The sequence below is a fragment of the Musa acuminata genome, chromosome BXJ3-5 (genome assembly GCF_036884655.1).
Source record: "Musa acuminata AAA Group cultivar baxijiao chromosome BXJ3-5, Cavendish_Baxijiao_AAA, whole genome shotgun sequence".
Taxonomy (NCBI): domain Eukaryota; kingdom Viridiplantae; phylum Streptophyta; class Magnoliopsida; order Zingiberales; family Musaceae; genus Musa; species Musa acuminata.
The window spans coordinates 22,287,750-22,576,107 of record NC_088353.1 but is presented as its reverse complement, the minus strand read 5'-3'; the positions used below and the strand labels follow the sequence as shown (position 1 = coordinate 22,576,107).

Genomic DNA, 288,358 nt, shown 5'->3' with positions numbered 1-288,358 from the left:
ATTTCATCCTTTTGGAGATGTGGATACTGATATGGTTGAGCATTTGCTGAAGATTTGCCTGGAAGAATCATTATACAATGATCATGCCGACAAGTAAGAGGTAGGTTGCGTGGTTCGTCAAATATATTTAAAAATTCAGTAAGCAAAGGAAGTAGATTTGGATCTTCAGATTCTATTGGCTCTCCCTTAGTTTGTTGCTCAAGTTGTACCAAAAAGTCGCTGCATGCTTTATGCAAAACATTCTCCATTTGTTGTGTGCAAATCATTGTTATGTCGCCCCCACGTTTCCTGTGCAATGTCACCTGTTTCTCCTTACTGTAAAATTTCATAATTAGTTTCATAAAATTCCAAGAAATATCACCTAATGTCATCGACCATTTAATTTTGAGCATGGCCTCATGATTGTTAAGAGGGAGAAGGAAGAAATCTGCAATTATCTCTTGGTCCTGCAGCAATAGTTTCTCCTGCAAGCGCCTATGATCACAATTCAAAATCCGTCCGTCGGTGACCTTAACATCAAACCTGCAACGATTCTCGATAGGTAATGATATCCGAACAGCAAGCTTACTATTTAGGAAGTTAGTAGTACTGCCCGTGTCGATGAGAACAGTGATTGGTTGTTGTGTGAGAAGACCTCCAATTTTCATCGTTTGCGGGTTTGAGTAGCTAGCTAGTGTATGTACCGTAACTTCAGTCGGTTGTGGCTCTTCTTCTGCATCTTCTTCTTTATGTTCAAGGCTCTCTTTTGGATGTTCAATGACCTCTTCTTCTATCGGTTCAATCATAAGAAGTCCCCCTTTACTACAGCGATGCTCACGGCTCCACGGCTCGTCACAATGCCAACATAACCCCTTCGTATATCGCTCCCGAAGCTCTTCTCTTGTTAACCTCTTTAGTGTAGGGACTTGGTCGACAGTAGGGGGCGCTAAGGGCTTCAATATTACTGGTTGAGGAGAGACCCTATTCCTCCGAGCTTCATGGTTCAATTGCTCCTCTTGATGTCGTGCGAAAGAGATGGCTACCATAAGCGTATACGGTTGTCGCGCTTTAACTTCTCCTCGGATCTCCGGCTTCAAGCCCTCAATGAAGGTCCACAATAGTTGTTTTTGAGACCAATCATGAGTTTGATTAGATAACCATTCAAACCTAGTTTGGTACTCCTGAATGGTGGAGGTTTGTTGGATCTTTGCTAGTTGTTCGTCAATATTCTCGTAATCGGTTGGTCTGAAGCGAATCAGTAGTCCTTCTTTGAATTGTCACCATGAAAGGACTCCATAAGTATGTTCAAACCAGTCAAACCACTGTATAGCATCCCCTACAAGATGTATAGCTACAATTTTCACCATTGATGCATCCGCGGTTTTATGGTACCGAAAATATCGCTCCGCGTGCAAGATCCAACCAATCGGGTCTCCTTCTTCCCATCTAGGGAAGTCCACCCTTATGCGTGGATAATTGGGATCGATCATAGAGCCTCCCCTCCCTTGGAACTCATCTCTTCGTGCCTGGTGCGATTGGGCAAAGCTCTCTCCGTGATATGATTTTTTCGGGCTTAGTAGTCGGCCCAATCTGAGTTCGGTAAAGAGCGTCCGAATCTTATCCTCCATTCGCGCCTCCAAGGCTTCTAATTTAGCATCGATTGCCTCCTTAGATGCCATAGTATATACCTCCAAATCTATAATATTAAGATCTCTCTTTTGTTGTCAGGTTAAAGGCATGTATAGGTTAAGAGAAGTGATGGTCGAAAGGGTTGGTGGATCGGTGGATGTAGGCTTGTTTTGTGGCTGTTTTGGGTACAGTTTGAGGGTGTGGTTTGGCAGAGTTTTAGGGTTGTGGATGAAAGTTTTGGATCTATGGTAGATGGTAGCAAAGGTTTGACAGAAATCCGTAAAATTTGCAGCAAGTATGTGTTGTCTTGTAAGAGTAGAATTGTCGTCGAAGAAACAACGGTTTCTCGACGTAATTTCTGCCAAAAACTTAAGAGAATTAAAGAGGAAATTGATAGAAAAATCACAGTTTATATGACAGCAAGGATATCTAATTTAATCAAGAAAATTTCGGCAGTATAATAGCAAGGAAATTGGTGCAAGTTGCAATTGCAGAATTGTCGTCGAAAAATTTCAGCGGGTTACGATGAAAATTTGCAGCAACATAAAATCATTTTTAGAGATGAATTTCTTAATAGATCAATCTTAGATGGAAGCCAAGATGATCTTTGAAGTGTATAAGAAATTTCATTCAAAAAAGATTGCAAATAGATGGGTTAAGGCAACGATATGCAGCTGAAATTTTCTACAGCATAGATTTTCAAGTGTAGCAGATTGGACATAAAAGATCAGTCGTTTATATTGAGAATTTTTCGATGAAACCAAAGGGAAATCCACTGTTAGGAAGTGTCAAAGATGTCATAAAAATTTTGTAGAAATTTGAATAGAAAAAGCAGAGTAGCAAGATCAAACAGATGGTGCTATGCGGCTTGAATTCTGCAATTCAAGTGCAGCAGATTGGACATAAAAGATCAGTAGTTTATATTGAGAATTTTTTTATGAAACTAAAGGAAAATCCACTATTAAGAAGTGTCAAAGATGTCATAAAAATTTCATAGAAATTTGGATAGAAAAAGCACAGTAGCAAGATCAAACAGATGGTGCTATGCGGTTGGAATTCTGCAATGTATCTTTTTTTCTTTTTTTTTGTTAAGTAAAAGTAAATTGATTATGTGTAAAGTTTCTACAAATAGCTTTATCTATACAAGTCATAGACAAAGCCAAGTAAGTAACTCATAGTTATGACTACACATGCTGTAGACTATAACTCCTAATTACAATCATCAAAGAAAATGTTTATCCAAATATATCAAAACTACCTGTGGGTACATAATTTGGCATCATTCCCAAGATCTTTAGCTAATAGAAAAATTGAATTTGATAAAAATATCTTTTTCTCTTTGGGTAAAGTGCACAATTTTGAGATCTTGCTCCATACAGGATCTTGAGTCTCTAATAATCTCTTTCAATAGCTGAGCATTGTTTGTATGTTGGCATTCAAATATTCTGTTACATCTCTCCTTCCACATCCACCAAATAGCGCATCTGAAAGTAACCTTTGCCAGTTGTGTGAGAGGCCCCTTTCTTGAGAAACATTGCATGAGGTCGCATATTTCTTGGTGCAAGTTTGGTTGCGGTAGTCTATTGAGTTCAAATCGCTGGAGAATCTCCTTCCATATCCATTTTGTATAATCACAAGCAAAATAGAGGTGGTCAATAGTTTCTTCTTGTTGCATACAAAGGGAGCATCGGTTAACATGATAGATACCTCTTCTTTTCATATTATCTATTGTAGGTAATTTATTGAGAAGGGCCTGCCATGTACATAAGGAATGTCTTTGTGATCCCGGTCGATCCCATGTCCAACTGCTTGGGACCCACTTGTTATTTCTTTGCCTAATTTGATTCCATGCGGATGTGGCACTAAATTTGCCATTGTCAGAGGTCAAATAAGTATATCTGAAGAGTTGTTCCTGATTGGAATAGCTATAATAGTCGGCCAAAGTGATAACATTTCGGGAGAAATGGGATTAGGGAGACACCAGGTTCCGTTAGCAATGAACTCAGAAACCTTCCAATCTTTGGGAGCCCCAAGATCTTTTCGTATTCTGTCACCATATAATTGAAATATACTCTTCCCATTCACCCAAGGATCATACCACATATTAGTTCTAGTTCCAGAAGAGATTGCATAGGAAATGTGTTTGATTAGCCAATTCCTTGCCTTTAAAATTCTTTTACAAGCTGCAGAGTGGTATGTTCTTGTTGAAATTTACCAGATTGATTCCTTTGAAAGATACCTAGCAGAAACCCAATGTGACCATAAGGAACATTTGTTTTGCAAAAGATCCCACAATTGCTGTACCAGACATTCTTGATTCCAATCTCTAGTATTTCTCAAGTTCAGCCCCCCTTCATCGTTCGGTTTGCAAATGCTATCCCAATTTACCATATGCATTGCCTTATCATTTGTGCCATTCCAGAAGAAGTTCATTAAAAACCGTTCAAAATCTTGGAGAAGTCCAGCAGGCAGAAAAAATGCATTACACCAATATATAGAGTATGAGTGCAATAGCGAACGGATGAGTTTGAGTCGTCCTGCTTTTGATAGAAACCTATCTTTCTAAGAAGAAATTCTATTCTTTATTTTTTGCAAGATAGGCTGACAATGAGTTTTGTGAATGCTTGTGGATATGAGCGGGAGATGTTGAATCTCGGGTTTTGATAATGAAGTCAATTGTCATTTGTTATCTAATCTATGTGTTGAGATAAGTGTGCAGGATTAACTACGATAAGAGTAAGACAAGCAGCAGGTGTTGCGCCGGAGTCAAGATCAGGATCACGTTGGGAGTTCGAGAGTTCGACGGAAGTTCGGACGGTCGTCGGAGGTTCAGAGAGAACAGATCCGAGAAGTCCAGAAGCTTGCCAAGCGAAGCTCATCGGAACTCGCCAAGTGGATCGTCGCAAAGTCCAGGAGTATGCCGGATGTCCGCAGAAGGATCACCGAGGGTTATCGGTTGATCGACGGAAGTTGGCCGGAAACTCGCCGGAAGAAGCGATTGACGCATCGGAGCAAAGCTGCAGAAGTTGTCTTAGAGTTAATCGTAGTTAGCATGATGATTAAGCATAAAAATGGGAGGTGATCCCATTAGCTTAATCTTGGGGCAATTGGGCCCCTGAAAAGATTCAAAGTGGGCCGAATGGAGTGAACCATTCGAACCCAGATTGCACCAGGAGGTGCAACCGCCCCAGCCAGGAGGTGCAACCGCCTGGGCTGTGGGGTTGGGAGGTGCAACCGCCCCAGCCAGGAGGTGCAACCGCCTGGGCTGTGGGGTTGGGAGGTGCAACCGCCCCAGCCAGGAGGTGCAACCGCCTGGGCTGTGGGGTTGAGAGGTGCAACCGCCCCAGCCAAGAGGTTGCACCGCCAGAGCTCAAGTTCCGAGCTCTGCCAGGCGATGCAACCACCGAGCTCAGTCTTCGAGCTCTGGCAGAGATGTGCATCAGCCTGAGCTAAGTCTCGAGCTCTGCCAGGTGATGGATTCACCAAGCTCAGTCTTCGAGCTCTGGCAGAGAGGTGCATCAGCCTGAGCTCAGTTTGGAGCTCTCCCAGGTGATGCAACCACCGAGCTCAGATTTCGAGCTCTGCCAGGTGATGCAACCACCAAGCTCAGTCTTCGAGCTCTGCCAGGTGATGCAACCATCGAGCTCAGTCTTCGAGCTCTGGCAGAGAAGAGCAATCGGCTGAGCTCAGTCTTCGAGCTCTACCAGGCGGTGCCACCTCTCCAGTTGAGAGGTGCAACCGCCTGATCCCAGAATTCTGGGATTTGATCGATTTGATCGTTTTGAGCTCGAATTTTGAATTGGGTTGGGGCCTATAAATACCCCACCCATTCAGCACTGAAAAGATACAGACCAATACCGAAATCTTGATCTTTTCTGTGATTCTAAGAGCTCAAAAGTGTTGTAAAGCCTTTAAGTCTCCTCCTTCTGTTCTTCAAGTTTTCAATTGTAAAGTGAGGAGAGAAAGGTCTGTAAAGGTTGTCTCCTAAGCCTGTCAAAAGGAGAAGAAATTGTAAGAGGGAAGTTTGGCCTCCGCCCATTGAAGGAAGGCACCTAGTTGACGTCGGCAACCTCATCGGTGGAGGAAGCCAAAAGTGGAGTAGGTCAAGGCTGACCGAACCACTCTAAATCTCTGGTTTGCGTTTATTTTCGAGCACTTTATCATTACTGCAAACCTCCCTCATCACTACTGCTCTCTGCGCTTTCACGAACAAATTCTAAGTGCTGTTCTTCCAAATCTGCATTCAGACGTAAACTCGTGTTTTCATACAGTACAGTTTACGTTTACGTTTGATTCTGCAGAACTGTTTTTCGTGCTTTTACGAACGAGCCGTTTTTGCAGTTTACGCTTACATTTTAATCCTATTAATAACTGCAATCTGTCCTCTGTGATTTTACGAACGAGTTTCAACATTTAGACGCAAAACTGCATTCAGACGTAAATCGGCTTTCCTCGCTCAATCGTCAGATTTCAGTTCACGTTTACATCTTGATTTCAACTGCATACTGCCTTCTGCGAGTATACAAACGAATTTCAACGTTTAGACGTAAATCTGCGTTTAGACGTAAATCTACGTTTAGACGTAAATCTGCGTTTAGGCGTAAAACTGCGTTTAGACGTAAAACTGCGTTTAGACGTAAATCTACGTTTAGACGTAAATCTGCGTTTAGACGTAAATCTGCATTTAGACGTAAATCTGAGTTTAGACGCAAAACTGCGCTTAGACGCAAAACTGCGCTTAGACGCAAAACTGCGCTTAAACGCAATCTGCGCTTAGACACAAACTGCACCTAGATACAAACTGCGAATTTGCTTTTGGATCATAATAGTTTTTGAACGAACGCAGCTTTTGGTTTTTAAATTAATATAAGATTTCCGCTGCACTAATTCACCCCCCCCCTCTTAGTGCTTTTGATCCTAACAATTGGTATCAGAGCAAGGTTAACTCTCTAAAGGATTAAAACCCAAGAGAGATGGCATACGCCGGAAACCAAGAGGGGCATTCGATTACACGTCCACCCATGTTCAGTGGAACGGACTACACTTACTGGAAGACCCGAATGAGGATCTTTCTTATTTCTATGGATTTTGAACTGTGGAACCTTGTTGAAAATGGATTTTTAAAATCTTCTCTTCCAATGATCGATTGGAACGATTTGGAGAAGAAGGCTTTCGCTCTTAATGCAAAGGCTATGAATGCCTTATTTTGCGCACTTGATAAAAACGAGTTTAATCGTGTTTCAACTTGCGAAACTGCTTTTGATATTTGGCACACACTTGAAGTGACCCACGAGGGCACAAGTAGAGTGAAAGAGTCAAAAATCAATCTGTTGCTGCATTCTTTTGAACTTTTCCGAATGAAACCGAGTGAAACCATTGGCGACATGTTTACCCGTTTCACGGATGTCGTCAACGGTCTAAAAGGACTCGGAAAGAGTTTTTCGGATTTTGAGCTTGTTAATAAGATACTAAGATCCCTTCCTAAGTGTTGGGATCCTAAAGTCACCGCCATTCAAGAGGCAAAAGATCTGCGAAATTTCCCTCTTGAAGAACTAATCGGGTCATTAATGACCTACGAAATGACCTGCAAAGCTCATGAAGAGCAAGAAGACATCCTTCCAAAGAACAGGAAGGATATGGCACTTAAAACTTCTGAATGCCACTTGAGAGAAAACTCAAGTGATGAGGACTGTGATGATGACTTAGCATTTTTGACAAGAAAGTTTAAGAAGTTCTTCAAAAGAAACAAGTTTAAAAACGATGTGAAAAATAAACTTGAACCTAAGAAGGACCAAGTGATCTGCTACGAATGTAAAAAGCCGGGACATTACAAAAGTGATTGTCCCCAAGTCAAGAAAAGAACAACAAAGAAGAAGGCGCTCCAAGCAACATGGGATGATTCGAGCGCATCTGAGGAAGAAGAATCCAACACCGAGCAAGTTGCTCATTACGCCTTTATGGCTATCGAAGAGGAGGTAACGAATTTATTAGATGCTGATTTATCTTTCGATGAATTATTAAATGCCTTCCATGATTTATTTGATGAATGCAAAGTTATAAATAGAAAATACAAGTTGCTAAAAAAGGTACATGATAATCTTACTTGTGAGTTTGATAAGTTAAAAATCGAACATCATGATAGTTTAAATTCATGTATCAAATGTCATGATCTGGAAACTATACAAAAAGAAAACTTGCTACTTAAGGACACCTTGAAGAAATTCGAGGTTGGTAGCAAGTCATTAAACATGATCCTTACAAACAAGGGTCATGCTCCCAAAAGAAGTGGGATTGGATTTGTGAGGAGTCCTCACCAAAATCCAACTACCTTTGTAAAAGGCCCCATCTTACATGTTCAAACCAAGTGCAACTTTTGTTGCAAATCTGGACACAAGACACATTGCTGTCCATTCAAGAAAATAAGTCCAAACAAATTAATTTGGGTTCCTAAAGGAACCATGATAAACTCTATGCAACATGATAGAAAATGTAGATCTATTTATGAGGCACCCAAAAGCAAATGGGTACCTAAACATCATTCTTTCTTGTAGAAAACTAAACAATCGCAAGCTAGGAGCAAGAAATGGTACCTTGATAGTGGATGCTCAAGGCATATGACCGGAGATCCATCTCAATTCTCTAAGCTCTCTAGCATAGACGAAGGATATGTCACCTTCGGAGACAACAACAAGGGTAAAATCATTGGCAAAGGAACCATAGGTAACAAATCCAACCTCTCTATTGAAGATGTTTTACTAGTTGATGGTCTAAAACATAACCTCTTGAGCATTAGTCAATTATGTGATAAAGGATATATTATAAGATTTGAATCTAATGCCTGCATCATTGAAAAACCACACAAAAATATATCTATGATTGCATTAAAACAAAACAACGTTTACACTATTGACATCAATGACTTATGTGATGAAATGTGCCTTGCCGTTATGAATGAGGATGCTTGGCTATGGCATAGAAGATTAGGTCATGCTAGCATGAAACTAATCAATCAAGTATCATCTAGAGAACTTGTAAGAGGAATTCCTCATATCAAGTTCATCAAAGATAATGTATGTGATGCTTGCCAATTAGGTAAGCAAATTAGGGGTAGCTTCAAAGCTAAGAATCAAATAAGCACCTCTAGGCCCTTACAATTGATCCATATGGACTTGTTCGGACCAATCTCTACATCAAGTCTAGGAGGTAGCAAATACGCCTTTGTCATTATTGATGACTACAGCAGATATACATGGACCTACTTCTTAAAACAAAAAAATGAATGCTTTAGACATTTTACCAAGTTTTGTAAACTTGTTCAAAATGAGAAGGAATCTATGATTTCGTCAATTAGAAGTGATCACGGTGGAGAATTTCAAAACCATGACTTCCAAGAATTCTGTGAACTCAATGGATACAACCATAACTTCTCTACTCCAAGAAATCCTCAACAAAATGGGGTAGTAGAAAGAAAAAATCGAAATTTGCAAGAAATGGCAAGAACCATGTTGAATGAACATAGCCTACCCAAATATTTTTGGGCCGAAGCTGTAAACACTGCATGTTATATTTTAAATAGAGTCCTAGTAAGACCCTTACTCTCCAAAACTCCTTATGAGTTATGGAATAACAAAAAACCCAATGTCTCATATTTTAAAGCATTTGGGTGTAAGTGTTTTATCTTGAATGAAAAGGATAACTTAGGAAAATTCGATGCTAAGTCTGATGAAGGAATCTTTCTTGGTTATTCTTCGGTTTCTAAAGCTTTTCGCATCTTCAATAAAAGAACCTTAATTATTGAAGAATCCATCCATGTTGCTTTCAATGAGATTTCAGAAATTAAGAAAAATGATCTTGATGATGATGTTAATTTTGATTCCTTGAATTTAAACGAAACCCCGTCTCCAACTAGCAACTTGGTTGCATCCACTTCCAAAACATCCTTACCCAAGGATTGGAAGTATATAGATGCTCATCCTAAGGAGCTAATCCTAGGAGACACATCAAAGGGGGTTCAAACACGATCTTCTTTTAAAAACTTTTGTGCCAACGCCGCTTTTCTCTCCCAAATTGAACCCAAATGTGTTGATGAAGCCATGAAAGATGATTCATGGATCATCGCAATGCAAGATGAATTAAATCAATTTGAGAGAAATGAGGTGTGGACGCTTGTTCCTAGGCCAAATGACCATTTAGTAATTGGTACTAAATGGGTCTTTAGAAACAAGCAAGATGAAAATGGTATCGTGGTTAGAAACAAGGCTAGATTAGTGGCCAAAGGTTTCAACCAAGAAGAAGGTATCGATTACGAAGAAACCTTCGCACCTGTGGCTCGATTGGAAGCCATAAGGATGCTCCTTGCCTACGCTAGTTGCAATAATTTTAAGTTATTTCAAATGGATGTTAAAAGCGCTTTTCTAAATGGTTTCATTTCCGAAGAAGTTTATGTTGAACAACCTCCTGGATTTGAAAACAATGGCTACCCTAATCATGTGTTTAGATTAACTAAAGCTCTCTATGGTTTAAAACAAGCCCCAAGGGCTTGGTATGAGAGACTTAGCTCTTTTCTCATTGAAAATAATTTCATAAAAGGCAAGGTTGATACTACATTATTTATCAAGAATTTTGAAAATGATTTTCTCATTGTTCAGATTTATGTTGATGATATTATCTTTGGTTCTACAAATGAATCTCTTTGTGAATCCTTTTCGAAAACTATGAGTCATGAATTCGAAATGAGTCTAATGGGAGAGTTAACATTCTTCTTAGGCCTACAAATCAAACAACTAAGCAATGGCATCTTTATTAGTCAAACCAAATATGCTGTGAGTCTGCTAAAGAAGTTCAAAATGAATAATTCAAAAGCCATTGACACTCCTATGAGCACCTCCACTAAGTTAGAAATTGATGAGAATGGAGAAAGCTTCGATCAAAAAACCTATAGGGGTATGATAGGAAGTTTACTTTACCTCACTGCCACCAGACCAGACATCATGTTCAGTGTAGGACTTTGTGCTAGATTTCAATCAGACCCTAAGATATCTCATCTCAAAGCAGTCAAAAGAATACTCAGATATCTTAATGGAACTACCAATCTAGGATTATGGTACCCAAAATCAGAAAATTTTGAATTAACAGCTTATGCTGATGCGGACTTCGCTGGCTGTAAACTAGACAGAAAAAGCACATCAGGATCATGTCAATTTTTAGGACATGCCCTCGTATCCTGGTCATCTAAGAAACAAAACTCGGTTGCCCTATCAACAACCGAAGCTGAATACATTGCAGCAAGTGCATGCTGTGCACAAGTTGTATGGATGAAAAACACTTTAGAAGACTACAAAGTGAATCTTAAAGATATTCCCATTAAATGTGATAACACGAGTGCAATATGCTTAACTAAAAATCCTATACAACACTCAAGAACAAAACACATTGATATTAGACATCACTTTATACGAGATCATGTCACTAATCATGATGTAACCATAGAGTTTATTGATACCAAACATCAACTGGCTGATATCTTCACAAAACCCCTATGTGAAGAACAATTTGATTACATAAGAAGAGAATTAGGAATGTTGATGTGTCCGAATACTTAAACTAGTTAAAATTATTTTTCGGATGTTATTACTATTACATGCCTTGACAACGCTTGATCAAATAACATTTTGCAATTTATGTGACAAACCAAATGCATGTAAGAAGTTCATTTTTCGGGTTGTATGCTAAAAATGGGATGTTCCCATACACTCTTATGAAAACTCTTTGGAAAATGACTTTCCTCCGTCAAGCAAAAACAATAAAGAGATATATGTGTCATGACTTCCTTTATATGCTTGATAATGCTATCATGCTTTTTGTTGATGACAAAGGGGGAGAAAACATATGAATTGATAAACATATGAATTGATAAACTTGCTATGTCATAACTAAACTGCCATAATCATATGTCATAGTTGCAAATACTTGAGTGATGCTATAAACAATGTTATGCCATCCTTGCATCACCAAGAGATATGTGAACATGTGCTGTAGTTTGCATCATATCTTGATTTGATATTCTATAGAAAATGCAAACTTGCTAAAAAATCTCAAATGTGAGCATCATGTAAAAAGTCCTTTGTAGCTTTATATGATTACATGATGAATGGTTACAAACACAATCATACAAACTTGATGATGTATGTCGTGCCTTGACATAATTCTTGAAGAGATACATCATGATGGGCATCATGATGGGAGCATTGATAAGTTTAACTGATCTAACTTATCAATACGTCACTTGATTTCTCAGTCTTGAATTCAAGGTTGACTTATCTCAACTATGGCATATAGATAGGGGGAGTTAAGGACAACTCCTTTATCAATTGATTGTCATCATCAAAAAGGGGGAGATTGTTGAATCTCGGGTTTTGATGATGAAGTCAATTGTCATTTGTTATCTAATCTATGTGTTGAGATAAGTGTGCAGGATTAACTACGATAAGAGTAAGACAAGCAGCAGGTGTTGCGCCGGAGTCAAGATCAGGATCACGTTGGGAGTTCGAGAGTTCGACGGAAGTTCGGACGGTCGTCGGAGGTTCAGAGAGAACAGATCCGAGAAGTCCAGAAGCTTGCCAAGCGAAGCTCATCGGAACTCGCCAAGTGGATCGACGCAAAGTCCAGGAGTATGCCGGATGTCCGCAGAAGGATCACCGAGGGTTATCGGTTGATCGACGGAAGTTGGCCGGAAACTCGCCGGAAGAAGCGATTGACGCATCGGAGCAAAGCTGCAGAAGTTGTCTTAGAGTTAATCGTAGTTAGCATGATGATTAAGCATGAAAATGGGAGGTGATCCCATTAGCTTAATCTTGGGGCAATTGGGCCCCTGAAAAGATTCAAAGTGGGCCGAATGGAGTGAACCATTCGAACCCATATTGCACCAGGAGGTGCAACCGCCTGGGCTGTGGGGTTGGGAGGTGCAACCGCCCTAGCCAGGAGGTGCAACCGCCTGGGCTGTGGGGTTGGGAGGTGCAACCGCCCCAGCCAGGAGGTGCAACCGCCTGGGCTGTGGGGTTGAGAGGTGCAACCGCCCCAGCCAAGAGGTTGCACCGCCAGAGCTCAAGTTCCGAGCTCTGCCAGGCGATGCAACCACCGAGCTCAGTCTTCGAGCTCTGGCAGAGAGGTGCATCAGCCTGAGCTAAGTCTCGAGCTCTGCCAGGTGATGGATTCACCAAGCTCAGTCTTCGAGCTCTGGTAGAGAGGTGCATCAGCCTGAGCTCAGTTTGGAGCTCTCCCAGGTGATGCAACCACCGAGCTCAGATTTCGAGCTCTGCCAGGTGATGCAACCACCAAGCTCAGTCTTCGAGCTCTGCCAGGTGATGCAACCATCGAGCTCAGTCTTCGAGCTCTGGCAGAGAAGAGCAATCGGCTGAGCTCAGTCTTCGAGCTCTACCAGGCGGTGCCACCTCTCCAGTTGAGAGGTGCAACCGCCTGATCCCAGAATTCTGGGATTTGATCGATTTGATCGTTTTGAGCTCGAATTTTGAATTGGGTTGGGGCCTATAAATACCCCACCCATTCAGCACTGAAAAGATACAGACCAATACTGAAATCTTGATCTTTTCTGTGATTCTAAGAGCTCAAAAGTGTTGTAAAGCCTTTAAGTCTCCTCCTTCTGTTCTTCAAGTTTTCAATTGTAAAGTGAGGAGAGAAAGGTCTGTAAAGGTTGTCTCCTAAGCCTGTCAAAAGGAGAAGAAATTGTAAGAGGGAAGTTTGGCCTTCGCCCATTGAAGGAAGGCACCTAGTTGACGTCGGCAACCTCATCGGTGGAGGAAGCCAAAAGTGGAGTAGGTCAAGGCTGACCGAACCACTCTAAATCTCTGGTTTGCGTTTATTTTCGAGCACTTTATCATTACTGCAAACCTCCCTCATCACTACTGCTCTCTGCGCTTTCACGAACAAATTCTAAGTGCTGTTCTTCCAAATCTGCATTCAGACGTAAACTCGTGTTTTCATACAGTACAGTTTACGTTTACGTTTGATTCTGCAGAACTGTTTTTCGTGCTTTTACGAACGAGCCGTTTTTGCAGTTTACGCTTACATTTTAATCCTATTAATAACTGCAATCTGTCCTCTGTGATTTTACGAACGAGTTTCAACATTTAGACGCAAAACTGCATTCAGACGTAAATCGGCTTTCCTCGCTCAATCGTCAGATTTCAGTTCACGTTTACATCTTGATTTCAACTGCATACTGCCTTCTGCGAGTATACAAACGAGTTTCAACGTTTAGACGTAAATCTGCGTTTAGACGTAAAACTACGTTTAGACGTAAATCTGCGTTTAGACGTAAAACTGCGTTTAGACGTAAAACTGCGTTTAGACGTAAATCTACGTTTAGACGTAAATATGCGTTTAGACGTAAATCTGCATTTAGACGTAAATCTGAGTTTAGACGCAAAACTGCGCTTAGACGCAAAACTGCGCTTAGACGCAAAACTGCGCTTAAACGCAATCTGCGCTTAGACACAAACTGCACCTAGATACAAACTGCGAATTTGCTTTTGGATCATAATAGTTTTTGAACGAACGCAGCTTTTGGTTTTTAAATTAATATAAGATTTCCGCTGCACTAATTCACCCCCCCCCTCTTAGTGCTCTTGATCCTAACAGGAGACCCAAATAAGGAACTGGCAAGCTTCCCTCACTAACCCCCAAAGTTTCTGTAATGTATCTTTCGTCGTAGAGATGAAAACTTTGTGACGAAAAGTTTATGCAGCAATATAGGAACGATTTTTTTTTTTTTGGATTTTTGAATAAGGATAACTAAATTGCAGCAGTAGTAAGGTAGGAAACTAGAACCTGTTGCAATTCACGGGGAGATCAAAGGATGATCCGTGGTGGTGGAGATGATGACGGAATTCGGTGACGATCTTTTAAGCAATTGTGGGAATTGCTTTGGATGGTTGTAGAGGGTTGATGGATGGCTGTGGAAGGGCAGCGAGACGCCAAGAATGCTGCTCTGATACCAGGTGTTAGAACCCTTGCAGATTCTAAACTTGGGGTTGATCTCTTTAGGGGATCGGCCTCCTTGGAACTCTATAGGGGTTCCTTCCTCCAAGTTGCTGCTCAAAGGCTGCAGAAAAGATTCATCTATTGCTTAAGAAAAGAGAAGGAATACATGGCTATTTATAGGGCTTCTAAACCCTAACTCCTAATAGGACTCCTACTTAAGACTCTTACTTCTAACCAACTCCTAATAGAACTCCTACTCAAGACTCCTATTCCCTTACAACTCCTAATTCTTCTCTAAGAAAAAACCTCCTACATGAATGCCCCTCACAATTATGACTCTCCTAGCTAGAGTCCTAACAGAATGTCCCTCTCAATTAGGACTCTCCTAGCTAGAGTCCTAACATTTTTACATGAATGTCCCTCTCAATTAGGACTCTCCAAGCTAGAGTGCTAACAGAATTCTGCAATGTATCTTTCGTCGTAGAGATGAAAACTTTGTGACGAAAGGTTTATGCAGCAATATAGGAACAGTTTTTTTTTTTGGATTTTCGAATAATGATAACTAAATTACAGCAGCAGTAAGGTAGGAAACCAGAACCTGTTGCAATTCACGGGGAGATCAAAGGATGATCTACGGTGGTGGAGATGATGGCGGAATTCGACAACGATCTTTTAAGCAATTGTGGGAATTGCTTTGGGAGGTTGTGGAGGGCTGATAGATGGCAATGGAAGGGCAGAGAGATGCCAAGAATGCTGCTCTGATACCAGGTGTTAGAACCCTTGCAGATTCTAAACTTGGGGTTGATCTCTTTAGGGGATCGGCCTCCTTGGAACTCTATAGGGGTTCCTCCCTCCAAGTTGCTGCTCAAAGGCTACAGAAAAGATTCATCTATTGCTTATGAAAAGAGAAGGAATACATGGCTATTTATAGGGCTTCTAAACCCTAACTACTAATAGGACTCCTACTTAAGACTCTTACTTCTAACCAACTCCTAGTATGACTCCTAGTCAAGACTCCTATTCCCTTACAACTCCTAATTCTTCTCTAAGAAAACATCTCTTACATGAATGCCCCTCTCAATTAGGACTCTCCTAACTAGAGTCCTAACAGAATGTCCCTCTCAATTAGGACTCTCCTAGCTAGAGTCCTAACAGTTTTACATGAATATCCCTCTCAATTAAGACTCTCCAAGCTAGAGTCCTAACAGATTACGATAAGCTCTATGGTTATAACTTATCGGGTTATGCTTGAATCCAATGGGATGGAATTTAAGTGTTTTTTATCTTCTCATAATATGACATATAGATAGGGGGAGTTTAACTCCGTCATCAATTGATTGTCATCATAAAAAAGGGGGAGATTGTTGAATCTCAGATTTTGATGATAAAATCAATTGATGGGTTAATTGATCTAATCCATATTATTGAGCTAAGTGTGCAGGATTAACTACGATAACCAGAAAACACAAAGCAAGTATACCGGAGTCAAGTTCGATGGACGTTTAAGAGTCCGAAGAATCGTCGGAGATGCTGCCGGAACCAACCGAGAAGAAATCGGGAACCTATCAAAATTTTCGGAAGTTCGCCGAAGAGATCGTCGGAGGTTCACGGAGATCACCGAGAAGGCTCAGCTACTCGTTAAAGTCATCACAAGATCGGGTGCTTGCAGGGAGTCCATCGAAAGAAGTTCGTCGGAAAGCTTGCCGGAACAAGACTCGACGTTCGCGGTTGAAAACTTGCTTAGGATGTTTTTTTTGTTATGTAGTTCACTTGTAATTAGGATTAGGATTAAGAGATAATCCTATATCCTGGTTAGGGGCCAACTGGGCCCAAAGTCAGATTTGGTTTAGGCTAAAATTAAGCCAAACCAGTGAATCGGAGACCCAGGCGGTGGCACCGCCCAGCACCCGAGAGTTGGGCGGTGACACCTCCTGGGCTGGGCGGTTGCATCGTCTAGCACCCGAGCGCTGGGCGGTGGCACCGCCAGCATCGGGAACCCAAAGAGAATTCAAATTTTGGAGCCCAAATTTGAATCCTCTTGAGGCCTATAAATACCCCTCAAATCTCAGCTGAGATTACAACTTTTGAAAAGCATTTGATTGAGAGAAAAGTCTTAGATAGTCTTAGCAAATCTTGTTTTCAATTTGCTAGAGAGTTATCCTCCTTCTTTCTTATTAAAACTTGTAAGAGGTTGAACTGCTTGTAAAAGGTTGTAAGAGGGGTATTTACCCTTCCATTTCAAGAGATTTGCTAGTAGGTGGGAGCTTCATCGAAGAGGGGCCTCGCAAGTGGATGTAGGTCATTTGACCGAACCACTCTAAAATCAACATAATCTCTGGTTTGCATTTCATTATTGCTATTTACATTACTGCAAACCTTCATATATGCTTTAGTTCCTTATTACCTTTGCTGCGCAACTTTAAGAATACGCTTTCAATTTAAGCTTTTCAAGTTCCGTTCTTATCATACGAAAGATTTTTCTAAAACCGAAGTTTTAATCCGCTGCACTAATTCACCCCCCCCCCCCCCTCTTAGTGCCGCTCCGATCCTAACAGATTTTGCGTTCTCTTTCTAATAAGTGGCATTCAAAAGTAACTGCAATACAAGAAGCTAAAAACCTAAACAACTTACCACTTGAAGAACTAATTGGTTCGTTGATGACATATGAAATGGTGCACAATGCACATGATGAACATAATGAACATGATGAACAAAATCACCTTCCAAAGAACAGGAAGGATTTGGAACTCCGGACAAATGAATACCACTTGAGCGATGACTCAAGTGATGAGGACAATGATGAACCTGAACTTCGAACACTAAATCTTAATAAATTTATTAAACAAAAATCTAAAATAAACAATAAACTTGAACGAAGGAAGAGGTCAAAGAAGAAGAACACAAAGTGGGATGAATCAAGCTCCTCCGAAGACGAGGAGAAAATCAAGAAAGGCGAGGTGGCAAACTACGCCTCAACCGCTTTTTTTTTTTGGTAAGTAAAAGTAAATTGATTATGTGTAAAGTTTCTACAAATAGCTTTATCTATACAAGTCATAGACAAAGCCAAGTAAGTAACTCATAGTTATGACTACAAATGCTGTAGACTATAACTCCTAATTACAATCATCAAAGAAAATGTTTATCCAGATATATCAAAACTACCTGTGGGTACATAATTTGGCATCATTCCCAAGATCTTTAGCTAATAGCAAAATTGAATTTGATAAAAATATCTTTTTCCCTTTGGGTAAAGTGCACCGTTTTGAGATCTTGCTCCATACAGGATCTTGAGTCTCTAATAATCTCTTTCAATAGCTGAGCATTGTTTATATGTTGGCATTCAAATATTATGTTACATCTCTCCTTCCACATCCACCAAATAGCGCATCTGAAAGTAACCTTTGCCAGTTGTGTGAGAGGCCCCTTTCTTGAGAAACATTGCATGAGGTCGCATAGTTCTTGGTGCAAGTTTGGTTGCGGTAGTCTATTGAGTTTAAATCGCTGGAGAATCTCCTTCCATATCCATTTTGTATAATCACAAGCAAAATATGTTAGGATCGAGAGCACTAAGAGGGGGGGGGGTGAATTAGTGCAGTGGAAATCTTTCAGCGATTTAAAAACGAAGGCTGCGTTCGTCCGATAAAAAATGATTTCGATATGAAAGCAGAATCACAGTGCAGTTTGCGACTAAGCACGGTTTGCGTCTAAGCGCAGTTTGCGTCTAAACGCAGTTTTACGTCTAAACGCAGTGTTGCGTCTAAACGCAGTTTTACGTCTAAACGCAGTTTTACGTCTAAACGTAGTTTTACATCTAAACGCAGTTTTACGTCTAAACGCAGTTTTGCGTCTAAACGTAGTTTTACGTCTAAACGCAGTTTTACGTCTAAACGCAGTTTTACGTCTAAACGCAGCTTTACGTCTAAACGCAGTTTTGCGTCTAAACGCAGTTTTGCGTCTAAACACAGTTTTACGTCTAAATGTAATTTTACGTCTAAATGTAGTTTTGCGTCTAAAAGCAGTTTTGAACCTTGAAAAGCGTTTTACGTAGAAAGCAATTTGCAGTTATAAATGGAATCCGAATGTAAGCGTAAGCTGCAATGTGAAGATCGTACGAAAACACGATTTACGTTTGAATGCAGATTCTGAAAGATTAGAGCTTAGAAACTTGTTCGTAAAGGCGCAGAGGGAAGTAGCAATGTAGGAGGTTTGCAGTAATGATAAAGTGCTCAAAGTAAAAGCAAACCAGAGATTTAGAGTGGTTCGGTCAGTCTTGACCTACTCCACTTTTGGCTTCCTCCTCCGACGAGGTCACCGACGTCAACTAGCTGCCTTCCTTCAATGGGCGAAGGCTAACTGCCCTTTTACAGTTTCTCTCCTTTTGACAGGCTCAGGAGACAACCTTTACAGATCCTTTCTCTCCTCTCTTTACAACTCAATACTTGAAGAACAGAAGGAGGAGAACTTTAGGACTTTACACAAATTTGAGCTCTTAGAATCACTGAAAAGATCAAGAATTCGGTGTGGATCTGTATCTTTTCAGTGCTGAATGGGTGGGGTATTTATAGGCCCCAACCCAGTTCAAATTTGGAGCTCAAAACGATCAAATCCCAGAATTCTGGGATCAAGCGGTTGCACCTCTTGACTGGAGAGGTGGCACCGCCTGGCAGAGCTCGACGACTGAGCTCAGGCGATTGCACCTCTCTGCCAGAGCTCGAAGACTGAGCTCGATGGTTGCACCGCCTGGCAGAGCTCGAAGACTGAGCTCGGTGGTTGCACCGCCTGGCAGAGCTAGAAGTCTGAGCTCGGTGGTTGCATCACCTGGCAGAGCTCGAAACTGAGCTCAAGCTGATGCACCTCTCAGCCAGAGTTCGAAGACTGAGCTCGGTGGTTGCATCACCTGGCAGAGCTCGAGACTGAGCTCAGGCTGATGCACCTCTCTGCCAGAGCTCGAAGACTGAGCTCGGTGGTTGCACCGCCTGGCAGAGCTCGAAACTTGAGCTCTGGCGGTGCTACCTCTTGACAAAGGAGGTTGCACCGCCCAGTCTAGCTCGAAGACTGAGCTCTGGGCGGTTGCACCTCTTGGCTGGGGCGGTTGCACCGCCCAGCCTCGCAGCCCTGGCGGTTGCACCTCCTGGCCTAGGCGGTTGCACCGCCTGGTGCAATCAGGGTCCGAATGGTTCGCTCCATTCGGCCCAATTTGAATCTTTTCAGGGGCCCAATTGCCCCAAGATTAAGCTAATGGGATCACCTCCCATTTTCAAGCTTAATCATCGTGCTAACTACGATTAACTCTAAGACAACTTCTGCAGCTTTGCTCCGATGCGTCAATCGCTTCTTCCGGCGAGTTTCCGGCCAACTTCCGTCGATCATCCGATAAACCCTCGGTGATCCTTCTGTGGACATCCGGCATACTCCTGGACTTTGCGACGATCCACTTGGCGAGTTCCGACGAGCTTCGCTTGGCAAGCTTCTGGACTTCTCGGATCTGTTCTCGCTGAACCTCCGACGACCGTCCGAACTTCCGTCGAACTCTCGAACTCCCAACGTGATCATGATCTTGACTCCGGCGCAACACCTGCTGCTTGTCTTACTCTCATCGTAGTTAATCCTGCACACCAAAACAAAACTTTGATCGAGACAATTAATCCTAAGCAATTAACCAAGTTGTCCGACATGTCATTGGTACCTCGACGCTTCGTCCGATTCTTCGGCGCATCGTCCTCTTCTGCAGCCTATTGCCCAATCGGTCAGTTGACTCCGCAACTCCGATATCCTTGGCACAATACCCGCTCTTCTTGGCCCGATGCCCGAGTCCATGGCCCGATGCCTTCTGTCGATACGTCGACCGATCCACCGGCCCGACGTCCAATCTTCTGACATGTTCCTTCGGCACAACATGATTTTCCTGCTTTAATTGTCTCATCCTGATCGAAGCATCCTGTGTCACTCCAAACGCAGATTAAATCATAAACATATATCAAGTGGTTTCATCATCAAAATACGAGATTCAACAATCTCCCCCTTTTTGATGATGACAACCACTTGATGACGGAGTTAAACTTAACTCCCGGAGTTTAAACAAACTCCCCCTATCAATATGCCATATTGATAGAACCTTGAATTCAAACTGAATGCAAGTCATTGCAATATTCATCATGAATACTTGCAACACGTCAACATGAACATATGCATAAACTTATGCATCACATGTCATGTCATCAACATACTTCTCCCCCTTTGTCATAAAAAAAAAGGAGAAGTATCACAATTAATCGATTGTGTGTGATATTGGTTCAACTCATTGCATGAAAATCATAATATCAAGTTTTATCATCATGCAAGTTTGCTAATATCAAATATCAACATGAAAAATTGCGATGTAAGCTTTTGATATCATAACGCAAACATTTCAAGTGTTTATCAATTGTAGCATTTCATCACATGGTAAGATATCAATGCATAAAATTACGATACAAGTTCTTGATATCTTAACGCATGATGCAAACATGGCATAATGCAAGTTTGGCAATCATAGCATCAATTCATATATCTCTTAATGATGCAAGCATTGCAAATATGGCAATCATATCAATTCATATATCTCTTGATGATGCAAGCATAGCATCAGTCTTGATAGCATCAATTCATATATTTCTCCTCCTTTGTCATCAACAAAACGGAGAATGATATAAGAAAATTTTAAGCATAAGTGCTTTTTGTTATGTATGTGAAATAAATCCTTGCAAGTAAAAACACTTTCATCCATATTCATCAAATCCATTTCTCAAAAATTATCTTTCACATGATGTGTATGAGAGATGTATTTGCTAGTTAATTACATATGTCAAAAATCAATGATATGAACTAAACTTGATATGACATATGCTTGTTAAGATTGGAAGAGAGTGAACTTGATATGTTAGATTCAAGAGAATCCGAAAATGAAATTTGACTCTTTCTTCCATTCGGACAAGGTTTTGCTATAGATATTCAATTACAATCATGAAGGTAAAGCATACTTGTTATCATGGAAGTTTTGTATTCAAGCACATAATTTTCAACATGTAATTGTGTAAAATCATTATGCCAATCAAGCGATTCGATCATTCAATCAAGAAGGTTCGAAAAATAATTTTAACACGTGCAATCATTAGGATGTATTTTTGACATAGTTTTTCAAATACAATCATAAAGATAAGACATGCTCATCATCATGGTAGTATGATAGCAAGTTTACCATATACAAGCTAGCAAAAAATATCTAAATTTTAAGACCCGCAAGCTAGCAATTTTGAGATGTTCAAGAAAGCAACTCTTGCTTCTTGAAATATAAGTTTTGCTAGATGTGCAAGTGAACTTTTTGCTTCTTGAGATAGGCAAGATAGCATTCCTTGGTGATGTTCAATATAGCTAAGTTCTACATCATGCAAGCTAGTGAATTTTATAACATTTTAGAACATGCATAATCACCAAAGCATCATAAATTTTAATGATGTGCAAAATTACAAATTTTGCATGATTGCATTTGTGTGTCTTGAGATCTGCAAGATAGCACTTCTTAGTGATGTTCAAGATAGTAATTTCTTCTCTTTTGAGAAGTGCAATTTTTGCTTTCTTCTTGAATTGTGCAAGCTAGCTATCTCCCCTTTTGTCATTGTCAAAAAGAAGGGAAAAACCCTTTACATCAATTTTTAAATCATGACAAAGGTTAGTATCAATCTTATTTGTGCATCATTATATTTTCAAATTAAAACATGCACATTTTCAAAACAAATAAACTCATTATTATATGCATCATTCCAAATCATAAATATTTTAAATCATCATGATATTAATTTGTCACATTGCATCCTACCATGCATGATCGAAACTTCTCATTTGCATACATCAAAATAAATTCATGAATATCTCATGCATTCATATCATCACTTGAGGAGTATTGAAAAGGAATAATTGGGTGATGAGATAAATATTTCAATCATTTCAAGGCATTTACATCATAGATCAAGTCATGATTCGTGATTCATCATAAAGCAAGTTAGTTTTCAATCATCACATAAGGCATTCAAGGAATTTTTGAAACATAGGAGAATGATTAATTTAAGCATACAATGTTTCAATCCAATTTAAGTCATGAATATTAATGTTTTCATATTGTGAGTATCAATTCATGACTACCACAAGATATTATTTGTGACTTCAATTTTGCAAGATCAAGATTATGATTTAGATAAAACTTATTCAAATTAAATCATTAACTTGAAGTTCATAATCAAGTCATTAAAATTAATTTCGAGATTCATAAAATATCATGAAATCATTAATCTCGATCAAATGGGAAAAGTATTTTTTAAAAGATTCTTTTTCATCTAAGCATGCCTTAGTCTTTATATGCCAAATTAAGATAAGTATAAGGCAAAGAAATATGATATATGATATCAAGGCTCATGATTCTTTGTATTATGAGATATATGATATCAAGGCTCATGATTCATTTGAAAAGATATAGTACAAAGAGCAACTTGAAACATTCTTATCAAAGATCACATTTTAAAATATTCCAAGTTTCAAGATATCAATATGACACTTCATTGAATTGCATTTCATTTGAAGAAACCCTTTTTGATAAATGTAGGGAGCATAATGAACGATCTTGATTTATAAAGAGCTTCATGTTATAATTATCAAGATCATGATTATGATTATTCTCTTTAGCAAGGAATCACAAAAGCACTTTATTTTTGCATAAGAAATCTCATTGTATTATGATTTATAAATTCTTTTTCTGCACATGAATCATAGGAGATATGAATGTGAAACAAATCTTTGCAAGCAAAAACACTATCATTCATATTTCAAGATGGAATTTATAAGCAGGAATCATTTTATAAGCAGGAATCATTTCATCAAATCTATTTTAGAAAAATATTTTTTATAAGTGTATGAGAAAATTTGATTGTTAGGATATCAATTGTTAAGTGAATCCGAAAATGAAATTAACATTTTCATATATTCAGACATGATTTTTGCTATAGATCTTGAAATTAAATCAAGAAGATCAAACAAGCTCATGATCATGGATAACTTAAAATCTCACGCATAAAATTGTTAATAACCATTTAATATTACATCTTTATGCATTACTTTAAATCAAACGTGATTTCATTTAACAATATTAATCAAACATGATACACATTATTACTTTTTAACCATGATCAAAATCATTTTATTTGTTTGTCATGCAATATTATCATTTTTGAAATTATCAGCATGATCATAATTTTTGTATTTTTATTTTTAAACATGTAATTTTCAAGAAAATTAATTCTAAACTAAAAAAGAAAATATATCATGAAAGCATCAAGTAATTTTAAAATAAACCAAAGGCATTTTAATTACCTCAATGTCGTAGGCTGGTAAGGCGTAGTTTGCCGCCTCGCTTTTGTTGACTTTCTCGTCTTCAGAGGAGCTCGATTCATCCCAATTTTTGCTCTTCTTCTTGCGTTTAAAGCAAGTATTTCCATTCTTTTTGCTTTTTAATTTTCGTTTCATTTGTATTTTAAGTTCACCATCACTTGAGCTTATGCTCGAGTGGTCTTCAAATGTTCTATGTCCCAAATCCTTCCTGTTCTTTGGAAGGTTGGTTTGTTCATCATTGTCCTCATCACTTGAGTCATCGCTCAAGTGGCATTCATTTGTCCAGAGTTCCAAATCCTTCCTGTTCTTTGGAAGGTGATTGTGGTCAACATGTTCATCATGTGCATTGTGCACCATTTCATATGTCATCAATGAACCAATTAGTTCTTCAAGTGGTAAGTTGTTTAGATTTTTAGCTTCTTGTATTGCAGTTACTTTTGAATCCCACTTTTTAGAAAGAGAACGCAAAATCTTGTTTACGAGTTTAAAATCCGAAAAACATTTTCCAAGAGCTCTTAAACTATTGATGACATCCGTGAAACGGGTGTACATGTCGCCTATAGTCTCGCTTGGTTGCATTTGAAAAAACTCAAAATCATGCAATACAAAGTTAACTTTCGAGTGTTTGACTCTACTAGTTCCCTCGTGCGTGATTTCAAGAATTCGCCAAATGTCAAAAGCCGTTTCACACGTAGAAATCCGATTGAACTCATTTTTGTCCAATGCGCAAAATAAGGCATTCATAGCCTTTGCGTTTAAAGAAAAATTCTTCTTCTCCAAATCCGACCATTCGTTCATCAGTTTGGAGGGAAGTTGAAAACCGTTTTCAATGATACTCCATAAGTCTAAATTCGTAGAAATCAAGAAAACTCTCATTCGAGTTTTCCAATAAGTGTAGTCCAATCCGTTAAACAACGGTGGACGAAAGACCGAAAAGCCCTCTTGAAGAGCCATTTCTCTCGGGTGTAAATCCGAAATGAGAAATACCCCGCTCTGATACCAATTGTTAGGATCGAGAGCAATAAGAGGGGGGGGGGGTGAATTAGTGCAGCGGAAATCTTTCAGCGATTTAAAAACGAAGGCTGCGTTCGTCCGATAAAAAATGATTTCGATATGAAAGCAGAATCACAGTGCAGTTTGCGACTAAGCGCGGTTTGCGTCTAAGCGCAGTTTGCGTCTAAACGCAGTTTTACGTCTAAACGCAGTGTTGCGTCTAAACGCAGTTTTACGTCTAAACGCAGTTTTACGTCTAAACGTAGTTTTACGTCTAAACGCAGTTTTGCGTCTAAACGCAATTTTACGTCTAAACGCAGCTTTACGTCTAAACGCAGTTTTGCGTCTAAACGCAGTTTTACGTCTAAACGTAATTTTACGTCTAAATGTAGTTTTGCGTCTAAAAGCAGTTTTGAACCTTGAAAAGCGTTTTACGTAGAAAGCAATTTGCAGTTATAAATGGAATCCGAATGTAAGCGTAAGCTGCAATGTGAAGATCGTACGAAAACACGATTTACGTTTGAATGCAGATTCTGAAAGATCAGAGCTTAGAAACTTGTTCGTACAGGCGCAGAGGGCAGTAGCAATGTAGGAGGTTTGCAGTAATGATAAAGTGCTCAAAGTAAAAGCAAACCAGAGATTTAGAGTGGTTCGTGTTGGGAAATCATAGGGGGCGACATCATATGCGCAGCGGAAGAATAAGAAAACAAAAATCCCCGATTCCCAAAAAGATGTTCATCGTCGTGCGAAGATTGGTGCGCAAAATCCGCAAAAACACAAAACTGCGTATAGAGATTGTGTTACCTAGGGAGATCGTATATCCCTGTTTCCTTGCAGATCCTTAGGAGAGGGTGAAGGAGGTCAAGCGTCCTCCTCTCTAGCGGTGATCCACACAGTAGGGTTGCGACGACGCTCCTCAAAACTCCAGGCCTACTCTGAGGTGGAGAGGGAGAGGAGAATAGGAAGGGCAAGCAAAGACTCTAGCCTATGAGGCTGTGAATCCCTCCTATTTATAGAGATCCCGTGTCAAAACCCTAATGGGTCCTTTCCCTAGTAGGTATTGGATCTGCATCCAATAAGACAAGGGCTCCGTCGGATATCTCATATCCGAACCTCTACTCATCGCAATGCCTACCATATGTGTGTGACCCTCTAGGCCCAATATCGAGCTGGCCGTGAGTCATACCTGTCAGAACTCCTTCTAACTCAGTGAATTATTATCTCTGTAATAATTCACTCGACTCATCGACTACGGAAGTACTAGGCCACTACGCCGTAGTCCCCAGACGATACAGGGGAATCCAATCCATTGGACCTGTCTGTCCTCAGTTACCATGTACCTATAGTCCCTCATTCATCTAATATCCCAGAGACCGTATATCGAGCATGGTGCTGTCAGACCCATACGGTTTCTACTCGAGTCTCGCTCTAATCGGATTCTCCCGGAGAACTCTTTCTCTCTCAACCCGAATGACCCTGGCCAGGGATTTGTCTGAGCAAGAACACATGGGATATTCCTCTCATGATACCGAGAGTGGATGATCCTCTATCGACACTCAATAGCCCTCGTAAGGTCGACTACCACTCCCAATGACCAGCGGTACTAGATCTGGGAACAGCCAAACCTATAAGTCTGGTATCAAAGAGTGGAGCACTCATACAGGACATCCTTGGTGTCTCAAGTCTAAGAACCAGATACACCACTAGGACTACGGAATCGTTTTCTGACAATAAGGCATCATCAACCATCCAGCATTCCGTAAGCGGATCAATCAGTGAACTCATTCTCCAATGAGCACCTGTACTGTATCCCTAGTGTCCCTACACGAGCAGCTATGAGACCAGCTGCATCCATCATATGGACGGGTATACAGCACACCAGTCTATCCGGTTATCACGATGTCCCTCTCGAGTAACCTATGACCGGGATTATTTAGGATATGTGTTTAAAGGTGAATCGGTCTCATTATCGTGATCTCATCACGATCCGATTCCCATTGCACAAATCCAAGGACATCACAATATATATGCATTTATGCAATAGTTATAAAGTGATATACGCCAAAATATAATAAGCAAAAAGATTCTGTATCAAGTCACACGTGCCATCACTCACGTGATTGGCTTGCTGGGCACTTATGACTAGCAATCTCCCACTTGACCTAAAGCCAATCACCTATGTGTCTGATCCCCATCAGACTCCTGTGACGCTCATAGACAATCTGAGACAACGGCTTTGTCAGTGGATCTGCAATGTTATCTTCGGATGGAACTCTTTCCACTACTACATCTCCTCGGGTTACAATCTCTCTTATAAGCTGGAACCTCCTCAGAACACTTCTGATGAGACCCGGGTTCCCTTATTTGAGTAATCACCCCATAGTTGTCGCAATATAAGGAAGTCGACTTGTCGCTATCTGTATCGACTCCCAAATCTGTGATGAACTTCTTCACCCAGACTCCCTCCTTTGCTGCATCTGATGCAGCAATGTACTCCGCCTCTGTGGTCGAGTCAGCAGTGGTATCTTGCTTGGAACTCTTCCAGCACACTGCTCCTCCATTCAAGGTGTACACATACCCTGAATTCGACTTGCTATCATCGACATCAGACTGAAAACTTGAGTCAGTGTAGCCTTCAACCTTAAGGCTATTACCTCCATATACTAGTAAAAGATCCTTAGTCCTTCTCAAGTACTTAAGGATACACTTTACTGCTTTCCAGTGCTCCAAGCCTGGATCCGCCTGATACCTGCTCGTGACACTCAGAGCATGCGCTATATCAGGCCTAGTACATAGCATGGCATACATGATAGACCCTATTGCTAAGGCATAAGGTATCATATTCATGTTTGCCCTTTGGAATTTTCCATGCCAAAACTTTTGACAATGGTTTCTATGTACCTGGACTGGGACAAGCCAAGCATCCTCTTAGATCTATCTCTATAGATTCTAATCCCCAAGATATAGGATGCTTCCCCTAAGTCCTTTATGGAGAAGTGTCTAGATAACCAAGCCTTTACTGTGGATAGCATTCCTATGTCATTCCCAATGATGAGGATGTCATCCACATATAACACCAAAAAGCTAATAGCGCTCCCACTTACCTTTCTGTATACACAAGGCTCATCTTCGTTCTTAACGAAGTCATAAGATCTGATTGCCTCATCAAATCTTATGTTCCAACTTTGGGAAGCTTGCTTTAGTCCATAAATGGATCTAAGCAACCTACACACCTTATCTGGGCAGTTCTTGGACACGAATCCCTCAGGTTGCATCATATACACCTCCTCCTCCAGGTTCCCGTTGAGGAATGCGGTTTTCACATCCATCTGCCAGATCTCATAATCATAGTGTGCTGCAATAGCCAATAGAATTCTGATGGATTTTAGCATTGCTACGGGTGAGAAAGTTTCGTCGTAGTCAACACCTTGCCTTTGACGATACCCCTTAGCCACTAGCCTTGCTTTATAGGTCTCTACCTTTCCATCTACTCCGATCTTTTTCTTAAAGATCCACTTGCAACCGATGGGTACAATGCCTTCGGGTGCATCAACTAGGTTCCAAACCTTATTGGAGTACATAGAATCCATCTCAGAATTCATGGCTTCTTTCCACTTCCCGGAGTCTATACTCATAATAGCCTCCTCGTAGGTCTGAGGATCAATATCCTCTACATCCTCTGCTCTAATATGTCCCACATATCTCTCAGGAGGATGGGATACTCTATCAGACCTGCGTAAAGTTGATACTTGTGTATTAGGTACCTGAACAGACTCGGGCTGTAGAGTGGTGCTTGAGCTTGGTTCTCCAACCTCGCTCAATTCTATCATTCTCCCACTGTCTCCGTCAAGAATGTGTTCCTTCTCAAGGAACACTGCTCTCTTAGCTACAAAGACCTTTTGGTCCTCGAGATGATAGAAGTAATACCCACAAGTTTCCTTGGGGTATCCCACAAATTTACATCGCCCTGTCCTTGATTCTAACTTATCGGGGTTGTGTCTTTTAACATGGGCAGAGCAGCCCCAAATCTTAACAACCTTAAGATCAGGCTTCTTCCCTTTCCATATCTCATATGGTGTAGACACCACCGACTTAGTTGGAACTCTGTTCAGAAGGTAAGCTGCGGTTTCTAGGGCATATCCCCAGAATGAGATGGGTAGGTCAGCGAAACTCATCATGGACCGTACCATATCTAATAATGTACGATTTCTCCTTTCAGAGACACCATTGAGCTGAGGTGTATAAGGAGGTGTCCATTGGGATAATATCCCATGGTCCTTGAGAAAGTGAGTAAACTCTGTACTTAAGTACTCACCTCCTCAATCTGATCGAAGAGTTTTGATACTCTTTCCAGTCTGGTTCTCCACCTCATTCTTATACTCTCTGAATTTCTCAAAGGCCTCGGACTTGTACTTCATTAAGTACACATATCCAAACCTTGAGAAATCATCAGTAAATGTAATGAAGTAGGAGTAACCTCTAATGGCATGAGTTGACATGGGTCCACATACATCACTATGTATGAGTTCCAACAACTCAGTGGCTCTCTCTCCAGTTCCACTAAATGGAGAGTTGGTCAGTTTTCCACGAATGCAAGGCTCACAAGTTGCATATGACACATAGTCGAATGGATCTAGATATCCATCATTTAGCAACTTTTGAATCCTTCTTTCATGGATGTGACCTAGCCTACAATGCCACAGGTATGCACTGTTCAACTCATCTCGTTTCCTTTTGGACACATTTATATTCATGATATGTGGAGTGGTGTCTAACATAAATAAACCATTATGCAATGTTCCTTTCGTGATGATCTTATCATCTAATAATATCGAACAACCATTGTTCTCAAAAACAAATTTATATCCACTAACTGTTAAACATGAAATGGAGATAATGTTTTTGATAATAGAAGGAACAAAATAACATGCATCTAATGCAATAAAAGCTCCACTAGGCAGATGTAGGGCGACCTCGCCAACAGCTAATACAGCAACTTTTGCTCCATTACCCATCTTGAGGTCCATCTCGCCTCTCTCTAGTCTCCTAGGCCTTGCCAGAACCTGCAACGAATTGCATATATGATAAGCACTACCGGTATCTAATACCCATGTGTTATCATAAGAGTCTGACAAATGGAGACTGATCATGAATGTACCTGAAGCTTCATCAAGCTTTTGTTTCGCCCTTTCTGCAAGGTACTCTTTGCAGTTTCTCTTCCAGTGCCCATCTTTACCACAGTGGAAGCATTGGCCTTTGTCCTTTGTTGGGTCTTTCTTAGCAACCTTTGCTTTACCTTGTTTGCCCTTGCCCTTTCCCTTCTTAAGGGACCTTTCTGCTTTCCTTTTCTTTCTGGTCTCACCAGTGTAGACAACTGGCTTCTCTTTCTTAATAGTACTCTCTGCCTCCCTCAACATATTGAGGAGCTCTGGGAGAGTCACCTCAAGCTTGTTCATATTAAAATTCATTATGAACTGTGAAAAGGAATCTGGTAGGGACTGAAGCACAATGTCCACACACAAGTTATCCTCTAGGACCATTCCTAGACCTGTGAGTTTCTCTATCCACTCAATCATCTTTAGGACATGGTTCTGAACTGGTGTCCCCTCAGTCATCCTAGCGCGGAAAAGGCTCTTGGATATCTCATATCGTTGAGTCCTTCCCTGTTCCTCAAACAATTTACGGACATGTAGGAGAATGGATCTGGCATCCATCTTTTCATGTTGTCTCTGTAACTCTGGAGTCATAGAGCCCAACATATAGCACTGAGCAAGAGTGGAGTCATCAATGTACTTCACGTAGCGAGCGATCTCATCCTCTTTTGCCCCTTCTTCGGGCGTAGGCATCACTGTATCAAGGACGTACACGATTTTCTCCGCTGTGAGAACAATTCTCAAGTTACGGAGCCAATCCATATAATTTGGACCAGTGAGGCGGTTGACATCAAGTATGCCACGTAAGGGATTTGAAAGCGACATTTTCTGAAAATAAAGATGTAGCAAAAATGAATAACATGCAGATTTTGCAAGAAATAAACTATCAAGATATGGACTTCTATCTTAATATGCTCCCACTATTTTACTAACGAGTCACACGACACCCTCAGCACGTGAAACGGAAGTCTCCGGCAGACTTCTAGTGGGGATCAGGATCCAATCAGCGTCTTAGTGTAACCTCGAGGGACTCGACCAATCACAATAAGCCTAAAAGGTAGACAACTCTTGCCGATCACAACTCCTTGTGATTCCCGTCCTGTTCGGCCTCCGAATCATCATGGCCTCGAGGGACTCGACCAACCATGATGCTCGGTTAAGTCAACACCTTCGTTACAAGATGAGTCTGATTTGATGATATACCCTCGAGGGACTCGACCAAGCATATCATGCCCTCAGGTCACCGGTGACATCTCTATGTCGTAAGCAAGATAGCGAATCGCGATATAGGTGAGTCTCGAGGGACTCGACCAACTCAACCTACACCGGGATTCGGTTCCTACTCATAACGATGGAAGGCCACGTGGGTCAATCTAATTGCCTCACGTTTACCGGCTTAATATTATCGAGAGATGTTTCTATGATTTGGTCTCCTAATATGACATGTCACACATATGCATATTTAATATATATCTACATCGCATGCAAATATATATACATATCTAGTATGTGTATAAGCAATCACACCAGATGATTGATGTACAATCATCCCACAAGACATACAAGGCAAAGAAATCTTGTTATTTCTATATTATGAAATATATGATATCAAGGCTCATGATTCATTTGAAAAGATATAGCACAAAGAGCAACTTGAAACATTCTTATCAAGATCACATTTTAAAATATTCCAAGTATCAAGATATCAATATGACACTTCATTGAATTATGAGAAATCAAAAGACAAGTTACACTTCATTTGAAGAATTCTTTTTTGATAAATGTAGGGAGCATAATGAACGATCTTGATTTATAAAGAACTTCATGTTATAATTATCAAGATCATGATTTTAATAATTATTTTCTTTAGCAAAGAATCATAAAGGCACTTTATTTTTGCATAAGAAATCTCATTGAATTATGATTTATAAATTCTTTCTCTACACATGAATCATAGGAGATATAATAGCAATGATATCATGATTCATTTTGATAAATTTAAATAAGAACACAAAGTAGGAGATCTTGATTCATAAATGATTTCAAGTTATAAATCATGGGAAATTAAGATCATGATTTCGATAAAACCCATTAAATTCAAATCATCAAAATCTCAACATTACTTTCAAGAGATTCAAAATGGCATAGATAATTTTATTGATCTCTTAGTGAAAAAGTCAATAAGGTAGAGAAAAATAAATTTTCAAGAAAAATACTTTTCTCTTTTTAGTTGTTTTAATTCATATGATTTTATTTCGTCTATGCCAAACATGTAGCATGTTTTAAAATCGAAAGTGCAAGTTTTATTACAACAAAGATCAATAAGGCACTTTCATTACTGTGAAAATAAAAAATCGCAAGATTCATCATCCATAATTATAAAACCAATAAATATGATTTTTAAAATCTCATGCATAGAATAAAATCATGGTATCAAAACATCATTATATCATCAAGCATGATTTCATATTTTCAATCAAAATCATTTTGTTTGTTTATTATAAAATATGTAATATTATCATTTTCGAAATTACTTAGCATGATCATAATTTTTTTTTTAAAACATGTAATTTTTAAGAAAATTAATTCTAAACTAAAAAAGAAAATACATCATGAAAGTATCAAGTAATTTCAAAATAAATTAGGGGGATTTCGATTACCTAATCATTGAAAGCGGTTGAGTTCATTGCTAACGGAACCTAGTGTCTCCCTAATCCCATTTCTCCCGAAATGTTATCACTTTGGCCGACTATTATAGCTATTTCAATCAGGAACAACTCTTCAGATATACTTATTTGGCCTCATGACAATGGCAAATTTAGTGCCACATCCGCATGGAATCAAATTAGGCAAAGAAATAACAAGTGGGTCCCAAGCAGTTGGACATGGGATCGACCGGGATCACAAAGACATTCCTTATGTACATGGCATGCCCTTCTCAATAAATTACCTACAATAGACAATATGAAAAGAAGAGGTATCTATCATGTTAACCGATGCTCCCTTTGTATGCAACAAGAAGAAACTGTTGTTGACCACCTCTATTTTGTTGAATCTCGTATTTTGATGATGAAACCACTTGATATATGTTTATGATTTAATCTGCGTTTGGAGTGACGCAGGATGCTTCGATCAGGATGAGACAATTAAAGCAGGAAAATCATGTTGTGCCGAATGAACATGTCAGAAGATTGGACGTCGGGCCGGTGGATCGGTCGACGTATCGACAGAAGGCATCGGGCCGTGGACTCGGGCATCGGGCCAAGAAGAGCGGGTATTGTGCCAAGGATATCAGAGTTGCGGAGTCAACTGACCGATTGGGCAATAGGCTACAGAAGAGGACGATGCGCCGAAGAATCGGACGAAGCGTCGAGGGACCAATGACATGTCGGACAACTTGGTTAATTGCTTAGGATTAATTGTCTCGATCGAAGTTTTGTTTTGGTGTGCAGGATTAACTACGATGAGAGTAAGATAAGCAGCAGGTGTTGAGCCGGAGTCAAGATCATGATCACGTTGGGAGTTCGAGAGTTCGACGGAAGTTCGGACGGTCGTCGGAGGTTCAGCGAGAACAGATCCGAGAAGTCCAGAAGCTTGCCAAGCGAAGCTCGTCGGAACTCGCCAAGTGGATCGTCGCAAAGTCCAAGAGTATGTCGGATGTCCGCAGAAGGATCACCGAGGGTTTATCGGATGATCGACGGAAGTTGTCCGGAAACTCGCCGGAAGAAGCGATTGACGCATCGGAGCAAAGCTGCAGAAGTTGTCTTAGAGTTAATCGTAGTTAGCACGATGATTAAGCTTGAAAATGGGAGGTGATCCCATTAGTTTAATCTTGGGGCAATTGGGCCCCTGAAAAGATTCAAATTGGGCCGAATGGAGCGAACCATTCGGACCCTGATTGCACTAGGCGGTGCAACCGCCTAGGCCAGGAGGTGCAACCGCCAGGGCTGCGAGGCTGGGCGGTGCAACCGCCCCAGCCAAGAGGTGCAACCGCCCAGAGCTCAGTCTTCGAGCTAGACTGGGCGGTGCAACATCCTCTGTCAAGAGGTAGCACCGCCAGAGCTCAAGTTTCGAGCTCTGCCAGGCGGTGCAACCACCGAGCTCAGTCTTCGAGCTCTGGCAGAGAGGTGCATCAGCCTGAGCTCAGTCTCGAGCTCTGCCAGGTGATGCAACCACCGAGCTCAGTCTTCGAGCTTTGGCAGAGAGGTGCATCAGCTTGAGCTCAGTTTCGAGCTCTGCCAGGTGATGCAACCACCGAGCTCAGACTTCTAGCTCTGCCAGGCGGTGCAACCACCGAGCTCAGTCTTCGAGCTCTGCCAGGCGGTGCAACCATCGAGCTCAGTCTTCGAGCTCTGGCAGAGAGGTGCAATCGCCTGAGCTCAGTCGTCGAGCTCTGCCAGGCGGTGCCACCTCTCCAGTCAAGAGGTGCAACCGCCTGATCCCAGAATTATGGGATTTGATCGATTTGATCGTTTTGAGCTCCAAATTTGAACTGGGTTGGGGCCTATAAATACCCCACCCATTCAGCACTGAAAAGATACAGATCCACACCGAATTCTTGATCTTTTCAGTGATTCTAAGAGCTCAAATTTGTGTAAAGTCCTAAAGTTCTCCTCCTTCTGTTCTTCAAGTATTGAGTTGTAAAGAGAGGAGAGAAAGGATCTGTAAAGGTTGTCTCCTGAGCCTGTCAAAAGGAGAGAAACTGTAAAAGGGCAGTTAGCCTTCGCCCATTGAAGGAAGGCAGCTAGTTGACGTCGGTGACCTCGTCGGAGGAGGAAGCCAAAAGTGGAGTAGGTCAAGACTGACCGAACTGCTAGTCATAAGTGCCCAGCAAGCCAATCACGTGAGTGATGGCACGTGTGACTTGATACAGAATCTTTTTGCTTATTATATTTTGGCGTATATCACTTTATAACTATTGCATAAATGCATATATATTGTGATGTCCTTGGATTTGTGCAATGGGAATCGGATCGTGATGAGATCACGATAATGAGACCGATTCACCTTTAAACACATATCCTAAATAATCCCGGTCATAGGTTACTCGAGAGGGACATCGTGATAACCGGATAGACTGGTGTGCTGTATACCCGTCCATATGATGGATGCAGCTGGTCTCATAGCTGCTCGTGTAGGGACACTAGGGATACAGTACAGGTGCTCATTGGAGAATGAGTTCACTGATTGATCCGCTTACGGAATGCTGGATGGTTGATGATGCCTTATTGTCAGACAGCGATTCCGTAGTCCTAGTGGTGTATCTGGTTCTTAGACTTGAGACACCAAGGATGTCCTGTATGAGTGCTCCACTCTTTGATACCAGACTTATAGGTTTGGCTGTTCCCAAATCTAGTACAGCTGGTCATTGGGAGTGGTAGTCGACTTTACGAGGGCTATTGAGTGTCGATAGAGGATCATCCACTCTCGGTATCATGAGAGGAATATCCCATGTGTTCTTGCTCAGACAAATCCCTGGCCATGGTCATTCGGGTTGAGAGAGAAAGAGTTCTCCGGGAGAATCCGATTAGAGCGAGACTCGAGTAGAAACCGTATGGGTCTGACAGCACCATGCTCGATATACGGTCTCTGGGATATTAGATGGATGAGGGACTATAGGTACATGGTAACTGAGGACAGACAGGTCCAATGGATTGGATTCCCCTGTATCGTCTGGGGACTACGGCGTAGTGGCCTAGTACTTCCGTAGTCGATGAGTCGAGTGAATTATTACAGAGATAATAATTCACTGAGTTAGAAGGAGTTCTGACAGGTATGACTCACGGCCAGCTCGATATTGGGCCTAGAGGGTCACACACATATGGTAGGCATTGCGATGAGTAGAGGTTCGGATATGAGATATCCGACGGAGCCCTTGTCTTATTGGATGCAGATCCAATACCCACTAGGGAAAGGACCCATTAGGGTTTTGACACGGGATCTCTATAAATAGGAGGGATTCACAGCCTCATAGGCTAGAGTCTTTGCTTGCCCTTCCTATTCTCCTCTCCCTCTCCACCTCAGAGTAGGCCTGGAGTTTTGAGGAGCGTCGTCGCAACCCTGCTGTGTGGATCACCGCTAGAGAGGAGGACGCTTGACCTCCTTCACCCTCTCCTAAGGATCTGCAAGGAAACAGGGATATACGATCTCCCTAGGTAACACAATCTCTATACGCAGTTTTGTGTTTTTGCGGATTTTGCGCACCAATCTTCGCACGACGATGAACATCTTTTTGGGAATCGGGGATTTTTGTTTTCTTGTTCTTCCGCTGCGCATATGATGTCGCCCCCTATGATTTCCCAACAGTGGTATCAGAGCCAGATTGTTCGTGCGAATGATTGGTTTTGAACTGCGTGTATTGTGTTTAGGAAGAATTTTGACGTCAAAATCGTCGACGCAAAAGCGAGAAAGGGCAGCAACAGTTGCTGCCCTCGATCTGCGTGCGTGCAGCGCAGCCGAAGGCGGGCAGCGCAGGGGCTGCGTCTGCAGCAGCCGGCCGGCGGTCTGCTTGCAGCAGGCTTGCGGCCGGCGGGGCTGGCAGCCCGCGGGTAGAGGCGCCGCGGGGCAGCAGCGCGGGCTGAGGCACCTGTGGCCGCTGCTCCCACGGGCAAAAACCCCGCAGGGGCGGCCGCCAGCGAGGCAGCACCGCCTGCGGGCGCTGCCTCGCCGGCAGAACTGCCCGCGGAGGCGGCGACGCCCGCGGGGGCGCCCACCTGCAGCGGCAGCGCAGCCAGCGGGCGTGCCACCCGCAGGCGAGGGCAGCGCCCCGCCCCTCGCCGCACAGGCCGCCGCCAGCAGGGTGGCGGCGGCAACGGCAACAGCAAAGGGCAGTAGGAAATTAGGGTTTTCTGGGCAATAGACAGTTTTACCCCTCGGAATTTGAGAAATTCCAGTTTCTGTCTTTTGTCCAAATTATGAAAATACCCTTAGGAATTGAGAAATTCCCTATATATCCCTGATTTCAGAAAATATTAATTAATTAAAAGGTTTAGTTGATTATTATTTTTATTATTATCTAGTAGTCCTACATGATGATGATTATTTATACATGTGATGTATGATGAGTGGACGGATGATCATGGACCGTGTGATGTGTGTACTTGTGATTATTATTATTGAGGTCTGCGAACCTCCATTATATTTCTCGTTTATTGTCGGGCCTGCGTGCCTATGATTAAGTTGTAATCACATGAGGAGGCGCAGCGGGAGCGTGGATGCCATAGCGGGACCCACGAGACGGACGATCGTGATGCATGGAGATGCATCAAGATGTCGACGGAACCGACGAGGACGAGATGGACGATCACAAGGCATGGAGATGCACCGTTGCACACATAGATCTTGATGTGAGTGATTAGGCCTTTATTATGAATTATATGAATCCTGATCGTGAACTTGTTAAGAAGAATTTTAATGAACCATGAATCATATCTTTGGTATTCACGAATTGATCCTCATGGATAACTTTCATTGATATGATAAATTATCATCTCATGATATATCACATAATTATATCATACTTTGTGATTGTATCATGTGATCTTTGCTGAATTTTTACATTGATATTCTTCATAACATGATTTCTTTGCATTGTTGACTTGTATGCTTCATGTGATAATATGAATACATGAAACACTTATGATATGATACAATTCCGTGTATTTCTAAAATATTTATCTCATCACCCAATAACTCTTCTTGATATTCCTTATGAGATGAAATGAAATAATGCATGAAATACAAATGAGAAGTTAATGCTCATGCATGATAGGATGTAATGAATTTTGACATTTAGATACCATCATTTGAATAGCTATGATCATGTTGCCAAAATGATATATCATGAATGCTAGAATATCATGTTTGATATGCTCATAATGATGATTGATTTTTCGGTATCATGCATAAAAAAATAAAATGTTAATGAATTTGTGCATTAAAACTATAATGATGCACAAATAAGAATGATTACTTACCTTTGTCATGATCTAGAAATTGATATAAAGGGTTTTTCCCTTCTTTTTGACAATGACAAAGGGGGAGATAGATTGCTAGCACAATTCAAGAAAAAGGCAAAAATTACAAAAGAGAAGAAATTGCTATCTTGAACATCACCGATAATTGCTAGCTTGAAATGTCAAGAAAATGCAAAAACTTGTTTATTTTCTTGCACATCTAAAGAGAAGATGCAAATGTAACACTTGCCAAATTGTGTGCTTACCTCATGTAAAACATTGTCCCTTGGTAGTTTGGCATTTTGCTAAGAAAGCAAAAATTACACTTCTCAAAAGAGAAGAAAGAGCTTGCTATCTTTAACATCACAAGCTTGCCTATCTTAAGAAACAAAAATTTGCAAAAGTGCTATCTTGCCTATCACAAGAAGCAAAACTTGCAACTTATACATTGTAATAGGAAGCAAGAATCATGAGCTTACACAAGAAAGCTATCTTGCATTTCCTTTTGAAATTTTTGCTAGTTTGTATGTGGTAAAACTTGCATATCGTGAAAATTGCTAGCTTGTAGTCTAAAGAGAAGCAAATAGTTGCTATCTCAAGATGCTAAATATAATAAACTTGCACTTTGCAACGAAAGCAAAATTATGAGCTCAAACATTGCAAAGGAAGCAAAAATTTGCTAGCTTGCAACTTGCATATTTCAAGAAGCAAGAGTTGCCTTCATGAACATCTCTAAATTGCTAGTTCTAAAATGTTGTAACATTGCTAGCTTGCATGTTCTAAAAGTGCTATCTTGTATGCTGTAAAACTTGTATATCTAAAACTTGATAGCTTGAATGTTCTAAGCATGATGTAACATTTGCTAAATTTTTTGGCTTCAAAACTGCATGATGATAAAACTTGATATTATATTTTTCATGCAATAAGTTAAACTAATATTCCAAACACAAGAATAGTTGGACTTCTCCTTTTGATTGATGACAAAGGGGGAGAAGTATGATGTTATGCATAAGTTTATGCATAAGTTCATGATGACGTGTTGCAAGTATTCATGATGAATATTGCAATGACTTGAATTCAGTTTGAATTCAAAGTTCTATCAATATGGCATATTGATAGGGGGAGTTTGTTTAAACTCCGGGAGTTAAGTTTAACTTCGTCATCAAGTGATTGTCATCATCAAAAAGTGGAAGATTGTTGAATCTCGTATTTTGATGATGAAACTACTTGATATATGTTTATGATTTAATCTACATTTTGAGTGACGCAGGATGCTTCGAACAGGATGAGACAATTAAAGCAAGAAAATCATGTGGTGCCAGAGGAACATGTCAGAATATTGGACGTCGGGCTAGTGGATCGATCGACGTAACTTCAGAAGGCTTCGGGCCGTGGACTTAGGCATCGGGCCAAGAAGAGCGGGTATTATGCCAAGGATATCTATAATATCCCTCACTTTTAAAAATTTATTAATAAGGATTTATATATAAATTGGAGGACCTATATGTAAATATAGAAATTTCAAGGACTAAACTGTTAAGTTGCAAAAAAAATAAATAAATAAAATCAAAAATTTCGGTTTTATCCCATCGCCTCCCACGTTCTCTGTTCCCAAAACAGAGAGAGGAGTTGTGGGGCGTGGGGAGAAGAAGAAGAGAAGTAGAGGGAGAAGAGAAGAAAAGAAGAAGAAGAGGGAAAAGAAGAGAGGAAGAAGAGCGAGAAGAGAAGAAAAGAAGAAGAAGAAGAGAGGGAAGAGGGAGAGGGAAGAGAGATAGCTGTAGCAGCTAGGGCTGCAGCACCTCTGTTTGGTGTAGGAGGAAACATAGGAGTTCATGTGTGGGGCGTGAGAAGGGAAGAAGAGGAAAAGAAGAGAAGCAGAGGAAGAAGAAGAAGAAGAAAAGAGGAGGTGGTTGCGGCAAGGGCTGCAGCGAGGAGCTGTGGGGCGTTGGGGAGGGGAAAGGAAGAAGAGGAGAAGAAGAAGAGAAGAAGAAGAGGGAAAAGAAGAGAGGAGGAAGAAGAGGGAGAAGAGACGAATAGAAGAAGAAGAAAAAGAGAGGGAAGTGGGAGAGGAGCGAGAGGTGGCAGCAGCTAGGGCTACAGCATCTTTGTTTCCTGCAGGTGGAAACAGAGGAGAGGTGTGGGGCGTTCAAAGAGGAGAAGAAGAAGAAGAGGTTGTGATACCTCTGTTTCCTGCAGAGGAAACAGAGGAGAGGGTGTGTGTGACACCGGGGAGGAGGAGGGAAGAAGAAGAGGAGAAGAAGAGAAGGGAAAGGAGGAGCTGCGACTGCGGCGGTGGCAGCTGCGGCTGGAAGAGAAGGAGAGGAAGAGAAAGTGAGGAAGAAGAGAAGAAGAAGAAAGGTAGGAGAAGGAAGAAGGAGAAGGAAGAAGGAGAAGAAGAGGGAAAAGAGAGGGAATGATACCGGGGAGGGTAGAATTGCAGAATGGATTTTGAAAGAACACCGATAGAACAGTTGTTCAGATAGAAAATGTCACAGAAGGTAATGAACGAACTCGTGAAGAAACTTCGGTAAAACGTAAAATAGTTCACCACCAAGTTTAAAAATCAAAAGGGATACAGAAGATCACCACCCTAATGATAATAAGCAATGATACAGAACTGAAAGCAAAAGACTCACCACTCAAGGACACTTCCAAGAGATACAGAGTTCACAAGAGCACTCCAAGAGAGCTTATGCCAATATCTTTAGTTTTCTCAAAGTCCTTTCTAAGTCCTAAACACCAAAATAAATACTAGTGCATGAAACAACCCTTCATGCATAGGAAATTTCGAAATTAAGTGTTTACCGCTACTAACCAACTATTTTAATGCACTCATTGGTAATGAAGAAATGTTCACAGCTGCCAACCAACTCCTTTAATGCATTCCTTTGTCTTGAAGAAAAGCCCCTTGAAACAGCTTTAACTTTGTGCAGAGAATATGGTGATGAGCTATCATATTAGAGTGTGCTGAGATAAAGATTATGAGGCATCATTATTGGTTGAAAAAGATACTAGATCATAATCAAGGCTCATATAATCAGATTGTAGTAAATTAGACACTCCCGTGTCAATCTCCCCCGGTTGAATGAAACTTGTCCTCAAGTCTTCGTTTGATTCATCAACATGATTATAAAAAGGACTCAAATCAACCACATTAAATATTGGGGATACTCCGTAATCTTCAGGTAGCTCTATCTCATAAGCATTTCGACCAATTCTCTTAAGCACCTTGAATGGACCATCAGCCTTTGGTTTCAATTTTCCAAATTTTCCCGGCGGAAACCTCTCATTCCTTAGATGAATCCAAACCAAATCACCTGCATTAAACTCCACAAGTTTTCTGTGTTTGTTAGCAGCTTGCATGTACCTCTCATTTTGTTTCTCAATGGTTGCTTTCACACCCTCATGTAGCTTCTTTATCTGCTTAACTCTTTCATCAGCATCTCCACTAAATTGCTTTGTTGTAGAATGAGGGATTAAGTCCAAAGGACCAGCAGGATTAGCACCATAAACTACCTCAAAAGGACTCTTACCAATACTATGATGCATAGAACGATTGTAGGCAAACTCAATTTGTGGAAGAATGACATCCCATTGCTTAATATTCTTGCCAACATAGCTTCTAAGCAAATTTCCTAAGCCTCGGTTTGTTACCTCAGTTTGCCCATCGGTTTGTGGATGATGCGAGCTGCTGAAATTCAAAGAAGTACCTAGCTTCCTCCAAAGAGTTCTCCAAAAATGACTAACAAATTTTGAATCTCGATCAGACACCATAGTTCTTGGAATACCATGCAATTTAACAATCTCCTTAAAATATAAATCAGCAATATGAGATGCATCATTTGATTTATTGCATGGAACAAAGTGAGACATTTTTGAAAATCCGTCAACAACAACCATGATAGAATCCTTGTTCTTTTGAGTTTTTGGCAGTCCTAAGACGAAATCAAGACTCATATCCTCCCATGGAGCATTTGGCACTTGCAATGGAGTGTACAAACCATAATTTTGACTTCTTGTTTTTGCCAAATGACACAATCGGCATTGCTTCACATGTCTATCCACATCTCTGAACATTTTAGGCCAGTAGAAATTTGATTGAACAAGAGCTAGAGTCTTATCCCTGTCGAAATGTCCTCCCAAAACACCACCATGAGCTTTAGCTAGAATTACTTGTCTCAAAGAACAAGATGGAACACATAAAGCATTAGCTCGAAAAAGAAAACCATCAAAGATCGAAAATTGTTGACAGGAACCTGATTTGCAATTCTGCCGTATCGAGCCAAAATCCACATCATTCTCATATAGATCTTTGAATGTGTCAAATCCAACCACTTTGACTTCCATTGCTGATAATAAAGAATGCTTTCTGCTCAATGCGTCAGCAACTACATTTTGAACTCCACCCAAGCTGCATGCCTCTTGTTTAGCTTGTGCTGATGATTAATGAACTTTAATGCCTCGTGATCAGAATATAGAACAAATGGCTTGGCGAGAAGATATTGACTCCAATGAGACAAAGCTCGATAAATCGCATAAAACTCCTTATCATAAGTAGAGTATTTCTTTCTCGTATCATTCAGCTTTTCACTAAAAAATGCAATGGGCTTTCCGTCTTGACTCAAAACAGCACCAATTCCCACATTAGATGCATCACATTCAACTTCAAACACATTGTCAAAATTTGGTAGAACTAAGATAGGAGCTTCAGTAACCTTTCTTTTCAAAAGCTCAAAAGCATCATTAGCCTCGTTAGTCCATTTGAATTTATCACATTTCAGACATTCGGTGATTGGAGCGACAATAGAGCTGAAACTCTTGATGAATCTTCTATAAAAAGATGTTAAGCCATGGAAACTCCTCACATCATGTAATGAAGTAGGTGTTGGCCAATTGAGAATAGCTTCAACCTTGCTTTGATCCATCATGATTCCATCTTTTGAAACAACATACCCCAAAAACACCACACTAGAAGTAAAGAAATCACATTTCTTTAGATTAGCATAAAGTTTTTGCTGCCTCAAAATAAGAAAGATCTCTTTCAGATGACTCATATGCTCCTCTTCACTCTTGCTGTACACCAATATATCGTCAAAATAAACTACAACAAATATTCCAATGCATGGCTTAAGTATGTGATTCATAAATCTCATGAATGTGCTAGGAGCATTACATAGTCCAAATGGCATAACCAACCATTCATATAAGCCTTCTCTAGTTTTAAACGCTGTTTTCCACTCATCTCCGGGCCTCATTCTTATTTGGTGATAGCCACTCCTCAAATCAATTTTAGAGAAAATATAAGCACCACACAATTGATCAAGTAAATCATCTAACCTTGGAATAGGAAAGCGATAGTCCACTGTGATTTTGTTGATGCACCGACTGTCCACGAACATTCTCCAAGAACCATCATTCTTAGGCACTAACAAAGCAGGAACCGCACAAGGACTCATGCTCTCCCGGATTAACCCTTTTTTAACCAATTCATCAACTTGCCTTTGAAGTTCTTCATGCTCCTTGGGACTCATTCTATATGCTGCCTTATTAGGTAGAACAGCCCCAGGAATAAGATCAATGTGATGCTGGATATCTCTCAAGGGTGGAAGGCCATGTGGAATCTCTTCCGGTATAACATTTTGAAATTCTTCTAGGATTGGTTGCATGATTTTCGGTGTCTCCTTATGTTGTTCGTTCTCCTCTACTACCATTAGGGCCAAAACATGACTGCCCTTGTCAAATTCATATCTGCATTCTCTATATGAAACAAAAGCACTAACTTCTTTCTTTGGCGCACTGATTTCGGAAGGTTGTAACGGAGCTAAGATAATCTTCTTTTCATTCACTTTAAAAGAATAAGTATGTTTATAACCATCATACAACACTCTTCTATCATAATGCCAAGGTCTTCCCAATAGTAAATGACAAGCATCCATAGGGGCAACATCACACCACACTTTATCTTTATAATACTTGCCAATAGAAAATGAAACTAAACATCTTTTAGTTACCTTGATGTCATTTTCTTTTTGCAACCAACATAATTGGTATGGATGTGGATGAGAGATCGTATCCAACTTCAGCTTTTGCACCATCTCCAAAGAAACCACGTTCTCAAAACTGCCACTGTCGATGATCACCAAGCACACCTTGCCAAGAGAAGTGCATTTAGTGTGAAACACATTTTTTCTCACCCAACTTTCATCGTCGGCCACATATGACACTTGTAAACTACGTTGCAATACAATAGACAAACCATGATCAGCATAAGTAATCTCTTCCTCATCATCATTGTATTTTGGTTCGTCGTCAGCTTCATCTTCGCCTCCATCACTATGATCTTCAACCAAAGTTACAATCCTCCTATTTGGAGAATCCGAAGCAATATGCCCAAAACCATGACATTTGAAGCATTTTCGGCCACTTGGGGTAGAAGAATTAGGTATTTTTTTGTTGCCACCAGACTCTTCACCCTTCGATATCACCTTGCTTTGGACAGTAGGCTTGGAACTTCCTCCTTTTGTGTAGCCTTCTTTTGAGCCATACCGAAAACTCTTTTCAAACTTCTGTTGCTTTTCAACTTTTAATGCCAGCTTGCTCACATCATTTAAAGACCAATATGGTTGTAGCTGAACAACTTTAGAAATCTCATACTTCAGACCTCCTAAGTATCTTGCAATTGTTTGCTCTTCCGGTTCCACAAGCTCTCCTTTTAACATCAAATTATCAAATTCTGCAGTGTACTCCTCTACACTAAGATCTTTTTGCTTGAAATCATGTATTTTGAGAAAGATCTCTTGTCTATAATTATCAGGTAAATATTTTCTCTTTAGCTCCCTTTTCATTTTCTCCCATGTAACAATCTTACTCTTCCCCTCACGTTCTCTTTGTTTCTTCAGATTTTCCCACCAAAAAGATGCATTCCGCCTGAGTTTGAGTGCCACAAGTTTGACCTTTCTTTGTTCTGGTGGTTTATGAAAATCGAAAATTCTTTCTACTGTATTAAGCCAATTGATAAAGTCATCAACATTTATTTTACCTTCAAATTCGGGAATATCAAATATGGGATTATATTTATTCTGCCACTCGTCTTTGATTTCATTTCTTCTCCGACAGCTTCTTGACTCCCTTGGAAGATGAGGTGTTTCATCATCAGAAGTAAACTCTCGAGCATCATTTTCATGCTGGTTGTGTCTACTTTGAAGTTCATCGATTATTTCATTTTTTTCTTGTAGGCTACGTAGCAATTTTTGTAGCTGCAGCCTCAACGACTCAGCGTCCTCTCCATGGTCGCTACCTTCACCAACTACACCTTTTCCATTCCGCTTTGCCATGATCTCTAGCCTTTAGCTCTGATACCAAACTGATACCGGGGAGGGTAGAATTGCAGAATGGATTTTGAAAGAACACCGATAGAACAGTTGTTCAGATAGAAAATGTCATAGAAGGTAATGAACGAACTCGTGAAGAAACTTCGGTAAAACGTAAAATAGTTCACCACCAAGTTTAAAAATCAAAAGGGATACAGAAGATCACCACCCTAATGATAATAAGCAAGGATACAGAACTGAAAGCAAAAGACTCATCACTCAAGGACACTTCCAAGAGATACAGAGTTCACAAGAGCACTCCAAGAGAGCTTCTGCCAATATCCTTAGTTTTCTCAAAGTCCTTTCTAAGTCCTAAACACCAAAATAAATACTAGTGCATGAAACAACCCTTCATGCATAGGAAATTTCGAAATTAAGTGTTTACAGCTACTAACCAACTATTTTAATGCACTCATTGGTAATGAAGAAATGTTCACAGCTGCCAACCAACTCCTTTAATGCATTCCTTTGTCTTGAAGAAAAGTACCATGAAACAGCTTTAACTTTGTGCAGAGAATATGGTGATGAGCTGTCATATTAGAGTGTGCTGAGATAAAGATTATGAGGCATCATTATTGGCTGAAAAAGATACTAGATCATAATCAAGGCTCATATAATCAGATTGTAGTAAATTAGACACTCCCGTGTCAGGGAAGAGGGAGAGGAGCGAGAGGTGGCAGTAGCTAGGGCTGCAGTACCTCTGTTTCCTGCAGGTGGAAACAGAGGAGAGGTGTGGGGCATTCGAAGAGGAGAAGAAGAACAAGAGGAAGAGAAGAAGAATAGGAAGCAGGAGAAGAGGTTGTGATACCTCTGTTTCCTGCAGAGGAAATAGAGGAGAGGGTGTGTGTGACGCCAGGGAGGAGGAGGGAAGAAGAAGAGGAGAAGAAGAAGAGAAGGGAAAGGAGGAGCTGCGGTTGCAGCGGTGGCAGCTGCAGCTGGAAGAGAAGGTGAGGAAGAAGAGAAGAAGAAGAAAGGAAGGAGAGGAAGAAGAGACGGGGAAGAAGGGGCTGCAGTTGCGGTGATGGCAGCTACAGTTGGAAGAGAAGAAGGAGAGGAAGATGAGCAGGGGAGGAAGAAGAGGTTGCAGCCGTGGCTGAGGCTGCGACTGCAACAGTGCAGCTAGGAAAGAAGAGAAGGAAAGGAAGAAGAGGCTGCAGCTGTGGTGGCTGCGGCCATGGCTGCGACGTTGGCTGCGGTAGCTGCGGCAGCGGTGGTGGCTGTAGTAGCTGCTTTTGGGAAAGAGAAAGAAAGGAAAGGGAAAACAAAAATGGGCTATGGCCGTGATTGCGGCTGCGTATGCGGCAGCTGTGTTTGGGAAAGAAAAAGTAGGAACGAGAGAAGGGAGGAAGGAAGTAGTGCAGTGGAAGGGGTTGCGGTTGTGACAGTAGCTGCGGTCATGGCTACGACTGTGGTAGTGGCAGCGGTGATGGCTGCGACAACTGTGTTTGAAAAAGAAAACATAGAAATGAGAGTAAGAGAGAGCAGGTGACTATGCCTCTATGTTCTGCATGAGCTGCAGTTGTGGAGGAAAAAGAGAAGACATGTAGAAAACAAAATAGGGAGAGGACACGGAGGAAAAGTAGAAGGATTTGGGCTGACACCTTCTTTGGATCTTCAGATCAAAATCTTTGAAAGGCAAGTTTCCCAATTGTTTCTCCTGTAATTGTTCTATTTTTTTCTATTGCAAATGATTCGATCTTTTCTATTGCAAGTGTTCCGATCCTTCCTATTGCAAGTTTTCTAATCTTTCCTATTGTAAGTTTCCTAATCTTTCCTTATTGTAATTTTATCTCTACATTTGCTTTGAATATGAGAAACTTTGAATTGTTCTAGTCTTGCATTTGATATATCTCCTGTTTAGACGTAACGATTCGAATCTGTACAACTTCTGAGATTCTGACCTTTTGATATCGAGCTGCCTATAAGTCCATGTTGGAAACTCTGATTTGTTCAAAACTGATTTCATTGGAAACTAGACTAGTAGATCTTTCTTTTGATATATGGAATGAAAGATTTGGAATCCTAACACCTGCCCAGTTATCTATTGAATCTGACCTTATGAATCCTGCCAAACAGAGATTTTGTTCTCCGACCCTTGTTTACCAAATTATTAGTAACTCTCTCTATTGGATAGTTCAATTCATATGAAGCCTGTCCTATCTGAAAGAATAATCCAATGATATATTTTTTAGTAAATTGGAGCACGATTGATAGTTTAAATCATTTGTTCAATGTGCCTTTTGTATTTTGCCAAAAATCGAGCTTTGGTCGATTTCTCATATTCTAGTTTTATTCCTTTGGAAATTGATATCCTTTAGCTTTCTTATTCAATTGAGCTTTATATTACTATTTTGAATTCTTGTATGCTCTTGTCCTTAAAGTTATTTGCATTCTTGAAAATTATTGTGTAACGTTTATGTTATATCGTATTGACTCATATAGGCACATGTGTATCCTATTGTTCCGCAATTGCTTTCGATATGTGCCTATTCCATTTCCTTTCAAATCTGAATACCATTGTGAAAGATTATTGCTTACTTCGTATTGACTCGTAAAGGCACATATACGTTTTGCTGTTCCGCGTGTGCTTCTGATATGTGCTATTTATTGTTCATACTGCCCTTTTGTACTCTAGTGTTTGTGGGATTTGTGAACCTTTACTAGAAATGGTAAAGGGAGTTATGCATAGAGCCTGCGATGCTCTGCCGGCCCCCTCTGACTTCACTTAGACGTGGGTGGATGGAGCTCCCAGACGTGGGAGACTTCTGTTTGGTGGTCATTTAGAAATGGATGAATCACATTCTGTCTGTGGTCCCACAACACCTTCTGTATGTTTGATATGATATCCAGAGCTTTGGTTATATGTTTCTGTACATGCTTTGGATAAGAATGATATGAATGCAACGTCAAATACGACGTTTGAACTTCTGTTTGGTATTTGTTATTGATATGTTCCGAAATGTTTCATTTGTTATTGATATACACCGAAACATTTCATACCCCATTGATATGCTCCGAAATATTCCATCTGTTATTGTTACGCTTCGAAATATTTTATGTCATTGATATGCTCCGGAGCATTTCATATGCCATTGATATGCTCCGAAATATTCCATCTGTTATTGTTATGCTTCAAAATGTTCCATGTCATTGATATGCCCCGGAACATTTCATACGTCATTGATATGCTCCGAATGGTTCATCTGCTATTGTCTCATAAAATTGTTCACAATACCCTTTTGTACTCTGATGTTTGTGGGATTATTTGGACCTTTGCCAGAAATGGTAAAGGGTATGTGCTTAGAGCCTGCAATGCTCTAGATTATGTTTGGTGGTCATTTAGAAATGAATGGACCATATTATGTTTGGAATCCCACTACAACTTCTATCTGTTTCATCTGTTATTGTTACGCTTCGAAATGTTCCATATGTCATTGATATGCTCCGGAACATTTCATACGCTATTGATATGCTCCAATTACTCTGTGCTCCATTTGTTATGAATCAAATATGTTATGAATGAAATGACATTTGTGATTCTGTATCTAATGAGATGGTATCTTTGAGAATTCTTATATTCTGCCTTCATTATGATACCTTACTTGTTTGAAACCGTTCCTTTTGTTCTGAATATGCTTTGTCGCTTACTAAGCTATTTTTAGCTCACTCCGTTGTTATATAAATCTTTCAGATCAAGTTGTCACTCTTTGAGATGTTTTGAATTGAGCTGAGGCAGTGGAGAGCTATTCAAAATTATGGGCAAGTCTTGTTGGTTATTATGTTATTATTGTATAAGCATATTTTGTATGTAATGAAATGTTGTCGATGAATCGAAATGGATATACTGTGTAAATGTGTTAAAAGATCTCTCTTATTTGGAATATCAGAATGTTAAGTCTAGTTTATGATGATATGAACTTGTGGTGAATAATTGGAGTTCTGATTGTATAATTTATTTTTTTTTTTTTTTTGTAAGTAAAAGTAAATTGATTATGTGTAAAGTTTCTACAAATAGCTTTATCTATACAAGTCATAGACAAAGCCAAGTAACTCATAGAGTGTGAATGCGATAGTTATGACTACACATGCTGTAGACTATAACTCCTAATTATAATCAATATAGAAAATGTTTATCCAGATATATCAAAACTACCTGTGGGTACATAATTTGGCATCATTCCCAAGATCTTTAGCTAATAGCAAAATTAAATTTGATAAAAATATCTTTTTTTCTTTGGGTAAAGTGCTCCGTTTTGAGATCTTGCTCCATACAAGATCTTGAGTCTCTAATAATCTCTTTCAATAACTGAGCATTGTTTGTGTGTTGGCATTCAAATATTCTGTTACATCTCTCCTTCCACATCCACCAAATAGCGCATCTGAAAGTAACCTTTGCCAGTTGTGTTAGAGGCCCTTTTCTTGAGAAACATTGCATGAGGTCGCTTAGTTCTTGGTGCAAGTTTGGTTACGGCAGTCTATTGAGTTCAAATCGCTGGAGAATCTCCTTCCATATCCATTTTGTATAATCACAAGCAAAATAGAGGTGGTCAACAGTTTCTTCTTGTTGCATACAAAGGGAGCATCGGTTAACATGATAGATACCTCTTCTTTTCATATTGTCTATTGTCGGTAGTTTATTGAGAAGAGCCTGCCATGTACATAAGGAATGTCTTTGTGATCTCGGTCGATCCCATGTCCAAATGCTTGGGACCCACTTGTTATTTCTTTGCCTAATTTGATTCCATGCGGATGTGGCACTAAATTTGCCATTGTCATGAGGCCAAATAAGTATATCTGAAGAGTTTTTCCTAATTGGAATAGCTATAATAGTCGGCCAAAGTGATAACAATTCGGGAGAAATAGGATTAGGGAGACACCAAGCACCATTAGCAATGAACTCAGAAACCTTCCAATCTTTGGGAGCCCCAAGATCTTTTCGTATTCTGTCACCATATAATTGAAATATACTCTTCCCATTTACCCAAGGATCAAACCACATATTTGTACTAGTACCAGAAGAGATTGCATAGGAAATGTGTTTGATTAGCCAATTCCTTGCCTTTAAAATTCCTTTTCAAGCTGCAGAGTGGTATGTTCTTGTTCAAATTTCCCAGATTGATTCATTTGAAAGATACCTAGCAGAAACCCAATGTGACCATAAGGAACATTTGTTTTGCAAAAGATCCCACAATTGCTGTACCAGACAAGCTTGATTCCAATCTCTAGTATTTCTCAAAAGCAAGAGGAACAAAAATCTGTTTTAAAGCTGATTTACGGAAAGCCTTTGATTCAGTTAATAGGAAGTTTATCTATAAGATGCTCCTCGATATGAACTTCCCACAGCAATGGGTTAATTGGATTCAATCTTGCCTGGAAACTCCAAAGTTTTCGATACTTTTTAATGGCTCACCTATTGGTTTTTTTGGGAGCACGAATGGCATCCGACAAGGTGATCCACTCTCTCCGTATCTTTTTACTATTGCGATGGAAGGACTTAGTTGTATGTTGGAAGACGCAGTCTTAAATGGCAGCATTAAGTTACCCATTGCTGGCTCTGTTCATATATCACATATAACATTTGCAGATGACATACTTATCTTTCTCCAAAATGAACCAACTTCAGTAAAAAACCTGGCTACTATTATGAATGACTTTGGGATGGTTTCTGGACTTCAGTTAAATCATGCGAAAAGTAAAGTATATATGAGCCCTTACATTGAGGATAAGGTCTTTATTGCACAAACTTTGGGGGTTAGTGAGGGAAGCTTCCCAATTCCTTATTTGGGTCTCCCGCTCATATCCACAGGCATTCACAAAACTCACTGTCAGTCTATCTTGCAAAAAATAAAGAATAGAATTTCTTCTTGGAAAAATAGGTTTCTATCAAAAGCAGGACGACTCGAACTCATCCGTTCGGTATTGCACTCCTACTCTATATATTGGTGTAATGCATTTTTTCTGCCTGCTGGACTTCTCCAAGATATTGAACGGTTATTAATGAACTTCTTCTGGAATGGCACAAATGATAAGGCAATGCATATGGTAAATTGGGATAGTATTTGCAAACCGAAAGATGAAGGGGGGCTGAACTTGAGAAATACTAGAGATTGGAATCAAGCATGTCTAGTACAGCAATTGTGGGATCTTTTGCAAAACAAATGTTCCTTATGGTCACATTGGGTTTCTGCTAGGTATCTTTCAAAGGAATCAATCTGGGAAATTTCAACAATAACATACCACTCTACAGCTTGGAAAGGAATTTGAAAGGCAAGGAATTGGCTAATCAAACACATTTCCTATGCAATCTCTTCTGGAACTAGTACTAATATGTGGTACGATCCTTGGGTGAATGGGAAGAGTATATTTCAATTATATGGTGACAGAATACGAAATGATCTTGGGGCTCCCAAAGATTGGAAGGTTTCTGAGTTCATTGCTAACGGTACCTGGTGTCTCCCTAATCCCATTTCTCCCGAAATGTTATCACTTTGGCCGACTATTATAGCTATTCCAATCAGGAACAACTCTTCAGATATACTTATTTGGCCTCATGACAATGGCAAATTTAGTGCCACATCCGCATGGAATCAAATTAGGCAAAGAAATAACAAGTGGGTCTCAAGCAGTTGGACATGGGATCGACCGGGATCACAAATGTTAGGATCGAGAGCACTAAGAGGGGGGGGGGGGGTGAATTAGTGCAGCGGAAATCTTTCAGCGATTTAAAAGCTAAAGCTGCATTCGTCCGATAAAAAACGATTTCGATATGAAAGCAGAATCACAGTTCAGTTTGCGACTAAGCGCGGTTTGCGTCTAAGCGCAGTTTGCGTCTAAACGCAGTTTTACGTCTAAACGCAGTGTTGCGTCTAAACGCAGTTTTACGTCTAAACGCAGTTTTACGTCTAAACGTAGTTTTACGTCTAAACGCAGTTTTACGTCTAAACACAGTTTTGCGTCTAAACGCAGTTTTACGTCTAAACGCAGCTTTACGTCTAAACGCAGTTTTGCGTCTAAACGCAGTTTTACGTCTAAACGTAATTTTACGTCTAAATGTAGTTTTGCGTCTAAAAGCAGTTTTGAACCTTGAAAAGCGTTTTACGTAGAAAGCAATTTGCAGTTATAAATGGAATCTGAATGTAAGCGTAAGCTGCAATGTGATGATCGTACGAAAACACGATTTACGTTTGAATGCAGATTCTGAAAGATCAGAGCTTAGAAACTTGTTCGTAAAGGCGCAGAGGGCAGTAGCAATGTAAGCGGTTTGCAGTAATGATAAAGTGATCAAAGTAAAAGCAAACCAGAGATTTAGAGTGGTTCGGTCAGTCTTGACCTACTCCACTTTTGGCTTCCTCCTCCGACGAGGTCACCGACGTCAACTAGCTGCCTTCCTTCAATGGGCGAAGGCTAACTACCCTTTTACAGTTTCTCTCCTTTTGACAGGCTCAGGAGACAACCTTTACAGATCCTTTCTCTCCTCTCTTTACAACTCAATACTTGAAGAACAGAAGGAGGAGAACTTTAGGACTTTACACAAATTTGAGCTCTTAGAATCACTGAAAAGATCAAGAATTCGGTGTGGATCTGTATCTTTTCAGTGCTGAATGGGTGGGGTATTTATAGGCCCCAATCCAGTTCAAATTTGGAGCTCAAAACGTTCAAATCGATCAAATCCCAGAATTCTGGGATCAGGCGGTTGCACCTCTTGACTGGAGAGGTGGCACCGCCTGGCAGAGCTCGAAGACTGAGCTCAGGCGATTGCTCCTCTCTGCCAGAGCTCGAAGACTGAGCTCGATGGTTGCATCACCTGGCAGAGCTCGAAGACTGAGCTCAGTGGTTGCACCGCCTGGCAGAGCTCGAAATCTGAGCTCGGTGGTTGCATCACCTGGCAGAGCTCGAAACTGAGCTCAGGTTGATGCACCTCTCTGCCAGAGCTCGAAGACTGAGCTTGGTGGTTGCATCACCTGGCAGAGCTCGAAACTGAGCTCAGGCTGATGCTCCTCTCTGCCAGAGCTCGAAGACTGAGCTCGGTGGTTGCATCGCTTGGCAGAGCTCGAAACTTGAGCTCTGGCGGTGCTACCTCTTGACAGAGGAGGTTGCACCGCCCAGTCTAGCTCGAAGACTGAGCTCTGGGCGGTTGCACCTCCTGGTTGGGGCGGTTGCACCGCCCAGTCTCGTTGGGAGACATATCCTAGGCGGTTGCACCTCTTGGCTGGGGCGGTTGCACCGCCCAGTCTTCGCTGGAAGACGTAGCCTGGGCGGTGCTACCTCCAACCCTGGTAGAGGCACCTCTTTCACTATTCCAGCTCACTTGGTTTGGCTCCAAACTTGGTCCAAACCAGTCCGAACTTGGGCCTAATTGGCCCCTACTTGGGTTATAGGATTAACACCTAATCCTAACCCTAATTAACGTGCTAACTATGAATTTAAAGACATTTTCTAAGCTGTTACAAAGTCCGCAAGTCAAGACTTCTTCTAGCGAGCTTCCGGCAAACTTCCGGCGGTCTTCCGATGAACTCTCGGAAACCATTCTGCGGACTCCCGGCAAGCTCCTAGACTTCACGATTTGATCTTAGCGAGTTTCAACGAGCTTCGTCGGCAAGCTCCGATCTTTCTCGGCGAGCTCCGCGAACTTCCAACGAACCTTCCGGCGAGCTTCCAAAAAACCCTTCGGCAAGCTCCCAACTCATTCTCGGCTAGTTCCGGTAGCATTCCCAACGAACCTTCGGCCTTCCGTCGAACTCTCGAACTCGCAACAAATCCTTCGCGCTTGACTCCGACACTTTGTTTCGCTTTATGTCTTCATCGTTATCATAATTAATCCTGCACAACAAAACAAAACTTTGATCGAGACAATTAATCCTAAGCAATTAACCAAGTTGTCCGACATGTCATTGGTCCCTCGACGCTTCGTCCGATTCTTCGGCGCATCGTCCTCTCCTGCAGCCTATTGCCCAATCGGCCAGTTGACTCCGCAACTCCGATATCCTTGGCACAATACCCGCTCTTCTTGGCCCGATGCCCGAGTCCACGGCCCGAAGCCTTCTATCGATACGTCGACCGATCCACCGGCCCGACGTCCAATCTTCTGACATGTTCCTTCGGCACAACATGATCATCCTGCTTTAATTGTCTCATACTGATCGAAGCATCCTGCGTCACTCAAAACGCAGATTAAATCATAAACATATATCAAGTAGTTTCATCATCAAAATACGAGATTCAACAATCTCCCCCTTTTTGATGATGACAACCACTTGATGACGGAGTTAAACTTAACTCCCGGAGTTTAAACAAACTCCCCCTATCAATATGCCATATTGATAGAACCTTGAATTCAAACTGAATGCAAGTCATTGCAATATTCATCATGAATACTTGCAACACGTCAACATGAACATATGCATAAACTTATGCATCACATGTCATGTCATCAACATACTTCTCCCCCTTTGTCATAAAAAAAAAGGAGAAGTATCACAATTAATCGATTGTGTGTGATATTGGTTCAACTCATTGCATGAAAATCATAATATCAAGTTTTATCATCATGCAAGTTTGCTAATATCAAATATCAACATGAAAAATTGCGATGTAAGCTTTTGATATCATAACGCAAACATTTCAAGTGTTTATCAATTGTAGCATTTCATCACATGGTAAGATATCAATGCATAAAATTACGATACAAGTTCTTGATATCTTAACTCATGATGCAAACATGGCATAATGCAAGTTTGGCAATCATAGCATCAATTCATATATCTCTTAATGATGCAAGCATTGCAAATATGGCAATCATATCAATTCATATATCTCTTGATGATGCAAGTATAGCATCAGTCTTGATAGCATCAATTCATATATTTCTCCCCCTTTGTCATCAACAAAACGGAGAACGATATAAGCAAATTTTAAGCATAAGTGCTTGTTGTTATGTATGTGAAATAAATCCTTGCAAGTAAAAACACTTTCATCCATATTCATCAAATCCATTTCTCAAAAATTATCTTTCACATGATGTGTGTATGAGAGATGTATTTGCTAGTTAATTACATATGTCAAAAATCAATGATATGAACTAAACTTGATATGACATATGCTTGTTAAGTTTGGAAGAGAGTGAACTTGATATGTTAGATTCAAGAGAATCCGAAAATGAAATTTGACTCTTTCTTCCATTCGGACAAGGTTTTGCTATAGATATTCAATTACAATCATGAAGGTAAAGCATACTTGTTATCATGGAAGTTTTGTATTCAAGCACATAATTTTCAACATGTAATTGTGTAAAATCATTATGCCAATCAAGCGATTCGATCATTCAATCAAGAAGGTTCGAAAAATAATTTTAACACGTTCAATCATTAGGATGTATTTTTGACATAGTTTTTCAAATACAATCATAAAGATAAGACATGCTCATCATCATGGTAGTATGATAGCAAGTTTACCATATACAAGCTAGCAAAAAATTTCTAAATTTTAAGACCTGCAAGCTAGCAATTTTAAGATGTTCAAGAAAGCAACTCTTGCTTCTTGAAATATAAGTTTTGCTAGATGTGCAAGTGAACTTTTTGCTTCTTGAGATAGGCAAGATAGCATTCCTTGGTGATGTTCAATATAGCTAAGTTCTACATCATGCAAGCTAGTGAATTTTATAACATTTTAGAACATGCATAATCACCAAAGCATCATAAATTTTAATGATGTGCAAAATTACAAATTTTGCATGATTGCATTTGTGTGTCTTGAGATCTGCAAGATAGCACTTCTTAGTGATGTTCAAGATAGCAATTTCTTCTCTTTTGAGAAGTGCAATTTTTGCTTTCTTCTTGAATTGTGCAAGCTAGCTATCTCCCCTTTTGTCATTGTCAAAAAGAAGGGAAAAACCCTTTACATCAATTTTTAAATCATGACAAAGGTTAGTATCAATCTTATTTGTGCATCATTATATTTTCAAATTAAAACATGCACATTTTCAAAACAAATAAACTCATTATTATATGCATCATTCCAAATCATAAATATTTTAAATCATCATGATATTAATTTGTCACATTGCATCCTACCATGCATGATCGAAACTTCTCATTTGCATACATCAAAATAAATTCATGAATATCTCATGCATTCATATCATCACTTGAGGAGTATTGAAAAGGAATAATTGGGTGATGAGATAAATATTTCATGAGTACAAAGAATTGTATAAAAATCATATCACGAATACAAGGAATATAAGTCATAATCATTCAAGAGAAAATTCATTATTCATTTTCAATTCATTCAATTTGATAAATCAAGATTAAAACTTATTTCAATTTTAAATTATCAAAATCATTTTTATGGCTCACAAAATTTATAAATAGATTCATGATTTCATTGAGAAATAACAATGGAAATTAACATGATACACATTATTACTTCTCAACCACATATAGCATGATTTCATACGGTATTTTTAATCAAAATCATTTTGTTTATCATAAACATGCAATTTTCATGATTATTTTTAAAATTACTAGAATGATAAGCATGATTCCTAATTGTTTGTATTTTCATTATAAGATTATTAAACATGCAATTTTCAAGGAAATTAAAAAAAAAATGCTTTATGAAAAGCATCATGTAATTTCAAAGTAAATTAAGGGCATTTTGATTACCTCAGCGTCGAAAGGCGTAAAGGCGTAGTTTGCTACCTCGCCTTTGTTGATTTTCTCCTCGTCTTCGGAGGAGCTCGATTCATCCCAATTTTTGCCTTTCTTCTTGCGTTTAAAGCAAGTATTTCCATTCTTTTTGCTTTTTAATTTTCGTTTCATTTGTAGTTTAAGTTCACCATCACTTGAGCTTACGCTCGAGTGGTCTTCAAATGTTCTATGTCCCAAATCCTTCCTGTTCTTTGGAAGGTTGGTTTGTTCATCATTGTCCTCATCACTTGAGTCATCGCTCAAGTGGCATTCATTTGTCCAGAGTTCCAAATCCTTCCTGTTCTTTGGAAGGTGATTGTGGTCAACATGTTCATCATGTGCATTGTGCACCATTTCATATGTCATCAATGAACCAATTAGTTCTTCAAGTGGTAAGTTGTTTAGATTTTTAGCTTCTTGTATTGCAGTTACTTTTGAATCCCACTTTTTAGAAAGAGAACGCAAAATCTTGTTTACGAGTTCAAAATCCGAAAAACATTTTCCAAGAGCTCTTAAACTATTGACGACATCCGTGAAACGGGTGTACATGTCGCCTATAGTCTCGCTTGGTTGCATTTGAAAAAACTCAAAATCATGCAATAAAAAGTTATCTTTCGAGTGTTTGACTCTACTAGTTCCCTCGTGCGTGATTTCAAGAATTCGCCAAATGTCAAAAGTCGTTTCACACGTAGAAATCCGATTGAACTCATTTTTGTCCAATGCGCAAAATAAGGCATTCATAGCCTTTACGTTTAAAGAAAAATTCTTCTTCTCCAAATCCGACCATTCGTTCATCGGTTTGGAGGGAAGTTATAAACCGTTTTCAATGATACTCCATAAGTCTAAATTCGTAGAAATCAAGAAAACTCTCATTCGAGTTTTCCAATAAGTGTAGTCCAATCCGTTAAACAACGGTGGACGAAAGACCGAAAAGCCCTCTTGAAGAGCCATTTCTCTCGGGTGTAAATCCGAAATGAGAAATACCCCGCTCTGATACCAATTGTTAGGACCGAGAGCACTAAGAGGGGGGGGGGGTGAATTAGTGCAGCGAAAATCTTTCAGCGATTTAAAAGCTAAAGCTGCGTTCGTCCGATAAAAAACGATTTCGATATGAAAGCAGAATCACAGTGCAGTTTGCGACTAAGCGCGGTTTGCGTCTAAGCGCAGTTTGCGTCTAAACGCAGTTTTACGTCTAAACGCAGTGTTGCGTCTAAACGCAGTTTTACGTCTAAACGCAGTTTTACGTCTAAACGTAGTTTTACGTCTAAACGCAGTTTTATGTCTAAACGCAGTTTTGCGTCTAAACGCAGTTTTACGTCTAAACGCAGCTTTACGTCTAAACGCAGTTTTGCGTCTAAACGCAGTTTTACGTCTAAACGTAATTTTACGTCTAAATGTAGTTTTGCGTCTAAAAGCAGTTTTGAACCTTGAAAAGCGTTTTACGTAGAAAGCAATTTGCAGTTATAAATGGAATCCGAATGTAAGCGTAAGCTGCAATGTGAAGATCGTACGAAAACACGATTTATGTTTGAATGCAGATTCTGAAAGATCAGAGCTTAGAAACTTGTTCGTAAAGGCGCAGAGGGCAGTAGCAATGTAGGAGGTTTGCAGTAATGATAAAGTGCTCAAAGTAAAAGCAAACCAGAGATTTAGAGTGGTTCGGTCAGTCTTGACCTACTCCACTTTTGGCTTCCTCCTCCGACGTGGTCACCGACGTCAACTAGCTGCCTTCCTTCAATGGGCGAAGGCTAACTGCCCTTTTACAGTTTCTCTCCTTTTGACAGGCTCAGGAGACAACCTTTACAGATCCTTTCTCTCCTCTCTTTACAACTCAATACTTGAAGAACAGAAGGAGGAGAACTTTAGGACTTTACACAAATTTGAGCTCTTAGAATCACTGAAAAGATCAAGAATTCGGTGTGGATCTGTATCTTTTCAGTGCTGAATGGGTGGGGTATTTATAGGCCCCAACCCAGTTCAAATTTAGAGCTCAAAACGATCAAATCGATCAAATCCCAGAATTCTGGGATCAGGCGGTTGCACCTCTTGACTGGAGAGGTGGCACCGCCTGGCAGAGCTCGAAGACTGAGCTCAGGCGATTGCTCCTCTCTGCCAGAGCTCGAAGACTGAGCTCGATGGTTGCATCACCTAGCAGAGCTCGAAGACTGAGCTCAGTGGTTGCACCGCCTGGCAGAGCTCGAAATCTGAGCTCGGTGGTTGCATCACCTGGCAGAGCTCAAAACTGAGCTTAGGCTGATGCACCTCTCTGCCAGAGCTCGAAGACTGAGCTTGGTGGTTGCATCACCTGGCAGAGCTCGAAACTGACCTCAGGCTGATTCTCCTCTCTGCCAGAGCTCGAAGACTGAGCTCGGTGGTTGCATCGCTTGGCAGAGCTCGAAACTTGAGCTCTGGCGGTGCTACCTCTTGACAGAGGAGGTTGCACCGCCCAGTCTAGCTCGAAGACTGAGCTCTGGGCGGTTGCACCTCCTGGTTGGGGCGGTTGCACCGCCCAGTCTCGCTGGGAGACATATCCTGGGCGGTTGCACCTCTTGGCTGGGGCGGTTGCACCGCCGAGTCTTCGCTGGAAGACATAGCCTGGGCGGTGCTACCTCCAACCCTGGCAGTGGCACCTCTTTCACTATTCTAGCTCACTTGGTTTGGCTCCAAACTTGGTCCAAACCAGTCCGAACTTGGGCCTAATTGGCCCCTACTTGGGTTATAGGATTAACACCTAATCCTAACCCTAATTAACGTGCTAACTATGAATTTAAAGACATTTTCTAAGCTGTTACAAAGTCCGCAAGTCAAGACTTCTTCTGGCAAGCTTCCGGCAAACTTCCGGCGGTCTTCCGATGAACTCTCGGAAACCATTCTGCGGACTCCCGGCAAGCTCCTAGACTTCACGATTTGATCTTAGCGAGTTTCAACGAGCTTCGTCGGCAAGCTCCGATCTTTCTCGGCGAGCTCCGCGAACTTCCAACGAACCTTCCGGCGAGCTTCCGAAAAACCCTTCGGCAAGCTCCCAACTCATTCTCGGCTAGTTCCGGTAGCATTCCCGACGAACCTTCGGACTTCCGTCGAACTCTCGAACTCGCAACAAATCCTTCGCGCTTGACTCCAACACTTTGTTTTGCTTTATGTCTTCATCGTTATCATAGTTAATCCTGCACAACAAAACAAAACTTTGATCGAGACAATTAATCCTAAGCAATTAACCAAGTTGTCCGACATGTCATTGGTCCCTCGACGCTTCGTCCGATTCTTCGGCGCATCGTCCTCTCCTGCAGCCTATTGCCCAATCGGCCAGTTGACTCCGCAACTCCGATATCCTTGGCACAATACCCGCTCTTCTTGGCCCGATGCCCGAGTCCACGGCCCGAAGCCTTCTGTCGATACGTCGACCGATCCACCGGCCCGACGTCCAATCTTCTGACATGTTCCTTCGGCACAACATGATCTTCCTGCTTTAATTGTCTCATACTGATCGAAGCATCCTGCGTGACTCAAAACGCAGATTAAATCAGAAACATATATCAAGTAGTTTCATCATCAAAATACGAGATTCAACAACAAAGACATTCCTTATGTATATGGCAGGCCCTTCTCAATAAATTACCTACAATAGACAATATGAAAAGAAGAGGTATCTATCTTGTTAACCGATGCTCCCTTTGTATGCAACAAGAAGAAACTGTTGACAACCTCTATTTTGCTTGTGATTATACAAAATGGATATGGAAGGATATTCTCCCGCGATTTGAACTCAATAGACTACCGCAACCAAACTTGCACCAAGAACTATGCGACCTCATGCAATGTTTCTCAAGAAAGGGGCCTCCCACACAACTGGCAAAGGTTACTTTCAGATGCGCTATTTGGTGGATGTGGAAGGAGAGATGTAACAGAATATTTGAATGCCAACATACAAACAATGCTCAGCTATTGAAAGAGATTATTAGAGACTCAAGATCCTGTATGGAGCAAGATCTCAAAACGGTGCACTTTACCCAAATAGAAAAAGATATTTTTATCAAATTCAATTTTGCTATTAGCTAAAGATCTTGGGAATGATGCCAAATTATGTACCCATAGGTAGTTTTGATATATCTGGATAAACATTTTCTTTGATGATTGTAATTAGGAGTTATAGTCTACAGCATGTGTAGTCATAATTAAGGTACCCAATGCTGCCTCTATTCATATATCACATATAACATTTGCATATGATTTACTTATCTTTCTCCAAAATGATCCAACTTCAGTAAAGAACCTGCTACTATTATGAATGACTTTGGTATGGTTTCTGGACTTCAGTTAAATCATGCTAAAAGTAAAGTATATATGAGCCCTTACGTTGAGGATAAGGTCTTTATTGCACAATCTTTGGGGGTTAGTGAGGGAAGCCTGCCAGTTCCTTATTTGGGTCTCCCGCTCATATCCACAAGCATTCACAAAACCCACTGTCAGCCTATCCTGCAAAAAATAAAGAATAGAATTTCTTCTTTGAAGAATAAGCTTCTATCAAAAGCAGGATGACTCGAACTCATCCGTTCTGTATTGCACTCCTACTCTATATATTGGTGTAATGCATTTCTTCTGCCTGCTTGACTTCTCCAAGATATTTAACGATTATTAATGAACTTCTTCTGGAATGGTACAAATGACAAGGCAATGCATATGGTAAATTGGGATAACATTTGTAAACCAAAAGATAAAGGGGGGCTAAACTTAAGAAATACTAGAGATTGGAATCAAGCATGCCCGGTACAACAACTATGGGATCTTTTGCAAAACAAATGTTCCTTATGGTCACAATGGGTTTCTGCTAGGTATCTTTCAAAGGAATCAATCTGGGAAATTTTTTTTTGGTAAGTAAAAGTAAATTGATTATGTGTAAAGTTTCTACAAATAGCTTTATCTATACAAGTCATAGACAAAACCAAGTAAGTAACTCATAGTTATGACTACACATGCTGTAGACTATAACTCCTAATTACAATCATCAAAGAAAATGTTTATCCAGATATATCAAAACTACCTGTGGGTACATAATTTGGCATCATTCCCAAGTGCTTTAGCTAATAGCAAAATTGAATTTGATAAAAATATTTTTTTCTCTTTGGGTAAAGTGCACCATTTTGAGATCTTGCTCCATACTGGATCTTGAGTCTCTAATAATCTCTTTCAATAGCTGAGCATTGTTTGTTTGTTGGCATTCAAATATTCTGTTACATCTCTCCTTCCACATCCACCAAATAGCGCATCTGAAAGTAACCTTTGCCAGTTGTGTGAGAGGCCCCTTTCTTGAGAAACATTGCATGAGGTCGCATAGTTCTTGGTGCAAGTTTGGTTGTAGTAGTCTATTGAGTTCAAATCGCTGGAGAATCTCCTTCCATATCCATTTTGTATAATCACAAGCAAAATAGAGGTGGTCAACAGTTTCTTCTTGTTGCATACAAAGAGAGCATCGGTTAACATGATAGATACCTCTTCTTTTCATATTGTCTATTGTAGCTAATTTATTGAGAAGGGCCTACCATGTACATAAGGAATGTCTTTGTGATCCCGGTCGATCCCATGTCCAACTGCTTGGGACCCACTTGTTATTTCTTTGCCTAATTTGATTCCATGCAGATGTGGCACAAAATTTGCCATTGTCATGAGGCAAAATAAGTATATCTGAAGAGTTGTTCTTGATTGGAATAGCTATAATAGTTGGCCAAAGTGATAACATTTCGGGAGAAATGGGATTAGGGAGACATCAGGTACCGTTCGCAATGAACTCAAAAACCTTCCAATCTTTGGGAGCCCCAAGATCTTTTCGTATTCTGTCACCATATAATTAAAATATACTCTTCCCATTCACCCAAGGATCGTACCACATATTAGTACTAGTTCCAGAAGAGATTGCATAGGAAATGTGTTTGATTAGCCAATTCCTTGCCTTTAAAATTCCTTTCCAAGCTGCAGAGTGGTATGTTCTTGTTGAAATTTCCCAGATTGATTCCTTTGAAAGATACCTAGCAGAAACCCAATGTGACCAAAAGGAACATTTGTTTTGCAAAAGATCCCACAATTGCTGTACCAGACATGCTTGATTCCAATCTCTAGTATTTCTCAAGTTCAGCCCCCCTTCATCTTTCGATTTGCAAATACTATCCCAATTTACCATATGCATTGCCTTATCATTTGTGCCATTCCAAAAGAAGTTCTTTAATAACCGTTCAATATCTTGGAGAAGTCCATCAGGCAGAAAAAATACATTACACCAATATATAGAGTAGGAGTGCAATACCGAACGGATGAGTTCGAGTCGTCCTGCTTTTGATAGAAACCTATTTTTCCAAGAAGAAATTCTATTCTTATTTTTTACAAGATAGGCTGACAGTGAGTTTTGTGAATGTGTTAGGACTCTAGCTTGGAGAGTCCTAATTGAGAGGGACATTCATGTAAAAATGTTAGGACTCTAGCTAGGAGAGTCCTAATTGTGAGGGGCATTCATGTAGGAGGTTTTTTCTTAGAGAAGAATTAGGAGTTGTAAGGGAATAGGAGTCTTGAGTAGGAGTCCTATTAGGAGTTGGTTAGAAGTAAGAGTCTTAAGTAGGAGTCCTATTAAGAGTTAGGGTTTAGAAGCCCTATAAAGAGCCATGTATTCCTTCTCTTTTCTTAAGCAATAGATGAATCTTTTCTGCAGCCTTTGAGCAGCAACTTGGAGGGAGGAACCCCTATAGAGTTCCAAGGAGGCCGATCCCCTAAAGAAATCAACCCCAAGTTTAGAATCTGCAGGGGTTCTAACACCTGGTATCAGAGCAGCGTTCTTGGCATCTCGCTGCCCTTCCACAGCCATCCATCAACTCTCTACAACCATCCAAAGCAATTCCCACAATTGCTTAAAAGATCGTCACCGAATTCCGTCATCATCTCCACCACCACGGATCATCCTTTGATCTCCCCGTGAATTGCAACAGGTTCTGGTTTCCTACCTTACTGCTGCTACAATTTAGTTATCCTTATTCAAAAATCAAAAAAAAAAAAAATCGTTCCTATATTGCTGCATAGACTTTTCGTCACAAAGTTTTCATCTCTACGACCAAAGATACATTGCAGAATTCCAGCCGCATAGCGCCAGCTGTTTGATCTTGCTACTATGCTTTTTCTATCCAAATTTCTACGAAATTTTTATGACATCTTTGACACTTCTTAACTGTGGATTTTCCTTTGGTTTCATCAAAAAATTCTCAATATAAACTACTGATCTTTTATGTCCAATCTGCTGCACTAGAATTGCAGAATTCAAGCCGCATAGCACCATCTGTTTGATCTTGCTACTATGCTTTTTCTATCCAAATTTCTACGAAATTTTTATGACATGTTTGACACTTCCTAACAGTAGATTTCCCTTTAGTTTCATCCAAAAATTCTCAATATAAACTACTGATTTTTTATGTCCAATCTGCTGCACTTGAAAATCTATGCTGCAGAAAATTTCAGCTGCATATTGTTGCCTTAACTCATCTATTTGCAATATTTTTGAATGAAATTTCTTATACACTTCATAGATCATCTTGGCTTCCATCTAAGATTGATCTATTAAGAAATTCATCTCTAAAAACAATTTTATGTTGCTGCAAATTTTCATCGTAACCCGCTGAAATTTTTCGACGATAATTCTGCAATTGCAACTTGCACCAATTTCCTTGCTGTTATACTGCCAAAATTTTCTTGATTAAATTAGATATCCTTGCTGTCATATAAACTGTGATTTTGCTATCAATTCCCTCCTCAATTCTCCCATGTTTTTGGTGGAAATTACGTCGAGAAACCGTTGTTTCTTCGACGACAATTCTACTCTTACAAGACAGCACATACTTGCTGCAACTTCCACGGATTTTTGTCAAACCTTTGCTACCATCTACCACAGATCAAAAACTTTCATCCACAGCCCTAAAACTCTACTAAACCACACCCTCAAACTGCACCCAAAACAGCCACAAAACAAGCCTAAACCGCAGCCTACATCCACCAATCCACCAACACTTTCGACCATCACTTCTCTCAACCTATACATGCCTTTAACCCAACAGCAAAAGAGAGATCTTAACATCATTGATTTGGGGCCATATACTATGGCATCTAAGGAGGCAATCAATGCTAAATTCGAAGCCTTGGAGGCACGAATGGAGGATAAGATTCGGACGCTCTTTACTGAACTCAGATTGGGCCGACCACTAAGCCCGAAAAAATCATATCAAGGAGAGAGCTTTGCCCAATCACACCAAGCCCGAAGAGATGACTTCCAAGGGAGGAGAGGCTCTATGACCGATCCCAACTATCCATGCATAAGAGTGGACTTCCCTAGATGGGAAGAAGGAGACCCGATTGGTTGGATCTCACGCGCGGAGCGATATTTTCGGTACCACAAAATCACAGACGCATCTATGGTAAAAATTGCAGCTATACATCTTGAAGGGGATGCTATACAATGGTTTAAACAGTTTGAACATACTTATGGAGTCCTTTCATGGCAACAATTCAAAGAAGGACTGCTGATCCGCTTCAGACCAACCGATTACGAGAATATTGACGAACAACTAGCAAAGATCCGACAAACCTCCACCATTCAGGAGTACCAAGCCAGGTTTGAAAGGTTATCTAATCAAAATCCTGATTGGTCTCAAAAACAGCTATTGAGGACCTTCATTGAGGGCTTAGAGAGCCGGAGATCCGAGGAGAAGTTAAATCGCGACAACCGTACACGCTTATGGCAGCCATCTCTTTCGCACGACATCAAGAGGAGCAATTGAACCATGAAGCTCGGAGGACTAGGGTCGCTCCTCAACTTGTAATATTGAAGCCCTCAGCCCCCCCTACTATCGACCAAGTCCCTGCACCAAAGAAGTTAACAGGAGAAGAGCTTCGGGAGCGATATGCGAAGGGGTTATGTTGGCATTGTGACGAGCCGTGGAGCCGTGAGCATCGCTATAGTAAAGGGGGACTTCTTATGATTGAACCAATAGAAGAAGAGGTCATTGAACATCCAAAAGAGAGCCTTGAACATGAAGAAGAAAATGCAGAAGAAGAGCCACAACCGACCGAAGTTACGGTACATACACTAGCTAGCTACTCAAACCCGCAAACGATGAAAATTGGAGGCCTTCTCAAACAACAACCAATCACTGTTCTCATCGACACGGGCAGTACTACTAACTTCCTAAATAGTAAGCTTGCTGTTCGGATATCATTACCTATCGAGAATCGCTGCAGGTTTGATGTTAAGGTCACCGACGGACGGATTTTGAATTGTGATCATAGGCGCTTGCAGGAGAAACTATTGCTGTAGGACCAAGAGATAATTGCAGATTTCTTCCTTCTCCCTCTTAACAATCATGAGGCCATGCTTAGAATTAAATGGTTGATGACATTATTGTTAGGATCGAGAGCACTAAGAGAGGGGGGGGGGGGGGGGGGGTGAATTAGTGCAGCGGAAATCTTACAATAATTTAAAAACGAAAGCTGCGTTCATCCGATAAAAAACGATTTCGATATCAAAGCAGAATCACAATGCAGTTTGCGTCTAAGCGCAGTTTGCGTCTAAGCGTAGTTTGCGTCTAAACACAGTTTGCGTCTAAGCGCAGTTTGCGTCTAAGCACAGTTTTACGTTCAAACGCAGTTTTACGTCTAAACGCAGTTTTACGTCTAAACGCAGTTTTGCGTCTAAACGTAGTTTTACGTCTAAACGCAGTTTTACGTGTAAATGTAGTTTTGCGTCTAAAAGCAGTTTTAAACCTTGAAAAGCGTTTTACGTAGAAAGCAATTTGCAGTTATAAATGGAATCCGAATGTAAGCGTAAACTGCAGTGTGAAGATCGTACGAAAACACGATTTACGTTTGAATGCAGATTCTGAAAGATCAGAGCTTAGAAACTTGTTCGTAAAGGCGCAGAGGGCAGTAGCAATGTAGGAGGTTTGCAGTAATGATAAAGTGCTCAAAGTAAAAGCAAACCAGAGATTTAGAGTGGTTCGGTCAGTCTTGACCTACTCCACTTTTGGCTTCCTCCTCCGACGAGGTCACCGACGTCAACTAGCTGCCTTCCTTCAATGGGCGAAGGCTAACTGCCCTTTTACAGTTTCTCTCCTTTTGACAGGCTCAGGAGACAACCTTTACAGATCCTTTCTCTCCTCTCTTTACAACTCAAGACTTGAAGAACAAAAGGAGGAGAACTTTAGGACTTTACACAAATTTGAGCTCTTAGAATCACTGAAAAGATCAAGAATTCGGTGTGGATCTGTATCTTTTCAGTGCTGAATGGGTGGGGTATTTATAGGCCCCAACCCAGTTCAAATTTGGAGCTCAAAACGATCAAATCGATCAAATCCCAGAATTCTGGGATCAGGCGGTTGCACCTCTTGACTGGAGAGGTGGCACCGCCTGGCAGAGCTCGACGACTGAGCTCAGGCGATTGCTCCTTTCTGCCTGAGCTCGAAGACTGAGCTCGATGGTTGCATCACCTGGCAGAGCTCGAAGTCTGAGCTCAGTGGTTGCACCGCCTGGCAGAGCTCGAAGTCTGAGCTCGGTGGTTGCATCACCTGGCAGAGCTCGAAACTTAGCTCAGGCTGATGCACCTCTTTGCCAGAGCTCGAAGACTGAGCTCGGTGGTTGCATCACCTGGCAGAGCTCGAAACTGAGCTCAGGCTGATGCTCCTCTCTGCCAGAGCTCGAAGACTGAGCTCGGTGGTTGCACCGCCTGGCAGAGCTCGAAACTTGAGCTCTGGCGGTGCTACCTCTTGAAAGAGGAGGTTGCACCGTCCAGTCTAGCTCGAAGACTGAGCACTGGGCGGTTGCACCGCCTGGCTGGGGCAGTTGCACCGCCCAGTCTAGCTGGGAGACGCAGCCCTGGCGGTTGCACCTCCTGGCCTGGGCGGTTGCACCGCTTGGTGCAATCAGGGTCCGAATGGTTCACTCCATTCGGCCCAATTTGAATCTTTTCAGGGGCCCAATTGCCCCAAGATTAAGCTAATGGGATCACCTCCCATTTTCAAGCTTAATCATCGTGCTAACTACGATTAACTCTAAGACAACATCTGCAGCTATGCTCCGATGCGTCAATCGCTTCTTCCGGCGAGTTTCCGGCGAACTTCCGTCGATCATCCGATAAACCCTCGGTGATCCTTCTGCGGACATCCGGCATACTCCTGGACTTTGCGACGATCCACTTGGCGAGTTCCGACGAGCTTCGCTTGGCAAGCTTCTGGACTTCTCGGATCTGTTCTCGCTGAACCTCCGACGACCGTCCGAACTTCCGTCGAACTCTCGAACTCCCAACGTGATCATGATCTTGACTCCGGCGCAACACCTGCTGCTTGTCTTACTCTCATCGTAGTTAATCCTACACACTTATCTCAACACATAGATTAGATAACAAATGACAATTGACTTCATCATCAAAATCCGAGATTCAACAATCTCCCCCTTTTTTATGATGACAATCAATTGATAATGGAGTTATCCTTAACTCCCCCTATCTATATGCCATAGTTGAGATAAGTCAACCTTGAATTCAAGACCTAAGAATTCAAGTGATGTATTGATAAGTTAGATCAGTTAAACTTATCAATGCTCCCATCATGATACCCATCATGATGTATCTCTTCAAGAATGATGTCAAGGCATGACATACATCATCAAGTTTGTATGATAGTGTTTGTAACTATTCATCATGTAATCATATAACGCTGCGAAGGATTATTACATGATGCACACATTTGAGATTTTCTAGCAAGTTTGCATTTACTTCACAAGATAGAATATCAAATCAAGACATGATGCAAACTATAGCACATGTTCACATATCTCTTGGTGATGCAAGGATGGCATAACTATAACATTGTTTATAGCATCACTCAAGTATTTGCAACTATGATATAGACATGATTATGGCAGTTTAGCTATGACATAGTGTTTATCAATTCATATGTTTATCCCCCTTTGTCATCAACAAAAAGCACGATAGCATTATCAAGCACATAAAGGAAGTCATGACACATATAATACTTTGAATATCTCTTTATTGTTTGTTGCTTGAAGGAGGAAAGTCATTTTTCAAAAAGTTTTCATAGCATTCAAACCGAAAAATGAACTTCTTACATGCATTTGGTTAAAAATATTTGTCACATAATTTGTAACATGTTATTTGATCAAGCGATGTCAAGGCATGTAATAGTAATACCATCCGAAAAATAATTTTAACTATTCATCATGTATTCGGACATATCAACATTCCTAATTCTCTTCTTATGTAATCAAATTGTTCTTCACATAGGGGTTTTGTGAAGATATCAGCTAGTTGATGTTTGGTATCAATAAACTCTATGGTTACATCATGATTAGTGACATGATCTCGTATAAAGTGATGTCTAATATCAATGTGTTTGGTTCTTGAGTGTTGTATAGGATTTTTAGTTAAGCATATTGCACTCGTGTTATCACATTTAATGGGAATATCTTTAAGATTCACTTTGTAATCTTCTAAAGTGTTTTTCATCCATACAACTTGTGCACAGCATGCACTTGCTGCAATGTATTCAGCTTCGGTTGTTGATAGAGCAACCGAGTTTTGTTTCTTAGATGACCAGGATACAAGGGCATGTCCTAAAAATTGACATGATCCTGATGTGCTTTTTCTATCTAGTCTACAGCAAGCGAAGTCTGCATCAGCATACGCTGTTAAGTCAAAATTTTCTGATTTTGGGTACCATAATCCTAGATTGGTAGTTCCATTAAGATATCTGAGTATTCTTTTGACTGCTTTGAGATGAGATATCTTAGGGTCTGATTGAAATCTAGCACAAAGTCCTACACTGAACATGATGTCTGGTCTGGTGGCAGTGAGGTAAAGTAAACTTCCTATCATACCCCTATAGGATTTTTGATCGAAGCTTTCTCCATTCTCATCAATTTCTAACTTAGTGGAGGTGCTCATAGGAGTGTCAATGGCTTTTGAATTATTCATTTTTAACTTCTTTAGCAAACTCACAGCATATTTGGTTTGACTAATAAAGATGTCATTGCTTAGTTGTTTGATTTGTAGGCCTAAGAAGAATGTTAACTCTCCCATTAGACTCATTTCGAATTCACGACTCATAGTTTTCGCAAAGGATTCACAAAGAGATTCATTTGTAGAACCAAAGATAATATCATCAACATAAATTTGAACAATGAGAAAATTATTTTCAAGGTTCTTGATGAATAATTTAGTATCAACCTTGCCTTTTATGAAATTATTTTCAATAAGAAAAGAACTAAGTCTCTCATACCAAGCCCTAGGAGCTTGTTTTAAACCATAGAGAGCTTTAGTTAATCTAAACACATGATTAGGGAGACTATTATTTTCAAATCCAAGAGGTTGTTCAACATAAACTTCTTCGGAAATAAAGCCATTAAGAAAGGTGCTTTTAACATCCATTTGAAACAACTTAAAATTTTTACTGCTAGCGTAGGCAAGGAGCATCCTTATGGCTTCCAATCGTGCCACAGGAGCGAAGGTTTCTTCGTAATCGATACCTTCTTCTTGGTTGAAACCTTTGGCCACTAATCTAGCCTTGTTTCTAACCACGATACCATTTTCATTTTGCTTGTTTCTGAAGACCCATTTAGTACCAATAACTAGATGGTCATTTGGCCTAGGAACAAGCTTCCACACTTCATTTCTCTCAAATTGATTTAATTCATCTTGCATTGCCATAATCCATGAATCATCTTTCATGGCTTCATCAACGCATTTGGGTTCAATTTGGGAGAGAAAGGCGGTATTTGCACAAAAGGTTTTAAGAGAAGATCGTGTTTGAACTCCCTTTGATGTGTCTCCTAAGATTAGCTCCTTAGGATGAGCATCTACATACTTCCAATCCTTGGGTAAGGAAATCTGAGAAGTGGATGCATCCAAGTTGCTAGTTGGAGACGGGGTCTCGTTTAAATTTAAAGAATCAAAATTAACATCATCGTCAAGATCATTTTTCGTGATTTCAGAAGTCTCATTGAAAACAACATGAATGGATTCTTCAATAATTAGAGTTCTTTTATTAAAGATACGAAAGGCTTTAGAAACTGTAGAATAACCAAGAAAGATTCCTTCATCGGATTTAGCATCAAATTTTCCTAAGTTATCTTTTTCATTCAAGATAAAACATTTACACCCAAAGACTTTGAAATATGAAACGTTGCGTTTTTTATTATTCCATAACTCATAGGGAGTTTTGGTTAGTAGAGGTCTCACTAGAACTCTATTTAAGATATAGCATGCAGTATTTACGGCTTCGGCCCAAAAATATTTGGGTAGGTTATGTTCATTCAACATGGTTCTTGCCATTTCTTGTAAATTTCGATTTTTTCTTTCTACAACTCCATTTTGTTGAGGGTTTCTAGGAGTAGAGAAATTATGGTTGTATCCATTGAGTTCACAAAATTCTTGGAAATCATGGTTTTGAAATTCACCACCATGATCACTCCTAATTGACGAAATCTTAGAACCTTTCTCATTCTGAACGAGTTTGCAAAACTTGGTAAAAGATCTAAGGCATTCACTTTTCTGTTTTAAAAAGTAAGTCCATGTGTATCTGCTATAGTCATCTATGATGACGAAAGCGTATTTGCCACCTCCTAGGCTTGATGTGGAGATGGGTCCGAACAAGTCCATATGGATCAATTGTAAGGGCCTAGAGGTGCTTACTTGATTTTTAGATTTGAAGCTACTCTTAATTTGTTTACCTAATTGGCAGGCATCACATACATTATCTTTGATGAACTTGATATGAGGAATTCCTCTTACAAGTTCTTTGGATGATATTTGAGTGATTAGCTTTATGCTAGCATGACCTAATCTTCTGTGCCATATCCAAGCATTCTCATTTAAAGCAGAAAAACATGTTTCATTACATAAATCATTGATGTCAATAGTGTATACGTTATTTTGTTTTAATGCAATCATAGATATGTTTTTGTGAGGTTTTTCAATGACGCAAGCATTAGATTCAAATCTGATAATATATCCTTTATCACACAATTGACTAATGCTCAGGAGGTTATGTTTTAGACCATCAACTAGCAAAACATCTTCAATAGAAAAGTTGGATTTGTTACCTATGGTTCCTTTGCCAATGATTTTACCCTTGTTGTTGTCTCCGAAGGTGACATATCCTTCGTTTATGCTAGTGAGCTTAGAGAATTGGGATGAATCTCCGGTCATATGCCTTGAGCATCCACTGTCAAGGTACCATCTCTTGCTCCTAGCTTGCGATGGTTTAGTTTTCTACAAGAAATGATGATGTTTAGGTACCCATTTGCTTTTGGGTTCCTCACAAATAGATCAACATTTTTTATCATGTTGCATAGAATTTGTCATGGTTCCTTTAGGAACCCAAATCAATTTGTTTGGACTCAATTTCCTGAATGGACAATAATGTGTCCTATGTCCAAACTTGCAACAAAAGTTGCATTTGCTTCTAACATGTAAGATGGGGCCTTTTACAAAGGTAGTTGGATTTTGGTGAGGACTCCTCACAAATCCAATCCCACTTCTTTTGGGAGCATGACCCTTGTTTGTAAGGATCATGTTTAATGACTTGCTACCAACCTCGAATTTCTTCAAGGTGTCCTTAAGTAGCAAGTTTTCTTTTTGACAGATTTCTAGATCATGACATTTTATACATGAATTTAAACTATCATGATATTCGATTTTTAACTTATTAAAATCACAAGTAAGACTATCATGTACCTTTTTTAGCAATTTGTATTTTCTATTTATAACTTTGCATTCATCAAATAAATCATGGAAAGCATTTAATAATTCATCGAAAGATAAATCAGCATCTAATAAATCCGTTACCTCCTCTCCGATGGCCATTAAGGCGTAATGAGCAACTTGCTCGGTGTTGGACTCTTCTTCTTCAGATGAGCTCGCGTCATCCCATGTTGCTTGAAGAGCCTTCTTCTTTGATGTTCTACTTTTGACTTGGGGACAATCATTCTTGTAGTGTCCCGGCTTTTTACATTCGTAGCAGATCACTTGGTCCTTCTTGGGTTCAAGTTTATTTTTTACATCGTTTTTAAACTTGTTTCTTTTGAAGAATTTCTTAAACCTTTTTGTCAAAAGTGCTAAGTCATCATCACAATCCTCATCACTTGAGTTTTCTCTCAAGTGGCATTCAGAAGTTTTAAGTGCCATATCCTTCCTGTTCTTTGGAATGATGTCTTCTTGCTCTTCATGAGCTTTGCAAGTCATTTCGTAGGTCATTAATGACCCGATTAGTTCTTCAAGAGGGAAGTTGCGCAGATCTTTTGCCTCTTGAATAGCAGTGACTTTAGGATCCCAACTTTTAGGAAGGGATCTTAGTATTTTATTTACGAGTTCAAAATCCGAAAAACTTTTTCCGAGTCCTTTTAGACCGTTGACGACATCCGTGAAACGGGTAAACATGTCGCCAATGGTTTCACTCGGTTTCATTCGGAAAAGTTCAAAAGAATGCAGCAGCAGATTGATTTTTGACTCTTTCACTCTACTTGTGCCCTCGTGGGTCACTTCAAGTGTGTGCCAAATAACAAATGCAGTTTCGCAAGTTGAAACACGATTAAACTCGTTTTTATCAAGTGCGAAAAATAAGGCATTCATAGCCATTGCATTAAGAGCGAAAGCCTTATTTTCCAACTCATTCCAATCGATCATTGGAAGAGAAGACTTTGAGAATCCGTTTTCAACAAGGTTCCACAGTTCAAAATCCATAGAAATAAGAAAGATCCTCATTCGGGTCTTCCAGTAGGTGTAGTCCGTTCCACTGAACATGGGTGGACGTGTAATAGAATGCCCCTCTTGGTTTCCGGCGTATGCCATCTCTCTTGGGTTTTAATCCTTTAGAGAGTTAACCTTGCTCTGATACCAATTGTTAGGATCGAGAGCACTAAGAGGGGGGGGGGGGTGAATTAGTGCAGCGGAAATCTTACAATAATTTAAAAACGAAAGCTGCGTTCATCCGATAAAAAATGATTTCGATATCAAAGAAGAATCACAGTGCAGTTTGCATCTAAGCGCAGTTTGCGTCTAAGCGCAGTTTGCGTCTAAACACAGTTTGCGTCTAAGCGCAGTTTGCGTCTAAGCGCAGTTTGCGTCTAAGCGCAGATTTACGTTCAAACGCAGTTTTACGTCTAAACGCAGTTTTACGTCTAAACACAATTTTACGTCTAAACGCAGTTTTGCGTCTAAACGCAGTTTTACGTCTAAACGCAGTTTTATGTCTAAATGTAGTTTTGCGTCTAAAAGCAGTTTTAAACCTTGAAAAGCGTTTTACCTAGAAAGCAATTTGCAGTTATAAATGGAATCCGAATATAAGCGTAAACTGCAGTGTGAAGATCGTACGAAAACACGATTTACGTTTGAATGCAGATTCTGAAAGATCAGAGCTTAGAAACTTGTTCGTAAAGGCGCAGAGGGCAGTAGCAATGTAGGAGGTTTGCAGTAATGATAAAGTGCTCAAAGTAAAAGCAAACCAGAGATTTAGAGTGGTTCGATCAGTCTTGACCTACTCCACCTTTGGCTTCCTCCTCCGACGAGGTCACCAACGTCAACTAGCTGCCTTCCTTCAATGGGCGAAGGCTAACTGCCCTTTTACAGTTTCTCTCCTTTTGACAGGCTCAGGAGACAACCTTTACAGATCCTTTCTCTCCTCTCTTTACAACTCAAGACTTGAAGAACAGAAGGAGGAGAACTTTAGGACTTTACACAAATTTGAGCTCTTAGAATCACTGAAAAGATCAAGAATTCGGTGTGGATCTGTATCTTTTCAGTGCTGAATGGGTGGGGTATTTATAGGCCCCAACCCAGTTCAAATTTGGAGCTCAAAATGATCAAATCGATCAAATCCCAGAATTCTAGGATCAGGCGGTTGCACCTCTTGACTAGAGAGGTGGCACCGCCTGGCAGAGCTCGACGACTGAGCTCAGGCGATTGCTCCTTTCTGCCAGAGCTCGAAGACTGAGCTCGATGGTTGCATCACCTGGCAGAGCTCGAAGACTGAGCTCAGTGGTTGCACCGCCTGGTAGAGCTCGAAGTCTGAGCTCGGTGGTTGCATCACCTGGCAGAGCTCGAAACTGAGCTCAGGCTGATGCACCTCTCTGCCAGAGCTCGAAGACTGAGCTCGGTGGTTGCATCACCTGGCAGAGCTCGAAACTGAGCTCAGGCTGATGCTCCCCTCTGCCATAGCTCGAAGACTGAGCTCGGTGGTTGCATCGCCTGGCAGAGCTCGAAACTTGAGCTCTGGCGGTGCTACCTCTTGATAGAGGAGGTTGCACCGCCCAGTCTAGCTCGAAGACTGAGCTCTAGGAGGTTGCACCGCCTGGCTGGGGCGGTTGCACCGCCCAGTCTAGCTGGGAGACGCAGCCCTGGCGGTTGCACCTCCTGGCCTGGGCGGTTGCACCGCCTGGTGCAATCAGGGTCCGAATGGTTCACTCCATTCGGCCCAATTTGAATCTTTTCAGGGGCCCAATTGCCCCAAGATTAAGCTAATGGGATCACCTCCCATTTTCAAGCTTAATCATCATGCTAACTACGATTAACTCTAAGACAACTTCTGCAGCTATGCTCCGATGCGTCAATCGCTTCTTCCGGCGAGTTTCCGGCGAACTTCCGTCGATCATCCGATAAACCCTCGGTGATCCTTCTGCGGACATCCGGCATACTCCTGGACTTTGCGACGATCCACTTGGCGAGTTCCGACGAGCTTCGCTTGGCAAGCTTCTGGACTTCTCGGATCTGTTCTCGCTGAACCTCCGACGACCGTCCGAACTTCCGTCGAACTCTCGAACTCCCAACGTGATCATGATCTTGACTCCGGCGCAACACCTGCTACTTGTCTTACTCTCATCGTAGTTAATCCTGCACACTTATCTCAACACATAGATTAGATAACAAATGACAATTGACTTCATCATCAAAATCCGAGATTCAACAATTATGTGATATTTCTTGGAATTTTATGAAACTAATTATGAAATTTTACAGTAAGGAGAAACAGGTGACATTGCACTGGAAACGTGGGAGCGACATAACAACGATTTGCACCCAACAAATGGAGAATGTTTTACATAAAGCATGCAGCGGCTTTTTGGTACAACTTGAGCAGCAAACTAAGGGAGAGCCAACAGAATTTGAAGATCCAAATCTACTACCTTTGTTTGCTGAATTTTTAAATATATTTGACGAACCGCGTAACCTACCTCTTACCTGTCGGCATGATCATTGTATAATGATTCTTCCAGGCAAATCTTCAGCAAATGCTCAGCCATATCAGTATCCACATCTCCAGAAGGATGAAATAGAAAGGATTATAAAAGAGATGCTCGAAACAAGAGTTATTCGGCCAAGTTGCAACCTCTACTCTTCGCCGGTACTACTTGTACGTAAGAAGGACGGAACAAGGCGAATATGTGTTGATTACCGAGCTCTCAATGACATAATCATCAAGGACAAATACTTTATTCCAATAGTAGATGAATTGCTAGATGAAAGGGAGCACAAATCTTTACAAAGCTGGACCTTTGATCCGGGTATCATCAAATACGAGCATGCGAAGAAGACATACGAAAAACCACCTTTTGAACACACAACAACCACGAATTTTTGCTTTCTTCAACAAAAGGTGGAATATCTTGGGCATATCATATCAGAGGAAGGTGTGGCAGTGGACCCCTTCAAAATTGGAGCAATGCAAAACTGGCCGACCTCGAGAAACATAAAATTGCTACATGGCTTTCTGGGTTTAACAGGCTACTACCGCAAGTTCGTGAAAAACTATGGAAAGATCAGTGCACCACTTACTTCCTTACTAGAAAAAGATGTCTTCCAATGGTTGGACAGAGCCTCCGCTGCCTTCAACAAACTTAAGGCAGCCATGACGACGACGCCGGTGCTAACACTACCAGATTTCAACCGACCCTTCATTATTGAGGCCGACACATCTGGAGTCAGAATTGGAGCCATTCTCATGGAAGATGGTCGACCACTCGCAAACACTAGCAAGGCATTATCTCCCTCCGATCAAAATATGTCAACATATGATAAGGAGATGCTCGCCATTGTGCGCGCAGCAACGAGGTGGAGATTGTACTTGATCAGGCGATACTTTCAAATCAAGACCGACCATAAAAGCCTAAAATATCTCTTGGAGCAGAAGATATCTTCCCCCGAGCAGCAAAAATGGGTAACAAAACTTCTTGGATTTGATTTTGAAATAACTTACAAAAAGGGGAAAGAGAATGTTCTTGCAGATGCGCTTTCGCAGCTACCCGAGCAAGTTGAAGTTTCGACCGTTTCACTTCCGACCAGCGACTTCCTTGAGGATATTAAGATGGAATGGCAGGAAGATTCAGATACTAGTTAGATTATAAAAAAAATTGGAGGAAGCACCAAGCTCCGTGGCTCATTACAATTGGGACTCAAAATAATTACACTATAAGGGACGCATTGTGCTTATGATAAATTCTACTTGCATCTTCACGAGTATATTTTGGACCAATTTATTCTATATGCAGGGTACTAAATTGAAAAGGAGTATGATATATCACCCACAAACCAACAGCCAACCGGAAGTTTTTGGAGACAGCCTAAAGCCACCCACCAAATATGACTACCCAAAGAGAACTCCAGACCCAGCCAAGTGCCATTATTGATCGATGGATCGTGACTCGACGACGACGACCCACTAATGAAGTGCTAATACAGTGGGCGAACCTACCAAAAGAAGATGCCACTTGGGAGAACTATGACGACTTGAAGATCAAATTCTCAGAATTCATGAATCATCAACCTCGAGGATAAGGCTGATTTGAAGAGGGCGGGTCTGTTAGGACTCTAGCTTGGAGAGTCCTAATTAAGAGGGACATTCATGTAAAAATGTTAGGACTCTAGCTAGGAGAGTCCTAATTGTGAGGGGCATTCATGTAGGAGGTTTTTTCTTAGAGAAGAATTAGGAGTTGTAAGGGAATAGGAGTCTTGAGTAGGAGTCCTATTAGGAGTTGGTTAGAAGTAAGAGTCTTAAGTAGGAGTCCTATTAAGAGTTAGGGTTTAGAAGCCCTATAAATAGCCATGTATTCCTTCTCTTTTCTTAAGCAATAGATGAATCTTTTCTGCAGCCTTTGAGCAGCAACTTGGAGGGAGGAACCCCTATGGAGTTCCAAGGAGGCCGATCCCCTAAAGAGATCAACCTCAAGTTTAGAATCTGCAAGGGTTCTAACAGAATGCCTGTTGATATGAGCGGGAGACCCAAATAAGGAACTAGCAAGCTTCCCTCACTAACCCCCAAAGTTTGTGCAATAAAGACCTTATCCTCAATGATTTAACTGAAGTCTAGAAACCATACCAAAGTCATTCATAATAGTAGCCAGGTTCTTTACTGAAGTTGGTTCATTTTGGAGAAAGACAAGTAAGTCATCTGCAAATGTTATATGTGATATATGAACTCCTACTTAAGACTCTTACTTCTAACCAACTCCTAATAGGACTCCTACTCAAGACTCCTATTCCCTTACAACTCCTAATTCTTCTCTAAGAAAAAACCTCCTACATGAATGTCCCTCTCAATTAGGACTCTCATAACTAGAGTCCTAACAGAATGTCCCTCTCAATTAGGACTCTCCTAGCTAGAATCCTAACAGAATGTCCCACTCAATTAGGACTGTCCTAGTTAAAGTCCTAAGAGTTTTACATGAATGTCCCTCTCAATTATGACTCTCCTAGCTAGAGTCCTAACAAACCCGCCCTCTTCAAATCAGCCTTGTCCTCGAGGCTGACGATTCATGAATTTTGGGAATTTGATCTTCAAGTCATCATAGTTCTCCAAAGTGGCATCTTCTATTAGTAGGTTTGCCCACTGTATTAGCAATTCAGTAGTGGATCGTCGTCGTCGAGTCATAATCCGTCGATCAATAATGGCACTAGGCTGAGTCTGAAGTCCTCCTTGGGTAGTCATATTTGGTGGGTGGCTTTGGGCTATCTCCAAGCACCTATTTACAACTTCTGTCTGACCGTCGATTTGTGAGTGATATGCCATACTTCTTTTCAATTTAGTACTCTTATAGTGTAATACTTTTGAGTCCCGATTGTAATGAGCTACGGAGCTTGGTGCTTCCTCCAATTTTTTTATAATCTTACTAGTCTCTGAATCTTCCTGCCATTCCATCTTAATATCCTCAAAGATGTCGCTGGTCGGAAGTGAAATGGCCAAAACTTCAGCTTGCTCGGGTAGTTGCGAAAGCGCATTTGCAAGAACATTCTCTTTCCCCTTTTTGTAAGTTATTTGATAATCAAATCCAAGATGTTTTGTTACCCAGTTTTGCTGCTCAGGGGATGATATCTTTCGCTCCAAAAAGTACTTGAGGCTTTTATGGTCGGTTTTAATTTGAAATCGTCGACCAATCAAGTAGGGTCTCCACCTCGTTGTTGCGCGCACAATGGCGAGCATCTCCTTATCATATGTTGACATATATTGATGGGAGGGAGATAATGTCTTGCTAGTATATGCGAGTGGTCGACCATCTTGCATGAGAATTGCTCCAATTCTGACTCCAGATGTGTCGGCCTCAATAATGAAGGGTCGGTTGAAATCTGGTAGTGTTAGCACCAGCGTCGTCGTCATGGCTACCTTAAGTTTGTTGAAGGCAACGGAGGCTCTGTCCGACCATTGGAAGACATCTTTTTTCAGAAAGGAAGTAAGTGGTGCACTGATCTCTCCATAGTTTTTCACGAACTTGCAGTAGTAGCCTGTTAAACCAAGAAAGCCATGTAACAATTTTATGTTCCTCGGGGTCAGCCAATTTTGCATTGCTCAAATTTTGAAGGGGTCTACTGCCACACATTCCTCTGATATGATATGCCCAAGATATTCCACCTTCTTTTGAAGAAAGTAAAAATTCATAGTGGTTATTGTGTGTTCAAAAGGTGGTTTTCGGTATGTCTTCTTCGCATACTCGTATTTGATGATACCCGGATCGAAGGTCCAACTTTGTGAAGATTTGTGCTCCCTTTCATCTTGCAACTCATCTACTACTGGAATAGGGTATTTATCCTTGATGGTTATGCCATTGAGAGTTCGGTAATCAACACAGAATCGCCATATTCCATCCTTCTTTCGTATGAGGAGCACCGGTGAAGAGTAGGGGCTACAACATGGCCGAATAACTCTTGTTTTGAGCATATCTTTTACAATCCTTTCTATTTCATCCTTCTGGAGATGTGGATACTGATATGGCTGAGCATTTGCTGGAGATTGGCCTGGAAGAATCGTTATACAATGATCATGCCGACGGGTAAGAGGTAGGTTGCGTAGTTCGTCAAATATATCTGAAAATTCAGCAAGCAAAGGAAGTAGATTTGGATCTTCCAATTTTGTTGGCTCTCCCTTAGTTTGCTGCTCAAGTTGTACCAAAAAGCCACTGCATGCTTTATGCAAAACCTTCTTCATTTGTTGTGTGCAAATCATCGTTACGTCGCCCCCACGTTTCCCGTGCAGTATCACCTGTTTCTCCTTACTGTAAAATTTCATAATTAGTTTCATAAAATTCCATGAAAAATCACCTAATGTTGTCAACCATTTAATTCTGAGCATGGCCTCATGATCATCAAGAGGGAGAAGCAAGAAATCTGCAATTATCTCTTGGTCCTGCAGCAATAGTTTCTCCTACGGGCGCCTACGATCACACTTCAAAATCCGTCTGTCGGTGACCTTAACATCAAACCTGCAACGATTTTCGATAGGTAATGCCATTCGGATAGCAACCTTACTGTTTAGGATATTATTAGTGCTACCCGTGTCGATGAAAACAATGATCAGTTGTTGTTTGAGAAGGCCTCCAACTTTCATCATTTGCGGGTTTGAGTAGCCGGCTAGTGCATGTACCGTAACTTCGGTTGGTTGTGGCTCTTCTTCTGAATCTTCTTCTTTATGTTCAATGATCTCTTCTGGATGTTCAATGACCTCTTCTTATACTTGTTCAATGATAAAAAGTCTCCCTTTACTACAGCGATGCTCATGGCTCCACGGCTCATCGCAATGCCAACATAACCCCATCGCATATCGCTCCTGAAGCTCTTCTCTTGTCAACCTTTTTGGTGCAGGGACTCGGTCAACAGTAGGGGGGGCTAAGGGCTTCAATATTACTGGTTGAGGAGTGAACCTAGTCCTTCGAGCTTCATGGTTCAATTGCTCCTCTTGATGTCGTGCGAAAGAGATGGCTGCCATAAGCGTGTACGGTTGTCGCGCTTTAACTTCTCCTCGGATCTCCGGCTTCAAGCCCTCAATAAAGGTCCTCAATAGCTATTTTTGAGACCAATCAAGAGTTTGATTAGATAACCTTTCAAACCTAGTTTGGTATTCCTGAATGGTGGAGGTTTGTCGGATCTTTGCAAGTTGTCCGTCAATATTCTCGTAATCGGTTGGTCTGAAGCGGATCAGCAGTCCTTCTTTGAATTGTTGCCATGAAAGGACTCCATAAGTATGTTAAAACCAGTCAAACCACCGTATAGCATCCCCTTCAAGATGTATAGCTGCAATTTTCACCATATATGCATCCGCGGTTTTGTGGTACCGAAAATATCGCTCCGCGTGCAAGATCCAACCAATCGGGTCTCCTTCTTCCCATCTAGGGAAGTCCACCCTTATGCATGGATAGTTGGGATCGATCATAGAGCCTCCCCTCCCTTGGAACTCATCTCTTCGGGCCTGGTGCGATTGGGCAAAGCTCTCTCCGTGATATGATTTTTTCGGGCTTAGTAGTCGGCCCAATCTGAGTTCGGTAAAGAGCGTCCGAATCTTATCCTCCATTCGCGCCTCCAAGGCTTCGAATTTAGCATCGATTGCCTCCTTAGATGCTATAGTATATGCCTCCAAATCTATGATGTTAAGATCTTTCTTTTGTTGTCAGGTTAAAGGCATGTATAGGTTGAGAGAAGTGATGGTCGAAAGGGTTGGTGGATCGGTGGATGTAGGCTACGATTTAGGCTTGTTTTGTGGCTGTTTTGGGTGCAGTTTGAGGGTGTGGTTTGGTGGAGTTTTAGGGCTGTGGATGAAAGTTTTGGATCTGTGGTAGATGGCAGCAAAGGTTTGAGAGAAATCAGTGGAAGTTGCAGCAAGTATGTGCTGTCTTGTAAGAGCAGAATTGTCGTCGAAGAAACAACGGTTTCTCGACGTAATTTCCACCAAAAACTTGAGAGAATTGAGGATGGAATTGATAGCAAAATCACAGTTTATATGACAGCAAGGATGACTAATTTAATCAAGAAGATTTCGGTAGTATAACAGCAAGGAAATTGGTGCAAGTTGCCATAGCAGAATTCTCGTCGAAAAATTTCAGCAGTTTACGATGTAAATTTATAGCAACACAAAAATCGGTTTTAGAGATGAATACCTCAATAGATCAATCTTAGATAGAAGCCAAGATGATCTATAAAGTGTATAAGAAATTTCATTCAAAAAAGATTGCAAATAGATGGGTTAAGGCAACAATATGCGGCTGAAATTTTCTGCAGCATAGATTTTTAAGTATAGCAGATTGGACGTAAAAGATCAGAAGTTTATATTGAGAATTTTTTGATGAAACAAAAGGGAAATCCACTATTAGGAAGTTTCAAAGCTATCATAAAAATTTCGTAGAGATTTGGATAGAAACAACGTAGTATCAAGATCAAACAATCAGTGCTATGTGGCTAAAATTTTACGGTGCAGATTTTCAAGTATAGCAGATTAGATGTAAAATATCAATGGTTTATATTGAGAATTTTTTAACAAAACCAAAGGGAAATCTGCTGTTAGGAAATGTCAAAGATGTCATAAAATTTCGTGGAGATTTGGATAGAAAAAACATAATAGCAAGATCAAACAGATAGTGCTATACGGTTGGAATTCTGCAATGTATCTTTCGTCGTAGAGATGAAAACTTTATGACGAAAAGTTTATGCAGCAATATAGGAATAATTTTTTTGGGATTTTCAAATAAAGATAACTAAATTGCAGTAGTAGTAAGGTAGAAAACCAGAACCTGCTGCAATTTATGGGGAGATCAAAGGATGATCCGTGGTGGTGGAGATGATGGCGGAATTCGACGATGATCTTTTAAGCAATTGTGGGAATTGCTTTGGACGGTTGTGGAGGGTTGATGGATGGCTGTAGAAGGGCAGCGAGATGCCAAGAACGCTGCTCTGATACCAGGTGTTAGAACCCTTGCAGATTCTAAACTTGGGGTTGATCTCTTTTAGGGGATCGGCCTCCTTGGAACTCTATAGGGGTTCCTCCCTCCAAGTTGCTGCTCAAAGGCTGCAGAAAAGATTCATCTATTGCTTATGAAAAGAGGAGGAATACATGGCTATTTATAGGGCTTCTAAACCCTAACTCCTAATAGGACTCATACTTAAGACTCTTACTTCTAACCAACTCCTAATAGGACTCCTACTCAAGACTCCTATTCCCTTACAACTCCTAATTCTTCTCTAAGAAAAAACCTCCTACATGAATGTCCCTCTCAATTAGGACTCTTCTAACTAGAGTCCTAACAAAATGTCCCTCTCAATTAGGACTCTCCTAGCTAGAATCCTAACAGAATGTCCCTCTCAATTAGGACTCTCCTAGTTAAAGTCCTAACAGTTTTACATGAATGTCCCTCTCAATTAGGACTCTCCTAGCTAGAGTCCTAACAATTCATCCTTGGTTGCCTTCCTCTTCTTTGATCTCTTCCTCCGTTCAAGTTCATTATTTATTTTATATTTTTATTTAATAAACTTATTAAGATTTAGTGTTCGAAGTTCAAGTTCATCATTGTCCTCATCACTTGAGTCATCGCTCAAGTGGTATTCATTTGTCCGGAGTTTCAAATCCTTCCTATTCTTTGGAAGGTGGTTCAAGTGCTCAACGGGTTCAAAATGTTCTAAAAGTGTCATTTCATAGGTCATTAATAACTCGATTAATTCTTCTAATAGAAAATCATTTAAATTTTTTATCTCTTGTATTGCGGTTATTTTAGGATCCCATAGTTTTGGAAGGGATCTTAAGATCTTGCTTACAAGATTAAATTTTGAAAAAGATTTACCAAGAACTCTTAGATTATTGACGACATCCGTGAAACGGGTATACATGTCACCTATACTCTCGCTTGGTTGCATTCGAAAAAGCTCAAAATTATGTAATAAAATGTTAACTTTTGAGTCTTTGACTCTACTTGTCCCCTCGTGCGTGATTTCAAGTGTTCACCAAATATCAAAAGTCGTTTCGCACGTAGAAATCCGATTGAACTCATTTTTGTCCAAAGCACAAAATAAGGCATTCATAGCATTTGCGTTTAAAGAAAAATACTTCTTCTCCAAATCCGACCATTCATTCATCGGTTTAGAGGGAAGTTGAAAATCATTTTCAACAATATTCCATAAATCCAAATTCATAGAAATCAAGAAAAACTCTCATTCGAGTTTTCCAATAAGTGTAGTCCTATCCGTTAAACAACGGTGGACGAATTACCGATAAGCCCTCTTGAAAGCCTTGAAGAGCCATTTCTCTCGGGTGTAAATCCGAAATGAGAAAAACCGGGCTCTAATACCAATTGTTAGGATCAAGAGCACTAAGAGGGGGGGTGAATTAGTGCAGCGGAAAACTTTCGATGATTTAAAACGACGTTCGTATGATAAAAGCGATTTCGGTATGAAAGCCGATTCGGAAGTTGCTTTAACTTAGATTAGGCGAAGTATAGTTAAAGTAAAGCTATGGAGGCAATTTGCAGTTAAGATAGAGAACAGAAAGTAAATGCAAACCGAGATTTAGAGTGGTTCGGTCAATCTTGACCTACATCCACTTTTGGCTTCCTCCTTCGATGAGGTCACCGACGTCCACTAGAGGCCTTCCTTCAATAGGCGAAGGCTAATCACCCTTTTACAGTTTCACTCCTTTTGACGGGCTTAGGAGACAACTCTTACAGAAATTTCTCTCATCTCTTAAAAGATCAAAACTTGGAAGAAAAGAGGGAGGAGAACTTCTAGCCTTTACAACACTTTTGAGCTCTAAAAATCACAAAGTAAGATTGGATTTTTGGTGCCCTTTCATGCAGGAAAGGGTGGGGTATATATAGGCCCCAAACTGGTTTGAATTTGGAGCTCAAAAATGTCATCTCCCGGATTTTCGGGGTCCTGGCGGTACTACCTCCTAACTGGGGTGGTACAACCGCTTGGCAACTCGGAGACTGAGCCTCTAGGCGGTGCCACCACCTGACTGGGGCAATTGCACCACCCAGCTTTCCTGGGAGACCATCTCCTGGGCGGTGCCACCGCTTGGCAGGAATTCTGGTTTGAATGGGTTGATCCATTCGGCCCAATTTGGGTTTGTCAAGGGCCCAATTACCCCTATATTAAGTTAATGGGATCACCTCCCATTCCTAACTTAATCTACATGCTAACTACGATATTTCTTAAGACATTTACTGCAACTTGCTCCAGTGTGTCAATCGCTTCTTCCGGCAAGCTTCCAACGAACTTCCAGCAAACATCCGACTTGTTAGGATCAAAAGCACTAAGGTGAATTAGTGTAGCGAAAAACCTTCTACGATTAAAAAACTGCGTTCGTTCGATAAAAGTGATTTCGGTAAGAAAGCCAATTCGTAAATTACTTTAACTTTTGATTAAGCGAGATGCAGCAAAGATATAAATGCAGTTTGCAGTTATGGTTCAAATCAGATAGTAGGCGCAAACTGAAATATGATATTCGTACGAAAAAACTGATTTACGTCTAAATGCTGATTCGTAAATCACTTGATTAAGCAAGATGCAGTTAAAGCAAGGATATAAAGGCAGTTTGCAGTTATGATAGAAATCAAAGCGTAAACGCAAACTTGTTAGGATCAAGAGCACTAAGAGGGGGGGGGTGAATTAGTGCAGCGGAAATCTTATATTAATTTAAAAACCAAAAGCTGCGTTCGTTCAAAAACTATTATGATCCAAAAGCAAATTCGCAGTTTGTATCTAGGTGCAGTTTGTGTCTAAGCGCAGATTGCGTTTAAGCGCAGTTTTGCGTCTAAGCGCAGTTTTGCGTCTAAACTCAGATTTACGTCTAAATGCAGATTTACGTCTAAACGCAGATTTACGTCTAAACGTAGATTTACGTCTAAACGCAGTTTTACGTCTAAACGCAGTTTTACGTCTAAACGCAGTTTTACGTCTAAACGCAGTTTTACGTCTAAACGTAGTTTTACGTCTAAACGCAGATTTACGTCTAAACGTTGAAACTCGTTTGTATACTCGCAGAAGGCAGTATGCAGTTGAAATCAAGATGTAAACGTGAACTGAAATCTGACGATTGAGCGAGGAAAGCCGATTTACGTCTGAATGCAGTTTTGCGTCTAAATGTTGAAACTTGTTCGTAAAATCACAGAGGACAGATTGCAGTTATTAATAGGATTAAAATGTAAGCGTAAACTGCAAAAACGGCTCGTTCGTAAAAGCACGAAAAACAGTTCTGCAGAATCAAACGTAAACGTAAACTGTACTGTATGAAAACACGAGTTTACGTCTGAATGCAGATTTGGAAGAACAGCACTTAGAATTTGTTCGTGAAAGCGCAGAGAGCAGTAGTGATGAGGGAGGTTTGCAGTAATGATAAAGTGCTCGAAAATAAACGCAAACCAGAGATTTAGAGTGGTTCGGTCAGCCTTGACCTACTCCACTTTTGGCTTCCTCCACCGATGAGGTTGCCGACGTCAACTAGGTGCCTTCCTTCAATGGGCGAAGGCCAAACTTCCCTCTTACAATTTCTTCTCCTTTTGACAGGCTTAGGAGACAACCTTTACAGACCTTTCTCTCCTCACTTTACAATTGAAAACTTGAAGAACAGAAGGAGGAGACTTAAAGGCTTTACAACACTTTTGAGCTCTTAGAATCACAGAAAAGATCAAGATTTCGGTATTGGTCTGTATCTTTTCAGTGCTGAATGGGTGGGGTATTTATAGGCCCCAACCCAATTCAAAATTCGAGCTCAAAACGATCAAATCGATCAAATCCCAGAATTCTGGGATCAGGCGGTTGCACCTCTCAACTGGAGAGGTGGCACCGCCTGGCAGAGCTCGAAGACTGAGCTCAGCCGATTGCTCTTCTCTGCCAGAGCTCGAAGACTGAGCTTGATGGTTGCATCACCTGGCAGAGCTCGAAGACTGAGCTTGGTGGTTGCATCACCTGGCAGAGCTCGAAATCTGAGCTCGGTGGTTGCATCACCTGGGAGAGCTCCAAACTGAGCTCAGGCTGATGCACCTCTCTGCCAGAGCTCGAAGACTGAGCTTGGTGAATCCATCACCTGGCAGAGCTCGAGACTTAGCTCAGGCTGATGCACCTCTCTGCCATAGCTCGAAGACTGAGCTCGGTGGTTGCATCGCCTGGCAGAGCTCGGAACTTGAGCTCTGGCGGTGCAACCTCTTGGCTGGGGCGGTTGCACCTCCCAACCCCACAGCCCAGGCGGTTGCACCTCTCAACCCCACAGCCCAGGCGGTTGCACCTCCTGGCTGGGGCGGTTGCACCTCCCAACCCCACAGCCCAGGCGGTTGCACCTCCTGGCTGGGGCGGTTGCACCTCCTGGTGCAATCTGGGTCCGAATGGTTCACTCCATTCGGCCCACTTTGAATCTTTTCAGGGGCCCAATTGCCCCAAGATTAAGCTAATGGGATCACCTCCCATTTTCATGCTTAATCATCATGCTAACTACGATTAACTCTAAGACAACTTCTGCAGCTTTGCTCCGATGCGTCAATCGCTTCTTCCGGCGAGTTTCCGGCCAACTTCCGTCGATCAACCGATAACCCTCGGTGATCCTTCTGCGGACATCCGGCATACTCCTGGACTTTGCGACGATCCACTTGGCGAGTTCCGATGAGCTTCGCTTGGCAAGCTTCTGGACTTCTCGGATCTGTTCTCTCTGAACCTCCGACGACCGTCCGAACTTCCGTCGAACTCTCGAACTCCCAACGTGATCCTGATCTTGACTCCGGCGCAACACCTGCTGCTTGTCTTACTCTTATCGTAGTTAATCCTGCACACTTATCTCAACACATAGATTAGATAACAAATGACAATTGACTTCATCATCAAAACCCGAGATTCAACAATCTCCCCCTTTTTGATGATGACAATCAATTGATAAAGGAGTTGTCCTTAACTCCCCCTATCTATATGCCATAGTTGAGATAAGTCAACCTTGAATTCAAGACCGAGAATTCAAGTGACGTATTGATAAGTTAGATCAGTTAAACTTATCAATGCTCCCATCATGATGCCCATCATGATGTATCTCTTCAAGAATTATGTCAAGGCATGACATACATCATCAAGTTTGTATGATTGTGTTTGTAACCATTCATCATGTAATCATATAAAGCTACTAAGGACTTTTTACATGATGCTCACATTTGAGATTTTTTAGCAAGTTTGCATTTTCTATAGAATATCAAATCAAGATATGATGCAAACTACAGCACATGTTCACATATCTCTTGGTGATGCAAGGATGGCATAACATTGTTTATAGCATCACTCAAGTATTTGCAACTATGACATATGATTATGGCAGTTTAGTTATGACATAGCAAGTTTATCAATTCATATGTTTATCAATTCATATGTTTTCTCCCCCTTTGTCATCAACAAAAAGCATGATAGCATTATCAAGCATATAAAGGAAGTCATGACACATATATCTCTTTATTGTTTTTGCTTGACGGAGGAAAGTCATTTTCCAAAGAGTTTTCATAAGAGTGTACGGGAACATCCCATTTTTAGCATACAACCCGAAAAATGAACTTCTTACATGCATTTGGTTTGTCACATAAATTGCAAAATGTTATTTGATCAAGCGTTGTCAAGGCATGTAATAGTAATAACATCCGAAAAATAATTTTAACTAGTTTAAGTATTCGGACACATCAACATTCCTAATTCTCTTCTTATGTAATCAAATTGTTCTTCACATAGGGGTTTTGTGAAGATATCAGCCAGTTGATGTTTGGTATCAATAAACTCTATGGTTACATCATGATTAGTGACATGATCTCGTATAGAGTAAGGTCTAATATCAATGTGTTTGATTTTTTAGTGTTAAGCTTTTGATATAGCAACACAATCATTTCAAGTGCAGTATTCTACCATATTGCATAGCAAGATTTTTATTTCAGCATTGTATCATATAGCAAGATTTTTATTTCAGCAAGTATAGCATTGCATCACATGGTAAGATATCAGCTCGTATGATGCAAATTTTTGTTTGATATCTTGATACATAGCATGATAGCAATCATATTAGCAATAGCAACCATATCAATGTCATACTGCTGACTTATCAACTTTCATTGGTATGTTGCTTCATATTTTCAAGGCATAGACTTTTAAAACCTTTTTAGTTTCAGTGCAAAAACCGAGATAAACAACAAGAGATGTTTGCAAATATGCTTACACAAACAAGGATAACCATATCAGGGTAACATATGTACAGCATATCAGGTAACCATAAAGACAAAGTCTTTCATGAATATCATAAGGAGTTTACAACATGTCATATCAAAAACATCATATGTTCATACAAGCTTATTCATGAGGTGGAAGATTAAAGTGCCTAAGTAAAGAGTTAAATTGTCGATGGATTTGCTGTAGCTCGGTTAGGATTTGATCTTGTCGAAGTTCGAGCCTTTCTTGTCTTTGTTCAAATCGGTCCATCCGAATCCCGATATCTTCGATGGATGATGTGTGAGTTTGCTCAACCGGATGTATTTCCTCAAAGGGACAGATCGGAGGAGAGTGGGTACTCCTAAAGACTGGGGTTTCCGGCTCTGGTTCAGGTTCAGGTTCAGGCTGAGGAGGATCAGTTCTTCTAGGCATTCTAACCCAGTTACCGTTTCTATAGTGACATCTTAGTCGGTGAAGTAGATTTTTGTTTATTATGCTGAATCTATCTGATTTCATTACTTCTTCTTCTAGTGGTATTTGAATGTCGTAAGCTTTCATTATTCTAGTAATAATTCCACCATATGGGAGCATCATATCTTTCGTAGATAATTCCAACATGTTTTGTTGGATCAGATAGCCAAGACAAATGTCACGTTGTTTCATGATTAGGTACATAATTCCTAATTCCAATTGACTCACTTCATCATGATGGTATTGCTTAGGAAGAATTATACTAGTCATGATATGATGAAGTATCTTAGTGTTGAAGGGCATTAGATGTTCACAACTTTTAGGAATAGATTCTATGTTAGGATTGGCAAGGATTGTTCCTAAGGCTTCAACGTAGGATGTTTCAATAGTTTTTTCATCCCATGATCCTTTGAAATAAAGTCCTATGCTTTTCATGGGAATACCTATCATATCACAAATGAATCTATCAGTGATTGAGATGTGTTGTCCTAAGAGATAGGTTGATATCCTTTCTTCATCATCTTTTTGCATGTTGTTGTAAAACAATCTAACTAGTCTAGGATAAATGGGTTCGTTGATCTGCAAGATGGGAAGTAGATTTAGGTTTGCAAACCAATGGATAGTCTCTACATCTCTTAGTTCATTCAGATCTACGTATTTTCCCTTATTGATGCTTCTTAGTTCGAAGGAGAGAAATTTTTCAGCATGGTTTTTGGAATCAAAAAGAGTGAGATCAAACTCTTCTACTACTCTCCTCTTTCCCTTGTCCCTTGAGGATCTTCTAGATCCCATTACTACTGCTGTTTAGAGGGATGATGATGAGCTAAAGTAAATAAAGAACAAAGCAGAATTTAAGAGCTTCTTAGAGAGTACCTTTGTGAAATCTTCAAGAGAAGGAAGGATTCTTGATGTTTTGCTCCGAAATAGGAGGTATTTGGAAGGCTTAGAGGAGTGAAATGGGAATGGAGGAGACTTGGAAGAGTAGAGGAGGAAATGGGGGTGAGTTGGGGTCGGTTCCTTAGCCGGCCCTAGCGTGATTTTAAAGGGCAGAGCTGCTGGCGGTTGCACCTCTGGCTGGAGCGGTGCAACCTCTGGCAACCCGTGATGGCTGGAGGTGCAACCGCCAGCTGGAGAGGTGCCACCGCCGGCAGCAGGTGAGTACTTAGGATGATTTGATTAGGGAGCCTTTGCCTTGAGGAGAGTTTCAGAGCAATTGATGTTTGTTACATGATTTTGTATGAGTTTTTATTTAAGGAAGAAGCTATTTGTAAGATAGATCTTTTAACGTGTATATGTATGTTTGTTTGGTGTCCCTTTTTTAGATCATGACATATTTGGTTTCTGCAAGAATTAATTCGTAGATGAACAGGTTTTGAAGATCAGGGGGGGTATGTGAATTTGGATATCATATGTTTGTAATTGTATCGTATTTGTGATTTCACAGCTTTCACTTGTTACTTAAGCGTTGCGAGTTCCTTTTTGATTCTTGGTTTCTGACCATTGAGAGTCAAGGAGCAGAACATTATTTCTTGCTCCGGCCTAGACTTTTAATGTTTTCATAGGAACGGATGATCTTTAGGAACCCATTTGCTTTTGGGTGCCTCATAAATAGATCTACATTTTCTATCATGTTGCATAGAGTTTATCATGGTTCCTTTAGGAACCCAAATTAATTTGTTTGGACTTATTTTCTTGAATGGACAACAATGTGTCTTGTGTCCAGATTTGCAACAAAAGTTGCACTTGGTTTGGTGATGAATGTGTAAGATGGGGCCTTTTACAAAGGTAGTTGGATTTCGGTGAGGACCTCTCACAAATCCAATCCCACTTCTTTTGGGAGCATGACCCTTGTTTGTAAGGATCATGTTTAATGACTTGCTACCAACCTCGAATTTCTTCAAGGTGTCCTTGAGTAGCAAGTTTTCTTTTTGTATAGTTTCTAAATCATGACATTTGATACATGACTTTAAACTATCATGATGTTCGACTTTTAATTTATCAAACTCACAAGTAAGATTATCATGTACCTTTTTTAGCAACTTGTATTTTCTATTTATAACTTTGCATTCATCAAATAAATCATGGAAGGCATTTAATAATTCATCGAAAGATAAATCAGCATCTAATAAATTCGTTACCTCCTCTTCGATAGCCATAAAGGCGTAATGAGCAACTTGCTCGGTGTTGGATTCTTCTTCCTCAGATGCGCTCGAATCATCCCATGTTGCTTGGAGCGCCTTCTTCTTTGTTGTTCTTTTCTTGACTTGGGGACAATCACTTTTGTAATGTCCCGGCTTTTTACATTCGTAGCAGATCACTTGGTCCTTCTTAGGTTCAAGTTTGTTTTTCACATCGTTTTTAAACTTGTTTCTTTTGAAGAACTTCTTAAACTTTCTTGTCAAAAGTGCTAAGTCATCATCACAGTCCTCATCACTTGAGTTTTCTCTCAAGTGGCATTCAGAAGTTTTAAGTGCCATATCCTTCCTGTTCTTTGGAAGGATGTCTTCTTGCTCTTCATGAGCTTTGCAGGTTATTTCGTAGGTCATTAATGACCCGATTAGTTCTTCAAGAGGGAAATTTCGCAGATCTTTTGCCTCTTGAATGGCGGTGACTTTAGGATCCCAACTCTTAGGAAGGGATCTTAGTATCTTATTAACAAGCTCAAAATCCGAAAAACTCTTTCCGAGTCCTTTTAGACCGTTGACGACATCCGTGAAACGGGTAAACATGTCGCCAATGGTTTCACTCGGTTTCATTCGGAAAAGTTCAAAAGAATGCAGCAACAGATTGATTTTTGACTCTTTCACTCTACTTGTGCCCTCGTGGGTCACTTCAAGTGTGTGCCAAATATCAAAAGCAGTTTCGCAAGTTGAAACACGATTAAACTCGTTTTTATCAAGTGCGCAAAATAAGGCATTCATAGCCTTTGCATTAAGAGCGAAAGCCTTCTTCTCCAAATCGTTCCAATCGATCATTGGAAGAGAAGATTTTAAAAATCCATTTTCAACAAGGTTCCACAGTTCAAAATCCATAGAAATAAGAAAGATCCTCATTCGGGTCTTCCAGTAAGTGTAGTCCGTTCCACTGAACATGGGTGGACGTGTAATCGAATGCCCCTCTTGGTTTCCGGCGTATGCCATCTCTCTTGGGTTTTAATCCTTTAGAGAGTTAACCTTGCTCTGATACCAATTGTTAGGATCAAGAGCACTAAGAGGGGGGGGGTGAATTAGTGCAGCGGAAATCTTATATTAATTTAAAAACCAAAAGCTGCGTTCGTTCAAAAACTATTATGATCCAAAAGCAAATTCGCAGTTTGTATCTAGGTGCAGTTTGTGTCTAAGCGCAGATTGCGTTTAAGCGCAGTTTTGCGTCTAAGCGCAGTTTTGCGTCTAAGCGTAGTTTTGCGTCTAAACTCAGATTTACGTCTAAATGCAGATTTACGTCTAAACGCAGATTTACGTCTAAACGTAGATTTACGTCTAAACGCAGTTTTACGTCTAAACGCAGTTTTACGTCTAAACGCAGTTTTACGTCTAAACGCAGATTTACGTCTAAACGTAGTTTTACGTCTAAACGCAGATTTACGTCTAAACGTTGAAACTCGTTTGTATACTCGCAGAAGGCAGTATGCAGTTGAAATCAAGATGTAAACGTGAACTGAAATCTAACGATTGAGCGAGGAAAGCCGATTTACGTCTGAATGCAGTTTTGCGTCTAAATGTTGAAACTTGTTCGTAAAATCACAGAGGACAGATTGCAGTTATTAATAGGATTAAAATGTAAGCGTAAACTGCAAAAACGGCTCGTTCGTAAAAGCACGAAAAACAGTTCTGCAGAATCAAACGTAAACGTAAACTGTACTGTATGAAAACACGAGTTTACGTCTGAATGCAGATTTGGAAGAACAGCACTTAGAATTTGTTCGTGAAAGCGTAGAGAGCAGTAGTGATGAGGGAGGTTTGCAGTAATGATAAAGTGCTCGAAAATAAACGCAAACCAGAGATTTAGAGTGGTTCGGTCAGCCTTGACCTACTCCACTTTTGGCTTCCTCCACCGATGAGGTTGCCGACGTCAACTAGGTGCCTTCCTTCAATGGGCGAAGGCCAAACTTCCCTCTTACAATTTCTTCTCCTTTTGACAGGCTTAGGAGACAACCTTTACAGACCTTTCTCTCCTCACTTTACAATTGAAAACTTGAAGAACAGAAGGAGGAGACTTAAAGGCTTTACAACACTTTTGAGCTCTTAGAATCACAGAAAAGATCAAGATTTCGGTATTGGTCTGTATCTTTTCAGTGCTGAATGGGTGGGGTATTTATAGGCCCCAACCCAATTCAAAATTCGAGCTCAAAACGATCAAATCGATCAAATCCCAGAATTCTGGGATCAGGCGGTTGCACCTCTCAACTGGAGAGGTGGCACCGCCTGGCAGAGCTCGAAGACTGAGCTCAGCCGATTGCTCTTCTCTGCCAGAGCTCGAAGACTGAGCTTGATGGTTGCATCACCTGGCAGAGCTCGAAGACTGAGCTTGGTGGTTGCATCACCTGGCAGAGCTCGAAATCTGAGCTCGGTGGTTGCATCACCTGAGAGAGCTCCAAACTGAGCTCAGGCTGATGCACCTCTCTGCCAGAGCTCGAAGACTGAGCTTGGTGAATCCATCACCTGGCAGAGCTCGAGACTTAGCTCAGGCTGATGCACCTCTCTGCCAGAGCTCGAAGACTGAGCTCGGTGGTTGCATCGCCTGGCAGAGCTCGGAACTTGAGCTCTGGCGGTGCAACCTCTTGGCTGGGGCGGTTGCACCTCTCAACCCCACAGCCCAGGCGGTTGCACCTCCCAACCCCACAGCCCAGGCGGTTGCACCTCCTGGCTGGGGCGGTTGCACCTCCCAACCCCACAGCCCAGGCGGTTGCACCTCCTGGCTGGGGCGGTTGCACCTCCTGGTGCAATCTGGGTCCGAATGGTTCACTCCATTCGGCCCACTTTGAATCTTTTCAGGGGACCAATTGCCCCAAGATTAAGCTAATGGGATCACCTCCCATTTTCATGCTTAATCATCATGCTAACTACGATTAACTCTAAGACAACTTCTGCAGCTTTGCTCCGATGCGTCAATCGCTTCTTCCGGCGAGTTTCCGGCCAACTTCCGTCGATCAACCGATAACCCTCGGTGATCCTTCTGCGGACATCCGGCATACTCCTGGACTTTGCGACGATCCACTTGGCGAGTTCCGATGAGCTTCGCTTGGCAAGCTTCTGGACTTCTCGGATCTGTTCTCTCTGAACCTCCGACGACCGTCCGAACTTCCGTCGAACTCTCGAACTCCCAACGTGATCCTGATCTTGACTCCGGCGCAACACCTGCTGCTTGTCTTACTCTTATCGTAGTTAATCCTGCACACTTATCTCAACACATAGATTAGATAACAAATGACAATTGACTTCATCATCAAAACCCGAGATTCAACAAAACTGAAATATGATGATCGTACGATAAAATTGATTTACGTCTAAACGCCGATTCGAAAAGTGCAAAGCTTGAAACCCGATCGTATATGCGCAGAAAGCAGTAAGATTTTGAGGAGGTTTGCAGTAAAGATAATATGCTCAAAGTAAATGCAAACCGAGATTTACAGTGGTTCGGTCAATCTTGACCTACTCCACTTTTGGCTTCCTCCACCGACGAGGTCACCGACATCAACTAGAGGCCTTCCTTCAATAGGCGAAGGCTAACCACCCTTTTACAGTTTCACTCCTTTTGACGGGCTAAGGAGACAACCCTTACAGAATTTTCTTTCCTCTATTAACAGATTAGAACTTGGAAGAAAAGAGGAAGAAGAACTTTTAACTCATACAACACTTTTGAGCTCTAAAAATCACAAAGTAAAATCAAAATTTCGGTGGTTTTTGGGTGCCCTTTCAGTGCTGAAAGGGTGGGGTATTTATAGGCCCCAACCAAGTTTGAATTTGGAGCTCAAAATTGTCAAATCCCGGAATTCCGGGATCTGGCGGTTGCACCGCCTGGCAGAGCTCGAAGACTGAGCCTTTGGGCGGTGCCACCTCTTGTCAGGGGCGGTTGCACCTCTTGCTAGAGCTCGAAGACCGAGCTCAAGTGGTGCCACCGCCTGACTGAGGCGGTTGCACCGCTCAGCCAGAGCTCGGAGATTGAGCCCAAGCGGTGCCACCTCTTGGCTGGGGCGGTTGCACCGCCCAGTCTCGCTCGGTGACTGAGCCCAGGCGGTGCCACCGCCTGGCTTGGGCGGTTCAACCGCCTAGCAGAAATCAGGATCCGAATGGGTTGATCCATCGGCCCAATTTGGGTTTTTCAGGGCCTAATTGCCCCAAGATTAAGTTAATGGGATCACCTCCCATTTCCAACTTAATCATTATGCTAACTACGATATTTCCTAAGACATTTACTGCAACTTGCTCCGGTGCATCAATCGCTTCTTCCAGCGAGCTTCCGGTGAACTTCCGTCGATCATTCGATGAACCCTCGGTGATGCTCCTACGGACTTCCGGCAAACTCCTGGACTTGCGACGATCCACTTGGTGAGTTCCGACGAGCTTCTTTGGCAAGCTCATGGACTTCTCGGATTTGTTCCCGCAGAACCTCCGACGACTGTCCGAACTTCCGTCGAACTCTCGAACTCCCAACGTGATCATTGTCTTGACTCCGACGCAACTCCTACTGCATATCTTACTTTCATCGTAGTTAATCCTGCACACTTATCTCAATATATAGATTAGATAACAAATGACAATTGACTTCATCATCAAAATCCGAGATTCAACACGACGAACCTTTGACGATGCTTCGGCAGACTTCCGGCAAACTCCTGGACTTGCGACGATCCACTTGGCGAGTTCCGACGAGCTTCTTTGGCAAGCTCCTAGACTTCTCGGATTTGTTCCTGCAAAACCTCCAACGACCGTTCGGACTTCCGTCGAACTCTCGAACTCCCAACGTGATCATAGTCTTGACTCCGGCGCAACTCCTGCTACATGTCTTTCTTCCATCGTAGTTAATCCTGCATATGTAAAATAAAACTTCGATCGAGACAATTAATCCTAAGCAATTAACCAAGTTGTCTGGCATGTCATTGGTCCCTCAACGTTTTGTCCGATTATTCGGCACATCGTCCTCTCCTGTGGCATATTGCCCAATCGGCCAATTGACTCCGCAACTCCGATATCCTTGGCACAATACCTGCTCTTCTTAGCCCGATGCCCGAGTCCACGGCCCGAAGCCTTCTGTCGATACGTCGACCGATCCACCGGCCCGACGTCCAATCTTCTGACATGTTCCTCCAGCCCAACATGATTTTTCCTGCTTTAATTATGTCATCCTGATCGAAGCATCCTACATCACTCAAAATGCAGATTAAAACATAAACACATATCAAATGGTTTCATCATCAAAATACGAGATTCAACAGACTAGGCAGTGGCACCACCTAGAACCCGAAGGATCGGGTGGTGGTACTGCCGGACTAGGCGGTGGCACTACCCAGCACCCAAAAGATTGGGCGGTGGCCCAGCCCAGAACCCGAGAGCTCTAGCGGTGGCACCGCTAGTACACTGTCAGTATTAGACACTAATAGGCGATGGCACCACCATTGACAGGCGGTGGCACCACCAGCACTGGGAAACCTAAAAGCAATTCAAATTTGGAGCCTAAATTTGAATCCTCTTGAGGCCTATAAATACCCCTCAATTCTCAGCAAAGATTGAGAAAAAGCCTTAGCAAAGTCTTTAGCAAGTCTTGTTTTCAATAGCTTTAGTGTTCACCTCCCTCTTTCATTTTGAAAAATATGTAAGAGTGTGAACCACTTGTAAAAGGTTGTAAGAGGGGTATTAGTCCTTCCCCTTCAAAGTGATTTGCTAGTAGAAGTTGAGAGCCTCATTGAAGAAGGCTTCGCAAGTGGATGTAGGTCATTTGACCGAACCACTTTAAATTGGTGTGTTCCTTGAATGTGTGAGTGTTTACCTTTCCGAAACCTTTATTTACATAGCAGCAAGCTTTTGGTTTTCATCTCCTTACTTTACTTGAGCTACTTTTACCAAGTCATTCTTTGTCGAATCGAAATCTTTACGCATTTATGAAATCGTTTTCAAACTTACGAGTTTTAATCTGCTCCACTAATTCACCCCCCCCCCTCCCCCCCCCCCCCTAGTGCCGCTCTGATCTTAACAACTACAACCCCTATTTGGGGCATGTGGATAGCAAGAAGGGGCAAGAAGGGGCAACCCCTTCTTGATTGCATGGTGCGCATAAGGAAGAGATTTGGGCAATGATTTGAGGAGCGTCTTCGTAGCCCCTACCATATGGATCATCACTAGAGAGGAAAACAGTTGACCTCCTTCATTTTCTCTCATAGATCTATAGGTTTTCAGGGATATACAATCTTCCTAGGTAACACATCTTTCTTATATGCGTAGTTTTTTAATTTTGCATATTTTTACACATCAATCTTTGCATGATGATAAAACCTTATTTTTCTATGGGAATTCTGGGATTTTATTTTTTGGTCTTCTGCTGTATATTTGATGTCACCCCAGATTTCTCAACATGCCCCTTTCGAGGGGGGTGAGAATGATAGGGCACATTCCTGCATCATCCCTACGATCATAGTCAATCGCCACATTGGAGCCAACATGGTGCTTCGGAGCTAATGTGGCGCACCACGTCTATGTGACACCTCGGACCTATATGAGACAACCGCCTACCGGCTGCGCCCATGTCGCCCGAGGCTGTACAAGGCGGTGCTGCGTAGTACAAAATGACCCTAGAAGCGTGAAGCGACGCTGCACGATGCAGGATCGAGCAGGTCGACCAACATCTATGCAAAGCATACGGGTCGACTGCTTGAGACATCAGCGACCATTAACTGATCCCGTATGGCGACCTCTGAGTACAGGTATAAAAGCTGACCTTCGGGCCAGGGGTCGAACCTCGAACACCCAATCTCACCACCACTTACCCCTATTGACTTAAGCTTTGGAGGGATCGAGTCAGAAAATCCACTCCTAACCTCATCTTGTGTGCAGGAGCCTAGAGTTCAACATAGAAGGACGAAGTGTTGCAAAACGTATCCCGATTTGATCTCCCTCGAACGAATCCAACCAGACATCGACTCGCTCCAACCGAAAAGCCACATTTGATGACCTTACATACACAGCCCAGATCAAACCATGCTAACTCCTTGGGCATAACATGAATGCACAACAATTCGTATTCTTTCATCCAATGCAAGACCAATGAAGAACCACCGGGTGGAAGTTAAATGATTGTATACATAATTGAACTGTATGTTGGAAGACGCAGTCTTAAATGGCAGCATTAAGGTACCCATTGCTGGCTCTGTTCATATATCACATATAACATTTGCAGATGACTTACTTATCTTTCTCCAAAATGAACCAACTTTAGTAAAGAACCTGGCTACTATTATGAATGACTTTGGTATGGTTTCTGGACTTCAGTTAAATCATGCGAAAAGTAAAGTATATATGAGCCCTTACGTTGAGGATAAGGTCTTTATTGCACAAACTTTGGGGGTTAGTGAGGGAAGCTTGCCAGTTCTTTATTTGGGTCTCCCGCTCATATCCACAGGCATTCACAAAACTCACTGTCAGCCTATCTTGCAAAAAATAAAGAATAGAATTTCTTCTTGGAAAAATAGGTTTCTATCAAAAGCAGGACGACTCGAACTCATCCGTTCAGTATTGCACTCCTACTCTATATATTGGTGTAATGCATTTTTTCTGCCTACTGGACTTCTCCAAGATATTGAACAGTTATTAATGAACTTCTTCTGGAATGGCACAAATGATAAGGCAATGCATATGGTAAATTGGGATAACATTTACAAACCGAAAGATGAAGGGGGGCTGAACTTGAGAAATACTAGAAATTGGAATCAAGCATGTCTGGTACAGCAATTGTGGGATCTTTTGCAAAACAAATGTTCCTTATGGTCACATTGGGTTTCTACTAGGTATCTTTCAAAGGAATCAATCTGGGAAATTTCAACAAGAACATACCACTCTGCAGCTTGGAAATGAATTTTAAAGGCAAGGAATTGGCTAATCAAACACATTTCCTATGCAATCTCTTCTGGAACTAGTACTAATATGTGGTACGATCCTTGGGTGAATGGGAAGAGTATATTTCAATTATATGGTGACAGAATACGAAAAGATCTTGGGGCTCCCAAAAATTGGAAGGTTTCTGAGTTCATTGCTAACAGTACCTGGTGTCTCCCTAATCCCATTTCTCCCGAAATGTTATCACTTTGGCCGACTATTATAGCTATTCCAATCAGGAACAACTCTTCATATATACTTATTTGGCCTCATGACAATGGCAAATTTAGTGTCACATCCGCATGGAATCAAATTAGGCAAAGAAATAACAAGTGGGTCCCAAGCAGTTGGACATGGGATCGACCGGGATCACAAAGACATTCCTTATGTACATGGCAGGCCCTTCTCAATAAATTACCTACAATAGACAATATGAAAAGAAGAGGTATCTATCATGTTAACCGATGCTCCCTTTGTATGCAACAAGAAGAAAACTGTTGACCACCTCTATTTTGCTTGTGATTATACAAAATGGATATGGAATGAGATTCTCCAGCGATTTGAACTCAATAGACTACCGCAACCAAACTTGCACCAAGAACTATGCGACCTCATGCAATGTTTCTCAAGAAAGGGGCCTCTCACACAACTGGCAAAGGTTACTTTCAGATGCGCTATTTGGTGGATGTGGAAGGAGAGATGTAACAGAATATTTGAATGCCAACACACAAACAATGCTCAACTATTGAAAGAGATTATTAGAGACTCAAGATCCTGTATCGAGCAAGATCTCAAAACGGTGCACTTTACCCAAAGAGAAAAAGATATTTTTATCAAATTCAATTTTGCTATTAGCTAAAGATCTTGGGAATGATATCAAATTATGTACCCACATGTAGTTTTGATATATCTGGATAAACATTTTCTTTGATGATTATAATTAGGAGTTATAGTTTACAGCATGTGTAGTCATAACTATGAGTTACTTACTTGGCTTTGTCTATGACTTGTATAAATAAAGTTATTTGTAGAAACTTTACACATAATCAATTTACTTTTACTTACCAAAAAAAAGAAAAACTGTACAAAATACTTAGATATATTTCACACGATGAATGAGGGAGAAAGGGGTACAAAATACTTAAAACATTAATTGATATGAAATCCTTTTCGTCATAAATGTACTGGTTCCTCACACTGGGCACGTGACAGTGGCCAGCAAGCCACGTGGTCTTCGCTCGGTACGTGTCGCCGGAACCGGGCACGTGACATGTTGCGCCCGCGTGACCCAACGGCACATAACGGAGCACCGGTAACGGCGTCAGTCATATTCCAGGAACTTCCGCTATCACCACCAGCCACGTGGCAAATCTTGCATCCCTCCTATGAGGCGCTCCCGTGCAACGGTTCGTTCTTCCATAAATAACGGTCCCCGTGACCTTCGGTCTTAACGGAGAGAAGCCCGCGAGAGAGCGAGGAGAAGCAGGGGGGTGGTCTCCGTTGTTTGTTGAAGATGTTCATAGAGAAGTTCAAGGTGGACAGCCCCAACGTGAGGTATGGCGAGGAGGCGATCGAGGCGGTGTACCATTACGAGACCACTGAGCTGGTGCACGAGAACCGGGAGGGGGACTACCAATGGGTCGTCAAGCCCAAGACCGTCGTATACAACTTCAAGACCGACACCCGCGTCCCCAAGCTCGGGTATCTTTTACCCCATTCATCTGCCCCCGATTTTATTGGCTCAATGATTTGATCGGTTTCTTTGATCTTGGATCAGTGTGATGCTCGTGGGATGGGGCGGGAACAATGGATCCACCCTCACAGCCGGAGTAATCGCCAACAAAGAGTAACATCTCTTCGTGTTTCTTTTGCCATTTTTTTTCTCTATTTTTTTTTCTGGTTTTTGGTGATCTTTAGGATGTTTTCTTTGTGATTTGCCAATAAAAAAATGAGATTTTTATATGGTGAATAGGGGGATCTCTTGGGCGACCAAGGACACGGTGCAGCAAGCTAACTATTTTGGATCCCTGACCCAGGCCTCCACCATCAGGGTTGGCTCCTTCAATGGGGAGGAGATCTATGCCCCCTTCAAGAGCCTGCTTCCTATGGTAAAGTCGATTCTTCATTTATTTTTCTATTTGTTCCACAATTTCATTTTTTTCTCTCTTTTTTGTATGATACAACAAAGCTTTTTTTGTTGTTGATTGTGCCATTTTATTTTACTCGAACGCTAGTTTATGCGGTCATGTGATCCATGCATGTGGATTTGATTTTTCTTTCCTTCTTTTTTTTTTCTGGAAGTGTTATGTAATAAGGTTTTCTCTTTTGTTGAGTTTATTAGGTTGATCCGGATAATATAGTGTTTGGGGGATGGGATATCAGCGACATGAACCTGGCAGATGCCATGGCCAGGGCCAAGGTCCTGGACCTAGACCTTCAGAAGCAGCTGAGGCCCTACATGGAGTCCATGGTCCCCTTGCCCGGGATCTTCGACCCCGACTTCGTCGCCGCAAACCAGGGTGCTCGGGCCAACAATGTGATCAAAGGAACCAAGAAGGAGCAGGTCCAACAAATTATCAAGGATATAAGGTGCTCACTGACCTTAATATTTCAAGCTCATTTTCCAACAATTAGTTAATGTCACCTGCTTAGCTTAGGTTAAAAGGTTAGAAACAAAGGTGTCAGAATCCAGAATGTAGATGTTCATTATTTGATATGTGTTTCATAGGGAGTTCAAGGAGAAGACAAAGGTGGATAAGGTGGTTGTGCTATGGACTGCTAACACAGAGCGGTACAGCAATGTAGTTGTGGGGCTTAATGACACCGTGGAGAATCTCATGGCTTCCCTGGAGAAGAATGATGCCGAGATATCTCCATCAACGTTGTATGGGATAGCTTGTGTTCTGGAAAATATGCCTTACATCAACGGAAGCCCACAGAACACTTTCGTGCCTGGTATGGTGCCTTATGCTTGAATTGTTTATTCAGCAGGTTGGCTGGGCTATGAGAATGCCTCATGCATTTCAATTTTATACTTGTGTGCAGGGCTCATTGATCTGGCTATTCAAAGGAACAGTCTTATAGGAGGAGATGACTTCAAGAGTGGGCAGACCAAGATGAAGTCTGTCTTGGTTGATTTTCTGGTGGGAGCAGGAATTAAGGTATCTGATCTTGGACCTCTATGTCTACATCACTGTCATGCTAATTCTCAATGTTTATCCACTCGAATTTCATCTAAAGCTTGTATTTATAAGAAAAATAATTGTGCCCAATCTTTATCTTGAGCTAATTTAACATGTGTGATGTGTCCTTGTTTCTTCCTGCCAGCCGGCCTCTATTATCAGCTACAATCATCTGGGAAACAATGATGGGATGAATCTCTCGGCGCCACAAACCTTCAGGTCCAAGGAGATCTCAAAGAGCAATGTTGTCGATGACATGGTCTCGAGTAATGGCATCCTCTATGAGACTGGGGAGCACCCTGACCATGTTATTGTCATCAAGGTTCGTAGAAATTGTGACCTATATCCTTTTGGTTGGATGCTAGATTATATACCAATATTCATCACTTGCTTTTATTGTAGTATGTACCATATGTCGGGGACAGCAAGAGGGCAATGGATGAATACACATCAGAGATATTCTTGGGCGGCAGGAGTACCATCGTTCTTCACAACACTTGCGAGGACTCCTTGTTGGCTGCACCCATCATATTGGACTTAGTGTTGCTGGCTGAGCTGAGCACTAGAATCCAACTTAAAGCTGAGGGAGAGGTACTTATAGGCACCGCCTGTCCATTTGCGTATTCATGTAGTAAACACGTTGTGCTTATGTTTGGTTTGGTCATGTAGGACAAATTCCACTCTTTTCACCCGGTGTCCGCAATTCTGAGTTACCTCACCAAGGCTCCACTTGTAAGTGAATACTCTGCAGTTCTAGTATATATTTTCTTTAGATCCTGAAGAAAGAATTATAGAATACACATGATTCATGAAACTTTGTGCTTTTACATGATTGTCCAAAGATCACATAATAGGATGGAATATACTATCATGCACAGAATTCTAATGTTAAAGGCCAACCCGGGTAAAAAGTCAAACATAACTTTTAGCTCCTGGAGGAAGGCTTATTTAAGACAATGATGATTTGTTAGGACTGACTGTCCATTGGCCAAATATATAATGGAATAGAATATGATTATGGGCAGGTCAGTGCATGTTTAGTACTGATGTCTGTATGAAGTCAACTGTTGATAGGCTTTAAACAGCATCAAACAAAGTTCAGTTTGTAGATTGGCAATAAAACTAGCTACACAACAAGTTCAAGATCTCGAACAATGCTCAGCTATTGAAAGAGATTATTAGAGACTCAAGATCCTGTATCGAGCAAGATCTCAAAACCATGCACTTTACCCAAAGAGAAAAAGATATTTTTATCAAATTCAATTTTGCTATTAGCTAAAGATCTTGGGAATGATGCCAAATTATATACCCACAGATAGTTTTGATATATCTGGATAAACATTTTCTTTGATGATTGTAATTATGAGTTATAGTCTACAGCATGTGTAGTCATAACTATGAGTTACTTATTTAGCTTTGTCTAGGACTTGTATAGATAAAACTATTTGTAGAAACTTTACACATAATAAATTTACTTTTACTTACCAAAAAACAAAAAAATTCCATATGCATATTAGTGGCCACAAGCTATAAAGTTTATTGTTGATGGTAATATAGTGAAGCTACCGAGTTTTGCTGCGTTAGTACCACCTGAACATGTGATGTTTACTTGTCGCAAAAAGTATTCTTTTACCGAAGAATTTATAGCAGGTTTTTATATAAAAACAAGATTAAACTGTAGGCAGCAATGGTTTTTTAGATGCCAACAAATTATATTATACTTTAAAGAGTGCATAGCGTGATGTGTCATTCATTCAGCTCCTTCATGGATGTTCCCTTCAACTCTTGCATAATCTAATCGACTTCAAAAGATGTGTCACTGCGGTGATATCAAATATGATTGTCTTGACTGATTCAATTTTATGGTCGAAACAGGTTCCTCTAGGCACACCAGTGGTGAATGCCCTCTCCAAGCAGAGGGCCATGCTGGAGAACATACTCAGGGCTTGTGTTGGCCTGGCTCCGGAGAACAACATGAACCTTGAATACAAGTGAGATGAGCAAAGAGAGAAGGATGGTGGAACGTTAAACTGCAGAGATGGGTTTGTTTATCTTGTTCTTTTGTTAGTGTTGTCCCTCTTCACCCGATCCACTTGTGGTGCAAGCGTTCCTCCCGAATGATAAAGCCTAGCAAGGGAGGGAGGTACAGTCTCTAAAGTATTTCCAGTCTCGAGTGTGCTGATGAGATCCTAATGCTAAGCTGAGTGGTTTATTGTCTCCTAGGAGGTACTGTTCTGGTGTATTGTGTTGTTGAGAAATTCCAGTAGCCAGTTCAATTTTATTCTATATATTTGGCTTTGAATTTGGTGGGATGATTCGAGTGGCCTCACTTATTATTTATAAGGATTCACAATCCCATCTTATAAACAATTATTTACATTTAAAACAAAACGTTAAATTGGAATGAGGATTGGAAATTTTATTGATTGAATGATGTATTTTCAGATAGATATTAATTCTGAATTAGTATTCAAATAAAATATATTGTATCACTATAAATCGAGAACCTGATCTATGATGTTTTATTGATTTGATGGAAGGTCATCACATCATATTATTGTCATCAGCTATACTATGATATTTTTGCAATTTGATTTTACTCATGTAATTTATTCTATACAATATTTCATGAGTAATTTTTTTATATTTATATATTATATTATCTATCTTGTAAATCACCAAAGTGGTCGAACATTAGGATTATATAAATATCAATTATATAAACTTGTAAATCAATTACTCATAATTAGTTGATGGATAAAATTTATGATGGATATATTGATTGATGCTTATAGATTATAAAAACTTTTGGGATCGCCCAAAGCTTTATCTATCATTCCCATAATGATGAACATAAATATGATGATTGATATATTCTGCTGAAATTTATTTTGTTTATCCAAAGAATATATATATATATATATATATATATATATATATATATATATATATATATATAAGAATCAAAGTTGTCCTTCGGATGAAACTAAGATATACAACCATAATGATGTTTCTTCTATATGTGTCATCTTATTTGACAATTGAATATATTATTCAAGCCAAATATTTTGATCTCTTTAGATTAAAAAAAAAAAATAGTTAATATCAACTATCACATTTATATTCATTATATGAATTCTTATAATCCATTACAGATTTTATCATCATGGTATTTCAATGTAATTGATATTTATTTGATCTAATGTTCAGCCACTTTGATGGCAAGTAAGCCATATAAAATTTTAGTAGAATATATTGATTATCATATTTACGTAATAAAAGATTAACCTTTGGGTAAATCCAAAGGTTTTTATAATCTATAAACATCAATATACCTATTACAAATTTTAAGATCATGTCTTTTTCATTTATAAGCATCAACTAATCATGAGTAATTGATTTATAAGCTTATGCAATTGATATTTATTTGATGCATGTTAGGAAAGGGGTCGGCACTAAGAGGGAGGTGTTGGGAAGGAGAATTAGTATAGCGATACAATTACATTGGTTAAAAAAATCTTCATATGATAAAAACCATTTCGTAAAGGTAATAACTTTTGAAAGCGTACATAAGAGAGTAGTGGATGTAAAAAGCAAGTAAGGAGGTTTACAGTTAAAGTGAATTATTCAAAGAAATACAAACCAGATTTTAGAGTGGTTCGGTCGTCGTGACCTACATCCAATTTGCCGATTCCTCTTCCGTCGAGGCCACTAGCATCCACTATTGATTTTCCTTTAATAGGCGAAGATCAATCTCTCCTTACACCACCGCACATGTAAAAACACACTTCGATCTATTGAATCTTGGATTTTGATGATGAAACCAATTGATAAGTGTATGATTTAATCTGCGTTTTAAGTGATGCAGAATGCTTCGATCAGGATGAAATAATTAAAGCAGGAAGAATCATGTTGTGTCGGGGGAAAACATGTCAGAAGATTGGACGTCGAGCATGAGGATCGGTTAACGTATCGACAGAAGGCTTCGGGCTATGGATTTGGGCATCAGGCCAAGAAGAACAGATATTGCACCAAGGATATCAGAGTTGTGGAGTCAACTGGCCGATTGGGCAATAGGCCGCAAGAGAGGACGATGCGCCAAAGAATCGGACGAAGCGTCGAGGGACCAATAACATATCGAACAATATGATTAATGCTTAGTATTAATTGTCTAGATTAAAATATGTTTTACATGTGTACGATTAACTACGATAGCAAGGAATGAAGCAAAATGAAGTCCTAGAGTCAATAACGCGATTTTGTTGGGAATTCGAGAGTTCATCGGAAGTCCGGATGTTCGTCGAAAGTTCTGCAAGAACCAGTCGAGAAGTCTCAGAGCTTGCCAGAGAAGCTCATCGGAACTTGCCAAGAAGATCATCGTGAAGTCTAGGAGCTTGTCGGGAGTCCGTTGGAACATTATCGAGAGATCGTCGAAAGTTCGCCGGAAGATCGCTAGAAGCTCGCTAGAAGAAACTAGACTTACGGACTTGTTTAGCTTAGGAAATGTCTTAGAATTCGTAGTTAGCACGTAATTGGAATTGGATTTGGGCCAACCTAATTAGGGGCCAGTTAGGCCCATGTAAGGACTGTGTTGGGCCCAATGAAAGGCCCAAACAATGACCCATGAGGTGGCACCGTCATGGCACAGTCTCCGAGACTGTGTCAGGCAGTGGTACCACCCAAACATAGCCTCCGAGAGGCTACAAGCGGTGGTACCACCCAATGTCAAGCAGTGGTACCGCCAGATTGGGCGGTGGTACCGCCCGGACCCAGGAAACCTAGGATGAGATGTTTTTAGGTTCCAAGTTTGAATCAACTTGAAGCCTATAAATACCCTTCTCATCCCTGGTTAACATACACAAGCACAGAGAGTTTAAAACTGAAGAAATGCTGTTGCAATCACTTGAGAAATCCCCTCTAAGTCTAAGTTTAGAATTCTATTTAGGAGGAGTGAGTGCTTATAAGGGTTGTCTCCTAAACTCGGTAAAAGGAGAAGAGGGGTGTAAGAAGGAGGTTGATCTTCGCCTATTAAAGGAAGATTGATAGTAGATGTCAGTGGCCTCAACAGAAGAGGAATCGCGAAGTGGATGTAGGTCACGACGACCGAACCACTCTAAAATCTAGTTTGCATTTACTTCTTGCTATTTACCTTATTGCAAACTGAATTCCTCCTTCACTATGTTTCCATAAAATTTTAAGTTTACATATTTACGAAACCGGTTTTATTGAAACAAAACGTTTTTGAAGACGTATTTTACCACTGCACTAATTCACCCACCCCCTCTTAGTGCCGACCCCTTTCCTAACAATTGGTATCAGAACCTCGTTTTTCTCATTTGGTTTAACACCTAAAGAGAAATGACTCTTTTCGGCTTTTAAGAGGGTCACTCTCTCATTCATTCTCTCTTTTTCAATGGGACGGACTATACTTATTGGAAAACTTGAATGAGAGTTTTCTTGCTTTAATTGAATCTTGATTTATGACACATAGTCAAATTCGGTTTTAGAAGGTCTTCTCTTCTAATGAACCATTGGAATGATTTGAAGAAGAAGACTTTTTCCTTAAATGCTAGAGCTATGAACGCTCTATTTTGCGCTTTGGATAAAATTGAGTTTAATCGAATTTCTATGTGCGAAATGACTTTTGATATATGGTGCACTCTCGAAATCACACATGAAGGCACTAGCAAAGTTAAAGATTAAAAAATCAACTTTTTAATGCATGATTTTGAACGTTTTCAAATGAAGCCGAGTGAAACCATTGTTGACATGTATACCCGTTTTACGGATGTCATTAATGGTTTAAAAGCTCTTGGCAAATATTTTTCAAATTTTGAACTTGTCAACAAAGTTTTACGCTCACTTTCCAAAACATAAGACTCTAAAGTAACGATCATACAAGAGGCCAAGGATTTGAACCGTTTTCCACTTGAAGAACTAATAGGGTCTTTAAAGACATAAAATGAGTTTTATAACATATGTTGAACAAGATGAACTTGAGAACTACCTTCCAAAGAATAGGAAGGATTTGGCGCATCGAACAAAAGAAGAGCACTCGAGCGAAAGCTCAAGTGATGATGAACTTGAACTTCTCATAATAAAACTTAAAAAGTACTTAAAGCAAGAATAAAAAATAAAAATAAATTGAAGAAGAAGAAAGCACTTTGGGATGAAACGAGCTCATCTAAAGACGAGAAGAAAATCAACAAAGGTGAGGTGGCAAACTACGCCTTAACGGCTTTCGACGATAAGGTAATCAAAATGCCCTTAGTTTACCTTGAAATTACATAATGGCTTTCATGAGTTATTTTTAATTTAGTTTAGAATAATTATTTTTCTTAAAAATTACATGTTTAATAATGTAATGAAAATATAAAAAATTAGGAATCATGCTTATCATGCTAGTAATTTTGAAGGAAATTCACTATTAGGAGAAGGAAATCCACTATTAGGAGAAGTCCAGAAACCAAGCGGCGATACTATAGCGGCGACCAGATCTTGGACGACGGTACTGTAGCGGCGGCGGCGATACTGTAGCGGCGACCAGATCTCCCTAGGACGATCCGACTCCTGCAGCATCGGCTTTCTCCCACGGGCGAAGGGCGACGGTACTGTAGCGGCGGCGGACCAGATCTAGGGCGACGGTACTGTAGCAACGACCATATCTCCCTAAGGCGATCTAACTCCTGCAGCATCGGCTTTCTCCTACGGGCGAAGGGCGACGACACTGTAGAGGCGATCAGATCTCCCAAGGACGACGGTACTGTAGCGGATACGACGACACTGTAGCAGCGACCAGATCTAGGGGCGACGACACTGTAGCGACGACCAGATCTCCGTAGCGTCGGCTTCTCCCCAAGGGCAACGATTCTGTAAACCAGATCTCCCTAGGGTGACGGTACTGTAGCAGCGATCTAATATACTGCATCGGTGGCTTTTCCCAATGATGGTGTTTCTGTAGCGGCGACCAGAAGAGGGATCAAACATGGCAGCGACGGCCCCTAGGGCTGGCGATGGTGGCGAGAGGGTTGCAAGGCTCCCTACCGCTACCCCCCAACCTTTCCAGAGAGAAACTCCTTCGACGAAGCAGCATCGAAGCAGGTCGCGCACTAGATCACGGCAGCATGCTCTCATTTCCAACGATCCTCGGCCTTGGACTAGCCTCTTCAAGGCTCCGGTTGGAAGTCCAGATCTAAGCTTGGAATTCTTTACTCCAGAAGTTCAGGCTGATAAGAAGATTGCTGTATACGAGACTGCTGATTCAGCAGAGCTTATTGAGACATGGTCTATGGCGATTGTTGGCTATGTGATAGGTCTAAAAACATCTTATTTCCCACTATCCTCATTTATCAAAACTCGATGGGGAATATCGTCATTTGATCTACATATGCTGGAGAATGGATTCTTTGTTTGCAAGCTATACTTTGAAGAAGATTTGCAACGAATCCTCGAAGGATTCTGGACTATCCGCGGTCATCCAATGATTCTACGACGTTGGTCTCCTGATGTCCGTTTGGAGTTAGATAGTCTACAGTCTATTCCAATATGGGTATCCTTTCAACGACTGCCTCTACATCTTTGGAGTCGACGTTTTATTGCAAAGTTATACAGCACTCTAGGACAGCCACTCTATATCGACAAAGCAACAGCAGCTCAGACGAGATTAGCATTTGCACGAGCATGTGTGCTGGTTTCTTCCGATGAAGATCTTCCTAATGAGGTTTTCTATCGTGATCATGATGGGAACACTCGGAAGGTACATGTCTCATATTCCTGGAAGCCACAACGATGTCAGCATTGCTTATCTTTTGGTCATGCAAATGGAGCTTGTCAGCAAACCCCAAAACCAACCACAAAGGTCTATCAACCACGTCAAGCGCATCAGCAACAAAGTGATTCTTCTCTAACGGCAGTAGCACCGATGGTGGCGAAAACTATTGACCATTCCGACTCGCAAGGAAAGCACTGCGGACAGAAGGACAATTCCAAAACATTATCTCTTCCTATAATGTCAGAGTCTTCCATAACAGAGGTTTCCCATGGTACTAGTGGACAGGAGAAACATAAGTCAGGAACTTCATCTCTTCCAATATCATCGGATCCATCCACAATAGCTCAACGAACTCAGGTCCAAGCAAATATCGCCAGCAAGGATATTCTTCCTCAACAAACTCAGGCCACAACAAACATCGACAACAAGGATATTCTGTCTCAACAAACTCATGCCCCAACAAACGTCTCTAGCTAGGTTGCTCCAACAAGTACTATCCAAGATATTGTGCTACAACAATCTTATCGAGCTTCAACAAACCCTGCCAATCAAGATCACATGATTCAAGGTACTTTAAAGTTTAAAAATCTGCAAGCCGTAGATGAAGTGGATAAATATAGGAATAAAGCCATAAAAGGTAAGGATATTGTGAGGGAGGAAAATGCAAAATCGAATGATAAGAAAAAGGATGGTACAATCCATCCAAAGTCGTTGGATGAATACCTTACTACCTTTTCATTTGTTTATTACTAATGAAGATAACATGCTAGAATGTTCGCGGACTTAATAAGCCGGAGAAATGTCGGGAGCTCAACAGAATAATCAAGTCTACCGCATGTGATATTGTTATTCTAGTGGAAACGAAAATTAAACAATCGTGCGTTCAAGCTCAAAAGAATTTAATATGGCCGGACGCAGAACTATTTACCAATGACTCAAATGAAACTTTTGGTCGAATATGGGTATTATGGCATCCTAACTCTATTAATGCTTGGTTTATTTCTGCTACTGATCAATTCATTCATCTTAAGGTAGAGGATAAAAAGAATGGCTGTCAATTCAATTTCACTGGCATATATGCTTCGAACAGTATGCAAAAAAGAAATACACTTTGGTCTGACCTGACTAATATTGTAAATGGCTGTCTCAATGTACCTTGGATTGTTCTTGGAGACTTTAATATTGTTCGGTATACAAATGAAAAAGAGGGGGGTAGACAACTTTCAGAAAGCCAGCTTCAAAGTTTTAATGATTACATTGACACTGCAGCATTGTTTGATATGAAATCTGTGGGTAATTGGCTCTCCTGGAGTAATCAAGGTGCTGCTAACAGAAAAATAATGGCTCGACTTGATAGGTGTTTGATTAATCATGAATGGTTAACAGTTTACCCAGATTCACTTCTTGAGTATGGTGCTCCTTTGTTTTCTGACCATTCTTTAATGTATATACATGCAGAAAAAACGACACCAAGAGGCAAGAAACCGTTTAGATTCTTTAACATGTGGAGTACTCGTCCTCAATTTCTTGATGTTATCAGATCTGCTTGGAATTTTAATGCGCATGGATCCCCCCCTTACATCTTATGTCAAAAGCTCAAAGCCTGCAAAGCAGCACTAAAGGAGTGGAATACAAATACCTTTGGCAATATTAACACCAGAGTTCAATTGTGCAGAAAGGAACTAATGTCATTGCAACATGAGCTGCAACTTCAGCCAAATGATGAAAATATTATCTACAAAGAGACAGAAGCTAGAAATAACTTCATACATGCCTTAAAACAGGAGGAAAGTTTTGCAAAGCAGAAGTCTCGACAGCATTGGCTTACACTAGGGGATTCCAATTCTAAATTTTTCTATGCTTCAATTGCTACTCGAAGGGCGATTAACCGTATCAGCAAATGCAGAGACAAAGATGTCAATCTTATTGAGAATTTAGATGAGGTTAAAGCACACATAGAGCAATTTTTTTATTCCTTACTCAATCAAGCTGGGAAACCTAATAACATTCATGTGGAGCCGACTAGAAAACTTGATTCGGAAGCTATTTCAATCCTCAATGCCCCAATTACAAATGACGAAATTGTATGTGTTGTCTTTAAGTCACCAAAGCATAAAAGCCCAGGTCCAGATGGATTTCCAACTGAATTTTACCAAACCGCTTGGTCTATTATTGGAAATGATATGATCATGGCTTGCCAACATTTTTTCTCTTCAGGTCATATTCTTAGAGAGATGAATTGCACATTTATTTCTTTAATTCCGAAGAATGCAGGGGCAGATTCACTAGAGAACTATCGACCCATATCATTATGCAACTTCAATTACGAGATCATCTCCAAAGTATTGGCAAATAGAATGCAAAAGGTAATACACAAGATCATTAGCCCAAATCAAGCTGCTTTCATCAAAGGGAGAAGTATACATCATAACATTTTGCTTGCTAATGACTTGGTCAAAGATTTGCATTCAAAAGCAAGAGGAACAAAAATCTGTTTTAAAGCTGATTTACGGAAAGCCTTTGATTCAGTTAATAGGAAGTTTATCTATAAGATGCTCCTCGATATGACCTTCCCACAGCAATGGGTTAATTGGATTCAATCTTGCCTGGAAACTCCAAAGTTTTCGATACTTTTTAATGGCTCACCTATTGGTTTTTTTGGGAGCACGAATGACATCCGACAAGGTGATCCACTCTCTCCGTATCTTTTTACTATTACGATGGAAGGACTTAGTTGTATGTTGGAAGATGCAGTCTTAAATGGCAGCATTAAGGTACCCATTGCTGGCTCTGTTCATATATCACATATAACATTTGCAGATGACTTACTTATCTTTCTCCAAAATGAACCAACTTCAGTAAAGAACCTGGCTACTATTATGAATGACTTTGGTATGGTTTCTGGACTTCAGTTAAATCATGCGAAAAGTAAAGTATATATGAGCCCTTACGTTGAGGATAAGGTCTTTATTACACAAACTTTGGGGGTTAGTGAGGGAAGCTTGCCAGTTCCTTATTTGGGTCTCCCGCTCATATCCACAGGCATTCACAAAACTCACTGTCAGCCTATCTTGCAAAAAATAAAGAATATAATTTCTTCTTGGAAAAATAGGTTTCTATCAAAAGCAGGACGACTCAAACTCATCCGTTCGGTATTGCACTCCTACTCTATATATTGGTGTAATGCATTTTTTCTGCCTGCTGGACTTCTCCAAGATATTGAACGGTTATTAATGAACTTCTTCTGGAATGACACAAATGATAAGGCAATGCATATGGTAAATTGGGATAGCATTTGCAAACCGAAAGATGAAGGGGGGCTGAACTTGAGAAATACTAGAGATTGGAATCAAGCATGTCTGGTACAGCAATTGTGGGATCTTTTGCAAAACAAATGTTCTTTATGGTCACATTGGGTTTCTGCTAGGTATCTTTCAAAGGAATCAATATGGGAAATTTCAACAAGAACATACCACTCTACAGCTTGGAAAGGAATTTTAAAGGCAAGGAATTGGCTAATCAAACACATTTCCTATGCAATCTCTTCTGGAACTAGTACTAATATGTGGTACGATCCTTGGGTGAATGGGACGAGTATATTTCAATTATATGGTGATAGAATACGAAAAGATCTTGGGGCTCGCAAAGATTGGAAGGTTTCTGAGTTCATTGCTAACGGAACCTAGTGTCTCCCTAATCCCATTTCTTCCGAAATGTTATCACTTTGGCCGACTATTATAGCTATTCCAATCAGGAACAACTCTTCAGATATACTTATTTGGCCTCATTACAATGGCAAATTTAGTGCCACATCCGCATGGAATCAAATTAGGCAAAGAAATAACAAGTGGGTCCTAAGCAGTTGGACATGGGATCGACCGGGATCACAAAGACATTCCTTATGTACATGGCAGGCCCTTCTCAATAAAATACCTACAATAAACAATATGAAAAGAAGACGTATCTATCATGTTAACCGATGCTCCCTTTGTATGCAACAAGAAGAAACTGTTGACCACCTCTATTTTGCTTGTGATTATACAAAATGGATATGGAAGGAGATTCTCCAGCGATTTGAACTCAATAGACTACCGCAACCAAACTTGCACCAAGAACTATGCGACCTCATGCAATGTTTCTCAATAAAGGGGCCTCTCACACAACTAGCAAAGGTTACTTTCAAATGCGCTATTTGGTGGATGTGGAAGGAGAGATGTAACAGAATATTTGAATGCCAACATACAAACAATGCTCAGCTATTGAAAGAGATTATTAGAGACTCAAGATCCTGTATGGAGCAAGATCTCAAAACGGTGCACTTTACCCAAAGAGAAAAAGATATTTTTATCAAATTCAATTTTGCTATTAGCTAAAGATCTTGGGAATGATGGGAAATTATGTACCCACAGGTAGTTTTGATATATCTGGATAAACATTTTCTTTGATGATTGTAATTAGGAGTTATAGTCTACAGCATGTGTAGTCATAACTATGAGTTACTTACTTGGCTTTGTCTATGACTTGTATAGATAAAGCTATTTGTAGAAACTTTACACATAATCAATTTACTTTTACTTACAAAAAAAAAAAAAGTAATTTTGAAAATGATAATGACAAATGCATGTTTCATGATAAACAAACAAAATGATTTTGAATGCCTTACGAAATCAATTTTTTTTTTTTTTGGTAAGTAAAAGTAAATTGATTATGTGTAAAGTTTCGTCATCTATAAATGGGGCATTGAGGATTGAAATAGCTGGGCTTTTGTGCTTTGGTGACTTAAAGATAACACATATAATTTCGTCATCTGTAATTGGGGCATTGAGGATTGAAATAGCTTCCGAATCAAGTTTTCTAGTCGGCTCCACATGAATGTTATTAGGTTTCCCAGCTTGATTGAGTAAGGAATAAAAAAATTGCTCTGTGTGTGGTTTAACCTCATCTAAATTCTCAATAAGATTGTCATCTTTGTCTCTTCATTTGCTGATACGGTTAATCGCCCTTCGAGTAGCAATTGAAGCATAGAAAAATTTAGTATTGGAATCCCGTAGTGTAAGCCAATGCTGTCGAGACTTCTGCTTTGCAAAACATTCCTCCTGTTTTAAGGCTTGCATGAAGTTATTTTTGGCTTCTGTCTCTTTGTAGATAATATTTTCGTCATTTGGCTGAAGTTGCAGCTCATGTTGCAATGACATTAGTTCCTTTCTGCACAATTGAACTCTGGTGTTAATATTGCCAAAGGTATTTGTATTCCACTCCTTTAGTCCTGCTTTACAGGCTTTGAGCTTTTGACATAAGATGTAAGGGGGGGATCCATGCGCATTAAAATTCCAAGCAGATCTGATAACATCAAGAAATTGAGGATGAGTACTCCACATGTTAAAGAATCTAAACGGTTTCTTGCCTCTTGATTTCATTTTTTCTGCATGTATATACATTAAAGAATGGTCAGAAAACAAAGGAGCACCATACTCAAGAAGTGAATCTTGGTAAACTATTAACCATTCATGATTAATCAAACACCTATCAAGTCGAGCCATTATTTTTCTGTTAGCAGCACCTTGATTACTCCAGGAGAGCCAATTACCCACAGATTTCATATCAAACAATGCTGCAGTGTCAATGTAATCATTAAAACTTTGAAACTGGCTTTCTGAAAGTTGTCTACCCCCCTCTTTTTCATTTGTGTACCGAACAGTATTAAAGTCTCCAAGAACAATCCAAGGTACATTGAGACAACCATTTACAATATTAGCCAGGTCAGACCAAAGAGTATTTCTTTCTTGCATACTGTTCGAAGCATATATGCTAGTGAAATTGAATTGACAGCCATTCTTTTTATCCTCTACCTTAAGATGAATGAATTGATCAGTAGCAGAAATAAACCAAGCATTAATAGAGTTAGGATGCCATAATACCCATATTCGACCAAAAGTTTCATTTGAGTCATTGGTAAACAGTTCTGCGTCCGGCCATATTAAATTCTTTTGAGCTTGAACGCGCGATTGTTTAATTTTCGTTTCCACTAGAATAACAATATCACATGCGGCAGACTTGATTATTCTGTTGAGCTCCCAACATTTCTCCGGCTTATTAAGTCCCCGAACATTCCAGCATGTTATCTTCATTAGTAATAAACAAATGAAAATGTAGTAAGGTATTCATCCTACGACTTTGGATGGATTGTACCATCCTTTTTCTTATCCTTCGGTTTTGCATTTTCCTCCCTCACAATATCCTTACCTTTTATGGCTTTATTCCTATATTTATCCACTTCATCTATAGCTTGCAGATTTTTAAACTTTAAAGTACCTTGAATCATGTGATCTTGATTGGCAGGGTTTGTTAAAGCTCGATAAGATTGTTGCAGCACAATATCTTGGATAGTATTTGTTGGAGCAACCTGGCTAGAGAGGTTTGTTGGGGCATGAGTTTGTTGAGACAGAATATCCTTGTTGGCGATGTTTGTTGTGGCCTGAGTTTGTTGAGGAAGAATATCCTTGCTGGCGATATTTGCTTGGACCTGAGTTCGTTGAGCTATTGTGGATGGATCCGATGATATTGGAAGAGATGAAGTTCCTGACTTATGTTTCTCCTGTCCACTAGTACCATGGGAAACCTTTGTTGTGGAAGGCTCTGACATTATAGGAAGAGATAATGTTTTGGAATTGTCCTTCTGTCCGTAGTGCTTTCCTTGCGAGTCGGAATGCTCAATAGTTTTCGCCACAATCGGTGCTACTGCCATTAGAGAAGAATCACTTTGTTGCTGATGCGCTTGACGTGGTTGATAGACCTTTGTGGTTGGTTTTGGGGTTTGCTGACAAGCTCCGTTTGCATGACCAAAAGACAGTTTGGCCGAGTGGTCTAAGGGGCCTTACGAAATCATGCTTGATAATTTAATGCATAATAATCATGGTTAATGAGTTTATCTTTCGAAATGATGCATGATGATTTTTGAGATTTATGGATTATCGATTTTTACATTAATGAACGTGGCCTTTTCAGTTTTAAACTATGATGTATATTTTCATACAAAAACTTAAGCATATTGTTTTGAAATCATGTTTAATGGTTTTATAATTCGAAATTATACATGATGAATCTTGCAATTTATGGATTATCGATTTTTACCATACTGAAAGTACCTTATTGATCTTTGTTGTAATAAATCTTGCACTTTCGGTTTTAAACATGATACATGTTTTTATTGGGCATAAATAAAATAAAATCATATGAATTGTAACAAATAAAAAGAGGAAAACATTTTTCTTGAAAATTATTTTTCTCTATCTTATTGATTTTGATGAATCCATTTGTAACATTTTTACGAATCTCTTGGACTTTGAAAATTATTTTGATATTTTAAATTTAAATAAATTTTTATCCAAATCATGATCTTGATTCCTTGATATTTACAAATTAAGATTTATTATGAATCAAGATTTTTCATTAATCGTTCTCCTACGATTCTTCTTGGTATTTTATTTAAGAGGAGATTTAATATATGAATCATGTCTTTTGATATTTACATGATCTTATCTTTCATGATATGATTTATTTTTGTATAACTCCTTGTATTCATCACCCAATTAATTTTTCTTAATGAGATGAAATAAATGTGATGAAATAAAAATATACATGAAATATGGGATGCAATGTAATTTGACATTTAGATACCATCATGATTTAAAATGCTATGATTTGTTGCTAAAATGATGTATTGTAAATGTTGATTTAATGTTTGGTATCATGAATACTTTAAATGATGAATGTTTGGTATCATGATCAAAATATTGATAAATGCTTAAAAATTTTGATGTCTTAGTATCATGTATGGTCATAATGATGATTGATGTTTTTTTTTGTATCATGCATGAAAAATGAAATGTAAAGTTTTAAAATTATGTATGTTTTAAATTGAAACTATTATGATGCACAAACATATTGAAATAAGATTGATACTTTACCTTTGTCATGCTTTGAAAATTATTGTAAAGGGAAAAAGAGATACAAAATTGTATTATTCCCTTCTTTTTACAATGACAAAGGGGGAGATAGCTTTTTTTTGTCTTTGAAGTGCTCGGTTTTGAGATCATGCTCCATACAGGATCTTGAGTCTCTAATAATCTCTTTCAAGAGCTGAGCATTGTTTGTGTGTTGACCTTCAAAGATTCTATTACATCTCTCCTTCCACATCCACCTAATAGCGCATCTGAAAGTAACTTTTGCCAGTTGTGTAAGAGGCTCTTTTCTTGAGAAACTTTGCATGAGGTCGCCTAGTTCTTGGTGCAAGTTTGGTTGCGACAGTCTATTGAGTTCAAATCGCTGGAGAATCTCCTTCCATATCCATTTTGTATAATCACAAGCAAAATAGAGGTGGTCAACAGTTTCTTCTTGTTGCAAACAAAGGAAGCATCGGTTAACATGATAGATACCTCTTCTTTTCATATTGTCTATTGTAGGTAGTTTATTGAGAAGGGCCTGCCATGTATATAAGGAGTGTCTTTGTGATCCCGGTCGATCCCATGTCCAACTGCTTGGGACCCACTTGTTATTTCTTTGCCTAATTTGATTCCATGCGGATGTGGCACTAAATTTGCCATTGTCATGAGGCCAAATAAGTATATCTGAAGAGTTGTTCCTGATTGGAATAGCTATGATAGTCGGCCAAAGTGATAACATTTCGGGAGAAATAGGATTAGGGAGACACCAAGTACCGTTAGCAATGAACTTGGAAACCTTCCAATCTTTGGGAGCCCCAAGATCTTTTCGTATTCTGTCGCCATATAATTGAAATATACTCTTCCCATTCACCCAAGGATCGTACCACATATTAGTACTAGTTCCAGAAGAGATTGCATATGAAATGTGTTTGATTAGCTAATTCCTTGCCTTTAAAATTCCTTTCCAAGCTGTAGAGTGGTATGTTCTTGTTGAAATTTCCCAGATTGTCTCATTTCTCCCAAAATGTTATCACTTTGGCCGACTATTATAGCTATTCCAATCAGGAACAACTCTTCAGATATACTTATTTGGCCTCATGACAATGACAAATTTAGTGCCACATCCACATGGAATCAAATTAGGCAAAGAAATAACAAGTGGGTCCCAAGCAGTTGGACATGGGATCGACCGGGATCACAAAGACATTCCTTATGTATATGGCAGACCCTTCTCAATAAATTACCTACAATAGACAATATGAAAAGAAGACGTATCTATCATGTTAACCGATGCTCCCTTTGTATGCAACAAGAAGAAACTGTTGACCACCTCTATTTTGCTTGTGATTATACAAAATGGATATGGAAGGAGATTCTCCAGCGATTTGAACTCAATAGACTACCGCAACCAAACTTGCACCAAGAACTATGCGACCTCATGCAATGTTTCTCAAGAAAGGGGCCTCTCACACAACTGGCAAAGGTTACTTTCAGATGCGCTATTTGGTGGATGTGGAAGGAGAGATGTAACAGAATATTTGAATGCCAACAAACAAACAATGCTCAGCTATTGAAAGAGATTATTAGAGACTCAAGATCCTGTATGGAGCAAGATCTCAAAACGGTGCACTTTACCCAAAGAGAAAAAGATATTTTTATCAAATTCAATTTTGCTATTAGCTAAAGATCTTGGGAATGATGCCAAATTATGTACCCATAGGTAGTTTTGATATATCTGGATAAACATTTTCTTTGATGATTGTAATTAGGAGTTATAGTCTACAGCATGTGTAGTCATAACTATGAGTTACTTACTTGGTTTTGTCTATGACTTGTATAGATAAAGCTATTTGTAGAAACTTTACACATAATCAATTTACTTTTACTTACCAAAAAAAAATTTCCCAGATTGATTCCTTTGAAAGATACCTAGCAGAAACCCATTGTGACCATAAGGAACATTTGTTTTGCAAAAGATCCCATAGTTGTTGTACCGGGCATGCTTGATTCCAATCTCTAGTATTTCTCAAGTTTAGCCCCCCTTTATCTTTTGGTTTGCAAATGTTATCCCAATTTACCATATGCATTGCCTTGTCATTTGTACCATTCCAGAAGAAGTTCATTAATAATCGTTAAATATCTTGGAGAAGTCAAGTAGGCAGAAGAAATGCATTACACCAATATATAGAGTAGGAGTGCAATACAGAACGGATGAGTTCGAGTCATCCTGCTTTTGATAGAAGCTTATTCTTCAAAGAAGAAATTCTATTCTTTATTTTTTGCAGGATAGGCTGACAGTGGGTTTTGTGAATGCTTGTGGATATGAGCGGGAGACCCAAATAAGGAACTGGCAGGCTTCCCTCACTAACCCCCAAAGATTGTGCAATAAAGACCTTATCCTCAACGTAAGGGCTCATATATACTTTACTTTTAGCATGATTTAACTGAAGTCCAGAAACCATACCAAAGTCATTCATAATAGTAGCCAGGTTCTTTACTGAAGTTGGATCATTTTGGAGAAAGATAAGTAAATCATCTGCAAATGTTATATGTGATATATGAATAGAGGCAGCATTGGGTACCTTAATGCTGCCATTTAAGACTGCATGTTCCAACATACAGCTAAGTCCTTCCATCGCAATAGTAAAGAGATACGGAGAGAGTGGATCACCTTGTCGGATGCCATTCGTGCTCCCAAAAAAACCAATAGGTGAGCCATTAAAGAGTATCGAAAACTTTTGAGTTTCCAAGCAAGATTGAATCCAAGTAACCCATTGCTGTGGGAAGTTCATATCGAGGAGCATCTTATAGATAAATTTTCTATTGACTGAATCAAAGGCTTTCCGTAAATCAGCTTTAAAACATATTTTTGTCCCTCTTGCTTTTGAATGCAAATCTTTGACCAAGTCATTAGCAAGTAACTAGACTTACTGACTTGTTTAGCTTAGGAAATGTCTTAGAATTCGTAGTTAGCATGTAATTGGGATTTGATTTGGGTCAATCCAATTAGGGGCCAGTTATGCCCATGTAAGGACTGTGTTGGGCCTAATAAAAGGCCCAAACAAGGACCCATAAGGTGGCACCATCGTGGCATAGTCTCCGAGACTATGTCAAGCCGTGGTACCGCCCATACACAGCCTCCGAGAGGCTGCAGGCGGTGGTACCACCAGTCTGGGTGGTGGTACCACCCAGTGTCAAGCAGTGGTACCACTTAGTGTAGTGTCAGTGTCAGACTAATACTGGCGGTGGTACCGCCCAGACCTAGGAAACTCAGGATGAGATGTTTTTAGGCTCCAAGTTTGAATCAACTTGAAACCTATAAATACCCCTCTCATCCCTGGTTAACATACACAAGCACAAAGAGTTAAAAACTGAAGAAACACTATTGCAATCACCTGAGAAATCCTTGTTAGGATCGGAGCGGCACTAAGAGGGGGGGGGGGGTGAATTAGTGCAGCGGCTTAAAATGTTGGTTTCGACAAATCTTTCGTACGATAAAAATCAGAATCGGAAGTGCTTAACTTGAAAGCGTATTTGCAAAGTTGTGCAGTAAATGTAATGAGGAAATAAAGCAAGTAAGAGGGTTTGCAGTAATGTAAATAGCAGTAATGAAATGCAAACCAGAGATTACGCCGTTTTTAAAGTGGTTCGGTCAAGTGACCTACATCCACTTGCGAGGCCCCTCTTCGATGAGGCTCCCACCTTCCACTAGCAAATCTCTTGAAAGGGAAGGGTAAATACCCCTCTTACAACTTTTACAAGCGGTTCACTCACTTACATATTTTCAGCAAGAAAGAAGGAGGTGAACACTAGCAAATTGAAAACAAGAAAGGCAAAGACTCTTCTAAGACTTTTCTCTCAATCACTTGCTGCTAAAAAAGTTGTACTCTCAGCTGAGACTTGAGGGGCATTTATAGGCCTTAAGAGGATTCAAATTTGGGCTCCAAAATATTTGAATTCTCTTATGTTCCTGATGCTGGCGGTGCCACCGCCCAATGCTCGGGTGTTGGACGGTGCAACCGCCCAACCCAGGAGGTGTCACCGCCCAGCCCAGGCGGTGTCACTGCCCAGCTCTCGGGTGCTGGGCGGTGCTACCGCCCAGCCAGGCGGTGCCACCGCCTGGCTCTCCGATTCACTGGTTTGGCTTAATTTTAGCCCAAACCAAATATGACTTTGGGCCCAGTTGGCCCATAACCAGGATATAGGATTATCTCTTAATCCTAATCCTATTTACAAGTGAACTACATAACAAAAAAAACATCCTAAGCAAGTTTTCAACCGCGAACGTCGAGTCTTGTTCCGACGAGCTTTCCGACGAACTTCTTCCGACGGACTCCTTGCAAGCTCCCGATCTTGTGATGACTTTAATGAGTAGCCGAGCCTTCTCGGTGATCTCCGTGAACCTCCAAAGATCTCTTCGGCGAACTTCCAAAAATTTCGATAGGTTCCCGATTTCTTCTCGGTTGGTTCCGGTAGCATCTCCGACGATTCTTCAGACTCTTAAACGTCCATCGGTATTGACTCTGGTATTCTTGCTTTGTGTTTTCTGATTATCATAGTTAATCCTACACACTTAACTCAATAATATGGATTAGATCAATTAACCCATCAATTGATTTTATCCTCAAAATCCGAGATTCAACAATCTCCCCCTTTTTGATGATGACAATCAATTGATGACGGAGTTAAACATAACTCCCCCTATCTATATGCCATATTATGAGAAGATGAAAACACTTGAATTCCATCCATAGAATTCAAGCATAAACCGATAAGTTCTAACCGTAGAACTTAACGTTATTCTCATTCAGCAATAGTAAATACAAAACTTCGATGAAAATCATTTTCAAGTAGAATGATAAGAGACAATTTTTACTATGATAGGAGATAAAGATTTTCAACATGAATTTCATGATATAAATGTAAGGCAAGCTTTCAATATGATCAATCAATCTTGCGATATTCTCAAGGATTTTACAAGGTATTTTGCAAGGCATATAATGTTGAATCTCGTATTTTGATGATGAAACCACTTGATATGTGTTTATGATTTAAACTGCATTTTGAGCGATGCAGGTCTACTCGATCAGGTTTAGACAGTTGACGCAGGACGAATTGACGTTGCGCCGGAAGAGATCACTTCAGGATATTGGATGGTTGAATGCTTCGAACGTCGGGCATCGAGCCAAGGAGAGCGAAATTGCGCCAAGGATATCGGGGTTGCGGAGGTCAACCGCCGATTGGGCAACATGCCGCAAGAGAGGACGATGCACCAAAGAATCGGACGAAGCGCCAACCAATGACGTGCCGGGCAACAGAATGTCAATTCGCGTTGTAATAATTGTCTAGATCGGAGTTGAGTTTTGGTTTGTGTGTACAGGATTAACTACGATAACGATGAAGACATAAAGCGAAACAAAGTACTGGAGTCAAGCGCGAAGGATTTGTTGCGAGTTCGAGAGTTTGACGGAAGTCCGAAGGTTCGTCGGGAATGCTGTCCGAACTAGCCGAGAATGAGTAGGGAGCTTGCCGAAGGGTTTTTCGGAAGCTCACCGGAAGCTTCGTTGGAAGTTCGCGGAGCTCACCGAGAAAGATCAGAGCTTGCCGAAGAAGCTCGTTGGAACTCGCCAAGATCAAATCGTGAAGTCTAGGAGCTTGCCGGGAGTCCGCAGAATGGTTTTCGAGAGTTTATCGAAAGACCGTCGGAAGTTCGCCGGAAGCTCGCCGGAAGAAGTCTTGACTTACGGACTTTGTAATAGCTTAGAAAATGTCTTTAAATTTATAGTTAGCACGTTAATTAGGGTTAGGATTAGGTGTTAATCCTATAACCCAAGTAGGGGCCAATTGGGCCCGAGTTCGGACCGGTTTGGGCCAAGTTTGGAGCCCAACCAGTGAGCTGATTTGGCCTAGGCGGTGGCACCGCCCAGCACCCGAGAGCTGGGCGGTGACACCTCCTGGGCTAGGCGGTTGCACCGTCCAGCACCCAAGCGCTGGGCGGTGGCACCGCTTGGCTGGGCGGTGGCACCGCCAGCATCGGGAACATACGAGAATTCAAATTTGGAGCCCAAATTTGAATCCTCTTGAGGCCTATAAATACCCCTCAAGTCTCAGCTGAGAATACAACTTTTTTAGCAGCAAGTGTTTAAGAGAAAGTCCTAGCTAATCTTGTTTTCATTTTGCTAGTGTTCACCTCCTTCTTTCTTGCTGAAAATTTGTAAGAGAGTGAACCGCTTGTAAAGAGTTGTAAGAGGGGTATTTACCCTTCCCTTTCAAGAGATTTGCTAGTGGAAGATGGGAGCCTCATCGAAGAGGGGCCTCGCAAGTGGATGTAGGTCATTTGACTGAACCACTTTAAAATCGGCGTAATCTCCGGTTTGCGTTTATGTTTATGCATTTATCTTTCTGCAAACCTTTACTTTGCTAAGTTCACTGCCCTCATCTTATTACGTACGCTTTCAACGCAATTGAAATGGTTTCAAACAAAACATTATTTTTATCGTACGAAAGATTTTCTAAAACCGAAGTTTTAATCCACTGCACTAATTCACCCCCCCCTCTTAGTGCTGCTCCGATCCTAACAATTGGTATCAGAGCAAGGCTCACTCTCATATTTGGTTTAATACCCAAGAGAGATGGCTTACTCCGGCATGCAAGAGGGACACTCTATCACACGTCCACCTATGTTTAATGGGTCGGATTACACGTATTGGAAGACCCGTATGAGGATCTTCCTCATTTCTATGGATTTCGAGCTTTGGACTATTGTCGAAAATGGATTTCAAAAATCTTCTCTTCCGATGAACGAATGGAATAAATCGGAGAAGAAGGTTTTTGCCTTAAACGCAAAGGCTATGAATGCCTTGTTTTATGTTTTGGACAAAAATGAGTTCAATCGGATTTCAACATGCGAAACGGCTTTTGATATTTGGCGAACACTTGAAATCACGCACGAGGGAACTAGTAGTGTCAAAGACTCGAAAGTTAACATTTCAATACATGATTTCGATCTTTATCGAATGAAGCCAAGCGAAACCATTGTTGACATGTACACCCGTTTTACGGATGTCGTCAATGGTTTACAAGCTCTTGGCAAATGTTTCTCGAATTTTGAACTTGTTAGTAAAGTTTTACGATCACTTTCTAAAGCTTAGGAATCAAAAGTAACGGCAATACAAGAAACAAAAGATTTAAATATTTTTTCACTTGAAGAACTTATCGGCTCATTGATGACATATGAAATGGTGCGCAATGCACATGATGAACACAATGAACACTTGGACAACCTTCCAAAGAACAGGAAGGATTTGGAACTACGGACAAATAAATACCACTTGAGCGATGACTCAAGTGATGAGGACAATGATGAACTTGAACTTCGAACACTAACTCTTAATAAGTTCATTAAACAAAAATCTAAAATAAACAATGAACTTGAATGGAGGAAGAGGCCAAAGAAGAGGAAGGCAACCAAGGATGAATCAAGAACTTCCAAAGGTGAAACGACGAGGGCTTTGACCAGCTTCAACTACAAGGTAAGTAACTCAACTCTCTTGAATTATTTTGAAATTACTTAAAGTTTTTAATGAGTTCTTAATTTAGATAGTAGGAATAGGAAATAAAAAAAAAATTGTTTTTCAAAAATTATATCATGTTTTTCTTTTTAGCATCTTTGAAAAAATTAAGATGTAAGAGGGGGATCCATGCGCATTAAAATTCCAAGCAGATCTGATAACATCAAGAAATTGAGGATGAGTACTCCACATGTTAAAGAATCTAAACGGTTTCTTGCCTCTTGGTGTCGTTTTTTCTGCGTGTATATACATTAAAGAATGGTCAGAAAACAAAGGAGCACCATACTCAAGAAGTGAATCTGGGTAAACTATTAACCATTCATGATTAATCAAACACCTATCAAGTCGAGCCATTATTTTTCTGTTAGCAGCACCTTGATTACTCCAGGAGAGCCAATTACCCACAGATGTCATATCAAACAATGCTGCAGTGTCAATGTAATCATTAAAACTTTGAAGCTGGCTTTCTGAAAGTTGTCTACCCCCCTCTTTTCCATTTGTGTACCGAACAGTATTAAAGTCTCCAAGAACAATCCAAGGTACATTGAGACAGCCATTTACAATATTAATCAGGTCAGACCAAAGAGTATTTCTTTCTTGCATACTGTTCGAAGCATATATGCCAGTGAAATTGAATTGACAGCCATTCTTTTTATTCTCTACCTTAAGATGAATGAATTGATCAGTAGCAGAAATAAACAAAGCATTAATAGAGTTAGGATGCCATAATACCCATATTCGACCAAAAGTTTCATTTGAGTCATTGGTAAACAGTTCTGCGTCCGGCCATATTAAATTCTTTTGAGCTTGAACGCGCGATTGTTTACTTTTCGTTTCCACTAGAATAACAATATCACATGCGGCAGACTTGATTATTCTGTTGAGCTCCCGACATTTCTCCGGCTTATTAAGTCCGCGAACATTCCAGCATGTTATCTTCATTAGTAATAAACAAATGAAAAGGTAGTAAGGTATTCATCCTACGACTTTGGATGGATTGTACCATCCTTTTTCTTATCCTTCGGTTTTGCATTTTCCTCCCTCACAATACCCTTACCTTTTATGGCTTTATTCCTATATTTATCCACTTCATCTACAGCTTGCAGATTTTTAAACTTTAAAGTACCTTGAATCATGTGATCTTGATTGGCAGGGTTTGTTAAAGCTCGATAAGATTGTTGCAGCACAATATCTTGGATAGTATTTGTTGGAGCAACCTGGCTAGAGAGGTTTGTTGGGGCATGAGTTTGTTGAGACAGAATATCCTTGTTGGCGATGTTTGTTGTGGCTTGAGTTTGTTGAGGAAGAATATCCTTGCTGGCGATATTTGCTTGGACCTGAGTTCGTTGAGCTATTGTGGATGGATCCGATGATATTGGAAGAGATGAAGTTCCTGACTTATGTTTCTCCTGTCCACTAGTACCATGGGAAACCTCTGTTGTGGAAGGCTCTGACATTATAGGAAGAGATAATGTTTTGGAATTGTCCTTCTGTCCGCAGTTCTTTCCTTGCGAGTCGGAATGCTCAATAGTTTTTGCCACCATCGGTGCTAGTGCCATTAGAGAAGAATCACTTTGTTGCTGATGCGCTTGACGTGGTTGATAGACCTTTGTGGTTGGTTTTGGGGTTTGATGACAAGCTCCATTTGCATGACCAAAAGATAAGCAACGCTGACATCGTTGTGGCTTCCAGGAATATGAGACATGTACCTTCCGAGTGTTCCCGTCAAAATCACGATAGAAAACCTCATTAGGAAGATCTTCATCGGAAGAAACCATGACACATGCTCGTGCAAATGCTAATCTCGTCTGAGCTGCTGTTGCTTTGTCGATGTAGAGTGGCTGTCCCAGAGTGCTACATAACTTTGCAATAAAACGTCGACTCCAAAGATGTAGAGGCAGTCCTTGAAAGGATACCCATAATGGAATAGACTGTAGGCTATCTTACTCCAAACGGACATCAGGAGACCAACGTCGTAGAATCATTGGATGACCGCGGATAGTCCAGAATCCTTCGAGGATTCGTTGCAAATCTTCTTCAGAGTATATTCCCCATCGAGTTTTGATAAATGAGGATAGTGGGAAATAAGATGTTTTGAGACCTACCACATAGCCAACAATCGCCATAGACCATGTCTCAATAAGCTCTACTGAATTAGCAGTCTCGTATACAGCAATCTTCTTATCAGCCTGAACTTCTGGAGTAAAGAATTCCAAGCTTAGACCTGGACTTCCAACCGGAGGAGCCTTGAAGAGGCTAGTCCAAGGCCGAGGATCGTTGGAAATGAGAGCATGCTGCCGTGATCTAGAGCGCGACCTGCTTCGATGCTGCTTCGTCGAAGGAGTTTCTCTCTGGAAAGGTTGGGGGGTAGCGGTAGGGAGCCTTGCAACCCTCTCGCCACCATCGCCAACCCTAGGGGCCGTCGCTGCCATGTTTGATCCCTCTTCTGGTCGCCGCTACAGAAACGCCGCCATTGGGAAAAGCCACCGCTGTAGTATATTAGATCGCCGCTACAGTATCGTCGCCCTAGGGAGATCTGGTTTACAGAATCGTTGCCCTTGGGGAGAAGCCGACGCTACGGAGATCTGGTCATCGCTACAGTGTCGTCGCCCTAGATCTGGTCGCTGCTACAGTGTCGTCGCCGCCGCTACAGTACCGTCGTCCTTGGGAGATCTGATCGCCTCTACAGTGTCGTCACCCTTCGCCCGTAGGAGAAAGCCGACGCTGCAGGAGTTAGATCGCCTTAGGGAGATATGGTCGTCGCTACAGTACCGTCGCCCTAGATCTGGTCCGCCGCCGCTACAGTACCGTCGCCCTTCGCCCGTGGGAGAAAGCCGATGCTGCAGGAGTCAGATCGTCCTAGGGAGATCTGGTCGCCGCTATAGTATCGCCGCCGCCACTATAGTATCGCCGCCGCTACAGTACCGTCGTCCAAGATCTGGTCGCCGCTACAGTATCGCCGCTGCCGCCACTTACATCTTATGTCAAAAGCTCAAAGCCTGTAAAGCAGCACTAAAGGAGTGGAATACAAATACCTTTGGCCATATTAACACCAGAGTTCAATTGTGCAGAAAGGAACTAATGTTTTTTTATAAGTAAAAGTAAATTGATTATGTGTAAAGTTTCTACAAATAGCTTTATCTATACAAGTCATAGACAAAGCCAAGTAAGTAACTCATAGTTATGACTACACATGCTGTAGACTATAACTCCTAATTACAATCATCAAAGAAAATATTTATCCAGATATATCAAAACTACCTGTGGGTACATAATTTGGCATCATTCCCAAGATCTTTAGCTAATAGCTAAATTGAATTTGATAAAAATATCTTTTTCTCTTTGGGTAAAGTGCACCGTTTTGAGATCTTGCTCCATACAGGATCATGAGTCTCTAATAATCTCTTTCAATAGCTGAGCATTGTTTGTATATTGGCATTCAAATATCCTGTTACATCTCTCCTTCCACATCCACCAAATAGCGCATCTGAAAGTAACCTTTGCCAGTTGTGTGAGAGGCCCCTTTATTGAGAAACATTGCATGAGGTCGCATAGTTATTGGTGCAAGTTTGGTTGCGGTAGTCTATTGAGTTCAAATCGCTGGAGAATCTCCTTCCATATCCATTTTGTATAATCACAAGCAAAATAAAGGTGGTCAACAGTTTCTTCTTATTGCATACAAAAGGAGCATCGGTTAACATGATAGATACCTCTTCTTTTCATATTGTTTATTGTAGGTAATTTATTGAGAAGGGCCTGCCATGTACATAAGGAATGTCTTTGTGATCCCGGTCGATCCCATGTCCAACTGCTTGGGACCCACTTGTTATTTCTTTGCCTAATTTGATTCCATGCAGATGTGGCACTAAATTTGCCATTATCATGAGGCCAAATAAGTATATCTGAAGAGTTGTTCCTGATTGGAATAGCTATAATAGTCGCCCAAATTGATAACATTTCGGGAGAAATGGGATTAGGGAGACACCAGGTTCCGTTAGCAATGAACTCAGAAACCTTCCAATCTTTGGGAGCCCCAAGATCTTTTCGTATTCTGTCACCAAGATCTTTGGGAGCCCCAGGAACTAATGTCATTGCAACATGAGCTGCAACTTCAACCAAATGATGAAAATATTATCTACAAAGAGACAGAAGCCAGAAATATCTTCATGCAAGCCTTAAAACAGGAGGAAAGTTTTGTAAAGCAGAAGTCTCGACAGCATTGGCTTACACTAGGGGATTCCAATACTAAATTTTTCTATACTTCAATTGCTACTCGAAGGGCGATTAACCGTATCAGCAAATGCAGAGACAAAGATGACAATCTTATTGAGAATTTAGATGAGGTTAAAGCACACACAGAGCAATTTTGGGGCTCCCAATCTTATTGAGAATTTAGATGACAATCTTATTGTTCACCTCCTTCTTTCTTGCTGAAAATTTGTAAGAGAGTGAACCGCTTGTAAAGAGTTGTAAGAGGGGTATTTACCCTTCCCTTTCAAGAGATTTGCTAGTGGAAGGTGGGAGCCTCATCGAAGAGGGGCCTCGCAAGTGGATGTAGGTCATTTGACCGAACCACTTTAAAATCGGCGTAATATCCGGTTTGCGTTTATGTTTATGCATTTATCTTTCTGCAAACCTTTACTTTGCTAAGTTCACTGCCCTCATCTTATTACGTACGCTTTCAACGCAATTGAAACGGTTTCAAACAAAACATTATTTTTATCGTACGAAAGATTTTCTAAAATTGAAGTTTTAATCCGCTGCACTAATTCACCCTCCCCCCCTCTTAGTGCCGCTCCGATCCTAACATATAAGACTTTCATATCACACATGCTTTTGAAATTCATATATGTCATGCTATCAAAATGGTACAAGTCATCACTTTTCTCCCACTTTGTCATCAACAAAAAGGGAATGAGACTTGAAGAATATAACTTGTGATTATAATATCAGGAATTCAGCATTGATCATACGAAAATCCATCATCCAAAATTAAGTATGCTAAAATATTTACACATAGTTCACCTAAAGGAAAATTCAGTATTTATCAATTTTATCAAATCTCTTCTTTCGATAAATAACACAAATTGTAGGTGTGCAAGGAAGAGATTGTGATTAAAAAATATCAAGTAGTAACTCCAATAAGTCAAGATCATAATTCGAATACAAACTCATTTAAATTTACATCGTCTACTTGAAACTCATAATTAAGCCATCAAAATCAATTTCGAGATTCATAAAATATCATAAAATCATTAATCTTGATCAGATGGGAGCGGTGTTTGACTCAAGATAGGATAAGATAATTTAACATGTCATTTAGAATCAAAAGAGAAGGATAAGATTCATCGAGTAATAGAGAGAGGATGAAAAACTTTACGAAAAATCCATTCAAACAAGTTTATTTTTAGGGACAATTTAACATACCTAATTCCCTTCTAATGAATTCAAATTGGTCTTCGTTCAAAGCTTTTGTAAATATATCTGCTAATTGATGCTTTGTGTCAATGAATTCTAGAACAACATCATTGTTAAGGACATGATTGCGTATGAAATGATGCCTAACGTCGATGTGCTTAGTTTTAGAGTGCTGAATTGGATTTTTAGTAAGACATATGGTACTAGTATTATCACATTTTATGGGAATATTTTTAAAGTGAATTCCATAGTCTTCTAATGTATTTTTCATCCAAATAACTTGTGCACAACATGCACTTGCAGCAATGTATTCAGCTTCCACCGTAGATAGTGCAACTGAATTTTGTTTCTTGGAAGTTCAAGAAACAAGTGCATGTCCTAAAAATTGGCATGTTTTGGATGTACTTTTTCTATCTATCCTGCATCCGCCAAAATCGGCATCTGCATAAGCTATTAGATCGAATTTTTCAGATTTTGGATACCACAATTCTAAATTTGGAGTTCCTTTAAGATACCTAAATATTCTTTTAACACTCTTAAGATGAGATAATTTAGGATTAGATTGAAACCTAACGCAAAGTCCTACACTAAACATAATATCTGGTCTAGTCGCAGTGAGGTAGAGTAGACTACCTATCATTCCCCTTTATGTTTTTTGATCAAAATTTTCACTATTTTCATCCATATCTAACTTAGTCGCAGTATACATAGGGTGTTTATTGCTTTTGAATTATCTATGTTAAATCGTTTTAACAATTCTAATGTATATTTGGATTGGTTAAGAAATATACCATCACTAAGTTGTGTGATTTGTAATCCTAAAAAGAAAGTTAATTCACCCATTAAACTCATTTCAAATTCATGACTCATACATTTGGCAAATGATTCACATAGTGATTCATCTGAAGTGCCAAAAATAATATATTCAACATAAATTTGTATAATAAGAAAATTATTTTTAAAATATTTAATAAACAATATAGTATCAACCTTGCCTTTGGTAAAATTATTTAAAATAAGAAAGGAACTAAGCCTTTCATACCAAGCTCTAGGAGCTTGTTTCAAGCCATAGAGAGCTTTAGTCAATTTGAATACATGATTAGGAAGAAGAGAATTTTCAAATCGAGGAGGTTGTTCAATATATACTTCTTCGAAAATAAAACCATTCAAGAAAGTACTTTTGACATCCATTTGAAATAGTTTAAAATTATTACTACTAGCATAGGCAATGAGCATCCTTATGGCTTCTAATCGAGCCACGGGAGTGAAGGTTTCTTCGTAATCGATACCTTCTTCTTGGTTGAAACCTTTGGCCACTAATCTAGCCTTGTTTCTAACCACGATACCATTTTCGTCTTACTTGTTTCTAAAGACCCATTTAGTACCAATGACTAAATGGTCACTAGGTCTAGGAACAAGCTTCCATACCTTATTCATCTCAAATTGATTCAATTCCTCTTGCATTGCAATAACCCAAAAATCATCTTTTATGGCCTCGTCAATACATTTAGGTTCAATTTGAGAAAGGAAGGCGGCATTAGCACAAAAATTCTTGAAAGAGGAACGAGTTTGAACCCCTTTTGATGTATCTCCTATAATTAGCTCCTTTGGATGAGCATCTATATACTTCCATTCCTTGGGTAAGGAAATTTCGGAAGAAGGTGTATCCAAGTTGCTATTTTAAGGAGGAGGTTAATTTAAATTCAAATTATCAAAACCAAGATCATCATCAAAATCATTTTTCTCTAAATTAGAAATTTCATTAAAAACTACATGAATAGACTCTTCTATTACTAACGTTCTTTTGTTAAAAACCCGAAAAGCCTTAGAAACGGAAGAGTAACCAAGAAAGATGCTTTCATCAGATTTAGCATCAAATTTTCCTAAGACATCCCTTTTATTCAAAATAAAGCATTTACAACCGAAAACATTAAAATAAGAAATATTTGTTTTTTTGTTATTCCACAATTCATAGGGAGTTTTTGATAAGGATGGTCTTATTAGGACTCTATTCATAATGTAGCAAGCCGTATTTACGGCTTCGGCCCAAAAATACTTAGGTAAACTATGTTCATTTAACATAGTTCTTGCCATGTCTTGTAGGTTTCTATTTTTTCTTTCAACTACTCCATTTTGTTGGGGATTCCTCGGAGTGGAGAAGTTGTGATTGTATCCATTAACTTCACAAAAATTTTGAAAGTCATGGATTTGAAATTCGCCACCGTGATCACTCCGAATTGATGAAATCATGAAACCTTTTTCGTTTTGAGTGAGTTTACAAAATTTAGAGAAGCACTTGAAGCAATCACTTTTGTGGACTAAGAAATAGGTCCAAGTATACCTAGTATAGTCATCCATAATTACAAACGCATATTTGCTTCCACCTAGACTTGTTGTGTCAATTGATCCGAATAAGTCCAAATGGATCAATTGTAGTGGTCTAGTGGTGCTAATTTGATTTTTTTATTTGAAACTAGTTTTTATTTGTTTACCTAGTTGACATGCATCACATACTTTGTCCTTAGTAAACTTCATATTTGAAATCCCTTGTACTAATTCTTTAGATGAGATCTTAGATATTAGTTTCATGCTTGCATGACCTAATCTCCTATGCCAAAGCCAAGCATCATCATTTAGAGCGGAGAAGCACATTTCATTACTTAATTCATCAAGGTTGATGGTGTAGACATTATTTTGTTTTAATGCAATCATAGTCAAGTTATTGTTTGGTTTTTCGATAATACACATATTTGATTCGAATCTAACGATATAACCTTTATCGCATAGTTGACTAATACTCAAGAGATTATGTTTCAATCCATCAACTAGTAAAATATCATCAATGGAAAAACTAAATTTGTTACCAATAGTTCCCTTGCCAATGATTTTGCTTTTGTTGTTGTCTCCAAAGGTGACGTACCCTTCTTCTTTGCTAGTGAGCATAGAGAAATGAGATGGATCTCCAGTCATATGTCTTGAGCATCCACTATCGAGATACCATCTCTTGCTCCTAGCTTGTGGGTTTGTCTACAAAAGAGGATGACTTTTAGGTACCCATTTGATTTTGGGTGCCTCAAAAATTGATCCACTAACTTTGTTATTTATTATTGAATCCTTTATAGTTCCTTTAGGAACCCATATTAATTTTTGTGAACTAATTTTCCTAAATGGACATTTGTAGGCAATATGTTTGGATTTGCAACAGAAGTTGCATTTCATACAAGAGGAAACATGTAATGTAGGTCCTTTTATGAAAGTGGTAGGATTTTGATGTAATCCTTTTACAAATCCAATTCCATTTCTATTTGCGACGTGACCCTTGTGTGCAAGGATCATATCTAATCCTTTGCTACCAACCTTAAACTTGTTTAAGGTTTCTTTAAGAAGCAAATTTTCATTTTTTATTGCTTCTAAATGCTCACACTTAGAGCATGGAAGACTATCAAACTTATCTTGTAGTAAAGCATGCTCTTTCTTATGCACTCTCTTCTGGAACTAGTACTAATATATGGTACGATCCTTGGGTGAATGGGAAGAGTATATTTCAATTATATGGCGACAGAATACGAAAAGATCTTGGGGCTCCCAAAGATTGGAAGGATTCCGAGTTCAATGCTAACGGTACCTGGTGTCTCCCTAATCCTATTTCTCCCGAAATGTTATCACTTTGGCCGACTATCATAGCTATTCCAATCAGGAACAACTCTTCAGATATACTTATTTGGCCTCATGACAATGGCAAATTTAGTGCCACATCCGCATGGAATCAAATTAGGCAAAGAAATAACAAGTGGGTCCCAAGCAGTTGGACATGGGATCGACCGGGATCACAAAGACACTCCTTATGTACATGGCAGACCCTTCTCAATAAACAACCTATAATAGACAATATGAAAAGAAGAGGTATCTATCATGTTAACCAATGCTCCCTTTGTTTGCAACAAGAAGAAACTTTTGACCACCTCTATTTTGCATGTGATTATACAAAATGGATATGGAAGGAGATTCTCCGGTGATTTGAACTCAATAGATTGCCGCAACCAAACTTGCACCAAGAACTAGGCAACCTCATGCAATGTTTCTCAAGAAAAGAGCCTCTTACACAACTGGCAAAGGTTACTTTCAGATGTGCTATTTGGTGGAAGTGGAAGGAGAGATGTAATAGAATCTTTGAAGGTCAACACACAAACAATGCTCAGCTATTGAAAGAGATTATTAGAGACTCAAGATTCTGTATGGAGCATGATCTCAAAACCGAGCACTTCACCCGAAGAGAAAAAGATATTTTTATCAAATTTAATTTTGCTATTAGCTAAAGATCTTGGGAATGATGCCAAATAATGTACCCACAGGTAGTTATAGTCTACAGCATGTGTAGTCATAACTATCGCATTCGCACTCTATGAGTTACTTGGCTTTGTCTATGACTTGTATAGATAAAGCTATTTGTAGAAACTTTACACATAATCAATTTACTTTTACTTACCAAAAAAAAGCATGCTCTTTCTTTAAGATACTTAACTTCTTGCTAACAGTTCTACATTCATCAAATAATTCATGAAAAGCGATAGAGAGTTCTTCAAAAGATAAATCTTCATTAAATAAATCACATACCTCTTCTCCTAAAGCCATTAGTGTTGAATCTCGTATTTTGATGATGAAACTACTTGATATATGTTTATGATTTAATCTACGTTTTGAGTGACGCAGGATGCTTCGTTCAGGATGACACAATTAAAGCAGAAAAATCATGTTGTGCCGGAGGAACATGTTAGAAGATTGGACGTCGGGCCGGTGGATTGGTCGACGTATCGACTGAAGACTTCGGGCCGTGGACTCGGGCAGGTCAAGAAGAGCGGGTATTGTGCCAAGGATATCAGAGTTGCGGAGTCAACTGGCTGATTGGGCAATAGGCTGCAGGAAAGGACGACGCGCCGAAGAATCGGACGAAGCGTCGAGGGACCAATGACATGCCGGACAACTTGGTTAATTGCTTAGGATTAATTGTCTCGATCAAAGTTTTTGTTTTGAGTGTGCAGGATTAACTACGATCGAAGAAAGACATGCAGCAGGAGTTGCACCGGAGTCAAGACAATGATCACGTTGGGAGTTCGAGAGTTCTACGGAAGTTCGGATAGTCGTCGGAGGTTTTGCGGGAACAAATCTGAGAAGTCCATAAGCTTGCCAAAGAAGCTCATCAGAACTCGCCAAGTGTATCATCGCAAGTCTAGGAGTTTGCCGGAAGTCCGCAGGAGAATCACCGAGGGTTGATCGGATGATCGACGGAAGTTCATCGGAATCTCGTCGGAAGAAGCGATTGACGCACCGGAGCAAGCTGCAGAAATTGTCTTTGGATTTATCGTAGTTAGCACAATGATTAAGTTGGAAATGGGAGGTGATCCCATTAGCTTAATCTTGGGGCAATTGGGCCCTTGAAAAACTCAAATTTGGCAGAATGGATCTACCCATTCGGACCCTAATTGTTATGGGAGGTGCAACCGCCCAAGCCAGGAGGTAGCACCGCTTGGGCTAAGTCTCCCAGGGAGACTGGGCGGTGCAACCGCCCCAGCCAGGAGGTGCAACCGCCTAGGCTCAGTCTCCAAGCGAGACTAGGCGGTGCCACCTCTCCTGACAGGAGGTAGCACCGCCTGAGCTCGGTCTTCGAGCTCTGGCAGGCGGTGCAACCACCCTAGTCAGGAGGTGCAACCGCCTGAGCTCGTTCTTCGAGCTTTGGCAGAGAGGTGCAACCGCCCCTGATAGAGGTGGCACCGCCCAGAGGCTCAGTCTTCAAGCTCTGCCAGGCGGTGCAACCGCCCCAATCAGGAGGTGCAACCGCCTGATCTCGAAATTCCAAGAATTGACAGTTTTGAGCTCCAAATTTGAACTGGGTTGGGGCCTATAAATACCCCACCCATTCAGCACTGAAAGGTAGCAACTTACACTTGAAGTCTTGATATCTTTCTGTGATTCTTAGAGCTCAAAATGGTTGTAAAGGCCAAAAGTTCTCCTACCTCTGTTCTTCAAAATTTTGAGTTGTAAAGAGAGGAGAGAAAATTTCTGTAAGGGTTGTCTCCTAAGCTCATCAAAAGGAGTGAAACTGTAAAAGGGTGTTTGGCCTTCGCCTATTGAAGGAAGGCCTCTAGTTGATGTCGGTGACCTCGTCGGTGGAGGAAGCCAAAAGTGGAGTAGGTCAAGATTGACCGAACCACTCTAAATCTCGGTTTGCATTTACTTTGAGCATTTTATCTTTACTGCAAACCTCCTAAATAGCTACTGCCTTCTGCGCTTTTACGAACGAATTTCTAAGTTCAGAACTTTCCGAATCTGCGTTTAGACGTAAATCGGTTTTTCATACGATCATTACATTTCAGTTTACGTTTACATTTTAATTTCAATCATAACTGCAAACTGCCTTCTGCGCATGTATAAAACATATCTCAAAGTTCAGTATCTTCAAAATTGTCATTTAGACGTAAACTGGTTTTATCGTACGAACGTCGCATTTCAGTTTGCGCTTGCATTCTGAATTTTATCATAAACTGTAAATTACCTTTGTAGATTTACTTTAACATTATCTCGCTTAATCTTAAGTAATCTTAGAATCGGATTTTACATCAAAATCGTTTTTTATCAAACGAACGCAGCTTTCGGTTTCAATCGCTAAAAAATTTCCGTTGCACTAATTCACCCCCCCCCCCCTCTTAGTGCTCTTGATCCTAACAATTGGTATCAGAGCGGGGTTAACTCTCAAACGGATTAAAACCCAAGAGAGATGGCTCACGCCGGAAACCAAGAGGACCATTCTATTACACGTCCACCCATGTTCAATGGGACGGACTACACCTATTGGAAGACCCGAATGAAGATCTTTCTTATTTCTATTGATTTTGAACTTTGGAATCTTGTCGAAAACGGTTATTCAAAGTCTTCTCTTCCAATGATCGATTGGAATGATTTGGAGAAGAAGGCTTTCGCTCTTAATGCAAAGGCTTTGAATGCCTTATTTTTTGTACTTGATAAAAACGAGTTTAATCGTGTTTCGATTTGTGAAACCGCATTTGATATTTGGCACACACTCGAAGTGACTCACGAAGGCACAAGTAGAGTAAAAGAGTCAAAAATCAATGTTTTGTTACACTCTTTTGAACTTTTCCGGATGAAACCGAGTGAGACTATTGGCGATATGTTTACCCGTTTCACGGATGTCGTCAACGGTCTAAAAGGACTCGGAAAAAGTTTTTCGGATTTTGAGCTCGTAAATAAGATTCTAAGATCCCTTCCTAAAAGTTGGGATCCTAAAGTCACTGCTATTCAAGAGGGGAAAGATCTAAACAACTTCCCTCTTGAAGAACTAATCGGGTGATTAATGACCTACGAGATGACTTGTAAAGCTCATGAAGAGCAAGAAGACATCCTTCCAAAGAACAGAAAGGATATGACACTTAAAACTTCATAATACCACTTGAGAGAAAACTCAAGTGATGAGGACTGTGACGATGACTTGGCACTTCTAACAAAAAAATTTAAAAAGTTCATTAAAAGAAACAAGTTTAAGAATGACACAAAAAACAAACTTGAACCCAAGAAGGACCAAGTTATTTGCTACAAGAGTGATTGTCCCCAAGTCAAAAAGAGAACATCAAAGAAGAAGGCGCTCAAAGCAACATGGGAAGATTCGAGCACGTCCGAAGAAGAGGAGTCCAACACCGAGCAAGTTGCTCATTACGCCTTAATGGCCATCGGAGAGGAGGTAACGAATTTATTAAATGCAGATTTATCTTTCGATAAATTATTAAATACCTTCCATGACTTATTTGATTAATGCAAGATTATCAATAGAAAATATAAATTGCTAAAAAAGGAGCATGATAGTCTTACTTGTGATTTTGATAAGTTAAAAACTGAATATCATGATAGTTTAGATCCATGCATCAAATGCCATGATCTAGAAACTCTCCAAAAAGAAAACTTGCTACTTAAAGACACCTTGAAGAAATTCGAGGTTGGTAGCAAGTCATTGAACATGTTCCTTGCAAACAAGGGTCACATTCCCAAAAGAAGTGGAATTGGATTTGTGAGAAGTTCTCACCAAAATCCAACCACCTTCATAAAAGGCACCATCCTACATGTTCGACACCAAAACAAATGCAACTTTTGTTACAAATTTGGACACAAGACGCATTATTGTCCATTCAAGAAAATTAGTCCAAACAAATTGATTTGGGTTCCTAAAGGAACCATGATAAATTCTATGCAACATGATTGGCAATATAGATATATTTGTGAGGCACCCAAAAGCAAATGGGTACCTAAAAATCATCCTTTCTTGTAGAAAACTAAACCATCACAAGCTAGGAGCAAAAGATGGTACCTTGATAGTGGATGCTCAAGGCATATGACCGGAGATCCATCTCAATTCTCTAAGCTTACTAGCATAGACGAAGGCTATGTCACCTTCGGAGACAACAACAAGGGTAAAATCATTGGCAAAGGAACCATAGGTAACAAATCCAACTTCGTTATTGAAGATGGTTTGTTAGTTGATGGTTTAAAAACATAATCTCTTGAGCATTAGTCAATTATGTGATAAAGGATATATTGTCAGATTTGAATCTAATGCTTGCATCATTGAAAAATCACACAAAAACATATCTATGATTGCATTGAAACAAAATAACGTATACACTATTGACATCAATGATTTGTGTAATGAAATGTGCTTTTCTGTTTTGAATGAGGATGCTTGGATATGGCACAGAAGATTAGGTCATGCTAGCATGAAACTAATCACTCAAATATCATCTAAAGAACTTGTAAGAGGAATTCCTCGTATCAAGTTCATCAAAGATAATGTATGTGATGCTTGCCAATTAGGTAAACAAATTAAGGGTAGTTTCAAATCTAAGAATAAGTAAGCACCTTTAGGCCCTTACAATTGATCCATATGGACTTGTTCGGACCAATCTCCACATCAAGCCTAGGAGGTAGCAAATACGCCTTTGTCATTGTGGATGACTATAGTAGATACACATGGACTTACTTCTTAAAATAGAAAAGTGAATGCCTTAGATATTTTACCAAGTTTTGTAAACTTGTTCAGAATGAGAAAGGTTCTATGATTTCGTCAATTAGAAGTGATCATGGTGGTGAATTTCAAAACCATGATTTTCAGGAATTTTTTGAACTCAATGGATACAACCATAATTTCTCTACTCTTAGAAATCTTCAACAAAATGGAGTAGTAGAAAGAAAAAACCGAAATTTACAAGAAATGGCAAGAACCATGTTGAATGAACACAACCTACCCAAATATTTTTGGGCCGAAGCCGTAAATACTACATGCTATATTTTGAATAGAGTTCTAGTAAGACCCCTACTAACCAAAACTCTCTATGAGTTATGGAACAACAAAAAACCCAATGTTTCATATTTTAAAGTCATTGGGTGTAAGTGTTTTATCTTGAATGAAAAGGATAACTTAGGAAAATTTGATGCTAAATCCGATGAAGGAATCTTTCTTGGTTATTCTTCGGTTTCTAAAGCCTTTCGTATCTTCAAAAAAAGAACTTTAATTATCGAAGAATCCATTCATGTTGTTTTCAATGAGATTTTCGAAATCAGGAAAAATGGTTATGATGATGAGCATGTCTTATCTTCATAATTGTATCTGAAAAACTATGGCAAAAATATGTCCGAATGATTGAACTTGTTAAAATTAATTTTCGGACTTTCTTGATTGAATGATCAAATCACTTGATTGACATAATGATTTTACACAATTACATGTTGGAAATTATGTGCTTGAATACAAAACTTCCATGATAACAAGCATGCTTTACCTTCATGATTGTAATTGAATATCTATAGCAAAATCTTGTCCGAATGCAAGAAAGAGTCAAATTTCATTTTCGGATTCTCGTGATACTAACATATCAAGTTTACTCTCTTACGAACTTAACGAGCATATGTCATATCAAGTTTAATTCATATCATTAATTTTTGACATATGAAATCAATCAGCAAATACATCTCTTATACACTTATCATGTGAACAATATTTTAAGAAATGGATTTGATGAAATGATTCCTGCTTATAAATTCCTTCTTGAAAAAGAAAGTCATTTTTACGTACAAGGATTTGATACATATCTTGATACTTGTAAAAATGAAGCGTGCTTTAATATCTTATTGATTTTAACTTCATTCGAGTAAGCTCAGAAATAGCTTTCCTCCGTCATGCAAAAAGAAAATAACAAATAAAATGGAAGAAGTTTTCAAAGCTATCTCCATGTCATGTTTTCCTTGAAATGTTTGAATATTTGGTATCCTATCACTCACTGTTAGAAAATGACATGAACCAACTTATGGCATCGCACTTATATTTAAAATTTGCTTATATCGTTCTCCTTATTGTTGATGACAAAGGGGGAGAAATATATAAATTGATACTATGAGTGCCATATTTGAAGAATATGAATAGATGTCATGAATGCCATATTATGCTGAGATATCAAAAGCAGCATTCATATGAATAGGTGCTATGAATGTCATATCATGCTAAGATATCAAGAACTTGAATCGTAATTTTACATATTGATATCTTACCATTTGATGTTAGCAAACTTGCATGATGGTAACAATAGATATTATGTTTTTCATGTAATATCTATAAAAAAAAAACATAATATCTAAAAAAAAACATAATAGATAGATAGATATTATGTTTTTCATGTAATAAACAATGAACTGGAACGGAGGAAGAGGCCAAAGAAGAGAAAGGCACAGTTCTAGGGTGATCTCCCTAGGGCGATCTGACTCCTGCAGCGGCGACGACACTGTAGCGGCGACCAGATCTATGTGACCACTGTAGCGGCGGCCAGATCTCCCTAGGGCGATCTGACTCCTGCAGCATCGGCTTTCTCCCACGGGTGACAGGCGACGACACTATAGCGACGGATTTCCTGCAGCGTCGACTGTTTCCCAAGGGCGATGGTACTGTAGCGGCAGCGACGACACTATAGCAGCGACGGTTCTGTAGAGACGACGACACTGTAGCGGCGACGAGATTGTTAGAACCCTTGCAGATTCTAAACTTGGGGTTGATCTCTTTAGGGGATCGGCCTCCTTGGAACTCTATAGGGGTTCCTCCCTCCAAGTTGCTGCTCAAAGGCTGCAGAAAAGATTCATCTATTGCTTAACAAAAGAGAAGGAATACATGGTTATTTATAGGGCTTCTAAACCCTAACTCATAATAGGACTCTTACTTAAGACTCTTACTTCTAACCAACTCCTAATATGACTCATACTCAAGACTTCTATTCCCTTACAACTCCTAATTCTTCTCTTAAGAAAAAATCTCCTAACAGAATGTCTCTCTCAATTAGGACTCTTCTAGTTAGAGTCCTAACAGAGTGTCCCTCTCAATTAGGACTCTCCTAGCTAGAGTCCTAATAGAATGTCCCTCTCAATTAGGACTCTCCTAGCTAGAGTCCTAACAGACCCGCCCTCTTCAAATCAGCCTTGTCCTCAAGGCTGAGATTCCATGAACTCAGGGAACCGGGTCTTCAGCTCCTCATATGGTTCCCATGTGGCGTCTTCAAGTGGTAGATTATTCCAGTGCACTAGTACTTCAGTAGAGGGATGTCGGCGACGCATCACGATCCTGCGATCGAGGATGGCCTTTGGTTGGGCTTGAATAACTCCATCCTCAGTTGTGTTGGGCAGTTGGATCTAGGGTGACTCGTGTTCTCCCAACTTGGGCTTTAGGCATGATACGTGGAAGATAGGGTGAATTTTGGCATCCTCAGGTAATTTAAGTCTGTATGCCACGGCTCCAATATGCTCTGTGATCTGATAGGGCCCATAAAAACGTGGGGATAGCTTCATGGAGGCTCGAGTGTTGATAGAGAGTTGTTTGTATGGTTGTAGGCGAAGATAAACCCAATCTCCCACTGAAAATTCTCTTTCACTTCGTCGTGTGTCGGCTTGCTGCTTCATTCTGGCTTGAGCGGTAGAGAGATTATCTTTTAACAGTTGTAAGAGTTTATCCCTATCAATCAATTCTTGGTCAACCTGATCTACCTTGGCCGAGCCAATTACATACTTTGGAATCACAGGTGCCGGTCGACCATACAATGCTTCATAAGGGGCACATTTTGTAGATGAATGATATGTAGTATTATACCACCATTCGGCCCAAGGAAGCCATTTCGCCCACTCTTTTGGTCGGTCGCTAGCGAAACACCGGAGGTACGTCTCTAAGCACCTATTTACCACCTCTGTTTGGCCATCAGTTTGTGGATGATATGCTGTGCTCATCTTGAGTTTGGTGCCTTGTAACTGAAATAACTCGGTCCAAAATTTACTAGTGAAGATCCTGTCACGATCACTTACAATGGACCTTGGCATCCCATGCAGTTTAATAATATTTTCTATGAAAATCTGGGCAATACTAGCAGCAGTGTAGGGATTTCTCACAGCACAAAAATTAGCATATTTCGTAAGTCGATCAACCACCACGAGAATCGTGCTTTTACCTTTGGAAGATGGCAGCCCTTCAATGAAGTCCATGGAGATGTCAGTCCACACTGAGTCTGGTATGGGTAGTGGTTGTAGCTTCCCTGGATTTGCCACAGTTTCACCCTTGTTCTGTTGACATATATCACATTTGTGCCACATATTCAGTAATAATTTTTTTCATCCCTCTCCAATAAAAATTTTGCTTCACTCTTTTGTAGGTTCTTAGGAATCCAGAGTGCCCTGCTGAAGGTATAGAGTGCATTTCATGCAAGATGATTGCGATGCAAGGGGAGTTAGGTATAAGCACAATGCGACCTTTGTAGCGTAAATCCCTCGAATCCCAAGTGTAGTGGGCTATTGCACTTGGATCCTCCTCCAATTTTTTTATGATCTTGTTGATATCTGGATCCTTTTTCCATTCTTCCCTAATGTCCTCGAGGAGACTGGTGGTAGGAAGGGAGATGGCTGAAACCTTAGCTTGTTCAGGTAGCCATGAGAGTGCATCTGCAACAACGTTTTCTTTCCCCTTTTTGTAAATAATTTCATAATCAAATCTAAGAAGTTTGGTTACCCATTTTTGCTGCTCAAGGGATGATATCTTTTGCTCCAAAAAGTACTTGAGGCTTTTATGGTCAGTTTTAATTTGAAATCGCCGGCCGATCAGGTAGGGTCTCCACCTCGTTACTGCGTGTACAATGGCAAGCATCTCCTTATCATATACTGACATGTTTTGATGGGAGGGAGATAATGCCTTGCTAGTGTATGCGAGTGGTGGACCATTTTGCATGAGAACAGCTCCAATTCCGACTCCAGATGCGTCGGCCTCAATGATGAAGGGTCTATTGAAATCTGGTAGCGCAAGCACCGGCGTCGTTGTCATGGCTGCTTTAAATTTGTCGAAGGCAGCAGAGGCTTTGTCCGACCATTGGAAAGCATCTTTTTTCAGTAAAGAAGTGAGTGGTGCACTGATCTTCCCATAGTCCTTAACAAATTTTCGGTAGTAGCCCGTTAGTCCAAGGAACCCCCGTAGTAATTTCACGTTTGTAGGTTTCGGCCAGCCTTGCATTGCCTCAATTTTTGTTGGGTCTACCGCCACTCCTTCTTCTAATATTATATGCCCAAGGTACTCTACTTTTTGCTGGAGAAAGCTGCACTTTGGTTGCTTAAAAAAAAGAGTATTCTCCCGAAGGATCGTCAAAACAATCCGTAAATGCTGAAAGTGAGTCTCAAGAGAAGGGCTGTAAATGAGAATATCATCGAAAAATACCAGCACAAATTTACGAAGAAAGCTCCGAAATATATCATTCATGAGACTTTGAAACGTTGAAGGAGCATTAGTGAGTCCAAAAGGCATTACCAAGAATTCATAATGGCCATCATGTGTGCGAAATGCAGTTTTTGGAATGTCATCGTCACATACCCGAATTTGGTGGTAACCGGATCGGAGGTCCAACTTCGTGAAGACTCAAGCTCCTTTCAATTCATCAAGAAGTTCATCCACCACTGGTATTGGGTATTTGTCCTTGACGGTGATGCCATTTAAAGCTCGGTAGTCAATGCACATCCGCCAAGTTCCGTCCTTCTTGCGTACAAGTAGCACCGGTGAGGAATAGGGGCTACAACTTGGTCTAATCACCCCTGTTTCAAGCATCTCCTTTACGATCTTTTCAATTTCATCTTTCTGGAGGTGAGGATATCGGTATGGTCGAGTGTTCGCTGGTGGCTTGCCCGGAAGGATTGGAATTCGATGGTCATGTTGCCGAGAAGGAGGAAGACCGTGCGGTTCAGCAAATATGTCAGCAAATTCAGTGAGCAATTGGGCAAGATTTTGATCTTCAAATTCTATTTTCTTCCCCTTTGGTTGCTGCTGGAGGTGCATCAAAAAGGCACCATTTACCTTGTGTAAAACTTTCTCCATTCGTTGGGTCGAAACAGTGGTAACGTTGCTTCCGCGCTTCCCGCGTAGGATGATCTGTTTGCCCTTACAGTAGAATTTCATAATTAATTTAGAAAAGTTCCAAGAGACATCACCTAGTGTAGTCAGCCATTCGATACCAAGCATTGCCTCATAGTCATCGATTGGTAGGAGGAAGAAATCGGTGATAATTTCTTGGTCTTGTAGTAATAGTTTCACCTGCGGGCATCTTTGGTCGCACTTTAGGATTCTGCCGTCGGCAACCTTTACATCGAACTTGCTGCAACCTTCAATATGCAGTGCCATCCGAGCAGCAACCTTACTATTCAGGAAGTTATTAGTGCTACCCGTGTCGATGAGAACAGTGATCGGCTGTTGTTTGAGAAGCCCTCCAACTTTCATCGTTTGCGGATTTGAGTAGCCGGCTAGTGCATGTACCGTAATGTCGGTCGGCTGTGGCTCTTCTTCCATATATTCTTCTTCATGTTCAAGGCTCTCTTCTAGATGTTCAATGACCTCTTCTTCTACTGGTTCAATCATAAGAAGTCTACCTTTTTTACAGCGATGCTCGCGGTTCCACAGCTCGTCGCAATGCCAACATAACCCTTTCGCAGATCGCTCTCGAAGTTCTTCTCTTGTTAACCTTTTCGGTGCAGGGACTCGGTTGATAGTAGGGAGGGCTGAGGGCTTTAGTATTGTAGGTCGTGGAGTGATCCTTGTCCTCCGGGCTTCATGGTTCAATCGCTCCTCTTGAAGTCATGCGAAAGAGATGGCTGCCATAAGCGTGTATGGTTGTCGCGCCTTAACTTCTCCCCGGATCTCCGGCCTTAAGCCCTCAATAAAAGTCCCCAATAACTGTTTTTCAGACCAATCATGAGTTTGATTAGATAACCTTTCAAACCTGGTTTGGTACTCCTGAATGGTGGAGGTTTGTCGGATCTTTGCTAGTTGTCCGTCAATGTTCTCATAATAAGTTGGTCCGAAGCGGATCAGTAGTCCTTCTTTGAATTGTCGCCATGAAAGGGCTCCATAAGTGTGTTCAAACCAGTCAAACCATTGTATGGCATCCCCTTCCAGATGTATAGCTGCAATTTCCACCATGGATGCATCCGCAATTTTATGGTACCGAAAATATCGCTCCGCGCGCGAGATCCAACCAATTCGGTCTCCTTCTTCCCATCAAGGGAAGTCCACTCTCATGCGCGAATAGTTGGTGTCGGTCATAGAACCTCCCCTCTCTTGGAAGTCATCTCTTTGGGCATGATTTGATTGATTAGAGCTCTCTCCTTGATGTGATTTCTTCGGGCTTGGTGGTCGGCCCAAACTGAATTCGGTAAGGAGAGTCCGAATCTTATCCTCCATTCGTGCCTCAAAGGCTTCAAATTTAGCATTGATTGCGTCCTCAGATGCCATAGTATATGACTCCAAATCTGTGATGTTAAGATCTCTCTTTTGTTGACGGGTTAAAGGCATGTATGGGTTTGATAGAAATCAGTGAAAGTTTGCTGCTGCAATTCACAGGGAGATCAAAGGATGATCTGCGGTGGTGGAGATGACGGTGGAATTTGGCGACGATCTTTTAAGCAATTGTGGGAATTGCTTTGGGCGGTTGTGGAGGGTTGATGGATGGCAGTGGAAGGGCAGCGAGATGCCAAGAACGCTGCTCTGATACCAGGTGTTAGAACCCTTGCAGATTCTAAACTTGGGGTTGATCTCTTTAGGGGATCGGCCTCCTTGGAACTCTATAGGGGTTCCTCCCTCCAAGTTGCTGCTCAAAGGCTGCAGAAAAGATTCATCTATTGCTTAACAAAAGAGAAGGAATACATGGTTATTTATAGGGCTTCTAAACCCTAACTCATAATAGGACTCTTACTTAAGACTCTTACTTCTAACCAACTCCTAATATGACTCATACTCAAGACTTCTATTCCCTTACAACTCCTAATTCTTCTCTTAAGAAAAAATCTCCTAACAGAATGTCTCTCTCAATTAGGACTCTTCTAGTTAGATTCCTAACAGAGTGTCCCTCTCAATTAGGACTCTCCTAGCTAGAGTCCTAACAGAATGTCCCTCTCAATTAGGACTCTCCAAGCTAGAGTCCTAACAGAGATCTCCCTAGGGCGATCTGACTCCTGCAGCGTTAGCTTTCTCCCATGGGTGACAATACTATAGCAACGATCTGATCTCCCTTACTGTAGTGGTGATCGGATCTCCTGCAGCGTCGGCTTCTCCCCAAGGGCGACAATACTATACCGGCGACCAGATCTCCCTAGGGCGACGGTACTGTAGCGGCGATCTCATATACTACGACGGTGGATTTTCCCTTTGGAAACAATTCTATAGCGGCGACCAGAAGAGGGATCAAAGATGGCAGAGACGGCCCCTAGGGCTGGCGACAGTGGCGGGAGGGTTGATACGATGGTAAGACTCCCTACCGTTACCCCTCAATTGGCTCCTCCTCCATATCCTCTCCAGAGAGAAACTCCTTCGAGAAAACAGCATCGAAGTAGGTCGCGCTCTAGATCGCGGCAGCCTGCCCTCATTTCCAGTGACCCTAGGCCTTGGACTAGCCTCTTCAAGGCTCCGGTTGGAAGTCCGGATCTAAGCTTGAAATTCTTTACTCCAGAAGTTCAAGCTGATAAGAAGATTACTGTATACGAGACTGCTGATTCAGCAGAACTTATTGAGACATGGTCTATGGCAATTGTTGGCTATGTGGTAGGTCTCAAAACATCTTATTTTCCACTATCCTCATTTATCAAAACTCGATGGGGAATATCGTCATTTGATCTTCATATGCTGGAGAACGGATTCTTTGTCTGCAAGCTATACTCTGAAGAAGATTTACAACGGGTCCTCGAAGGATTCTGGACTATTCGCGGCCATCCAATGATTCTATGACGCTGGTCTCCTAATGTCCGTTTGGAGCTAGATAGCCTACAGTCTATTCCACTATGGGTATCCTTTCAAGGTCTTCCTCTACATCTTTGGAGTCGACGTTTTATTGCAAAGTTATGCAGCACTCTGGGACAACCACTCTACATCGACAAAGCAACAGCTGCTCAGACGAGATTAGCATTTGCACGAGCATGTGTACTGGTTTCTTCCGACGAAGATCTTCCAAATGAGGTTTCCTATCGTGATCTTGATGGGAACACTCGGAAGGTACATGTCTCATATTCCTGGAAGCCACAACGATGTTAGCATTGCTTATCTTTTGGTCATGCAAATGGAGCTTGTCAGCAAACTCCAAAACAAATCACAAAGGTCTATCGACCACGTCAAGCGCCTCAGCAACAAAGCGAGTCTTCTCTAATGGCAGTAGCACCGATGGTGGTGAAGAATATTGAGGATTCCGACTCGCAAGGACAGCACCTCGGACAGCACCTCGGAGCCTTCCACAACAGAGATTTCCCTTGGTACTAGTGGACAGGAGAAACATAAGTCAGGAACTTCATCTCTTCCAAAATCATTGGATCCGTCCACAATATCTCAACAAACTCAGGCCCAATCAAATCTCGCCAGCAAGGATATTCTTCCTCAACAAACTCAATCCACAACAAACATCGCCAACAAGGATATTCTGTCTCAACAAATTCATGCCCCAACAAACTTTTCTAGCCAGGCTACTCCAACAAGTACTATCCAGGATATTGTGCTGCAACAATCTTATCGTGCTTCAACAAACCCTGCCAATCAAGACCACATGATTCAAGGTATTTTAAAGTTTAAAAATCTGCAAGCTGTAGATGAAGTGGATAAATATGGGAATAAAGCCATAAAAGGTAAGGATATTGTGAGGGAGGAAAATACAAAACCGAAGGATAAGAAAAAGGATGGTACAGTCCATCCAAAGTCATAGGATGAATACCTTACCACCTTTTCATTTCTTTATTACTGATGAAGATAACATGTTGGAATGTTCGCGGACTTAATAAGTCGGAGAAATGTCGGGAGCTCAACAGAATAATCAAGTCTGCTGCATGTGATATTGTTATCCTAGTAGAAACGAAAATTAAACAATCGCGCGTTCAAGCTCAAAAGAATTTAATATGGCCGGACGCAGAACTGTTTACCAATTACTCAAATGAATCTTTTGGTAGAATATGGGTCTTATGGCATCCTAACTCTATTAATGCTTGGTTTATTTCTGCTACTGATCAATTCATTCATCTTAAGGTAGAGGATAAAAAGAATTGCTGTCAATTCAATTTCACTGGTATATATGCTTCAAATAGTATGCAAGAAATAAATACTCTTTGGTCTGACCTGACTAATATTGAAAATGGCTGTCTCAATATACCTTGGATTGTTCTTGGAGACTTTAATACTGTTCGGTACACAAATGAAAAAGAGGGGGGTAGACAACTTTCAGAAAGCCAGCTTCAAAGTTTTAATGATTACATTGACACTACAGCTTTGTTTGATATGAAGTCTGTGGGTAATTGGCTCTCCTGGAGTAATCAAGGTGCTGCTAATAGAAAAATAATGCCTCGACTTGATAGGTGTTTGATTAATCATGAATGGTTAACAGTTTACCCAGATTCACTTCTAGAGTATGGTGCTCCTTTGTTTTCTGACCATTCTTTAATGTATATACACGCAGACAAAGCGACACCAAGAGGCAAGAAGCCATTTAGATTCTTTAACATGTGGAGTACTCATGCTCAATTTCTTGATGTTATCAGATCTGCCTGGAATGTTAATGTGCATGGATCCCCCCCTTACATCTTATGTCAAAAGCTAAAAGCTTGTAAAACAACACTAAAGGAGTGGAATACAAATAACTTTGGCAATATTATCACCACAGTTCAATTTTGCAGGAAGGAACTAATGTCATTGCAACATGAGCTGCAACTTCAGCCAAATGATGAGAATATTATCTACAAAGAGACAAAAGCCAGAAATAACTTCATGCAAGCCTTAAAATAGGAGGAAAGTTTTGCAAAGCAGAAGTCTCGACAGCATTGGCTACACTAGGGGATTCCAATACTAAATTTTTCTATGCTTCAATTGCTACTCGAAGGGTTGTTAACCGTATCAGCAAATGCAGAGACAAAGATGATAATCTTATTGAGAATTTAGATGAGGTTAAAGCACACACAGAGTAATTTTTTTATTCCTTACTCAATTAAGCTGGGAAAACTAATAACATTCATGTGGAGCCGACTAGAAAACTTGATTCGGAAGCTATTTCAATCCTTAATGCCCCAATTACAGACGACGAAATTGTATGTGTTGTCTTTAAGTCACCAAAGCACAAAAGCCCAGGTCCAGATGGATTTCCAGCTGAATTTTACCAAACTGCTTGGTCTATTATTGGAAATGATGTGATTAAGGCTTGCCAACATTTTTTCTCTTCAGGTCATATTCTTAGAGAGATGAATTGCACTTTTATTTCTTTAATTCCGAAGAATGCAGGGGCTGATTCACTAGAGAACTATCGACCCATATCATTATGCAACTTTATTTACAAGATCATCTCCAAAGTATTGGCAAATAGAATGCAAAAGGTAATACACAAGATCATTAGCCCAAATCAAGCTGCTTTCATCAAAGGGAGAAGTATACATCATAACATTTTGCTTGCTAATGACTTGGTCAAAGATTGGCATTCAAAAGCAAGAGGGACAAAAATATGTTTTAAAGCTGATTTACGGAAAGTCTTTGATTCAGTCAATAGGAAATTTATCTATAAGATGCTCCTCGATATGAACTTCCCATAGCAATGGGTTAATTGGATTCAATCTCGCTTGGAAACTCCAAAGTTTTCGATACTCTTTAATGGCTCACCTATTGATTTTTTTGGGAGCACGAATGACATCCGACAAGGTGATCCACTCTCTCCGTATCTCTTTACTATTGCGATGGAAGGACTTAGCTGTATGTTGGAACATGTAGTCTTAAATGGCAGCATTAAGGTACCCAATGCTGGCTCTATTCATATATCACATATAACATTTGCAGATGATTTACTTATCTTTCTCCAAAATGATCCAACTTCAGTAAAGAACCTGGCTACTATTATGAATGACTTTGGTATGGTTTCTGGACTTCAGTTAAATCATGCTAAAAGTAAAGTATATATGAGCCCTTACGTTGAGGATAAGGTCTTTATTGCACAATCTTTGGGGGTTAGTGAGGGAAGCCTACCAGTTCCTTATTTGGGTCTCCCGCTCATATCCACAGGCATTCACAAAACTCACTGTCAGCCTATCCTGCAAAAAATAAAGAATAGAATTTCTTCCTGGAAAAATAGGCTTCTATCAAAAGCAGGACGACTCGAACTCATCCGTTCTGTATTGCACTCCTACTCTATATATTGGTGTAATGCATTTCTTCTGCCTGCTGGACTTCTCCAAGATATTGAACGATTATTAATGAACTTCTTCTGGAATGGCACAAATGACAAGGCAATGCATATGGTAAATTGGGATAGCATTTGCAAACCTAAAGATGAAGGGGGGCTAAACTTGAGAAATACTAGAGATTGGAATCAAGCATGCCTGGTACAACAACTATGGGATCTTTTGCAAAACAAATGTTCCTTATGGTCACAATGGGTTTCTGCTAGGTATTTTTCAAAGGAATCAATCTGGGAAATTTCAACAAGAACATACCACTCTGCAGCTTGGAAAGAAATTTTAAAGGCAAGGAATTGGCTAATCAAACACATTTCTTATGCACTCTCTTCTGGAACTAGTACTAATATATGGTACGATCCTTGGGTGAATGGGAAGAGTATATTTCAATTATATGGCGACAGAATACGAAAAGATCTTGGGGCTCCCAAAGATTGGAAGGTTTCCGAGTTCATTGCTAACGGTACCTGGTGTCTCCCTAATCCTATTTCTCTCGAAATGTTATCACTTTGGCCGACTATCATAGCTATTCCAATCAGGAACAACTCTTCAGATATACTTATTTGGCCTCATGACAATGGCAAATTTAGTGCCACATCCGCATGGAATCAAATTAGGCAAAGAAATAACAAGTGGGTCCCAAGCAGTTGGACATGGGATCGACCGGGATCACAAAGACACTCCTTATGTACATGGCAAGCCCTTCTCAATAAACTACCAACAATAGATAATATGAAAAGAAGAGGTATCTATCATGTTAACCGATGCTCCCTTTGTTTGCATCAAGAAGAAACTGTTGACCACCTCTATTTTGCTTGTGATTATACAAAATGGATATGGAAGGAGATTCTCCACCGATTTGAACTCAATAGACTGCCGCAACCAAACTTGCACCAAGAACTAGGTGACCTCATGCAATGTTTCTCAAGAAAAGAGCCTCTTACAGAACTGGCAAAGGTTACTTTCAGATGCGCTATTTGGTGGATGTGGAAGGAGAGATGTAATAGAATCTTTGAAGGTCAACACACAAACAATGCTCAGCTATTGAAAGATATTATTAGAGACTCAAGATCCTGTATGGAGCATGATCTCAAAACCGAGCACTTCACCCGAAGACAAAAATATATTTTTATCAAATTTAATTTTGCTATTAGCTAAAGATCTTGGGAATGATGCCAAATAATGCCCCCACAGGTTGGTATAGTCTACAGCATGTGTAGTCATAACTATCGCATTCGCACTCTATGAGTTACTTGGATTTGTCTATGACTTGTATAGATAAAGCTATTTGTAGAAACTTTACACATAATCAATTTACTTTTACTTACCAAAAAAAAATGTTTTTCATGTAATGAGTTAAACTTACATCACAAACACTTGATTGTGGTACTTCTCCTTTTTGTTGATGACAAAGGGTGAGAAGTATGATGATGACATGACATGTTATGCCTAAGTTTATGATGAGTTTATGATGACATGTTGCTTGGATTTTTGAATCCACGAGTTTCTATCAATATGGCATATTGATAGGGGGAGTTTGTTTAAACTTCGGGAGTTAAGGTTAACTCCGTCATCAAGTAGTTGTCATCATCAAAAAGGGGGAGATAGTTAAATCTCGTATTTTGAGGATGAAACTACTTGATATATGTTTATGATTTAATGTACGTTTTGAGTGACGCAGGATGCTTCGATCGGGATGAGACAATTAAAGCAGGAAAATCATGTTGTGCCGGAGGAACATGTCAGAAGATTGGACATTGGGCCGATGGATCGGTCGACGTATCGCCAGAAGGCTTCGGGCCGTGGACTCAGGCATCGGGCCAAGAAGAGCGGGTATTGTGCCAAGGATATCGGAGTTGCGGAGTCAACTAGCCGATTGGGCAATAGGCTGCAGGAAAGGACGATGCGCCGAATAATCGGACGAAGCGTCGAGGGACCAATGACATGCCGGACAACTTGGTTAATTGCTTAGGATTAATTGTATCGATCAAAGTTTTTGTTTTGAGTGTGCATGATTAACTACGATCGAAGAAAGACATGCAGCAGGAGTTGCACCGGAGTCAAGACAATGATCACGTTAAGTGTTCGAGAGTTATACAGAAGTTCGGACAGTCGTCGGAGGTTCTGCAGGAACAAATTCGAGAAGTCCATAAGCTTGCCAAAGAAGCTCGTCGGAACTCGCCAAGTGTATCGTCGCAAGTCCAGGAGTTTGCCTGAAGTCCGCAGGAGAATCACCGAGGGTTCATCGGATGATCGACGGAAGTTCGCCGGAAACTCGCCGGAAGAAGCGATTGACGCACCGGAGCAAGCTGTAGAAATTATCTTAGGATTTATCGTAGTTAGCACAATGATTAAGTTGGTAATGGGAGGTGATCCCATTAGCTTAATCTTGGGGCAATTGGGCCCCTGAAAAACTCAAATTGGGCCGAATGGATCTACCCATTCGGACCCTGATTGTTGTGGGAGGTGCAACCGCCCAAGCCAGGAGGTAGCACCGCTTGGGCTAAGTCTCCTAGGGAGACTGGGCGGTGCAACCGCCCCAACCAGGAGGTGCAACCGCCTAGGCTTAGTCTCCAAGCGAGACTGGGCAGTGCAACCTCTCCTGATAGGAGGTAGCACCGCCTGAGCTCGATCTTCGAGCTCTGGCAGGCGGTGCAACTGCCCGAGTCAGGAGGTGGAACCGCCTGAGCTCGGTCTTCGAGCTCTGGTAGAGAGGTGCAACCACCCCTGACAGAGATGGCATCGCCTAGAGGCTCAGTCTTCGAGCTCTACTAGGTGGTGCAATTGCCCCAATTAGGAGGTGCAACCGCCTGATCCCGGAATTCCGGGAATTGACAGTTTTGAGCTCCAAATTTGAACTGGGTTGGGGCCTATAAATACCCCACCCATTCAGCACTGAAAGGTAGCAACTTACACTCGAAATCTTGATATCTTTCTGTGATTCTTAGAGCTCAAAATTGTTGTAAAGGCCAAAAGTTCTCCTCCCTCTGTTCTTCAATATTTTGAGTTATAAAGAGAGGAGAGAAAATTTCTGTAAGGGTTGTCTCCTAAGCCCGTCAAAAGGAGTGAAACTATAAAAGGGTGGTTGGCCTTCGCCTATTGAATGAAGGCCTCTAGTTGATATCGGTGACCTCGTCGGTGGAGGAAGCCAAAAGTGGAGTAGGTCAAGATTGACCGAACCACTCTAAATCTCGGTTTGCATTTACTTTGAGCATTTTATCTTTACTGCAAACCTCCTAAATAGCTACTGCTTTCTGCGCTTTTACAAACGAATTTCTAAGTTCAGAACTTTTCGAATCTGCATTTAGACGTAAATCGGCTTTTTCGTACGATCATTACATTTCAGTTTATGTTTACGTTTTGATTTCAATAATAACTACAAACTGCCTTCTGCGCATGTATAAAACATATCTCAAAGTTCAGTATCTTCAAAATTGTCATTTAGATGTAAACTGGTTTTATCGTACGAACGTCGCATTTCAGTTTGCGGTTGCATTCTGATTTTCATCATAAACTGCAAACTGCCTTTGTAGATTTACTTTAACATCATCTCGCTTAATCTTAAGTAATCTTAGAATCGACTTTTACATCGAAATCATTTTTGAGCAAACGAACGCAGCTTTCGGTTTCAATCGTTGAAAAATTTCCGCTGCACTAATTCACCCCGCCCCTCTTAGTGCTCTTGATCCTAACAATTAGCACGTAATGAGCAACTTGCTCGGTGTTGGACTCCTCTTCTTCGGACGCGCTTGAATCATCCCACGTTGCCTTGAGCGCCTTCTTCTTTGATGTTCTTATTTTGGCTTGAGGATAATCGTTCTTGTAGTGTCCCAATTTTTTGCATTCATAGCAAATCACTTTGTCCTTCTTTTGTTCAAATTTATTTTTTGTATTATTTTTAAATTTGTTCATTCTTAAATATTTTTTAAATTTTTGAGTCAAAAGTGCAATGTCATTGTCATTGTCATCATCACTTGATGTTCCTTTCAAGTGGTTTTCTTGTGATTTGAGTGACATATTCTTCCTGTTCTTTGGAAGGGGGTTCTCGAGCTCATCATGAGCTTGACATGTCATTTCGTAGGTCATTAGAGACCCAATGAGTTCTTCAAGAGGGAATGCTTTAAGGTCTTTGGCCTCTTGAATGGCCGTAACTTTTGGATCCCAACTTTTAGGGAGGGATCTTAAGATTTTAGTTACTAGTTCAAAGTTAGTAAAATCTTTACCAAGAGCTTTGAGTCCATTGATGACATCCGTAAACCGGGTGTACATGTCTCCGATGGACGCACTTGGTTTCATTCGGAAAAGTTCGTAAGAGTGCACAAGGATGTTGATTTTGGACTCTTTCACTCGGCTAGTGCCTTCATGAGTGACCTCAAGAGTTCTCCAAATATCAAAAGCCGACTCACAAATTGAAACACGATTAAATTCATTTTTGTCTAGTGCACAAAACAAGGCATTCATAGCCTTTGCATTTAAAGCAAAAACCTTCTTCTCCGATTCATTCCATTCGCTCATCGGAAGAGAAGATTTTTGAAATCCGTTTTCAACAATAGTCCAAAGCTCAAAATCCATAGAAATGAGGAAGATCCTCATCCGAGTCTTCCAATAAGTATAATCCGACCCATTAAACAAGGATGGACGTGTGATAGAATGACCCTCATGTATGCCGGAGTAAGCCATCTCTCTTGGGTATTAAACCAAATATGAGAGTGAGCCTTGCTCTGATACCAATTGTTAGGATCGGAACGGCACTAAGAGGGGGGGGGGTGAATTAGTGCAGCGGCTTAAAACGTTGGTTTCGACAAATCTTTCGTATGATAAAAATCGGAATTGGAAGTGCTTTACTTGAAAGCGTATTTACAAAGTTGTGCAGTAAATGTAATGAGGAAATAAAGCAAGTAAGAGGGTTTTCAGTAATGTAAATTGCTGTAATGAAATGTAAACCAGAGATTACGCCATTTTTAAAGTTGTTCGGTCAAGTGACCGACATCCACTTGTGAGGCCCCTCTTCGATAAGGCTCCCACCTTCCACTAGCAAATATCTTGAAAGGGAAGGGTAAATACCCCTCTTACAACTTTTACAAGCGGTTCACTCTCTTACAGATTTTCAGCAAGAAAGAAGGAGGTGAACACTAGCAAATTGAAAACAAGAAAGGTAAAGACTCTTCTAAGACTTTTCTCTCAATCACTTGCTGCTCAAAAAGTTGTATTCTCAGCTGAGACTTGAGGGATATTTATAGGCCTCAAGAGGATTCAAATTTTGGCTCCAAAAAATTTGAATTCTCTTATGTTCCCGATGCTGGCGGTGCCACCGCCCAGCTAAGCGGTGGCACCGCCCAGCCCAAGAGGTGTCTGTTAGGACTCTAGCTTGGAGAGTCCTAATTGAGAGGGACATTCATGTAAAACTGTTAGGACTCTAGCTAGGAGAGTCCTAATTGAGAGGGACATTTTGTTAGGACTCTAGCTAGGAGAGTCCTAATTGAGAGGGGCATTCAAGTAGGAGGTGTTTTCTTAGAGAAGAATTAGGAGTTGTAAGGGAATAGGAGTCTTGACTATGAGTCCTACTAGGAGTTGGTTAGAAGTAAGAGTCTTAAGTAGGAGTCCTATTAAGAGTTAGGGTTTAGAACCCCTATAAATAGCCATGTATTCCTTCTCTTTTAATAAGCAATAGATGAATCTTTTCTGCAGCCTTTGAGCAGCAACTTGGAGGGAGGAACCCCTATAGAGTTCCAAGGAGGCCGATCCCCTAAAGAGATCAACCCCAAGTTTAGAATCTGCAAGGGTTCTAACACCTGGTATCAGAGCAGCGTTCTTGGCGTCTCGCTGCCCTTCCACAACCATCCATCAACCCGCCACAACCATCCAAAGCAATTCCCATAATTGCTTAAAAGATCATCGCCGAATTCCGCCATCATCTCCACCACCACAGATCATCCCTTGATCTCCTCGTGAATTGCAACAGGTTCTGGTTTTCTACCTTACTGCTGCTGCAATTTAGTTATCCTTATTTGAAAATCCCAAAAAAATTATTCCTATATTGCTGCATAAACTTTTCGTCATAAAGTTTTCATCTCTACGACGAAAGATACATTGCAGAATTCCAACCGTATATCACTGTCTGTTTGATCTTGCTACTATGTTTTTTCTATCCAAATCTCCACGAAATTTTATGACATCTTTGACACTTCCTAACAGCAGATTTCCCTTTGGTTTCGTCAAAAAATTCTCAATATAAACCATTGATATTTTACATCTAATATGCTATACTTGAAAATCTGCACCATAAAATTTCAGCCGCATAGCACTGATTGTTTGATCTTGATACTACATTGTTTCTATCCAAATCTCTACAAAATTTTTATGATAGCTTTAAAACTTCCTAATAGTGGATTTCCCTTTGGTTTCATCAAAAAATTCTCAATATAAACTTCTGATCTTTTACGTCCAATCTGCCATACTTAAAAAATCTGTGCTGCAGAAAATTTCAGCCGCATATTGTTGCCTTAACCCATCTATTTGTAATCTTTTTTGAATGAAATTTCTAATACACTTTATAGATCATCTTGGCTTCCATCTAAGATTATAATCTATTGAGGAATTCATCTCTAAAACCGATTTTTGTGTTGCTATAAATTTTCATCGTAAACTACTGAAATTTTTCGACGAGAATTCTGCTATCGCAACTTGCACCAATTTCCTTGCTATTATACTGCCGAAATTTTCTTGATTAAATTAGTCATCCTTGCTGTCATATAAACTGTGATTTTGCTATCAATTCCCTCCTCAATTCTCTCAAGTTTTTGGTAGAAATTACGTCGAGAAACCGCTGTTTCTTCGACGACAATTCTGCTCTTACAAGACAGCACATACTTGCTGCAACTTCCACTGATTTCTCTCAAACCTTTGCTGCCATCTACCACAGATCCAAAACTTTCATCCACAGCCCTAAAACTCCACCAAACCACACCCTCAAACTACACCCAAAACAGCCACAAAACAAGACTAAATCGTAGCCTACATCCACCGATCCACCAACCCTTTCGACCATCACTTCTCTCAACCTATACATGCCTTTAACCTGACAACAAAAGAGAGATCTTAACATCATAGATTTGGAGGCATATACTATGGCATCTAAGGAGGTAATCGATGCTAAATTCGAAGCCTTGGAGGCGAGAATGGAGGATAAGATTCGGACGCTCTTTACTGAACTCAGATTGGGCCGACTACTAAGCCCGAAAAAATCATATCACGGAGAGAGCTTTGCCCAATCGCACTAGGCCCGAAGAGATGAGTTCCAAGAGAGGGGAGGCTCTTGTTAGAACCCTTACAGATTCTAAACTTGGGGTTGATCTCTTTAGGGGATCGGCCTCCTTGGAACTCTATAGGGGTTCCTCCCTCCAAGTTGCTGCTCAAAGGCTGTAGAAAAGATTCATCTATTGCTTAAGAAAAGAGAAGGAATACATGGCTATTTATAGGGCTTCTAAACCCTAACTCCTAATAGGACTCCTACTTAAGACTCTTACTTCTAACCAACTCCTAAGAGAACTCCTACTCAAGACTCCTATTCCCTTACAACTCCTAATTCTTCTCTAAGAAAAAACCTCCTACATGAATGCCCCTCACAATTAGGACTCTCCTAGCTAGAGTCCTAACAGAATGTCTCTCTCAATTAGGACTCTCCTAGCTGGAGTCCTAACATTTTTACATGAATGTCCCTCTCAATTAGGACTCTCCAAGCTAGAGTCCTAACAGACCCGCCGCCCTCTTCAAATCAACCTTGTCCTCGAGGCTGATGATTCATGAATTCTGGGAATTTGATCTTCAAGTCGTCATAGTTCTCCCAAGTGGCATCTTCTTTTGGTAGGTTCACCCACTGTATTAGCACTTCATTAGTGGGTCGTCGGCGTCGAGTCATGATCCGTCGATCAATAATGGCACTTGGCTGGGTCTCGAGTTCTCTTTGGGTAGTCATATTTGGTGGGTGGCTTTGGGCTGTCTCCAAGCACCTGTTTAAAACTTCTGGTTGGCTGTTGGTTTGTGGGTGATGTGTCGTACTCCTTTTCAATTTAGGACCCTGCATATAGAATAACTTTGTCCAAAATCTGCTATTGAAGATGCAAGTAGAATTTGTCACAAGCACAATGCGTCCCTTGTAGTGTAATTCTTTTGAGTCCCAATTGTAATGAGCCATGGGGCTTGGTGCTTCCTCCAATTTTTTTATAATCTTACTAGTATCTGAATCTTCCTGCCATTCCATCTTAATATCCTCAAGGAAGTCGCTGGTCGGAAGTGAAACGATCGAAACTTCAACTTGCTCGGGTAGCTGCGAAAGCTCATCTGCAAGAACATTCTCTTTCCCCTTTTTGTAAGTTATTTCAAAATCAAATCCAAGAAGTTTTGTTACCCATTTTTGTTGCACGGGGGAAGATATCTTCTGCTCCGAGAGATATTTTAGGCTTTTATGGTCGGTCTTGATTTGAAAGTATCGCCTGATCAAGTACAATCTCCACCTCGTTGCTGCGCGCACAATAGTGAGCATCTCCTTATCATATTGTGACATATTTTGATCGGAGGGAGATAATGCCTTGCTAGTGTATGCGAGTTGTCGAGCATCTTGCATGAGAATGGCTCCAATTCTGACTCCATATGTGTCGGCCTCAATAATGAAGGGTCGGTTGAAATCTGGTAGTGTTAGCACCGGCGTCGTCGTCATGGCTGCCTTAAGTTTGTCGAAGGCAGCGGCTGTCCAACCATTGGAAGACAACTTTTTCTAGTAAGGAAGTAAGTGGTGCACTGATCTTTCCATAGTTTTTCACGAACTTACGGTAGTAGCTTGTTAAACCCAGAAAGCCATGTAGCAATTTTATGTTTCTTGTTAGGATCGAGAGCACTAAGAGGGGGGGGGGGTGAATTAGTGCAGCGGAAATCTTACAACGATTAAATACCAAAAGCTGCGTTCGTTCAATAAAAACTATTATGATGCAAAAGCTAATTCTCAGTTTGTATGAAAGCGCAGTTTGCGTCTAAGCGCAGATTGCGTCTAAGCGCAGTTTGCATCTAAGCGCAGTTTTGCGTCTAAGTGCAGATTTACGTCTAAACGCAGTTTTACGTCTAAACGCAGATTTACGTCTAAACTCAGATTTACGTCTAAACGCAGTTTTATGTCTAAACGCAGATTTACGTCTAAACGCAGTTTTACGTCTAAACGCAGATTTACGTTTAAACGCAGATTTACGTCCAAACACAGTTTTACGTTTAGACGCAGATTTACGTCTAAACTTTGAAACTCGTTTGTATACTCGCAGAAGGCAGTATGCAGTTGAAATCATGATGTAAACATGAACTGAGATCTGATGATTGTGCGAGGAAAGCCGATTTACGTCTGAATGCAGTTTTACGTCTAAATATTGAAACTCGTTCGTAAAATTGTAGAGGACAGTTTGCAGTTATCAATAGGATCAAAATGTAAGTGTGTACTGCAAAGAAGCTCGTTCGTAAAAGCACGGAAGACAGTTCTGCAGAATCAAACGTAAACTGTAATGTATGAAAATACGAATTTACGTCTGAATGCAGATTCGGAAGAACAGCACTTAGAACTTGTTCGTGAAAGCGCAGAGAGCAGTAGTAATGAAGGAGGTTTGCAGTAATGATAGAGTGCTAAAAAATAAACGCAAACCAGAGATTTAGAGTGGTTCGGTCAGCCTTGACCTACTCCACTTTTGGCTTCCTCCACCGACGAGGTTGCCGACGTCAACTAGGGGCCTTCCTTCAATAGGCGAAGGCCAACTACCCTCTTACAGATTCACTCCTTTTGACGGGCTTAGGAGACAACCCTTTCAGATGTTTTCTCTCCTCTCTTTACAACTCAAACTTGAAGAATAGAAGGAGGAGAAAAACTAGCAGTTTTGAGCTCTAAGAACCACTGAAAAGATCAAGATTTCGGGTAAGTTCTTTTTAGTGCTGAATGGGTGGGGTATTTATAGGCCCCAACCCAGTTCAAAATTCGAGCTCAAAACCATCAAATCCCGGAATTCCGGGATCAGGCGGTTGCACCTCTTGACTGGAGAGGTTGCACCGCCTGGCAGAGCTCGAAGACTGAGCTCAGGCGGGTGCACCTCTCTGTCAGGGGTGGTTGCACCTTCCTGCCAGAGCTCGAAGACCGAGCTCAGGCGATGCATCACCTATCCAAGGAGGTTGCATCACCCTGCTAGAGCTCGAAGACCGAGCTCGGTGGTTGCACCTCTCGGCAGAGCTCGGAACTTGAGCTCTGGCGGTGCTACCTCTTGACAGAGGAGGTTGCACCGCCCAGTCTCACTTGGAGACTGAGCCGTGGGCGGTTGCACCTCCTGGCTGGAGCGGTTGCACCGCCCAGTCTCGCTGGGAGACTTAGCCTGGGCGGTTGCACCTCCCACAGCTACTTGGGTTCGAATGGGTTGAACCATTCGACCCAACTTGAGTTCATCAGGGGCCCAATTGCCCCATGATTAAGCTAATGGGATCACCTCCCATTACTAACTTAATCACTGTGCTAACTACGATTAAATCTAAGACAAATTCTGCAGCTCTGCTTCGGTACGTCAATCGCTTCTTCCGGCGAGTTTCCGGCGAACTTCCGTCGATCATCCGATGAACCCTCGGTGATGCTTCTGCGGACTTCCGGCAAACTCCTGGACTTTGCGACGATCCACTTGGCGAGTTCCGACGAGCTTCGCTTGGCAAGCTTCTGGACTTCTCGGATCTGTTCTCGCTGAACCTCCGACGACCGTCCGAACTTCCGTTGAACTCTAGAACTCCCAACGTGATCATGATCTTGACTCCGGCGCAACACCTGCTGCTTGTCTAACTTTCATCGTAGTTAATCCTGCACAACAAAACAAAAACTTCGATCGAGACAATTAGTTCTAAGCAATTAACTAAGTTGTCCGGCATGTCATTGGTCTCTTGACGCTTCGTCCGATTCTTCGGCGCATCGTCCTCTTCGGCAGCCTATTGCCCAATCGGCCAGTCGACTCCGCAACTCCGATATCCTTGGCACAATACCCGCTCTTCTTAGCCCGATGCCCGAGTCCACGACCCGAAGCCTTCTGTCGATACGTCGACCGTTCCACCGGCCAGACGTCCAATCTTCTGACATGTTCCTCCGGCACAACATGATGTTCCTGCTTTAATTGTCTCATCCTGATCGAAGCATCCTGCGTCACTCAAAACGCAGATTAAATCATAAACATATATCAAGTAGTTTCATCATCAAAATACGAGATTCAACAATCTCCCCCTTTTTGATGATGACAACCACTTGATGACGGAGTTAAGCTTAACTCCCGGAGTTTAAACAAACTCCCCCTATCAATATGCCATATTGATAGAACCTTGAATTCAAACTGAATTCAAGTCATTGCAATATGAATACTTGCAACACGTCAACATGAACTTATGCATAAACTTATGCATCACATGTCATGTCATCAACATACTTCTCCCCCTTTGTCATCAACAAAAAGGAGAAGTACTACAATCAAGTGTGTGTGATATTGGTTCAACGCATTGCATGAAAATCATAATGTCAAGTTTTATCATCATGCAATCTTGGAGCTAGAAGTTTTAGCAAATGTTACATCATGCTTAGAACATTCATGCTATCAAGTTTTAGATATGCAAGTTTTATAGCATATAAGATAGCACTTTTGGTAATGTTCAAGATAGCAAGTTCTATATTATGCAAGCTAGCAAACATTTCGAAAGCAAATGCAAGATAAATTTCTTGTGTAAGCTCATGATTCTTGCTTCCTATTACAATGTGCAAATTGCAAGTTTTGCTTCTTGAGATATTCAAGATAGTGATGTTCAAGAAGACAATTTTTCTTCTTGAAATAAGCAAGTTAGCAATCTTTGCTTCTTAAAATAGGCAAGCTCGCAATCAAGTTTTTGCATCTTCTTGACTTGTACAAGCTAGCTATCTCCCCCTTTGTCATTGTAAAAAAGAAAGAGAGAATACAGTTTTGTAGTTCTCTTTTCCTTTTAGAACGATTTCAAAATCATGACAAATGATGGATAATCAAGTTATGAATGTCAAGACAATTTTTCATCATGAATATTTTATCATTGCATGCATCATTATCATAAATTGAAGTATTACATGCATGATATCATATCACCATTCATAATTACATTAATATTTCAATATAACAATTTCTTCTCAAAATGTGTAACTTGGCACTCATAGCATTTTAAATCATGATATGCAATACATCACATCATAATTAGAAAGCACAAGTATTGCATGCATAATTGTACATCATAAATGTTTCATATCATGATGGTATCAATTTTGTCAAATTATATCCTACCATGCATGATCAAAACTTCTCCCCATTTTATCATTGAAAACAAGAAGAAAATAGGGGGTAGAGTATAAAAGTGTTAAATATTTCAATCATTTCAAGGCATTTATATCATAGATCAAGTCATGATTCGTAATTCATCATAAAGCAGATTAGTTTTCAATCATCACATAAGGCATTTAAGGAATCTTTGAAACATAGGAGAATGATTAAATTAAGCATACAATGTTTCAATCCAATTCAAGTCATGAATATCAATGCTTTCATATTGTGAGTATCAATTCATGAATACCATGAGATATTATTTGTGACTTCAATTTTGCAAGATCAAGATTATGATTTAGATAAAACTTATTCAAATTAAATCATTAACTTGAAGTTCATAATCAAGTCATTAAAATTAATTTCGAGATTCATAAAATATCATGAAATCATTAATCTCGATCAGATGGGAAAAGCATTTTTTAAGAGATTCTTTTTCTGCACATGAATCATAGGAGATATGAACGTGAAACAAATCTTTGTAAGCAAAAAAACACTATCATTCATATTTCAAGATGGAATTTATAAGCAGGAATCATTTCATCAAATCCATTTTAGAAAAATATTTTTCATAAGTGTATGAGAAAATCTGATTGTTAGGATACCAATTGTTAAGTGAATCCGAAAATGAAATTAACACTTTCATATATTCAAACATGATTTTTGCTATAGATCTTGAAATTAAGTCAAGAAGATCAAACAAGCTCATGATCATGGATAACTTAAAATCACATGCATAAGATTGTTAATAACCATTTCATATTACATCTTTATGCATTACTTTAAATCAAACGTGATTTCATTCAACAATGTTAATCAAACATGATACACATTATTACTTCTTAACCATGATCAAAATCATTTTGTTTGTTTATCATAAAATATGCAATATTATTTTCGAAATTATCAGCATGATCATAATTTTTGTATTTTTATTTTTAAACATGTAATTTTCAAGAAAATTAATTCTAAACTAAAAAAGAAAATATATCATGAAAGCATCAAGTAATTTCAAAATAAACCAAAGGCATTTTAATTACCTCAATGTCGTAGGCTAGTAAGGCGTAGTTTGCCGCCTCGCTTTTGTTGACTTTCTCGTCTTCAGATGAGCTCGATTCATCCCAATTTTTGTTCTTCTTCTTGCGTTTAAAGCAAGTAGTTCCATTCTTTTTGCTTTTTAATTTTCGTTTCATTTGTAGTTTAAGTTCACTATCACTTGAGCTTATGCTCGAGTGGTCTTCAAATGTTCTATGTCCCAAATCCTTCCTGTTCTTTGGAAGGTGGTTCTCAAGTTCTTCACGTGCATTGCACGTCATTTCATATGTGATCAATGAACCAATTAGTTCTTCAAGTGGAAATTGGTTCAAGTTTTTCGATTCTTGAATAGCAGTTACTTTTGAATCCCAAGTTTTAGAAAGTGAGCGCAAAACTTTGTTAACGAGTTCAAAATCCGAAAAGCTTTTACCAAGTGATTTCAAACCATTGACGACATCCGTAAATCGGGTGTACATGTCAACAATGGTTTCGCTTGGTTTCATATGAAAAAGCTCGAAATCAAGCAGTAAAATATTAACTTTCGAGTCTTTGACTCTACTAGTTCCCTCGTGCGTGATTTCAAGAGTGCGCCAAATATCGAAAGCCGTTTCACACGTAGAAATCCGATTGAACTCATTTTTGTCCAATGCGCAAAATAAGGCATTCATAGCCTTTGCGTTTAAAGAAAAATTCTTCTTCTCCAAATCCGACCATTCGTTCATCGGTTTGGAGGGAAGTTGAAAACCGTTTTCAATGATATTCCATAAATCCAGATTTAGAGAAATTAAGAAAACTCTCATTCGAGTTTTCCAATAAGTGTAGTCCAATCCGTTAAAGAACGGTGGACGAAAGACCGAACAGCCCTCTTGAAAAGTCATTTCTCTCGGGTGTAAATCCGAAATGAGAAATACCCCGCTCTGATACCAATTGTTAGGATCGAGAGCACTAAGAGGGGGGGGGGGTGAATTAGTGCAGCGGAAATCTTACAACGATTAAATACCAAAAGCTGCGTTCGTTCAATAAAAACTATTATGATGCAAAAGCTAATTCTCAGTTTGTATGAAAGCGCAGTTTGCGTCTAAGCGCAGATTGCGTCTAAGCGCAGTTTGCGTCTAAGCGCAGTTTGCGTCTAAGCGCAGTTTTGCGTCTAAGTGCAGATTTACGTCTAAACGCAGTTTTACGTCTAAACGCAGATTTACGTCTAAACTCAGATTTACGTCTAAACGCAGTTTTATGTCTAAACGCAGATTTACGTCTAAACGCAGTTTTACGTCTAAACGCAGATTTACGTTTAAACGCAGATTTACGTCCAAACGCAGTTTTACGTTTAGACGCAGATTTACTTCTAAACTTTGAAACTCGTTTGTATACTCGCAGAAGGCAGTATGCAGTTGAAATCAAGATGTAAACATGAACTGAGATCTGATGATTGTGCGAGGAAAGCCGATTTACGTCTGAATGCAGTTTTACGTCTAAATGTTGAAACTCGTTCGTAAAATTGTAGAGGACAGTTTGCAGTTATCAATAGGATCAAAATGTAAGTGTGTACTGCAAAGAAGCTCGTTCGTAAAAGCACGGAAGACAGTTCTGCAGAATCAAACGTAAACTGTAATGTATGAAAATACGAATTTACGTCTGAATGCAGATTCGGAAGAACAGCACTTAGAACTTGTTCGTGAAAGCGCAGAGAGCAGTAGTAATGAAGGAGGTTTGCAGTAATGATAGAGTGCTAAAAAATAAACGCAAACCAGAGATTTAGAGTGGTTCGGTCAGCCTTGACCTACTCCACTTTTGGCTTCCTCCACCGACGAGGTTGCCGACGTCAACTAGGGGCCTTCCTTCAATAGGCGAAGGCCAACTACCCTCTTACAGATTCACTCCTTTTGACGGGCTTAGGAGACAACCCTTTCAGATGTTTTCTCTCCTCTCTTTACAACTCAAACTTGAAGAACAGAAGGAGGAGAAAAACTAGCAGTTTTGAGCTCTAAGAACCACTGAAAAGATCAAGATTTCGGGTAAGTTCTTTTTAGTTCTGAATGGGTGGGGTATTTATAGGCCCCAACCCAGTTCAAAATTCGAGCTCAAAACCATCAAATCCCGGATTTCCGGGATCAGGCGGTTGCACCTCTTGATTGGAGAGGTTGCACCGCCTGGCAGAGCTCGAAGACTAAGCTCAGGCGGGTGCACCTCTCTGTCAGGGGTGGTTGCACCTTCCTACCAGAGCTCGAAGACCGAACTCAGGCGATGCATCACCTGTCCAAGGAGGTTGCATCACCCTGCCAGAGCTCGAAGACCGAGCTCGGTGGTTGCACCTCTCGGCAGAGCTCGGAACTTGAGCTCTGGCGGTGCTACCTCTTGACAGAGGAGGTTGCACCGCCCAGTCTCACTTGGAGACTGAGCCGTGGGCGGTTGCACCTCCTGGCTGGAGCGGTTGCACCGCCCAGTCTCGCTGGGAGACTTAGCCTGGGCGGTTGCACCTCCCTGCCTGGGCGGTTGCACCTCCCACAGCTACTTGGGTTCGAATGGGTTGAACCATTCGACCCAACTTGAGTTCATCAGGGGCCCAATTGCCCCAGGATTAAGCTAATGGGATCACCTCCCATTACTAACTTAATCACTGTGCTAACTACGATTAAATCTAAGACAAATTCTGCAGCTCTGCTTCGGTACGTCAATCGCTTCTTCCGGCGAGTTTTCGGCGAACTTCCGTCGATCATCCGATGAACCCTCGGTGATGCTTCTGCGGACTTCCGGCAAACTCCTGGACTTTGCGACGATCCACTTGGCGAGTTCCGACGAGCTTCGCTTGGCAAGCTTCTGGACTTCTCGGATCTGTTCTCGCTGAACCTCCGACGACCGTCCGAACTTCCGTCGAACTCTAGAACTCCCAACGTGATCATGATCTTGACTCCGGCGCAACACCTGCTGCTTGTCTAGCTTTCATCGTAGTTAATCCTGCACAACAAAACAAAAACTTCGATCGAGACAATTAGTTCTAAGCAATTAACCAAGTTGTCCGGCATGTCATTGGTCTCTCGACGCTTCGTCCGATTCTTCGGTGCATCGTCCTCTTCGGCAGCCTATTGCCCAATCGGCCAGTCGACTCCGCAACTCCGATATCCTTGGCACAATACCCGCTCTTCTTGGCCCGATGCCCGAGTCCACGACCCGAAGCCTTCTGTCGATACGTCGACCGTTCCACCGGCCAGACGTCCAATCTTCTGACATGTTCCTCCGGCACAACATGATGTTCCTGCTTTAATTGTCTCATCCTGATCGAAGCATCCTGCGTCACTCAAAACGCAGATTAAATCATAAACATATATCAAGTAGTTTCATCATCAAAATACGAGATTCAACATTTCTCAAGGTCGGTCAGTTTTGCATTACTCCAATTTTGAAGGGGTCCACTGCCACACCTTCCTCTGATATGATATGCCCAAGATATTCCACCTTTTGTTGAAGAAAGCAAAAATTCATGGTTGTTGTGTGTTCAAAAGGTGGTTTTCCGTATGTCTTCTTCGCATGCTCGTATTTGATGATACCCGGATCAAAGGTCTAGCTTTGTAAAGATTTGTGCTCCCTTTCATCTAGCAATTCATCTACTATTGGAATAAAGTATTTGTCCTTGATGATTATGCCATTGAGAGCTCGGTAATCAACACATATTCGCCTTGTTCCGTCCTTCTTGCGTACAAGTAGCACCGGCGAAGAGTAGAGGTTGCAACTTGGCCGAATAACTCCTGTTTCGAGCATCTCTTTTATAATCCTTTCTATTTCATCCTTCTGGAGATGTGGATACTGATATGGCTGAGCATTTGCTGAAGATTTTCCTGGAAGAATCATTATACAATGATCATGCCGACAGGTAAGAGGTAGGTTGCGCGATTCGTCAAATATATTTGAAAATTCAGTAAGCAAAGGAAGTAGATTTGGATCTTCAAATTCTGTTGGCTCTCCTTTAGTTTGCTGCTCAAGTTGTACCAAAAAGCCGCTGCATGCTTTATGTAAAACATTCTCCATTTGTTGTGTGCAAATCGTTGTTATGTCGCCCCCACGTTTCCCGTGCATTGTCACCTGTTTCTCCTTATTGTAAAATTTCATATTTAGTTTCATAAAATTCCAAGAAATATCACCTAATGTTGTCAACCATTTAATTCTGAGCATGGCCTCATGATTGTTAAGAGGGAGAAGGAATAAATCTGCAATTATCTCTTGGTCCTGCAGCAATAGTTTCTACTGCAAGCGCCTATGATCACAATTCAAAATCCGTCCGTCGGTGACCTTAACATCAAACCTGCAGCGATTCTCGATAGGTAATGATATCCGAACAACAAGCTTACTATTTAGGAAGTTAGTAGTACTGCCCGTGTCGATGAGAACAGTGATTGGTTGTTGTTTGAGAAGGCCTCCAATTTTCATCATTTGCGGGTTTGAGTAGCTAGCTAGTGTATGTACCGTAACTTCGGTCGGTTGTTGCTCTTCTTTTGCATCTTCTTCTTCATGTTCAAGGCTCTCTTTTGGATGTACAATGACCTCTTCTTCTATCAGTTCATAAGAAGTCCCACTTTACTACAGCGATGCTCACAGCTCCACGGCTCGTCACAATGCCAACATAACCCCTTCGCATATCGCTCCCGAAGCTCTTCTCTTGTTAACCTCTTTAGTGTAGGGACTTGGTCGACAGTAGGGGGGGTAAGGGCTTCAATATTACTGGTTGAGGAGAGACCCTAGTCCTCTGAGCTTCATGGTTCAATTGCTCCTCTTGATGTCGTGCGAAAGAGATGGCTGCCATAAGCGTATACGGCTGTCGCGCTTTAACTTCTCCTCGGATCTCTGGCTTCAAGTCCTCAATGAAGGTCCACAATAGCTGTTTTTGAGACCAATCATGAGTTTGATTAGATAACCTTTCAAACCTGGTTTGGTACTCCTGAATGGTGGAGGTTTGTTGGATCTTTGCTAGTTGTTCGTCAATATTCTCGTAATCGGTTGGTCTGAAGCGAATCAGCAGTCCTTCTTTGAATTGTCGCCATGAAAGGACTCCATAAGTATGTTCAAACTAGTCAAACCACTGTATAGCATCCCCTTCATGATGTATAGCTGCAATTTTCACCATAGATACATCCGCGGTTTTGTGGTACCGAAAATATCGCTTCGCGCGCGAGATCCAACCAATCGGGTCTCCTTCTTCCCATCTAGGGAAGTCCACTCTCATGCATGGATAGTTGGGGTTGGTCATAGAGCTTCCCCTCTCTTGGAAGTCATATCTTCGGGCTTGGTGTGATTGGGCAAAGCTCTCTCCTTGATGTGATTTCTTCGGGCTTAGTAGTCGGCCCAATCTGAGTTCGGTAAAGAGCGTCCGAATCTTATCCTCCATTCGCGCCTCCAAGGCTTCGAATTTACATCGATTGCCTCCTTAGATGCCATAGTATATGCCTCCAAATCTATGATGTTAAGATCTCTCTTTTGTTGTCAGGTTAAAGGCATGTATAGGTTGAGAGAAGTGATGGTCGAAAGGGTTGGTGGATTGGTGGATGTAGGCTGCGGTTTAGGCTTGTTTTGTGGCTATTTTGGGTGCAGTTTGAGGGTATGGTTTAGTAGAGTTTTAGGGCTGTGGATGAATGTTTTGGATCTGTGGTAGATGGTAGCAAAGGTTTGATAGAAATCCGTGGAAGTTGCAGCAAGTATGTGCTATCTTGTAAGAGTAGAATTGTCGTCGAAGAAACAACGGTTTCTCGACGTAATTTCCACCAAAAACTTGAGAGAATTGAGGAGGGAATTGATAGCAAAAGCACAATTTATATGATAGCAAGGATATCTAATTTAAGCAAGAAAATTTCGGTAGTATAACAGCAAGGAAATTGGTGCAAGTTGCAATTGCAGAATTATCGTCGAAAAATTTCAGCAGGTTACGATGAAAATTTGCAGCAACATAAAATCATTTTTAGAGATGAATTTCTTAATAGATCAATCTTAGATGGAAGTCAAGATGATCTATGAAGTGTATAAGAAATTTCATTCAAAAAATATTTCAAATAGATGGGTTAAGGCAACGATATACAGCTGAAATTTTCTACAGCATAGATTTTCAAGTGCAGCAGATTGGACAAAAAAGATCAGTAGTTTATATTGAGAATTTATCGATGAAACTAAAGAGAAATCTACTGTTAGGAAGTGTCAAAGATGTCATGAAAATTTCGTAGAAATTTGTATAGAAAAAGCACAGTAGTAAGATCAAACAGATGGTGCTATGCGGCTTGAATTCTGCAATTCAAGTGCAGCAGATTGGACATAAAAGATCAGTAGTTTATATTGAGAATTTTTTGATGAAACCAAAGGGAAATCCACTGTTAAGAAGTGTCAAAGATGTCATAAAAATTTAGTAGAAATTTGGATAGAAAAAGCATAGTAGCAAGATCAAACAGATGGTGCTATGCGGTTGGAATTCTGCAATGTATCTTTCGTCGTAGAGATGAAAATTTGTGACGAAAAGTTTATGCAGCAATATAGGAACAATTTTTTTTTTTTTTTTTGGATTTTCGAATAAGGATAACTAAATTGCAGCAGCAGTAAGGTAGAAAACCAGAACCTGTTGCAATTCACGGGGAGATCAAAGGATGATCCGTGGTGGTGGAGATGATGACGGAATTCGGTGATGATCTTTTAAGCAATTGTGGGAATTGCTTTGGATGGTTGTAGAGGGTTGATGGATGGCTGTGGAAGGGCAACGAGACGCCAAGAACGCTGCTCTGATACCAGGTGTTAGAACCCTTGCAGATTCTAAACTTGGGGTTTATCTCTTTATGGGATCGGCCTCCTTGGAACTCTATAGGGGTTCCTCCCTCCAAGTTGCTGCTCAAAGGCTGCAGAAAAGATTGATCTATTGCTTAAGAAAAGAGAAGGAATACATGGCTATTTATAGGGCTTCTAAACCCTAACTCCTAATAGGACTCCTACATAAGACTCTTACTTCTAACCAACTCCTAAGAGAACTCCTACTCAAGACTCCTATTCCCTTCCAACTCCTAATTCTTCTCTAAGAAAAAACCTCCTACATGAATGCCCCTCACAATTAGGACTCTCCTAGCTAGAGTCCTAACAGAATGTCCCTCTCAATTAGGACTCTCCTAGCTAGAGTCCTAACATTTTTACATGAATGTCCCTCTCAATTAGGACTCTCCAAGCTAGAGTCCTAACAGCTCTATGATCGATCCCAACTGTCCACGCATAAGGGTGGACTTCCCTAGATGGGAAGAAGGAGACCCGATTGGTTGGATCTCGCGCGCGGAGCGATATTTTCGGTACCACAAAACCGCGGATGTATCTATGGTAAAAATTGCAGCTATACATCTTGAAGGGGATGCTATACAGTGGTTTGACTGGTTTGAACATACTTATGGAGTCCTTTCATGACGACAATTCAAAGAAGGACTGCTGATTCGCTTCAGACCAACCGATTACGAGAATATTGACGAACAACTAGCAAAGATCCGACAAACCTCCACCATTCAGGAGTACCAAACCAAGTTTGAAAGGTTATCTAATCAAACTTGTGATTGGTCTCAAAAACAGCTATTGAGGACCTTCATTGAGGGCTTGAAGTCGGAGATCCGAGGAGAAGTTAAAGCGCGACAACCGTATACACTTATGGCAGCCATCTCTTTCGCACGACATCAAGAGGAGCAACTGAACCATGAAGCTCGAAGGACTAGGGTCGCTCCTCAACTAGTAATACTGAAGCCCTTAGCCCCCCCTACTTTTGACCGAGTCCCTGCACCAAAAAGGTTGACAAGAGAAGAGCTTCAGGATCGATCTGCGAAGGGGTTATGTTGGCATTGCGACGAGCCGTGGAGCCATGAGCATCGTTGTAGTAAAGGGAGACTTTTTATCATTGAACCAGTAGAAGAAGAGGTCATTGAACATCCAGAAGAGAGCATTGAACATATAGAAGAAGATGCAGAAGTAGAGCCACAACCGACCGAAGTTACGGTACATGCACTAGCCGGCTACTCAAACCCGCAAATGATGAAAGTTGGAGGCCTTCTCAAACAACAATTGATCACTGTTTTTATCAACACGGGCATCACTAATAATGCCCTAAATAGTAAGGTTGCTATCCAAATGGCATTACCTATCGAGAATCGTTGCAGGTTTGATGTTAAGGTCACCGACAGACGGATTTTGAAGTGTGATCGTAGGCACCCGCAGGAGAAACTATTGCTGCAGGACCAAGAGATAATTGCAGATTTCTTCCTTCTCCCTCTTGATGATGATGAGGCCATGCTCAGAATTAAATGGTTGACAACAGTAGGTGATTTTTCTTGGAATTTTATGAAACTAATTATGAAATTTTACAGTAAGGAGAAACATGTGATACTGCATGGGAAACGTGGGGGCGACGTAACGATGATTTGCACACAACAAATGAAGAAGGTTTTGCATAAAGCATGCAGTGGCTTTTTGGTACAACTTGAGCAGCAAACTAAGGGAGAGCCAACAAAATTGGAAGATCCAAATCTACTTCCTTTGCTTGCTGAATTTTCAGATATATTTGACGAACTACGCAACCTACCTCTTACCCGTCAGCATAATCATTGTATAATGATTCTTCCAGGCCAATCTCCAGCAAATGCTCAGCCATATCAGTATCCACATCTCCAGAAGGATAAAATAGAAAGGATTGTAAAAGAGATGCTCAAAACAGGAGTTATTCGGCCATGTTGTAGCCCCTACTCTTCACCGGTGCTCCTCATACGAAAGAAGGATGAAATATTGCGATTATGTGTTGATTACCGAACTCTCAATGGCATAACCATCAAGGATAAATACCCTATTCCAGTAGTAGATGAGTTGCAAGATGAAAGGGAGCACAAATCTTCACAAAGCTGGACTTTCGATCCGGGTATCATCAAATACGAGTATGCGAAGAAGACATACCGAAAACCACCTTTTGAACACACAATAACCACTATGAATTTTTGCTTTCTTCAAAAGAAGGTGGAATATCTTGGGCATATCATATCAGAGGAAGGTGTGGCAGTAGACCCCTTCAAAATTGGAGCAATGCAAAATTGGCTGACCCCGAGGAACATAAAATTGCTACATGGCTTTCTGGGTTTAACAAGCTACTACTACAAGTTCGTGAAAAACTATGGAGAGATCAGTGCACCACTTACTTCCTTTCTGAAAAAAGATGTCTTCCAATGGTCAGACAGAGCCTCCGTTGCCTTCGACAAACTTACGACAGCCATGACGATGACGCCGGTGCTAACACTACCAGATTTCAACCGACCCTTCATTATTGAGGCCGACGCATCTGGAGTCGGAATTGGAGCAATTCTCATGCAAGATGGTCGACCACTCGCATACACTAGCAAGGCATTATCTCCCTCCCATCAAAATAAGTCAACATATGATAAGGAGATGCTCGCCATTGTGCGTGCAGCAACGAGGTGGAGACCCTAGTTGATTAGTTGGCGATTTCAAAATAAAACCGACCATAAAAGCCTCAAGTACTTTTTGGAGCGAAAGATACCATCCCTTGAGCAACAAAAATGGGTAACAAAACTTCTTGGATTTGATTTTGAAATAACTTACAAAAAGGGGAAAGAGAATGTTCTTGCAGATGCGCTTTCGCAGCTACCCGAGCAAGTTGAAGTTTCGACCGTTTCACTTCCGACCAGCGACTTCCTTGAGGATATTAAGATGGAATGGCAGGAAGATTCAGATACTAGTAAGTTTATAAAAAAATTGGAGGAAGCATTAAGCCCCATGGCTCATTACAATCGGGACTCAAAAGAATTATGCAATAAGGGACGCATTCTGCTTGTGACAAATTATACTTGCATCTTCAAGAGCAGATTTTGGACAAAGTTATTCCATATGTAGGGTACTAAATTGAAAAGGAGTACGACATATCACCCACAAACCAACAGCCAGACGAAAGTTTTAAATAGGTGCTTGGAGACAGCCCGAAGCCACCCACCAAATTTGACTACCCAAAGAGAACTCCAGACCCAGCCAAGTGCCATTATTGATCGATGGATCATGACTCGACGATGATGAACCATTAAAGGAGTGCTAATAAAGTGGGCGAATCTACCAATAGAAGATGCCACTTGGGAGAACTATGATGACTTGAAGATCAAATTCCCAGAATTCATGAATCATCAGCCTTGAGGACAAGGCTGATTTGAAGAGGGCGGGTCTGTTAGGACTCTAGCTTGGAGAGTCCTAATTGAGAGGGACATTCATGTAAAACTGTTAGGACTCTAGCTAGGAGAGTCCTAATTCAGAGGGACATTCTGTTAGGACTCTAGCTAGGAGAGTCCTAATTGAGAGGGACATTCTGTTAGGACTCTAGCTAGGAGAGTCCTAATTGAGAGGGGCATTCAAGTAGGAGGTGTTTTCTTAGAGAAGAATTAGGAGTTGTAAGGGAATAGGAGTCTTGACTATGAGTCCTACTAGGTGTTGGTTAGAAGTAAGAGTCTTAAGTAGGAGTCCTATTAGGAGTTAGGGTTTAGAAGCCCTATAAATAGCCATGTATTCCTTCTCTTTTCATAAGCAATAGATGAATCTTTTCCCAAGGATCGTACCACATATTAGTACTAGTTCCAGAAGAGATTGCATAGGAAATGTGTTTGATTAGCCAATTCCTTGCCTTTAAAATTCCTTTCCAAGCTGCAGAGTGGTATGTTCTTATTGAAATTTCCCAGATTGATTCCTTTGAAAGATACCTAGCAGAAACCCAATGTGACCATAAGGAACATTTGTTTTGCAAAAGATCCCACAATTGCTGTACTAGACATGCTTGATTCCAATCTCTAGTATTTCTCAAGTTCAGCCCCCCTTCATCTTTCGGTTTGCAAATGCTATCCCAATTTACCATATGCATTGCCTTATCATTTGTTCCATTCCAGAAGAAGTTCATTAATAACCGTTCAATATCTTGGAGAAGTCCAACAGGTAGAAAAAATGCATTACACCAATATATAGAGTAGGAGTGCAATACCGAACGGATGAGTTCGAGTCGTCCTGCTTTTGATAGAAACCTATTTTTCCAAGAAGAAATTATATTCTTTATTTTTTGCAATATATAGAGTAGGGTCTCCCGCTCATATCCACAAGCATTCACAAAATCCCCTAAAGAGATCAACCCCAAGTTTAGAATCTGCAAGGGTTCTAACAGTGTCACTGCCCAGCTCTCGGGTGCTGGGCGGTGCTACCGCCCAGCCAGGCGGTGCCACTGCCTGGCTCTCCGATTCACTGGTTTGGCTTAATTTTAGCCCAAACCAAATCTGACTTTGGGCCCAATTGACCCCTAACCAGGATATAGGATTATCTCTTAATCCTAATCCTAATTACAAGTGAACTACATAACAAAAAAAACATCCTAAGCAAGTTTTCAACCGCGAACGTCGAGTCTTGTTCCGGCGAGCTTTCCGACGAACTTCTTCCGACGGACTCCCTGCAAGCTCCCGATCTTGTGATGACTTTAACGAGTAGCCGAGCCTTCTCGGTGATCTCCGTGAACCTCCGACGATCTCTTCGGCGAACTTCCGAAAATTCTGATAGGTTCCCGATTTCTTCTCGATTGGTTCCGGCAGCATCTTCCATCGATCTTTACTCCGGTATTCTTGCTTTGTGTTTTCTGGTTATCGTAGTTAATCCTGCACAGTTAACTCAATAATATGGATTAGATCAATTAACCCATCAATTGATTTTATCATCAAAATCCAAGATTCAACAATCCCCTCCTCTAAGTCTAAGTTTAGAATTATGTTTAGGAGGAGTGAGTGCTTGTAAGGGTTGCCTATGGTCTGTACATGTCGCCTATGGTCTCGCTCGGTTTCATTTGAAAAAGTTCATAAGAATGTACTAAAAGATTGATTTTTGACTCTTTCACTCTGCTCGTGCCTTCGTGAGTCACTTTGAGTATATGTCAAATATCAAATACAGTTTCATAAATCGAAACACGATTGAACTCGTTTTTATCAAGCGCACAAAATAAGGCATTCATAGCCTTTGCATTAAGAGCGAAAGTCTTCTTCTCCAATTCATTCCAATCGATCATTGGAAGAGAAGACTTTGAAAATCAATTTTCAACAATATTCCAAAGTTTTAAAATCCATGGAAATAAGGAAGATCCTCATTCGGGTCTTCCAATAGGTGTAGTCCGTCCCATTGGATATGGGTAGATGTGTGTTAGGACTCTAGCTTGGAGAGTCCTAATTGAGAGGGACATTCATGTAAAACTGTTAGGACTCTAGCTAGGAGAGTCCTAATTGAGAGGGACATTCTGTTAGGACTCTAGCTAGGAGAGTCCTAATTGAGGGGGGCATTCAAGTAGGAGGTGTTTTCTTAGAGAAGAATTAGGAGTTGTAAGGGAATAGGAGTCTTGACTATGAGTCCTACTAGGAGTTGGTTAGAAGTAAGAGTCTTAAGTAGGAGTCCTATTAGGAGTTAAGGTTTAGAAGCCCTATAAATAGCCATGTATTCCTTCTCTTTTCATAAGCAATAGATGAATCTTTTCTGCAGCCTTTGAGCAGCAACTTGGAGGGAGGAACCCCTATAGAGTTCCAAGGAGGCCGATCCCCTAAAGAGATCAACCCCAAGTTTAGAATCTGCAAGGGTTCTAACACCTGGTATCATAGCAGCATTCTTGGCGTCTCGCTGCCCTTCCACAGCCATCTATCTGTTAGGATCGAGAGCACTAAGAGGGGGGGGGGTGAATTAGTGCAGCGGAAATCTTATATTAATTTAAAAACAAAAAGCTGCGTTCGTTAAGAAACTATTATGATGCAAAAGCAAATTCTCAGTTTGTATCTAAGTGCAGTTTGCGTCTAAGCGCAGATTGCGTCTAAGCGCAGTTTTGCGTCTAAGCGCAGTTTACGTCTAAACTCAGATTTACGTCTAAACGCAGTTTTACGTCTAAACGCAGATTTACGTCTAAACGCAGATTTACGTCTAAACGTAGATTTACGTCTAAACTCAGATTTACGTCTAAACGCAGATTTACGTCTAAACGCAGATTTACGCCTAAACGCAGATTTACGTCTAAACGCAGATTTACGTCTAAACGCAGTTTTACGTCTAAACGCAGATTTACGTCTAAACTCAGATTTACGTCTTAAACTCAGATTTACGTCTAAACGCAGATTTACGTCTAAACGCAGTTTTACGTCTAGACGCAGATTTACGTCTAAACTTTGAAACTTGTTTGTATACTCGCAGAAGGCAGTATGCAGTTGAAATCAAGACGTAAACGTGAACTGAAATCTGATGATTGAGCGAGGAAAGCCGATTTACGTCTGAATGCAGATTCGGAAGAACAGCACTTAGAACTTGTTCGTGAAAGCGCAGAGAGCAGTAGCAATGGAGGAGGTTTGTAGTAATGATAAAGTGCTCGAAAATAAACGCAACCCAGAGATTTAGAGTGGTTCGGTCAGCCTTGACCTACTCCACTTTTGGCTCCCTCCACCGACGAGGTTGCCGACGTCAACTAGGTGCCTTCCTTCAATGGGCGAAGGCTAACTGCCCTTTTACAGTTTCTCTCCTTTTGACAGGCTCAGGAGACAACCTTTACAGACCTTTCTCTCCTCACTTTACAACTGAAAACTTGAAGAACAGAAGGAGGAGACTTAAAGGATTTACAACACTTTTGAGCTCTTAGAATCACAGAAAAGATCAAGATTTCGGTGTAGGTCTGTATCTTTTCAGTGCTGAATGGGTGGGGTATTTATAGGCCCCAACCCAATTCAAAATTCGAGCTCAAAACGATCAAATCGATCAAATCCCAGAATTCTGGGATCAGGCGGTTGCACCTCTCAACTGGAGAGGTGGCACCGCCTGGCAGAGCTCGAAGACTGAGCTCAGGCGATTGCTTCTCTCTGCCAGAGCTCGAAGACTGAGCTCGATGGTTCCATCACCTGACAGAGCTCGAAGACTGAGCTTGGTGGTTGCATCACCTGGCAGAGCTCGAAACTGAGCTCGGTGGTTGCATCACCTGGCAGAGCTCCAAACTGAGCTAAGGCTAATGCACCTCTCTGCCAGAGCTCGAAGACTGAGCTTGGTGATTGCATCACCTGGCAGTGCTCGAGACTGAGCTCAGGCTGATGCACCTCTCTGCCAGAGCTCGAAGACTGAGCTCGGTGGTTGCATCGCCTGGCAGAGCTCGAAACTTGAGCTCTGGCGGTGCTACCTCTTGGCAGAGGAGGTTGCACCTCTTGGCTGGGGCGGTTGCACCTCCTGGCTGGGGCGGTTGCACCTCCCAACCTCGCAGGAAGACATAGCCTGGGCGGTGCTACCTCCAAGCTGGAGAGGTGGCACCTCTTCACTATTCCAGCTCACTTGGTTTGGCTCCAAACTTGGTCCAAACCAGTCCGAACTTGGGCCTAATTGGCCCCTACTTGGGTTATAGGATTAACACCTAATCCTAACCCTAATTAACGTGCTAACTATGAATTTAAAGACATTTTCTAAGCTATTACAAAGTCCGCAAGTCAAGACTTCTTCTAGCGAGCTTCCGGCAAACTTCCGTCGGTCTTCCGATGAACTCTCGGAAACCATTCTGCGGACTCCCGGCAAGCTCCTAGACTTCACGATTTGTTCTTAGCGAGTTCCAACGAGCTTCTTCGGCAAGCTCCGATCTTTCTCGGCGAGCTCCGCGAACTCCCAACGAATCTTCGGACTTCCGTCGAACTCTCGAACTCGCAACAAATCCTTCGCGCTTGACTCCGACACTTTGTTTCGCTTTATGTCTTCATCGTTATCATAGTTAATCCTGCACAACAAAACAAAACTTCAATCGAGACAATTAATCCTAAGCAATTAACCAAGTTGTCCGACATGTCATTGGTCCCTCGACGCTTCGTCCGATTCTTCGGCGCATCGTCCTCTCGTGCAGCCTATTGCCCAATCGGCCAGTTGACTCCGCAACTCCGATATCCTTGGCACAATACCCGCTCTTCTTGGCCCGATGCCCGAGTCCACGGCCCGAAGCCTTCTGTCGATACGCCGACCGATCCACCGGCCCGACGTCCAATCTTCTGACATGTTCCTTCGGCACAATATGATTTTCCTGCTTTAATTGTCTCATCCTGATCGAAGCATCCTGCGTCACTCAAAACGCAGATTAAATCATAAATATATATCAAGTAGTTTCATCATCAAAATACGAGATTCAACACTATCAACCCTCTACAACCATCCAAAGCAATTCCCACAATTGCTTAAAAGATCGTCACCGAATTCCGTCATCATCTCCACCACCACGGATCATCCTTTGATCTCCCCGTGAATTGCAACAGGTTCTGGTTTCCTACCTTACTACTGCTGCAATTTAGTTATCCTTATTCGAAAATCTAAAAAAAAAAAAAAATCGTTCCTATATTGCTGCATAAACTTTTCGTCACAAAGTTTTCATCTCTACGACGAAAGATACATTGCAGAATTCCAACCGCATAGCACCATCTGTTTGATCTTGCTACTATGCTTTTTCTATCCAAATTTCTACGAAATTTTCATGACATCTTTGACACTTCTTAACAGTGGATTTCCATTTGGTTTCATCAAAAAATTCTCAATATAAACTACTGATCTTTTATGTCCAATCTGCTGCACTTGAATTGCAGAATTCAAGCCGCATAGCACCATCTTTTTGATCTTGCTACAGTGCTTTTTCTATCCGGATTTTTACAAAATTTTTATGACATCTTTGACACTTCCTAACAGTAGATTTCCCTTTAGTTTCATCGAAAAATTCTCAATATAAACTAATGATCTTTTATGTCCAATCTGCTACACTTGAAAATCTATGCTGCAGAAAATTTCAGCTGCATATCGTTGCCTTAACCCATCTATTTGCAATCTTTTTGAATGAAATTTCTTATACACTTCATAGATCATCTTGGCTTCCATCTAAGATTGATCTGTTAAGAAATTTATCTCTAAAAACAATTATATGTTGCTGCAAATTTTCATCGTAACCCGCTGAAATTTTTCGACGATAATTCTGCAATTGCAACTTGCACCAATTTCCTTGCTGTTATACTGCCAAAATTTTCTTGATTAAATTAGATATCCTTGCTGTCATATAAACTGTGATTTTTCTATCAATTCCCTCCTCAATTCTCCCATGTTTTTGGTGGAAATAACGTCGAGAAACCGTTGTTTCTTCGACGACAATTCTACTCTTACAAGACATCACATACTTGCTGCAACTTCCACGGATTTTTGTCAAACCTTTGCTACCATCTACCACAGATCCAAAACTTTCATCCACAGCCCTAAAACTCTACTAATCCACACCCTCAAACTACACCCAAAACAGCCACAAAACAAGCCTAAACCGTAGCCTACATCCACCAATCCACCAACACTTTCGACCATCACCTCCCTCAACCTATACATGCCTTTAACCCAACAGCAAAAGAGAGATCTTAACATCATTGATTTGGGGCCATATACTATGGCATCTAAGGAGGCAATCAATGCTAAATTCGAAGCCTTGGAGGTGCGAATGGAGGATAATATTCGGACGCTCTTTAACGAACTCAGATTAGGTCGACCACTGAGCCCGAAAAAATCATATCAAGGAGAGAGCTTTGCCCAATCACACCAAGCCCGAAGAGATGACTTCCAAGAGAGGAGAGGCTCTATGATCGATCCCAACTATCCATGCATAAGGGTGGACTTCCCTAGATGGGAAGAAGGAGACCCGATTGGTTGGATCTCGCGCGCGGAGCAATATTTTCAGTCCACAAAACCGCGGATGCATCTATGGTGAAAATTGCAGCTATACATCTTGAAGGGGATGCTATACAGTGGTTTGACTGGTTTGAACATACTTATGAAGTCCTTTCATGGCAACAATTCAAAGAAGGATTGCTGATCCGCTTCAGACCAATCGATTACGAGAATATTGATGGACAACTAGCAAAGATCTGACAAACTTCCACCATTCAGGAGTACCAAACCAGGTTTGAAAGGTTATCTAATCAAACTCATTATTGGTCTCAAAAATAGCTATTGAGGATCTTCATTGAGGGCTTGAAGCCGGAGATCCGAAGAGAAGTTAAAGCGCGACAACCGTATACGCTTATGGCAGCCATCTCTTTCGCACGACATCAAGAGGAGCAATTGAACCATGAAGCTCGGAGGACTAGGGTTGCTCCTCAACCAGTAATATTGAAGCCCTCAGCCCCCCCTACTTTTGACGAAGTCCCTACACCAAAGAGGTTAACAAGAGAAGAGCTTCGGGAGCGATATGCGAAGGGGTTATGTTGGCATTGTGATGAGCCGTGGAGCCGTGAGCATCGTTGTAGTAAAGGGGGACTTCTTATGATTGAACCGATAGAAGAAGAGGTCATTGAACATTCAGAAGAGAGCCTTGAACATGAAGAAAAAGATGTAGAAGAAGAGCCACAACCGACCGAAGTTACGGTACAAACACTGGCTACTCAAACCCGCAAACGATGAAAGTTGGAGGCCTTCACAAACAACAACCAATCACTGTTCTCATCGACACGGGCAGTACTACTAACTTCCTAAATAGTAAGCTTGCTGTTCGAATATCATTACCTATCGAGAATCGCTGCAGGTTTGATGTTAAGGTCACCGACGGACGGATTTTGAATTGTGATCATAGGCGCTTGCAGGAGAAACTATTGCTGCAGGACCAAGAGATAATTGCAGATTTCTTCCTTCTCCCTCTTAACAATCATGAGGCCATGTTAAGAATTAAATGATTGACGACATTAGGTGATATTTCTTGGAATTTTATGAAACTAATTATGAAATTTTACAGTAAGGAGAAACATGTGACATTGCACGGGAAACGTGGGGGTGACATAATAACGATTTGCACACAACAAATGGAGAATGTTTTGCACAAAGCATGTAGCGGCTTTTTGGTACAACTTGAGCAGCAAACTAAGGGAGAGCCAACAGAATTTGAAGATCCAAATCTACTTCCTTTGCTTGCTGAATTTTCAAATATATTTGACGAACCGCGCAACCTACCTCTTACTTGTCGGCATGATCATTGTATAATGATTCTTCCAGGCAAATCTTCAGCAAATGCTCAGCCATATCAGTATCCACATCTCCAGAAGGATGAAATAGAAAGGATTATAAAAGAGATGCTCGAAACAGGAGTTATTCGGCCAAGTTGCAACCTCTACTCTTCCCCGGTGCTACTTGTATGCAAGAAGGACGGAACAAGGCGAATATGTGTTGATTACCGAGCTCTCAATGGCATAATCATCAAGGGCAAATACTTTTTTCCAAAAGTAGATGAATTGCTAGATGAAAGGGAGCACAAATCTTTACAAAGCTGGACCTTTGATCCGGGTATCATCAAATACGAGCATGCGAAGAAGACATACGGAAAACCACCTTTTGAACACAAAACAACCACGAATTTTTGCTTTCTTCAACAAAAGGTGGAATATCTTGGGCATATCATATCATATGAAGGTGTGGCAGTGGACCCCTTCAAAATTGGAGCAATGCAAAACTGGCCGACCTCGAGAAACATAAAATTGCTACATGGCTTTCTAGGTTTAACAGGCTACTACCGCAAGTTCATGAAAAACTATGGAAAGATCAGTGCACCACTTACTTCCTTACTACAAAAAGATGTCTTCCAATGGTTGGACAGAGCCTCCGCTGCCTTCGACAAACTTAAGGCAGCTATGACGACGACGCCGGTGCTAACACTACCAGATTTCAACCGACCCTTCATTATTGATGCCGACACATCTGGAGTCAGAATTGGACCCATTCTCATGCAAGATGGTCAACCACTCACATACACTAGCAAGGCATTATCTCCCTCCGATCAAAATATGTCAACATATGAAAAGGAGATGCTCGCCATTGTGCGCGCAGCAACGAGGTGGAGATTGTACTTGATCAGGCGATACTTTCAAATCAAGAACGACCATAAAAGCCTAAAATATCTCTTGGAGCAGAAGATATCTTCCCCCGAGCAGCAAAAATGGGTAACAAAACTTCTTGGATTTGATTTTGAAATAACTTACAAAAAAGGGAAAGAGAATGTTCTTGCAGATGCGCTTTCGCAACTACCCGAGCAAGTTGAAGTTTCGACCGTTTCACTTCCGACCAGCGACTTCCTTGAGGATATTAAGATGGAATGGCAGGAAGATTCAGATACTAGTAAGATTATAAAAAAATTGGAGGAAGCACTAAGCCCCATGGCTCATTACAATCGGGACTCAAAAGAATTATGCTATACGGGACGCATTGTGCTTGTGACAAATTATACTTGCATCTTCAAGAGCAGATTTTGGACAAATTTATTCCATATGCAGGGTACTAAATTGAAAAGGAGTACGACATATCACCCACAAACCAACAGCCAGACGAAAGTTTTAAATAGGTGCTTGGAGACAGCCTCAAGCCACCCACCAAATATGACTACCCAAAGAGAACTCCAGACCCAGCCAAGTGCCATTATTGATCGACGGATCGTGACTCGACGACGACGACCCATTAAAGGAGTGCTAATAAAGTGGGTGAATCTACCAATAGAAGATGCCGCTTGAGAGAACTATGACGACTTGAAGATCAAATTCCCAGAATTCACGAATCATCAGCCTCGAGGACAAGGCTGATTTGAAGAGGGGGCGGGTCTGTTAGGACTCTAGCTTGGAGAGTCCTAATTGAGAGGGACATTCATGTAAAACTATTATGACTCTAGCTAGGAGAGTCCTAATTGAGAGGGACATTCTGTTAGGACTCTAGCTAGGAGAGTCCTAATTGAGAGGGGCATTCAAGTAGGAGGTGTTTTCTTAGAGAAGAATTAGGAGTTGTAAGGGAATAGGAGTCTTGACTATGAGTCCTACTTGGAGTTGGTTAGAAGTAAGAGTCTTAAGTAGGAGTCCTATTAGGAGTTAGGGTTTAGAAGCCCTATAAATAGCCATGTATTCCTTCTCTTTTCATAAGCAATAGATGAATCTTTTCTGCAGCCTTTGAGCAGTAACTTGGAGGGAGGAACCCCTATAGAGTTCCAAGGAGGCCGATCCCCTAAAGAGATCAACCCCAAGTTTAGAATCTGCAAGGGTTCTAACAATGTGTAATAGAGTGGCCCTCTTGGTTTCTGACGTATGCCATCTCTCTTGGGTTTTAATCCGATTGAGAGTTAACCTTGCTCTAATACCAATTGTTAGGATCAAGGAGCTAAGAGGGGGGGGGGGGGGGGATGAATTAGTGTAGCAGAAAAACTTTCGTCAATTTCAAACGACGTTCGTATGATGAAATCGTTTCTGACGTAAAACTATTTTCAGAAACTTAACTTGAAAGTGAGTTCATAAAGGAGTGCAGCAAAAGTAATGAGGAAGTAAAAAGCATATATGGAGGTTTGCAGTAATGTAAACAGCAAGAATAAATGCAAACCAAAGAGTACGGCAATTTTAGAGTGGTTCGGTCAATCTTGACCTACATCCACTTTTGGCTTCCTCCTCCGACGAGGTCACCGATGTCCACTAGAGGCCTTCCTTCAATAGGTGAAGACCAACCACCTTTTACACCTTTTCTCCTTTTGATGGGCTTAGGAGACAACCCTTAAAGATTTTTACTCCTCTCTTGAATGATCAAAACTTAGAAGAAGAGAGGGAGAAGAACTTCTAACCTTTTACAACACTTTTAAGCTCTCAAATTCTCAGAATAAATGTAAGCTTTTGGTGCCCTTTCATGCAGGAAAGAGTGAGGTTTATATAGGCCCCAACGGGTTTGAATTTGGAGCTGAAAAGTGTCATCTCCTGGTTTTTCGGGGTCCTGGTCGTACTACCGCCATAACTGGGCAGTCCTACTGCCTGACACCACTCGGAGACCGAGCTTAGGCGGTACCACCGCTCAGTATTCCTGTGAGATTGAGCTCCTAGGTGGTGCCATCGCCGGCCAAGAATTCTGGGTCCGAATGGGCTGATCCATTCGGCCCAATTTAGGTCTGTCAAGGGCCCAATTGCCTCCAAATTAAGTTAATGGGATCACCTCCCATTCCTAACTTAATCTACATGATAACTATGATATTTAAGATATTAATACTGCAACTTGCTCTAGTGCATCAATTGCTTCTTCCGGCGAACTTCCAGCGAACATCCGACAAACCCTCGGCAATGCTCCGGTGGACTTCCGGCAAACTCTTGGACTTGTAATGATCCACTTAGCGAGTTCCAACAAGCTTCTTTGGCAAGCTCCTGGACTTCTCTGATTTGTTCCCGCAGAACCTCCGACGATCGTTCGGACTTCCGTCGAACTCTCGAACCCCCAACGTGATCATGGTCTTGACTCCAGTGCAACTCCTGCTGCATGTCTTACTGCCATCATAGTTAATCCTACACACTTATCTCAATATATGTATTAGATAACAAATGACAATTGACTTCGTCATCAAAATCCGAGATTCAACACTAATGACCTATGAAATGACGTACAATGCACGTGAAGAATTCAAGATCAACCTTCCAAAGAGCAGGAAGGATTTGACACTTAGAACACATGAAGACTACTCGAGCATAAGCTCAAGTGATGGTGAACTTAAACTCATCACTATGAAATTTAAAAAGCTCATTAAATAAAAATTAAAGAATAAAAAGAATGGAACTACTTACTATGAACGCAAGAAGAAGTTGTCAAAAGACGAATCGAGCTCCTCTAAAGACGAGGAGAAAATCAACAAAGGCGAGGTGGCAAATTACGCCTTAACGGCTTTTGACGACGAGGTAATTTCGATAGTTTAGCTCCATGTATAAAATGCCATGATCTAGAAACTCTCCAAAAAGAGAACTTGCTACTTAAGGACACCTTGAAAAAATTTGAGGTTGGTAGCAAGTCTTTAAATATGATCCTTACAAATAAATGTCACGTTTTAAAAGAAGTAGAATCGGATTTGTGAGAAGTCCTCTCCAAAATCCAACCACCTTCATTAAAGGCCCTATCTTACATATTCGGTACCAAAGCAAATGCAACTTTTGTTGCAAACATGGACATAGAACTTATCATTGTCCATTCAAGAAAGTATAAACAAACTGATTTGGGTTCCTAAAGGAACCATGATAAATTCTATACAACATGATAAACAATTTAGATCAGTTTTTGAGGCACCCAAAAGTAAATGGGTACCTAAAAATCATCCTTTCTTGTAGAAATATAAACCATCACAAGCTAGGAGCAACAACAAGGGTAAACTCATTGGCAAAGGAACCATAGGTAAGAAATCCAACTTCTTTATTGAAGATGTTTTGTTAGTTGATGGTTTAAAACATAACCTCTTGAGCATTAGTCAACTGTGTGGTAAAGCATATATTGTCAAATTCGAATCTAATGCTTGCATCATTGAAAAACTACACAAAAACATATCTATGATTGCATTAAAACAAAATAACGTATACACCATTGACATCAATGATCTTTGCAGTGAAATATGTTTCTCGGTTTTGAATGAGGATGCTTGGCTTTGGCATAGGAGATTAGGTCATGCTAGCATGAAACTAATCACGCAAATATCATCCAAAGAACTTGTAAGAGGAATTCCTCGTATCAAGTTCATCAAAGATACTATGTGTGATGCTTGTCAATTAGGAAAATAAATTAAGGGTAGTTTCAAATCTAAGAATCAAATAAGCACCTATAGGCCCTTGCAATTGATCTATATGGACTTGTTCGGACCAATCTCTACATCAAGCCTAGGAGGTAGCAAATTCGCCTTTATTCTTGTAGATGACTATAGTAGATCCACATGGACTTATTTCTTGAAACACAAAAATGAATGCTTTAGATATTTCACCAAGTTTTGTAAACTTGTTCAAAATGAAAAGGGTTCTATGATTTCAACAATTAGAAGTGATCATGGTGGTGAATTTCAAATCCGTGATTTCCAAGAATTTTGTGAATTTAATGGATACAATCACAACTTCTCTACTCCAAGAAATCATCAACCAAAATGGAGTAGTAGAAAGAAAAAATAGAAATTTATAAGAAATGGCGAGAACCATGTTGAATGAACATAACCTACCTAAATATTTTTGGGTCGAAGCCATGAGCACTGCATGCTATATTTTGAATAGAGTTCTAGTAAGACCCTTACTCACCAAAACTCCCTATGAGTTGTGGAACAATAAGAAACCCAATGTTTCATATTTTAAAGTTTTTGGGTGTAAGTGTTTTATCATGAATAAAAAAGATGCCTTAGGAAAATTTGATGCTAAATCCGATGAAGGAATTTTTCTTGGTTATTCTTCGGTTTCTAAAGCTTTTCGTATCTTCAATAAAAGAACTTTAATTATAGAAGAATCCGTTCATGTTGTTTTCAATGAGATTTTCGAAATCAAGAAAAATAATTTTGATGATTATATTAATCTCGATTCTTTGAATTTATATGAAACCGCTTCACCAACTAGCAACTTGGATGCATCAACTTCTGAAACATCCTTACCCATGGATTGGAAGTATGTAGATGCTCATCCTAAGGAGCTAATCTTAGGAGACACATCTAAGGGGGTTCAAACACGTTCTTCTCTTAAAATTTTTTGTGCCAACACCGCTTTTCTCTCCCAAATTGAACCTAAATGTATTGATGAAGCCATGAAAGATGATTCATGGATTATCGCAATGTAAGATGAGTTAAATCAATTTGAGAGAAATGAGGTATGGAAGCTTATTCCTAGGCCAAATGACCATTTAGTTATTGGTACTAAATGGGTCTTTAGAAACAAGCAAGATGAAAATGGTATCGTGGTTAGAAACAATGCTAGATTAGTGGCCAAAGGTTTCAACGAAAAAGAAGGTATCGATTACGAAGAAACCTTCACTCCTGTGGCTCGATTAGAAGCCACAAGGGCCTATGCTAGTAATAACAATTTTAAGTTGTTTTAAATGGATGTTAAAAGTGCTTTAATTAATGGCTTTATTTCCGAAGAAGTTTATGTTGAACAACCTCCCGGATTTGAAAATAATAGCCTCCCTAATCATGTGTTTAAATTAACTAAAGCTCTTTATGGTTTAAAACAAGCCCCAAGGGCTTGATATGAGAGACTTAGTTCTTTTCTTATTGGAAATAATTTCAGAAAAGGCAAGGTTGATACTACATTGTTTATCAAGAATTTTAAAAATAATTTTTTTATTATTCAAATTTATGTTGATGATATTATCTTCGGTTCTACGAATGAATCTCTTTATGAATCTTTTGCTAAAACTATGAATCTCGAATTTGAAATGAGTTTGATTGGAGAATTAACCTTCTTCTTTGACTTACAAATTAAGCAACTAAGCAATGTTATCTTTATTAGTCAAACTAAATATACTTTAGATTTACTAAAAAAATTTAACATGGATAGCTCAAAAAGCTATCAACACTCCTATGAGCACCTCCACTAAGTTAAAAATGGATGAGAGTGGAGAAAGATTTGATCAAAAAACTTATAGGGGTATGATAGGAAGTTTACTTTACCTCACTGTAACTAGACCGGATATCATGTTCAATGTAGGACATTGTGCTAGGTTTCAATCGAATCATAAGATATCTCATCTCAAAGCTGTTAAAAGAATACTTAGATATCTTAAAGGTACCACAAATCTAGGATTATGGTATCCAAAATCCAAGAATTTTGAGCTAATTTGCTTATATTGATGTGGATTTTGCTGGGTGTAGACTAGATAGAAAAAGCACATCAGGAACATGTCAATTTTTAGGACATGCCCTTGTTTCCTGGTAATCTAAGAAACAAAACTCGGTTGCACTATCAACAACCGAAGCTGAGTATATTGCAGCTAGTGCATGTTGTGCACAAGTTTTGTGGATGAAAAACACCTTAGAAGATTATAAAGTTCATCTTAAAAATATTCCCATTAAATATGATAACACAAGTGTAATATGCTTAACAAAGAATCCCATTAAACACTCAAGAATAAATCATAGTGATATTAGGCATCACTTTATACGAGATCATATCACTAATCATGATGTAATTATAGAGTTCATTGATACTAAAGATCAACTAGCTGATATTTATACAAAGCCTTTAAGTGAAGAATAATTTGATTTTATTAAAAGAGAATTAGGAATGTTGATTTGTCCGAATGCATGAATTTATTAAAATTATTTTTTGAACTTTCTTGATTCAATCACTTAAAGCTATGATGAGAAGCTTATACGATTACATGTCTTAATAACATGTTGGAAATTATGTGTTTTGGATACAAAAATGTCCATGATGATAAGTATATTTTATCTTCATGATTATGTTTGAAAATCTATAGCAAAACCATGTCCGAATGCATGAAAGTGTTAAATTTCATTTTCGGATTTTCTTGATCCTAACATGATTTATTATTTCTCTTCCGGACTTAATGTAGCTTTCATAAGCATATGTAATATCGAGTTTGTTTCATATCATTGACATATGGAATCAATTAACAAATGCATCTCTCATAGACTTATCGTGTGAAAAATATTTTTTTGAGAAATGAATTTGATGAAATGATTCCTTCTTATGAATTCCTTCTTTAAAAAGGAAGATCTTTTTAACACTTGCAAGGATTTGATTCATATACATATCTTGATCCTTGCAAAAATGAAGCATGATTTAATCTCTTATCGATTTTAACTTCATTCAAGTAAGCTCACAAATGGCTTTCCTCCTTCATGCAAAAAGATAATGACAAATAAAAAGGACGAAGTAGTGAAAGCTATCTCCATGTCATGTTTTCCTTGAGATGTTTGTATAATTCGTATCCTATCACTCATTGTTGAAAAATGACATGAATCATTACCGCACTTATGCTTAAAGTTTGCTTAAATAGTTCTCCTTTTTGTTAATGACAAAGGGGCAGAAATACATGGTAAATTGATGATAGAATTGCTCTGAGTGCCATATTTGAATTATGTTAAGATATCAAAAGCTTGCATCAAAATATATGATAAATTGGTGATAGAATTGCTATGATTGCCATATTTGCACTATGTTAAGATATCTAGAGCTTACATCACAATTCTACAAATTGATATCTTGTCATGTGATGAAATGCTATGATTGCTAAACACTTGAAATGTTTGCATTATGTTAAGATATCAAGAACTTACATCGTAATTTTACATGTTGATATCTTACCATATGATGAATTGCAACGATTGCTATCTTTCACATTTGAAATGTAAAACCTAAAAATGGATGTCAAGCCTTGACATCATTTTCAGAGAGATACATCATGATAGGAATCATGATGGGAGTATTAATAAGGTTAAATGATCATAACTTATCAATATGTCTCTTGAATTCAAAGGCTTTGAATTCAAAAATGACTTATCTCAAGTATGGTATATAGATAGGGGGAGTTAAGGTTAACTCCGTTATCAATTGATTGTCATTATCAAAAAGGGGAGATTGTTGAATCTCAGATTTTGATGATGAAGTCAATTGTCATTTGTTATCTAATCCATATGTTGAGATAAGTGTGTAGGATTAACTACCATGGCAATAAGACATGCAGCAGGAGTTGCACCGGAGTCAAGACCATGATCACGTTGGGGGTTCGAGAGTTCGACGGAAGTCCGGATGGTCATTGGAGGTTCTGCGGGAACAAATCCGAGAAGTCCAGGAGCTTGCCAAAGAAGCTTGTTGGAACTCGCCAAGTGGATTGTCGCAAGTCCAAGAGTTTGTTGGAAGTCCGCCGGAGCATCGCCGAGGGTTCGTCGGATGTTCGCCGGAAGTTCGCCGGATGCTCACCGGAAAAAGCGATTGATGTATCGGAGCAAGTTGTAGTATTAATGTCTTAAATATTATAGTTAACATGTAGATTAAGTTAGGAATGAGAGGTGATCCCATTAACTTAATATAGGGGCAATTGGGCCCTTGACAGACCCAAATTGGGCCGAATGGATAAACCTATTCGGACCCAAATTCCTAGCCGACGGTGGCACTGCCTAGGAGCTCAATCTCCCAGGAATGCTGGGCAGTGGTACCGCCCCTATCAGGCGGTGGTACCGCTTGAGCTCGGTCTCCAAGTGGTGTCAGGCGGTAGTACTGCCAGGACCTTGAAAAATCGGGAGATAACACTTTTCAGCTCCAAATTCAAACCAGTTGGGGCCTATATAAACCTCATCCTTTCCTGCATGAAAGGTCACCGAAAACTTGTATTTATTCTGAGAATTTGAGAGCTTAAAAGTGTTGTAAAAGGCTAGAAGTTCTTCTCCCTCTCTTCTTCTAAGTTTTGAGCATTCAAGAGAGGAGTGAAAATATGTAAGGGTTGTCTCCTAAGCCTGTCAAAAGGAGAAAAGGTGTAAAAGGTGGTTGGCTTTCGCCTATTGAAGGAATGCCTCTAGTGGACATCGGTGACCTCGTCGGAGGAGGAAGCCAAAAGTGAATGTAGGTCAAGATTGATCAAACTACTCTAAAATTATCATGCTCTATGGTTTGTGTTTATTCTTGCTGTTTACCTTACTGTTAGGATCGGAGCGGCACTAAGAGGGGGGGGGGTGAATTAGTGCAGCGGATTAAAACTTCGGTTTAAAAAATCTTTCGTACGATAAAAATAATGTTTCGTATGAAATCGTCTTAATTGCGTTGAAAGCGTACGTAATAAGATGAGGGCAGTGAACTTAGCAAAGTAAAGGTTTGCAGAAAGATAAATGCAGTAATGAAATGCAAACCAGAGATCACGCCGATTTTAGAGTGGTTCGGTCAATTGACCTACTCCACTTGCGAGGCCCCTCTTTGATGAGGCTCCCACCTTCCACTAGCAACTCTCTTGAAATGGAAGGGCAAATACCCCTCTTACAACCTTTTTCAAGTAGTTCAACCTCTCACAAATTTTCAATAAGAAAGAAGGAGGAGAACTCTCTAGCAAATTGAAAACAAGACTTGCTAAGACTTTCTAAGACTTTTCTCTCAATCAAAATGCTTCTCAAAAGTTGTATGCTCAGCTGAGTTTTGAGGGGTATTTATAGGCCTCAAGAGGATTCAAAATTGGGCTCCAAAATTTGGGCTCCAAATTTGAATTCTTTGGTTTCCCGATGCTGGCGGTGCCACCGCCCAGCGCTCGGGTGCTGGGCGGTGCAACCGCCCAGCCCAGGAGGTGTCACCGCCCAGCTCTCGGGTGCTGGGTGGTGCCACCGCCTACAGTGTTTTCAGCCCGACTACAGTGTTTTCAGCCACTAGTTGGGCTTCAATCTTGGCCTAAACTAGTCCGAACTCGGGCCCAATTGGTCCCTAACCAGGATATAGGATTATCTTCTTAATCCTAATCCTAATTACAAGTGAACTACATAACAAAACACATCCTAAGCAATTTTATCAACCGCGAACGTCAAGTCTTGTTCCGGCGAGCTTTCCGACGAACTTCTTCCGATGGGGTCCAAGCACGCTCCTGAACTTGTGATGACTTTAATGAGTAGCCGAGACTTCTCGGTGATCTCTGCGAACCTCCGACGATCTCTTCGGCGAACTTCCAACAGGTTCCCGATTCTTTCTCGGTTGGTTCCATCAGCATCTCCGACGATTCTTCGGACTCTTAAACGTTCATCGAACTTGACTCCGGTATTCTTGCTTTGTGTTTTCTGTTTATCGTAGTTAATCCTGCACACTTAACTCAATAATATGGATTAGATTAAATAACCCATCAATTGATTTTATCATCAAAATCCGAGATTCAACAATCTCCCCCTTTTTTTTTATGACAATCAATTGATGACGGAGTTAAACATAACTCCCCCTATCTATATGCCATATTATGAGAAGATAAACAATACTTGAATTCCATCCCATTGGATTCAAGCATAACCCGATAAGTTCTATCCATAGAGCTTATCGTGATCCTTAATAAACAATAGTAAGTACGAAACTTCTATGAAAATCATAAGTTAATTGAAGAGGGACATATTTTACTACGACAGAAGATAAAGATTTTCAATATAAATTTTATGATGTAGATGTAAGGCATGCTTTCAATTTGATCAATCATTCTTGTGATATTGTCAAGAATTTTGCAAGGCATATAAGTCATTCATATCACATAAGTTTTTGTGATCCATATAAGTCATGCTATCATTATGCTATCATTATGGTGTAGGTGATCACTTAGTCATCACTTCTCCCCCTTTGTCATCAACAAAAAGAGATAAGCCAGCGAATTTATGATCATAAAAAAAAATTAGCATTTAACAGTAAACAAGGTTCATCATTCAAATTTGCCAGAAATAGTTTATCCAAGAGAAATCATGTAGATCAAAACAGTAGTTATCAGGTATCGTTTAATAGATGACAAACTTGTTATAGGTAATCCATAGTGCTGATATCTAAAAGCAAACAGAACAGAATAAAAAGATACATCAATTTAATCCTTAGGAGGTAATCCACAGTGCTGATACATGATATCTATTTTTTCATTCATTTGTCGTAGTGTCTTCAAAATTTCAACTTGTTGATTTTGAATTTGTTCTTGCTGTGATTTGATCTGAGATAGTTCCGCCATTATGCGATCTTCAGAAAAGGAAATAGGAGCTGAAGGTGCTGCGCCAAAAGGACTAGGAGGAGGAGATTCATTTCCCACAAGAATTGGTGTTTCGGGCTGTTCTATTTGTGGAGGAATTGGATCCGTCCTTCTAGGCTGCCTAACCCATATGCCATTGCTAAAGGTGCACCTAAGTCTTTTCAGCAGGTTTTTATTTATTATGTTATATCTATCATTTTGAATAGATTCTTCATCAGGTGGGATGCAAATGTCATAGGCATGAAGAAATCTAGTGATTAACCTCCCATATGGCAACATAGTATCCTTGCCCATAATATCCTGCATGTGTTGCCGAATTGAGTACCCAAAACAATTATGCTGACCGGTCATTATCCAGTACATGGTACTCAGCTCTATTTGACTTATTTCGTCAAGATGAAATTGTTTGGGGAATATGATGCTTGTGATAATGTGATGAAGAATTTTAGAGTTGAAAGGCAGTGAGTGTTCACAGCTCTTGGGTAGGAAGTCAAGGTTTGGATTTTCAAAAATTGTTTCTACGGCTTCGGTATAGGTTGCTCCTATTGAGTTGATGTCCCATTTACCTTTAACATAGCATCCTCTATTTTTTTCAGTTATGCCAATTAGCTCACAAATGGTGCTGTCAAATATTCTAATGGATGTTCCTAGAAGGTAAGTGCTTAGGCTATCATCATCCTCATATAGGTTGGCATAGAACAATCTAACTAATCGCGGATAGATTGGTTCATCTAGTTGTAGTAGAGGTAGAGCTTCTAGGTGTGCAAAACACCTAATGGGATCTAAGTCTTCTAGTTCATCCAAATCAACATATTTTCCCTTATGGATAACTCGTTTTTCAAATTTTGGAAAACTAAGTGCTACCTCTTTTGATCTAAAAAGATCATGGTCAAATGAATCTCCTTCAATCCTTTTTCCTTTTAATCTCTTGGGAGCCATTATCTAGACAAGATGATGATGAAATTGTGAAAAATAAGCAAGGGAAAGAGGGAATGAGGTACTAAAAAGAGGGATTTCAAGTGTTACCTCATGGAGATTATGTTGAGAGATGGAAGGCTTGGACCACCAAGAATCCTTCTCCAATGCTTCTAAGAGGTAGAATGAGGGTTAGAGGAAATGGGAGAGGGTTTTGAGAGCTCTCTCTTCGGGTTGGGGGCGGTGTCACCGCTGGCCCTAACCCCTCGGGTTAATAAGGGTCGCTCGGTCGGTGCCACCGCCAAACCGAGCGATGTCACCGCCTGGCGCCCGAGCGCTCAGGCGGTTCAACCGCCAAATCTGGCGGTGCCACCGCTGGCATCTCGTGGAGGAAAGAAAAAAAAATTTTCTTCCTCCCCGTCCCTTTTTTTTTTTTTTTTTTTTGTTTGCTTCCCTCAAGATAATAAGTTATACTTTAATGGATCATTTTGAATTGAAGAAGAAATCAAATCCACAAAAGAAAGGAAAAGGACGAGTCATTTTTCATGAAGCTTATTTTAGGGACAATTTAACATGCCTAATTCCCTTCGGAATTCAAATTGACCTTCATTCAGAGCTTTTGTGAATATATCTGCTAATTGATGCTTTGTGTCAATGAATTCTAGAACAACATTATTGTTAAGGACATGATCGCGTATGAAATGATGCCTAACGTCGATGTGCTTAGTTCTAGAATGCTGAATTGGATTTTTAGTAAGACATATGGCACTAGTATTATCACATTTTATGGGAATATTTCTAAAGTGAATTCCATAGTCTTCTAATGTATTTTTCATCCATACAACTTGTGCACAGCATGCACTCGCAGCAATGTATTCGGCTTCCGCCGTAGATAGTGCAACTGAATTTTGTTTCTTGGAAGTCCAAGAAACAAGTGCATGTCTTAAAAATTGGCATGTTCCGGATGTACTTTTTCTATCTATTCTGCATCCGCCAAAATCGGCATCCGCATAGGCTATTAAATCAAAAATTTCAGATTTTGGATACCGTAATCCTAAATTTGGAGTTCCTTTAAGATACCTAAATATTCTTTTAACACTTTTAAGATGAGATAATTTAGGATTTGATTGAAACCTAGCACAAAGTCCTACACTAAACATGATATCTGGTCTAGTCGCGGTAAGGTAGAGTATACTACCTATCATACCCCTATATGTTTTTTGATCGAAATTTTCACTAATTTCATCCATATATAACTTAGTCGCAGTACTCATAGGGGTGTTTATTGCTTTTGAATTATCCATGTTAAATCGTTTTAACAATTCTAACGTATATTTAGATTGGTTAAGAAATATACCATCCTTAAGTTGTTTGATTTGTAATCCTAAAAAGAAAGTTAATTCCCCCATTAAACTCATTTCGAATTCATGACTCATAGATTTGGCAAACGATTCACATAGTGATTCATCCGAAGAGCCAAAAATAATATCGTCAACATAAATTTGCACAATAAGAAAATTATTTTCAAAATGTTTAATAAACAATGTAGTATCAACCTTGCCTTTGATAAAATTATTTAAAATAAGAAAGGAACTATGCCTTTCATACCAAGCTCTAGGAGCTTGTTTCAAGCCATAGAGAGCCTTAGTCAATTTGAATACATGATTAGGAAAAAGAGTATTTTCAAATCCAGGAGGTTGTTCGACATATACTTCTTCGGAAATAAAACCATCCAAGAAGGCACTTTTGACATCCATTTAAAATAGTTTAAAATTTTAACTACTAGCATAGGCAAGGAGCATCCTTATGGCTTCTAATCGAGCCACGGGAGCGAAGGTTTCTTCGTAATCGATACCTTCTTCTTAGTTGAAACCTTTGGCCACTAATCTAGCCTTGTTTCTAACCACGATACCATTTTCGTCTTGCTTGTTTCTAAAGACCCACTTAGTACCAATGACTAAATGGTCACTAGGTCTAGGAACAAGCTCCCACACCTTATTTCTCTCAAATTGATTTAATTCCTCATGCATTGCAATAACCCAAAAATCATCTTTTATGGCATCGTCAATGCACTTAGGTTCGATTTGAGAGAGGAAGGCGGCATTAGCACAAAAATTCTTGAAAGAGGAATGAGTTTGAATCCCTTTAGATGTATCCCCTATAATTAGCTCCTTTGGATGAGCATCTATATACTTCCATTCCTTAGGTAAGGAAATTTCGGAAGAAGGTGCATCCAAGTTGCTATTTTGAGGAAGGGGTTCATTTAAATTCAAATTATCAAAACCAAGATCATCGTCAAAATCATTTTTCTTAAATTTTGAGACTTCATTAAAGACTACATGAATAGACTCTTCAATTACTAAGGTTCTTTTATTAAAAACCCGAAAAGCTTTCGAAACGGAAGAGTAACCAAGAAAGATGCCTTCATCGGATTTAGCATCAAATTTTCCTAAGGCATCCCTTTCATTTAAAATAAAGCATTTACAACCGAAAACTTTAAAATAGGAAATATTTGGTTTTTTGTTATTCCATAATTCATAGGGAGTTTTTGATAAGGAAGGTCTTATTAGGACTCTATTCATGATGTAGCAAGCCGTATTTACGGCTTCGGCCCAAAAATACTTAGGTAAACTATGTTCATTTAACATAGTTCTTACCATTTCTTGTAGGTTTCTATTTTTTCTTTCAACTACTCCATTTTGTTGGGGATTTCTCAGAGTGGAGAAGTTATGATTGTATCCATTAACTTCACAAAAATTTTGAAAGTCATGGTTTTGAAATTCGCCACCATGATCACTTCGTATTGATGAAATCATGAAACCTTTTTCGTTTTGAGTGAGTTTACAAAATTTAGAGAAACACTTGAAACAATCACTTTTGTGAGTTAAGAAATAGGTCCAAGTGTATCTAGAGTAGTCATCCACAATCACAAAAGCATATTTGCTTCCACCTAGACTTGTTGTATCAATTGGTCCAAATAAGTCCAAATGGATCAATTGTAATGGTCTAGTGGTGCTAATTTGATTTTTTGGTTTGAAGCTTGTTTTTATTTGTTTCCCTAGTTGACATGCATCACATACCTTATCCTTAATAAACTTCATATTCGGAATCCCTCGTACTAGTTTTTGAGATGAGATTTTAGATATTGTTTTCATGCTTGCATGACCTAATCTCCTATGCCAAAGCCAAGCATCATCATTTACGGCGGAAAAACACATTTCATTACTTAGTTCATCAAGATTGATGGTATAGACATTATTTTGTTTTAACGCAATCATAGTCATGTTATGATTTGGTTTTTCAATAATGCACATATTTGATTCAAACCTAACGATATAACATTTATCGCATAGTTGACTAATACTTAAGAGATTGTGTTTCAATCCATCAACTAGTAAAACATCATCAGTGGAAAAACTAAATTTATTACCAATAGTTCCCTTGCCAATGATTTTGCCTTTGTTGTTGTCTCCGAAGGTGACGTACCCTTCTTCTTTGCTAGTGAGCATAGAGAAATGAGATGGATCTCCAGTCATATGTCTTGAGCATCCACTATCGAGATACCATCTCTTGCTCCTAGCTTGTGGGTTTGTCTACAAAAGAGGATGATTTTTAGGTACCCATTTGATTTTGGGTGCCTCAAAAATTGACCCACTAACTTTGTTATTTATTATCGAATCCTTTATAGTTCCTTTCGGAACCCATATTAATTTTTGTGAACTCATTTTCCTAAATGGACATTTGTAGGCAATATGTCCGGATTTGCAACAGAAGTTGCATTGCATATAAGAGGAAACATGTAATGTAGGTCCTTTTATGAAAGTGGTAGGATTTTGATGTAATCCTTTTACAAATCCAATTCCATTTCTATTTGCGATGTGACCCTTGTGTGCAAGGATCATATCTAATCCTTTGCTACCAACCTTAAACTTGTTTAAGGTTTCTTTAAGAAGCAAATTTTCATTTTTTATTGCTTCTAAATGCTCACACTTAGAACATGGAGGAGTTTGAATATTATCAAACTTATCTTGTAGCAAAGCATGCTCTTTCTTTAAGATACTTAACTTCTTACTAACAGTTCTACATTCATCAAATAATTCATGAAAAGCGATAGAGAGTTCTTCAAAAGATAAATCTTCATTAACTAAATCACATACCTCTTCTCCTAAAGCCATTAGCGCGTAATGAGCAACTTGCTCGGTGTTGGACTCCTCTTCTTCGAATGCACTTGAATCATCCCACGTTGCCTTTAGCGCCTTCTTCTTTGATTTTCTCTTTTTGGCTTGAGGGCAATCGTTCTTGTAATGTCCCGGTTTTTTGCATTCATAGCAAATCACTTGGTCCTTCTTTTGTTCAAATTTATTTTTTGCATTATTTTTAAATTTGTTCTTCCTTAAATATTTTTTGAATTTTTGAGTCAAAAGTGCAATGTCATTGTCACTATCCTCATCACTTGATGTTCCTTTCAAGTGGTCTTCTTGTGATTTGAGTGCCATATCCTTCCTGTTCTTTGGAAGGGGGTTCTCGAGCTCGTCATGAGCTTGACATGTCATTTCATAGGTCATTAGAGACCCAATGAGTTCTTCAAGAGGGAATACTTTAAGGTCTTTGGCCTCTTGAATGGCCGTGACTTTTGGATCCCAACTTTTAGGGAGGGATCTTAAGATTTTAGTTACTAGTTCAAAGTTAGTAAAATCTTTACAAAGAGCTTTGAGTCCATTGATGACATCCGTAAACCGGGTGTACATGTCTCCGATGGACTCACTTGGTTTCATTCGAAAAAGTTCATAAGATGCACAAGGATGTTGATTTTGGACTCTTTCACTCGGCTAGTGCCTTCATGAGTGACCTCAAGAGTTCTCCAAATATCAAAAGCCGAATCACAAATTGAAACACGATTAAATTCGTTTTTGTCTAGTGCACAAAACAAGGCATTCATAGCCTTTGCATTTAAAGCAAAAACCTTCTTCTCCGATTCATTCCATTCGCTCATCGGAAGAGAAGATTTTTGAAATCCATTCTCGACAATAGACCAAAGCTCAAAGTCCATAGAAATGAGGAAGATCCTCATGCGAGTCTTCCAATATGTGTAATCCGATCCATTAAAGAAAGGTGGTCGTGCAATAGAATGGCCCTCTTGCATGCCGGAGTAAGCCATCTCACTTGGGTATTAAACCAAATTTGAGAGATAACCTTGCTTTGATACCAATTGTTAGGATCGGAGCGGCACTAAGAGGGGGGGGGTGAATTAGTGCAGCGGATTAAAACTTCGGTTTAAAAAATCTTTCGTACGATAAAAATAATGTTTCGTATGAAATCGTCTTAATTGCGTTGAAAGCGTACGTAATAAGATGAGGGCAGTGAACTTAACAAAGTAAAGGTTTGCAGAAAGATAAATGCAGTAATGAAATGCAAACTAGAGATCACACCGATTTTAGAGTGGTTCGGTCAAATGACCTACTCCACTTGCGAGGCCCCTCTTTGATGAGGCTCCCACCTTCCACTAGCAACTCTCTTGAAATGGAAGGGCAAATACCCCTCTTACAACCTTTTACAAGTAGTTCAACCTCTCACAAATTTTCAATAAGAAAGAAGGAGGAGAACTCTCTAGCAAATTGAAAACAAGACTTGCTAAGACTTTCTAAGACTTTTCTCTCAATCAAAATGCTTCTCAAAAGTTGTATGCTCAGCTGAGTTTTGAGGGGTATTTATAGGCCTCAAGATGATTCAAATTTAGGCTCCAAAATTTGGGCTCCAAATTTGAATTCTTTGGTTTCCCGATGCTGGCGGTGCCACCGCCCAGCGCTCGGGTGCTGGGCGGTGCAACCGCCCAGCCCAGGAGGTGTCACCGCCCAGCTCTCGGGTGCTGGGCGGTGCCACCGCCAAGCCAGGCGGTGCCACCACCTACAGTGTTTTCAGCCCGACTACAGTGTTTTCAGCCACTAGTTGGGCTTCAATCTTGGCCTAAACTAGTCCGAACTCGGGCCCAATTGGTCCCTAACCAGGATATAGGATTATCTTCTTAATCCTAATCCTAATTACAAGTGAACTACATAACAAAACACATCCTAAGCAATTTTATCAACCGCGAACGTCAAGTCTTGTTCCGGCGAGCTTTCCGACGAACTTCTTCCGACGGGGTCCAAGCACGCTCCTGAACATGTGATGACTTTAATGAGTAGCCGAGACTTCTCGGTGATCTCTGCGAACCTCCGACGATCTCTTCGGCGAACTTCCAACAGGTTCCCGATTCTTTCTCGGTTGGTTCCATCAGCATCTCCGACGATTCTTCGGACTCTTAAACGTTCATCGAACTTGACTCTGGTATTCTTGCTTTGTGTTTTCTGTTTATCGTAGTTAATCCTGCACACTTAACTCAATAATATGGATTAGATTAAATAACCCATCAATTGATTTTATCATCAAAATCCGAGATTCAACACTTACTACAAACCTCCATATGTGCTTTACTTCCTTATTACTTTTGCTGCACTCCTTTACGAACTCGGTTTCAAGTTAAGTTTCTGAAAACGGTTTTACGTTGGAAACGATTTCATCATATGAACATCATTTGAAATCGACGAAAGTTTTTCCGCTGCACTAATTCACCCCCCCCCCCTTAGTGCTCTTGATCCTAACAATTAGAAACCTGATAAGTTCTTCGATAAAAAAAGTATTCAAATTCTTGAATAGTCGTTATTTTTGAATCCCATGTTTTGGAGAGTGAGCGTAAAATTTTATTCACAAGTTCAAGATTCGAAAAACTTTTACCAAGAGCTTTTAAACTATTGACGACATCCATAAAACGGGTGTACATGTCAACAATGGTTTCGCTTGGCTTCATTCGAAAAAGTTCAAAATCATGCATTAAAAAGTTGATTTTCGAATAATTAACTTTGCTAGTGTCTTCATGTATGATTTCGAGAGTGCGCTATATGTCAAAAGTCATTTCACATATAAAAACCTGATTAAACTTAGTTTTATCTAAGGCGCAAAACAAGTCATTCATAGCCTTTGCATTAAGAGAAAATGTCTTCTTCTCGAAATCATTCCAATGGTTCATTAGAAGAGAAAACCCTTGAAAACCAAATTTGACTATGTGCCATAAATCGAGATTCAATGAAAGCAAGAAAACTCTCATTCGAGTTTTCTAATAAGTGTAGTTTGTCCCATTGAAAAAGGGAGGGCGAATGAGAGAGTGACCCTCTTAAAAGTCGTAAAGAGCCATTTCTCTTTGGGTGTCAAATCAAATGAGAAAACGATGCACTGATATGTTAGGACTCTAGCTTGGAGAGTCCTAATTGAGAGGGACATTCATGTAAAACTGTAAGGACTCTAGCTAGGAGAGTCCTAATTGAGAGGGACATTCTGTTAGGATTATAGCTAGGAGAGTCCTAATTGAGAGGGGCATTCATGTAGGAGGTGTTTTCTTAGAGAAGAATTAGGAGTTGTAAGGGAATAGGAGTCTTGACTAGGAGTCATATTAGGAGTTGGTTAGAAGTAAGAGTCTTAAGTAGGAGTCCTATTAGGAGTTAGGGTTTAGAAGCCCTATAAATAGCCATGTATTCCTTCTCTTTTGATAAGCAATAGATGAATCTTTTCTGCAGCCTTTGAGCAGCAACTTGGAGGGAGGAACCCCTATAGAGTTCCAAGGAGGCCGATCCCCTAAAGAGATCAACCCCAAGTTTAGAATCTGCAAGGGTTCTATCTCCTGGTATCAGAGCAGCATTCTTGGCGTCTCGCTGCCCTTCCACAGCCATCCATCAACCCTCTACAACCATCCAAAGCAATTCTCACAATTGCTTAAAAGATCGTCACCGAATTTCGTCATCATCTCCACCACCACGGATCATCCTTTGATCTCCCCGTGAATTGCAACAGGTTCTGGTTTCCTACCTTACTGCTGCTGCAATTTAGTTATCCTTATTCGAAAATCCAAAAAAAAAAAAAAATCGTTCCTATATTGCTGCATAAACTTTTCGTCACAAAGTTTTCATCTCTACGATGAAAGATACATTGCAGAATTCCAACCGCATAACACCATTTGTTTGATCTTGCTACTGTGCTTTTTCTATCCAAATTTCTAAGAAATTTTTATGACATCTTTGACACTTCTTAACAGTAGATTTCCCTTTGGTTTCATCAAAAAATTCTCAATATAAACTACTGATCTTTTATGTCCAATCTGCTGCACTTGAATTGCAGAATTCAAGCCGCATAGCACCATCTGTTTGATCTTGCTACTATGCTTTTTCTATCCAAATTTCTACGAAATTTTTATGACATCTTTAACACTTCCTAACAGTAGATTTCCCTTTAGTTTCATCGAAAAATTCTCAATATAAACTACTGATCTTTTATGTCCAATCTGCTGCACTTGAAAATCTATGCTGCAGAAAATTTCAGCTGCATATCGTTGCCTTAACCCATCTATTTGCAATCTTTTTGAATAAAATTTCTTATACACTTCATAGATCATCTTGGCTTCCATCTAAGATTTATCTATTAAGAAATTCATCTCTAAAAACGATTTTATGTTGTTGCAAATTTTCATCGTAACCCGCTGAAATTTTTCGACGATAATTCTGCAATTGCAACTTGCACCAATTTCCTTGCTGTTATACTGCCGAAATTTTCTTGATTAAATTAGATATCCTTGCTGTCATATAAACTGTGATTTGGCTATCAATTCCCTCCTCAATTCTCCCAAGTTTTTGGTGGAAATTACGTCGAGAAACCGTTGTTTCTTCGACGACAATTCTACTCTTACAAGACAACATATACTTGCTGCAACTTCCACGGATTTCTGTCAAACCTTTGCTACCATCTACCACAGATCCAAAACTTTCATCCACAGCCCTAAAACTCTACTAAACCACACCCTCAAACTGCACCCAAAACAGCCACAAAACAAGCCTAAACCGCAGCCTACATCCACCAATCCACCAACACTTTCGACCATCACTTCTCTCAACCTATACATGCCTTTAACCCAACAGCAAAAGAGAGATCTTAACATCATTGATTTGGGGCCATATACTATGGCATCTAAGGAGGCAATCAATGATAAATTCGAAGCCTTGGAGGCGCGAATGGAGGATAAGATTTTGACGCTCTTTACTGAACTCAGATTGGGCCGACCACTAAGCCCGAAAAAATCATATCAAGGAGAGAGCTTTGCCCAATCACACCAAGCCCGAAGAGATGACTTCTAAGGGAGGAGACGCTCTATGACCGACCCTAACTATCCATACATGAGAGTGGACTTCCCTAGATGGGAAGAAGGAGACCCGATTGGTTGGATCTCACGCGCGGAGCGATATTTTCAGTACCACAAAATCGCAGATGCATCTATGGTGAAAATTGCAGCTATACATCTTGAAGGGGATTCTATACAATGGTTTAAATAGTTTGAACATACTTATGGAGTCCTTTCATGGCAACAATTCAAAGAAGGATTGCTGATCCGCTTCAGACCAACCGATTACGAGAATATTGACGAACAACTAGCAAAGATCCGACAAACCTCCACCATTCAGGAGTACCAAACCAGGTTTGAAAGGATATCTAATCAAAATCATGATTGGTCTCAAAAACAGCTATTGAGGACCTTCATTGAGGGCTTGAAGCCGGAGATCCGAGGAGAAGTTAAAGCGCGACAACCGTACACGCTTATGGTAGCCATCTCTTTCGCACGACATCAAGAGGAGCAATTGAACCATGAAGCTCGGAGGACTAGGGTCGCTCCTCAACTAGTAATATTGAAGCCCTCAGCCCCCCCTACTGTCGACCAAGTCCCTGCACCAAAGAGGTTAACAGGAGAAGAGCTTCGGGAGCGATATGCGAAGGGGTTATGTTGGCATTGTGATGAGCCGTGGAGCCATGAGCATCGCTATAGTAAAGGAGGACTTCTTATGATTGAACCGATAGAAGAAGAGGTCATTGAACATTCAGAAGAGAGCCTTGAACATGAAGAAAAAGATGCAGAAGAAGAGCCACAACTGACCGAAGTTACGGTACAAACACTAGCTAGCTACTCAAACCCGCAAACGATGAAAGTTGGAGGCCTTCTCAAACAACAACCGATCACTGTTCTCATCGAGACGGGCAGCACTAATAACTTCCTAAACAGTAAGGTTGCTGTCCATATGAACTTACCTATTGAGAATTGCAGCAGGTTTGTCGTTACGGTCGCCAACGGACGGATTTTGAAGTGTGATCATAGGTGCCCGCAGGTGAAACTGTTGCTGCAGGACCAAGAGATAATTGCAGATTTCTTCCTCCTCCCTCTTGATGATCATGAGGCCATACTCAGAACTAAATGGTTGATGACATTATGTGATATTTCTTGGAATTTTATACAACTATTTATAAAATTTTATAGTAAGGAGAAACAGGTGATACTGCATGGGAAACGTGAGGGCGACGTAACGACGATTTGCACACAACAAATGGAGAAGGTTTTGCATAAAGCATGCAGCGGCTTTTTGGTACAACTTGAGCAGCAAACTAAGGGAGAGCCAACAAAATTTGAAAATCCAAATATACTTCCTTTGCTTGCTGAATTTTCAGATATATTTGACGAACCGCGCAACCTACCTCTTACCCGTCGGCATGATCATTGTATAACGATTCTTCCAGGCAAATCTCCGGCAAATGCTCAGCCATATCAGTATTCACATCTCCAGAAGGATGAAATAGAAAGGATTGTAAATGAGATGCTCAAAACAGGAGTTATTCGGCCATGTTGCAACCCTTACTCTTCACCGGTGCTCCTCATACGAAAGAATAATAGAATATGGCGATTATGTGTTGATTACCGAGCTCTCAATGGCATAACCATCAAGGATAAATACCCTATTCTAGTAGTAGATGAGTTGCTAAGGGAGCACAAATCGTCACAAAGCTGGACCTTCGATCCGGGTATCATCAAATACGAGTATGCGAAGAAGACATACCGAAAACCATCTTTTGAACACACAACAACCACTATGAATTTTTGCTTTCTTCAAAAGAAGGTGGAATATCTTGGGCATATCATATCAGAGGAAGGTGTGGCAGTAGACCCCTTCAAAATTGGAGCAATGCAAAATTGGCTGACCCCGAGGAACATAAAATTGCTACATGGCTTTTTGGGTTTAACAGGCTACTACTGCAAGTTCGTGAAAAACTATGGAGAGATCAGTGCACCACTTACTTCCTTTCTGAAAAAAGATGTCTTCCAATGGTCAGACAGAGCCTCCGTTGCCTTCGACAAACTTACGGCAGCCATGACGATGACGCCGGTGCTAACACTACCAGATTTCAACCGACCCTTCATTATTGAGGCCGACGCATCTGGAGTCGGAATTGGAGCAATTCTCATGCAAGATGGTCAACCACTCGCATACACTAGCAAGGCATTATCTCCCTCCCATCAAAATAAGTCAACATATGATAAGGAGATGCTCGCCATTATGCATGCAGCAACGAGGTGGAGACCCTACTTGATTGGTCGACGATTTCAAAATAAAACCGACCATGAAAGCCTCCAGTACTTTTTGGAGCGAAAGATACCATCCCTTGAGCAACAAAAATGGGTAACAAAACTTCTTGGATTTGATTTTGAAATAACTTACAAAAAGGGGAAAGAGAATGTTCTTGCAGATGCGCTTGTGCTTATGATAAATTCTACTTGCATCTTCACGAGTAGATTTTGGACCAAGTTATTCTAAATGCAGGGTACTAAATTGAAAAGGAGTATGGCATATCACCCACAAATCGACGGTGAGACAGTTCTAAATAGGTGTTTGGAGATAGCCCAAGGCCACCCATCAAATATGACTATCCAAAAAGAACTCCAGACCCAGCGAAGTGCCATTATTGATCGACGGATCGTGACTTGACGACGACGACCCACTAATGAAGTTCTAATACAATGAGCGAACCTACCAATAGAAGATGCCACTTGGGAGAACGATGACGACTTGAAGATCAAATTCCCAGAATTCATGAATCATCAGCCTCGAGGACAAGGCTGATTTGAAGAGAGCGGGTCTGTTAGGACTCTAGCTTGGAGAGTCCTAATTGAGAGGGACATTCATGTAAAACTGTAAGGACTCTAGCTAGGAGAGTCCTAATTGAGAGGGACATTCTGTTAGGACTATAGCTAGGAGAGTCCTAATTGAGAGGGGCATTCATGTAGGAGGTGTTTTCTTAGAGAAGAATTAGGAGTTGTAAGGGAATAGGAGTCTTGACTAGGAGTCATATTAGGAGTTGGTTAGAAGTAAGAGTCTTAAGTAGAAGTCATATTAGGAGTTAGGGTTTAGAAGCCCTATAAATAGCCATGTATTCCTTCTCTTTTGATAAGCAATAGATGAATCTTTTCTACAGCCTTTGAGCAGCAACTTGGAGGGAGGAACCCCTATAGAGTTCCAATGAGGCCGATCCCCTAAAGAGATCAACCCCAAGTTTAGAATCTACAAGGGTTCTATCACCTGGTATCTAGGAGTCCTAATTGAGAGGGACATTCATGTAAAACTGTAAGGACTCTAGCTAGGAGAGTCCTAATTGAGAGGGACATTCTGTTAGGACTATAGCTAGGAGAGTCCTAATTGAGAGGGGCATTTATGTAGGAGGTGTTTTCTTAGAGAAGAATTAGGAGTTGTAAGAGAATAGGAGTCTTGACTAGGAGTCATATTAGGAGTTGGTTAGAAGTAAGAGTCTTAAGTAGGAGTCCTATTAGGAGTTAGGGTTTAGAAGCCCTATAAATAGCCATGTATTCCTTCTCTTTTGATAAGCAATAGATGAATCTTTTCTGCAGCCTTTGAGCAGCAACTTGGAGGGAGGAACCCCTATAGAGTTCCAAGGAGACCGATCCCCTAAAGAGATCAACCCCAAGTTTAGAATCTGCAAGGGTTCTAACATGATACCAGTTGTTAGGAAAGGGGTCGGCACTAAGAGGAGGGGGGGGGGGGGGGCGGGGTTGAATTAGTGCGGCAGAAAGATTACGTCGGTTAAGAAAACCTTCGTACGATAAAATCTATTTCCGATGAAAACCTGTTTCGTAAAGGTAATAACTTTGAAAGCAAGAGAGTAGTGGATGTAAAGAGAAAGTAAGGAGGTTTGCAGTTAAAGTAAATTACTCAAAGAAATGCACACCAGATTTTAGAGTGGTTCGTTCGTCGTGACCTACATCCACTTCGCTGATTCCTCTTCCGTCGAGGCTGTCGGCATCCACTATCGATCTTCCTTTAATAAGCGAAGATCAACCGCCTTCTTACACCCCTCTTCTCATTTTACCAGGATTATGAGACAGCCCTTACAAGCACACACACTCCTCTTAAACAGAATTCTAGACTTAGACTAGAGGAGGGGATTTCTGATGTGATTGCAACAGCGTTTCTTCACTTTTAAACTCTCTGTGCTTGTGTGCTTTAACAAGGGATGAGATGGGTATTTATAGGCTTCAAGTTGATTCAAACTTGGAGCCTAAAAATATCTCATCTCGAGTTTCCTGGGTCCAGGCAGACCACCGCCTATGCTGGGCGGTACCACCGCCCAGTTTGGCGGTACCACCGCTTGGCACTAGGCCACTAGGCAGTACCATTGCCCAGACTGGTGGTACCATCACCTTGTCATGGACAAACTTCTAAACAGGATGTTTGATGTAATGCTTATGTATGTCCGTGTCTTTTGGCATGTTCATTCCTTGTACAACATGTAGAGGGGCGGCCGAAGGCTTAATAGTCCTATGTTAGTTGGGTTGGTGGCCTCTTTAGGCTTGTAAGTAAAGGTTGTGTCATGTAGACACGTGTGAGAGATTTTCGGTCTATAATGGACCATTTTACCCTTTGTTGTGCAACTGTTCAGAGCTTGTAAAGCCTGTTTGTAATTTGCATTGTCTATGAAGTGTTTTTCGAAGATGTTTGCTTGTGGATCCCGATTGAGGCGTTCTCTCTAACCCGTTCTCTCTTTTGTTGGTCCTAAGGGACAATAGGAGGCTTCGGGGAGGTTGACCTTTGCGGACGGACACGCAAAGGTGTCGCACAACTTAGGCAAAACTAGCTAAGTCCGTGACAGATGGTATCAGAGCGGGACAAGCACTCATAGAAACACTTAGCATGCAAACGTGGGGGACCTAGCGGGGCTGCGTTGAGGGCTGTCAACACACACGCGACCGTTTGGGGGAAAACGGGCATGAAGATGTAGGGAAAAGGAGTCGCTTGGAGGAGCGGGCATCTGACATTGGCATTCAGAGGAATGGCCAACCCTTCGCGCAAGAGGCACCATGAGAACAGGCAAGCTTGGAAGAATGCGGAGCGGATAAAGGTTGGGATGGTTGAGTTTGAGCTACGGCTCAATGTTGACAACCATACTTGATGGTGCTTAAGGCAAGCGAGGCGCTTGGCAAAGGATGAGACCATGCAAGGTGGAATGAGCTGCTCAGTAATCGAAAGAGTTGTGCAAAGCTCACAGAGGTGAGGGGAATTGCTAACTCAAAGAATTCGATACTCATGCATGGGCTTGTATGCGGACAATGGAATGTTCGCGGCCATCCCAAGGCGACCGAAACTCGGCATATTGAATCTTTCTCTTCAGCATGTGAAGGATACGTCCATAGGAGGCTGAAGTGTGTAACGAGTTCAGCATGTTGCTAGGCCGTGAGTGGTGCAGCGGGGGCTGTATTGACGTGGATTCATAATCTAGCAAGTGCGTTTGCAGGAGGCAGAACAATGCACAGTTTGTTCAGCAGATCAGAGTAGTCCAAGGGGATGGTGGTCTCCGAAACGAAGAGAGATGTTACTCCAACAGAACAGTTATCCAGGAGGGATAAGTCCCGGCTCTCCAGAGGGAGGAATATATGGGACGGACCTCACAAGTTGAGGAGGAGTACCTCAACAAACAACTCCACGAAGCTCAATGGACTGAGCAAGCGGCGATGAGTTGTTACATGATCTCTCTCGAGAGAATGCATTGGTGGATGCATTGCGAGATCAAGTGGGGGAGCGACCCAAAGCAACTTAAATGAAGGCACACTTGGAGTCGATATGAGATCGGACTCAAGGGAGGGCTGACCCGTGGAATGGTGGGCATGAGGGCCACCATCGACTCAATGCAAAAACGAGGAGCGGAGCAACTTGGGTGTAACTTGGCGAAGTATCCAAGCCGCATGAAGGGAGCTAGTAGAGAAGTTGGAACATGGAGCAGAGGCACAGTGCTTTCCTTAGACAGAGGTCAAGGACATGAACTCTTGCAAAGGCAAGAGTAGGATCATGTTGTTCCATGGGTCCTTCATTCTGACGGAGTGGACTCATCTTGCATGGTGCCAAAGACGAAGGGAGCTTCTGGGCACATGCACCTTATCTCGGGAAAGCATTTGATGGAGGAACTAAGGCGACTCAATTTGCGGAGGCGAAGTTGGGTTCAGAATGCCTTAGCACGGGGCAAGAGGATGTAGAGGCAAGTGCTCTTGAAGAATATGCCACAGTGTTGCCATTGAAGTTGCCATAAAGGAAGCGATGCGCGGCGGAGATTGTACTGGTAGGGGCAGAGGCCCAGGATCCAGACAATGGTACACAAATTACAGTGAATTCGGTGGACTTCGGGAGCTACTTGGCGACGGACTATCCTAGAGTGGTGCTTCATCTAGGTGTGACCCAAGAGTGGGTGGATGAAGGTCGATTGCCAAAGGAGCGAACAAAATCGAAGGTGGAAGAGACCCTACGATGTACGGGCAGAGGCCACACATGAAGGGTTCACAATTCGAGTTCATCCCACAAGAATCAGAATGCAATAGAGATGTCACCAGGAGGCGACATGGTGCAACGGATCGTGGTGGAACAGTTCGTGGCAATGCGATACACATGACATTGACCTGTGAGGGACTAGATCATATGGAGGTATGATCGGGAGCTATTGGAAGCTCCACTTCGGTGAACAACACGACGGCAAGAAGGGCTATGGATTCAAGGAGTGAAGGCCATGATACCGCAGAGGCAGGTCTTCTATGCGTGCATCGAATTTTGCATCGGATGAAAACCTTGGTCATCAACATATGGGGGCTGTGTTCCACGAAGGGAAAAGTTCGAATGCAAGTACCAATGAGTCCAATGGGAGGGACTTGATCGTGCAGATGTTGAATCTCGTATTTTGATGATGAAACCACTTGATATATGTTTATGATTTAATTTGTGTTTTGAGTGACGCAGGATCCTTTGATCAGGATGAGATAATTAAAGCAGGAAAATCATGTTGTGCCAAAGGAACATGTTAGAAGATTGGACGACGGGCCGGTGGATCGGTCGACGTATCGATAGAAGGCTTCAGGCCGTGGACTCGGGCATCGGGCCAAAAAGAGCGGGTATTGTGCCAAGGATAATGGAGTTGCGGAGTCAACTGCCCGATTGGGCAATAAGCTGCAGGAGAGGACGATGCGCCGAAGAATCGAACGAAGCATCGAGGGACCAATGACATGCCGGACAACTTGGTTAATTGCTTAGGATTAACTGTCTCGATCGAAGTTTTGTTTTAAGTGTGCAGGATTAACTACGATGGAAGAAAGACATGCAACAGGAGTTGCGCCGGAGTCAAGACAATGATCACGTTGGGAGTTCGAGAGTTCGACGGAAGTTCGGACAATCGTCGGAGGTTCTACGGGAACAAATCCGAGAAGTCCATAAGCTTGCTAAAGAAGCTCGTCGGAACTCGCCAAGTGAATCGACGCAAGTCCAGGAGTTTGCCGGAAGTCCGCAGGAGCATCACCAAGGGTTCATCGGATGATCGACGGAAGTTCGCCGGAAGCTTGCCGGAAGAAGCGATTGACGCATCGGAGCAAGTTGCAGTAAATGTCTTAGGAATATCATAGTTAGCACAATGATTAAGTTGGAAATGGGAGGTGATCCCATTAACTTAATCTTGGGGCAATTGGGCCCCTGAAAAACCCAAATTGGGCCGAATGGATCAACCCATTCGGACCCTGATTTCTGCCAGGCGGTTGAACCGCCCAAGGTAGGAGGTTGCACCGCTTGGGCTTAGTCTCCGAGCGAGACTGGGAGGTGCAATCGCTCTAGCTAGGCGGTGGCACCGCTTGGGCTCAGTCTCCGAGCGAGATTGGGCGGTGCAACCTCCCCTGATAGGAGGTGGCACCGCATGAGCTCGGTCTTCGAGCTCTACCAAGCGGTGCAACCGCCTCAGTCAGGAGGTGCAACCGCCTGAGCTCGGTCTTCGAGCCCTAGCAGGAGGTGCAACCGCCCCTGACAGGAGGTAGCACCGCCTAGAGGCTCAATTTTCGAGCTCTGCCAGGCGGTGCAACCGCTCCAGTCAGGAGGTGCAACCGCTTGATCCCGGAATTCCGGGAATTGATAGTTTTGAGCCCCAAATTTGAACTGGGTTGGGGCCTATAATACCCCACCCATTCATCACTGAAAGGGAATGAACTTACACCGAAATCTTGATCTTTTTCTGTGATTCTTAGAGCTCAAAATTGTTGTAAAGGCCAAAGTTCTTCTTCCTCTTCTTCCAAGTTCTGAGTTGTAAAGAGAGGAGAGAAAATTCTGTAAGGGTTGTCTCCTAAACCTGTCTAAAGGAGTGAAACTGTAAAAGGGTGGTTGGCCTTCGCCTATTGAAGAAAGGCCTCTAGTTGACGTCAGCGACCTCGTCGGTGGAGGAAGCCAAAAGTGGAGTAGGTCAAGATTGACCGAACCACTCTAAATCTCGGTTTGCATTTTTTTTTTTTTTTTTGGTAAGTAAAAGTAAATTGATTATGTGTATAGTTTCTACAAATAGCTTTATCTATACAAGTCATAGACAAAGCCAAGTAAGTAACTCATAGTTATGACTACACATGCTATAGACTATAACTTCTAATTACAATAATCAAAGAAAATGTTTATCCAGATATATCAAAACTACCTGTGGGTACATAATTTGGCATCATTCCCAAGATCTTTAGCTAATAGCAAAATTGAATTTGATAAAAATATCTTTTTCTCTTTGGGTAAAGTGCACCGTTTTGAGATCTTGCTCCATACAGGATCTTGAGTCTCTAATAATCTCTTTCAATAGCTGAGCATTGTTTGTATGTTGGCATTCAAATATTCTGTTACATCTCTCCTTCCACATCCACCAAATAGCACATCTGAAAGTAACCTTTGCCAGTTGTGTGAGAGGCCCCTTTCTTGAGAAACATTGCATGAGGTCGCATAGTTCTTGGTGCAAGTTTGGTTGCGGTAGTCTATTGAGTTCAAATCGCTGGAGAATCTCCTTCCATATCCATTTTGTATAATCACAAGCAAAATAGAGGTGGTCAACAGTTTCTTCTTGTTGCATACAAAGGGAGCATCGGTTAACATGATAGATACCTCTTTTTTTCATATTGTCTATTATAGGTAATTTATTGAGAAGGGCCTGCCATGTACATAAGGAATGTCTTTGTGATCCCGATCGATCCCATGTCCAACTGCTTGGGACTCACTTGTTATTTCTTTGCCTAATTTGATTCCATGCGGATGTGGCACTAAATTTGCCATTGTCATGAGGCCAAATAAGTATATCTGAAGAGTTGTTCCTGATTGGAATAGCTATAATAGTCGGCCAAAGTGATAACATTTCGGGAGAAATGGGATTAGGGAGACACCAGGTTCCGTTAGCAATGAACTCAGAAACCTTCCAATCTTTGGGAGCCCCAAGATCTTTTCGTGTTTGTCACCATATAATTGAAATATACTCTTCCCATTCACCCAAGGATCGTACCACATATTAGTACTAGTTCCAGAAGAGATTGCATAGGAAATGTGTTTGATTAGCCAATTCCTTGCCTTTAAAATTCCTTTCCAAGCTGTAGAGTGGTATGTTCTTGTTGAAATTTCCCAGATTGATTCCTTTGAAAGATACATAGCAGAAACCCAATGTGACCATAAGGAACATTTGTTTTGCAAAAGATCCCACAATTGCTGTACCAGACATGCTTGATTCCAATCTCTAGTATTTCTCAAGTTCAGCCCCCCTTCATCTTTCGGTTTGCAAATGCTATCCCAATTTACCATATGCATTGCCTTATCATTTGTGTCATTCCAGAAGAAGTTTATTAATAACCGTTCAATATCTTGGAGAAGTCCAACAGGCAGAAAAAATGCATTACACCAATATATAGAGTAGGAGTGCAATACCGAACGAATGAGTTCGCGTCGTTCTGCTTTTGATAGAAACCTATTTTTCCAAGAAGAAATTCTATTCTTTATTTTTTGCAAGATAGGCTGACAGTGAGTTTTGTGAATGCCTGTGGATATGAGCGGGAGACCCAAATAAGGAACTGGCAAGCTTCCCTCACTAACCCCCAAAGTTTGTGCAATAAAGACCTTATCCTCAACGTAAGGGCTCATATATACTTTACTTTTCGCATGATTTAACTGAAGTCCAGAAACCATACCAAAGTCATTCATAATAGTAGACAGGTTCTTTACTGAAGTTGGTTCATTTTGGAGAAAGATAAGTAAGTCATCTGCAAATGTTATATGTGATATATGAACAGAGCCAGTAATGGGTACCTTAATGCTGCCATTTAAGACTGCGTCTTCCAACATACAGCTAAGTCCTTCCATCGCAATATTAAAAAGATATGGAGAGAGTGGATCACCTTGTCGGATGCCATTCGTGCACCCAAAAAAAACCAATAGGTGAGCCATTAAAAAGTATCGAAAACTTTGGAGTTTCCAAGCAAGATTGAATCCAATTAACCCATTGCTGTGGGAAGTTCATATCGAGGAGCATCTTATAGATAAACTTCCTATTAACTGAATCAAAGGCTTTCCGTAAATCAAGTTTAAAACAGATTTTTGTTCCTCTTGCTTTTGAATGCAAATCTTTGACCAAGTCATTAGCAAGCAAAATGTTATGATGTATACTTCTAAGCAGCTTGATTTGGGCTAATGATCTTGTGTATTACCTTTTGCATTCTATTTGCCAATACTTTGGAGATGATCTTGTAATTGAAGTTGCATAATGATATGGGTCGATAGTTCTCTAGTGATTCTGCCCCTGCATTCTTCGGAATTAAAGAAATAAATGTGCAATTCATCTCTCTAAGAATATGACCTGAAGAGAAAAAATGTTGGCAAGCCTTGATCACATCATTTCCAATAATAGACCAAGCAGTTTGGTAAAATTCAGCTGGAAATCCATCTGGACCTAGGCTTTTGTGCTTTGGTGACTTAAAGACAACACATACAATTTCGTCATCTGTAATTGGGGCATTGAGGATTGAAATAGCTTCCGAATCAAGTTTTCTAGTCGGCTCCACATGAATGTTATTAGGTTTCCCAGCTTGATTGAGTAAGGAATAAAAAAATTTCTCTGTGTGTGCTTTAACCTCATCTAAATTCTCAATAAGATTGTCATATTTGTCTCTGCATTTGCTGATACGGTTAATCGCCCTTCGAGTAGCAATTGAAGCATAGATAAATTTAGTATTGGAATCCCCTAGTGTAAGCCAATGCTGTCGAGACTTCTGCTTTGCAAAACTTTCCTCCTGTTTTAAGGCTTGCATGAAGTTATTTCTAGCTTCTGTCTCTTTGTAGATAATATTTTTATCATTTGGCTGAAGTTGCAGCTCATGTTGCAATGACATTAGTTCCTTTCTGCACAATTGAACTCTGGTGTTAATATTGCCAAAGGTATTTGTATTCCACTCCTTTAGTGCTGCTTTACAGGCTTTGAGCTTTTCACATAAGATGTAAGGGGGGGATCCATGCGCATTAAAATTCCAAGCAGATCTGATAACATCAAGAAATTGAGGATGAGTACTCCACATGTTAAAGAATCTAAACGGTTTCTTGCCTCTTGGTGTCATTTTTTCTGCATGTATATACATTAAAGCAAGGTTCGCCGTACCATACCGTACCGGCGTTTCGACCCGGGCTCGGTACTGGTACGGTACGGTATACCGCTCGGTACACCCAGGTGTACCGAGCGGTACGCTCACGTGTACCGAGCACTGTACACTGCTATAGTGTTACTGTACACTGCTACAGTGTCGGTACGGTACGGAGCGGTCTGCGTACCGCTGGCCTGTCGGACCGGTACGTACCGCCCGTACCGGGCGGTACAGTCCGGTACGGCAAACCTTGCATTAAAGAATGGTCAGAAAACAAAGGAGCACCATACTCAAGAAGTGAATCTGGGTAAACTGTTAACCATTCATGATTAATCAAACACCTATCAAGTCGAGCCATTATTTTTCTGTTAGCATCACCTTAATTACTCCAAGAGAGCCAATTACCCATAGATTTCATATCAAACAATGCTGCAGTGTCACTGTAATCATTAAAACTTTGAAGCTGGCTTTCTAAAAGTTGTCTACCCCCCTCTTTTTCATTTGTGTACCGAACAGTATTAAAGTCTCCAAGAACAATCCAAGGTACATTGAGACAGCCATTTACAATATTAGTCAGGTCAGACCATAGAGTATTTCTTTCTTGCATACTGTTCGAAGCATATATGCCAGTGAAATTGAATTGACAGCCATTCTTTTTATCCTCTACCTTAAGATGAATGAATTGATTAGTAGCAGAAATAAACCAAGCATTAATAGAGTTAGGATGCCATAATACCCATATTCGACCAAAAGTTTCATTTGAGTCATTGGTAAACAGTTCTGCGTCCGGCCATATTAAATTCTTTTGAGCTTGAACGCGCAATTGTTTAATTTTCGTTTCCACTAGAATAACAATATCACATGCGGCAGACTTGATTATTCTGTTGAGCTCTCGACATTTCTCCGGCTTATTAAGTCCGCGAACATTCCAGCATGTTATCTTCATTAGTAATAAACAAATGAAAAGGTAGTAAGGTATTCATCCTACGACTTTGGATGGATTGTACCATCCTTTTTCTTATCCTTCGGTTTTGCATTTTCCTCCCTCACAATATCCTTACCTTTTATGGCTTTATTCCTATATTTATCCACTTCATCTACAGCTTGCAGATTTTTAAACTTTAAAGTACCTTGAATCATGTGATCTTGATTGGCAGGGTTTGTTGAAGCTCGATAAGATTGTTGCAGCACAATATCTTGGATAGTACTTGTTGGAGCAACCTGGCTAGAGAGGTTTGTTGGGGCATGAGTTTGTTGAGACAGAATATCCTTGTTGGCGATGTTTGTTGTGGCCTGAGTTTGTTGAGGAAGAATATCCTTGCTGGCGATATTTGCTTGGACCTGAGTTCGTTGAGCTATTGTGGATGGATCCGATGATATTGGAAGAGATGAAGTTCCTGACTTATGTTTCTCCTGTCCACTAGTACCATGGGAAACCTCTGTTGTGGAAGGCTCTGACATTATAGGAAGAGATAATGTTTTGGAATTGTCCTTCTGTCCGCAGTGCTTTCCTTGCGAGTCGGAATGCTCAATAGTTTTCGCCACCATCGGTGCTACTTGTAACACCCCTCATTTCCGAATGTTCGTATAATTTTTGTGATAATGTAAGCATTTATTTTAATTGACAAAAGAGATAGAGTATGGATTAGAGGTAACTTATTTTTAAGATTTGGGAGATCTGTTCAAAAAAAAAAAAAGAATCTGAGGACCTATATGTAAACCCTAAGGACCTAATCGTGAATATGATAAAAACAAGGACTAATCTGCAAAATGCACCAAATGACAAATCCCACCGCTTAAGCTTCTCTGCCTTCGTTCTTAAGGAAGCAGAGAAGGCAGCTCGTGGGTGATCAGGGAAAGAAAGAAAGAAAGAAGAAGAAGAAGAAGAAGAAGAGAAACAAAAAATTGGGGCTTTTGGGGTTCTTGCTTTAATCTTTTCACTTCGGGTCAAAATTTTCAAAGGCAAGTGTTCTAACCCCATCCTACAGAAGTATTAGACTCTGTTTTTATGTTGATTCAAAATAAATTGGAAGATTTCTATTTAGAAACTGATATGTCTCTCTTTGGACTTAAAACCATGGATTCTGAAATATTTTCGGTATACTGACCCCTATACACTGTTTCGGCTATAAGATTTAGCACAACATATGAATTCAGGCAGGAACTATTTTGTTTGTAATTAGACTCTTATGTCATTCTTTTGACACCGATTTTGTAGAATTTGGACACCGAATACTTACCCAAACATTTTTCTCAAATGAGACTATAGACGCTGTAAAACAGAGTTCAAGATTTTTGACCTATCGATACTAAAATACCTATAACTCCCTGTTGAAAATTCTGATTTGTACCAAACTGATTTTATTTGAAACTATATTTGAAAATCTTTCTTTTGACAAACAGTTTGGAGATTTTGGAATTCCATTGCCTACCCTATTATCTGTTGAGTCCGACCCTATAAATTCTGCAAAACAGTGATTGTGATTTTGACCTTGTGTTACCAAATCTGAGGTAACTCTGTGTTGGGAGCCCTGTTTCATATGAAATCTGTTCCATCCGAATATAGATTGATATTTGGTTCGACCATAGTCTTCTTATGATTATTGGAGCAAAATTGTTATTCTAAAATATTTGTTTGATGTGCCACTGGAATTCTGTCCGAAATCGAGCTTTGGTCGATTTCGCGTATTCTGTTCCATTCCTTTGGATACTTGAATTCGTCAATCCTTCTTATTTGAATTGAGCTAACTATAATTGGATTCCCTGTACACTCTTGCTTCCATTTTCCTTTCTAAAATGAATACATTTGTGAGAGATTTGTGTCCTTGCGTCATTTGTTTTTAAAAAGGCACATGTAAGCTTCGTTGTTCCGCGTGTGCTTCCGATATATGCTACTTATTGTTGAAACTGCCCTTTTGTACTATGGTGTGTGGGATTGTCTGGACCTTTGCCAGTAATGGTAAAGGGTATGCGCTATTTGCCCGCTATGTGGGGTCCCGTTATGTGGGATATTCTGGACCTTTGCCAGAAATGGTAAAGGGTATGCGCTTGTTGCCCGCTATGTGGGTATGTGATTAGAGCCTGCGATGCTCTGCCGGCCCCCTTTGACTTCACCTAGACGTGGGTGGATGGAGCTCCCAGACGTGGGAGACTTTTGTCAGGTGGTCATTCAGAAATGGATGAATCACATTCTGACTGAGATCCCAGTACACCCTCTATATGTTTGATATGACATCCAGAGTTTTGGTGAGTTATTTCTGTTCATACTCTGGATAAGATTGATATGATTGCAACGTCAAGGATGACGTTTGAGCTTTTGTACGATATGTGTACCTATATGCTCTGAAAGGCTTCATTCACTGATGATTTTGCTTCGAAATGTTCCATATGCTGTTGATATGCTTCGAGACATTTTTTATGCCATTGATAAGCTCCGATATGTTTCCTTTGTTTCTGATATGCTCCGATTACTCTATGCCCCATCTGTCAGGAACCAAATATGCATGATTGAAAGGACAAACTGTGATTCTGCTCCTAATGATATTATGTCTACGAAATCGTATATTCTGCTTTGTGTTTTGAAACTGTATCTCTTTGGAAATTGTACCCTTTTGATATGGATATGTTAGTCACTTGCTGAGCTCTTTATGCTCACCCCGTTTGTTGATAAATTTTTCAGGATAGCGTATCGCTTGCTTAAATGTTAAGAATGGGCTGAGGTAGTGGAAAGTTTAGAAGACGTTGGGCAGAACTTTTGTTAGCATACATGTAATTGTGTATAAGCTACCTTGCATCTAATGAAATGTGACTATGAATCTAAACTTGTGGATTTTGTGTAAGTTAATGGATCCCTCATGTATAGGGTTTTGGAATGTTAAATTAAATTCGTGTAATGATATGAACTTATGGTAAATCGTTGTTTGTGGTGACTGCATAGAATTTCCCACTTGTGGATTTACACTGTGGTTTTTATTTTGATGAGATGAGTTCAGATTGTATGAATTATCGAGTGATGTGAGCTATGTTTATAAATTGCACAGGGTTATGAAGTGGTAGATTATAGAAGTGAAAATTTTGATCTGAATGTTTTCTTAGTGATCTCAAATGTGTGTTTGGATCCTGGGTTAGTTGTGATGAAGATTTTAAATATTATCGATATATTTTGTGGGGGCGTGACACTACTGCCATTAGAGAAGAATCACTTTGTTGCTGATGCGCTTGACGTGGTTGATAGACCTTTGTGGTTGGTTTTGGGGTTTGCTGACAAGCTCCATTTGCATGACCAAAAGATAAGCAACGCTGACATCGTTGTGGCTCCCAGGAATATGAGACATGTACCTTCCGAGTGTTCCCGTCAAGATCACGATAGAAAACCTCATTAGGAAGATCTTCATCGGAAGAAACCAGCACACATGCTCGTGCAAATGCTAATCTCGTCTGAGCTGCTGTTGCTTTGTCGATGTAGAGTGGCTGTCCCAGAGTGCCGCATAACTTTGCAATAAAACGTCGACTCCAAAGATGTAGAGGCAGTCCTTGAAAGGATACCCATAATGGAATAGACTGTAGGCTATCTAACTCCAAACGGACATCAGGAGACCAACGTCGTAGAATCATTGGATGACTGCGGATAGTCCAGAATCCTTCGAGGATTCGTTGCAAATCTTCTTCAGAGTATAGCTTGCAAACAAAGAATCCGTTCTCCAGCATATGTAGATCAAATGACGATATTCCCCATCAAGTATTGATAAATGAGGATAGTGGGAAATAAGATGTTTTGAGACCTACCACAAAGCCAACAATCGCCATAGACCATGTCTCAATAAGCTCTGCTGAATCAGCAGTCTTGTATACAGCAATCTTCTTATCAGCCTGAACTTCTGGAGTAAAGAATTCCAAGCTTAGATCTAGACTTCCAACCGGAGCCTTGAAGAGGCTAGTCCAAGGCCGAGGATCGTTGGAAATGAGAGCATGCTGCCGTGATCTAGAGCGCGACCTGCTTCGATGCTGCTTCGTCGAAGGAGTTTCTCTCTGGAAAGGTTGGGGGGTAGCGGTAGGGAGCCTTGCAACCCTCTCGCCACCATCGCCAGCCCTAGGGGCCATCGCTGCCATGTTTGATCCCTCTTCTGGTCGCCGCTACAGAAACGCCGCCATTGGGAAAAGCCACCGCTGCAGTATATTAGATCGCCGCTACAGTACCGTCACCCTAGGGAGATCTGGTTTACAGAATCGTTGCCCTTAGGGAGAAGCCGACGATACGGAGATCTGGTCGCCGCTACAGTGTCGTCGCCCTAGATCTGGTCGCTGCTATAGTGTCGTCGCCGCCGCTACAGTACCGTCGTCCTTGGGAGATCTGATCGCCTCTACAGTGTCGTCGCCCTTCGCCCGTAGGAGAAAGCCGACGTTGTAGGAGTTAGATCGCCTTAGGGAGATATGGTCGTCACTATAGTACCGTCGCCCTAGATCTGGTCTGCCGCCGCTACAGTACCGTCGCCCTTCGCCCGTGGGAGAAAGCCGATGCTGCAGGAGTCGGATCGTCCTAGGGAGATCTGGTCGCCGCTACAGTATCGCCGCTGGCGCTACTGCAAACCTCCTCTCGGTTTGCATTTACTTTGAGCATCTTATCTTTACTGCAAACCTCCTCAATAGCTTATTGCCTTATGTGTTTTTATGAACGTGTTTCAAAGTTCAGTGCTTTCCGAATCGGGGTTTAAGATGCAAATCAATTTATCGTACGAACGTCGTATTTCAGATTGCGCTTATATTCTGATTTCCATCATAACTGCAAACTGTGTTCATATCTTTGCTGCATCTCTCTCTCCTAGTCAAAAGTTGAAGTGATTTACGAATCGACTTTTTTACCAAAATCACTTCTATCGAACGAACGCAGTTTTTGATTTTAATCGCAGAAGGTTTTTTCGCTGCACTAATTCACCCCCCCCCCCCCCCCCCCCCTCTTAGTGCTCTTGATCCTAACAATTGGTATCAGAGTGGGGTTAACTCTCAAACGGATTAAAACCCAAGAGAGATGGCATACGCCGGAAACCACCAAGAGGGCCATTCTATTACACGTCCACCCATGTTCAATGGGACGGACTACACTTATTGGAAAACTCGAATGAGAGTTTTCTTGATTTATATGAATTTGGATTTATGGAATATCGTTGAAAATGGTTTTCAACTTCCCTCTAAACCGATGAACGAATGGTCGATGATGACTTGGCACTTCTAACAAGAAAGTTTAAAAAGTTCTTTAAAAGAAACCATTTAGATTCTTTAACATGTGGAGTACTGTAGCGGCGGCGACGACACTGTAGCAGCGACCAGATCTAGGGCGACGACACTGTAGCGGCGACCAGATCTCCGTAGTGTCGGCTTCTCCCCAAGGGCAACGATTCTGTAAACCAGATCTCCCTAGGGCGACGGTACTGTAGCGGCGATCTAATATACTGCAGCGGTGGCTTTTTCCAATGGCGGCGTTTCTGTAGCGGCGACCAGAAGAGGGATCAAACATGGCAGCGACGGCCCCTAGGGCTGGCGATGGTGGCGAGAGGGTTGCAAGGCTCCCTACCGCTACCCCCCAACCTTTCCAGAGAGAAACTCCTTCAACGAAGCAGCATCGAAGCAGGTCACGCTCTAGATCACGGCAGCATGCTCTCATTTCCAACGATCCTCGGCCTTGGACTAGCCTCTTCAAGGCTCCGGTTGGAAGTCCAGATCTAAGCTTGGAATTCTTTACTCCAGAAGTTCAGGCTGATAAGAAGATTGCTGTATACGAGACTGCTGATTCAACAGAGCTTATTGAGACATGGTCTATGGCGATTGTTGGCTATGTGGTAGGTCTCAAAACATCTTATTTCCCACTATGCTCATTTATCAAAACTCGATGGGGAATATCATCATTTGATCTACATATGCTGGAGAATAGATTCTTTGTTTGCAAGCTATACTCTAAAGAAGATTTGCACCGAATCCTCGAAGGATTCTGGACTATCCGCGGTCATCCAATGATTCTACGACGTTGGTCTCCTGATGTCCGTTTGGAGTTAGATAGTCTACAGTCTATTCCATTATGGGTATCCTTTCAAGGACTGTCTGTACATCTTTGGAGTCGACGTTTTATTGTAAAGTTATGCAGCACTCTGGGACAGCCACTCTACATCGACAAAGCAACAGCAGCTCAGACGAGATTAGCATTTGCACGAGCATGTGTGCTGGTTTCTTCCGATGAAGATCTTCCTAATGAGGTTTTCTATCGTGATCTTGACGTGAACACTCAGAAGGTACATGTCTCATATTCTTGGAAGCCACAACGATGTCAGCGTTGCTTATCTTTTGGTCATGCAAATTAAGCTTGTCAGCAAACCCCAAAACCAACCACAAAGGTCTATCAACCACGTCAAGCGCATCAGCAACAAAGTGATTCTTCTCTAATGGCAGTAGCACCGATGGTGTCACGCCCCTCAAAATATCCATAATTTTTAAAATTTTCATCACAGACCAATCCAGGATCCGAACTGACGTTTGAGGACACTGAAAAACATTCAATCAAATTCACATCCATAAAACCTGTGCAGTTTATAATCATATATCACATCACTCGATAATTCACATTTATGGCAACCCAAGCCAACTTGACAAACATGAACAACACTTATAAATCCATAAGCTAAATAAATTATACAATCAGAACTCCAACTATTCACCACAAGTTCATATCATCATAAATTAGGCTTAACATTTCGAAATTCCAAATAAGAGAGATCTTCTAACACTTTTACACAGTATATCCATTTCGATTCATCAACAACATTTCATTACATACAAAATATGCTTATACAACAATAACATAACAACCAACAAGACTTGCCCATAATTCTGAATAGTTATCCACTACCTCAGACCAAATCAAACATCTCGAAGAGTGACACGCTGACCTGAAAGATTTATATAACAACGGAGTGAGCCAAAAACGGCTCAGCAAGTGACAAAACATATTCAGAACAAAAGGAACGGTTTCGAACGAATAAGGTATCATAATGTAAGGCAGAATAAAAGAATTCTCAAGGATACCATCTCATTAGATACAAAATCATATGTATCAGGTCATTCAAAACATATTTGATTCATAACAAATGGAGCATAGAGTAATTGGAGCATATCAATGGCAGATAGGACATTTCAGAATATATCAGTTCATAGCAAATGGAGCACAGAGTAATTGGAGCATATCAATGGCAGATAGGACATTTCAGAACATATCAGTTCATAGCAAATGGAGCACAGAGTAATTGGAGCATATCAATGGCAGATAGGACATTTCAGAACATATCAGTTCATAGCAAATGGAGCACAGAGTAATTGGAGCATATCAATGGCGTATGAAGTGTTCCGGAGCATATCAACGACATATGGAACATTTCGAAATATATCAACAGTGGATGAAACATTTCAGAGCATATCAATAACAAATGCCGTACAGAAGCTCAAACGTCGTCTTTGACGTTGCAAACATATCAATCTTATCCAAAGCATGTACAAAAACACATAACCAAAGCTCTGGATATCATATCAAACATACAGAAGGTGTAGTGGGATCTCAGTCAGAATGTGATTCATCCATTTCTGAATGACCACCTGACAAAAGTCTCCCACGTCTGGGAGCTCCATCCACCCACGTCTAGGTGAAGTCAAAGGGGGCCGGCAGAGCATCGCAGGCTCTAATCACATACCCACATAGCGGGCAACAAGTGCATACCCTTTACCATTTCTGCCAAAGGTCTAGAATATCCCACATAACGGAACCCCACATAGCGGGCAAATAGCGTATACCCTTTACCATTTCTGGCAAAGGTCCAGACAATCCCACACACCAGAGTACAAAAGGGCAGTTTCAACAATAAGTAGCATATATCGGAAGCACACGCAGAACAACAAAACGTGCATGTGCCTTTTCGAGACAATACGAAACAAAGAACAAATCTCTCACAAATGTATTCAGATTTGGAATGAAATGAAAACAAGAGTGTACAGGGATTCCAAGCAATCATATTTAGCTCAATTCCAATAAGAAGGTTAGACGAATTCAAATATCCAAAGGAAATGAACCTAGACTAGGCACACATCGAAAGCAAATGCGGAATCATGGGTTATACATATGCCTATAGAAGTCAATACGATATAGCTTAAACGTTACACAATAGTTTTCAAGAATGCAAATAACTTTAAGGACAAGAGCATACAAGAATTCAGAGCAGTATTATAAAGCTCAATTGAATAAGAAAGCTAAAGGATATCAATTTCCAAAGGAATGAAACCAGAATAATAGAAATTGACCAAAGCTCGATTTCTGGCAGAATACAAGAGGCACATTGAACAAATGATTCAAACTATCAATCGTGCTCCAATTGACTCAGAAATATATCATTGGATTATACGTTCAGATAAGACAGGCTTCATATGAATTGAACTGTCCAATAGAGAGAGTTACAAATAATTTGGTAAACAAGGGTCGTAGAACAAAATCTCTGTTTGGCAGAATTCATAATGTCAGATTCAACAGATAACTAGGCAGGTGTTTGGATTCCAAATCTTTCAATCCATATATCAAAAGAAAGATCTATGAGTCTCGTTTCCAATGAAATAAGCTTTGAGTAAATCAATGTTTGCAACAGGGACTTATAAGCAGTTCAGTATCGAAAGGTCAAAAATTACGATCCCTGTTTTGCAGAATCTGTAGGCTCCTTTGAAACAGAAGTTTGGGTAGACAAACTTACTCCGAATTCTTAAAATAAGCTATCAAAACAAAGGTTTATGAGTCTATATTCTGATCAAATAAGTTTCGTCCAAATCAGAGGTCAATACATGAAGTTATAGCCATAACAAAGTAGAAGGGTCAGAATATCAGAAGTTGCATAGATTCGGATCGATATGTCTAAACAAGAGATATATCAAATGCAAGGCTAGAACAATTCAAGTTCCACATATTCAAATCAAATGTAGAGATCAAATTACAGTAAGGAAAGATCAGGATACTTGCAATAGGAAAGATTAGAACAATTACAGGAGGAATGAATCGGGAACTTGCAATAAGAAATATCAAAGCAATTATTGGAGAAACGATCAGGGAACTTGCAATAAGAAATATCAAAGCAATTATAGGAGAAACGATCAGGGAACTTGCCTTTCAAAGATTTCGATCCGAAGATCCAAAGAAGGTGCTAGCCCAAATCCTTCTACTTTTCCTCCGTGTCCTCTCTCTGTTTCATTTTGTGCTCCCGTTTTCTTCCTTTCTTCGCAACTACACCACGTGTCGAACATCAAGGCACAGTCACCTACTATCTCTTACTCTCATTCCTTCTTTTTCTTTCCCAAACGCAGCTGCCACAGCCGCCGCCGCTACCGCTGCCACAATCGCAACCCCTTCCACCGCACTACCTTCCTTCCTCCTCTTCTTTCGCAGACACAACTGCTGCATACGCAGTCGTTGTCGTTATGGCCGCAATCCCTTCCGCAACCCCTTTTTCCCCCCTTTCCTTTCTTTTCTTTCCCAACTGCAACTTCCGTAGTCGCAGTCGCAACCATGGCCGCAGCCACCACAGCCACAGCCTTTTCTTTCTCCCCTGCTCTATTTCCTCTCCCTCTCTTCCAGCTGCAGCTGCCACTGCCACAGCTACCTCTCCTTCTCCTCTTCCTCTCTTCTTCCCTTTTCCTTTCTCTTCTTCTTTCTTTCCTTCTCTTCTTTCCCAGCTGCACGGTTGCAGTCGCAGCCTCAGCCGCGGCCACAACCTCTTCTTCCTCCCCTGCTCATCTTCCTCTCCTTCTTCTCTTCCAACTGTAGCTGCCATCGCAGCAGCCGCAGCCCCTTCTCTTCCCCTTCTCTTCTTCCTCCCCTTCCCTTCTTCCTTCCTCTTCCTCTTTCCCTGCCACAGCTGCAGCTGCCACAGCCGCAGCCGCAGCTACTTCTTTCCCTTCTCCTCTTCCTCCTCCTTCCTTTCTTCTTCTTCTCTTCTTCTCCTTCCTCCCCTTCTTCTCCCCGACGAACAGCACCTCCTTTCCTCTGTTTCCTCCTGCAGGAAACAGAGGTGCCGCCTCTTCACCCGCTTCTACTTCTTCTCTTCTTCCTCACCATCTCTTCCTCTCCTTCTCTTCCAGCTGCAGCTTCCACCGCCGCAGCCGCAGCTCCTCCTTTCCCTTCTCTTCTTCTTCTCCTCTTCTACTTCCCTCCTCTGTTTCCTCTGCAGGAAACAGAGATATCACAACCTCTTCTCCTACTTCCTCTTCCTCTTCTTTACCTCTTCTTCTTCTTCTCCTCTTCGAACGCCCCACACCTCTCCTCTGTTTCCACCTGCAAGAAATAGAGGTGCTGCAGCCCTAGCTGCTGCCACCTCTCGCTCCTCTCCCTCTTCCCTCTCTTTTCCCTCTTCTTCTCCTTCTCTTCTTCTCCTCTTCCTTTTTTTCCTCCGCAACGCCACACACCTCCTCGCTGCAGCCTTGCCGCAGCTATCCTCCTCTCTTCTTCTTCTTCTTCTTCTTCTTCTTCTTCTTCCTTTCTCCTCCCCAACGCCCCACACATCCTCTCCTCTGTTTCCACCTGCGGGAAACAGAGGTGCAGCAGCCCTAGCTGCTACTACTGCCTCTCCCTCTCCTCTCCATCTTCCCTCTCTTCTTCTTCTTCTTCTTCTTTTCTTCTCTTCTCCCTCTTCCTCCTCTCTTCTTTTCCCTCTTCTTCTCTTCTCCCTCTACTTCTCTTCTTCTTCTCCCCACGCCCCACCGCTTCTCTCTGTTTCTCGAAGAAACAGAGAGAGCGTGGGAGGCAGTGGGATAAAATCGAAATTTTCGGTTTTCTTTATTTTCTTCTTTTTACAACTTAACAGTTTAGTCCTTGAAATTTCCATATTTACATATAGGTCCTCCGATTTATAAATAAATCTTTATTAATAATTTTCAAAAGTGAGGGATATTACACTCTCCCCTCCTTAAAAGAAAATTTAGTCCTCTAAATTGATCATAGCTCAATCGATGAAAAGATGAGGATTATGATATCTTTATTTCCTCCTCTGCTCTTAAATAGTTTTATCAATACAATACAATTACATAATTATCCACGAGTGACCGAACAGTTTTCTTTATTTTCGGTTTTCTTTATTTTCTTCTTTTTACAACTTAATAGTTTAGTCCTTGAAATTTCCATATTTACATATAGGTCCTCCGATTTATAAATAAATCTTTATTAATAATTTTCAAAAGTGAGGGATATTACACTCTCCCCTCCTTAAAAGAAAATTTAGTCCTCTAAATTGATCATAGCTCAATCGATGAAAAAATGAGGATTATGATATCTTTATTTCCTCCTCTGCTCTTAAATAGTTTTATCAATACAATACAATTACATAATTATCCACGAGTGACCGAAATATTCTCCTCCTTGATCCTCAATAGACGGTAACCCGACCTTCAATCAATTTCTAAAAATACTTGCGCACCCTGCAGTTAATCAAGCAAGTCGTTACTTCAGAAAATACTCATTTTTGATGGTCACCTGATTCAATTGTCTATAATCATTACAAAGCCTTAATGTTCCATACATCTTTTTAACTAACACCGGAGCACCACATGATGAAATATTAAGCCAAATAGAATCCTCATTTAATAATCCTTGTAGTTGCTTTTCCAATTCCACTTACTCGAATGATATTATTCTGCAGAGAGGCTTAGATATTGGGATTGTCCCAAAGACCAAATCAAAAGCAAAGTCACGTTTGGAGGTAATCCAAGCAAGTCATTCTGGGATACAATAGGCAAGGAGATAAATCATGTCCAATACTTTCAAAATAAAAGATCGACTGATCAAATGTACAAAAAGTGATCATTTGTTATATACCAATCCATACTGGTATGATAGGAAGGTAGTCAATCTATACCAAGTATAATATCATAACTCCAAATCTCTAAGAGAACTAAATCGGCAAAAGTTCAAGTTCTCCAATAAAAATCAGACAAGAGGACCAGATTTCTAGTTCGTTATCAAAGAATCTCCAATTATCGTATTTTACATATATCACATAATACAGTGGTCTAGGTTGAATACCCAAGTGATAGGCAACATGTTACGAATCAAATCGTAGATAGAACCCATGTTCAAACAAATATTTGCATTCTTTCATAAACATGCATAATACCTTCGACCACTAATTCAGAACTTTTAGAATCATATTCAGTGATAGCATACACTCTGACATGGGCTGATGATTTATGAGGCAGTGACTCTTTCTTCTTATTCAAATGGTAGTCTTTTGTTTTATGATCCAACTTTCTACAAGCAAATAGACTCCGGTCACCCACCAACACAAACTTGTTTCATAATTTAACTTGCAATTCACACATGATTGAGTCTTTTGTGGTGACTTCCCTTTTCAAATCCAAATGTCTTGACCCTCTTATTATCACTTTCTGATTCATTTCCAATTATATTCTTATTGGAAAACTTGTCCTTATCATTCTTGCACCTGATCTCCAAAAATTCTTTTCATTATTGCCATTAATGATCGGCCTCTACTTCTAATATAAGGTGGCAAAAGAAATCTTTCGATCATCAAAACAATTTTATACACCAAATATCTTCTCTGTTTGCATCATTCATTTTTCTACCACCAATGAAATTAGGTCCACCATGCTTCTGCTGCGCCACTCTGATTCAATATCCCCAATCCATCCTTTTATTCCCCTTAATTAATCAGAAACAAATGAAATAGGAGAACCAAATGTCCTCATCATCCCAGATTCCTAAAATGCATCAAAGAAAATTTTCCACCAATCACTAAAGTTCATTAGACCTCAATATATTTTGCACATCAACATATCAAATATTTCAGTAATCCTCAAAACATGCTCTGATACCACCTCTGTCACGCCCTCAAAATATCCATAATTTTTAAAATTTTCATCACAAACCAATCCAGGATCCGAACTAACGTTTGAGGACACTGAAAAACATTCAATCAAATTCACATCCATAAAACCTGTGCAGTTTATAATCATATATCACATCACTCGATAATTCACATTTATGGCAACTCAAGCCAACTTAACAAACATGAACAACACTTATAAATCCACAAGCTAAATAAATTATACAATCAGAACTCCAACTATTTACCACAAGTTCATATCATCATAAATTAGGCTTAACATTTCGAAATTCCAAATAAGAGAGATCTTCTAACACTTTTACACAGTATATCCATTTCGATTCATCAACAACATTTCATTACATACAAAATATGCTTATACAACAATAACATAACAACCAACAAGACTTGCCCATAATTCTGAATAGCTATCCACTGCCTCAGCCCAAATCAAACATCTCGAAGAGTGACACGCTGACCTGAAAGATTTATATAACAACGGAGTGAGCCAAAAACGGCTCAGCAAGTGACAAAACATATTCAGAACAAAAGGAACGGTTTCAAACGAATAAGGTATCATAATGTAAGGCAGAATACAAGAATTCTCATGGATACCATCTCATTAGATACAAAATCATATGTATCAGGTCATTCAAAACATATTTAATTCATAACAAATGGAGCATAGAGTAATTGGAGCATATCAATGGCAGATAGGACATTTCAGAACATATCAGTTCATAGCAAATGGAGCACAGAGTAATTGGAGCATATCAATGGCAGATAGGACATTTCAGAACATATCAGTTCATAGCAAATGGAGCACAGAGTAATTGGAGCATATCAATGGCAGATAGGACATTTCAGAACATATCAGTTCATAGCAAATGGAGCACAGAGTAATTGGAGCATATCAATGGCAGATAGGACATTTCAGAACATATCAGTTCATAGCAAATGGAGCACAGAGTAATTGGAGCATATCAATGGTGTATGAAGTGTTCCGGAGCATATCAACGACATTTGGAACATTTCGAAATATATCAACAGTGGATGAAACATTTCAGAGCATATCAATAACAAATGCCGTACAGAAGCTCAAACGTCGTCTTTGACGTTGCAAACATATCAATCTTATCCAAAGCATGTACAAAAACACATAACCAAAGCTCTGGATATCGTATCAAACATACAGAAGGTGTAGTGGGATCTCAGTCAGAATGTGATTCATCCATTTCTGAATGACCACTTGACAAAAGTCTCCCACGTCTGGGAGCTCCATCCACCCACGTCTAGGTGAAGTCAAAGGGGGCCGGCAGAGCATCGCAGGCTCTAATCACATACCCACATAGCGGGCAACAAGCGCATACCCTTTACCATTTCTGGCAAAGGTCCAGAATATCCCACATAACGGGACCCCACATAGCGGGCAAATAGCGCATACCCTTTACCATTTCTGGCAAAGGTCCAGACAATCCCAAACACCAGAGTACAAAAGGGCAGTTTCAACAATAAGTAGCATATATCGGAAGCACACGCGGAACAACGAAACGTGTATGTGCCTTTTCGAGACAATACGAAACAAAGAACAAATCTCTCACAAATGTATTCAGATTTGGAATGAAATGAAAACAAGAGTGTACAGGGATTCCAAGCAATCATATTTAGCTCAATTCCAATAAGAAGGTTAGACGAATTCAAATATCCAAAGGAAATGAACCTAGACTAGGCACACATCGAAAGCAAATGCGGAATCATGGGTTATACATATGCCTATAGAAGTCAATACGATATAGCTTAAACGTTACATAATAGTTTTCAATAATGCGAATAACTTTAAGGACAAGAGCATACAAGAATTCAGAGCAGTATTATAAAGCTCAATTGAATAAGAAAGCTAAAGGATATCAATTTCCAAAGGAATGAAACCAGAATATTAGAAATCGACCAAAGCTCGATTTCTGGCAGAATACAAGAGGCACATTGAACAAATGATTCAAACTATCAATCGTGCTCCAATTGACTCAGAAATATATCATTAGATTATACTTTCAGATAAGACAGGCTTCATATGAATTGAACTGTCCAACAGAGAGAGTTACAAATAATTTGGTAAACAAGGGTCGTAGAACAAAATCTCTGTTTGGCAGAATTCATAATGTCAGATTCAACAGATAACTAGGCAGGTGTTTGGATTCCAAATCTTTCAATCCATATATCAAAAGAAAGATCTATGAGTCTGGTTTCCAATGAAATAAGCTTTGAGTAAATCAATTTTTGCAACAGGGACTTATAAGCAGTTCAGTATCAAAAGGTCAAAAATTACGATCCCTGTTTTGCAGAATCTGTAGGCTTCTTTGAAACAGAAGTTTGGGTAGACAAACTTACTCCGAATTCTTAAAATAAGCTATCAAAACAAAGGTTTATGAGTCTATATTCTGATCAAATAAGTTTCGTCCAAATCAGAGGTCAATACATGAAGTTATAGCCATAACAAAGTAGAAGGGTCAGAATATCAGAAGTTGCATAGATTCGGATCGATATGTCTAAACAAGAGATATATCAAATGCAAGGCTAGAACAATTCAAGTTCCACATATTCAAATCAAATGTAGAGATCAAATTACAGTAAGGAAAGATCAGGATACTTGCAATAGGAAAGATTAGAACAATTACAGGAGGAACGAATCGGGAACTTGCAATAAGAAATATCAAAGCAATTATAAGAGAAACGATCAGGGAACTTGCAATAAGAAATATCAAAGCAATTATAGGTGAAACGATCAGGGAACTTGCCTTTCAAAGATTTCGATCCGAAGATCCAAAGAAGGTGCTAGCCCAAATCCTTCTACTTTTCCTCCGTGTCCTCTCTCTGTTTCATTTTGTGCTCCCGTTTTCTTCCTTTCTTCGCAACTACACCACGTGTCGAACATCAAGGCACAGTCACCTACTCTCTCTTACTCTCATTCCTTCTTTTTCTTTCCCAAACGCAGCTACCACAACCGCCGCCGCTACCGCTGCCACAATCGCAACCCCTTCCACCGCACTACCTTCCTTCCTCCTCTTCTTTCGCAGACACAGCTGCTGCATACGCAGTCGTTGCCGTTGTGGCTGCAATCCCTTCCGCAGCCCCTTTTTCCCCCCTTTCCTTTCTTTTCTTTCCCAGCTGCAACTGCCGCAGTCGCAGTCGCAACCATGGCCGCAGCCACCACAGCCGCAGCCTTTTCTTTCTCCCCTGCTCTATTTCCTCTCCTTCTCTTCCAGCTGCAGCTACCACTGCCACAGCTGCCTCTCCTTCTCCTCTTCCTCTCTTCTTCCCTTTTCCTTTTTCTTCTTCTTTCTTTCCTTCTCTTCTTTCCCAGCTGCACGGTTGCAGTCGCAGCCTCAGCCGCGGCCACAACCTCTTCTTCCTCCCCTGCTCATCTTCCTCTCCTTCTTCTCTTCCAACTGCAGCTGCCATCGCAGCAGCCGCAGCCCCTTCTCTTCCCCTTCTCTTCTTCCTCCCCTTCCCTTCTTCCTTCCTCTTCCTCTTTCCCTGCCACAACTGCAGCTGCCACAGCCGCAGCCGCAACTACTTCTTTCCCTTCTCCTCTTCCTCCTTCTTCCTTTCTTCTTCTTCTCTTCTTCTCCTTCCTCCCCTTCTTCTCCCCGATGAACAGCACCTCCTTTCCTCTGTTTCCTCCTGCAGGAAACAGAGGTGCCGCCTCTTCACCCGCTTCTACTTCTTCTCTTCTTCCTCACCATCTCTTCCTCTCCTTCTCTTCCAGCTGCAGCTTCCACCGCCGCAGCCGCAGCTCCTCCTTTCCCTTCTCTTCTTCTTCTCCTCTTCTACTTCCCTCCTCTGTTTCCTCTATAGGAAACAGAGGTATCACAACCTCTTCTCCTACTTCCTCTTCTTCTTCTTTTCCTCTTCTTCTTCTTCTCCTCTTCGAACGCCCCACACCTCTCCTCTGTTTCCACCTGCAGGAAACAGAGGAGCTGTAGCCCTAGCTGCTGCCACCTCTCGCTCCTCTCCCTCTTCCCTCTCTTTTCCCTCTTCTTCTCCTTCTCTTCTTCTCCTCTTCCTTTTTTTCCTCTGCAACGCCACACACCTCCTCGCTGCAGCCTTGCCGCAGCTATCCTCCTCTCTTCTTCTTCTTCTTCTTCTTCTTCCCTTCTCCTCCCCAACGCCCCACACATCCTCTCCTCTGTTTCCACCTGCGGGAAACAGAGGTGCAGCAGCCCTAGTTGCTGCTGCTGCCTCTCCCTCTCCTCTCCATCTTCCCTCTCTTCTTCTTCTTCTTCTTCTTTTATTCTCTTCTCCCTCTTCCTCGTCTCTTCTTTTCCCTCTTCTTCTCTTCTCCCTCTACTTCTCTTCTTCTTCTCCCCACGCCCCACCGCTTCTCTCTTTTTCTGGAAGAAACAGAGAAAGCGTGGGAGGCAGTGGGATAAAATCGAAATTTTTGGTTTTCTTTATTTTCTTCTTTTTACAACTTAACAGTTTAGTCCTTGGAATTTCCATATTTACATATAGGTCCTCCGATTTATAAATAAATCTTTATTAATATTTTTCAAAAGTGAAGGATATTACAGATGGTGGCGAAAACTATTGAGCATTCCAACTCGCAAGGAAAGCACTGCGGACAGAAGGACAATTCCAAAACATTATCTCTTCCTATAATGTTAGAGCCTTCCACAACAGAGGTTTCCCATGGTACTAGTGGACAGGAGAAACATAAGTCAGGAACTTCATCTCTTCCAATATCATCGAATCCATCCACAATAGCTCAACGAACTCAGGTCCAAGCAAATATCGCCAGCAAGGATATTCTTCCTCAACAAACTCAGGCCACAACAAACATCGCCAACAAGGATATTCTGTCTCAACAAACTCATGCCCCAACAAACCTCTCTAGCCAGGTTGCTCCAACAAGTACTATCCAAGATATTGTGCTGCAACAATCTTATCGAGCTTCAACAAACCCTGCCAATTAAGATCACATGATTCAAGGTAATTTAAAGTTTAAAAATCTGCAAGCTGTAGATGAAGTGGATAAATATAGGAATAAAGCCATAAAAGGTAAGGATATTATGAGGGAGGAAAATGCAAAACCGAAGGATAAGAAAAAGGATGGTACAATCCATCCAAAGTCGTAGGATGAATACCTTACTACCTTTTCATTTGTTTATTACTAATGAAGATAACATGCTGGAATGTTCGCGGACTTAATAAGCCGGAGAAATGTCGAGAGCTCAACAGAATAATCAAGTCTGCCGCATGTGATATTGTTATTCTAGTGGAAACAAAAATTAAACAATTGCGCGTTCAAGCTCAAAAGAATTTAATATGGCCGGACGCAGAACTGTTTACCAATGACTCAAATGAAACTTTTGGTCGAATATGGGTATTATGGCATCCTAACTCTATTAATGCTTGGTTTATTTCTGCTACTAATCAATTCATTCATCTTAAGGTAGAGGATAAAAAGAATGGCTGTCAATTCAATTTCACTGGCATATATGCTTCGAACAGTATGCAAGAAAGAAATACTCTTTGGTCTGACCTAACTAATATTGTAAATGGGTGTCTCAATGTACCTTGGATTGTTCTTGGAGACTTTAATACTGTTCGGTAAACAAATGAAAAAGAGGGGGGTAGACAACTTTCAGAAAGCCAACTTCAAAGTTTTAATGATTACATTGACACTGCAGCATTGTTTGATATGAAATCTGTGGGTAATTGGCTCTCCTGGAGTAATCAAGGTGCTGCTAACAGAAAAATAATGGCTCGACTTGATAGGTGTTTGATTAATCATGAATGGATAACAGTTTACCCAGATTCACTTCTTGAGTATGGTGATCCTTTGTTTTCTGACCATTCTTTAATGTATATACATGCAGAAAAAACGACACCAAGAGGCAAGAAACCGTTTAGATTCTTTAACATGTGGAGTACTCATCCTCAATTTCTTGATGTTATCAGATCTGCTTGGAATTTTAATGCGCATGGATCCCCCCCTTACATCTTATGTCAAAAGCTCAAAGCCTGTAAAGCAGCACTAAAGGAGTGGAATACAAATACCTTTGGCAATATTAACACCAGAGTTCAATTGTGCAGAAAGGAACTAATGTCATTGCAACATGAGCTGCAACTTCAGCCAAATGATAAAAATATTATCTACAAAGAGATAGAAGCTAGAAATAACTTCATGCAAGCCTTAAAACAGGAGGAAAGTTTTGCAAAGCAGAAGTCTCGACAGCATTAGCTTACACTAGGGGATTCCAATACTAAATTTTTCTATGCTTTAATTGCTACTCGAAGGGCGATTAACCGTATCAGCAAATGCAGAGACAAAGATGACAATCTTATTGAGAATTTAGATGAGGTTAAAGCACACACAGAGCAATTTTTTTATTCCTTACTCAATCAAGCTGAGAAACCTAATAACATTCATGTGGAGCCGACTAGAAAACTTGATTCGGAAGCTATTTCAATCCTCAATGCCCCAATTACAGATGACGAAATTGTATGTGTTGTCTTTAAGTCACCAATGTTGAATCTCGTATTTTGATGATGAAACTACTTGATATATGATTATGATTTAATCTGCGTTTGGAGTGACGCAGGATGCTTCGATCAGGATGAGACAATTAAAGCAGGAAAATCATGTTGTGCCGAAGGATCATGTCAGAAGATTGGATGTCGGGCCGGTGGATCGGTTGACATATCGACAGAAGGCTTCGGGCCGTGGACTCGGGCATCGGGCCAAGAAGAGCGGGTATTGTGCCAAGGATATCGGAGTTGCGGAGTCAACTGGCCGATTGGGCAATAGGCTGCAGAAGAGGACGATGCGCCGAAGAATCGGACGAAGCGTCGAGGGACCAATGACATGTCGGACAACTTGGTTAATTGCTTAGGATTAATTGTCTCGATCGAAGTTTTGTTTTGTTGTGCAGGATTAACTACGATGAAAGTGTTGAATCTCGTATTTTGATGATGAAACCACTTGATATATGTTTATGATTTAATCTGTGTTTGGAGTGACGCAGGATGCTTCGATCAGGATGAGGCAATTAAAGCAGGAAAATCATGTTGTGCCGAAGGAACATGTCAGAAGATTGGACGTCGGGCCGGTGGATCGCTCGATGTATCGACAGAAGGCATCGGGCCGTGGACTCGGGCATCGGGCCAAGAAGAGCGGGTATTGTGCCAAGGATATCGGAGTTGCGGAGTCAACTGACCGATTGGGCAATAGGCTGCAGAAGAGGACGATGCGCCAAAGAATCGGACGAAGCGTCGAGGGACCAATGACATGTCGGACAACTTGGTTAATTGCTTAGGATTAATTGTCTCGATCGAAGTTTTGTTTTGGTGTGCAGGATTAACTACGATGAGAGTAAGACAAGCAGCAGGTGTTGCGCCGGAGTCAAGATCATGATCACGTTGGGAGTTCGAGAGTTCGACGGAAGTTCGGACGGTCGTCGGAGGTTCAGCGAGAACAGATCCGAGAAGTCCAGAAGCTTGCCAAGCGAAGCTCGTCGGAACTCGCCAAGTGGATCGTCGCAAAGTCCAGGAGTATGCCGGATGTCCTCAGAAGGATCACCGAGGGTTTATCGGATGATCGACGGAAGTTCGCCGGAAACTCGCCGGAAGAAGCGATTGACGCATCGGAGCAAAGCTGCAGAAGTTGTCTTAGAATTAATCGTAGTTAGCACGATGATTAAGCTTGAAAATGGGAGGTGATCCCATTAGCTTAATCTTGGGGCAATTGGGCCCCTGAAAAGATTCAAATTGGGTCGAATGGAGCGAACCATTCGGACCCTGATTGCACCAGGCGGTGCAACCGCCTAGGCCAGGAGGTGCAACCGCCAGGGCTGCGAGGCTGGGCGGTGCAACCGCCCCAGCCAGGAGGTGCAACCGCCAGGGCTGCGAGGCTGGGCGGTGCAACCGCCCCAGCCAAGAGGTGCAACCGCCCAGAGCTCAGTCTTCGAGCTAGACTGGGCGGTGCAACCTCCTTTGTCAAGAGGTAGCACCGCCAGAGCTCAAGTTTCGACCTCTGCCAGGCGATGCAACCACCGAGTTCAGTCTTCGAGCTCTGGTAGAGAGGTGCATCAGCCTGAGCTCAGTCTCGAGCTCTGCCAGGTGATGCAACCACCGAGCTCAGTCTTCGAGCTCTGGCAGAGAGGTGCATCAGCCTGAGCTCAGTTTCGAGCTCTGCCAGGTGATGCAACCACCGAGCTCAGACTTCGAGCTCTGCCAGGCGGTGCAACCACCGAGCTCAGTCTTCGAGCTCTGCCAGGCGGTGCAACCATCGAGCTCAGTCTTCGAGCTCTGGCAGAGAGGTGCAATCGCCTGAGCTCAGTCGTCGAGCTCTGCCAGGCGGTGCCACCTCTCCAGTCAAGAGGTGCAACCGCTTGATCCCAGAATTCTGGGATTTGATCGATTTGATCGTTTTGAGCTCCAAATTTGAACTGGGTTGGGGCCTATAAATACCCCACCCATTCAGCACTGAAAAGATACAGATCCACACCGAATTCTTGATCTTTTCAGTGATTCGAAGAGCTCAAATTTGTAAAGTCCTAAAGTTCTCCTCCTTCTGTTCTTCAAGTCTTGAGTTGTAAAGAGAGGAGAGAAAGGATCTGTGAAGGTTGTCTCCTGAGCCTGTCAAAAGGAGAGAAACTGTAAAAGGGCAGTTAGCCTTCGCCCATTGAAGGAAGGCAGCTAGTTGACGTCGGTGACCTCGTCGGAGGAGGAAGCCAAAAGTGGAGTAGGTCAAGACTGACCGAACCACTCTAAATCTCTGGTTTGCTTTTACTTTGAGCACTTTATCATTACTGCAAACCTCCTACATTGCTACTGCCCTCTGCGCCTTTACGAACAAGTTTCTAAGCTCTGATCTTTCAGAATCTGCATTCAAACGTAAATCGTGTTTTCGTACGATCTTCACACTACAGCTTACGCTTACATTCGGATTCCATTTATAACTGCAAATTGCTTTCTACGTAAAACACTTTTCAAGGTTCAAAACTTCTTTTAGACGCAAAACTACATTTAGACGTAAAATTACGTTTAGACGTAAAACTGCGTTTAGACGCAAAACTGCGTTTAGACGTAAAACTACGTTTAGACGTAAAACTGCGTTTAGACGCAAAACTGCGTTTAGACGCAAAACTGCGTTTAGACGTAAAACTGCGTTTAGACATAAAACTGCGTTTGGACGTAAAACTGAGTTTAGACGCAAACTGTGCTTAGACGCAAACTATGTTTAGACGCAAACTGCGCTTAGACGCAAACTGTGTTTAGACGCAAACTGCGCTTAGACGCAAACTGTGTTTAGACGCAAACTGCGCTTAGACTCAAACTGCGCTTAGACGCAAACTGCACTGTGATTCTGCTTTTATATCGAAATCGTTTTTTATCGGACGAACGCAGCTTTTGTTTTTAAATCGCTGTAAGATTTCCGCTGCACTAATTCACCCCCCCCTCTTAGTGCTCTCGATCCTAACAATTGGTATCAGAGCGGGGTATTTCTCATTTCGGATTTACACCCGAGAGAAATGGCTCTTCAAGAGGGCTTTTCGGTCTTTCGTCCACCGTTCTTTAACGGAGTGGACTACACTTATTGGAAAACTCGAATGAGAGTTTTCTTAATTTCTCTAAATCTGGATTTATGGAATATCGTTGAAAACGGTTTTCAACTTCCCTCTAAACCAATGAACGAATGGTCGGTTTTGGAAAAGAATTATTTTTCTTTAAACGCAAAGGCTATGAATGCCTTATTTTGCGCTTTGGACAAAAATGAGTTCAATCGGATTTCCACGTGCGAAACGGCTTTTGACATTTGGCGAACACTTGAAATCACGCACGAGGGAACTAGTAGAGTCAAAGACTCGAAAGTTAACTTTTTATTGCATGATTTCGAGCTTTTTCAAATGCAACCAAGCGAGACTATAGGCGACATGTACACCAGTGTCACGGATGTCGTCAATAGTTTAAGAGCTCTTGGAAAATGTTTTTCGGATTTTGAACTCGTAAACAAAATTTTGCGTTCTCTTTCTAAAAAGTGGGATTCAAAAGTAACTGCAATACAAGAAGTTAAAAATCTAAACAACTTACCACTTGAAGAACTAATTGGTTCATTGATGACATATGAAATGGTGCACAATGCACATGATGAACCTGTTGAACACAATCACCTTCCAAAGAACAGGAAGGATTTGGAACTCTGGACAAATGAATGCCACTTGAGCGATGACTCAAGTGATGAGGACAATGATGAACAAACCAACCTTCCAAAGAACAGGAAGGATTTGGGACATAGAACATTTGAAGACCACTCGAGCATAAGCTCAAGTGATGGTGAACTTAAAATACAAATGAAACGAAAATTAAAAAGCAAAAAGAATGGAAATACTTGCTTTAAACGCAAGAAGAAGAGCAAAAATTGGGACGAATCGAGCTCCTCTGAAGACGAGAAAGTCAACAAAAGCGAGGCGGCAAACTACGCCTTACCAGCCTACGACATTGAGGTAATTAAAATGCCTTTGGTTTATTTTAAAATTACTTGATGCTTTCATGATATATTTTCTTTTTTAGTTTAGAATTAATTTTCTTGAAAATTACATGTTTAAAAATAAAAATACAAAAATTATGATCATGCTGATAATTTCAAAAATGATAATATTGCATGATAAACAAATAAAATGATTTTGATCATGGTTAAGAAGTAATAATGTGTATCATGTTTGATTAACATTGTTGAATGAAATCACGTTTGATTTAAAGTAATGCATAAAGATATAATATTAAATGGTTATTAACAATTTTATGCGTGAGATTTTAAGTTATCCATGATCATAAGCTTGTTTGATCTTCTTGATTTAATTTCAAGATCTATAGCAAAAACCATGTCTGAATATATGAAAATATTAATTTCATTTTCGGATTCACTTAACAATTGATATCCTAACAATCAGATTTTCTCATACACTTATAAAAAATATTTTTCTAAAATAGATTTGATGAAATGATTCCTGCTTATAAATTCCATCTTGAAATATGAATGATAGTGTTTTTGCTTGCAACGATTTGTTTCACATTCATATCTCCTATGATTCATGTGCAGAAAAAGAATTTATAAATCATAATACAATGAGATTTCTTATGCAAAAATAAAGTGCTTTTGTGATTCCTTGCTAAAGAGAATAATCATAATCATGATCTTGATAATTATAACATGAAGCTCTTTATAAATCAAGATCGTTCATTATGCTCCCTACATTTATCAAAAAGGGTTTCTTCAAATGAAATGCAATTCAATGAAGTGTCATATTGATATCTTGAAACTTGGAATATTTTAAAATGTGATCTTTGATAAGAATGTTTCAAGTTGCTCTTTGTACTATATCTTTTCAAATGAATCATGAGCCTTGATATCATATATCTCATAATACAAGATTTCTTTGCCTTATACTTATCTTAATTTGGCATATAAAGACTAAGGCATGCTTAGACGAAAAAGAATCTTTTAAAAAATGCTTTTCCCATTTGATCGAGATTAATGATTTCATGATATTTTATGAATCTCGAAATTAATTTTAATGACTTGATTATGAACTTCAAGTTAATGATTTAATTTGAATAAGTTTTATCTAAATCATAATCTTGATCTTGCAAAATTGAAGTCACAAATAATATCTTGTGGTAGTCATGAATTGATACTCACAATATGAAAACATTAATATTCATGACTTAAATTGGATTGAAACATTGTATGCTTAAATTAATCATTCTCCTATGTTTCAAAAATTCCTTGAATGCCTTATGTGATGATTGAAAACTAACTTGCTTTATGATGAATCACGAATCATGACTTGATCTATGATGTAAATGCCTTGAAATGATTGAAATATTTAACACTTTTATGCTCTTCCCCCTACTTTCTTCTTGTTTTCAATGATAAAATGGGGAGAAGTTTTGGTCATGCATGGTAGGATATAATTTGACAAAATTGATACCATCATGATATGAAACATTTATGATGTGCAATTATGCATGCAATACTTGTGCTTTCTAATTATGATGTGATGTATTGCATATAATGTAAATCATGATTTAAAATGCTATGAGTGCCAAGTTACACATTTTGAGAAGAAATTGTTATATTGAAACATTAATGTAATTATGAATGGTGATATGATATCATGCATGTAATACTTCAATAATGATGCATGCAATGATAAAATATTCATGATGAAAAATTGTCTTGACATTCATAACTTGATTATTCATCATTTGTCATGATTTTGAAATCGTTGTAAAAGGAAAAGAGAACTACAAAACTGTATTCTCTCTTTCTTTTTTACAATGACAAAGGGGGAGATAGCTAGCTTGTACAAGTCAAGAAGATGCAAAAACTTGATTGCTAGCTTGCCTATTTTAAGTAGCAAAGATTGCTAACTTGCTTATTTCAAAGAAGAAAAATTGTCTTCTTGAACATCACTATCTTGAATATCTCAAGAAGCAAAACTTGCAATTTGCACATTGCAATAGGAAGCAAGAATCATGAGCTTACACAAGAAAGCTATCTTGCATTTGCTTTCGAAATTTTTGCTAGCTTATATGTTGTGAAACTTGTATATCGTAAAAATTGCTAGCTTGTTGGTCTAAAGAGAAGCAAAAAGTTGCTATCTCAAAAGAAGCAAATGTGCTATCTTGCCTATCTCAAGAGGCAAAAATGCTAACTTGCGCATCTAGCAAAGTGAGCAAAATTTTCAAGAAGCAAGAGTTGCCTTCTTGAACATCTCTAAATTGCTAGCTTGCATGATGTAGAACTTGCTATCTTGAACATTACCAAAAGTGATATCTTATATGCTATAAAACTTACATATCTAAAACTTGATAGCATGAATGTTCTAAGCATGATGTAACACTTGCTAAATCTTCTAGCTACAAGATTGCATGATGATAAAACTTGATATCATGATTTTCATGCAATGAGTTGAACCAATATCACACACACTTAATTGTGATACTTCTCCTTTTTGTTGATGACAAAGGGGGAGAAGTATGTTGATGACATGACATGTGATGCATAAGTTTATGCATATGTTCATGTTGACGTGTTGCAAGTATTCATGATGAATATTGCAATGACTTGAATTCAGTTTGAATTCAAGGTTCTATCAATATGGCATATTGATAGGGGGAGTTTGTTTAAACTCCGGGAGTTAAGTTTAACTCCGTCATCAAGTGGTTGTCATCATCAAAAAGGGGGAGATTGTTGAATCTCGTATTTTGATGATGAAACCACTTGATATATGTTTATGATTTAATCTGCGTTTGGAGTGACGCAGGATGCTTCGATCAGGATGAGACAATTAAAGCAGGAAAATCATGTTGTGCCGAAGGAACATGTCAGAAGATTGGACGTCGGGCCGGTGGATCGGTCGACGTATCGACAGAAGGCATCGGGCCGTGGACTCGGGCATCGGGCCAAGAAGAGCGGGTATTGTGCCAAGGATATCGGAGTTGCGGAGTCAACTGACCGATTGGGCAATAGGCTGCAGAAGAGGACGATGCGCCGAAGAATCGGACGAAGCGTCGAGGGACCAATGACATGTCGGACAACTTGGTTAATTGCTTAGGATTAATTGTCTCGATCGAAGTTTTGTTTTGGTGTGCAGGATTAACTACGATGAGAGTAAGACAAGCAGCAGGTGTTGCGCCGAAGTCAATATCATGATCACGTTGGGAGTTCGAGAGTTCGACGGAAGTTCGGACGGTCGTCGGAGGTTCAGCGAGAACAGATCCGAGAAGTCCAGAAGCTTGCCAAGCGAAGCTCGTCGGAACTCGCCAAGTGGATCGTCGCAAAGTCCAGGAGTATGCCGGATGTCTGCAGAAGGATCACCGAGGGTTTATCGGATGATCGACGGAAGTTCGCCGGAAACTCGCCGGAAGAAGCGATTGACGCATCGGAGCAAAGCTGCAAAAGTTGTCTTAGAATTAATCGTAGTTAGCACGATGATTAAGCTTGAAAATGGGAGGTGATCCCATTAGCTTAATCTTGGGGCAATTGGGCCCCTGAAAAGATTCAAATTGGGCCGAATGGAGCGAACCATTCGGACCCTGATTGCACCAGGCGGTGCAACCGCCTAGGCCAGGAGGTGCAACCGCCAGGGCTGCGAGGCTGGGCGGTGCAACCGCCCCAGCCAAGAGGTGCAACCGCCCAGAGCTCAGTCTTCGAGCTAGACTGGGCGGTGCAACCTCCTCTGTCAAGAGGTAGCACCGCTAGAGCTCAAGTTTCGAGCTCTGCCAGGCGGTGCAACCACCGAGCTCAGTCTTCGAGCTCTGGCAGAGAGGTGCATCAGCCTGAGCTCAGTCTCGAGCTCTGCCAGGTGATGCAACCACCGAGCTCAGTCTTCGAGCTCTGGCAGAGAGGTGCATCAGCCTGAGCTCAGTTTCGAGCTCTGCCAGGTGATGCAACCACCGAGCTCAGACTTCGAGCTCTGCCAGGCGGTGCAACCACCGAGCTCAGTCTTCGAGCTCTGCCAGGCGGTGCAACCATCGAGCTCAGTCTTCGAGCTCTGGCAGAGAGGTGCAATCGCCTGAGCTCAATCGTCGAGCTCTGCCAGGCGGTGCCACCTCTCCAGTCAAGAGGTGCAACCGCCTGATCCCAGAATTCTGGGATTTGATCGATTTGATCGTTTTGAGCTCCAAATTTGAACTGGGTTGGGGCCTATAAATACCCCACCCATTCAGCACTGAAAAGATACAGATCCACACCGAATTCTTGATCTTTTCAGTGATTCTAAGAGCTCAAATTTGTAAAGTCCTAAAGTTCTCCTCCTTCTGTTCTTCAAGTCTTGAGTTGTAAAGAGAGGAGAGAAAGGATCTGTGAAGGTTGTCTCCTGAGCCTGTCAAAAGGAGAGAAACTGTAAAAGGGCAGTTAGCCTTCGCCCATTGAAGGAAGGCAGCTAGTTGACGTCGGTGACCTCGTCGGAGGAGGAAGCCAAAAGTGGAGTAGGTCAAGACTGACCGAACCACTCTAAATCTCTGGTTTGCTTTTACTTTGAGCACTTTATCATTACTGCAAACCTCCTACATTGCTACTGCCCTCTGCGCCTTTACGAACAAGTTTCTAAGCTCTGATCTTTCAGAATCTGCATTCAAACGTAAATCGTGTTTTCGTACGATCTTCACACTGCAGCTTACGCTTACATTCGGATTCCATTTATAAATGCAAATTGCTTTCTACGTAAAACGCTTTTCAAGGTTCAAAACTGCTTTTAGACGCAAAACTACATTTAGAGGTAAAATTACGTTTAGACGTAAAACTGCGTTTAGACGCAAAACTGCGTTTAGACGTAAAACTGCGTTTAGACGCAAAACTGCGTTTAGACGCAAAACTGCGTTTAGACGTGAAACTGCGTTTAGACGTAAAACTGCGTTTGGACGTAAAACTGAGTTTAGACGCAAACTGCGCTTAGACGCAAACTGTGCTTAGACGCAAACTGTGTTTAGACGCAAACTGCGCTTAGACGCAAACTGTGTTTAGACGCAAACTGCGCTTAGACTCAAACTGCGCTTAGACGCAAACTGCACTGTGATTCTGCTTTTATATCGAAATCGTTTTTTATCGGACGAACGCAGCTTTTGTTTTTAAATCGCTGTAAGATTTCCGCTGCACTAATTCACCCCCCCCTCTTAGTGCTCTCTATCCTAACAGAAAGTTAGACAAGCAGCAGGAGTTGCGCCGGAGTCAAGATCATGATCACGTTGGGAGTTCGAGAGTTCGACGGAAGTTTGGACGGTGGTCGGAGGTTCTGCAAGAACAGATCCGAGAAGTCCGGAAGCTTGCCAAGCGAAGCTCGTCAGAACTTGCCAAGTGAATCGTCGCAAAATCCAGGAGTTTGCCGGAAGTCTGCAGAAGCATCACCGAGGGTTCATCGGATGATCGACGGAAGTTCGTCGGAAACTCGCCGGAAGAAGCGATTGACGTACCGAAGCAAAGCTGCAGAAATTGTCTTAGATTTAATCGTAGTTAGCACGTTGATTAAGTTAGGAATGGGAGGTGATCCCATTAGCTTAATCCTGGGGCAATTGGGCCCCTGAAGAACTCAAATTGGGTCGAATGGTTCAACCCATTCGGACCCAAGGTGCTGTGGGCGGTGCAACCGCCCCAGCCAAGCGGTGCAACCGCCCAGGATATGTCTCCCAGCGAGACTGGGCGGTGCAACCGCCCAGGGCTCAGTCTCCAAGCGAGACTAGGCGGTGCAACCTCCTCTGTCAAGTGGTAGCACCGCCAGAGCTCAAGTTTCGAGCTCTGCCAAGAGGTGCAACCACCGAGCTCGGTCTTCGAGCTCTGGCAGAGAGGAGCAACCTCTCTGGACAGGAGATGCACCGCCTGAGCTCGGTCTTCGAGCTCTAGCAGAGAGGTGCAACCACCTCTAGCAGAGAGGTGCAACCTCTCTGGTCAGGAGATGCACCGCCTGAGCTCGGTCTTCGAGCTCTGGCAGAAAGGTGCAACCACCCCTGACAGAGAGGTGCATCTGCCTGAGCTCAGTCTTCGAGCTCTGCCAGGCGGTGCAACCTCTCCAGTCAAGAGGTGCAACCGCCTGATCCCGGAATTCCGGGATTTGATCGTTTTGAGCTCCAAATTTGAACTGGGTTGGGGCCTATAAATACCCCACCCGTTCAGCACAGAAAGGGAACAGATCCACTCCGAATTCCTGATCTTTTCTGTGATTCTAAGAGCTCAAAATTGTGTAAAGTCCAAAAGTTCTCCTCTTTCTGTTCTTCAAAGTCTTGAGTTGTAAAGAGAGGAGAGAAAGGATCTGTAAAGGTTGTCTCCTGAGCTTGTCAAAAGGAGAGAAACTGTAAAAGGGCAGTTGGCCTTCGCCTATTGAAGGAAGGCCTTTAGTTGACGTTGGCAACCTCATCGGTGGAGGAAGCCAAAAGTGGAGTAGGTCAAGACTGACCGAACCACTCTAAATCTCTGGTTTTCGTTTATTTTTTAGCACTTTATCATTACTGCAAACCTCCTACATAGCTACTGCCCTCTGCGGTTTTACGAACGATTCTCTAAGTACAGATCTTTCCGAATCTGCATTGAGACGTAAATCGGTGTTTTCGTACGATCTTTACATCGCAGTTTACGCTTACGCTTTGATTCCATTCATAACTGCGAACTACTTTCTGCACATTCACAAAAAGATTTTCAAAGTTCAGTTTCTGCGTTTAGACGTAAAACTGCGTTTAGACGCAAAACTGCATTTAGACGTAAAACCACGTTTAGACGCAAAACTGCGTTCAGACGCAAAACTGCGTTCAGACGCAAAACTGCGTTCAGACGCAAAACTGCGTTCAGACGTAAAACTGCGTTCAGACGCAAAACTGCGTTCAGACGGAAAACTACGTTTAGACGTAAAACTGAGTTTAGACGTAAAACTACGTTTAGACGCAAACTGCGTTTAGACGTAAACTGCTCTTAGATGCAATCTGCGCTTAGACGCAAACTGCGCTTAAATAGAAACTGTGAATCGGCTTTTGCATCATAATAGATTTTATTGAACGAACGCACCTTTCGGTTTTAAATTGCTGTAAGATTTCAGCTACACTAATTCACCCTCTTAGTGCTCTCGATCCTAACAACCAAAGCACAAAAGTCCAGGTCCAGATGGATTTCCAACTGAATTTTACCAAACTGCTTGGTCTATTATTGGAAATGATGTGATCAAGGCTTGCCAACATTTGTTCTCTTCAGGTCATATTCTTAGAGAGATGAATTGCACATTTATTTCTTTAATTCCGAAGAATGCAGGGGCAGATTCACAAGAGAACTATCGACCCATATCATTATGCAACTTCAATTACAAGATCATCTCCAAAGTATTGGCAAATAGAATGCAAAAGGTAATACACAAGATCATTAGCCCAAATCAAGCTGTTTCATCAAAGGGAGAAGTATACATCATAACATTTTGCTTGCTAATGACTTGGTCAAAGATTTGCATTCAAAAGCAAGAGGAACAAAAATCTGTTTTAAAGCTGATTTACGGAAAGCCTTTGATTCAGTTAATAGGAAGTTTATCTATAAGATGCTCCTCGATATGAACTTCCCACAGCAATGGGTTAATTGGAGTCAATCTTGCCTGGAAACTCCAAAGTTTTCGATACTTTTTAATGGCTCACCTATTGGTTTTTTTGGGAGCACGAATGGCATCCGACAAGGTGATCCACTCTCTCCGTATCTTTTAACTATTGCGATGGAAGGACTTAGCTGTATGTTGGAAGACGCAGTCTTAAATGGCAGCATTAAGGTACCCATTGCTGGCTCTGTTCATATATCACATATAACATTTGCAGATGATTTACTTATCTTTCTCCAAAATGAACCAACTTCAGTAAAGAACCTGGCTACTATTATGAATGACTTTGCTATGGTTTCTGGACTTCAGTTAAATCATGCGAAAAGTAAAGTATATATTAGCCCTTACGTTGAGGATAAGGTCTTTATTGCACAAACTTTGGGGGTTAGTGAGGGAAGCTTGCCAGTTCCTTATTTGGGTCTCCCGCTCATATCCACAAACATTCACAAAACTCACTGTCAGCCTATCTTGCAAAAAATAAAGAATAGAATTTCTTCTTGGAAAAATAGGTTTCTATCAAAAGCAGGACGACTCGAACTCATCCGTTCGGTATTGCACTCGTACTCTATATATTGGTGTAATGCATTTTTTCTGCTTGCTGGACTTCTCCAAGATATTGAACGGTTATTAATGAACTTCTTCTGGAATGGCACAAATGATAAGGCAATGCATATGGTAAATTGGGATAGCATTTGCAAACCGAAAGATGAAGGGGGGCTGAACTTGAGAAATACTAGAGATTGGAATCAAGCATGTCTGGTACAGCAATTGTGGGATCTTTTGCAAAACAAATGTTCCCTATGGTCACATTGGGTTTCTGCTAGGTATCTTTCAAAGGAATCAATCTGGGAAATTTCAACAAGAACATACCACTCTGCAGCTTGGAAAGGAATTTTAAAGGCAAGGAATTGGCTAATCAAACACATTTCCTATGCAATCTCTTCTGGAACTAGTACTAATATGTGGTACGATCCTTGGGTGAATGGGAAGAGTATATTTCAATTATATGGTGACAGAATACGAAAAGATCTTGGGGCTCCCAAAGATTGGAAGGTTTCTGAGTTCATTGCTAACGGAACCTGGTGTCTCCCTAATCCCATTTCTCCCGAAATGTTATCACTTTGGCCGACTATTATTGCTATTCCAATCAGGAACAACTCTTCAGATATACTTATTTGGCCTCATGACAATGGCAAATTTAGTGCCACATCCGCATGGAATCAAATTAGGCAAAGAAATAACAAGTGGGTCCCAAGCAGTTGGACATGGGATCGACCGGGATCACAAAGACATTCCTTATGTACATGGCAGGCCCTTCTCAATAAATTACCTACAATAGACAATATGAAAAGAAGAGGTATCTATCATGTTAACCGATGCTCCCTTTGTATGCAACAAGAAGAAATTGTTGACCACCTCTATTTTGCTTGTGATTATACAAAATGGATATGGAATGAGATTCTCCAGCGATTTGAACTCAATAGACTACCGCAACCAAACTTGCACCAAGAACTATGCGACCTCATGCCATGTTTCTCAAGAAAGGGGCCTCTCACACAACTGGCAAAGGTTACTTTCAGATGCGCTATTTGGTGGATGTGGAAGGAGAGATGTAACAGAATATTTGAATGCCAACATACAAACAATGCTCAGCTATTGAAAGAGATTATTAGAGACTCAAGATCCTGTATGGAGCAAGATCTCAAAACGGTGCACTTTACCCAAAGAGAAAAAGATATTTTTATCAAATTCAATTTTGCTATTAGCTAAAGATCTTGGGAATGATGCTAAATTATGTACCCACAGGTAGTTTTGATATATCTGGATAAACATTTTCTTTGATGATTGTAATTAGGAGTTATAGTCTACAGCATGTGTAGTCATAACTATGAGTTACTTACTTGGCTTTGTCTGTGACTTGTATAGATAAAGCTATTTGTAGAAACTTTACACATAATCAATTTACTTTTATTTACCAAAAAAAAAATGGACGAATGGTCGGATTTGGAGAAGAAGTATTTTTCTTTAAACGCAAAGGCTATGAATGTCTTATTTTGCGCTTTGGACAAAAATGAGTTCAATCGGATTTCTACGTGCGAAACGACTTTTGACATTTGGCGAACACTTGAAATCATGCACGAGGGAACTAATAGAGTCAAAGACTCGAAAGTTAACATTTTATTGCATGATTTTGAGCTTTTTCGAATGCAACCAAGCGAGACTATAGGCGACATGTACACCCGTTTCACGGATGTTGTCAATAGTTTAAGAGCTCTTGGAAAATGTTTTTCGGATTTTGAACTCGTAAACAAGATTTTGCGTTCTCTTTCTAAGAAGTGGGATTCAAAATTAACTGCAATACAAGAAGCTAAAAACCTAAACAACTTACCACTTGAAGAACTAATTGGTTCATTGATGACATATGAAATGATGCATAATGCACTTGATGAACATGATGAACAAAATCACCTTCTAAAGAACAGGAAGGATTTGGAACTCCGGACAAATGAATACCACTTGAGCGATGACTCAAGTGATGAGGACAGTGATGAACTTGAACTTCGAACACTAAATCTTAATAAGTTTATTAAATAAAAATCTAAAATAAATAATAAATTTATTTTAGATAAATAAAAGAAATAAATTCATGCAAGCCTTAAAACAAGAGGAAAGTTTTGCAAAGCAGAAGTCTCGACAGCATTGGCTTACACTAGGGGATTCCAATACTAAATTTTTCTATGCTTCAATTGCTACTCGAAGGGCGATTAACCGTATCAGCAAATGCAGAGACAAAGATGACAATCTTATTGAGAATTTAGATGAGGTTAAAGCACACATAGAGCAATTTTTTTATTCCTTACTCAATCAAGCTGGGAAACCTAATAACATTCATGTGGAGCCGACTAGAAAACTTGATTCGGAAGCTATTTCAATCCTCAATTCCCCAATTACAGATGACGAAATTGTATGTGTTGTCTTTAAGTCACCAAAGCACAAAAGCCCAGGTCCTGATGGATTTCCAACTGAATTTTACCAAACTGCTTGGTCTATTATTGGAAATGATGTGATCAAGGCTTGCCAACATTTTTTCTCTTCAGGTCATATTCTTATAGAGATGAATTGCACATTTATTTCTTGAATTCCGAAGAATGCAGGGGCAGATTCATTAGAGAACTATCGACCCATATCATTATGCAACTTCAATTACAAGATCATCTCCAAAGTATTGGCAAATAGAATGTAAAAGGTAATACACAAGATCATTAGCCCAAATCAAGCTGCTTTCATAAAAGGGAGAAGTATACATCATAATATTTTGCTTGCTAATGACTTGGTCAAAGATTTGCATTCAAAAGCAAGAGGAACAAAAATCTGTTTTAAAGCTGACTTACGGAAAGCCTTTGATTCAGTTAATAGGAAGTTTATCTATAAGATGCTCCTCGATATGAACTTCCCACAGCAATGGGTTAATTAGATTCAATCTTGCTAGGAAACTCCAAAGTTTTCGATACTTTTTAATGGCTCACCTATTGGTTTTTTTGGGAGCACGAATGGCATCCGACAAGGTGATCCACTCTCTCCGTATCTTTTTACTATTGCAATGGAAGGACTTAGTTGTATGTTGGAAGATGCAGTCTTAAATGGCAGCATTAAGGTACCCATTGCTGGCTCTGTTCATATATCACATATAACATTTGCAGATGACTTACTTATCTTTCTCCAAAATGAACCAACTTCAGTAAAGAACCTGGCTACTATTATGAATGACTTTGGTATGGTTTCTGGACTTCAGTTAAATCATGCGAAAAGTAAAGTATATATGAGCCCTTACGTTGAGGATAAGGTCTTTATTGCACAAACTTTGGGGGTTAGTGAGGGAAGCTTGCCAGTTCCTTATTTGGGTCTCCCGCTCATATCCACAGGCATTCACAAAACTCACTGTCAGCCTATCTTGCAAAAAATAAAGAATAGAATTTCTTCTTGGAAAAATAGGTTTCTATCAAAAGCAGAACGACGCGAACTCATCCGTTCGGTATTGCACTCCTACTCTATATATTGGTGTAATGCATTTTTTCTGCCTGCTGGACTTCTCCAAGATATTGAACGGTTATTAATAAACTTCTTCTGGAATGACACAAATGATAAGGCAATGCATATGGTAAATTGGGATAGCATTTGCAAACCGAAAGATGAAGGGGGGCAGAACTTGAGAAATACTAGAGATTGGAATCAAGCATGTCTGGTACAGCAATTGTGGGATCTTTTGCAAAACAAATGTTCCTTATGGTCACATTGGGTTTCTGCTAGGTATCTTTCAAAGGAATCAATCTGGGAAATTTCAACAAGAACATACCACTCTGCAGCTTGGAAAGGAATTTTAAAGGCAAGGAATTGGCTAATCAAACACATTTCCTATGCAATCTCTTCTGGAACTAGTACTAATATGTGGTACGATCCTTGGGTGAATGGGAAGAGTATATTTCAATTATATGGTGACAAACACGAAAAGATCTTAGGGCTCCCAAAGATTGGAAGGTTTCTGAGTTCATTGCTAACGGAACCTGGTGTCTCCCTAATCCCATTTCTCCCGAAATGTTATCACTTTGGCCGACTATTATAGCTATTCCAATCAGGAACAACTCTTCAGATATACTTATTTGGCCTCATGACAATGGCAAATTTAGTGCCACATCCGCATGGAATCAAATTAGGCAAAGAAATAACAAGTGGGTCCCAAGCAGTTGGACATGGGATCGATCGGGATCACAAAGACATTCCTTATGTACATGGCAGGCCCTTCTCAATAAATTACCTACAATAGACAATATGAAAAGAAGAGGTATCTATCATGTTAACCGATGCTCCCTTTGTATGCAACAAGAAGAAACTGTTGACCACCTCTATTTTGCTTGTGATTATACAAAATGGATATGGAATGAGATTCTCCAGCGATTTGAACTCAATAGACTACCGCAACCAAACTTGCACCAAGAACTATGCGACCTCATGCAATGTTTCTCAAGAAAGGGGCCTCTCACACAACTGGCAAAGGTTACTTTCAGATGCGCTATTTGGTGGATGTGGAAGGAGAGATGTAACAGAATATTTGAATGCCAACATACAAACAATGCTCAGCTATTGAAAGAGATTATTAGAGACTCAAGATCCTGTATGGAGCAAGATCTCAAAACGGTGCACTTTACCCAAAGAGAAAAATATATTTTTATCAAATTCAATTTTGCTATTAGCTAAAGATCTTGGGAATGGTGCCAAATTATGTACCCACAGGTAGTTTTGATATATCTAGATAAATATTTTCTTTGATGATTGTAATTAGGAGTTATAGTCTACAGCATGTGTAGTCATTACTATGAGTTACTTACTTGGCTTTGTCTATGACTTGTATAGATAAAGCTATTTGTAGAAACTTTACACATAATCAATTTACTTTTACTTACAAAAAAAAAACTTGAACGAAGGAAGAGGCCAAAGAAGAAGAACACAAAGTGGGATGAATCGAGCTCCTCCGAAGACGAGGAGAAAATCAAGAAAGGCGAGGTGGCAAACTACGCCTTAATCGCTTTCAATGATGAGGTAATCGAAATCCCCCTAATTTATTTTGAAATGACTTGATGCTTTCATGATGTATTTTCTTTTTTAGTTTAGAATTAATGTTTAAAAAAATATTATGATCATGCTAGTAATTTCGAAAATGATAATATTGCATATTTTTTGATAAACAAACAAAATGATTTTGATTGAAAATATGAAATCATGGTTAAGAAGTAATAATGTGTATCATGTTGATGTCCATTGTTATTTCTTGATTTTGAGTATATTAAATCATATTTAATTTGAAGTTATGATTAATGAGTATATATTTTTGAAATTATGTATGATGATTATTGATAATTATGGATTATCGATTTTCATGATAATAATAGTGGCTTTAAAAATTGATGCATGTTTTGATTTGACATAAATGAAAAGGCATGCTAACATGAAATCGATCACTTAAGATGAAACACTTAAAAAAAGGGGGAAAAATATATTATCAATGAAATCATGAATCTATTTATGTTATAAATTTTGTGAGCCACAAAAATGATTTTGATGATTTAAATTTGAAATGAGTTTTATCAAAATCATGATCATGATTTGTCAAATTGTGAATGAATTGAAAATGAATGATGATTTTTCTCTTGAATGATTGTGATATGTATTCCTTGTATTCATGATATGATTCTTTGTATTCATGAAAGGTTTATCTCATCACCCAATTATTTTCCTCTTGATATTCCTTATGTGATGATATGAATACATGAAATATTCATTAATTTATTTTGATGTATACAAATGAAAAGTTATGATCATGCATGGTAGGATATAATTTAACAAAATTGATACCATCATGATATGAAAAATTTGCAATGATGCATGCAATACTCGAGCCTTTTAATTATGATGTGATGTATTGCATTTGATGTGAATCATGATTTAAAATGCTATGAGTTGTTGCTAAAATGAAGTATTATAAATGTTGATTTAATGTCATGAATGCTCTAAATGATGAATGTTTGGTATCATGATCAAAATGAAGTGATAAATACTTAAAAATATTGATTTAATGTTCGGTATCATGAACACTTTATTATCATACATGAAAATAGTGATAAATACTTTGAAAATAAATGTTTGTATCATGTTAGATGGTTTGACATATTGTGCATGATAAGCTATAAAGATGATTGAAACAATGATTGAAATAATAGGAATGATGATTTGGAATCATATAATAATGAGTTTATATGTTTTAAAAATATATATGATGATAATGATGCATGCAATGATGAATTATTCATGATAAAATAATTATTTTGACATTCAAGACTTGAATTTCATCAATACTATTTACCTTTGTCATAATTTAGAAATTAACGTAAAGGGTCTTCCCTTCTTTTTGACAATGACAAAGGGGGAGCAAAACATGCTTGAAAGCTAATTTGCTAGCTCATATAATTCAAAAAAAGAGAGAAAGAAAATAATTACACTTCTCAAAAGAAAAGGAATTGCTATCTTGAACATCACCAAGAAGTGCTATCTTGCAAATTTCAAGATGCACAAATGCAAACATGCAAAATTTGTAATTTTGCACATCATTAAAATTTATGATGCTTTGGTGATTATGCATGTTCTAAAATGTTATAAGATTCACTAGCTTGCATGATGTAGAACATACTATATTGAACATCACCAAGGAATGATATCTTGCAGAAGCAAAAAAGTTAACTTGCACATCTAGCAAAACTTATATTTCAAGAAGCAAGAGTTGCTTTCTTGAACATCTCAAAATTACTAGCTTGCGTGTCTTAAAATTGTAAACTTGCCATCGTACGACCATAATGATGAACATGTCTTATCTTCATGATTGTATTTGAAAAACTATGGCAAAAATATGTCCGAATGATTGAACTTATTAAAATTAATTTTCGGACTTTCTTGATTGAATGATCAAATCACTCGATTGCCATGATGATTTTACACAATTACATGCCCTAATAACAGGTTGGAAATTATGTGCTTTGGATACAAAAATTTCCATGATAATAAGCATGTTTTGTCCTTATGATTGTATTTGAAAATCAATAGCACAACCTTGTCCGAATGCATGAAAGTGTTAATTTCATTTTCGGATTATCTTAACTATCGGTATCCTAACAATTGGATTTTCGAATTATCCTCTTCCAGACTTAATAAGCATATGTCATATCAAGTTTAATTCATATCATTGATTTTTGACATATGGAATCAACTAGCAAATATATCTCTCATACACTTATTATGTGAACAATATTTTATTTTGAGAAATGGATTTGATGAAATGATTCCTACTTATAAATTCCTTCTTGAAAAAGAAAGTTATTTTTACGTACAAGGATTTGATTCACATACATATCTTGATACTTATAAAAATGAAGCGTGCTTTAATATCTTATCAATTTTAACTTCATTCGAGTAAGCTCAAAAATAGCTTTCCTCCTTCATGTAAAAAGAAAATAACAAATAAAATGGAAGAAGTTTTCAAAGCTATCTCCATGTCATGTTTTCCTTGAGATGTTTGAATATTTGGTATCTTATCACTCTTTGTTGAAAAATGACATGAACCTACTTATGGCATCACACTTATATTTAAAATGTGCTTATATCATTCTCCTTTTTGTTGACAATAAAGGGGGAGAAATATATGAATTGATGCTATGATTGCCATATTTGCTCTATGTCATGGTTGCATTATCAAGAACTAGCATCACAACTTTACTTATTGATATCTTACCATGTGATGAAATGCTACAATTGATAAACACTTGAAATGTTTGCGTTACGATTTCAAAAGCTTACATTGCAATCTTACATGTTGATATCATACCATTTGATAATAGCAAACTTGCATGATGGTAAAAATGGATATTATGTTTTTCATGCAATGAGTTGAACTTATATCACAAACACTTTATTGTGGTACTTCTTTTTGTTGATGACAAAGGGGGAGAAGTATGTTGATGACATGACATGTTATGCATAAGTTTATGCATAAGTTCATGATGACATGTTGCAATTATTCATGATGAATATTGCAATGACTTGAATTCAGTTTGAATTCAAGATTCTATCAATATGGCATATTGATATGGGGAGTTTGTTTAAACTCTGGGAGTTAAGGTTAACTCCGTCATCAAGTAGTTGTCATCATCAAAAAGGGGGAGATTGTTGAATCTCGTATTTTGATGATGAAACCACTTGATATATGTTTATGATTTAATCTGCGTTTTGAGTGACGCAGGATGCTTCGATCAGGATGAGACAATTAAAGCAGGAAAATCATGTTGTGCCGAAGGAACATGTCAAAAGATTGGACGTCGGGCCGGTGGATCGGTCGACATATTGACAGAAGGCTTCAGACCGTGGACTCAGGCATCGGGCCAAAAAGAGCGGGTATTGTGCCAAGGATATCGGAGTTGCGGAGTCAACTGGCTGATTGCGCAATAGGCTGCAGGAGAGAACGATGCGCCGAAGAATCGGACGAAGCGTCGAGGGACCAATGACATGTCAGATAACTTGGTTACTGGCTTAGGATTAATTGTCTCGATCGAAGTTTTGTTTTAAGTGTGCAGGATTAACTACGATGGAAGAAAGACATGCAGTAGGAGTTGTGCCGGAGTCAAGACAATGATCACGTTGGGAGTTCGAGAGTTCGACGGAAGTTCGGACAATCGTCGGAGGTTCTGCGGGAACAAATCCGAGAAGTCCATAAGCTTGCCAAAGAAGCTCGTCAGAACTCGCCAAGTGAATCGTCGCAAGTCCAGGAGTTTGCCGGAAGTCCGCAGGAGCATCACCGAGGGTTCATCGGATGATCGACGGAAGTTCACTGGAAGAAGCGATTGACGCATCAGAGCAAGTTGCAGTAAATGTCTTAGGAATATCGTAGTTGGCACAATGATTAAGTTGGAAATGGGAGGTGATCCCATTAACTTAATCTTGGGGCAATTGGGCCCCTGAAAAACCCAAATTGGGCCAAATGGATCAACCCATTCGGACATTGATTTCTGCTAGGCAGTTGAACTGCCCAAGGCAGGAGGTTGCACCGCCTGGGCTCAGTCTCCGAGCAAGACTAGGAGGTGCAACCGCTCCAGCTAGGCGATGGCACCGCTTGGGCTCAGTCTCCGAGCGAGACTGGGCGGTGAAACCTCCCTTGATAGGAGGTGGCACCGCCTGAGCTCGGCTTCGAGATCTGCCAGGCGGTGCAACCGCCTCAGTCAGGAGGTGCAACCGCCCCTGACAGGAGGTAGCACCGCCTAGAGGCTCTGTCTTCGAGCTCTACCAGGCGGTGCAACCGCTCCAATCAGGAGGTGCAACCGCCTGATCCCAGAATTCTGGGAATTGACAGTTTTGAGCCCCAAATTTGAACTGGGTTGGGGCCTATAAATACCCCACCCATTCAGCACTGAAAGGGAATGAACTTACACCAAAATCTTGATCTGTTTCTGTGATTCTTAGAGCTCAAAATTGTTGTAAAGGCCAAAGTTCTTCTTCCTCTTTTCTTCCAAGTTCTGAGTTGTAAAGAGAGGAGAGAAAATTTTGTAAGGGTTGTCTCCTAAACCCGTCAAAAGGAGTGAAACTGTAAAAGGGTGGTTGGCTTTCGCCTATTGAAGGAAGGCCTCTAGTTGACGTCGGTGACCTCGTCGGTGGAGGAAGCCAAAAGTGGAGTAGGTCAAGATTGACCGAACCACTCTAAATCTCAGTTTGCATTTACTTTGAGCATCTTATCTTTACTGCAAACCTCCTCAATAGCTTACTGCCTTCTATGTTTTTACGAATGTGTTTCAAAGTTCAGTGCTTTCCGAATCGGGGTTTAAGACGCAAATCAGTTTTATCGTACGAACGTCGTATTTCAGTTTGCGCTTATATTCTGATTTCCATCATAACTGCAAATTGCGTTCATATCTTTGCTGCATCTCTCCTAGTCAAAAGTTGAAGTGATTTACGAATCGGCTTTCTTACCAAAATCACTTCTATTGAATGAACGCAGTTTTCAATTTTAATCACAGAAGGTTTTTCCGCTGCACTAATTCACTCTTAGTGCTCTTGATTCTAACAGCAGAGGTATGATCGAAGTAGCTGGAGAGTTGGACTACTCCAGAGCTCATATTCGCTTAAGGGAGCCCTACAAGTCAGAGGACAACGTCGAGTAAGCGAACATTGCTACCAAGGAAGCTAAGGAGAATAGAATCGGTGCAAACCCTACAATGTGATGGCGGAGGCCATGCATGGGAGTTGCAGTCTGTCTTTCCATCGACCAAAGGGAGCTGCTTGGAGAACATAGAGGTGTTGAATCAGGGGGTCGAAAGGGGCGAGGAAGCGACGACGAGTCCAGAGGGACTTAGCTACCCAAAATCAAGCATCAGTTAGAATGAGGTGGACTCAGAGGAGTGCCACGGAGACATATCTACTGATCGTGAAGGAAAGGGATGTAGATGCGAGGCGACGGATAGTAGGGCCATGGGCATGGCAGCGCCATGGTACCGCAGAGGCGGGACTTCCGTGAAAGTCATTGATCCCTTGCTCTCATAGAGGGAGAGTGCTTGGTCGTGAAAGGGGCCGAGGAGGTGGAGCATGCAGAGGCAATCTCCAAGTACCGAGACAAGGCTGAAGGGCAGAGGCCAAGAAACTTCGTAAGACCGGTGTCAACAAGTTTCTCATCAAGATAGCCGAAAGTGAAGGACTTCGGGTCATGCAAGAGTGCACGAGCAAGGAACGAAGTAGGCAGTACGTGGTACTGTACCTTCGCTACTCAGGGGAGTAGGCGACAAGGTTGATGGAGAAGACGGTACAATCCCAGAGGCGACCTCATCTATTAGAGAATTACTCCAAGTTGGGGCGAAAACTTCCCGCATTCCAGAAGTTCGATGGCATTGAGAAGGTGAATCACAGTAGCTAACTCAATGCAAGGAGTGCAAACACTTCAAGTGCTTCAGAAGTGTGAGCAAAGAGCAGGCAAAGGTCAGTAACCAGCTCGATGCATGAAGTACAACCTCGAGGAGGCTAGCGAAGTCAAGTAACCTTTGCCTTCTCAATCCTTAAGAGAATGGGCAAAACCGAGTACCCCAATTCTCTTATCTATCCAGTAGAGGAGCTCTGCACAAGTTCAAAGACCTTTCGAAGATAATGGAAGACAATAGTTGTCAAATCCTCACCAACGGTGATTAGTGCTACTGAGAGTAGATTGTCCGCTTCATTTCCCAACGAAATGCCAATCGAAAGCAGAAGTGATGTGAACCTATTTGGATGCGACAACTAGGTGAAAGAAGAGTCAATGAGCAAATTTTGTGGAGGAAGGACCCAAAACTTCAGAAGTTTGCGAGATGATGCTCGTTAAAGCTCCAACAAGCATCCACCCAGTTCAAGCAGCATATGAAATTTTGAGAGACTGGCGCAGTAAGGATGGTCTTTTCCTTCATCTGGAGGATCCGCAGGAATCAACAATGATCAACACAACTCAGCCAACCCCACACCAGAGTCAGAGTAATTGGTGAGCTGAAGCAGCATGGCAGATCAAAGGTTCGACTACTCAAAAACAACAGTGGAGAGCAGTTGGGAGCCAAGAGGTGCATTGTAGCTGGAGCAGAAGATTGAAGACTCAGCAAAGGCGAGGAGTTGCAGTGTCAACAAAGGCTTCAACGAGGACGTCGAAGGAATAAGTGGGGGAGAATGTCACGGACAAACTTCTAAACAAGATGTTTGATGTAATGCTTATGTATGTCCGTGTCTTTTGGCATGTTCATGCCTTGTACAGCATGTAGAGGGGCGGCCAAAGGCTTAATAGTCCCATGTTAGTTGGGTTGGTGGCCTCTTTAGGCTTGTAAATAAAGGTTGTGTCATGTAGACACGTGCGAGAGATTTTTGATCTGTAATGGACCATTTTACCCTTTGTTATGCAAATGTTCAGAGCTTGTAAAGCATGTTTGTAATTTGCATTATCTATGAAGTATGTTTCGGAGATGTTTGCTTGTGGATCCCGATTGAGGCGTTCTCTCTAACCCGTTCTCTCTTTTGTTGGTCCTAAGGGACAATGGGAGGCTTCGGGGAGGCTGACCTTTGCGGACGGACACGCAAGGGTGCTGCACGACTTAGGCAAAACCAGCTAAGTCCGTGACAACCCGGCACCCTGGCAAGGGTGGTACCAACGCCCAGACTAGCAGTACCACCCCCTGACATAGTCTCGAAGATTGTGCCACGACGGTGCCACTTCTTGGGTCATTGTTTGAGCCTCTCATTGGGCCCAACATAGTCCTTATATGGGCCCAACTGGTCCCTAATTGGGTTGTCCTAAATCCAATCCCAACTACATGCTAACTACGAATTCTAAGACATTTCTTAAGCTAAACAAGTCTATAAGTCTAGTTTCTTCCGGCGATCTTCCGGCGAACTTCTGACGATCTCTCGGCAATGTTCCAGCAGACTCCCGGCAAGCTCCTGGACTTCACGACGATCTTCTTAGCGAGTTTCGACAAGCTTCTCTTGCAAGCTCTGAGACTTCTCGATTGGCTCCTACAGAACTTCCGACGAACGTCTGGACTTCCGATGAACTCTCGAACTCCCAACAAAATCGTGTTCTTGACTCTAGGACTCCATTTTACTTTATGCCTTACTATCGTAGTTAATCCTACACATGTAAAACCACACTTCAATCTAGACAATTAATACTAAGCATGAATCATGTTGTCCGACATGTCATCGGTCTATCGACGCTTTGTCCGATTCTTCAGCGCATCGTCCTCTCTTACAACCTATTGCCCAATCGGTCAGTTGATTTCGCAACTCCGATATCCTTGATGCAATATCTACATTTCTTGGCCCAAGGCCCGAAGCCTTCTGTCGATACGTCGATTGATCCTTCGATGTGATGTCCAATTTTCTAATATGTTTCTCTAGCCCAACATGATTCTTCCTACTTTAAATGTCTCTCCCTGATCGAAGCATCCTGCGTCACTTAAAACACAGATCAAATTATAAATATTATCAATTGGTTTTATCATCAAAATATGAGATTCAACAGTCTTCCCCTTTTTTATGATGACAACCAATTGATGATGGAGTTAACTTTAACTCTCGGAGTTTAACCAAACTCCCCCTATCACTATGCCATATTGATAGAATCTTGAATTCAAGCTGAATTCAAGTCATTGCAAATTTCATCATGAATATTTGCAACACATCATCGTGCATAACATGATCATACTTCTCCCCCATTGTCATCAATAAAAAGGAGAAGTGTAACTTTCAAGTGTTTGAGATACAAGTTTAAATCATTACATAAAAAACATAATATCAAGTTTTATCATCATGCAATTTGTAAGCTTGAAAATTTAGCAAGTGCTACATCATGCAAGCTATCAAGTTGTAGATATACAAGGTAGTAAGATAGCAAGTTTACAACATACAAGCTAGTAAAATTTAAAGATGTGCAACTTGGCATATTTCCTTTTCTAGCAAGTTGATGTGCAAGTTGGCATATTTGCTTTTCTAGCAAGTTGTTGAAATGTACAAAATAGCATCATTTTTGTATTTTCTTGCAATGTGTAACTTAGCAAAATTCACATGATAGGATTATTCTTTCTTCTCTTTTGAGAAGTGCAAGCTAGCAATTTTTCTCTTTAGAGATGTGCATACTGGAAATTTTTTTCCCCCTTTGTCATTGGCAAAAAGAGGGGAATAACAAGACAATGGTACAATTCATTTCCTTTTATTTCAATTTACATATCATGAGAACAATAAATTTGCATTATAAACAATCTTATATTTTATCATTCAAGCTAGCATATATTTTTGTTCTCTTTTCCAATGTGCAAGCTAACAATTCCCTTTTTTTATTTTACAACAATGATACAATCATATCATGTGATATACAAATCATAAATTCTCATTTGCATGCATCAACATAATATCATGAGTATTTCATGCATAAATTCGTATCATCACATGAAGAATATCAAGAAAAATTAATTGGGTGATGAGATAAACATTTCATGAATACAAGGAATTGCATAAAAATTATATCATGAAAGATAAGATCATGTGAATACCAAAAGGCATGATTTCTTTTGAAAAATCTCCTCATAAATAATCAAAAGAAAATTTTAGGAGATCAAATAATGAAAGATATTAAAAAAAAATTTAAGTCATGAATTTCGAAAAAGATATTCTCTTTAGTAAACCGTAAAAGGAAACGTAAGAGAAAAATATTTCAATTCATGCATAAGAACTATTATGATTCATATTGAAAATTTTCTCAAAATACAAAAGAATAAAGAGTAAGAAATCTTGAATCATGAAGGATTTCATGTTATAAATCTTGAGAAATCAAGATCGTGATATAGATAAAACCTATTAAATTCAAACCATCAAAATCAATTTCATGGTTCACAAAATTCATAACATAAATAGATTCACGATTTTAAACCCAATAATATATTTTTCTTTTTATGTATCACATTTTAAGTGATTGATTTCATATAAGCATGCTCAAGTTTTTCATATGAAAACCATACATCATAGTTTAAAATCGAAAGAGCAAATATCATTATGGAAATCATCAAGATCAATAAACCATAAATTACCCAAAACTCATCATTATTTGAAATCATCATGCATAATTTCGAAAAGTAAATTTATTAGGCATGATATCATATTTAATTAGGCATTTTTAATCAAAATTATTTTTTTTATCATAAACATGTAATTTTCATGATTATTTTTAAAATTACTAGAATGATAAGCATGATTCCTAATTTTTTACATTTTCATTATTAAACATACAATTTTCAAGAAAATTAATTCTAAACTAAATTAAAAATAACTCATGAAAAGCATTATGTAATTTCGAAATAAATTAAGGTTATTTTGATTACCTAATCGTCGAAAGCCGTTAATGTGTAGTTTGCCACCTCGCCTTTGTTGATTTTCTCTTTGTCTTCAGAGGAGCTCGATTCGTGTTTTGGCAACTTCTTCTTGCGTTCATAGCAAGTAGTTCCAATTTTTCTGTTCTTTAATTTTATTTAATGAGCTTTTTAAATTTCATAGTGATTAGTTTAAGTTCACCATCACTTGAGCTTATGCTTGAGTGGTCTTCATGTGTTCTAAGTGCCAAATCCTTCATGTTCTTTGGAAGGTTGTTCTTGAGTTCTTCACGTGCATTATACGTCATTTCATAGGTCATTAGAGACCCGATAAGTTCTTCGATCAAAAAAGAATTCAAAATTTTTTATTCTTGAATAGCCGTTATTTTTTAATCCCAATTTTTGGAGAGTGAGCGTAAAATTTCATCACAAGTTCAAGATTCGAAAAACTTTTACTAATAGCTTTTAAACCATTGATGACATCCGTAAAACGGGTGTATATGTCAACAATGGTTTCGCTCGGCTTCATTCGAAAAAGTTCAAAATCATGCATTAAAAAGTTGATTTTCGAATCTTTAACTTTGCTAGTGTCTTTATGTGTGATTTTGAGAGTGCACCATATATCAAAAGCCATTTCGCACACAGAAACCCGATTAAACTCAATTTTATCTAAGGCACAAAATAAGGCATTCATAACATTTGCATTTAGAGAAAAAGTCTTCTTCTCCAAATCATTCCAATGGTTCATTGGAAGAGAAGACCTTTGAAAACTAAATTCGACTATATGCTATAAATCGAGATTCAATGAAAGTAAGAAAACTCTCATTCGAGTTTTCCAATAAGTGAGTTTATCCCATTGAAAAAGGGAGGACGAATGAGAGAGCGACCCTCTTGAAAGTTGTAAAGAGCCATTTCTCTTTGAGTGTTAAACTAAATAAGAAAACGATGCTTTGATAACACTTGCAAGTGCCGCCCTTGCATGCCACTGCTATAGGCGGCCTGCACGAAGATGGCAGCAAGCAGGTAGCCATCTTCGAGCACTGCAAGGGCAGCAACAGTTCCTGCCCTTCCTCATCTATTGTGTCAATAATTTGACATCAAAATTCTTCCTAAACACAACACACGCAGTTCAAAACTAATTATTTGCATGAACAACTTGGCTCTGATACCACTGTTGGGAAATCTTGGGGGTGACATCACATGTGCAACGGAAGAATAAGAAAACAAAATCCCCAATTTCCCAAAAAGATGTTCGTCGTCATGCGAACATTGGTGCGCAAAAATCCGTGAAACAAACCACATATAGAATAGATTGTGTTACCTAGGGAGATCGTATATCCCTATTTCCTTGCAGATCTCTAGGAGAGGGTGAAGGTCAAGCGTCCTCCTCTCTAGCGGTGATCCACACAGCAGTGTTGCGACGACGCTCCTCAAAACTCCAAGCCGACTTGGAGATAGAGAGGGGGAGGAGAATAGGAGAGGCAAGTAAAGGCTCTAGCTTATGAGGCTCTGAATCCCTCATATTTATAGAGGTCCCCTATCAAACCCTAATGGATCCTCCCTAGTGGGTATTGGATCTGCATCCAATTACCCAAGCCTTTTAGATTAGTGGATCTCTATCCGATAATCTCTCGTGGGCTTTTATTGGATCTCGTCCATGGGATCCAATAATTCAAGGGCTTATTGGATATCCAACAAGATAGGGGCTCCAGCGGATATCTCATATCCGAACCTCTACTCATCGCAATGCCTACCATATGTGTGTAACCCTCTAGGCCCAATATCGAGTTGGCCATGAGTCATACCTGTCAGAACTCCTTCTAACTTAGTGAATTATTATCTCTATAATAATTTACTCGACTCATCGACTACGGATGTACTAGGCCACTACGCATAAGTCCCTAGATGATACAGGGGAATCCAATCCATTGGACCCATCTATCTTTAGTTACCGTATACCTATAGTCCCTCATCCATCTAATATCTCAAAGACCATATATCGGGCATGGTGCTGTCAGACCCATACAATTTTTTCTCGAGTCTCGCTCTAATCGGATTCTCCCGGAGAACTCTTTCTCTCTCAATCCGAATGACCATGGCCAGGGATTTGTCTGAGCAAGAACACATGAGATATTTCTCTCATGATGCCAAGAGTGGATGATCCTTTATCGATACTTAATAGCCCTCATAAAATCGACTGTCACTCCCAATGACCAACTGTACTAGATTTGGGACATCTAAACCTATAAGTCTGGTATTAAAGAGTGGAGCACTCATATAGGGCATCCTTGGTGTCTTAAGTCTAAGGAACATATACACCACTAGAACTACGAAATCGTTGTCCAATAATAAGGCATCATCAACCATCCAGCATTCCGTAAGCGAATCAATCAGTAAACTTATTCTCCAATGAGCACCTGTATTGTATCCCTAGTGTCCCCACACGAGCAGTTATGAGATCATATGGATGGGTATACAGCACATCAGTCTGTCCGGTTATCACGATGTCCCTCTCGAGTAACCTATGAACGGGATTATTTATGATCTATGTTTAAAGGTGAATTGATCTCATCATGATCCGATTCCCATTGCACAGATCTAAGGACATCACAATATATACATGCATATATGCAATAGTTAATATAAAGTGATAAATGCCAAAATATAATAAGCAAAAAGATTCCATGTCAAGTCACATGTGCCATCACTCATGTGATTGGTTTGTTGGGCACCTATGACTAGCAGCTAGCTGTTGAAACTCAAAGAAGTACCCTAGCTTCCTCTAAAGAGTTCCCAAAAATGACTAAGAAATTTTGAATCTCGATCAGATACCATAGTTCTTGGAATACCATGCAATTTAACAATCTCCTTAAAATACAAATCAGCAATATGAGATGCATCATTCGATTTATTGGAGGGAACAAAGTGAGACATTTTTTAAAATTTGTCAACAATAACCATGATAGAATCCTTATTCTTTTGAGTTCTTGGTAATCCCAATACGAAATCAAGACTCACATCCTCCCATGGAGGATTTAGCACTGGCAATGGAGTGTATAATTCAGAATTTTGACTTCATATTTTTGCCAAATGACACACTCGACATTGCTTTACATGTCTCTCCACATATCTAAACATCTTAGGCCAATAGAAGTTTGATTGAATAAGAGCTAGAGTCTTGTCTCTACCGAAATATCCACCCAAAATACCACCATGAGCTTCAGCTAGAATTACTTGTCTCAAAGAACAAGATAGAACACATAAAGCATTAGCTCAAAAAAGAAAACTATCAAAGATAGAAAATTATTGAAAGGAACGATTTGCAATTATGCCATATTGAACTGAAATCCATATCATTCTTATAGAGATTTTTGAATGTTTCAAATCCAACCACCTTGACTTTCATTGTTGATAATAAAGAATGATTTCTGCTCAATGCGTCAGCAACTACATTTTAAACACCAGATTTATGCTTAATTGTAAAGTTATAAGATTGTAAAAACTCCACCAAAGCTGCATGCCTCTTGTTTAGCTTGTGCTAGTGATTAATGAACTTTAATGTCTCATGATCAGAATATAGGACAAATGGCTTGGCAAGAAAATATTGACTCTAATGAGATAAAGCTTGAAAAATGATATAAAACTCCTTGTCATAGGTAGAATATTTCTTTCTCGTATCATTCAGCTTTTCACTAAAAAATGCAATGGGCTTTCCGTCTTGACTTAAAACAGAATCAATTCCCACATTAGACGCATCACATTCAACCTCAAACACATTGTCAACATTTGGTAGAACTAAGATAGGAGTTTCGATCACCTTTCTTTTTAAAAGCTCAAAAGTATCATTAGCCTCACTAGTCCATTTGAATTCATCACATTTCAAATATTCGGTGATCGGAGCGACAATATAGCTGAAACCCTTGATGAATCTTCTGTAAAAAGAAGTTAAGCCATGGAAACTCCTCACATCATGCAATGAAGTAGGTGTTGGCCAATTGAGAATAGCTTCTATCTTACTTTAATCCATCATGATTCTATCTTTTGAAACAACATACCCCAAAAACACAACACTAGAAGTAAAGAAGTTACACTTCTTTAGATTAACATAAAGCTTTTGCTGCCTCAAAATAAGAAAGATCTCTTTTTGATGATTCATATGCTCTTCTTCGCTCTTGTTGTACACCAAAATATCGTCAAAGTAAACTATAACAAATATTCCAATACATGGCTTAAGTATGTGATTCATAAATCTCATGAAGGTGCTAGAAGTATTAGATAACCCAAATGACATAACCAACCATTCATATAAGCCTTCTTTAATTTTAAATGAGAGAAGTTGTGAGATCAATATCAAAATGGATGAGACTGAAACTCCTTGAATAAAAGATCCATCAATAATAGCAACCTTACTTAACATTATGAAATGAATAATGAAGAGTTCAAAGGGTAAGAACTGTTGAATCTCGGATTTTGATGATGAAGTCAATTGTCATTTATTATCTAATCCATATGTTAAGATAAGTGTGCAGGACTAACTATGATGAAAGAAAGACATGCAGCAGGAGTTGCACCAGAGTCAAGACCATGATCACGTTGGGCGTTCGAGAGTTCGACGGAAGTCCGGACGGTTGTCGGAGGTTATGCGGGAACAAATCCGAGAAGTCTAGGAGCTTGCCAAAGAAGCTCATCGGAACTCGCCAAGTGGATCATCGCAAGTCCACGAGTTTGCCGGAAGTCCGTCGGATGTTCGCCGAAGCTTCGTCGGATGTTCACCGGAAGTTCGCCGGAAAAAGCGATCGACGCACCGGAGCAAGTTGCAGTAAATGTCTTAAGAAATATCGTAGTTAGCATGAAGATTAAGTTAGGAATGGGAGGTGATCCCATTAACTTAATCTGGGGGAAATTGGGCCCTTGATAGACCCAAATTGGACCGAATGGATCAACCTATTCGGACTATAATTCCTGCCAGGCAGTGCTAGTCATAGGGGCCCAGCAAGCCAATCGCGTGAGTGATGGCACGTGTGACTTGATACAGAATCTTTTTGCTTATTATATTTTGGAGTATATCACTTTATAACTATTGCATAGATGGATATAATATTGTAATGTCCTTGGATTTGTGCAATGGGAATCGGATCGTGATGAGATCATGATAATGAGATCGATTCACCTTTAAACACATAGCCTAAATAATCCCGGTCATAGGTTACTCGAGAGGGACATCGTGATAACCGGACAGACTGGTGTGCTATATACCCGTCCATATGATGGATGCAGCTGGTCTCATAGCTGCTCGTGTAGGGACACTAGGGATACAGTACAAGTGCTCATTGGAGAATGAGTTCACTGATTGATCCGCTTACGGAATGCTAGATGGTTGATGATGCCTTATTGTCAGACAACGATTCCGTAGCCCTAGTGGTATATCTGGTCCTTAGACTTGAGACACCAAGGATGTCCTGTATGAGTGCTCCACTCTTTGATACCAGACTTATAGGTTTGGCTGTCCCAGATCTAGTACAACTGGTAATTGGGAGTGGTAGTCGACCTTACGAGGGCTATTGAGTGTCGATAGAGGATCATCCACTCTCGGCGTCATGAGAGGAATGTCCCATGTATTCTTGCTCAGACAAATCCCTGGCCAGGGTTATTCGGGTTGAGAGAGAAAGAGTTCTCCGGGAGAATCCGATTAGAGCGAGACTCGAGTAGAAACCGTATGGATCTAATAGCACCATGCTCAATATACGGTCTCTGGGATATTAGAGGGATGAGGGACTATAGGTACACGGTAACTGATGACAGACAGGTCCAATGGATTGGATTCCCCTATATCATCTGGGGACTACGGCGTAGTGGCCTAGTACGTCCGTAGTCGATGAGGTGAGTGAATTATTACAGAGATAATAATTCACTAAGTTAGAAGGAGTTCTGACAGGTATGACTCACGGCCAGCTCGATATTGGGCCTAGAGGGTCACACACATATGGTAGGCATTACGATGAGTAGAGGTTCGGATATGAGATATCCGACGGAGCCCTTGTCTTATTGGATACAGATCCAATACCCACTAGGGGAGGACCTATTAGGGTTTGACAAGGGATCTCTATAAATAGGAGGGATTCAGAGCCTCATAGGCTAGAGCCTTTGCTTGCCTTTCCTATTCTCCTCTCCCTCTCCACCTCAGAGCAGGCCTGGAGTTTTGAGGAGCGTCATCGCAACCCTACTGTGTGGATCACCGCTAAAGAGGAGGACGATTGACCTCCTTCATCCTCTCCTAAGGATCTGCAAGGAAACAAGGATATACGATCTCCCTAGGTAACGTAATCTACTCTATACGTAGTTTTAAGTTTCGTGGATTTTACGCACCAATCTTCGCACGACGACGAACATCTCTTTGGGAATCGGGGATTTTGTTTTCTTGTTCTTCCGCTGCGCATATGATGTCGCCCCAAGAATTTCCAACAGTGGTATTAGAGCCAGGTTGTTCGTGCGAATGATTGGTTTTGAACTGCATGTGTTGTGTTTAGGAAGAATTTTGACGTCAAAATCGTTGACGCAAAAGCGAGAAAGGGCAGCAACAGTTGCTGCCCTTGATCTGCGTGCGTGCAGCGCAGCCGCAGGCAGGCAACACGGGGGCTGCGTCTGCAGCAGCCGGCCGACGGCTTGCTTGCAGCGGGCTTGCATCCGGCGGGGCTGGCAGCCCGTGGGCAGAGGCGCATGCGGCCGCTTCTCCCGCGGGGTGAGGCGCCGCAGGGCAGTGGCGCATGCCGCCCGCAGGGGCGGTCGCCCGGTGAGGCAGCACGGCCTGTGGGCATTGCCTCGCGGGCAGAACCGCCCGCGGAGGCGGCAGCGCCCGCGGGGGCGCCCAGCTGCGGGGACAACGCCACCCGCAGGGGCGCCAACCCACGGTGGCGCCCACCTATGAGGGCAGCGCCCTCGCCCCGCCGCACTGGCCGCCGCTAGCAGGGTGGTTCTGCCCGCGAGGCAGTGCCCACAGTAGTAAAGGGGAGTAGGGCATTAGGGTTTTCTGGATAAAAGATAGTTTTGCCCCTCGAAATTTGAGAAATTTCAGAGTCTATCTTTTGTCTAAATTACGAAAATACTCCTATAAAATCAAAAATTCCCCATATGTCCTTGATTTCAAAAAATATTAATTAATTAAAAGGTTTAGTTGATTATTATTTTTATTATTATCTAGTAGTCCTACATGATGATGATTATTTATACATATGATGTATGATGTGTGGATGGATGATCATGGACCGTGTGATGTGTGTACTTGTGATTATTATTATTGAGGTCTGTGAGCCTCCATTATATTTCTCGTTTATTGTCGGGGCTGCGTGCCTATGATTAAGTTGTAATCACATGAGGAGGCGCAGCGGGAGCGTGGATGCGATAGCGGGACCCACGAGACGGATGATCGCGATGCATGAAGATGCATCAAGATGTCGACGAAACCGATGAGGACGAGATGGACGATCACAGGGCATGGAGATGCACCGTTGCACACATAGATCTTGATGTGAGTGATTAGGCCTACTGGCTCGGGCCTAATCATATTAGGTTGTGGTCCATGATCATCTGGTGTGATTGCTTATACACATACTAGATATGTATATATATTTGCATGCGATGTAGATATATATTAAATATGCATATGTGTGACATGTCATATTAGGAGACCAAATCATAGAAACATCTCTTGATAATATTAAGTCGGTAAACGTGAGGCAATTAGATTGACCCACGTGGCCTTCTATCGTTATAAGTAGGAACCGATTCCCGGTGTCGATTGAGTTGGTCGAGTCCCTCGAGACTCACCTATATCGCAATTCGCTATCTTTTTTTTTTTGGTAAGTAAATGATTCGCTATCTTGCTTATGACATAGAGATGTCACCGGTGACCTGAGGGCATGGTATGCTTGGTCGAGTCTCTCGAGGGTATATCATCAAATCAGACTCATCTTGTAACGAAGGTGTTGACTTAACCGAGCATCATGGTTGGTCGAGTCCCTCGAGGCCATGGTGATTCGGAGGCCGAACAGGATGGGAATCACAAGGAGTTGTGATCGGCAAGAGTTGCCTACCTTTTAGGCTTAGTGTGATTGGTCGAGTCCCTCGAGGTTACACTAAGACGCTGATTGGATCCTGATCCCCACTAGAAGTCTGCCGGAGACTTCCGTTTCACGTGCTAAGGGTGTCGCGTGACTCGTTAGTAAAATAGTGAGAGCATATTAAGATAGAAGTCCATATCTTGATAGTTTATTTCTTGTAAAATCTGCATGTTATTCATTTCTACTACATCTTTATTTTTAGAAAATGTCGCTTTCAAATCCCTTACGTGGCATACTTGATGTCAACTGCCTCACTGGTCCAAATTGTATGGATTGGCTTCATAACTTGAGAATTGTTCTCACAGTGGAGAAAATCGTGTACGTCCTTGATACAGTGATGCCTACGCCCGAAGAAGGAGCAAGCGAGGATGAGATTGCTCGCTATGTGAAGTACATTGATGACTCCACTCTTGCTCAGTGCTATATGTTGGGCTCTATGACTCCTGAGTTACAAAGACTGTTGAATCTCGGATTTTGATGATGAAGTCAATTATCATTTGTTGTCTAATCTATGTGTTGAGATAAGTGTGCAGGATTAACTACGATAAAAGTTAGACAAGCATCAGGAGTTGCGCCGGAGTCAAGTCATTGATCATGTTGGGAGTTCGAGAGTTCGACGGAAGTTCGGACGGTCGTCGGAGGTTCTGCGAGAACAGATCCGAGAAGTCCAGAAGCTTCCTAAGCAAAGCTCGTCGGAACTCGCCAAGTGGATCGTCGCAAAGTCCAGGAGTTTGCCGGAAGTCCGCAGGAGCATCACCGAGGGTTCATCGGATGATCGACGGAAGTTCGCCGGAAACTCGCCGGAAGAAGCGATTGACGCACCGAAGCAAAGCTACAGAAATTGTCTTAGATCTAATCGTAGTTAGCACGTTGATTAAGCCGGAAAATGGGAGGTGATACGATTAGCTTAATCTTGGGGCAATTGGGCCCCTGAAAGACTGAAATTGGGCCGAATGGAGCTAACTATTCGGACCCTGATTGCATCAGGAGGTGCAACCACCTAGGCCAGGAGGTGGCACCGCCTGGGCTAAGTCTCCCAACGAGATTGGGCGGTGCAACCGCCCAAGCCAGGAGGTGGCACCGCCTGAGCTCAGTCTTCGAGCTAGACTAGGCGGTGCAACCTCCCTGATAGAGAGGTGGCACCGCCTGAGCTCGGTCTTCGAGCTCTGGCAGAGAGGTGCAACCGCCTCAGTCAAGAGGTGGCACCGCCTGGGGCTCAATCTCCGAGCCAGACTCAGGCGGTGCAACCGCCCCTGACACAGAGGTGCAACCGCTTGGGCTTAGTCTTCGAGCTTTGCCAGGCGGTGCAACCTCTCCAGTCAGGAGGTGCAACCGCCTGGTCCCGGAATTCCGGGATTTGATCGTTTTGAGCTCCAAATTTGAATTGGGTTAGGGCCTATAAATACCCCACCCATTCAGCCCTGAAAAGATACAGACCTACACCGAATTCTTGATCTTTTCTGTGATTCTAAGAGCTCAAATTTGTGTAATGTCCTAAAGTTCTCCTCTTTCTGTTCTTCAAGTCTTGAGTTGTAAAGAGAGGAGAGAAAGGTCCCGTAAGGGTTGTCTCTTGAGCCCATCAAAAGGAGTGAATCTGTAAAAGGGCAGTTGGCCTTCCCCTATTGAAGGAAGGCCTCTAGTTGACGTCGGTGACCTCGTTGGTGGAGGACGCTGTTAGAACCCTTGCAGATTCTAAACTTGGGGTTGATCTCTTTAGGGGATCGGCCTCCTTGGAACTCTATAGGGGTTCCTCCCTCCAAGTTGCTGCTCAAAGGTTGCAGAAAAGATTCATCTATTGCTTAAGAAAAGAGAAGGAATACATGGCTATTTATAGGGCTTCTAAACCCTAACTCCTAATAGGACTCCTACTTAAGACTCTTACTTCTAACCAACTCCTAATAGAACTCCTACTCAAGACTCCTATTCCCTTACAACTCCTAATTCTTCTCTAAGAAAAAACCTCCTACATGAATGCCCCTCACAATTAGGACTCTCCTAGCTAGAGTCCTCACAGAATGTCCCTCTCAATTAGGACTCTCCAAGCTAGAGTCCTAACAGACCCGCCCTCTTCAAATCAGCCTTGTCCTCGAGGCTGATGATTCATGAATTCTAGGAATTTGATCTTCAAGTCGTCATAGTTCTCCCAAGTGGCATCTTCTTTTGGTAGGTTTGCCCACTGTATTAGCACTTCATTAGTGGGTCGTCGTCGTCGAGTCACGATCCGTCGATCAATAATGGTACTTGGCTGGGTTTGGAGTTCTCTTTCGGTAGTCATATTTGGTGGGTGGCTTTGGGCTGCCTCAAAGCACCTGTTTAAATCTTCCGGTTGGCTGTTGGTTTGTGGGTGATATGTCGTACTCCTTTTCAATTTAGTGCCCTGCATATAGAATAACTTTGTCCAAAATCTGCTATTGAAGATGCAAGTAGAATTTGTCACAAGCACAATGCGTCCCTTATAGTGTAATTCTTTTGAGTCCCAATTGTAATGAGCCATGGGGCTTGGTGCTTCCTCCAATTTTTTTATAATCTTACTAGTATCTAAATCTTCCTGCCATTCCATCTTAATATCCTCAAGGAAGTCGCTGGTCGGAAGTGAAACGGTCGAAACTTCAACTTGCTCGGGTAGCTGCGAAAGCGTATCTGCAAGAACATTCTCTTTCCCCTTTTTGTAAGTTATTTCAAAATCAAATCCAAGAAGTTTTGTTACCCATTTTTGCTGCTCGGGGGAAGATATCTTATGCTCCAAGAGATATTTTAGGCTTTTATGGTCGGTCTTGATTTGAAAGTATCGCCTGATCAAGTACAATCTCCACCTCGTTGCTGCGCGCACAATGGCGAGCATCTCCTTATCATATGTTGACATATTTTGATCGGAGGGAGATAATGCCTTGCTAGTGTATGCGAGTTTTCGACCATCTTGCATGAGAATGGCTCCAATTCTGACTCCAGATGTGTCGGCCTCAATAATGAAGGGTCGGTTGAAATCTGGTAGTGTTAGCACCGGCGTCGTCGTCATGGCTACCTTAAGTTTGTCGAAGGCAGCGGAGGCTCTGTCCAACCATTGGAAGACATCTTTTTCTAGTAAGGAAGTAAGTGGTGCACTGATCTTTCGATAGTTTTTCACGAACTTACGGTAGTAGCCTGTTAAACCCAAAAAGCCATGTAGCAATTTTATGTTTCTCGAGGTCGGCCAGTTTTGCATTACTCTAATTTTGAAGGGGTCCACTGCCACACCTTCCTCTGATATGATATGCCCAAGATATTCCACCTTTTGTTGAAGAAAGCAAAAATTCGTGGTTGTTGTGTGTTCAAAAGGTGGTTTTCCGTATGTCTTCTTCGCATGCTCGTATTTGATGATACCCGGATCAAAGGTCCAGCTTTGTAAAGATTTGTGCTCCCTTTCATCTAGCAATTCATCTACTATTGGAATAAAGTATTTGTCCTTGATGATTATGCCATTGAGAGCTCGGTAATCAACACATATTCGCCTTGTTCCGTCCTTCTTGCGTACAAGTAGCACCGGCGAAGAGTAGAGGTTGCAACTTGGTCGAATAACTCTTGTTTCGAGCATCTCTTTTATAATCCTTTCTATTTCATCCTTCTGGAGATGTGGATACTGATATGGCTGAGCATTTGCTGAAGATTTTCCTGGAAGAATCATTATACAATGATCATGCCGACATGTAAGAGGTAGGTTGCGCGGTTCATCAAATATATTTGAAAATTCAGTAAGCAAAGGAAGTAGATTTGGATCTTCAAATTCTGTTGGCTCTCCCTTAGTTTGCTGCTCAAGTTGTACCAAAAAGCCGCTGCATGCTTTATGCAAAACATTCTCCATTTGTTGTGTGCAAATCGTTGTTATGTCGCCCTCACGTTTCCCGTGCAATGTCACCTGTTTCTCCTTACTGTAAAATTTCATAATTAGTTTCATAAAATTCCAAGAAATATCACCTAATGTCGTCAACCATTTAATTCTGAGCATGGCCTCATGATTGTTAAGAGGGAGAAGGAAGAAATCTGCAATTATCTCTTGGTCCTACAGCAATAGTTTCTCCTGCAAGCGCCTATGATCACAATTCAAAATCCATCCGTCGGTGACCTTAACATCAAACCAGCAGCGATTCTCGATAGGTAATGATATCCGAACAGTAAGCTTACTATTTAGGAAGTTAGTAGTACTGCCCGTGTCTTTGAGAATAGTGATTGGTTGTTGTTTGAGAAGGCCTCCAATTTTCATCGTTTGCGGGTTTGAGAAGCTAGCTAGTGTATGTACCGTAACTTCGGTCGGTTGTGGCTCTTCTTCTGCATCTTCTTCTTCATGTTCAAGGCTCTCTTTTGGATGTTCAATGACCTCTTCTTCTATCGGTTCAATCATAAGAAGTCCCCCTTTACTACAGCGATGCTCACGGCTCCACGGCTCGTCACAATGCCAACATAACCCCTTCGCATATCGCTCCCAAAGCTCTTCTCTTGTTAACCTCTTTAGTGTAGGGACTTGGTCGACAGTAGGGGGGGCTAAGGGCTTCAATATTACTGGTTGAGGAGAGACCCTAGTCCTCCGAGCTTCATGGTTCAATTGCTCCTCTTGATGTCGTGCGAAAGAGATGGCTGCCATAAGCGTATACGGTTGTCGCGTTTTAACTTCTCCTCGGATCTCCGGCTTCAAGCCCTCAATGAAGGTCCACAATAGCTGTTTTTGAGACCAATCATGAGTTTGATTAGATAACTGTTAGGACTCTAGCTAGGAGAGTCCTAATTGAGAGGGACATTCTGTTAGGACTCTAGCTAGGAGAGTCCTAATTGAGAGGGACACTCTGTTAGGACTCTAACTAGAAGAGTCCTAATTGAGAGAGACATTCTGTTATGAGGTTTTTTTTCTTAGAGAAGAATTAGGAGTTGTAAGGGAATAGAAGTCTTGAGTATGAGTCATATTAGGAGTTGGTTAGAAGTAAGAGTCTTAAGTAAGAGTCCTATTAGGAGTTAGGGTTTAGAAGCCCTATAAATAGCCATGTATTCCTTCTCTTTTATTAAGCAATAGATGAATCTTTTCTGCAGCCTTTGAGCAGCAACTTGGAGGGAGGAACCCCTATAGAGTTCCAAGGAGGCCGATCCACTAAAGAGATCAACCCCAAGTTTAGAATCTGCAAGGGTTCTAACACCTGGTATCAGAGCAGCGTTCTTGGCGTCTCGCTGCCCTTCCACAGCCATCCATCAACCCTCCACAACCGTCCAAAGCAATTCCCACAATTGCTTAAAAGATCATCGCCGAATTCCGCCATCATCTCCACCACCACGGATCATCCCTTGATCTCCCCGTGAATTGCAATAGGTTCTGGTTTTCTACCTTACTGCTTCTACAATTTAGTTATCCATATTCGAAAATCCAAAAAAAAAAAAAAAGTTTCGTTCCTTTATTGCTGCAAATTTCATCGTAAGTTGCTGAAATTTTTCGACGAGAATTCTGCTATCGCAACTTACACCAATTTTCTTGCTGTTACTGCCAAAATTTTCTTGATTAAATTGGACATCCTTGCTATCATATAAACTGAGATATTGCTGTCAATTTTCTCCTCAAATCTCTCAAATTTTTTGTGGAGATTTCGTCGAGAAACCGCTATTTCTTCGACGTTAATTCTGCTCATACAAGACAACACAATTCTGCAGCAAACTTTCACTGATTTCTATCAAACCCATACATGTCTTTAACCCGTCAACAAAAGAGAGATCTTAACATCACAGATTTGGAGTCATATACTATGGCATCTGAGGACGCAATCAATGCTAAATTTGAAGCCTTTGAGGCACGAATGGAGGATAAGATTCGGACTCTCCTTACCGAATTCAGTTTGGGCCGACCACCAAGGCCAAAGAAATCACATCAAGGAGAGAGCTCTAATCAATCAAATCATGCCCAAAGAGATGACTTCCAAGAGAGGGGAGGTTCTATGACTGACCCCAACTATTCGCGCATGAGAGTGGACTTCCCTAGATGGGAAGAAGGAGACCCAATTGGTTGGATCTCGCGCGCGGAGCGATATTTTCGGTACCATAAAACTGCGGATGCATCCATGATGGAATTTGCAGCTATATATCTGGAAGGGGATGCCATACAATGGTTTGACTGGTTTGAACACACTTATGGAGCCCTTTCATGGCGACAATTCAAAGGACTACTGATCCGCTTCGGACCAACTTATTATGAGAACATTGACGGACAACTAGCAAAGATCCGACAAACCTCCACCATTTAGGAGTACCAAACCAGGTTTGAAAGGTTATCTAATCAAACTCGTGATTGGCCTGAAAAACAGTTATTGGGGACTTTTATTGAGGGCTTAAAGCCGGAGATCCGGGGAGACGTTAAGGCGCGACAACCATACACGCTTATGGCAGCCATCTCTTTCGCACGACTTCAAGAGGAGCGATTGAACCATGAAGCCCGGAGGACAAGGATCACTCCACGACCTACAATACTAAAGCCCTCAGCCCTCCCTACTATCAACCGAGTCCCTGCACCAAAAAGGTTAACAAGAGAAGAACTTCGAGAGCGATCTGCGAAAGGGTTATGTTGGCATTGCGACGAGCCGTGGAGCCGCGAGCATCGCTGTAAAAAAGGTAGACTTCTTATGATTAAACCAGTAGAAGAAGAGGTCATTGAACATCTAGAAGAGAGCCTTGAACATGAAGAAGAAGATATGGAAGAAGAGCCACAGCCGACCGACATTACGGTACATGCACTAGCCGGCTACTCAAATCCGCAAACGATGAAAGTTGGAGGCCTTCTCAAACAACAGCCGATCACTGTTCTCATCGACACGGGTAGCACTAATAACTTCCTGAATAGTAAGGTTGCTACTCGGATGGCACTGCATATTGAAGGTTGCAGCAAGTTCGATGTAAAGGTTGCCGACGGCAGAATCCTAAAGTGCGACCAAAGATGCCCGCAGGTGAAACTATTACTGCAAGACCAAGAAATTATCACCGATTTCTTCCTCCTACCAATCGATGACTATGAGGCAGTGCTTGGTATCGAATGGCTGACTACACTAGGTGATGTCTCTTGAAACTTTTCTAAATTAATTATGAAATTCTACTGTAAGGGCAAACATATCATCCTACGCGGGAAGCGCGGAAGCAACGTTACCACTCTTTCGACCCAACGAATGGAGAAAGTTTTACACAAGGTAAATGGTGCCTTTTTGATGCACCTCCAGCAGCAACCAGAGGGGAAGAAAATAGAATTTGAAGATCAAAATCTTGCCCAATTGCTCACTGAATTTGCTGACATATTTGCTGAACCGCACGGTCTTCCTCCTTCTCGGCAACATGACCATCGAATTCCAATCCTTCCGGGCAAGCCTCCAGTGAACACTCGACCATACCGATATCCTCACCTCCAGAAAGATGAAATTGAAAAGATTGTAAAGGAGATGCTTGAAACAGGGGTGATTCGACCAAGTTGCAGCCCCTATTCCTCACCGGTGCTACTTGTACGCAAGAAGGACGGAACTTGGCGGATGTGCATTGACTACCGAGCTTTAAATGGCATCACCGTCAAGGACAAATACCCAATACCAGTGGTGGATGAACTTCTTGATGAATTGAAAGGAGCTCGAGTCTTCACGAAGTTGGACCTCCGATCCGGTTACCACCAAATTCGGGTATGTGACGATGACATTCCAAAAACTGCATTTCGCACACATGATGGCCATTATGAATTCTTGGTAATGCCTTTTGGACTCACTAATGCTCCTTCAACGTTTCAAAGTCTCATAAATGATATATTTCGGAGCTTTCTTCGTAAATTTGTGCTGGTATTTTTCGATGATATTCTCGTTTACAGCCCTTTTCTTGAGACTTACTTTCAGCATTTACGGATTGTTTTGACGATCCTTCGGGAGAATACTCTTTTTGTTAAGCAACCAAAGTGCAGCTTTCTCCAGCAAAAAGTAGAGTACCTTGGGCATATAATATCAGAAGAAGGAGTGGCGGTAGACCCAACAAAAATTGAGGCAATGCAAGGCTGGCCGAAACCTACAAACGTGAAATTACTGCGGGGGTTCCTTAGACTAACGGGCTACTACCGAAAATTTGTTAAGGACTATGGGAAGATCAGTGCACCACTCACTTCTTTACTCAGTGCACCACTTACTTCTTTACTGAAAAAAGATGCTTTCCAATGGTCGGACAAAGCCTCTGCTGCCTTCGACAAACTTAAAGCAGCCATGACAACGACGCCGGTGCTTGCGCTACCAGATTTCAATAGACCCTTCATCATTGAGGCCGACGCATCTGGAGTCGGAATTGGAGCCGTTCTCATGCAAAATGGTCGACCACTCGCATACACTAGCAAGGCATTATCTCCCTCCCATCAAAACATGTCAGTATATGATAAGGAGATGCTTGCCATTGTACACGTAGTAACGAGGTGGAGACCCTACCTGATCGGCCGACGATTTCAAATTAAAACTGACCATAAAAGCCTCAAGTACTTTTTGGAGCAAACGATATCATCCCCTGAGCAGCAAAAATGGGTAACCAAACTTCTTGGATTTGATTATGAAATTATTTACAAAAAGGGGAAAGAAAACGTTGTTGCAGATGCACTCTCACGGCTACCTGAACAAGCTAAGGTTTCAGCCATCTCCCTTCCTACCACCAGTCTCCTCGAGGACATTAGGGAAGAATGGAAAAAGGATCCAGAGATCAACAAGATCATAAAAAAATTGGAGGAGGATCCAAGTGCAATAGCCCACTACACCTGGGATTCGAGGGATTTACGCTACAAAGGTCGCATTGTGCTTATACCTGACTCCCCTTGTATCGCAATCATCTTGCATGAAATGCACTCTATACCTTCAGCAGGGCACTCTGGATTCCTAAGAACCTACAAAAGAGTGAAGCAAAATTTTTATTGGAGAGGGATGAAAAAAATTATTGCTGAATATGTGGCACAATGTGATATATGTCAACAGAACAAGGGTGAAACTGTGGCAAATCCAGGGAAGCTACAACCACTACCCATACCAGACTCAGTGTGGACTGACATCTCCATGGACTTCATTGAAGGGCTGCCATCTTCCAAAGGTAAAAGCACGATTCTCGTGGTGGTTGATCGACTTACGAAATATGCTCATTTTTGTGCAGTGAGAAATCCCTACACTGCTGCTAGTATTGCCCAGATTTTCATAGAAAATATTGTTAAACTGCATGGGATGCCAAGGTCCATCGTAAGTGATCGTGACAGGATCTTCATTAGTAAATTTTGGACCGAGTTATTTCAGTTACAAGGCACCAAACTCAAGATGAGCACAGCATATCATCCACAAACTGACGGCCAAACAGAGGTGGTAAATAGGTGCTTAGAGACGTACCTCCGGTGTTTCGCTAGCGACCGACCAAAAGAGTGGGCGAAATGGCTTCCTTGGGCCGAATGGTGGTATAATACTACATATCATTCATCTACAAAATGTGCCCCTTATAAAGCATTGTATGGTCGACCGACACCTGTGATTCCAAAGTATGTAATTAGCTCGGCCAAGGTAGATCAGGTTGACCAAGAATTGATTGATAGGGATAAACTCTTACAACTGTTAAAAGATAATCTCTCTACCGCTCAAGCCAGAATGAAGCAGCAAGCCGACACACGACGAAGTGAAAGAGAATTTTCAGTGGGAGATTGGGTTTATCTTCGCCTACAACCATACAAACAACTCTCTATCAACACTCGAGCCTCCATGAAGCTATCCCCACGTTTTTATGGGCCCTATCAGATCACAAAGCGTATTGGAGCCGTGGCATACAGACTTAAATTACCTGAGGATGCCAAAATTCACCCTGTCTTCCACGTATCATGCCTAAAGCCCAAGTTGGGAGAACACGAGTCACCCCAGATCCAACTGCCCAACACAACTGAGGATGGAGTTATTCAAGCCCAACCACAGGCCATCCTCGATCGTAGGATCGTGATGCGTCGCCGACATCCCTCTACTGAAGTACTAGTGCACTGGAATAATCTACCACTTGAAGACGCCACATGGGAACCATATGAGGAGCTGAAGACCTGGATCCCTGAGTTCATGGAATCTCAGCCTTGAGGACAAGGCTGATTTGAAGAGGGCGGGTCTGTTAGGACTCTAGCTAGGAGAGTCCTAATTGAGAGGGACATTCTGTTAGGACTCTAGCTAAGAGAGTCCTAATTGAGAGGGACACTCTGTTAGGACTCTAACTAGAAGTGTCCTAATTGAGAGAGACATTCTGTTATGAGGTTTTTTTTCTTAGAGAAGAATTAGGAGTTGTAAGGGAATAGAAGTCTTGAGTATGAGTCATATTAGGAGTTGGTTAGAAGTAAGAGTCTTAAGTAAGAGTCCTATTAGGAGTTAGGGTTTAGAAGCCCTATAAATAGCTATGTATTCCTTCTCTTTTGTTAAGCAATAGATGAATCTTTTCTGCAGCCTTTGAGCAGCAACTTGGAGGGAGGAACCCCTATAGAGTTCCAAGGAGGCCGATCCACTAAAGAGATCAACCCCAAGTTTAGAATCTGCAAGGGTTCTAACAATAACCTTTCAAACCTGGTTTGGTACTCCTGAATGGTGGAGGTTTGTTGGATCTTTGCTAGTTGTTCGTCAATATTCTCGTAATCGGTTGGTCTGAAGCGAATCAGCAGTCCTTCTTTGAATTGTCGCCATGAAAGGACTCCATAAGTATATTCAAACCAGTCAAACCACTGTATAGCATCCCCTTCAAGATGTATAGCTGCAATTTTCACCATAGATACATCCGCGGTTTTGTGGTACCGAAAATATCGCTCCGCGCGCGAGATCCAACCAATCGTGTCTCTTTCTTCCCATCTAGGGAAGTCCACTCTCATGCATGGAAAGTTGGGGTTGGTCATAGAGCTTCCCCTCTCTTGGAAGTCATATCTTTGGGGTTGGTGTGATTGGGCAAAGCTCTCTCCTTGATGTGATTTCTTCGGGCTTAGTGGTCGGCCCAATCTGAGTTCGGTAAAGAGCATCCGAATCTTATCCTCCATTCGCGCCTCCAAGGCTTCGAATTTAGCATTGATTACCTCCTTAGATGCCATAATATATGCCTCCAAATCTATGATGTTAAGATCTCTCTTTTGTTGTTAGGTTAAAGACATGTATAGGTTGAGAGAAGTGATGGTCAAAAGGGTTGGTGGATTGGTGGATATAGGCTACGATTTAGGCTTGTTTTGTGGTAGTTTTGGGTGCAGTTTGAGGGTGTGGTTTAGTAGAGTTTTAGGGCTATGGTTGAAAGTTTTGGATCTGTTGTAGATGGTAGCAAAGGTTTGACAGAAATCCGTGGAAGTTGCAGCAAGTATGTGCTGTCTTGTAAGAGTAGAATTATCGTCGAAGAAACAACGGTTTCTCGACATAATTTCCACCAAAAACTTGAGAGAATTGAGGAGGGAATTGATAGCAAAATCACAGTTTATATGACAGCAAGGATATCTAATTTAATCAAGAAAATTTCGGCAGTATAACAGCAAGGAAATTGGTGCAAGTTGCAATTGCAGAATTATCGTCGAAAAATTTCAGCGGGTTACGATGAAAATTTGCAGCAACATAAAATCATTTTTAGAGATGAATTTCTTAATAGATCAATCTTATATGGAAGCCAAGATGATCTATGAAGTGTATAAGAAATTTCATTCAAAAAAGATTGCAAATAGATGGGTTAAGGCAACGATATGCAGCTGAAATTTTCTGCAGCATAGATTTTCAAGTGCAGCAGATTGGACAAAAAAGATCAGTAGTTTATATTGAGAATTTTTCAATGAAACCAAAGAGATATCTACTGTTAGGAAGTGTCAAAGATGTCATGAAAATTTCGTAGAAATTTGGATAGAAAAAGCATAGTAGCAAGATCAAACAGATGGTGCTATGCGGCTTGAATTCTGCAATTCAAGTGCAGCAGATTGGACATAAAAGATCAGTAGTTTATATTGAGAATTTTTTTATAAAACCAAAGGGAAATCCACTGTTAAGAAGTGTCAAAGATGTCATAAAAATTTCGTAGAAATTTGGATAGAAAAAGCATAGTAGCAAGATCAAACAGATGGTGCTATGCGGCTGGAATTCTGCAATGTATCTTTCGTCGTAGAGATGAAAACTTTGTGACGAAAAGTTTATGCAGCAATATAGGAACGATTTTTTTTTTTTTTTGGATTTTCGAATAAGGATAACTAAATTGCAGCAGTAGTAAGGTAGGAAACCAGAACCTGTTGCAATTCACGGGGAGATCAAAGGATGATCCGTGGTGGTGGAGATGATGACGGAATTCGGTGACGATCTTTTAAGCAATTGTGGGAATTGCTTTGGATGGTTGTAGAGGGTTGATGGATGGCTGTGGAAGGGCAGAGATGTTAGGATTGAGAGCACTAAGAGGGGGGGTGAATTAGTGCAGCGGAAATCTTACAGCGATTTAAAAACGAAAGCTGCGTTTGTCCGATAAAAAACGATTTCGATATAAAAGCAGAATCACAGTGCAGTTTGCGTCTAAGCGCAGTTTGCGTCTAAGCGCAGTTTGCGTCTAAACACAGTTTGCATCTAAGCGCAGTTTGCGTCTAAGCACAGTTTGCGTCTAAGCGCAGTTTGCGTCTAAACTCAGTTTTACGTCCAAACGCAGTTTTACGTCTAAACGCAGTTTTACGTCTAAACGCAGTTTTACGTCTAAACGCAGTTTTGCGTCTAAACGCAGTTTTACGTCTAAACGCAGATTTACGTCTAAACGTAGTTTTACGTCTAAACGTAATTTTGCGTCTAAACGCAGTTTTACGTCTAAACGTAATTTTACGTCTAAATGTAGTTTTGCGTCTAAAAGCAGTTTTGAACCTTGAAAAGCGTTTTACGTAGAAAGCAATTTGCAGTTATAAATGGAATCCGAATGTAAGCGTAAACTGCAGTGTGAAGATCGTACGAAAACACGATTTACGTTTGAATGCAGATTCTGAAAGATCAGAGCTTAGAAACTCGTTCGTAAAGGCGCAGAGGGCAGTAGCAATGTAGGAGGTTTGCAGTAATGATAAAGTGCTCAAGGTAAAAGCAAACCAGAGATTTAGAGTGGTTCGGTCAGTCTTGACCTACTCCACTTTTGGCTTCCTCCTCCGACGAGGTCACTGACGTCAACTAGCTGCCTTCCTTCAATGGGCGAAGGCTAACTGCCCTTTTACAGTTTCTCTCCTTTTGACAGGCTCAGGAGACAACCTTTACAGATCCTTTCTCTCCTCTCTTTACAACTCAAGACTTGAAGAACAGAAGGAGGAGAACTTTAGGACTTTACACAAATTTGAGCTCTTAGAATCACTGAAAAGATCAAGAATTCGGTGTGGATCTGTGTCTTTTTAGTGCTGAATGGGTGGGGTATTTATAGGCCCCAACCCAGTTCAAATTTGGAGCTCAAAACGATCAAATCGATCAAATCCCAGAATTCTGGGATCAGGCGGTTGCACCTCTTGACTGGAGAGGTGGCACCGCCTGGCAGAGCTCGAAGACTGAGCTCAAGCGATTGCACCTCTCTGCCAGAGCTCGAAGACTGAGCTCGGTGGTTGCACTGCCTGGCAGAGCTCGAAGCCTGAGCTCGGTGGTTGCATCACCTGGTAGAGCTCGAAACTGAGCTCAGGCTGATGCACCTCTCTGCCAGAGCTCGAAGACTGAGCTCAGGCGATGCATCTCCTGTCCAGAGAGGTTGCACCTCTCTGCCAGAGCTCGAAGACCGAGCTCGGTGGTTGCACCTCTTGGCAGAGCTCGAAACTTGAGCTCTAGCGGTGCTACCTCTTGACAGAGGAGGTTGCACCGCCCAGTCTCGCTTGGAGACTGAGCCCTGGGCGGTTGCACCGCCCAGTCTAGCTGGGAGACGCAGACCTGGCGGTTGCACCTCCTGGCCTGGGCGGTTACACCGCCTGGTGCAATCAGGGTCCGAATGGTTCGCTCCATTCGGCCCAATTTGAATCTTTTCAGGGGCCCAAATGCCCCAAGATTAAGCTAATGGGATCACCTCCCATTTTCAAGCTTAATCATCGTGCTAACTACGATTAACTCTAAGACAACTTCTGCAGCTATGCTCCGATGCGTCAATCGCTTCTTCCGGCGAGTTTCCGGCGAACTTCCGTCGATCATCCGATAATCCCTCGGTGATCCTTCTGCGGACATCCGGCATACTCTTGGACTTTGCGACGATCCACTTGGTGAGTTCCGACGAGCTTCGCTTGGCAAGCTTCTGGACTTCTCGGATCTGTTCTCGCTGAACCTCCGACGACCGTCCGAACTTCCGTCGAACTCTCGAACTCCCAACGTGATCATGATCTTGACTCCGGCGCAACACCTGCTGCTTGTCTTACTCTTATCGTAGTTAATCCTGCACACCAAAACAAAACTTCGATCGAGACAATTAATCCTAAGCAATTAACCAAGTTGTCCGACATATCATTGGTCCCTCGACGCTTCATCCGATTCTTCGGCACATCGTCCTCTCCTGCAGCCTATTGCCCAATCGGCCAGTTGACTCCGCAACTCCGATATCCTTGGCACAATACCCGCTCTTCTTGGCCCGATGCCCGAGTTCACGGCCCGAAGCCTTCTGTCGATACGTCGACCGATCCACCGGCCCGACGTCCAATCTTCTGACATGTTCCTTCGGCACAACATGATTTTCCTACTTTAATTATCTCATCCTGATCGAAGCACCCTGCGCCACTCAAAACACAGATTAAATCATAAACATATATCAAGTAGTTTCATCATCAAAATACGAGATTCAACAAGAGAGACGCCAAGAACGCTGCTCTGATACCAGGTGTTAGAACCCTTGCAGATTCTAAACTTGGGGTTGATCTCTTTAGGGGATCGGCCTCCTTGGAACTCTATAGGGGTTCCTCCCTCCAAGTTGCTGCTCAAAGGCTGCAGAAAAGATTCATCTATTGCTTAAGAAAAGAGAAGGAATACATGGCTATTTATAGGGCTTCTAAACCCTAACTCCTAATAGGACTCCTACTTAAGACTCTTACTTCTAACCAACTCCTAATAGAACTCCTACTCAAGACTCCTATTCCCTTACAACTCCTAATTCTTCTCTAAGAAAAAACCTCCTACATGAATGCCCCTCACAATTAGGACTCTCCTAGC

At 40.8% G+C, this 288,358-nt stretch overlaps 1 protein-coding gene across 1 annotated transcript; it reads left to right on the top strand.

The window, feature by feature from the left end:
* The first annotated feature begins 101,682 nt into the window (after nucleotides 1-101,682).
* LOC135638495 (inositol-3-phosphate synthase-like) lies at nucleotides 101,683-105,692 on the top strand. The gene is made up of 10 exons (XM_065151612.1): nucleotides 101,683-101,930; nucleotides 102,007-102,075; nucleotides 102,202-102,337; nucleotides 102,571-102,818; nucleotides 102,958-103,184; nucleotides 103,275-103,390; nucleotides 103,557-103,733; nucleotides 103,814-104,002; nucleotides 104,081-104,143; nucleotides 105,287-105,692. Exons 1-10 carry the CDS (start codon nucleotides 101,743-101,745, stop codon nucleotides 105,404-105,406), a joined length of 1,533 nt encoding a protein of 510 aa, XP_065007684.1. The 5' UTR covers nucleotides 101,683-101,742; the 3' UTR covers nucleotides 105,407-105,692.
* Nucleotides 105,693-288,358: the final 182,666 nt, after the last annotated feature.

What these genes read in the sequence shown, in the direction of transcription:
- LOC135638495 (XM_065151612.1), top strand. Translation starts at nt 101,743, where the DNA reads ATGTTCATAGAGAAGTTCAAGGTGGACAGCCCCAACGTGAGGTATGGC. An exon ending in TGGTGGGAGCAGGAATTAAG is followed by an intron (nt 103,391 to 103,556) that starts GTATCTGATCTT and finishes TCTTCCTGCCAG; the next exon opens with CCGGCCTCTATTATCAGCTA. An exon ending in ACCATGTTATTGTCATCAAG is followed by an intron (nt 103,734 to 103,813) that starts GTTCGTAGAAAT and finishes CTTTTATTGTAG; the next exon opens with TATGTACCATATGTCGGGGA.